At 29.5% G+C, this 263,664-nt stretch overlaps 7 protein-coding genes across 10 annotated transcripts in view; 4 read left to right on the top strand and 3 right to left on the bottom strand.

Annotated features, from left to right (window-relative positions):
- Positions 1-23,466: 23,466 nt before the first annotated feature.
- On the top strand, positions 23,467-54,520 carry LOC129991480 (cytochrome P450 3A21-like). Its single transcript, XM_056098234.1, has 14 exons — positions 23,467-23,645; positions 25,918-26,014; positions 28,055-28,107; positions 29,720-29,816; positions 32,252-32,368; positions 34,628-34,716; positions 36,447-36,592; positions 38,771-38,886; positions 43,657-43,813; positions 45,642-45,805; positions 48,320-48,408; positions 49,303-49,446; positions 51,416-51,578; positions 54,047-54,520. Exons 1-14 carry the CDS (start codon positions 23,569-23,571, stop codon positions 54,143-54,145), a joined length of 1,608 nt encoding a protein of 535 aa, XP_055954209.1. The 5' UTR covers positions 23,467-23,568; the 3' UTR covers positions 54,146-54,520.
- A 15,383-nt stretch (positions 54,521-69,903) lies between these two features.
- LOC129990245 (cytochrome P450 3A8-like) lies at positions 69,904-109,965 on the top strand. Of its 2 annotated transcripts, XM_056098139.1 has the most exons (16): positions 69,904-70,045; positions 73,794-73,878; positions 75,255-79,549; positions 81,631-81,727; positions 85,529-85,581; positions 85,674-85,770; positions 90,536-90,652; positions 92,749-92,837; positions 93,819-93,976; positions 98,979-99,094; positions 100,241-100,397; positions 102,303-102,466; positions 102,889-102,977; positions 104,363-104,506; positions 105,861-106,023; positions 109,665-109,965. In XM_056098139.1, the coding sequence occupies exons 3-16, from the start codon at positions 79,470-79,472 to the stop codon at positions 109,761-109,763; spliced, it is 1,623 nt and encodes a 540-aa protein (XP_055954114.1). In that variant the 5' UTR covers positions 69,904-70,045; positions 73,794-73,878; positions 75,255-79,469; the 3' UTR covers positions 109,764-109,965. The 2 variants fall into 2 exon arrangements, with proteins under 2 accessions (XP_055954114.1, XP_055954115.1); XM_056098140.1 differs by lacking the exons at positions 69,904-70,045; positions 73,794-73,878; positions 75,255-79,549 and adding an exon at positions 83,219-83,290 and having other exon boundaries at positions 81,690-81,727.
- A 6,425-nt stretch (positions 109,966-116,390) lies between these two features.
- Positions 116,391-145,012, bottom strand: LOC129962186 (ionotropic receptor 93a-like). The gene is made up of 9 exons (XM_056075925.1): positions 144,914-145,012; positions 142,195-142,377; positions 140,607-140,695; positions 139,491-139,578; positions 137,772-137,924; positions 135,244-135,382; positions 129,935-130,152; positions 119,809-120,095; positions 116,391-116,667 (listed from the first exon to the last, which is right to left on the bottom strand). Exons 1-9 carry the CDS (start codon positions 145,010-145,012, stop codon positions 116,391-116,393), a joined length of 1,533 nt encoding a protein of 510 aa, XP_055931900.1.
- A 33,877-nt stretch (positions 145,013-178,889) lies between these two features.
- Positions 178,890-209,789, bottom strand: LOC129961063 (nose resistant to fluoxetine protein 6-like). The gene is made up of 14 exons (XM_056074875.1): positions 209,676-209,789; positions 209,408-209,493; positions 206,733-206,817; positions 205,154-205,308; positions 201,167-201,343; positions 200,355-200,448; positions 199,389-199,481; positions 197,359-197,521; positions 196,421-196,500; positions 195,262-195,414; positions 192,596-192,710; positions 184,431-184,605; positions 181,937-182,079; positions 178,890-179,350 (listed from the first exon to the last, which is right to left on the bottom strand). Exons 2-14 carry the CDS (start codon positions 209,484-209,486, stop codon positions 179,231-179,233), a joined length of 1,632 nt encoding a protein of 543 aa, XP_055930850.1. The 5' UTR covers positions 209,487-209,493; positions 209,676-209,789; the 3' UTR covers positions 178,890-179,230.
- Positions 209,790-216,421: 6,632 nt separating this feature from the next.
- Positions 216,422-235,394, top strand: LOC129961999 (zinc finger protein 555-like). 2 transcript variants are annotated; one of them, XM_056075658.1, is made up of 4 exons: positions 216,422-216,550; positions 225,468-225,704; positions 229,708-229,851; positions 234,971-235,394. In XM_056075658.1, exons 2-4 carry the CDS (start codon positions 225,494-225,496, stop codon positions 235,204-235,206), a joined length of 591 nt encoding a protein of 196 aa, XP_055931633.1. In that variant the 5' UTR covers positions 216,422-216,550; positions 225,468-225,493; the 3' UTR covers positions 235,207-235,394. The 2 variants fall into 2 exon arrangements, with proteins under 2 accessions (XP_055931633.1, XP_055931632.1); XM_056075657.1 differs by lacking the exon at positions 216,422-216,550 and having other exon boundaries at positions 225,351-225,704.
- An 11,930-nt stretch (positions 235,395-247,324) lies between these two features.
- On the bottom strand, positions 247,325-256,045 carry LOC129961951 (zinc finger protein 433-like). 2 transcript variants are annotated; one of them, XR_008783857.1, is made up of 3 exons: positions 255,791-256,018; positions 252,099-252,245; positions 247,325-248,456 (listed from the first exon to the last, which is right to left on the bottom strand). XR_008783857.1 is itself a non-coding variant. In XM_056075598.1 (3 exons), exons 1-3 carry the CDS (start codon positions 255,981-255,983, stop codon positions 248,185-248,187), a joined length of 450 nt encoding a protein of 149 aa, XP_055931573.1. In that variant the 5' UTR covers positions 255,984-256,045; the 3' UTR covers positions 247,325-248,184. The 2 variants fall into 2 exon arrangements, 1 of the variants encoding a protein (XP_055931573.1); XM_056075598.1 differs by having other exon boundaries at positions 255,953-256,045.
- A 399-nt stretch (positions 256,046-256,444) lies between these two features.
- LOC129958275 (semaphorin-2A-like) overlaps positions 256,445-263,664 on the top strand; it is a 403,314-nt gene continuing 396,094 nt past the window's right edge. The window contains exon 1 of the mRNA XM_056070613.1: positions 256,445-256,647. The gene's annotated coding sequence lies outside the window, so the exon portion shown is untranslated. The remainder of the gene's footprint in view (positions 256,648-263,664) is intronic.

Below are 263,664 nucleotides of genomic sequence, written 5' to 3'. Positions count from 1 at the left end.
ATCTACTTACATGAATACCAAGATAAAATCCAATTCTTCAATGGCTGAAACAGACATTTGGATAGTATTTCCAAGATTATTTCGTCAATATAGGGGTTCTAAACAAGTGCAAGTTTTTTACGTCTATTTCAAGATGTGTTTGTGAACAAAGAATATGACAAGTTATCGAAATGATTGGACATCATTATTCACAGAGGCCGAAACTGGATTAGAAGTGTAAGTTTGAGAATCCTTAAGTCCATCTTCCAAGATTAATACCCAGTTTAACTTTCTCGTATAGGAAGAGAAAGCATTGTAATAATCAAAATTTTGACGAATTTGCATGTTTTAAACCTCCTTAAATCCAACCAAACGTTTTTGGAATTGCCAAACTCGATAACTGAAATATGCCTCGAGTTAGGTGCATTTTTGTTGCAACTTGTCACAAAAATTGCAATTGTCAAATTTTTTGTGGCAATCAGTTGATAAAAAAGTGTCGAGAAAGCGTGTCGATTCGACATTCTTCGTTGTAATGCGAAGCACAAAACCTACGTCTAATGTTTTAAGATAGAAATCTGAGCATTTGTGGAATCCATGGCTTTTCTCAAGGTCCTTAATTTTCATGTGAATAATTACTTTACTGCGAGGAAGTTTCGAGAGAATCATTATTTTTAGGAATAAAATGTATTGATCACATTATTCAAAATGCTGCCACATCTATCGTGGAAGAAAATGTTTCCAGTAGTAATGTCCGAAGCGCAAAATAATTTTATCTTGGAACACAGAAGAATTCCAAAATTTTAACTCGCTGTTTTACGTGTGCGATCAGAGACAACAAAAGCTACTCATTTTTGAATTTAATTTATCGAAAGTGGTGCAATTCGATTAATTTCTGTTTGAATTATGAGCATTTGTAATTGCTGCATTTTCCTCTCTCGGGCACATCTTGTCCAGGTGTGATGGGCTTCCCGACTCTTAGGGACACTAGTACTTCTTTCTAATTTTTCCTTTTATTATCTGAGTTTTACTTCCGGGAGTAGGCGAGGGAGCTATCTATGAAAGGCTGTTTCTGCTCTATTTGTTGCTAGCTTCTCATGGATAGCAATATACTCATACGTGGCGTCCTTTGGACGAAGGAGGGGTGCATTCAGGTCCCTGGTGTATCAATTGACTGGTATCCCAACCACTTGGCTGGTCTGATCAAGCGAAAATGGTCAACATTTCCGCAAATGACCTTGACTATTTAAGTCCTGACTAGCACCAAGATCGGTACCGAGGCTGGAAGGGCCCGGAGCCGGCAAATGCCCTCTCCTGTTGAGCGCTGTGGTGGACCGTGCCATTGGGACCCGAGTGTTTGTTGGATTTACATGGGTCTTTTTCTGAGTGTCAACATCTAGATTTTCGTGTTTTTATTGTCAAATCTCTTACACTTAAAACTATGTCTCCTATCTTGATTCACAAAACACATCGAGAAATCTGTTTTCTGGTGGCCTTCATCGTTGAAGTTTCATCTGTTGATCAGGCTAATAAAATTAAGAAAATCGGAAGTCATGAAATGTCGCACTCATTATAATTCTTCTGGCGTTTTTCGTGGCATTATCACATAGGGATATGCAAAACGATTCCGAATCTCCCATAATAGAATCTCTGAAATCCCAAAAATGTCAGTGTTGTGGAAAGAGTTAAACGGGATGGAAGGCTCTTGCTAACAAAGGACCTTAAACTAACATTTAGTCAACTGGTCCCTGCTAAATCGTTTAAAACTGCGTATTGTAGTTGTATAGTTCGATCTTACAGAGGCCAAGAATTTGTTCACTCGGTACAAGAATGCCGATGTAGACATACATGTGCTGAAAGCTCTGAAATCTGACATGACAGTAAAATATGATTAGCAATCTCACCAAAATGCATTAATTTTTAAGGGAATCGTCCAGCTTTCTCTAAAACATTTCCAAGTTGGACAGAAATCCGAAACATGAGAATAACGCAAAATATACCATTCGCTGAAGCCTGTAAAAGGGACAACAGTAGAACCCCGACAATTGGTAAATCTTATTCGTCTACCCTAAAAACTTCCACCTCATCCACTGATACGCAAACTGAAATAACTCTTGCCAAAATACCTGCTACATTGATAGGTGACGATATAATTTCTATCTTAGCTTGTTAGGCTTGTAGATGATTCGAATTTATTAAGTAAAATTCTTTGCCTAACAGCAGTAATATGACCCAGTCCACTAATATTTCTATCAAACCATCTCAGATTCCGTTATTTTCCATTAAATTTCTGAACAGCGGATTTCTTTTCCTGGCCTACTTAAACATTTGTCTTTGTCGAAGTTTAACCCTCTCGATTCCAGCGGGGCGGTTTGAGAATTTACCCTATAACATCCACGTGGGGCGGCTGTAAGCCGTTTTAGGGGTGATGGGTATTAAAAGAGGCTACTCTACAGAACACTCCAGGAGGTCCTCGTTATCTTTGACAATCGCGGCTTTTTCACAGTAGTTTCCCCTGTGCCTTAGGGCGGTAGGGGTTGAGGAGGAATTCACTAAATGGGTTGTTGGCGTACATTTTGTATTTTGAAAGGGTTTTAGTTTCTGTTTTCACGTGTTGTTAGCTCAAAATTGGAAAGATTTTATGGCCATTTATAAAAGAAATTTTCCACTGAAGTTCTCTGGTAACGATGAATGATATATAAGGATACCGACATGTTGTTTATTTTTCGGACAAGCATCAGAAGCCCTTTTCAGTAGTAAGACTATTGTAATGATATAAAGACAAACCATTGCATTGTCAATGCGGCCTATTCACATCGCAGTTTTCTTACAAAATGGGTAGCGACAGTTGTTACTATGGAAGGAAGTCGTTTTACACTCCAAGCATCTTATTCTTTCATCAAAGGACTGTCGGAAATTCTGAGGCCGTGTACAAACTACCGCTTTTAAAATAGAATTAAAAGACAAAAAAAAAAAAGATTGGATGTATCACCCTCTTCAAAGAATGAGATAAGTTATATAAATACTGAGTTCCTCTTTAGAATGCCATTCTAAAAAATTTTCTTCAGTTGTGAATTTCTGATTCTTTATTTTATGTACTGTGAATCGGGTGTTTGTATTATCAGAGTAATTTTTCTATTGAAACGCTTATTATTTCTTCATTATGAGTAAAAGAAATCGTGAACACACTGAAGAAGAAATTAAAGCAATTTTACTTGATTCTGATGAAAGTGACAGTGATCTATCAACGAAGATGATGGTTGGCCAAAAAATGATACTTTAGCTGATCTCTCGTTTATTCTAAGCAAAGAAGCAGGAGATGAAACTAACGAGGGTCAGATGAACGAGAGAGATAGAGATGAGGAGTCAAAAATGTTATATAATGTACATATTATCAAAAATTTGCAAATGATTCCCTCGTGTGGAAATTTAATATGAAGCCTTCGTTCAAAAATTTATCTTGTCTTAACAATACTATAGAAAACTTCACATAACATTTTAAAATCAGAAATTCAGCTTGAAAAATTCAACATGACAGTTCATACTAAAAATGTAATATTTATGATTAATGTAATTTTAAATGTGTTAAATCTTCATATTTAGTTTATGAAGAATGTAATGTTTTAGTAAAATGTTCAGGCTGAAAACTGAAGGAATGTATTTTCGAAATATATTTCGTTGAGTAATTTTTCCCCCGAAATTTATTTCATTATTAAATGAAGTTTTAAAAATATGTTATCTCATCTATCGAAACAATTCGATAGATGATATATATAACGTTTGATGTAATATATTCCCTTGGTTAGAAAAAAAATTTAATAGTTATATTTTAAAAGATTAGTAAAAATGAGTGGCAAAATAAAGATATTTTTGGAATTTATATTTACCCTACATTCTTTTTCGATTATTTAATGTAAAAGCAAGAATGCGTAAGGTTTTGGAGAAAAAAAAATGTGAAAACTTCTTTAAAAATTTAATTAAAGTTCTAAAACTTTTATCTTAGTATCACTATCGAAAATGCAAAGTAATATTTTATATTTAAAAATTCAATAAAGATAATCGTTTATACTAAAAAAAAAATGCTAAAGACAATAAAAAAAAATCTTAGCTGAGTGTTGAAAGAACATATTATTTTCGAAGCATCTTTCAAAAAGAGCAATAACATTTTTTTTTATCCAACGATTGTTTTTATTTCGGTATTAAATGAAGATTTAAGACATTATCTTGTTTATCACTGGAAAGCATTGACATCTATACTATGTAAAAAATGTACTAATTGCATTGATATATGTATAATGTATGTTTTACATTACTATGTAAAAATTTTTTACATGGTAATATATGACATATTACTTAATTTTGGAAATAAAAAAAGTGTAAAAGCCTATTGAGAATTAAATGGAACATAAAGATGTTTTTGAAATTCCTAGTAAAGCCAGTTTTTATTTAAATGGTTTGGAAGCCTAACATGAAACTTACAAAAAAAAATTAATTATAGAATAAATTTCAAATTTTTTGTAAAAAAATATACCCCACAAAGATGATGAGCGAAACACTTCACACTCAAAAATATAAATACGTTAGAATAAAACTCTTAAGCTGATGGAAAATGAATCTCGTTGTCGAAAACCGCAAGTCAATTATTCAAGGTAGAGCGTCGACAGTTTTATTACTTCAGAGTGCGGGGGGTAACTGCCCCTCAGCTAGGACGAGTCCATGTCTTTCAGAGACACGCTGAGAAAGTCTGGATGTTAAAGGGAGTGCCACTTGAAAAGTGCTTGGATGTTAAAGAGTTAAAAATTCTCTCCCGGATATCTCTTTCTAAAAGCTCGAGTAAGCAAAAAAAAAAAAAAAAAAAAAAAAGCGAAAGCGAAAAAAAAAATGAGAAAAAGAAGGCTGGGTTCGATGCCGGCAACAAAAGCAAAGACCCACCCAGATATTTAAAGAAACAAACGTCATCTTTGCAAATTTTTTTTAAATTGAATTTCTCTGCAAAAATAAGATATGGCGATGATTCAATATCCAAGAGTGCTCCTCTGCCACTCTCCAAACAGCAATTAACATTCTCGTTTCTTCGCACGTTTTCCTCCTTCCTCTGGTTCTGAATTATAGGTACAATTGTTTCTTGGACCTGCCATGGGGTAAATCAGAAAAATTCTGATTCTTGCCAACCTGCTTGCATTACCGTGTAAGAGTCGTTTTTAAAATCTAATGATATTTTTTTATTATACGAATATTCATTTTCTCCATAAAGCCAATATTGCCAAAAAAAAGCTCCAGGATGAGTTGCTCTTCTTTACATAAATTCTGTACCTTCATGGGCATTAATCCTAAGCACTTCATTACAGTCAGTTGCAACCAGAATCCATACGCACTCTTTCATTACTGTCTGAAGTCTTTACCTACCACCAAACACAAATATTCAGCAGTCTAGTCTAAATAATCTCCTTTCTCAATCCATGAGCTTTTCATTATTCTAGACAATTTCAATTATCTTTGGGGAAACAATGATTCTAACAGCATAGCTCTTCAGATAGGACAGGTTTTGGACGATCATAACCTTTGTCTATTTAACAATGATGAGCAAACTTATTATTATTCATCGACAAAAAGTTTTCAAGCAATTGATCTAATAATATATTCGCTTCCTCTACCCCTTTTTTACTTTGCAAATAATGATTTACAATAGTGACCCTTTCCTGTAGTATTATTTGAGAATAGACGTCATATCCCAATTCTTCCAGCTAAAAATTTGACGCAGCCAATTGCACTAAATTCGCTTCATTTGTCAATATTACTGTGAAAATAGTAAAAATTATTAAAATAGATACAGCAGTTGTCTTGATAGCGCAGGTTTTGATAACTGCAACTAATGTTTCAATCCCTAAAATTTAGAAAGCAATGCAAGGTGTGGTGGTATAATGATTGTCAGGTTTATAAGATATATGGAAAAGCCTGCGATCCGCAGGTTTTCTCGCTACTGAGAATTTCATTCGCTTTTTTAAAAAAAAGGCCATTTCTAGACGGATTTAAAAACATAGCAAACCTGACTCGTGGGAGAAATATGTGAACTCCATCAGCACTTCATTTTCTAACAAGCCATTTTGGAATAAGGTAAAAAAATTTGAAACATTTTCAAATCATGGGATTCCGATCTTACTTAAAGATAATACTTACAAAATATGGGGGGAAAAAACTAAAATTCCAAATTGTAATAATAGACGACTCATATAAAAAGACAATTAACATTCTATGAACTTAAAACTTGCCTTAATATTGTACACTCATATTCGCATTTATCTGATAATTAAAGTTATGATATACAGGGTGATTTTAATTAAAGTTACGAATTCAAAAATCGATAATTTCAAAACTATTGGTCAGAATAACTTGATATTTTAGCAGAACAATCGTGAGACAATGGAATTTTGTTTGACGAAGGAAAAAAATAGTTCCAAAATGTGCCACTAGATGGCGCTGTCAGGGGAAGACTAAAAAGGGTTTCCTTAAGTACAGGAATATTGTTAGAACAAAGGAAACAATAAAGTTCAGGGGTTTACTAAAAAACCGATAAGAGAAGATATATGTTTAGCGATAAGACAAGAATATATGTTTATAGCGACAACAGTGATAATGACAAAAAAAAAAAAACTTCATGGAACAAACACTTTAGTCATGGGTAATTAAGGCATAAGTTTTTCGATATGCCCTCCGCTTTGTTTCGCTACTAATTGGAAGATCAGAGGGTATCTGCACTGACACAATGGATGTGGTGTGTGATGCTTTCCTTCAAGTCTGCTAGATTCTCAATCCGTCCGCTGTAAACAACATTCTTCAGGTATCCCCAAAGCCAGAAATCACAAGGGTTAAAGTCGGTGGAACGTGGTGGCCACGTTGTTGGAAAATGACGGCTTATGATCCTATCATCTCCGAATTGAGGACATGGTTTCGCGAAAGTGCTTCATACCGCTTGCCAGTAACGGTGCAGGTAACGGGATCCGCAGATGTGACCTCGATGAAAAACGGGACCGAGATAAACGCTGCCATTATTCTGCACCAAACAGTGGTTCAGACTGAAGAGGTAATGGCTCTAGATGGAACGGAATCTTGGTAGCCCATATCCTGCAATTTTGCGTATTTACAGAACCGTGCAAATGGAAGTGGCTTTCGTCGGGTCACAGAATGTTCCATAGCCTTACCTTGTCCACTTCCATCCGGGCAAGAAATCGTAATGCAAAAGATTCACGTGCTCAGGCCAGCAGGTATCAACTGCTGCACATGAGTTATCTTGTACGGATAGCAGCGCAAGATGTTCCGTAGAACGTGCTGATCGGCATATCTAGCATTCGGTCAATTCCCCTTGCATTGCTGATTGAAGCATTACTGCTAGTCTGTTCTTGTAATGCTGTAGCCACATCTTCCACTGCCGCAGCCGAAACTGGTTTTCTTCCTCTACCCGGTTTCACGTCAAATGAACCGGTCTCTTCGAATTTAGCAATCATTTTTCACAGTAATTGGACCCAATTTTATGGATTTTAATGTCCGAAACTTCCTGATAGCTTTAAGTGCACAGTCGTCGGTCTTATAAAAAAAAGAAGCTTCAAGAGCAAAGTGCGATTCTTCATAGTCAGTCATGATGAAACATTCGTGCAAAGACCTGGTGTTCTGCAATTTTATGGCAGCTATGTCTGCGGTGCGCATGTCATATATAAGTAATTCGCATATCTCAATACTAGGTAAACCCTGACAGCAACATCTATCGGCACATTTTGGAACTATTTTTTCCTTCACCAAACAAAATTCCATTGCTTTAAAATTGCTCTGCTAAAATATCAAGTTATTCTGACCAGTAGTTTTAAAATTATCGATTTTTGAAATCGCAACTTTAATTATTATCACCCTACTTTAATATCGTTAAATATCTTTCTGAAGCTTCTCTTAAAAACTTACTTTTCTTGTATTATAAAATTTGGCAAGAACAATATTTTCCCACTTCCTGGCAAGAAGCAACCGTCATACCCTTTCTAATACCTGGTAAAAATCCCTGTGACCCTTGTAACTATCGACCGATTGCCCTACTAACTGCTTATGAAACCTGGTGGAAAAAATTGTTAATCACATACTTGTATACTGTTTGGAACATACCAAAATTTTAAGCATTCGTCAAAGTGGTTTCTGGTGAGGACAATCAACTACGGATAATCTTTCGACTCTAGAAACTAATGTACGAAATTCTTTTCTCCTGTAAAAAACATTCAGTCGTAATTTTCTTTGATAGTGCAAAAGCTTATGATACAATTTGGCGCTTTGGAATCTTGAAAGACCTCTACGACTGCAATTTAAAAGGAAACTTGCCAATCTTTATTCAAAACTTTTTGAAATTAAGATTTTCAATGTTAAGTTGGATTCAGAATTCACTGATATTTTTGAGCAAAAGGAAGAAGTCCCTCAGAGAAGAGTCATGAATGTGGTTCTGTTTGCTTTGAAAATTAATTCTGTTTTGGACTATTTACCTTCATTTGTGAAAAAGCCTTTTATATGTTGAGGATTTCTACATTTCGCCGTTGGGGATAACATGTCTTTTATTGAAAAACAAATTCAAATTGCTATAAATCAATTAACAGCTTGGTGTGACAAGAATGAATTTTAATTCTCCACTGAAAACACACATTGCATACATTTCTCTAGTAAACGCAGCCCCCATCTCGAATCAGAAATCATGGAAAAGATCCTGTTCAAGTACTTGTTGAAGTTAAATTTTTTAGTTTGATCTTTGTTTAGGAAAAAAAAAACATTTGCCTGTCATGTAACTTATTTAAGAAAGAATTATGAAAGGGCTTTTAATACCTTAAAGGTTCTCTGTAACACTTCATGGGGCGCTAATCCTTTATCTCTGCTTCTCATCAACAGAGCAATAATTTTATCAAAAGTTGACTAAGGATGCACTGTTTGTGATTCTGCAAGACGCAATATTCTTCCATAATTAGATGCTATCCATCATGATGCTCTTAGAAAGTATTCTGGGGCATTTCAAACTTCACCTGTACGTAGAATGTACACATTAGTCGGCAAATATTATCTCTCCATTATTATTTTAAATTCTTATCAAACCTGGGTCATCCCTTTTATAATTTTAATCAAAGACAGTTTATAATTTTAATCAAAGACCAACACTAATATCTTCATTCTTTGATAGGATGTCTGGTATGGTTTCAAAACTACATCTATAGAAGGTGCTTGCCGCCTCTCAACAATCACATTTCTTACCACTCTGGAAACCTCATGATATTTAATATTCAAATCCATTTCAACATTTTGACAGACAAAGCACTGCTAATATCATATATCAGGAAATATTAGCTGATCATCATCAAAAATACCATCAGTTTCAAGTCAATTTTTACAGATGGTTCTAGAATTTTGATCATAATTCCTACGTTTGCATCGTTTTAGATTCTCCAATAGCTTATAGAATTCATTCATTTTGTTCCATTTTTATAGCAAAAGTAACTGCTATTTTAAAAGCTTTATCATTTATTTCAGATTGTTCAGCAGATATACGTATTATATATACAGATTCACTGAGTGCTCTGGAATCCCTTTCATCTTTGCATGTTTATTGCCAATCTTTGTTCTTGAATATTTTAAATTTGTATGACAAACTTATCTGGAAGGGCTTTCAAAATGTTCTATGCTGGATCCCTGCACATGTGAGAATTTCGGGAAATGATTAGCTACTACCTTTACACACATATGTCTTTAGGATTACTAGAATTATATATGCCACATTTTACATTTTCAGTGGCAAACTGATTTGGACACACATATTCGCAATAAGCCTTTTACAATTAAACCTACCTCTGACCCATATTACCTAGCAGGAATCTGGACGCCATTTTAACTAGGTTGAGATGAACGGTATTATTTGAGAGAGGTACGCGGTCAAAAGCTTGTTTCGCTTTATCTCCTATCAATACTTCTACCATTATCTTGGCTGCAGGCTTGATTAAAATTTCGCCAATGATTTCCGCTACACTACATTTCGCAATTAAAAGCGACACGCGATATGAAGTTTCTAATATTTTTCGATCGTCATCTTCTGTCAAATCTCCCGCATTACTTTTAGAGACTGATTTAAATCCTTAAGTTTATTTTCAAAAAAGTCTATGGGTTTATCTTTGTACTGATTATGTTTAGTCTCAAAATGGCGCTTTAAGTTGGATGGTTTCATGCTTTCGTTTGTTAGGTTTTCAAAACAAATGACGCAAAGTGGACTAGGCTCATTTTCATCTCCAGTCCATGAGAATCCAAATTTAAGATATTTTTTATCGTACTTGCAAGTTTTCCTTGTTTTTTCCCTAGCAGGTTCATTCATAGTTCCAGGATTGCTACTATAGTCATTACTTTCTTTCGGTGTAATAGTTCCAGATTTCAACCAGCTATCCATACTCTATGTTAGGGATAAAAATTATATTTTATAAAAACAAGTTGTACCAAATTCGTGCAAAAAAATAATCTAATTGATAGAGCAAATTAATTCAGAAATGCATAAGTTCCTTATGAAAAGCTACACAATAATAATTTATATATAAACTATTTGCAAATCTAAATATATCACGTTATGTACGAACAGTCGGACATTGATTTCCACTGAATGGATTTCATTCCAGAATTTGATGGAAATTTACAAATTTGGTGTAAAGATCATATATCACATTTCATCTGTCTAACTCAAACTGGTTTTGAATTATCTTGTTCATAGTCACACAGACATCATGCTAGAAATGTATTTTCCAACTGAAGGAGATTTTAAAAGTAAAGACTCGTCAAAATCTCGAGTTCGATTTTTTTAATGGTCACATGCTTTGTCTATATTATACAAAGAAATAAAAATGTTATAATTCTTAGTAATAATTAAACGCATCAATCCAATGAAAAGATGATAACAATGTGCTGGTTCAAGATGTTTCTCCAATTCCATAAAATACTATGCTCATAAAATATTACAAAGAAAATTGTAATGATGCATTTAAATAAATTAAAAAAATAATTTATTTGTCTGTTAATAGTTTGTTGTACAAAGGTTTGTAGATGGTTCGCGTCAGCATAATAAACTACATTTTATTGCATTTCCTTATGTAATGCAATAGGCAATGAAATTTTTTAAACGATCGTTGGTTTTCAATTGCGTAGCTACTACTCTTAGTGTTTATCTTGAGATTTATTGATAAGACTGACAATTATATACAAGCAAACAATTATATATTATCTGAGATAATATTCTCTCAAATATTTTTTATGACTGATGTCGATAAAATAATCATTTTATGATATCACTACTCTGCACCAGAACAAATTTACCCACTGTTCGGATATGATAAGTTGACAGCTTCAACTGCATTCCTTTATCGAATCTGAATCTATACAAATAACTTTAGAACTAGGTCCGCAGAGTTTGAACAAGATGAATGGTTCTGAGCGAAATGTTATGTATTTTATCATGCAAAAAGGGACAAAAAAATTTTTTTTAAATATATTTTAAATGAATGCTTTCTGTTTCTCTTAATTTTTATCAAATGTCTCACAAAAAGATTAAGAGGCAAGCAATTATTTCACAAGTCTGACTCCATATGACAAATAGTCGGCTGCAGAGTTTTATCTAATTATTAAAATATTTGGACGACAAAAATTTCTACAACTAAGTTTTATTTAAATTTTCTATATTCTTCATTTTTCAAGGAAATTTATTATCTAACCCTCTTTTGAAACTTTCTAACAATCCATAAAATAACCAAATTGTTTTGAAGTTTTCTAAACTTTGTGAAATCCTATTCTCAATAAAAATCGATAACTTTTCTTTTAGCATTCCGAAAGGTCAACAAATATAGGAACTGTGTTTCTTTGTCTATAAGGACTGGTTATCCCACCAAGGGGCACTTTAGAGATGGGAATGAGTAGCTTCTGGTATGGTGGTTGGCTCTTGCTATCCTGGTGGGTACACAAATGGAATGCGGTCGGCTACCTTCTACTGATGACGGGGCGGTAGGGGTTGTACCGTGGCTGCTGATGGCCTTTAGGATTCAATTTTAGTTCCCGGCAATGATGTTGCGGAGATCCGGTCACTCAATTTTTTTCCGTATACCTTCAAGGCGAGTCAGAATAATCGTTTGTGATTATTTGTAAGGAATTTTAATACTTTTTCTGTGTTTATAAAAGTCAATCCTTCAAAATTTGATGAATTGAGACAAAATTTATCACATTAAAAAAATTATCGATCTACTTTAACTGATTATTTGCTGCCGAGATGGCCAGATGGCAAGGTCTTGGATTTGGATCGGATTTTCGAAACCTGATTCTACTAAAGAATCTCCTTGTAAATGAGTCTAGTGCCCACTAAATATATTTCTGTTGGTGTCACAAGAAAGATTTGTGTAGGGTCTGACAATTTAGGTATTGTCTTCATCTGCACAAAGTTTAAAACTGTGTAATAAGTTATAAAATAGTCATTATGTTGCTTCAGAATGGAATATAAATATACTTTGCTTCAGAATGGAATATAAATATACTTTTCTGCTCAATAATATTAAATCTTCTTGAAATTGAGACTCAAATAAACTGTAGCCTCATAAATTTAGTTGCATGTCATATAATAGTTTTATGAAAAATTTAATCATGTAATTAATATTATTTTTTCTTCCATTTTTATTATATCTACATATTTACCATCTACATTCATAAAGCTTCAGCGAGGGCAGTCAGCTAATAATTAGATCCTAACTGCTATTAATATTCTAACCAACAACTAAATTCATAGAAAGCAAATAAATATGTCATACATTTTATTTCAAGAATGTTTTATTCTACCCAACAGAGTAAAAACATACACACAATTAATTCACAATGTAAAAAATGATATTAACGCAAATAATATTTTGTTTTTAAGAACTAATAAATAATTGTTGCGAAATTCGAAAAAACGATATTTGTTGCAGCAATTATCACTTACAGTATCACTTGTCTCTAAAGTGCCACACAAATGTCGCTTACTAGTACAGTGTGATTATAAATTCATAGTGAGAGCTTTAAGGACAGATAAACGCAAGGATAAGAATGTCTCCCATGCTGTAACATCAGAGATAATTGAATGACAGTCATCAATTTAGCACTGAAACTATGTAACTATGTAATAGTCATCATTTGCTGCAGTACAATCCCTACCATAGAAGATACGTCCCTTCATAAGAATGGATGCAATTTGATCTCACACCTTACTTTATTCACTGGAAAAGCGAGAATCACACAGAAAGCTTCACACCCTCTTTTTTAGGTCAAATACCAGTGGGCGTTTAAGTATAGGAAGAACATAAGATTTAAAAGTGACTGCTGCAAAATGGTCTCTGTTTATGAATAATAAATAGTACCAATAGAGAATATAACGCAGTTTTAATTGCATACAAATCTGTAGCAGCATAAGAACCTAACTGCATGGTTAGTTTACATAGTGTAGTTATTGGATACTACGATTAATGTAACGTGTCCTTTACACAACAGGAAATACTGATTTAAAACATAAGAGGTACATACATAGAAGCTAAGCAGAAAGCATATATGTGTAAAAAATATTGTATTGTTACTGAACAGACGCTCAAAGGAAATGATAGTTGCTCTAATTAGAAGCTACAGTAGCATATAAAATGCAGCAACTTATATCAGGTGGAATTTGTATAACTGCAATCTATATTACCGAATTGCATTAGAAGAAGTCATCACAATAACTTCGGAAGTCGTCATTTGAACATTAATCTAAGGGTTTGTGGCTCATATTGTATCTGATTAGCCATTGGATCTTTTATATTACGTGCGACTTGTATTGGTGTTATTTGTGTTACTGTCATGTCATTTATGCTATTTTGCTTTATTACTTTATTATAAATTTCTATTTCTAGTTGCACATTTTATCAGTTGTTTCACTTTATTCACAGGTAAAAAGTCTTTTGTTACCTCAGCTTTTTGCGTTTGTAATCCTAGAGTCACTTGTGAAAATGACTTGTTTCTGCATACCTGACATAAGCCTGTATTATGATTTCAAAATTTTTCTGTGTATAAATACGACTATTAACATACAGGGTTATCCCAATTCACCAACTTCGAGGGTTGTGGGGAATATTTGGTTAGTTTAAATGATTCGGAATTTGAACATCAGATATTTCAGTGGAATAGATAAAATGTATATCTATCTGTATATTTAGTTATTTATATATTATATCTATTTGTCTGTTTATCTCTCTCTCTTTATATATATATATATATATATATATATATATATATATATATATATATATATATATATATATATATATATATATATATATATATATATGTAATGATATTTAAACTCTTAATTTAATTCAAATTAATTTCCAAAACTTTATCTTAATTTAGGCCATAGTAAAATATTCTCTTATTTCCTGATCTAATTCCCCTTTCGGTTTAATTAATTCCTTTGTAAAAATAATGCGCCATCAGTACTACGTATCAAGTGAAAGTGATACTTCCGTTGCCCTTCTCAAAAGTTAACACGTGTATTGAATTGGCGCGTGGCCGGAAATCCCATGTTATATAAAAATAGTGATCATTTGTTTCGTCCCTTTTTTCCTTCTGTTTTTGTGACGCGCTCGCCTTCTTGTAAAAAATTATGCCTGTCTCCCGAAAGAGAATAAAACGAAATTAAAAATACAAAGTCTCTTCACTGTTTGTCAAACCTGCATTCTGTTTCAACAAAAATAACATTATATATATATATATGTGTGTGTGTGTGTGTGTGTGTGTGTGTGTGTGTGTGTGTGTGTGTGTGTGTGTGTGTGTGTGTAATGATATTTTAAACTCTTAATTTAATCCAAATTAATTTCCAAGATTTTATCTTAATTTAGCCCATCGTAACTTCATTCTAAAATATTCTTTTATTTTGTGATCCAATTCCACTTTCGCTTTAATTAATTCCTCTGTAAAAATAATGCGCCATCAGTAACTACGTATCAAGAGAAAGTGATATCTTCGGTTTCCCTTGAAAAGGTGTCAAAGGTCACCACGTGTATTGAATTGGCGCCTGGCCAGAAATCCTATGTGATATAAGACTAGTGATTATTTATTTGTTCGTCCCTTTTTTGCCTTCTGTTTTTGTGCCGCTACGCCTTCTTGTAAATAATCATGTTTGCCTTCCGAGGGAGAATAAAACGGAATTAAAAATACCAAGTCTCTTCACTGCTTCGAACCTACATTCTACTTAAACCAAAAATATTTTATATATATATATGCTTAAATTGATACAAAATCAGGTTGAATTTATTAACTAAGCAACTCACACATCCGGAATGTTTATATGCTTGAGTCGGCGTAAAATCTGTGACAGCACTTTTTAAAATTAGATAATATGTAATAAAATGAGTTTAAGGCGTGGAATTTTAATTATAAATCAAAATCATGGAAAATGAGAAGTCAGGGCAGATGAAAATGATGAAAAATCATTAATGTGAATGTTCAATCGGAATGAACAAAATAAGAGTTGTTAAGATTTTTTTGTGCAGAGTGAAGTTTCCGAATTGCAGGAGCATAGTTGCAAACCTTTGAAAAAATTTGATGCTTCAAAATCCTGTCTTATTTATGAACAATTGTATTTGAACTTCCTAGGAATGAATTTTTTTGTCTTCAGTGTCGTTGCAAATAGAAAAATACCAAAAAGTTTTTGATAGCTTTGTTTAGATTAATGCAAATGATTTTGATTCTTAATCCTCTTAGAATTATACATTTTTATTTTCTAAAATTTCCATATAAATATGTTACGAAATATACACACATGATTTGGAAATAGATAACTGAATATTCAGTTTCGATCAATTGATGAAAATTAGGTAATAGCAGTTCATACAATTGTAAATAATTTACATTTACTTTTAACAATGAATATATTCATAGCCTTTTATTACTATCCGAGTTAAATTACTATTTAGTAATTGAGAGAAGTGAGTTGAGATCATGTAGTAATCCCAAAAGAATCACAACGATTCTTGGGAATTAGTGAGCGAAGCGAGCGCGGGATGTAACACTCTAGTTTATTTAAAAAATGCAAACATCCAAAAAATTGAAAAAATAAATATAAAAAAAATCAGCACAAACTTTTGTTTAAAGGATATAAATAACTCGAAAGATAAAAAATGATGGAGAAGTTTGCAAAAGCTTAAAAATGTCACAGAATCACATCTTTTTAAAAAGCGATTTTTACAAATATTCAAAGACAGCGGTAAAAAAACTACGCTGGAAAGTTTCGAATAATATTCACACATGAACCTGTTATCTTTTTAAGGTTATTATCAGCACGGGAGAGAAGATAGGGGAAAAAATATTTCTTTTCATCTTAGTGCCTATCAATTTTTTTTAACTGAACAATTGGAAGCATTTCGACGCAAACAGACATTCATTTTTCTTTTTGATTTGATCAAATAGTTTTTGTTCAATGCTAAAAGCTGATAATTATTTATCGTTCTTTTTAAATGACCTTTAAAGTTTTTATTGTTTATTATTCTTTGTTACGTTAGATTAAAAAAATCCATATTTAAAATTTTGTATTTCGTTTCTATTGATACAGAGTCATAATCTTCTGGTTTTGCTATGATCTTTGCCTAATGTATTATGAGTTTCAAAGTTTTTTTAAAAAAATATTTTAAATAATTTTTGCCATTTAAGCGAAATGTAAAAATATCTTGAAATATTTATTTGTCACAAATTTAATATTTACTAAAATTTGGCATTGATTGTAATTTTCATCTTTACCAAATTATTGAGCTCAAAACTCAGCTGTAATGTTTGTTTATTTACATCTTTAAGCAAGTTCTGAAATTATATGCATAAGTTGTAAACTCCAGGCGAAAAAAAAGTCAAAGCATTGATAAATCAACAGAAGAATCAAGACAATAGGTTTTCATTTATTTCGTGGTAAACATGAAAGAGACAAAAAATGCTAGATGAAAACTGGACACTTGTAAAAAATAGATTTAGTTAGTAAAACAAAAGAAAAGTATTTTATTCGAGAGCTTGGAAAGAATTAAGTAATATTATCATCTAAATTTTTATCAAGATGTGATGTTAATTAAACTATGGATCACCAAACCATTTGTAACAGCGAAAAGGAATATTGAAATCATAAAAACTTTTATGGTATCTTCCTTCATATCTTTAAAGTTTAAAGGAAATATAATACAGAAAATCATCTCGAATTAAAAGATTTTTTAAAATATGTTTTATAATTATTCTTTTAACTGGATTTTCTTTTTGTTATCGTTAATGAATGTTTCTATTTCTCAATTACTTTTCTGCATAAAAGTTAAAGTATGTTTTATGATAAAAATGAAATAGTTAATTTTTTTTTTTTTTTTTTTTTTTTTTTTTTTTTTTTTGCTCTTTAAAAGGTTGTTAGTTAGAAAGTAATCAAAGAATCGAAAAATTTGGAAAGTATTCAGAAAAATAAATTATACAAAAGTAAGAAAATAATGGATAAGCACTTTACTTTTTTATCAAGATATAAATTATTTTCACTAATAGCAATTACTTGATATATCTACGTTAATATGAATTAGATACTTACATGTCTAATGTAAAAACTACTTTCATGTGAAATATTATATCATGAAAAACCCTCTTATTGTCTGAAATGTTTTAATTAAAATGCGAATATTAATTGGACCAAGAGATTTTAAAAAGAATCTACGTTAGTTAATTTCCTTCAGACGATATTAATTAATATTGTTGTAAAAGTGCTTCAAATTTTGCTCACATATATTTTAAAAAAAAGATTTTAATGAATTTTTGAGATAATTAATTTGTTTAGTTTTATTTATAAAAACACATAAATAAATCAAATCAGTAGATGTCCCAGATATAAATCGCTTCTTCTTTTCGTCTGCTTTTTAATCTTTCCTTTTAGTATTCTTTCAGAATTCTGTAATATGTTCTGGTTGCAATTCTTTTTTTATATTCTTATTATTCAACTGCAAATGATATTTTTATGTATTTTGCATAAAATTAATTTCGAAAAGTGTACTAAACAGAAAGAAAGAAATGGTACAGGAATGAATGTAATTTATTTCATTGGAAAGCTAGTTTTTTTATGTTCAATATGGTGTAAAAATAATTTTTATGAGCTAGATAATGGTTTTTTGAAACTACAACAAAAAAATGACAAATTCCAATTTAATTTTTAATTAATTGAATTTAATTTTAATTAATTGATAGACAATTTTAAAGATAATAATTTTTTAATCTATCTATGAATTGAAAGTATGTGGTTCGGATGTATAGCACCAATGGCTGGTATCCCCATTAATCCAAGTAAATAAACCTAAGAATTCATTTAAAATCAATAAAAGGAACGTTGTCGAAAATAATTTTTTTGAAAAGAAGAAAAATATTAAAAAAATATCACTATTACTTAGCAATGAATTATCTTAAATTTTTCTATTTAATGAAACAATAAATTCATTTAGAACTTAGTTGTTATAAATTGTGTTGAAAATAAATTTTGAAGGGTTTGTTTAAATTATAGACCTCAATTATTCCAACTTTTATAATTAATAATTCGTTAGACAATTATTTAGAAGCGAGCATTTTTTTTTCTATAAACTATTCAATTTTCATTACACAAAAATATTATTTTATATTCTCTAAATTCTCTGCAATAAATTATCTTTTTAATGATATAAATTTCATTTTGTACAAATTTATAGACAAAAAAACAGCGAAAATCAATCTTCGTTTCTAATTAATTATTTAACGAATTATTAATTCTAAAAGTTGGAAAAAAGCATAGTTGACCTTGAAATGAATGTAACACAGAATATATAAAACACAGTTCATGGTGTTACTATTCATTGTTTAGGAGGATTTCTTTTTATCAACAGATACACGCATGTATTTTTTGCTTAATATTAGAAATAATAGATCCAATGAAGTCATTCTTTAAAATAAATTCCATTCTGTATCCATACTTTACGGAATTGAACTGACATCATTTGTTTACAACATTACGAATTCGAAGTCCATCACTGTGACTTTCAGAAAAATAATTCATCCATATGAGAAAAGAACATGCATTAACCCAAATATTCATAACCTATTGTTTATTATTGTTCGTTTGAGCAGGCTGAAAACCAATTTCAAACGAACTGATCTCTCACAAATTTCTGAAGTTAAAGATTGCATTAGAATCATACGAACAAATGTGAAAGTTGAAAGTAGAACATTCTGCTATTTAATGCTGCTTTTGTAAAAAAAAAAAAAAAAAAAAAAAAAAAAAAAACTAAGTAGTTTTCACTTAATTTGTAATTCAACTATAAGCATTCTTACATTCTGAAGAAAAATTTTTGAATTAGGTTCTGACATCAATTTTATCGATTTATATGAGCAAATATTTTTCTCTGCTGGAATTAACAAAAATATTTTTAGAAAGAACTCAAGCGCTGAAAATCTAGAATATATTTATTCAAATCACCATAAGTATTCTAATTATTCTTTTCTGTATTTGGATTATGCATTTATATATTACACATTTATTATCCATTTATATTTTATACCAATATATTCAGTTTATATAGATAATAAGTTTTTATGGGAGAATTATTATGCAAAATATTTTCAGAAATTGTGAAAAAATTTACCACTTGTTCTCTAACGCCATGTACTTAAATATTGATTTTACAGATTAAATAATGTGGTGTAAAATAAGTATAATTCATTGCTTGCATAAATTCTAGTGCAAGCGTAGAATGTAGGAATTACATGGAAGAAACGTCTGCCATAAGTACGTTAAAATTTTGATTTAAGTTTTAAACTGATTGGACAGAGTAGTGACAATAAGAAGATTAGAAGTTGTGATAGACAATAGTAATACAATTTAAGGAGAAAAAAATAAGCAATCAAATTTGAAAAAAACTGTATTTACAATAATTAAAGCCTGTTTCCGTTAGTCGCTTATAAAATTTATGCGATACTTCGAGTTAATAAACAGATTTAAACATTATTTCATCATGATCATTGAAAATATAAATGTATATACTATTTAAATAATGAATACAATTCAGAAAAAATATACATTTTTTTAAATTTTTTATATTGAATTAACTTAAATATGTGTAAATATCTTAGTATAATTTTAATAAGAAGTTCAAAGGACGGTGGAAAAAAATTGAATTATTGATGGGTTTAAGATAAAAATGTTCCAATTAGCTAAGTATCACTGTTCTTTGAATAATTTCTAGGAATTGCTAAAGAAATTTTTAAGATTCTGAAGAAGATAATAGCAATGACATTTTAGTTTTTTGACATTATAAAACTTAGATAAATATTTTCCATCATGATGTTTCCCCAAGACTGACTAACAAGACATAAGTAAACTTATTTATTGAGTAATTTTTTTTGTTAATTCTCAGATTAAAAATTTCGTTGTGTCCGTAACTTACGTTAAATATTTGTATCCTGTGTTATTTTCGAGCCTATTAACCGAAACAGAAAACTGAACTTCTTTTTCTTATTTTTAAATATTAAGAGATGCATAGATAATTCGGAAAGCTGTTATTGTCTGAAAATAGCAGAAACAACATTTGATTTATTAAAAAATTACGCATGATACACTGTTTGTCTGTAAGGAGAATTATTTCTGCCATATATTTTCGTTTATGGCGGTTGCTATAGAAACGGATTTTAGTAGAAAAGACCCATTTCGAAAGGACGGGATCAGACGGGAGTCGTCTAGATTTTATTTTATTCTTGGCATCAATTTGAGGCGGAAAGAAAACAAACAAACAAAAAAAAAACAGTGTTGATCATTTGTTTTCTCGGCTTAGCAGCAGTTGTACGAGTCCTTTATATTCGTGTTTAACTTACTTCTTTTAAATTTTATTAACATTTTTTCTCCTTAAAATTAATTTAATTTTATTCATTGCTACTTAGAATTCTGACATCTTTTCAAAATGCTCTTTCGATTTAAGAAAGGAGAAAATATAAAATAAAAAGCACGTAAAAAATCATAAGCCCGTTTACTTAACAGACAGAGAATATTTTCAAAACTTCTGGGTTGATTCTTTTCTATTGGCATCTATTACGAAAAACTAAAAATACAAAAACACAAAAAATATTTAAGAGAATACTGCAGCTATTAAAAATTTGATACGTTTTAAATATATGTCAGACTCATTGTTCTTATTAGATGATACCTGAAAATCTGCGTGAACTAGGGAATTATAGACATAATTGCCTATGTTGACTAATAACATTCAGTACGATTTAAAAGTATCTTTTCAATATTTCAATTGCCGTAAAATCAGGAAAATGTATTGAAAAACTGGCTACCGCGATCCTGGAAAATTTTCATATTTCAGAAGTTTAAATGTTATAGTATACGGATGAGAGAAAATCTATGTGGAAATCATCCATGTCCAGTTGTTAAATATTAAAACCACATAATACTCCAGAAATACGCAAGCATGTGTTTAAAGCTATTGAAACAACCCACTCACTACCTTTTAAAAACTTGCTAAAAGTTATTAGTTCTGCAATATATTGCAATTCATTTTTTGATTACATTGAAAACATTGTGTTGATCATGATACTGAATAACAGAAAACACATCAAGGTACTGAACTTTAGATATATTTTGAATACAAATAAATCTGTCTCAAAGGAAAGAAAATAACAAGAAATTTCAACTCATTAAACACTTGAAATATTCAGACTTAGAATAAATAATATTGAACCTCATTAATTTTAATCTTTTAAGAAAAGTTTTTTGTCTTTCGCCTTAAAATAAACTTTATACTGTTCGTTTCAGCATCCTGAGACTATAACTTTTTGACGATTCTATCTCACCAAGGGGTGAGACCCAGAAGGATGAGAGCATTTCCGGAATTCTTCGTCATTCTTTGACCTTGATTTTCGCCCTATTAGACACTTTTTCGTTCAATTTCTTTTCACGTGTATGTGAGTGTCATGTCGGTTCTGGCCATATTATCTTATTTTAATTCAAAATTTATTTATTTTATTTTCCAGAGTAATACGAGTTTACTTTATTGTTCAATGTAAACATCTCCTTTCATTTTCATCTCTCACCCCTATTTTGATGAATTAAACCCATCCTAACATATGCGCAAAAGAGCGGAGGGTTTTAGAATCCGTTGGCAAATAATATGCGTTTCTTTCAAATGGAGGGTTTATTTCTGTATTGATATTCGAATTTTCTTCTTCTGTATTGAGAGATAACACTGCACAAACAACATAAAAAAAACCTATTTTCTACACCATATTTGTATTCAGGTTCTCGAAATTCAAAGAGAAGCGATGGTCAGAAACATTTGGGCAGCTGAATTCAGCAACAATTTTGTTGGAGAATTCTCCCATGAATCAGTATTGTCAAATTCCCATGAATCAGTATTGAAAAATTTGGGCAGCTGAATTCAGCAACAATTTTGTTGGAGAATTCTCCCATGAATCAGTATTGTCTGTTAGAAAAGAAAGAGTAAAATAACATCCAAAAAATTTTAAATACATAAAGATGCTTTCTTAGATGTGAGATGTTTTATTAAAAATCTCTTAATTTTTGTTACTTCTTTTGTATTTTTGATTCTCATTTTTTTTTTCTAACACATGACATCCTTGCTTTGGGACTTAGTTTTGAAATGCATTATCGTAAATAAAAAGAATGAATGAAATTGTCATTTTTTTAGATTTAAATATAAACCTTATCTATACATATAGAGCGAAATTATATAATTAATCAGCAAGATAATATGTATGGGATATGGCAATGATCGGAGATTAAAACTTAGATATTAAAATAATTTCACTCATTTTTTTTTTGGTTGTTTATTTTGGTAAGAATGTGATAGGCCATTAGACTATTTAGAATGAAATAAATTTCATTACTCTTAAGAAATCGAATGCTTAACAGAAAATGTTATAATAAACAAACAGAGAGAAAATTTGAAATTTTAAAACTTGATGAAAAGTCGTCGAGTTTTGACCGCTTTTCTAAGATTTAAGCTTCCCATGAGAGCCGAAGATATCAATTAGTTTTATTTATTTATTTGCCGAAAAATATTCTCTGAATAAATATATGTTATAATTCAAAATCAGCGATTTATATCAAGTTTTTCAAAAAAAAGCCTGTAAACATTTTGAATGTTGATTGCATTATCAATTGTATAGAGACAATCAAATTGCTGACATCATCCCCATGTATTTTATTTTATAAATATACTCCGAAAGCGAATCAATTACCTAATTATCTAAAATAACATATTTCCTTTTATTTTGTAATCTTTTTGATCTCTTGATACTGCGTTTCGTATGGTACATTCAAATGTCATTTCGTAAAAGATATGATAACAAAATTTTTTTAACTGATAACTCGAGCCATAATGATAATCTCATTTTACAAAAACAAAGGATACCTCGTAGGAAAACTAGAAGGTCCAACGAGGAATCATCTCGCAGTCATTGTAAAAAGCCTTCTAAATTGAACAGAACTTAATAATTTAACAATACTAAATCATGCTGTTAACAGAGTTCTTCTACGGCCCTATTTTGGGCGCTTTTCTAGTTGTTATATCGACAATTTTATTTTATTGGTAAGTACAGATTTCTAAAATATTATTTAGTATAAAAATTAAATATTATCGAAATTAAATGACAATTCATATTTAAAATATTGTTTTGGATACTGATTCTAGAAGAAAACTTAAATGAATTCTTAATGATTCAGACAGTGAATTTTTTTACAATCAAATCATAAAACAGATTGTTTCAAAATATTTAGCTACTAGATAGTACCCGGCGCCACAGAAGAAATAATTTTGGAAATATCGTTTGAAATTTGAAATAGCTTTTTTCTTTAATTAGGAATGACAGAAAATATGATATTTGTTTTCTTGTCGACAATGAATACATTCATTGAAATTGAATGATATATAAAGGAGTAGTATTTCTTCTTCTTCTTCTTCTTCCTTTTTTTTTTTTTTTTTTTTTTGATTTATTATTCATGCATACTTTACGGTAGACAATAATTTTTTGTCTTTCCGTCTTCAGCAAAAAAAAAAAAAAAAAAAAAAACTTCTTGGCTTTCTGACTCGTGAGCATCCAACATACAACGGCCATATGGATTTTTTAAGTTAAAAGCAATAAGTTGGCAAAGTTTTATCGCAGTCGGATTAAAGGTATGGCAGCGCATAAAATACGAATAAACAAAAACTTATTTTTATATATTAGATATAATAAATGTACTATGCCTATAATCTTTGCGGAAGTGCAAGCAATAAGTTGGTAAAGTTTTATCACAATCGGATGGATGTTAAGGCAGCGCGTAAAATATGACAAAACAAAAATTAATTTTTATATATTAGATTTTACAGAATAATGAACGAAATCAATTACAAAAGAACACTTATGTTCTGTAGTTAAGTGGATGCATATTTGAACTGATTATATTCCGCAATTATGAACTAACTGAATTAAGAATAACAGATGGATTTTTAATAAAATGAAAATAATGTAAAAAGTGCCACAACTATGGCAGAAATTCATTTTTGCATCATTTAATAAGAATATGCAGCCAAAAAGCAGCAATATATATATATATATATATATATATATATATATAGATAGATAGATAGATAGATAGATACTGAATGATTGCCACCGTAGTAGCATTCGTGACCTCCTAATAGCTAACATTAGTCACGACCCACTCCCAAATGTAATTGACAAAAATACTCAACTTGGCAGTTGAAAAAGGAAAGGTGACTTTCAACTATTTAATCACGCTAGTTTCTACAGCATTTATGAAAGTATAATCGATAAACTAAAGAATTTAGAGAAATTTTTTCTACTATGTATATGCTAATAAAAATTGCGAAAACTTCTCCCGCTTTCATCTTAGCAACATTGATTGTCCAAATGGAATTGCATTAATGAATATTATCGTTGGATTATTTAAATTATTATTTAGCTAATGATTAGCTAAAGATAAAGCTTTATGGTTCTTTGAAAGAGAGTCATTAAATCTTACGAAAGCTATCCTTTAAATTGCAAATAAAAAAATTCTGAAAAAATGTTTCATAAAATTTGAATTGTGGCGATGAAAAACGGATTCGTTTTTGCTCTTCTTCAAATTACTTGGAGATAAAAATGTGTCATTCCACGGTGTTACCTATTCTCGCCATGCCACATAATCAATAAAGCTAGTTCTCATGTATGTGATAGTATATTAAAATTGGGAGACACAAATATGCAGGTTGATTAGATTGTCCCACAAACTGGCTCAACAGAAGGGGAGGAGATCTTAATGAGTTATTTTTATGATATCAGATGAATCGTTCATAAAGATAAACAATTTACTCCTGATAAATTTATTGGAAGAGTAAAAACAATTTTCTCCTCTAATTTACTCCGTTCATAAAGATTACTATTTACTTATATTGTTACAAAATCTATCTTATTTTGAGATGCATACTCTTTTGGTTCTATTTGTATAAAGTTTATTAATATAGGTAAAAGATTTATGATTCGTAAATGATAATTAAAATTTAGCGGATTCAGTTTAAGACTTTAAATTAACTTCACATGTTTATCGTCTAAATGCGTATTTTCTGTGGCGTCACGCTTTTTTACTCATTCGCGATGCGCAGTAGACCCAAAATTAATTGAACTTCAAAAGGTCGCAATGAGAATTGACTTCAGTGAGAATTAACTTTCTGTGAGTTAATAAATGTATGAAAGAACGTCCATTCTTATAAAACATAGCCTTTTGAAAAAAAAAAAATCGATTTTTAATGGAATATTAAAAAAAAAATGTAACGTATAATTTTTATTGAAAATTTAGATTTATATTATATATTATTGCAGGTATTCGATTCAAAATCATGATTACTGGGAAAAAAAGAAAATTCCTCATGAAAAACCTCTTCCATTCGTTGGAACACTCTTATCTTACGTGAAGAAGGTAAGTTTAAAGCGAAATGCAAAGCTATTATTTCACTTTTGCCTCCTATATGCCAGTATATTGCGTACATTCAAACCATAATGGTATTTCCTACATGTACTTGAAGAGATCGGATGGAATAATATTGGTCTCAAAACAAGATGCAACCAAAAATTAGCCTAGACTGTTGAGACTGTTCCGCAGGTATGATGTGGTAGTTCAGAAAAAGGCTTACCATCACAAGATTCGTTCTTTATAATCTAGCTATAGTCAAAAATTTTAAACTATAGCTCAGATTTGTTACAGGCGTCCCAAAATAGCTTTTTCTTAGCTTCATACTTATACGTTAACTAACTAAATTTAACTAAATTCAAGGAAACATGTACAGGACAATGTCTATCAATTAATAAAAATCAAAACTGTACATAAACTGTACATTCATTTAATGACCGTGAATGCGATGAGGAGAAGAATATTTTCCACTTTAAATGTGAAAATTATTTTTTCATATGTCACTAATTTGATTCAGAATAAAAGATGTGTCAAATAATATTTTAATTTTTTTTAATGTTTTCTGTTAGGCTAAGTCCAACCTATAACTGAAAAAAAAAAGAAAAGAAAAGGAAATGCTTTTTAATTTAAAAATAAAAATGATTTCATTTTAAATTTTTAGAGGAAAACAACATTTTCAAATTTAATTATTAAATATGCCTTCATTAGATAAATCTTGGAAATATGCTAGTGTTCATAAATTAAAACTCAACAAAGTTTCATTAAAAGTTCCATGGAAGGCATAAATATAAAATAAAATAATTATAAAGCAAAAATATTATACGAAAACGATAAATTAATAGAAAAGCATAAGAACTAAATTATAAAAAAAGAAAATATATCAACTAATGTTTTTAAAAGGATAGGCAAAATGATCAAAAGAATTTTTTTTCATGAAATCTTATTAAGCTGTCCATCTCTTACATACATAGAGATTGTCATGCTTATTCTTGCCCAGATTACCTTGAGGAATTTTAGGTAAATTATATCACTCCTGTTTGAGTGTCACAAGAAGGTAATTTCTAATCAGGCATGCTGGAATGTAATCTGCTAATTTTCTCTTAAATACATCCCATATATTAATTTTCATAAATATGTATTTCATGAGATTAAAGTCGGATAAGTAGACAAGCCACTATATTTTTGCACTTTCAAAAAAATTTTCAACCCCCCCCCCCCACTATGACAGAGGTTATAATCGTCCAAGACAATAAAATTAATTCAAATAGCAAAAAGATTCCTTCATGGGGTAATTTGCTATCTTGGCAATATTTTTGTGAATCCGCATTTCACTTTTAAGACATAAAATAACACGAATCCATTTAAGATTATATCTGCATAGGCTATATCAATTCCAAATTCACGATAATGTTTTTGCTTATCGTTTAATCGCTTTGAATCAGATGCATGTTACTTGTTTTATATATTCATATATTTATCAACAATCAGAGATTCTTTTTAAAAAAATAATGTGAACATTTTTAAAAACAAGTCTCATCTTATTTCTGTTTACTAAAATTAATACCCCTTACTCCTATTAGCATAAATTTAGCAATTTATTGAAATTTAATTTAAGTTATAATCTGTTATTATTAATGTTTTTAAATAATTAAAATTGAATCATTGCTTCAAAAATAAATGTTTTGAAATTTATTTTTAATTTACAAAGCGTAATGCAAATAAATATATGACATTTATGTGTAAAATAAACCCAAAAATTTCGAAAACGTAAACATTTTGAAGTTGTTAATTTTCCAAACAACTTAAATGAGAAACATTTGGAAGCAGTCAAAATCAATCTATGAAATATATTATACCAATTTGTATCAATTATAAGCAATTCTTTTAAAGTCAATTTCACCATATTATCTACAGAATATTAAAATAAAACAAATTTATTTTATTTTTAGTGTTTTTTTTGGTAGAAAATTTTTTGAAGGTTTACATTTTTAGGTTTTATATTAAAATGTGAGTTCATTTTTTATATTAACACAAATTTTTCCTTCATAGCCTATTCATGAGGTAGATCTGGACAGATATAAAAAGTTTGGACGTATCTTTGGGTGAGTGCAGATAACAATTTTTTTTATTCGTAATTCATATATTTTAATGACATTTTTAATGTTATCTTTTAACTGAGAAGATAATATTATCACCTTCGTTAAAGAAAATTTGCTGTCTATTAGTTGATAGTAAATACTATATTATTCTATTTTTCTCACTCTAATATAAAATATGTTCTTAATGTTATAAATAATGTTATATATAATGAGCAATCTTCAATGTTATTTCTTAAAACTAGCACACTAATAGTTTTAAACAGAATAAAAATAATATTTCAGATATTTTTATAAATAACTATCGTAACATGATATCGATGTCAGTATTTTTTCACAAAACTAAAATTGATTCATTGTAGGTCGTTCGTAAAAGAGAATTAAATTTACATATAGCATTTTGTAAGATTAGGCTTATTCTATATATTTTTTACTATCATATGCTACAAGCTTGTGAAGCTTGTATATAAAGAAAATCAAGTAGAGGTTACCATCATTTAGATTAAACAGGTCTCGTAATTTCAATTCTCTTTGAAAGATGCTGAGATTCGGCTAATAAATTATATAGCAACAATGTAAATATGGTTAATGGAATCATTTTTTTAAACAACAGGGGAGGAGTTTTTTGAGTGATTGCAATGAATGAATCAACCTTTAAGATGTTAAATAAGAAACAAAGTATATTTTAATATGCTCTGAAAGAAGATGTGCCCGGATACATTTACTATGATTACTTTATTAAAATAGTTTAAAAATAAAGTTAGAGCATTTTTTTTAATGTCCAAAAGCTGCTGTGATGGTCTACAAAGAGTTGCCTAAATTGTATTGTTTAATTCAACAGGAATCTTATTGTGAATTAAAGGAATAAAAGAATTCAGCGATTAAATTCTTAAAGAATAAAGGAATTCAGTAGGTATATTAGCTTGAACTAAAGGAATAATCATTCCCAGCCATCAGAAAGGAAAAACAAACAAACAAAAAATAATACAACTTTAAAGACAACAATTATCGATTCTAAAAAGAACAAGTTTTGTTATTTCCTGTGATAGAAAGGAGAAATGGTATAGATACGAGACATCTTACTTCAGTTAATAGTATGTTGTTCATGTGAATTTTGAAAATGAAAATATGATTTTGCTCAGTAAATGATGCTCCGATTTGAGAAAATAGTTTCCTTAATAGGGCTTGTGGTGAAATTTTTTTTTCTACCTTAAAATTTACTTTTTAAAAAGTTAATAATATTGCTTTAAGCATTAATTTTTTGCACTCTATTACAAAACATTATTCTACTTCCGTTTTATGAAAATTACTTCTATTTGTATCACATTAATTTTTAAAAAAATATGTAAGTCCCCTAAATTCGACAAACTTTTAAATATTACAGGAAAATTCCTCTTTTTGTTCAAAATTTTACGCAGACCCACACTTTGGTTTAAAAATCTTAAAAGCTGTAATTCGCTTTTGGCATAGATTTGAAATAAAATGGCAAAAATAACCTTTAGAAACTATGAACAAGTATATAATTTAGAAACTACATAGCAATGCAGAGAGAATAATTTATGACAGACATATTGAAATTCATTAATGCATTGAAAGTCTTAAAAGTGCTTCGTTTTAGGCATTATGAGGGCACAAGACCTGTACTGATGATGGCAGAACCTTCTCTTTTGCGAGACATTTTAGTCAAAGACTTTCACATTTTTCCAAACAGGAGAGTAAGTATGTTTAATATAACAGCAGAGAAGATATGAAAATGTTCGTAATTTGTAATTATTTTATGATGTAAAAATGTGATGTTGTTTCTGGAATTAGATTTGTGACGTCAAATGAAATAAGTCAGATATATAAGTATAAAAATCATGAATTATCGAAGATTATCGGCTATGAAAATTGGCTTCCAATCGAGACAGTAGAAAAAATTTCAGAAAACATTCCAAATTCAAAACGTTTTGAGTTTAGATTCTAAATTATCGTCATCATTTTTAATAATTTGCTTCTGTTGAAATACTTCTACTGAAAGTTTATAGCAAGAAGCTCAATCTATTTTTTTAAGAAAATATTTCGAATGGTTCAGTTTATCATTGCATTTCGTGTGACCAACTGTGATTTAAAAATCCAACTCTCAGTAAAATTTTTATTGCAAAATAAGAATGCGTTCACATAATAACGTAAAATTTGTGTCAGGAGTATTTTTTTTTTTTATGGTACCGTTGTAGCCTGTTAATAAAATCTTGGTTTCGAGATTGGAGGGCTCTAAGTTCAAATCTCGATTCCATCAACACGTTCCAATCTGGGAATCCTAAGTTGGCTGGGATGCGTCAACTTAGGTTTCGTCCTTGTGATCTGAACGTCGTTCAAAACCGCGAGGTTTATACCAAAAGTAATCGCAATGACGCTTGCATCGGGAAGTTAATATAACTAAAAAAAGTTATTTGAAGGCTAATAATTTGATATTTATTTAGATATCATTATGTATTTATTAATTCGTAAGAGACTAGATAAATTATTACTTTTGCCCCCCCCCCCGAAAAAAAAATCAGAATAATGAAGTTGAAAATCTGAGAAATTGGAATTTAAATGAAATTTTTAGGTTTTAATTTTCATTTATTTCCAAATTTGTCGAAAATATTTACTTTAATTGGTATTTTAATTGGTACAAATGGCAAGCCTAGCACATTCTTTTAAAAAATCCCTACAAATCCCTTGCCTGTGGTCGACGCGTGTACGAAATCCTTATTAGAATCTGACATTGTATAAACACTGGGAAAAGTATTTTCCTTCTCTGTTAGTAGCTCTTTCTCATTTCGTTTTGTGTCGTTCTGTGTTGTGCTCGTCGCTTCTGCTTGTTCATAAATCATGCCTCCAGGGATGGAAATAAAACAAAGTGTATATATATATATATATATATATATATATATATATATATATATATATATATATATATGTGTGTGTGTGTGTGTGTGTGTGTGTGTGTGTGTGTGTGTGTGTGTGTGTGTGTGTGTGTGTGTGTGTGTGTGTGTGTGTGTGTGTGTGTGTGTGTGTGTGTGTAATGATATTTTAAACTCTTAATTTAATCCAAATTAATTTCCAAAACTTTATCTTAATTTATAGCCCATTCTAAAATGTTCTCTTATTTCTTGATCCAATTCCACTTTCGGTCTAATTAATCCCTTTGTAAAAATAATGCGCCATCAGTACTACGTATTACATGAAAGTGTTACTTTTACCCTTCAAAAGGTGTCAAGGGTCACACGTGTATTGAATTGGCCCCTGGCCAGAAATCCAATGTTATATAAGGCTAGTGATCATCTGTTTGGCCCTTTTTCCCCTTTTCTTACTTCTGTGTGTGCCGCGCTGCGTTTTCTTGTATATAATCATGCCTGCCACTTGGAATAGAATAAAACGAAATTAAAAATACCAAGTCTCTTCACTGCTTCGAACCTGCATTCTACTTTAATCAAAATATATTGCACACACACACACACACACATATATATATATATAATTTTTTTATTTAAATAATAAGCGATATAATTATTTTTGCTGAAATTATGATGATTATTAGTAGGTTATTTCTGTTTGTTCTTATCATATTAAGAAAGGACTACTATCAATCGTAACAAACGAAATCGTTCGTTATTGTTATTTATGGAATTAACATTAATCATTGATTTGAATGGTTTGAGTTGGAACAGTTTTAATAACGGTATGATCTATTTGTGACTAGTTCCTCTTAAAAATGCATGAATAATTGAAATCACTGGACAAAAATTCGAAATTACCATTCTTTTATCAGAAATTATTCATAAATTTAAATTCAATGTAATCATATTATGATATGATCATATTATGATATGATTATCACAACACGCTTTAAGCTAACTCACAATGCGCTTCATAATCCAAGGACTTATTTCTCTTTAATTCGTCTGATATTTTGCAAAATTAAGAGATTAAATGAAAGTGAACGAAATAAAGAAGAGAATTCAAAGCTAAATTCTTTTGTTTCCATCACAATCTTACAAATTCTTGATTCAAGCCTTCTTCATTTTGTATGGTTTAAATACACACATATTTATAATTTTTCAAAATGTAGCCTCTTTTTGAAATTTATTCAAACTCGTAGAAATTTTCGTTGATTTCATTTCAGACGTTTAAAGTAGGCGATCCAGTTATGGATAACATGGTATCTGTTGTGCAAGGGGAAGATTGGAAGAGGATTCGAACCGTTATCACACCCACATTTTCTACGGGAAAAATTAAGAGAGTGAGTAAGGATATTAATCTCTGCTCCAAATGTTGTTCCGCATTATCCATAATTATTATTTAAGAATGTTTTAATATGAATAGAATTTTGTTTGTATATTGAGAAATATACAAACAAACTCTCTCTGTCCTTGAGTTATAGAATATGTAGACATGAACTTTATAAACTCATACATATATATTGTTTTACAACGAATTCTTAAACCCTCTGCGCTTTTGCGCATTCGTTAGGATGAGTTTGATTCGTCAAAATAGGGGTGAAAGGAAAGATGAAAGGAGGGGATGTTTACATTTAACAATAAAATAAACTCGGATTACTCGCAGACTGAATTAAAATAATACGGTCAAAAACGACACGATATTCACATAAACGTGAAAAAAAATTGAACAAAAAAGTGTCTAATAGGGCGAAAATCAAGTCAAGAATGACGAAGAATTCCTGAAATGTGCTCATCCTTCCGCTTCTCTCCCCTTAATGAGATAGAATCGATGAAAAGTGGTATATATATATATATATATATATATATATATATATATATATATATATATATATATATATATATATATATATATATAAAATCTGCGAAAAATCAAAAACTGTTCACTGTGTTTCCACGAAATTTGGCACAGAAGTACACTACAATGGAAGAAAGAACATAGACACATAACAACATGTCAAAGATTTTAATTGCTAATTAAGAAACAGAGTATATCAAAAAGTGTTACATTATGAATCAGAGATAAAGCATTTATCTCGGGCAAAGCCTGTCTAATATGGAGTGTGACCATCGTGCACTGTTATACAGGCTTCACAATGAGGTTTCATGCTGTTTATGAGGGTGTCAATAAATGCTTGAGGGTGTCAATAAACCCATTCTTCCAAAAAGCGCGGCTTTTAACTCTTGAAAGGTATTAGGACGGGGTTACGCTGTGCAATGGATGTTCTGAGACCATCCCAAACATGTTCAATAGGATTGAAATCCAGAGAATCTTCTATTATCCTCTTCCTCAAGAAAATCATCAACGATATGAGCTCTGTGTGGACGCGCGTTATCGTCCATAAACATGAAGTCTGGGCCAAAAGCACTCCGATACAATCTCACATAGGCTTCAAGGATCTCATCCCTATAGGGATGTGCATTGACAGTACCCGTATCGAAGACGTGCAATGATGTATGACTGCCCAACATTATGCCATCCCGGACAAGGATTCCTTTGCCACCAAACCTGTCGATTTCTTTTACGTTTGAGAGATTATAGCGAATTCCTCGTTCTCCCCAGATGAATATTTGACGAGTGTCACTCTGTGTGGTAAATCTCGACTCATCACTGAAAAGAACACGCTCCCATTCTTGCTGTGCCCAAGACTGATGTGTCCGGCACCAGAACAACCGGGCTTTTCTGTTGGATGCAGTCAAAGGGACGCACTCAACTGGTCTCCGGGCATAAAGGGCCCTCTCTGCTAGACGTATGTATAATGTTTGTCTGGAAATTCTTATTCCAGATCCAGCAGCAAGGTCACGAGCAAGTTGAGGAGCCGTTGTCAGCCTATGCCGTCGTGCGCTTAATGCCAAATAGCGATCCTGTGCATGTGTCGTTGCTCTGTGACGACCTTGGCCGGCCTTCCTGGTTACAGTACCACTTTTTTGGAATTGATTCCACAACTGGATACTACTTTCAGTGCCACTTGTAACCATGGAGCCACCTCCGCTTCAGACTGCCCAGCTTCAAGCCTGCCAACGGCTCTCCATCTCAAGGAATGGTTTAAACGATTATGGGAACTCATTCTCACTGGAAACAGTTTAAAATATTTGTTTTAATGCAATATTCACAAAATTGCAGGCAAAAATCCGAAATGCTTAAACGGTCTAATTTCAGTAGTTCCTCAAAAACTAATGCTAAACAACATTTTTTCCCACAACAAAGGTTAATATCATGTTACCGGTCCTTCACAATATTTAAAATATAATTTGTTTAAATTTTAATGGTAGCCATTTAAAATTACTTTGAAAAATATTTTTGTGACCTTAATTTTGGACATGAGTGTATATATATATATATATGCTTGAAGTTTTTTTCTATAATAACAGATTTTTTCATGTGAAAATAATTCTTAAAATTTATTATAGTAGACATAAACCGTAATAACTAAACGCGCAAAAATGATAATAATAATATATTTGATTAAATAAATTATTGTTGTTATTTAAGTTACTGTTCGAGTTTAATTTTCATTAAAGTTTATGATATTTTTTCACAGATGATGTCCATTTTTAAAGACAGCACCAAAACACTTATTCAGAATTTCAATAAAGCCATACAAAAAGGAGAAGCCATCGAAGCTAAAAGGTATTTCAGCATTTGTAGAATTATGACTATTTTTTTATATTACATGGGCTGCTCTGAAGCTGATGTGGTTAAGTTCATTTTTAATAAATTCCGATCTCTGAAAATTTTTGAGCAATTTATTTATATTATCTCAGGTTTATTAAAGAACATATTCGTTGCTTTGTCTTTAATTTTATATACTTTTATAGTCAAATTAGCAAACCAGAAATCTTTTTTCATCTTCCCCTGGATATAACCGCACTGACCTTTCAGTAATTCGTACCAGTAAAGGGGCAAAGGAATTACAAAGCCATAAAAATAGCGTTTACAATATTTTATGCCAATATTTCATTAATGATAGTCACAACTGATTTCAATCCAACTCGTGTCATTAAATGTGTGCAATGATATTTTAAACTCTTAATTTAATCCAAATTAATTTCCAAAACTTTAACTTGATTTTGCCTATTATAACTTCATTCTAAAATATTCTCTTATTTCTTAATCCAATTCCACTTTCAGTTTAATTAATTCCTTTGTAAAAATAATGCGCCATCAGTACTACGTATGAAATGAAAGTGACGCCTTTCGTTGCCCATGAAAAGGTGTCAAAGGTCACCACGTGTATTGAATTGGCGCTTGGCCAGAAATCCTATCTTATATAAGATTAGTGATCATTTGTTCGTCCTTTTTTGTCTTCTTCCTTTACTTCTGCTTTTGTGCCGAGCTGCGTCTTGTAAATTATCATGCCTGCCACTCGGAATAGATACAAAGTCTCTTTACTGCTTGTTAAACCTGCTGCATTCTGATTTAACCAAAATATATTATTTATTATTTATCTGATAGGATTCGAATAATCTTTACACACACACACACACACACACACACACACACACACACACACACACACACACATATATATATATATATATATATATATATATATATATATATATATATATATATATATATATATATATCGCCAATTTCACCTTTTTATTTGATTAATCCTACAGTGAGCTCTGTAAAAATGCTTAAATCAGCGATTCTCACTCTCCAAGTGAAGGGATGAAAATCCGTCAATCTAAGCAAATTATTTTTAAACTTACCTATATTCCCCTTACCTAAATACACGCGGGTAAAGAAATCCCTATTGGAATCTCATAGTATATAATGACCAGAGAAAAATACTTCGCTCTTCTGTCTTGTATCGCTTGCGAACGGACATCTGTTCCTCATCGCTTCTTGTACATAAATTATGCCTCCCAGGATGGAATAAAGCGGAAGTTTAAAAATTCAAAACTCTGCCATGAAACTGCTCATATATATATATATATATATATATATATATATATATATATATACAGAGAGAGAGAAAGAATTGCAATAAAATAATGAATTATGAATACCACGCCATTTAAACTGATACAAAATCAAAGTAATTTAAATGTAATTATGTAATCATTTCAATTAAATGTATTATCAATAGCAAAAATCTATGGTATATAGACTAAATGTGAATGGTGCTAATTATTTATTCACTTGACGTTACAATCACCTGAGAAATGTACTTGTGCATATCATAACATTTCATTTGATGTATATAACATGATCGCGAATTTTGTATAAATTTTGCCTATAATGTTCTTTTTTTATTATAAACTTTGCAGAGCCATGTTAATTTTTCCGTTGCTCTTTGAATTCAAGCAATTCTTTGTTTTATACTCTTATTGTCTCTTATTTTTTGTTAGAATCTACGGTGCTTTCACCATGGATATAATTGCGAGCTCTGCCTTTTCTACTAAATTGGACTCTTTCAACGACCCAGACAATGAGTTTGTGAACAAAGCTAAAAGTGTCTTCCGGCCAAAATACAGTTGGAGAACAATGTCATTCTGTATGTTACTGATATTATTGAGTCAGTTATTATACTCAAACAATTTTTAATTGCACTGAAAAACGATTTTAATATTTTCTATTGGAAGTTTGCGTTATAAGTAAAGGAATCAATTCAAGCTCACATGATATACTAAAAAAATCATTTAGCCAATTTAAACTGGGAATACATTACTTAGACTGTATTTCTTGCTTGAAGCATTAAGAAATATTGTTCTCCATTTGAAATAATTGTTTAATTCTTTTCTTAATGTTTTCTTTGCAAATCTAATTCAAGTTTTTGCTTTATAACTTTATTAGAGATTCTATTAGCTATTTATTAGTAATTTTGCTTAATTTATATATTTATATTTTATATAATAATTTATGTATATCTATAAGTTGTCCCTTTAGGTAATTCAAAGTTATAAATCAAATGAAAAAAATTGGTTTATTAAAATTATCTTTAACTGAACATAAATTTAATAGATTATGAGAATAAGTTAACGTCAAGTTTAAGTTAATGAAGTTACTTATATTTCATTTAACAATTTCAAATGTGCAAGTTAAGTAATTATTATGATGGTATATTTGTAAAAAAAACCAAAGATTTTGAAAATTTTAAGTTTAGTATCTCTGTAAAATTTCAGTGGGAATTAAAAAAAAAAAGATAGAAAAAATTTCAAACAATTCAGACCTATTAAATTTAAATATGCCTCCAAACGCTAGTGTTACTGACAAACATGCATTGTTTAAAGTTGATTACATATTTTTAGTCCCAAACTGAATAAGAGCTGTCTGAGCTCTAACGATGGAATGTGAAGTGACCTAGTAGTGAAAATCTTTTTACAAACGTTTGTGTATATGAATTTAGACAACTCAAAATTTTAACCAGCGTGTGTTAGAAAATTAACAATTAAATAATTAAAATAAGAAAAGGTTTTTGAACAAGACAAGATAAATATAAATTCAAGCTAAAATAATTTTAAACAAGCATTCTTTTTAATATGCTTATTTAAAATTATTTTAGCTTTATTATTATTATTTATTTTTATTATTCTGTATTTTTTACCCTTTCATTATAATTTATGCTTATTAATAGAAAAGAATCTTGTATTCAGTTTTCCTTCAAATCAGTATCAGATGGGGCCCACCAAATTTTAAAATCAAAATACAGGGTAGTTATAATTAAAGTTCCACTTTGAAATGGTTCTAAAAGAAAGACTACTGAATTAGATGTTACTCGATTGTGTCTCGATTAAGTAGCAATTAAATTTAGATAACTAGTAATTAGTAATTAAATAGTAATTTCTATTGTTAACAAAGACACACTATTGTTTAAAATTTCAAAATTCTAATTCATAAGGAAGATAATGAAAAATGCCTTTCCATATTCCATCTTCGTAAATATGAAACATGTCGATTTAAATAAAAGTAAAAAAATAATATTCTTATGAGTATGTATCAGTTATGCAATGCATCAAAATTACAGAAAATAATTTTTTATAATAAAGAAGGAAGACTTAAACAAAATCGTAAAAATATGAAATATTAATAAAAATGTTCCAATTAAAATCGATTCTTTATCACATTTATAATATATTTTTATTCATTGTTTAGAATTTTTCTTTTTTATAACAATCCTGAATGTATTGCTTATTACATTGTCACAAACTCTTACAGTTTTGCCTTGTTCTCTATAATTTTGATCTTTCGGTAATTAATATCAATTTCAGTAATTGATCGATAATTTTTCTACTTTTCGGTACACTTTAGAGGCAGTTTTTTAAAACATTTTATTTAAAATATTATCATATTTACTAGAAAACAATTTATTGACATTATTAAATATTTTATTTCTTTCAGAGTTCCTTTTTAGAGATATTATAAAATGTTTCCAATATATCTTTTTTCAAATACGCTTTCATATAGAAATAAAATTTAGTTAAAATGAATCGATTAACAGTCACTTATGTCCAGAAAACCATAAAATGCAATATCGCCAACGTTAATACAGATTTGTTCCCAATTTCAGGAGAAATACATGAGAAAATGTGTGAAAAATTGATTATGAAATTCTATCTTTACAAACACAAAAAAGTGTTAAGTAAAAGTGTGGAAGAAGATATTCGTACTTCACTAAAAGTTATTGTATTAATGAAATTTCTACTTTATACTCACATGAATTTGATATTTGCAGTTTTGTTTCCTAACCTCACGAAATGGTTAAGAATCTCCTTTTTTCCTCCATCGTCCACCAATTTCTTCCGTGATGTCACTCTCAGTATCATATCAGAAAGGAAGAGAACAGGACAGGTGTGTACATTATATTATTTATTTATTTATTTTTGTGTTTATCAGAGATTTGCCAAAAAACTTCCGAATTAATTAACAAATTATCTGAAGACTGCGATGATTTGAACTAAGATCATGGCTTTGGGCTCGAGGAATGATGGGAAGACTCAATTCCACCAAAGATCACCATGCACGTGGTTTCAGTGCACGTTTGATATATCGTCACTATTAAAATCCTACCCTCTCTGCGATTCTCAACCGAAACTTAATGAAACAAGTGCTGCAGTTAAAGTATATGTCAAGAGTTTCAGCTATGAATTTAAATTAAAATAACGTGCGTTAATTAATTTAATTATTAAACTGATAGGAATATCTGTATCATTTTGGTAAGCCGATTTTCATGAAATTCTAGAGGGAGAACGATGTTAAGCTTGCAAGAAAGGAAGAAAAAAAATCCTCACTGAACATAGACTTTTGAATAAAGACATTTTTCCCATATCGGAAATTGCCCAAAGAACGCACGGTGTATGAAGTCCAATCATATCAATACCCGGTAACGATGTTTTATACCACGATAAAGCACTAATCCCCAGAAACAAACAAATAAAAAAAAACGCAAAGAGCAGCACTTGTAGAAAACTACACTCATGAAAACAGCAAATTAAATAAGAGCAACAGTAAAATCAGCAGCGCCACTAGGCGTCACCAGCTCGCAATGCGATCAGCAATTCAAACAGAGAATTATTCCTCGTCTGAATGCCTAAACTTATATAGCCTCCAATTAGGCTATGACATCATATTGAATACTTTAGAAGAAATTTCCAGCTCCAACTACTACTGCGACTTCCCCAATTTTCATTTCATGTGAAAGCTCATGATTTTTGGATATGTCGTCATTAGTAGCCTGCTAACTGTCGATTTTCTTTTTCGAGAGGCTTTTCAAAAACGCCATGCACTATGCATTATAGGAAAAACGACAACTGACTCCCCTGTACCAGTCACTCTACCGATTTTGCGAATTTTTATGTCATATAAAAACTCATCAGCCTAAATATGTCCCCTGCCTTCTTCCATCCTCCTTTTTCATTAAATTGCAGACATAACAGACCAATCAGAGTGCTCCATATTTATTTATAAGTATAATTTAAGTTGGCACTTTCATTTGGTTTGATAAGATATAGTTCCTTAAAGACGGCCGTCATTACTAATTACATTTCATTAACATTGTGAGTGAGCCATTGATCACCGAAGTAGCTACTTATCCTGATTTTGTAAAATATATTTTATGCATAAATGCTTCAATATTTTAACAATAAACCTGAAGAATTTTACCTATTATTATAATAAAAGATGTTCAATTACCTTTCATAAATATAATTCATATAGCTGTTTGAAATGTTAAAGATATTGAAACTCTAATTATTGGATTTTTAATGGTGAAGGAATAAAAATGAAACCGTTCAATTATTATTTGCAAAAGTTCCTGATGAAATTTCAAAATTCTTCGAAGTTACTTGTGAAGAAAGCATTCAACCAAACTTCTTCTTCTCAAAATGAATAACTTGCTGATCCTACCAATCCAGATTAGTGTTTAGACTACCAAATGGGCCGAGAGGGAAGACTAAGACCAACCAACCAAGACTCGCTACTACTGGACAGGGAGGGGGGGGGGGGCATAGAGTTCCTCCAAGAAATGAACAATCGATCGAAGGCGTTCAGATACGGCATCATTTCACTCGTCCAGGTTTATTGATCCATTATAAAAATATATACGCCCATTGTCTGAACACTGGAAGTAGTTAAAACAATGATGATAGCTTTCGCAATTGCTTAATTCATATCGCCAGGAAGTAAAGGTTTGTAGTTATAAGGCTCCGCCCATAGGCATGGGCAGAAGGTTGTACAGTCAAACTTCACTTATTGAGCACCGGATTGTGTCTTTGACGATGATTAAGTAGATAGCAACAACATCGATGAGTTGATTAGAAAACATACCCATAACTATTTAAAAACTTATGGATCTGTATCATATGTCACAGTGAAAAGTTTCATGTGAGATTTGATCAATAGAGAAGGAAATAATAGTTTTAACAAAGCAACACCCTCCCAGAGAAATAAGAGATCTGCTGAAAAATGGAAAATCATTCCATCGTTCGCTGAGAAACACCACTAATAAAGCAGTAGCTATACGCATTATGTAAGGGTGTCCCAAAGTTTCTTTCCTATTTCTAATATGAAATGAATACACAATATTTATTGTTTAAGACATTATTTATTTTGTTATATAAGAACCCTTTTGCTCTATTACCTTCTTCCATCTCTCAGGAAGCCTCATTATGCCTTCTTTCCAAAATTGTTGTGTTTTGGTCAAGAAATAATCCTCGCGCCTTTATTTCGCAAATGGATTTAAAGCGCTTATCGCGAAGAGAAGTTTTTATGGAAAGAAAGGAGTAATAATCAGTTGGAGCGAGATCTTGGGAAAACAACGCCCTCTTCAGTTCATTAAGTCTGGCCGTGCTTTTTTTTACCCTTTGCTATGGCAGGCAGCTTTCAATTGATTTAGTTAATAACAGTATTTCGTAGAATTTATTATTTCATCTTGAGAAAGGAGCTCGTTGAAAATTACGCTTTTCCAATCCCGCCAAATGGGCAAAAGAACTTTTTTGGGGTGTAGTCTTCGTTTTGCGACAGTTGAAGGCCTATTGTCCTTACATCAAGTGCTTTTTCTATGTGCCTTTTCATACAAAATCCAAGTTTTGTCTGCAGTGACTAGCCTCTTTAGAGAAACGCTACGAGAAAGAAACTTTTGGGAAACCCTAATATATTCATTTAATGGCAATGCTGTGTATCATTTTCACCTAATTTTGAAGCAAGTCAAAAGTAAATGTCTTTAGACAATTTTCTTGTAAAGAAAAGCATGCATTATAAATAATAAACTATATTATTATAAATTGGTGTCATGCATGCTCTAATGTTAATGGTGTTTTTCTGAGAGATTGATTCTCTCCCTCCAGACAACAAAAGTAAATGGAAATAAAATGTTTTAAAAATATCATGAACGAAACAGCTCAGTTCCAAATTTAAGAAGAAGAAGAAGAAAAAAAGAAATATTATAGCATTAGTTAAAATGCAGAAGAAATCTCATCAAAATATCAACATTTTAGCAGGAATGAATAATTAAAGCTTAAAATAAAACATTTTTAAACAAATTAAATAAAAACCTTCTTAAAACTATAAAAAGATATTTAGTAATATAATATTTCATGTTGCTTAAATTTTACTAGAACATCTTCCAAAATAATATTCTAAATGCGGGATATTTTAGCTTGGATTCTAATTCCAGCTCTAGGACTCTTTTCTCTGGACTCTCTCTCATTAATTTCTGTGATTTAATTGATCATTAATAATTAATTTAACTACGGTATATCTTTACATTTTTTCCCATCTAATATCGCTTAATGTCTTATTACTATTTAAAGAAACAATGCAAGGTTAATACATGTGTTGCTCATGTATTCACATGACAGATAGCCGAGAAACGGAAAATGTTCCATTATTTGAAAAAAGTAAACAAACCGGATAGCTGTTTATTATTGTTACCAGAAATGGTGTGTCTAAAAGTAGAATTAATTAATTAATATTGTTTCAAACTCATTTGCTGTTAATTAAAGTTTTATTTTTCCTTTTTTTTTTGTCACCATTTCTTCATCACATGCAATAGAAATACTTATCACGACGTAATAATAATTTCCATTAAATATTTCGAACAATACTGGCAAAAGAAATCTCAAATATCATAGGTCAGGTGACTCGCAATCTATCAAACACAAAGCGAAGGAAAAACGTAATGTTTACGTAATTTTTTTAAATAATAAAAATATTATTTAGAGTATTTTTTGTGAACGCATTGTTTTATTCCTATGGAAAAAATGCTTTGATTAACAAATGCTTCGTATTTCGCATACTCTTTAAGCGATGTCCATTGTGCAATGTAGGTCATCATTCAGACGCGTGGCTTAGTAGCACTGAGACAATACAAATTCCTCTTCAACCACTGATGATGGGCAATGCTTGCCACTGATGCCATCCATACTTAAACCATACCTTAAGTTAAGTTTATTTATATCTTTTTTTTGTAGATTTATAAAATTTTTATTTATTAGATTAAATATTATTTGTTTCATGGTAGGATCCGCGGTGGCCAAGCGGTAAGGTTTCGGCTTCGGAACCGAAGGGTTTCATATTCGAGACCCGATATCCACCGAAGAACTGTCTTGTAAGCGGGTATGGTGTACGTTAAATCCATCGGGACCAAATGTCCTTCCGCTGGTGTAGTGCGGAAGTTTGGAGAGGGGGTGCCAACTCAGGCACCGTTCTCGTCATCCGATCATGGTTCGAAATTACAAGGTCCGTCCCAAAATAGCCCTAATGTTGTTTTACAATGGGACGTTAATATAACTAAACAAAACTGTTTTATGCTATTCCCTCATTATCCGTAACCCAACGACTGATTAACTAACTGAATCAACGATTGATTCACCGTTTTTCTTTTAAAATGGAAGATAAAACTTTAATAAGAAAAAAAAACATAGCAATTAAACGAAAATTGTGTATTGAAATATAAATATCTTATAAATAGGATCTTAGTTGATCAAGAAAATAAACTTCGACTGGGCAATGTTTAGCTTATTTTTAGCGTTTACTTATAGATAATTTAACTAGACAAAGAAATTTTAATATTTGAGTCATTTAACTGTTTCTACCGATTGTCAAATACTGTTATTTTTTCAGACGAGAAACGATTTTCTACAGCTGTTAATGGATACTGCAAAGGAACTGTCTGATGATCCCAATTCGGAACTGAATGAAAAAGAAAGTGAAGATATTGCTTCCTCTTATGGTGGAGTTTCAACGGATCATCAAATATTCAAAAATGTTTCTAAGAAAAGTAAGTGTCTATTGGAATTCAAAAGTAAGTTTTGCGTGAAAAATGTCATTAAAAATTGTACAAAGTAAATATTTTTCTGAAGGTTTTCGATTTTTCTTGCATATTATCAGAAATCTGCAATCTGCAGAAATTGCCTATTATCCGGAATCATTTAAAACAAATGGTAAGATGATATTTGCTTAGGTTATAACCTATAAAAATTACATGTAAAAGTTCAGGATTTCTTAACTTTTATCTTTCATAGTTATCCTATTTTACATAGCATACTTTTTTTTTTTCAATCCATATGTTCATATTCTGTAAAATGAAAAACGGAGCATTAATTAAGGGCAAATTAATGATTTTTGGGAAGTTTATTTGAATTTTAGATTATTTACTTCCATTTATTTTCTTGCAAATATTGAAAATTTAATTTGAATCTCTTATTTTCAGAAATTCAGTTCCGAAATTCTTACGTTGGATTGGGATTCTGAAATTTGTCTATGTTTTTGAATTCTTTTTAAGTTCATGTTTTGGCTACATGAAGTATAGAAATGGGAAATAAAGGCACGCATTTTCGAATAAAACATTAAAAAGAGCTTATCAAAAGTCCTTTGTCATAAGGGTTATTTTTCAGGAAACGCAGAACCTGCAATTACTGCGCTTGATTTTTAATCATTCATGTAGTATATAGAGACAGTATCTAGCTGCTTAGGCCTGATAATCCTTTTAAAGAACTCCTTAAGCTGTTGGTAAGGTTATTTACTTATTGTCCATATTGCTCATTATTCAATTGGCTGTTTCAGCTTAACCGAAAAAAGGTGACATTTTCTGACATTGCGGTAATGATTAAATCTACGAAACCAGGAAATTTCTGTACTACTAGGTATTGAAATCATTAACAATTTCTAAGTCAAATCCCTTAGGTAATGTAAATGTATTCTGCTTCTGTTGGTAAAACGGATTGGAGATTCTGAGGATATAATTTTGTTTCAGTTGCATCATTTTACCATACAAGATGTTTTATTTTGATGATGAGACTGCACGAACTCTTGTAACTGTGTACGAAGTGATTGTACTCTGTCAGTTATCAATGAAGAAAGTATAACGTTAACAGTGGAATATAATGTTACTTCAGAATACTTTCATAGTGGCGGATTTTCAACAATTTAGATTATGCAGCTGCCTAGGGGCTGCAAGCAGATCGATTAAAAGAAAGTTATTAGCTTAATTGTCAGAAAAATAAATTTGTAAGAAATACATTTTTAAAACATTTTTAAAGTATTGTTGTGAGTGCACATATTGAATGAATAAAATATATATATAATTACTTTTTATAATATATTGAAATATTAATTGTACATTAATTGTTTACGTCTTATTCCACTATATAGATCCTGTAAAATAATCATTTTTAATTTTATATTATTCCTTAATAATTAAGGGATTTTATTTCTAAATAAGAAATCATTAACCAATAAATATGATTATGTCTACTAAAATCTTATTACTTTAGTCATTCCTACTTTAATATTTAAAAAAAAAAACCCGAACATTTCCTTTGATATATTGACCAGATATTAAAACAGGGGCCTCATAATGTGTGCCACCAATGAATCATGCATAATCCTTCAATCCTCTACTGACTTCTAAATACTGCCATTTCTAAAATTTTGTGAATTTGGAAATAAATTTTTTTATCCCTTTTTAATATTTGGAATTTTCCATTTCAAAAATGAATTTTTTCTTACAAGTCACAAATTAATTTATTGATGAATTTATTAGACGGCATATTTAGATAAAGGAGATCTATAATTATAACTTTATGTGAGAGACTGACACCTTTCAGATCTCTCTATGGATGAACTCGTCGCTCAATGCGTCATCTTCTTCCTCGCCGGGTACGACACGACCGCTTCGACACTTGCTCTGAGTACCTATCAACTTGCCTTAAATCCTGATGTACAAGACAAAGTATATGAAGAACTCGTGAATACACTTAAAGAAACGAATGTAAGTGACATTTTTTTACAAGTGACTTTTCTTAATTATGTTATGTTTTTTAAAAATTGAATCTTCTAGTACACTAAACATAATCGTGATGGTACTTTAATTCCTTTCAAGAAAAATATATGTAGTGTCTACGCTAACTCTCTATATATAGTCGTAAAGGGTATGTAGTGTTAAACCTAGATGGTGTCTAGGGATAAAGTGATTTTTTTTTGAAAAAAGGGGTAATAATATACGAATTAACAAACAATTAAGTCTACATATAATTAAAACATTTCAATATTTACAGAAAGGGGATAAGATTTAATTAGGAAGCAGGGTTCACCTGAGATGGGGACGCCAAACATGGCCAAACCTAAAAAGAGTATGTAAAAAGAGCACGTAAGCAACGTCAGCCCTCACTCGTCCATCGCCACCGCCGGACGAATCGAGTGTTATTCCTTTAGGACAGGGGTGGCGAACCTTTATGGATCAACGTGCCATTTTTTCTAAAGAAATGTTTAATGAGGTATAGACGTGCCTCAAATAATTTTGACTTATGATTATTGGGTAAATAATAAAACTAAATACTAACAACTCAAAACTCTTTATTTACGACGAAAAAATACATTTTTCACTGTATAGTAAAGGTTTTAGTTATACGTGTAATTCAAATTAAAGTAACATTAGTGTGACTTCTTTTGTTGCAGATTAGATGAAAAATAACTTATATTAAGATTGCAAGATGTTACGTTTGGCAGAATGCATGCTGAATTGGAGTCATCTGCCAAACAGTTTCTAAGAGAGTCTTTAATATTATTCATCTCTGAAAATAATGACTCGCAGGCATAGGTAGATGAAAATATAGTTAAAATTGCACGAGCCAGTTTCTCCAAACAGTTAAATGTGTCTGGAATCGAATTGCATGTTTCCAAAATTTTGTTACTGGCATTTTTACGTATATTGCTTCTTAATCTTTCTGTTTCAATCAATTCCTTTTTCCATGTTTTAATAAATTTTTGAATCCATATTGAACTAGACTGGAAATTAATCAGTTGCATTTCAAATTCTTCAATTTGCAACTAATCGAATTGGGACGAGTTGTTTATCAAATGAAATCACACCAGGGTATATAATAAACTTGAGAGTTTCCGATAATTCTTTGAACTGAGAAAATCTGGTTGAAAATTCCTCGATTGACGAATCAATTACGAAAATAAATTCTTGAATAACTTTTTCTTCGTCTCGTTTCTCATGTACATCTAAATCTTTGATATATTTTTTTTTAATTTAGGAAGTGCTTGTAGTTTTTTTTAATAATATCGTTTCTAAAACACGCAGTCCAGAGTCAAAAAACGCGAATGAGATCCATCTTGATTATAATTGTTTTATTTGTACCTTGAAGCTTTATGTTCAATTCATTGAAATGTTGGCACATGTCTGAAAAAAACATCCATTTTGAGAGCCACATGACATCCAACAACTGTGAGTATTGTTCAATTTCCCTCCTCATTTTGCAGAAACAGTCTGGTTTCTTCCAAGCAGTCAACAAATCTTTGAAGTACGTTCCCGTGGCTCAACCAGCGAACATTATTATACATTAGTAAGCCATTTTATACCGAGTTGATTCATTCAACAAAGCCTGAAACTTGCGCTTATTTAAAGCCTGCGACGACATGAGGTTGACTATTTTTGTGACTAACGCCATTACATTATCAAGAGATGTTAAATCACTCTTAGAACACAAGGCTTGTAGTTGAATAAGGCGCTGGAGTTCAAGAATCGAATGTCCTACGTCTGTTTGAAATAAACTAATGAAACCATCCTTTTTTTTTTTTTTTTGTCCACCATATTTGGAGCACTATCAATTACTGGAATAATTCTTTTCAAATCAATTTCTTTCTCAGCAAGCGAATTTTTAACAGCCACACAAATATCTGTGCCCTTTTTTAAATGGAATGAGAACACTCGTGTTTGTTTGTAATACTTCATATTGAATTTTGTTATTTTGAACAAAAATGCAAACCGTTTTGATCGGCAGCGTGCCCAAAACATTGTGCTTCGTGCCGTCAATGGCAAGCGTGCCAGTGGTTCGTCATCCCTGCTTTAGGAGCTTCTTATGCACTCCGACGTCACATGTGCGCGAGTCACTCCTATTGGATGCCAAAACCCAGCCAGATCTGACTTGACATGATTGGCGTCGCAATCTCTAACAATCGAAACCAATTAAATACTTCAATTAATCTCTATTCCTGAAACAAGAGCCAATATCATTCCTTACAAGTTAATTCCAATATCATTCCTTGCCAAAATATTTCTTTATCATTCCTTATATGGATATTTAATGAAAATCGCAAATTTCTATTTTATTTTGCTTAAATTAACCATCAGAAGAAAATTCCTTAGTCTTAATTTTTTTTTGTTTGTTTGTTATTCTAGAACGTAATATAATAATTCACTGCATTAAAAAAAATCTTGTGTATTCGATGGCGAAAAAATACAGTACGAATTTTAAAAGATTCCATTTTTAATTGCTAGGGTGAACTGACCTACGATGCTTTGCAAAGCATGAAGTATCTGGATTGTATCATATCTGAAACATTGCGACTCTATCCACCAGCAATAAGGTAAAGTACATTTTCAAAACATTTATTCATAGTTTTAACTTTTGATGATACTTTAAATTAACAAAAAAGAAAGTTAATAGAAAGGGTAGGATCATTACAACTGTTACAAGTTGTAAAATATATGGGTATAATAGTTGCATAATAATTATAAAATAATAATTTACAATTGTCTACAAATATGTGACAATTTTAATGTATGCGCGGTGAGCTTTTTGAAGCTGAACCGCGCTGTGTGTATGTTGTCATGACTTTAGACAACGTACCTCTAGAAACGCCTAAAAGTTGGGATGTTTCGGTCACACTTGCTCCAGCTAGACGGGTTCCTAATATTTGGCCTCTTTCAAAATCTGAAAGGTCCGAAATTTTATGCTTTTGAAAAAAATCAAAGAATTACAGAATTTCAATAAAGCTGAAATATATTACCAGAATAGATACATTGCTATTTATAAAAAAAACTGGTGGCTAATATTATATTTTAATGCTTACGAAGCGCATTCAAAAATGTCACTTTTATTCACAGGTGTTTCTATTTTTTTATAACCACCTGTATCTCTCTATCATTGCGTGTATGAGAGAGAAAGAATGAATGTGTATATTTCTGAACAATAAATATTAAAACAAAGCGCTAGAAAGGGAGTCGTTTCAAAATTCATTAAATTTTTTTTTCAAAAATTATGCTACCAAAAATAATGGTATGTACTACTAAAATTAATATATCATTAGTAGTTAAAACCTTAGCCTAGTCCTATCCATTATTGTAATATTATCTATTGAATTTATTCCTGTATTCCAAAAGTTATCTTGAATGGATCAAAAATAACTGAAATAGGCAATGATGTTATGAAATTACATTCAATTTCAGTTTGAAGAACTTGGTTTTTGTTTCTGTTTCAGAACCGAGAGACAATCTGTTGCTGAATATACATTTGGAGATACAGGAATCACGATACCAAAGAACATGATTATTTCTATTCCAGTGTTTGCAATGCACTATGATCCCGAATTTTTCCCGAATCCGGAAAAGTTTGATCCAGACAGGTAAGGAAAAGCATGATTATGATAGCGAAAATCATTTAAAAATAGTTACCTCTCAACGAGTAACTATTATAAGACAGCAGATAAACTTTTATCAGAATAAAAATCTCCCTATTATGCAAGGGATTCATAAAGCATTTATAGATTAGAAATGGCTTTTTTTTTTTTTTTTTTTTTTTTGTAATCGACGATAGAACGGAAAATGCGATCATAATGCAGAAGTTTTATGAAAAGTCGTCCTCTGAATGTATAATGCTGGAAATCTAACAAACTTGGTAATAAATAACGATGCTTTATTCCACAAAAAACACGAAGCACAGGTAGCAAAAACGCTGCAAAAAAAAAAAAAAAAAACAGTTGTCGTAGAAATTCAAAAATAAGTACACAACAAATCGCTAAGAAGGAATCATTTCAGAGCAAACAACTAAAGAACTTCCTCTGTGGTCAAACTCGAGTTGTTTGTCCTCCACTTACAAAGTTACAACCTTTCACAACTAATAAATCACAGCCAGATACTAATCCATGTACTCCCGTTATTGCTCAAAACCTTCCTTCACGAACTGCAAAGAATCTTAAGAAAAAAGGAAAATCAAAATATGAAGTGAGAACTGAAAAAACGGAAAGTAAAATGTCTCCAGTTTGCAAAGAAACAAACCTTTCGAAACTTGCATTTGATCCAGCAGTTGTTGGAACTGATGTTCCTCAGCCAACTGGTGAAACTAGTAATGTCCCATCCGGTGAAATACCACAGGACTTGAATAAATTTAAAACTGTTACATATAAGAAAAAATATAAAAAAGATCACAATTCTGAAAATATATCGAATTCTAAATTCTGGAAGACTTCACCTCGACAAGTTTCCCAATCTATGCCAGCCTCTAATTTTAGCTCTTCGCAGACCATAAATTCCAAATCAGCTGATAAAATGGATGAAACCAACTCCGTGTTTGAAACCATGTGCACAGATAAGCCCAATCAAAATACTGACACTGAAATAGAATCGGATAATACTATTGAATACAACCCTCACGAAACAATCGATGAAACCCCACCTGCTCCGGAACCTTCTACCGATTTCACTGCAGTTAATAAAACTGTTTTTAGACAAAGTCCCCAAAAATGTACGGTTCAATTGGTTGATCTTAAAAAATTCTACAATGAATCTTCAAATACACCTATTCGTAACAAATACTTAAAGAAACATCGAATAAAGAGATTACAATGAATTTTTTAACTTGTTTTTGAAGTATATTGCATATGTTTTAATGTTATGAGATTTGCATTCTCACGTTTTAATTTTCATTGATATTTTAATGTTTTAACATTTTTGGAAAATTTTCCCTTTCTGGGATATATCTTGCGCTTGTATAATATTCACTTTCTGGGATATAATTTGCATTTGTAAGAATACTGATACTATTCCTTATTTGTTTTTCATTTTATCACGAGAATTTGTAATTTTAAATTGTATGTCTGAATTGTACTTGACATGTTTTTTGAATACCAAACGTCTAGAGCAGTATAGTGTTTATTTACCATAAGCTTGGCGCAGCATAGCCAAACATGGCTCTTGCGCCATAAAAATCCAATCAACCAACCAACCAACCAATCCTCTGTGGTCAACACTTCAAGGAGAGAATTAATTCCTCTTATGGGCGTTTCGCCTTTTATAATTTCCAACAGGATACGCAAGTTCTAAAAAGATCTACTTATCTCGACTCCTAATAGAGATATCGTCATAATTCTTATATTTTCTAGAACATTCACATTAAGGGACAAATTTATCAATTTGAGAATAAAATTTGAAATTTGTCGTTATTGTAAACCTTACTGTAGGTTCCACTGTCACTTCCCTGTTAAAAATTTTGAAAGATATTTTGCGTCATGAGAATTGCATCACCCAATTTACAAGTTTATAAACATTATCATACTAAATAAAATTCTAATATTATTTTTTAAAATTCTTACTTAGGTTTACTCCCGAGGAACGACAAAAACGAGATCCTTATTGTTACCAACCCTTTGGTGCGGGGCCCAGGAACTGCGTCGGTATGCGATTTGCACTCACAGAAGTCAAACTCTGCCTCGCATACGTCATCGCCAACTTCAAAATCAAAAGATCGCCGAAGACTCAGGTGCTCACGAATTACTTCATTTTCTAATATTATTTAACAAATATCATGAGTTTAACATGGAACCTAATTTAAATAAAAAAAATTAATATATAATGTTTTTCAAACGGACTAAAAAAGTATAAAATAATTTCTTCCGGCCTCATATAGATTTATAATCCCAAATAGATTGTACAGAAAATGATTGTGAATTTTAAAAGTTCACAGTCACGAATTTCGAGGAGAATCGATCTTATATGAGTTGTAAATCTGCATGGGTTAGAAGAAACTATTTTATATATTTTTTAGTTTCTTTTAAAGACATGATATATTGCTTCTTTTTTATTTAAGTATTTTTTTTCTTCTGTTTTTTAGTCATGTATATCAAAAAATTTTTAATCGATTCTAAACTAACTTTCCAATGAACTACTCCTGATGACAAAATTTGTTCCAATCAGACAAGAGAACGAGAGTTAATACCGCATTTTCATCCAGTTCTAAACTATATTTAATGTTCTAAACTTCTAATTAATTGAAAAATAAGTTTCAAATCGATCAGAACATTTGTACTGAACAAACAAAAAAAAACTTACATAGACAAGAGAACGAATTAATAAAAACACATTAATAAATTAATAAAAAAACACAAACACTACTACGATTTATCATGGCATCATTTATAGATAATTCAAGTTTTGATTATTCAAAATCGATTGCGAAATTTGTACCGAATCGACAAATAAATAGACAGACAAGAGAACGAATGAATGAAAACATGTTAAAATGGCCCAATATAGGGAGACATTTAAGTTTTCTCAGATAATTTTAAAAGGAGACAAGGAGAAAAATCGGAAATAGCATTACAAAATTTTAATCAGCACTTTATTTTGATTTAAAAAATTATTGTATAGCTTATCAATAATATGTCATGATTCAACTAATGAATCTGCTATTGATTGATAATGTGGTGAATAGCTTATAAGCCAGTTAACAGCTACGCTACCCGAGCAATTACTTTTGTATCGTGGTCATGTTACTGGCCTGCGAACCACAAGGTCCCAGGTTCTATCCTCGCTCATACAAATCCTCAACGAAACTATCCTTACTATATATCTGTACATCTTATCCTGGTGTGATAAAAAAAACCATACGACCATAATTTAACTTTCTCAACCTTTTATTAGCCGTTTTTGTTAGATAGAAGCCTTTATATTAAAGCTCTCCGTGAGGTGATACATTGCATGTGAGATGAATTTAACACAACAAAGGTCAGGGAATAACATTTTTTAGTTCTATTGTGGTGGCATGAAGATCATTACGATCCATGCAGTGGAAGCAAGAGGACCCATGTTTTCGGGAACATTTCTTTAATGATCACATTTCACGCAAAACAAATATAAAAAATACAAGACATTAACGCTGAACAGAACAGCATCTTATTTCATTATTTGCAATCGCAATGTCCTATGGGATGCGTACCTAATCAGGCATCGCCATCTATTATCCAAAAGAGAAGAAAGATAGTGTAATGCAACTGCGACACTATATGATTTTATCAATACAAAAAAAAAAAAAAAACATGCAAAACATAATAATAAAACCAGTGAATTGCTAATATGTTGTTGTAAATGGTCGGAAAAATAAGAAATGATGTTTTGGAGATATTAAATGTTTCCAAAGAAAATTGTCGCTTTTTAAAAAGGATTGTCCTCTAAGACCTTGACCCCTCTTCCTCGAGACATACTCAAGAATGAGAAGTAATCATATAAATTAATAGATTCTCAGTTGTCCAAATGGTTTTGACTGACTACTGAAAGCAGATGGTATTGACAGATTAGAAATCCTTACAGTCAATGAAGGAATGAACCTATTGGTGAGAGTTGCGCGTGTATAACGATTGCAATAGATATATTATGCATGTTTCATGTTATTCATAATAGTATTTGCAGTTGTCTTCTCATTCAGATTCATCGAATGCTCTCTTATCTGGGCAGAATTTTCTTTAAAAAAACAATCGAAAGCCCTGCGACTTAGTAGGAAGCATATTTGAATAATATATTGTCAATATATAATTATATATATGTCATTATATAATTCTTAAAAATATAGATAACAGTAGAACTCAAAAAATCCAGATTGATTTGGCACCAGACGCGATTCAAATAATTGAATATTTAGATAAATGATGATTTCTTTTATTTTTTACAAAAATATAAAAGAAATTTGTTTATAACGCAATTAATAATGTTTTCGAAAATAATATTATTTTCAATTTATATATTTCCATGCAATATTAAAATATCACGTATCAATCAAAGTCAGAAATTTTATTGTCTTTTCTCGATTTTAACTGGGAAAATCGGGTTTATAAATTACTTTTTTTTCAAAGCGTTCTAAATAGTATATTATCTAGCTAAACGGAACTCGTATTGATGGATTTCTATTGTAGTTATAATTTATAAAAAATCTGATGATCTACCTGTCTTTTTTAGGTGCCCTTGAAGTTTCTATCCGGTCAAGCAGGCCTCCTGCAACCGAAAGATATCTATATCTCTATGATACCGAGAGATGACAACCCTATAAAAAAATAAATTGAAGCAAAAGGATGACGATCACATTACCAAAATCCAAAATGGTTTGCGTGATAAAAAGAAACTGGACGAAATGAAAACGAAAATTAAGAAGAAAATCTATATTTTAAGTAAAATAAACAGAAAGAAAGGGCACATTTCTAAACAAACAAATACTTAACTATTCCCTATTAAAAATGCATATTCGATTTTATCACATCATGTATTTTGAACTGTCAATTTTGAACTTCAGATATGCCTGTATGTTTTAAAGTTTCATAAGAGTGTGTTAATATGTATCTTGTTACATTTTTATGTTTCATAATGCCCATTTCCATGAATTCAAAGTTTGAAACGCAAAGCTGAAGAAATAAAATATTTTCTTTATAAAACAATGTCAACAATTTATTATTATGCATTTTTAATATTTATTATTATTACATCTTGAGTCATCAACATATTTACTACGAAATTTCAAAATATAATTGCTTTAGAAATGTCGCAGTGAATATTAAATGAGTTGAGATAAATTATCTTTTTTGGATATCATCTATCTATATCTATACTTATAATAAAGCTCAATGTGTGTGTGTGTGTGTGTGTGTGTGTGTGTGTTGGCGCTCCACAGGCCAGACCGTTTGACATACAGCTACCAAATTTGGTACATGTATACCTTGGAGGTTGGGAATGTGCACCTAAGGTCCCTTTTTTGAAATTTTAATTAGAATTTTAATTATTAATTAAAAACTAACTTTCCCGCCAAAAAAATCTTCCATTTTCCCCACCGCCACCTTTTCCGCCAAAAAAATCTTCCATTATCCCCAGCGCCAAACGAGAAAGGCTTCAGTTTTTTTTTCTCCCAACAGTAATGAGGCTAGGGTTAAAATTTTTCGGCGGATTATTTCAATCGGTTCTGTTTATTTTCTTAATGTTTGATGCATTTAAAATTAAACATTGTTAATGAATCAATCTTTCAGATTCATTCTGAAGTACTTTTGAATTAAAATAAAACAGAATAAAGGAAATTAAAAATTTCTAATCCGCATAGCGTTACCCCAACTGGCGTAGAAAAAATCACGTATTTGCGTTACTTAACCGGCGAAGAAAATTCACGCATGCGCATTCTGTTCTGATTGTTGCCATGACAACGTTATCAATGGATGATTTAAATTATTTTTGGGTTAGTTGCATGCTTTTGTAAGTAAATTGTATTTATGTTAGTTATATATTTTTTGTATATGCTTATAGTTTTAAGTACATCGTTTTTTAAGTAGTTTTTTTAAAACCTGTTTTCAACCGTTTATTTTAAACGATTCGTTTTATTTTCTTAGTGTTTGATGCATTTAAATTTAAACATTGTTAATGAATCGATCTGCTCATAATGAATCTAAGAAAATTTTGTTGACCAACTCTTGAGATATTACATAAATTAAAAAAGATATTCTTTAGTGTCCATAAAGTTTAAACGCTGAGTGACTCTATTTTCAGTAATCAGATTATAAAAAAATGCTTTGTTTCAGTAAAAAATATTATTATATTAATTGAAGATAAATTCTTTCCACTTTAATTTAAAGCATAAATTCTACGGGTGCTAACAGAAAATGAGAGAGATACATATTACGTTATGACTGAAGGCCTTTATAATATTATGAATGAATTATATGATAATCAAAATTTGAAGTTTTAAAATATTTTGATGAAGAAGCTATTAAAGTAGAAATTGCATAAAATATTTAATTATTAAAATTTTAACGAACATTAAGATTTGCGAACCGGCTGGTCGCCAAAGGCGGCTAGTATATATATAAAGAAAGGCAGCTAACTGTTACTCTCTCTTTATTAAAATTTTTAAAGCAGTTTGTTTTTTTATATTTTTAGTTTGGTTGAATAAGAAAAAATAAAAATAGACGGATAAAGAAAATATCATATAAATAATAAATAATGTAAGAATATAGATGGTATTTATTCAGTATGTTTACAAAAAATGGCAAATAAAACCTTATCTTACCTGCTTTAATCTTTGAAAATCGATAGTTACAATATCTCAAATAATAAATTAGAGCAAATGTTTTATCAAAGAGCAAATGTGTTATCAAAGAGCAAATAAATACATTATCAAAAATCAAATGCGTTATTTATTGTGACAGCTTATAACTCTTTTAGTTGAGAAACTAAATCTAAAAGGCTATACGAGGTATAAGGAAATATCAATTGCAAATATGTAGAGCAAAATCAATTTAATAAGAAAAACATCTGAGTTCAAGAAAGGGCTCGATTTTCTTTTGTTTGTGAATGTTTACCAGTACTGTTATGTCACAAAATGAAGTTAAAATAGGCATATGATTGTCACAGACAAGTAAATGGTAACTTGGCCCTTTTCTGCCCAGTTAGCTATAATATATATTTGGACACTATATTTCAGAATCCAAACAATTTGCACTGAAGCAACAATATAACATCCAAAAGAACGGGTAATAGACTCTATAAGAACTCAAAGTATTGGGATTTCTTCAACTAATCCTTCTGAAACATAGGTCCGATCAAGTTATGCATTAAAATGCCACACAAACATTAGTGGCCCTGATGAAGTAACAGAAGACCACGAGCATTAGGGTAGTCATAACTGACCTGGGTGATATTCTTGGAGGAATGGAATGGAGTGAGTGATAAGGAGAATAAACAGGGAATCATTTCACTATAATATATATATATATATATATATATATATATATATATATATATATATATATATATATATATATATATATATATATATATATATATATATATATATATATATTGCATTTAAAATACACATTTATTTTATACTAGCCGTCTTTGACGACCAGTTGGTTTGCTCGGATTAATGGTTGCTGAAATTTTCATTTGTTTCTTCTGAAAGCTGTTCTTAAATTTCAATTTTGATATATATATATGATCATTATTTCAAAAATGTTTGCATAGTTCTGTTTATTGTGCTTTGCATTTTCCTAATTTTCTGTCTGCATCTTTATACATCCAATTATATTACAGGAAAAAGCAGAAATGTTTTTAACTGGAGGTACATTCAGATTTATCTACCATTCCCTGATTCTGAGCCTAAGCCTTAATTTTATGTGCAAGAAAATATCAAAAAAAAGTTAATAAAAGCATGCTTTATATTGAAACCTACGCAACATGGAAAAATAAACTGAATCTCTATATCTTAATCACAACAGTGGAAAGAAAAAGACAGGATGATCTATTAGTAGTAACAATGCGAACAATTTGAACGAACGAAAAATGCTCGTAAACTCTTTAAAAAATTAATTAAAAATAGGAACAAATTATGTGGTAAAAATTTGGTATAATTGAAAAAATTTCTTTTAATTCTGAAATGCTATAAAAAATAAATTAAAATTAAAAAAATAGCTCTATGGGGCAAATTCCTACTCTTTAAAAGATGCATATTCCACGTTTGATAGTTCTAGGTCAAGCTGTTTAATCTGAAGAGCGCCAACACACACATTCATCATTATTATAAGTAAAGACGGATATTAAAATCATGAAATAATGGAAAGTCAAAAATAAATAAAAACATATTTTACAATAATTGAAAACATAATTATAAAACATATTTACAATAATTATAAAACATATTTTACAATATTGACCAAATGTTAAGGAAATGTTTATAGCAAATTCAAAAGATGAATATAACAAAAATGTTAATGTATAATTTTTTAAAATTTATTTTTATTTTAAACTAGCCGCCTTTGGCGACCAGCCCGTTCGCCAGTATTACCGCTCGCTACAATTTTCAATTAAATATTTTAAGTAACTTGTCTCTTAATAGCTTCTCAAACAAAACATTTTTAATCTTCAAATTTTGATAGTCATACCAAACTTATACTGTTGTTTAGATCGTTTCGTTCAATTTACTATATATATTTTGCTAATTTGTTGTCATTTCCGGTAAAACTTCAACTTTAATTTAAAGTGGAAATGATGAAATTGCAATTAATATAAAGATATTTTTTAATAAAACCAAGCGCTTTATTTTATTTATCATCTTTATTGTTATTTATTTATTATTATTATTATTGAATATGAGTATTGCAAACAGAATCGCTCGATATTTAAGTCTTATGTGAACTACAAAATATTTTTCATAATTTATGTAATATCTCAAACAATAATTCAACAAAAATTTCTCAGATCCAGCATAAAATTCAGTTTTTAGTTTTGCTTTTAAAAGAATTGAAATGAAATCAATAAAAATATTTTGTTCCGGCCTATAAATATATATCAAAAATTATGAAGTCTGAATTTAATGCAGTAAGGTATCAGATTCTGAGAAATATTCTGGACACACCAAATTTTAAATAAATGAATGAATATTTCGATTTTCCACGATCAACTAAGACGTATTTATGAAGTTTTGAATGTTAAAAATTTAGAAAACTCAACATTTTCATAATCTTAGGCCAATTAATCTTCAGAAACCTGCGCGCTGATTGGCGTATTTTCTTTGAAACGATCGATGGAAAATCTAAAATTATCCTTTTTTTTATTGAATAGTGATATTCAAATTTTCATAAATCAGTCAGTTTAAGTGATTAATTTAGTTGATTGGAAATTAAGTCTTTTTATTTAAAATATTAGTGTTTCAAGAACATTTTGTTATTCGTGATTTCTACAGCAGAAGCTTTATGTAAAATCAAAAATTCGTTATTTATTAGAGCATTTATTGAATCAAGTTACATAAAATATAATCATTTTCCATTTAGACCATTTTAGCCGATCTGTGTCTTACTAAAGGTTTACAAATTAGCTGTGTGGCCCTGATTTGAATGGATATCCTGTTCATATTAAACAAAATTTGTCTTAAAATAAAACTGATTTATTGGATTAATAATATAGAGAGTGTAAAAGATCATAAAATAATTTTTCTTGAATTTATTTTTTAGAAAAAATAATATTTCATATTTGTTTCATTTCCTAGAGACACGTGCCGAAAATTATATTTTTGCAGATTTCATTTCCCAAAAGATTTAATTTATTTTTAATTGGAGCTTTAATCAATGTGATGGCAACACTTTGAAAAAGCTAATTTTTTCCCATGAATGCAAAACGTGCTCGTGCAGCTGAAATTTTATTTTTATTTTGTACGAAAAAAATTGTTGAAAAATACAGTTAAAATATTTATTTAAAAATTCATTAAAAATAGAAATTTAATTTTAAGGTTAAAACATTGGTATCATTTAAAAGATACATTTTTGATCTTTAACTTCATGTAAAAATCTTTTTTGTGCGGTAATATTTTCGGAAGTTATAGCAGAAACACGCCAAAATTTCGCTTAATTTTTAAATAAATAAATTTCGAATTAAAAATTCGAAAAAATAACCCCCAGGTGCACATGCCGGGCCTCCAAGGTACACACGTGCTAATTTAGTAGCTGTAGGTTGAATGGTCTGTCCTGTAGAGCGCCAACACACACACACACACACACACATTGAGCTTTATTATAAGTATAGATTATACTAAAATTAAATGATTCCAAGTCAAATCACACCTTAGGGAAGCACAGCATGGCTCTGGCAAATTGGTGGCTATCCAATTAAATTTAAATAGACTGATACACTAGTGCATATGATGAGAGGTAAGAAGAGCTGGTTGTGTAAAACAAAAAGGATATAAAAAAAGCATAATAAGCAAGTCTTGACTTTGGCCCATTTCTTACTTTTTTACCAAATGTTGTAGATGAGTCGCAAATTATGAAGCTGCAAATTACAATCAGATCGTGGGTTCTTGCAACTAACAATAAACTACATGCTATTAAACCTCATACGCAACTGTGGTCTACATTACCGAATTGAAAAGAAGACACAGTGTTAACTAGTTTACGCATTGGGCATACTAGATTCACCCATCTCCACTTGTTGCTAGGGGTCAACACCTCTAATGTTCTCAATGTGACTGTCAAATGTCTGTCCAACATATAACATCAGAATGCCCAAATTTCAATGCTCAGCCTTTGCTATTTTTCAAAATGCGAAAAATTCATTACTTGGCAAGACACCACATGCTAAAATTTTTGCATTTTTGAAGTTTATAAAATTTTAAGCACTCATATAAAAATGATTTCAAGTACTTTCGTACATTATCCGTTTTTAATTATTGTACATTGATATGATTTTAACCTCGGTTTGGCGCAGCATAGTCAAAGCCATGGCTCTTGCGGCAGAAAAATCAAAACAAACGCAATCATATCTGTCAAACTTTCATCCATGGCCGTCTCTTAACTTATAAAAATAAACTATCTGTTATCACAGATTTCTTACGTCATGTCTGCCATCACATCAGAGCCATACAATGATGTAGAAATTATCATGAGAGTTCAGAATCAAAACAAGAAACACGTTTAAATGTTTTTATCTTGAAAGTTTTTATCATTTCCCATCACCGCTTTCCAGAGGTTGTTTACTTTTCTTAATTTGAAATAACAGTTCTATTTTCAAAAGTAAGGATAAGACAAAACACATAACATTACTTTTAAAAGTTATCATACATTTTTGTTAATTAATGCTAATTTGTTATTTAATAAGTAAACAAAGATATGTATATCCACTAGTAGTGCCGGAATGGAATTACTAATGGATAGCAGCACCAGAATAAGGCGTTTTGCCACATTCTGTCTCTTTAACACCCCTAACCACAACAAGCATCTTCCAAAATTAATAACGACTGTCCTATGTTTTACAGACGCCATTATTATTAAAACAAGCTTCTTTAATTTTGTTGTTGTTGCTGCTTATCCCCCTCAGATTGAACACCAATTCAACCAAGTCCAAGACGTAGGAGAAAGAAGGGTGCTGTAGCTTCTCAGGGTAAAGACCCCTAAGCATCCGAGGGCAGAAGTCTAACTTTAGCTCATATGAAGATGACACTCACACATCCACTTGCACAACTCCTTATTACAGGAGGGCTCATCCACACACCTTAAAGATAGAACACAGGAGGAAAAACAACCATGCCCGAACCAGGACTCGAATCCGGGAGGTCCAAATCACGGGGAAGACACGCTACCCCCAGAACAGGTGCCGGCTCTCTAATTTCTAATATAAATAAGGAAGATTCGCGGAATCTTTGAATTTTTATATCTGTTATTTTTATTTCTGTTTCCAAGATATTATCTCCTTTTCTACGCATTTTGTGACATAATAATATTAGAGACTATGAACACAATCTAGACTGTTCTTTTTAAGTATTCAAGTTTAGTCATCCTATCGTACTAAATCAGGGATGTTCAGTTTTGCAATTGGTTTTAGGCCCGTATTTCACTTGATTTTCAAAATTTGTACGGTGATTTCTTTGAGCGCTATTTTATACAAGAAGTCTCATAGAATAATGCATGGTCATTTGACTATACTTGGACATCTTTTATATGAGATATGTGAAGATTGAACAAGAATATTATATAGAGATATGAACAAGAATATGAGATATGAACAAGAGTATTGTGTTCAGAAATAGAAGGGATAAGTAAGGACTTTATTGAAGGAAGCATAGCATCCTTCTTCTAAAAATAAATTTCAAAAAATATTTCTAAAAATAAAATGCCTTCAATAACTGTAAAGTTTTTACCTTTTAACTCGTAGTATAGTTAAAATGAATATTAAATGAGTTGATTTGCATGAGATTCAGAATACCCTTGCCGAACAACTTTCGTTGTTTTTAACAAAATGCAATATATTGAGTTTTTGATCATGTGATATAGCAAATACATGCCAATTTAATTCTGGGATCTTTTGTACAAATTAGACGGAGAGAAGGACATGGTATCCTGCGCAGAGTCCAATAACAATTCATATTTCCTCGTTAGATATAATGCACTGTTGTTTCAAACATGTGAATCACTTACAATGTAACAACAAGCGATTAAAATTGTTACCAAAAGAATGAATAATCGATATTAAACTACATAATTTCGTTTAACAGCTAGGAAAACATTACACTTCCACTTATTTGATTGAAAGTTTCTTAATAAATTATAAATTGATTCAAATATGTTACAAAATAATTATTATTTTAATTTATTGCAAGCACATTCTAGCTATATAAAAATCAGAATAAATTTTTATTCAAATCGATTCATTAGCTCATAATTTGTTTATCTTAATCAATTTCCCATCTTATTTTCACATCAAAAACCGTAATTATTTATTCACGGCTTGATTAATAGAAGTTCAATAATATTAGAAATATTATAATGAAAATGTAAACTTGAGGGGGAAAAAAGGCAAAATACTAGTCAAAATTCTGCAATTTTTTAAAATAACGAGACGGCAGAAATTTCTGAAAATCACACACACATAATGAAATATAATTTCACTTTCCTATTTAAAATGAATTTACTTTGTTTCATTATGATTAATTTATCTTTCATGTTTAAATATACGAGTATCAAAATCTTTACTAATAATAAAAAAAAATGTAGGTTTTAATTTGCGTGTGTGCGACTGTTAGCAATATACTATCCAGACCGTATGACTTTAAATACGTAATTTGGAACAATAAATTTTAAAAATGAGAACGTGTATAAAAAAATAGGAAAATCAAATTCGTATTTAGGTGCAATGTTAAACCGTTTTGAGAGATTTGGATCAAAATTTGAAGAGGAAGGCTGCAAAGATAGCATGTAAATTTTATCTATATAAAATAGTGCGTTTTACGATTCTCGTATCTATTCGTTTTCTTCTGTTCACAGCAAAATTAAATTTTTTTTAAAAAAATATTCTCTTCTAAAATTTTGGATTATTTCCAAGTAAGATTACCATTTTAAAGTTCATTTTTATTTTCTTATGTCTAATACAATATTAATGCTTCTTTAAGACACGCAACAACCTTTGGAGTTTTTTAAAAATTGTATAACATGTTAATGAAGCAACCATATTTTTAATTACAGTAAACGATGAGAATTCCAGTAAAATTTCAATTCACTTTTTTAAATTTTAAAAAAATTGCAATTAAATTTTAATGAAAATTTGCCTTTACGTCAAACACCCAATAACAAAATCTAATGTATTTCCTTAATTGAAAAACAAACATAATTTATATATTTACCTATGTAATCAATTAAAAAAATTCCAAAAACTTTAGAAATTTTGGAAAAAATCTAAATAAGAAAACTTGGAAAATTTTATATAAAAGAATTATCTGAATTTCGCTCTGAAAAATCCGTAAAATAAATAAATATGACCCGGAAAATAAAAATTTATTTCGTAACATAGCTAGAAATAAATAAATTGCTTTCGCAAAATTTCATTTAAATTTCTTCAAAAAATTTTCTAAAACAGCAAAAAAAAAAAAAAATGTTTTTTTAGAAATGATATAAAATGTTAATACATCACAAAAAATTTTCGTATTTAATTTATAATCTTAAAGATGGTTAGATTTTTTTTATTAAAGGCTTCTTTGTTTGCTTTTAAACTAATTTTATTATTTTTTTAGCCGTTTCCTTTATTTTTGAATAATGTGTAGTAGGCAATGGCTAACGTCATTATATCTGAAATTCGCATAAATTTGCATGCAGGTTTCAAGCATCATTTAATCAAAAATAATATTTATAAATATTTAGGAATGATTAAACGATCTAAATATTCTAAACTAAGTACTATGTATGCAATATATATATATCACTAAATTTGTTTCTCTTCTGTTTGACAAAATCTTCTTTCAGTGTATTAGATGTCAGTACTTTCGTTGTTATTCAATTAGATCAAGCATTACTGAGCAGAATTTTACTACGAAGGGCTTCATAAATTTGTTTTATTGCTTTTACAGCCGAATCTGCGAATTCAATTATTATTATCATTGAAAACTATTTTTCATTATATTATACTGTTTGCGCAGCTGTTTTGCCGTAATGTATGGGAATTTGATTGCAATAGCAACAAAAAAAAGTAATTACTGCTGCTGATTGCATGTTTTTTAGATTTCGAACACATTTATTACGGATAATAATTGCATAATAATTTTGTCTATAATTTTATCGTAGATTTTACCTTTTTCTCTAAATATTCTTATTTAATTTTATTAGAAATGAGTCCTACACTTTCCTTTTTGCATATGTCCTATTATAAATTCTCATTTTGCAGCTATGGATTTCCCTCAACTAACCTTCACTTGAAAGCCTTAGAAACGCCATCTTCACAATATGTATTACTTTAACAGAACAGAACGCCGTCTCATACCTGCAGTTATAAAAATCAGATGGAAAATAATTTGTTTAATGGGAACGAAGAGAAACTCTGTTTGATTGAAATTTATGAATGTAATACATTACAGTTCTCACTATGCCATTGATCTTTCAATGTCCCAACAATTTTCATGTTTCCCGATGGCTATTTGTAATTTGAAAACAAAGGGTTGCTTGTAATATTCAGTTCAAATAATTTGCAGCACTTCAACACAGATTTTAAATTTAAAATTCTGTAAGTGTCAGTGGAGAAAAACAGACACGCAGCTATTTATTGGCATATTACATCTCTGTTCTGAATTGAATAATGAACAAAAATAACTCCGGCGCAACGAATAAAAATATGCACAAATAAAATAATAAAAAATTTGTGAAGGAAACGTAAATCTGCATTTTTGAACTCCATATTGCTAGAATAATGAAGAAAAATTTGTTCAAATGAATTATTTGTAATTTTAAATCGCCACTTTCGGTTTATTATTTTATAACTTTGTTTCTAGCAATCGTAAAAACAATTACTTGTAATTTATAACTTTGCTTCTAGCAATCATAAAAGAAGAGCATTTTTGAAAACCTAATGTATGGCCCGCAAAAACAATAAAGAAAAAAATTTGAATCACTTCGATGATGCATCTATGAGTCATAAGGTTCTCATATGAAATAAAAATTGGTAACGCAACGAATAAAAATATGCACAAATAAAATAATAAAAAATTTGTGAAGGAAACGTAAATCTGTATTTTTGAACTCCATATTGCTAGAATAATGAAGAAAAATTTGTTCAAATGAATTATTTGTAATTTTAAATCTCCACTTTCGGTTTATTATTTATAACTTTGTTTCTAGCAATCGTAAAAACAACGACTTGTTATTTATAACTGCTTCCAGAAATCATAAAAGAAGAGCATTTTTGAAAACCTAAATGTATGGCCTGCAAAAACAATAAAGAAAATTTTTTGATATTTCAGCAAAACAAAAGTTTTAGGGTCGTCAGATACTCGCAAAATATTTTACAACTTTAAACTGTAATAACATTCTTAAAACACAAATGCCAATTAAATTGCATACAAACCAAAAATATTGTTTTAAACTCACACAAAAATCGAATTCTAATACTACAATGTGGCGAAATAAATGTTTAAATCAGTTAAGTAAGGACTCATTGAAAGTTATATTTTACGATCACTCAGAAAAGGAGTGTAGTAGATGATGAATCACTTCGATGATGCATCTATGAGTCATAAGTTTCTCATATGAAATAAATTTTGGTAAAATCGGTTCAATGGCTGGTGTAATGGAAATGCTTTTTGGTTTTGCAAATTATTTTAAATATATAAATGCTTCAAATAACATTTTCAAAATTGTCATTCCATCAGAATATTTGATAGGGAAAAAAAAAAAACGTACTGTTTCGATAAATATGTTTGAAAGCAAATGCGATAGCGAATATCTAGTATGTAGAGATAAAAACAATGTGACTGATAACATTCTGCTTTTTAAATTCTTTATTTCATTTGAATAATATCTATTTGACAATGCGTTTCTAATCTTCAACTAAAATATGCCGGTAAACTAAACGGTTTTATCTTATTTATAAAACTATTCACGTTTTAGTTTCAAGGGCATACAGTAACAAAAGAAAATGGAACTGAATCATAAATAAAAAAAGACTATCATTTTTTTTTAAATTTTAGATTATTAGAATATAATGGTGCTGCTTCATACATTATAGGGCTTTCAACAAATAATATTTCTGTTTTGCTTTGAAAATGTTTTAATTTTATAAAATATCATCAATAAATATTCTTTCATAATATATCCATCCTAGTTGCCTTTGGAGACCAACTGGTTTGTTGGGTGTATTCCTTATATATAATTTCAGTTAAATCATTTAAATATATTAACTTACTGTTCGTGATCATTTCGAATTGCCAGATGTTAAAGCCATCTTATTTTAATTGTCTTTCATATGCGTTGTTCATTCTGTAGATGAACCTTTCAAATGGGGATCAGTTTCATGATATCAAAGGGCAATTAAATTCCTAATTGTGCAGTTCATCTATTTTTCTAAATTTCATAGCGTTTTAACTCTATTTTTTTATTCTTATGAATCATATATATGTAGGGTCGTGTTCTCAATCGAAAGAAGACTACACGTTTTCCTTGTCCATATTTTAATAGACGAACACAGGACAACGCGAACATTAAGCAAAAGAACAAAAGTATAGGGTTGATTGCAGTTTAGGCGGATATAGAATGGCTGTGTTATCCTTCACCTTCGACGCTCACATTCTCCCTCTCCAAGCGTCTCCTTTTTGCCGTTTGCCTCGCTTCTCTGTCTAATCGGAACACTATTGCCATCTGCCGGCAAGGAAGGGGGAGTAGCATAGGGGCTCATACTACATATGTTTAAATTGATTCCTTCTTCTTTTGCTTTCAATAATGAAAAAAATTAAAAAATTAAATATTTGATGAAAGAATGAAAACAGTTTGAGTTTTTAGCTAGTAATGCAATTATTGCCTGGGAATTAAGCAAAAATTATTCTTTAAAAAATTGTTAAAATTCGGAAACACTTTGCACAGTTATTAAATTAGCATTATCAAAAAGACAAATTTTGAAATGGTGTAAAATTTATTTTTGTACAATAATATTTTTGGAAGTTATTGAGAAAAATTTTAAAACTTTGCCTAATTTTCAATTAATTAGAATTTTAGAAAAACCGCTTCGAGATGCACATTCCCACCTTACAATATATATATATATGCCATGTTTGGTAGTTTGTTAAGTGCTGACACACACACACACACATATACACACACAACACACACACATAATTCATCTTTATTATTAATAAAAATAGATAAAAATTGACGAAAATTAGAATTTTGAAATAATCCAAAATTCATAGACAGGTTGTTTATAATTATTCCCTCAACCATGCTATTTTCAAAGAAAAGTTTCTTTTCAATTTAGAAGCTGAAATTAAATCATTCAAAGACACTATATTTCGATATAGAAATTACTCATAATTCATAAAGACCTTAAATATTCTATGAATTTTTAACAGAATCAGTGAAACGTCAAATTCCCGAAATAAATGAAAGGCGCCAGCTAAAGAGATTATTAAAATATGAAAGGTTAAAGCAGAGATGACTATAGCTATAACCATGTATCTGAAAAACGTACAACTTTATGGCCTGCTTAATACAGATAGGAAAGAAATTTTGGAAATAGAACAAAAAATGTTCCCAGTATGACCAATAGAAATCTCACTGACGTCTAACTCCATTCAACTATACAAATTATTTTCATATCTGATGAAGTAGATGTTATAAAACTCACAAGCATTCACTTTGCTGTTGTCAGCTTAAGTTTCTGTCAACAAACAATATTCATTCTTTGTCAGAAAATATTTATCAGCATTTCGGTGTATTTCTTTCTGTTTCGCGTTTTTTAAATGTATCATACAATGATTGTCATTTTGTACTAATTATATTAATTAATTATTTTTAATTATGTTTTATATTTATAATTTTTTAAACTAATAGAATAAAGCAAAAAAAAAAAAATACTTGTCTCATTAATAAGATGACAAATTTAAACAATTAGCGTTTAAATTTTTTTCCCTTAAAAATATGATGAATGATTTTGGAGAATTTTAACTCAAATTACTTGTCAATAAGACATTTTCACAGGAAAGAAATTTTTTAATCTAAAAAGTTTTTGAAACTTTCATTAAATTTAAATTTTTGAATATGATTTTAAACTAGTTAAAATAGCAAAAGGGGTGCTTAAATTTTATCCCTTCATGTTTTGTAGCTAAGAACGGATCCTTGCATTACCGTAAAAAGGGAAATCTATTTCGAAAAATTTTAATTTATTTTTGTTTGAAACAATGGATTACGTTTTGAAAAAATAAATTGTGCAAACAATTTCTTTGCAAACGGAACAATTTGTCTGAAATAATGAATTATATACATATAAAAAAAGGCATGTAACAAGCAAATGGCTCACATAACATAAAAATACCATAAAATGCATTATTTGCCAACCTAATTTTCAAAAATTTTAAGAGGGGGGGGGGATTCTAGCCTTTTCCCATCGACTGGGAGTATTACTTACCCCACCCCCAAGGGATTTATCCTCCTTCAAGTCTGTGGTGGAGTCCGCAAACTTCTAAACATTAGGAATTTCTGATTTAAAAGTTAACATAATTTAATTTATACATTTAAGAAATTTTCACGAATGTTATCTTTTTATTTAGTAGCATTCATTTAAAAATCTTATTTTTTTAAAATTAAATGGCTTCGTGCTTCATAGTGAGTATACAAAGTTAAGCTCTTTTTTTGCTTTAAATAAAACGTTTAATCTAAATTTTTTCAATTTTGTGATTGCAAAATAAAATATTTATATTTATGAATTTTAAATGTAAAAAATATTCGAATTTGAGATTTTAACGAATTTGCACGTTTCAGTATATATATATATATATATATATATATATATATATATATATATATATATATATATATATATATATATATATATATATATATATATATATATATATATATATATATATATATATATATATATATATATATATATATATATATATATATGTATGTATATGTATATATATATATATATATATATATATTGTCTGTCTGTTTGGGAGCACGATAACTCAGAAACGCTTTGAGTTGGAAGAATGAAATTTGGATTTTTGTGATGTTTACCTATCGAATTTGAAACCAAATCCATTCATGGGGTTGACCATTAATTGGTCAGTACTTTCATAAGCATGAAACACAGACCATGCATACGCAATAACTCTAAAATAAGCTTGTAAATGCAACAACTTAAATATCTGTAATTTAGTATGAGAATTTGTGACTACAATTGCAGTTCAATGTCAGATGTTTGGTTTTAATCGAGTGGGAAAAGCGCGTTTAAGCAAAAATTCTATTTTCGGATACTATTAACTACTTGTAGGGGATAAATCGCCAAAGATCATATAAATAGATTCAATAAAATTAATTCATGCTGAAGACCAATATTTCATAGCCATTGATCACCGATGCCATTTAAGGCGCACTTTGCCTTACCCACGGTAACAATATTTTACGGGAGTGAGGAAGGGAATGGTTGTTTTATCGGAAGGTATACGAGAAAGTTCTGGGGAGACCATTTCCGCTGATTGTTTTTATTGATTTTACACTAAAGTCTCTTACCGCTTTCTAATTCTTGATTCTGAATATTTGTTTAATTTTTCTGCTAATTTCGCTACTATCTCCAATATTTTAAAAACTTTATTTGCAATATCAATAAAAATTCTTCTATTTCGTATTGTATAAATTACATATAAATAACAGAATGATTTCAAATTTCCAAGATAGCAAGTAGAATTCATTCCGCTTTAAGATAAATATTTATTTTCTAACGCGATTTCTGTTTTAAAAAATATAATCTGAAATTAAAAAAGAAAAGAAGGGAAAAAAAAAACACTTCAAGGTATCTGATTATTGGAAGTTTCAATGTGCGTAGGTAATTCTGGCTATCAGCAGCTTCGAACAATGTAAGTGTGTAAAATATGCAACAGTATCACACGTTCTTGGGTATCAGTAGGAATTGGCATATTTTAGGAATATTACTGAATTTTTCTTCTTTTTAAAAATGGTAAGTTATTTTCTATTGATGCTATTCTTCAATATATACTATGCATACTCACAACTTCTCATATCTCATATTGATTTCGTGTTCTTATAAAAGGAATAGGAAGCTTGAAATTCTCTTCCAATATTTTTGCTGTTGTTGCTTTCTCTTCGTTGTCAATCGAATTGATTCATGAATTTAAAAAGTTGCAATGGATATATATCATTTTATTTTATTTTTAAATATAAGGAGATTTTAAAATAAATATACTTTACAAAAACTGAATGTTTTGCAAAGTCATTTAATTGAATTTAAGTGAAATTATATATTCGTTTCGTTATCCTTGTAATATACTCGTTTAAAACAATTTTTGAAAGTTTCTTTATTTCTCTATGCCCGCCTTTTTTTAGGAAAATATTTTTTTTTCATTTTGCTTTTAAACATTCAATAAATAAGACTGAATTCATTTTCTTCTAAAGAAAAATCACATACGACTCACATACGATATTCATTTACTGATAAAGATATTTAGGCATTCTGTGTCAAATTTTGATAGTAAATTATCTATTTATGTAAAAACAGAATAATTTTATTTCTGTTTAGTTTAATTTTTTTTTTACAAAAGTTCCAATATTTTGTTATCAGATTATCAACTTCCAATTCAATTTTTTTTATAAAATATGATATGATGTAGGGGCAAAGATTTTTAAGCTAAATTTTCAATAAACTAATTCTAAAAAATATTTCTAAATTAATTTGTTTGCAATTTAACATCTCTTAAACCAATGAGTTTTTGTAGACGGTAGTTCCACAGGAAACAACAAAATTACTTACTATTGTTATAGAAAGAATCAGGAAGAAAAGTTTTCTTCTTATCTTAAAATTGTTTATTGCACTGAGAAATAAAACTTATAAGAAGAATATTCGTAATGACCACGAGGAATTTTTGAAATGCACTGTCACCATTTCTTTACTTTTGAAATGCACTGTCAGATGATTTCCAAACATCAGTTAAAATTCTTATATTATGTTCTCATGAGCAGAACTCGAAATTTACAGAATATTAAGCTCTATAGGCTTAATAAATTTGCACAAAATTTTTTTATTTGTATTTAGAGAATTTTATGTCATTTGATTTATTGAAGAAAACTGATGGAGTTATTGAAGAAAATAAAATTCAAAACATGCTTGCTAATAGTAATCGCATGAATATCACAATTGGCTTTATCCTTCAAATATAATACACCGTTTCTTTTATTTTTCCCCGGCCTTTTTTTAATAAAAAAAAGATATGCAAAGAAGTTCAAAACTGTTTCCCGAGAATATACAAAATTTGCATACTATATAAAGGATACTTTAAAAAAGGAGTACTGTCCAGAATTGAGACATTATTTTTTTTTAAATATTACCCTAGATATAAGAAGAATAATGCAAATTATTCCATGAAAGTAATGTTCAGAGTAATATAAAAGGTACTGACGTTTCGAATTCTGGTTGGAATATTAAATATTTGGAATAATAACTGATTTATTGTAAAGATATTTTGCAGACAGAATTAAAATACTTTGAGAAATCCAACAGTAACATAACAAATAAAATAGGTGTAAATATTTTAATATGTACCAAAGAAACAAAAAGACTAAAAAAATATGAAACCTAATACTTCCAAATCATCACGAAAAGCAGTTTTTGTAATTTTCACACCGGAATCTCATACTGAGCATAAGATACTGACGATATCTGAAGCAACAAGTTCCAGTATTCTAACAGCGAAGATTTTATAACATACGGAGAGACCGACATGGTGCTGTGACTCTTCCTTTAGGATCTCAAATATGTTGGCCATACCGTACAAATATATCCTTTTCTACAAAAAAAAAAAAAAGTTGAAGTCTTTGAGCTTTTATGGCCTATAAAAAAAAACCTGCTACAGCTCTCCAACATACTTCACATAATGTTCAAGAACTGATTTAGTACTGCAGTACGGTATAGCAATACGTTATAATGCATTAATTTATGACCTTGCAATATAATAGCACAAAATAGCACCATCTAGCACAAAAATATTAATTTTCCTTATATTGGTGGGATGGTAGAATTTCAAGCTTCTCTCCAGATAAGGACTCATCCAAAATCATTCAGTATAATTCTGTCTTTTCTCAGATGTCTAATTCTGTTTTTTCTCAGAGACTCTCCGCGTTTTTGCGCATGTGACATTTGGCATTGATTTTACCATAACATTGATAAAAATTGATTACCATAAAATTGATTAAAATTATATTGATGAGATGAAAGATGGAGGAAGAGATGATTATATTTTATTTAATAATACAACAAATTCCGATTATCAGCATATTTAAGAGGCATAATAAGAGTCGTTAATGAGCAAAATTGAATAAGATATATGAACCCTAAATTCTGAAGATTCGAATTAAAATAAAAAAACACCATTCAAAATAACAAGCAAAAAAATGATTTTTAAAAGACAAAATGCCTTTAAAAAGACAAAAATGTCCTAACTAAATGAGGAAATGCTCTCATTTTAGTCACTGTGTATCACTCCTTTGAGAGATAAAAATCGCTAAAAACAATAATAATCTTCATTCGTAAAACGGACATTACTAGAACGAGACCAATTTGTAAAGAAACCGTGACACCAATATTGTAGAAACTAGAAATACAAATTTTCATGGTGTTCTTTGCCATCCACATGTCAAGCATTCATTTTCTGTGGGATAATTTGATTCTTACCTGGATTACATAGCGATAATATCTATAGTTCCTCATCGAATGGGGGATCTGCAAATTATCAAACATATTCCTTTTACACAATAATTACCCGTTATGCTAAGAATAGCGCGAAAGAAATGGGATCACAGTGAAGCGGTATTTGAGACGCGTGAGGATAGAACCTGGGACCTTTAGGTTAGCAGTCCAGTAACTTAACAATTATACCAAAACGATCGTTCGAATAGAAGAGTTGTTACTGGCTTATATGCGATTCACCACAACAGAAAGAATTAAATACAACTTATATGGCTGTTAACGTGTTAACCGCTTAAAAACAACCATGTGCAATTGAATTTTAATTTACCATTTTCCAAATATATACAGAGTATTCATAATTACTGTTCACTATTCAGAGTTCTGTGCATTCTTCGTCCAAAAAATTTCAAATTTTGTAGTTAAAGGTTGAAAAAACATGAAACGGAACTACAAACGTTCACTTGTAATTAGATATCCGGGCAGGCAGACATCCTCTGAATGGATTTCATTCGAAGGTTGACTGAAATCTGTAAATGTGGTATATAAAGTCTATATGCTAAATTTCATTCGGTCTAGCTCAAATCTTTTTTGATTTATTGTGTTTATAGAGAGATATGATTTCAAAAGGGTGACCCGAAGAGAGCTTTATCAAGAACTCGAATTTGAAATTTTTGATAATTACAATACTTCCTATTTTTATATATTTCATATCTGAGAAAGTAAAAAAAAAAAATCTATCTTTATGTATACTACGGATTTTCAAGTTTTATGAGCTCTGGTGACATTATTGGCAACTATTTTTTTATACGTATTTCCTATTTATTTATAAAGTCATCCACAGTGTTTCATATCTTCCAGATGTATGGTTATTATTAAAGGCGGCTTTAAAAAGAGAAACTTTAATTTTAAATACCCTGTACCACATCAATTTTTAAAAATAAATATTGACAGTTGATTTTTTGATAGTCATAATACCAAAATGTATTAATATATGTTTAAATTTCAGAAATTCTTTGTGCTATTGGTTTTTATTCCAAGTCTTATTACGGCAACAAACCTATGTCCAGATAATAAAACACCCTGCCCAGAAAGTAAGTTTAACATCTTTAATGCTTTTATAAACCCTTTATCATTTGACGAAATGAGAAATTCAACTTAAATGCACTTTATAACCATTTTCCAACTTTGCTTTTTTATTTATTGTAAAATATACTAAAATTATCTAAAAACTTTATTTGAACCGAAATATTTTACATTGTGGCGGCGGGAAAATTTTCTTGTGATCATCGGGACGACTTCATTTTCATTTCATCGGAAATTCTTTCACGTTCGGCGGGAAACTTTTCTTGTGATGGTCGGGACGACGTCACTTTCGTTTCCTCACAAATTCTTTTCAGTTGGGTGCCAATGTGGCGGTATGTAGATTATTACGATCTATGCAGGAAGCAACAGGACGAATGTTTTTAGGAGCATTTCTTTTAATAATCACATTCACACACTAAACAAACACAAGACAAGACATTCACGAGCGCGGATTCACAGTTCAGCGTCACATCTCATTCTCATTACAATTGCAATGCACTATGTGATGGCCTAATCAGGCATCGTCATCTAGAATCCAAAAGAGAAGATAAGAGTAATGCAACTGCTACAATATTTAATTTTGAATCATAAAGAGCAGTTTCTAACTTTTATTTAAAAGCATCATAAATCCTTATATAATTATATAAAACTAATTCTAATAAATGCTGTTACTACTATATACTAGAAATTATTATTTTACTAATAATAAAACACCTTTAAAAAGAGTAAAAGAAAATGTCATCTTTTAAAGTAACAGAAAAACGAATCAGTGTTCGTTTATATATTAAGTATATTTGCATCGCCAAAGATGAGATCGATGTTCTATAGACTACACTCTTATTATTTATTTAATTCGTAGATCTATTAAAATGCTGATATAAATCATTGAATGCGGTGAAGTTTTATATACTTATCTTATTTATGTTATTTATTTTTGCAACAAATACATAGTTCGTATCTATTTGATCAAACCTTTTTGGTTATCAATTTCAAATGAGTGTAAAAATATTAACAAAACTTTATTGAAAGCAAGTTTGTTTTCGATGCATAGTAAAGATAAATCTTTTCGTGTCTACACTTTACTATTGTGCATTTTATCCGGACATATCAGCTTCTAGCCAACACCAAAGAAATAATAACAGAAATTCTTCAGAGTCTAGAAACAAAATGAAATAAAATCCTTATGGCATTGAATATCACCTGTTTATAAAATGTGTGGTCAAACAACCTTTGAGAATTCTCCAGGCGTGAAAAAAATCATTTCGGTTATGTTTCGATTGTCTTAAATTAAAGATTTTATTTCTAACCTTTTTTCATGCTTATTTCAGCTGTTGATTCCATTCATTTTTCACAGAAAACTAAGTTTCCATTTTTCTTTTCTTAGACAAGCAATGCTGTGAAATTGATGGCATATATTCATGCTGTGATCCTGACGATGACCATGATACACCAGCCACAAGACTTAAAGTATATCCTGGAGATGAAATCATGAGTTCAACCACTTTTGGAAATACATCGTCACTTACCAACGATTCTAAATTGCATTATGATCTGTATGAATGTAATTTTTTTACTTGCTCAGGTACATGCTGCTCTAGGGCCCCTGACGCTTGCTGTCCCGACAAACTTGCCGCATGCTGTGGTGGTAATAAATGCTGCCCTTCTTTAGGCAAGTGCTGTTCTGGTGGTTGCTGTGGAGCTTTAGAAAAGTGCTGTGGAACTGGCTGCTGTAGCTATAACGCTGCTTGCTGTGGTACATGGTGCTGTAAGGCAGGATACAGATGCGGCTCAAGACACTTGTCCTGCCGAAGTAAAGGATTCGCCATATATCCTGGAATAATTGTCTTGCTCTCGATGGCAGCTAGTGTTTTTCTGTTTCATCGTCTTTAAGAAAATTCATTATATTATAATGAACACCCGATCATAAAACATGTTGGATTCTCTGATCAATGGCAATTTTTATTGAAAAAATGAATTTAATACAAAGTAAATTTATATGCAAATAAAAAAAAACAGTGCATGAGTGTATCAGAGTGACAAAGAAATTTTATTTACTTTTATAGACACCAATTTTGTATTAACTGAGTTTTTCAAAGAAGAGCTGAGGTTTCAAACAAGAAATGTAGAGTTGGCAAAATAGATAAAGATGTTGCTTTGAAAAATTTAATTGCTGACTTTGAAATTAATAAATTTTTTGATGCCCCCGATTACTGACACGAAGTGGATGATAAATAAGAATTTTTTAAAAGAAAAACTAAGGCATGTAAAGATCTCTTAACTCGTTTCAAAACATCTGAAGATTTTTATTTTGAAATTAGTCATTGCTGTCTTTGGAATCAATTCTTAGCTTATATTTCAGATATTGTAAAGACGTAAAAGTTAAATCAGACATTTTTTTTTTAATTTTTTTGTACACGTAGTGTACAAATAGAAAATATTGAATTATCAAAAAATTTGACTCCAGAGTTTGACTTATCTCTACGCTTCAGAGCTCACTGATTTAAAAAAGACACATTTTTGCAATTTTGCCAGTCTGTCTGTAAACACAGTAATTCAAAAATACTTTCAGCTAGATGGATAATATTTGATATACGAATATCAAATATGATGATGTCGATCAAATTATCAATCGTGATCCATTCAGAAGAAATCTATCGGTCTAATAGAGTACAAGTGCACTCCATAATTACAAATGTAAAAAAAAACTCGTAAACTAGTATAACTACAAAATTCAAAACATGGTACACATGTTTAGTATTTAAAATATAGATTGTGTCGAATTTTAGACCCAATTTATCAACGAACTGACCATTTGTTGACCTGGGCCTTTCTAATTAAGCATAATAACTCAGCAAGTCAATCACTTAAATTTTTAACTTAAAACCTCTATTTTTATTCCTGAAATTTGAAAACAGATTCATATTGAGATTCCACACAGACATATTTATTTTGCACTCTACTCTAATAAATTAAAAACATCAAGAGAACACATGAATGCATACATTTAATACTAGAATCTTGTTTCTTATTCAATTAAAAATGAAGTGAAACAACGTGGATCTAAAGAAAGTTCATTCACTTCAGTTCGTTTTTAAGGAGATAGCAATTTTGAGTTACATTACAGGGAGCTCCTATTTCGGAAATTTTAATTTGTTTTCAGAGAAATCTTTTGTATATAATTTCATATTTGTAATTATGTCAAGTTATCCAACATTAAAGCCGTGTTAATTTAATTGTCATATTTAATTTCTATTTATTATGTACATGAACTTCTCTAAATAAGACAATCCATTAACATACCAGTAATAAAGACATAAATATATGGTTCATCTATCATCTACATTTCCCAATTTCTTAAATTAATACTTTTCTTGCAAATTACTCTTTTTCTTTAACTTTCCAGAATGTAAGAAAATCATGTAGTTAAATATTCAAACCATTTTCGTTGTGAAAACGAAAATGGTTTGAATTCCAGGGTAAAAATGCAATCTATTGTTGGAAATTGGACAAAAAAATACGTTTAAGAACTTACCAAAATTCAGCAAAAATTCTCTTGTTTATTAAATTGATATCATTAAAAAAAGACATATTTATGTATTTTAAAACAGTGTAAAAATTATTTCTTTGTAGTGATATTTTCGGACGATATCGCGGAAAATGACAAAATTCAGCTTAATTATTAATTAATTAAAATTCTAAATAAAATTTCAAAAAAATTCAGTTCGAGGTACGCATTTCCACCCTTCAAAATATATACATATGAAGTTTGATAACTTTTGTAGTTCAAGTTGTTTGGCTTGTAGAACCAGACTCAGCATTTTTCTTTATTAGTAGTAGATATATACTGCTTGAAATTTTTTTAAATTAATATTTTTTATCTTTTTTAAAAAAATAAATAAAATAAAATAAAAGCTTTTTAATAATGCGAATAGGAGACCTTATGTTCTTAAAAAATAAGGGATAAAAAAAGAAAACCTTAAATTCTGGGAAAAAGATTTTTTTAGTTTTATTTTATTGGGAATAAAATAAGTTAGCTATGGGGCTGCAATTATACAATAGGAAATTAAATAAAAAATAACGCACTATGAGATATAGCTGTTCTTTAATCATAAGAGAAAAATTCTAATTCCACACTCTTCCAAAACTAGCCGCTTTTGGTGTCGCTTTGTTAAATGCAAAATAATTGACAAAATGGAAATCTTTTATCTTCTATTAATATTAGAACAAGTCTAGTATACCGGAAATGTTGCAACTATTTTTAATTTTTCACTCACAAACTTGAAATGTTGTTTGTAAGATACTCAATGCTGTAGTATTCAGTATACTAAATAAAAAAGTTGTGTCAGTATTTCATAATTCCGGCAGATGGTCTTAATTACATACATATTAAAAATTCTGAAGTAAAAATTATTTGAAAAGATCCCTGATTTTAGGTGTTAACGATATCGAGACTAGTTTTTTTTAAGTTATATTTTTTCAATTATTTTACAGTATTTCTCAAACATAAATTTCACTTATTATATTTTCAGGACAACAGCAGTCAATCTTATCCAATATAATTGTGATATCTTATTGTTTTCTCTCGTTCTGTGGGAACACATTATCTGATTTTCAAAGAGAAAATTAAATGCATTCTAAATTTATAAAATTTCTTAAAAAAACCTATATAAACGATATGAAATAACTTCAAATCTGATAAGTTTTATATAATAATACACTTATATAAACGAAAATTCAAACTTGAAAATCAGATAAGTTTTGGGACAAATTTAGGGAAAAAAATTTAATTTAAGTTGATTGAAAAATCTTTATAGAAAACAATTTTCAAAATGTACTTCTTACACATCCTCAAAAAAATTTGAATATACTAGGTGTAAATGGGCACTTTATACAGCTAACTTAAGGGAATGAATGCAGGCATCTTGTACCGCCAAGTTAAAGGATTGGCTGCAGAAATCGATTAAAATGATGATATTAATAAATAAATTCGTAAAGATTATTAAATCTAGGTGATTCATGAAATATTAGGTGCCAAAATCGATGCAACGCTATTATGAATAAAAATCAATTATCAAAAACATTCATTTTCAAAAGTTAATAGATTTTTTATATTAAAGTGAAATAAAGCATTAATTTATTGATTAATTTACAAGAAAGTTGAAATGTGAATTAAACTGACTAGCTTATTAAAAAAATATGCAGCGTCAATATGTACACTGCCAAGGCCGTAAATGCTTGAATCCGTCACTTTACAGACTTTAATGACCAACCACCTCGAATCGCCATGGATAATTTCGTTAGTATTTGATTCCTTCCTTCCTTTCGTTACTTTGGGTCCCTTATTATTATTCTGAAATTGAAGGTTAAGAGTTATCTCCATTTAATGTTTTTTGCTCATTATTTTCACAACACATTCAAAAAGAAAAAAAGAAAAAATGGAATATAATGCTTTAAGCATTCTGTCCTTGAGCTTTCCCTTCGCCTCTATCTTTTTTCCCATCAGTCACGTGGGCGGACTGAAATTGTGTCTTCGATTGGCTAATACCGCTTACTGAACCCTTCATCATTTGCGTGTTGAACAGTTCCAGAGAAGACAAAAATGTTTGGAATAGAACTTGTGTTTGGTTCTTTGCCAGTCAATGTTCTCATTGGACTCGCTACAATTGTTTTATTGTATTGGTAAGATTTTTATCTTATCAGTACGATTCTTATAAATTCCGTTTATTCTATTTCATTTAATAGTAGATAATAATGAATTTCTCGACGGCTGAAATAGTCTCCGGTATTATCTTTAACGACTTCTGATATTTCTTATTAATCTGTTGTGCACTTTCGTTTAATATCTAAAACGGACAAAATATACTAGCAAAATATATTTTGCTTTTGAATGCAGAGTATGGAAATTATAATACAAATTTTTATAATAAAAAAAAAACAAATTTTATAGCATTTTTTGTGTTAAGTGAACATTTTTATAGCCTAAACCTTTCTACTGCTCCTTTGCATGTAATTAAATAAATATATATATATATTTAGAAAATGTATTTTTGAATATTCAAATGTTTATTTTTTTTACATACTTTAATTCAGCTGATTATTTGATGTACGTAAAGGAATTTTATGATTGATTCTCACTCACTTTCTGATATTCTAGTTTAAAAATTTATTGATATTTTCAGAATTTATCTATCAGTGAACCATTTAATTTATTAAACTGTAATTCAGTACAAATGGCGCAATTTTGAGTTAATTTAAAAAATGTAATTCAATAAATATATTAAATGAATTATAAAAGAATTTATTAAAAAAACAGAAAATAAAAAAAATTATTACATCAAACACTAATAATAATGACATTTTTCAAAATTTCTATTTTTTTAAAAATAGAAACAGCTTTTTCTTATTTATTATAAATGGTCTTAGATTCTGGAACTTTTTAATTTCCATTTTTCCCATCCTTGTCAATTAAAGGAAAAAGGCAGCAGAAATTCTGCAACTTTGTATTGACTCTTTAATTTTCTTACTTATTTTTCAAATTGACTTGCCCTATTTTGAATCCATTAAATATCTGCCTCTTTTGCTTACATATTCTTTTTTGTAAGTGAGAATGGAGAGAGTGGTTGAATCGGAAAAGCAACATAATAAGTACCTTTCTTATTTTTTTCATTTAGAAAATAAGTATTAATAAAAAAACTTAAATTAAGGAATCGCCTTCAATCAATGGAAATGAAAAGACTGTTAAAGTTTAATTACTTTATAAGTAAAATGAAAGTAATTTCTATAAATAATAAAGATGAATATATCGTGTGTGTGTTGGCGGTCTATACACCATTCCACTTGACCTATAGCTTCGAAATTTGGCACATTTGTATTTAGAGGGTTTGAAGATGTACCTCAGCGCATTTCTTTTTTAAAATTTTGATTAGAATTATGTTTTTTCCGCGATAACTTCAGAAAATATTATAGCAAAAATATAAATTTCAAATTGTTTCAAAATAAAAATAAAAATTTCAATGACACGAATTTAATAGTCGTGGAAATTTTTCCCCAAATTTTGGCTTTTTTTTTTTTTTTGTTTAACAGTAGATTACCTTGTTGCCTTGAAATTCAAAATTTTTTTCAATGTTTTATCAATATTTAATCTCGTGATTTTCTTCCATAGTTGATAGCTAAAGAATAACGCTTTTGTTTAAAAATCTTTTTAGTTTATAAGATTTATAAAAAAGTTAAATTCAGAAGACGGATGAACCGGACATTTCTATTTTTAATAGTACTATGATGTTAAATGACTGGTCTCCATTAGATAAATTCCACAATAAAGAGAATACAAGTAAGACAATTAAAATAACACGACTAAATCTGTCACAGTTTGGCAGAATTATTTACATGAAGTTATATCTAAACGATTTAAATAGCAATAAATATAAAAAATATCACTGTCGAATCAGTGGGTTGCCAAAGGCGCCTAGTTATAATAATAAAGAAATTTAATCATGAAATCTACTTCTGTCAATGAAAATGAAACAACTCATAACAATTAATTTTAAATATGAATTAAAATTATAAAACCGATTTAAGAAATAGAAGTCAATTTGTATGAAACGCATCTTTATAAACGATTCAAATTTGTTACCTAGCAGTAATAAAACAATACAATCACAAAGTAACAATCATGAAATATCTGTATGATCATTTTGGATTATACTGCATTGCATAAAATTCAGAATTTGCTCATAAATTAGCTTTTTTTTTAAACGTAGGTATTCAGTCCGAAATCATGACTATTGGGCAAAGAAGAATGTCCCACATGTGAAACCTTTACCGTTTCTGGGATCATTACTGGACAACATGCGAAAAGTAAGTATCAAATGCTAGAAAAGATTTTATTGCCAGTTTTTCTTCAAAATTTACAGAAAGATTTATATCTGGAAGATAATGGAATTAATTGCAGAAATTCTAAATTATGCTTGATTTTACATATCCGCAATAAATGTAATTAGAAATTTTCCTTTTCTCTTATATATTAGCTAAAATTATTTTCTAGCTCCAACCTCAGCTATACTAATGGAAAGCAAAAAATTAAAATCTTGATTTTAATCAGAATATATGTTTAGAACGTGTTAAATCTAATGTCGAAGTAAAAAGACCCTCCTTTGATTACAGGACGAATGTTTTTTTCGGGGTAGGGGGAGGATGTTTTTCAGCTCAAATATTACCCTCATAAAGTGACCACAGTTCAAAATCTCGACATCAGTGCCAAAATATCCTTCGTGTTGTTTCAGAATGTGATATTAACTAGATAAGATACCTAGTTTCCAATTAACAAAAAAATTAAAATGAAATCCTACAGTTCGCTTTTGTGAATTTTACATTTGAAGTGATCTGAATACAATCATTGTTGAAAGAAGTCCGTTATTTCTATTTTTCGAACTGTTGAATATGATCTCAAAGGTGATAGAAAGATTCTATGTTTATGGTAGCGATCGGCTTTCGCAATGGAAAGTCTTGCTCACGTGATATACGTCACCTAAGTTTATTTTTGGAATTGATGACGTATCACAAAGGTAAAAATAAAGAGATTTTTTTTTTTTTTTTTGCGTGATCATTTGAAAGAGAAAATATATAAAGAACGTTTTTGACACAAAATACAGAATGAAAATGTCATGAATTAGTATTAAAAGTACTAACTATTTTAGTTCAGAATTTGCCCTGGAAATCAACGGGTTGTTCAAAATAGACATACATGCTTTTTGGAAGCTCATTTCACCGCCAGTCATTATTGAAATAGGAAATGCATCGGGCGATTTTTGAATAAGCGTGGAAAGAGAGAAAGACATATGACATCAAATAGCAGCATCCACCCACGTTTCCTCTTTAAGTATCTTTTTAAAAAGCAGGACTCATTAACCTTCTGACTGCGTAATTCTTTAAAATCACTATTTAGATGCAATGTTTGCAAATAAGTTCAAATGTTTTTCAGACAAAATGAACTGATACTATATGTTACACAATAATAATGTGAAATAATAAAAATTTGTAATTGTAAAAATAAACACTCTAAACTGCGAAAAACGCGGGAGGCAACAGAAAATGTACTAAACGCCAACCCGCGGAAATCGCGGGATAAGCTGCTGGAGGGTTAAGAAAATCATAAATTTTGAAATAAGCAACAACAAAAAAGTTCTTTTAATTGTTTTACCACCAAAATATACTCTTATATTCGTCTAAAATAGCATTATAAAATGCATTGTTTAATAAAATGAATATCTGAAGGGCTTAGAGGAATAAATATTTTTTTCTCTCAAAACGATTTTATAATTATACTTAAATTTATTTCAAATGTTCCAGGTGTCTTCATTATTGAAGAAATTTCATAAAATTGATGAGGGATATTTCAGTTAAACATTAAAAGAAAACTGGGTATGTATTTTATGTTTCGAGTTTTTTTAGATATTCAAAAGATAATTTTAGTTAAGAAAAACACAAAATTTTTATAAGAATAGAGTTTGTACCCATAAATATATTTCAAAATATATAAATTGGAATTGGAATCATACCCAGTTTTGTTCCAAATCAGTTTATATAAGATAGTATGGAAAAAAATAGTAGAAAAAATAAAAACTAACTCATCTAGAATATTTTAAAAGTTTTAAAAATTAAATATTTTTCAAAAATAATATTCTTTGTTTTAAAGAGTTTTTTTAAAGATATTTTATACATAATATTTTAATACATAAAAACTGTCAATTATTTAAGTGAATAATTCGCAAAACTGCTTAATATTGTCCGCCGTTTTCTTAACCAGTTTTTTACATTTTACTAATACCTTTAATTTTTTATACGAAATAATTTTTAGCCACCTCCTCATAAGTAGAGGATACCCCGTACAAACAATATTTACCAAAAATGCTTATTTCTGTTTTTCTTTACTATTTCTTTCTATTTCTTCAGTAATTCAATATATTTTCTGTAGATATATTCCGAATCTGCCCAGGTGTTTCCCGATCAATTTTTAACGACAAATATTTAGCAACTGCGCGCTTTAATAGACAGAATTTTGCAAATGAATTCTAGAATACTTAGAATATGCCAATAAAAATATATACTATAATTATCCGCAACCTAGCATAGTATTATTTTGTTGATTTCTTTTATTTTAAATAGATATATGTATTTAATCACAAAAAAATTATCGAAAACAGTTAAAAACTTTTTAATGCTTTAATCTGTCTTTGCCGCTTTACCAGATTCCATAACGAATATTTCTTTTGAATGAGTTATTGCTTATGTATATCTTTGAAATAACCATGTCAAAAACCTTTCCCATTTGTTAATGATTCTTTCAAGTATAACTTTCATAGCGTATGCCTGTTCCCCCGCCTTCCATTAAGCTATTTTATTAGCATCATTAGCATTTGATTTGTTAGGTTGATGTTCTATATTGAAGCTACACAAAGGCTTTGGCCTCAAAATTCTTATTCGTGATCTGATGACGTGGGAGACATCTGAGCTGGTTGTCCATTAACCAAATTCCACACCACGCTGACTAGAGGATGATATTTTGGATCATGCTATATTCGTGGTGAAAAAAACAGTTTAAAACACTTGTGGTGAATTGCATATAAGCCAGTAACAGCGCTTCTACTCGAACAGCTGTTTTGGCATAATCGGATCGTTACTGGACTGCTGACCCAAAGGTCCCAGGTTCTATCCTCACGCGTCCCATAGCTCTTCACACTATATAAGGCAGAATGTTAGAACTTGAACTTCTTAATTTGTTGCGTAGTTATTTTTTGGGTAATCAATACTCATTTAGAAAGAATTTCACAAAATTTTCTTAAAAGTTAAAAATTAATTGAAATGTTAGATTACTCTCCTGAATAACTTTGAAGCAATTGATTACATAAAAACCATTTTTCCTAATACTTTAAAATTCAATAAATTATCTTTTCAATTGTAGTAATTTTATTTCTTTAAAATTTTTCTATTCTTAGTAAATTTTTTCAATCTTACTGATTTTAATGAATTTCTAAAATATTTTTATGTTTGATGATACTACTTTTCATTGTTTTAATATATGATTTTAAACTCAGTCGCTAGCGACAGTATTAAATGCATTTTTGCGTACTTGTTATCATTCCTCTAATTAACATTAAATTTTTAAATAATATTTTTGGCTAAAGATAAGAACTTCCATTTATTTTTTAATTAATACTTTTTAATTATAATATAATTAATAATTTATACTATTAATTATCTTATTATTATTATATAATATCAATTACAGTTATAATTATATATATATATATATATATATATATATATATATATATATATATATATATATATATATATATATATATATATATATAATTATAATAAATATAATATTTATAAAATTTTATTATTATTATTATATAATATTAATAATTCACTTTAATTTGCATTTATTTTAATGCAAACAACTATTGTTGATTAAACAATAAATATTTTACCATATTTGGGAGATTTCCATAGGGAGATTTTTAAATAATTACTGAATCCTTTACAGAATGAGTTTAAATGTTTGCGTTAAAAAAAATAAGCTACTACATTTGCAATGCAAAATTATGCTTTTTTTTTTGTCTTAATATCTAAAAGTTATTTTTTTTATTGTAGCCTTTTCAAGATGTCGAATATGAGAGATACATGAAACTGGGCCGTGTATATGGGTATGTAATTATTTTAAATACTTCTGTTTGCAACATTGAACTCGCATGTGATATCATGTTGCCTTTTTCTAAATAAATGCATTCTTATTCAGTCATTATGAAGGCAACAATCCATTGCTGTCCGTTGGAGACCCAGTCCTTCTGAGGGATATTCTAGTCAAGGATTTTGCCTATTTCATTAACAGAAGGGTATGAAAATTCAATTTATTAAATATATATTATTTTTTGTCATTTTTCAATTGTCTGAAATGAGCACTGTTGTATTAGAAATTGTTAAGATTCAGAGAACTTAAATTGGATACAAATTTTTGCAGAAATAATAATAAAGTGTTATTTTTTTATGGATGTTATTAAATTCTATGAAGTTTCATAATTTAGATGACCTGTAACAGAGATATATGGCTGATGTTATCGCCAAGCATTATTACAAATTTATAATTTTTATTAGGATCTTTAAACTAGATAAAAGGGTAAAACAACTTCAGTAAGTGGTAGTGTAAGCATTTCAGTTTGAAAAATTGGTTCTGCATTCCTCCCTTCAGGTAAGATAAAACTATAAAAATGCAGGACGAAATGGTCAGTTGCCCTGAGGGCCAGGATAGTCACTCATTTACTTCAATTAAACTTTCATTACTTTTATCTCTTTGACCTCGGACTTTTTATAAAGAGAAAAAAAAATACAAAAAAAAAGTGATAAAGCATGTGAAATAACGACGAAATTAATCATGCATTCCCAAACAAGAAAAATGAACATCGATATGTATGCATTCAAGAATTCATTTGTGCCTTTCCCACTTTAATATTTAATTAATTCTTAAGATATACATGTTTTAATGGTGAAAATTAAAATAATTTGTATCAATGATTTCGGGAATATTTATTGTATAAAACAATAAATTTATTTTAAATAGTGATTTATTTTTATACCATCTTAAAGAGCCTCCCATCTTATTTTTTAAATGATTCGAATTTCACTGTGGTACAATTAACTCTGCAAAATTAATTTCAAAAGCAATTAAAACAATTAAATAAAAATAAATTTACTGTTTCATAAATATTTAAAAAAATTACCTTTTCAGTGACCTTAATTCCATTTAAATAGAATTTGCTTCTCTCATTTTAATATATTTTTCAGATCTTATTTTATATACAACTAGCCGCCTTTGGCGACCAGCCGGTTCGCCAATCTTAATGTTCGTTAAAATTTTAATAATTAAATATTTTATGCAATTTCTACTTTAATAGCTTCTTCATCAAAATATTTTAAAACTTCAAATTTTGATAGTCATATAATTTACTCATAATATTATAAAGGCCTTCCGTCATAACGTAATATGTATCTCTCTAATTTTCTGTTAGCTCCCGTAGAATTTATGCTTTAAATTAAAGTGGAAATGATTAATCTGCAATTAATATAATAATATTTTTTACTGAAACAAAGCATTTTTTTTATAATCTGATTACTGAAAATAGAGTGAGAGTTTATAATACTCAGCGTTTAAACTTTATGGGCACTAAAGAATATTTTTTTAAATTTATGTAATATCTCAAGAGTGTGGTCAACAATATTTTCTGAGATTCATTATGAGCAGATCGATTCATTAACAATGTTTAAATTTAAATGCATCAAACACTAAGAAAATAAAACGAATCGTTTAAAATAAACGGTTGAAAACGGTAGAATTTATGCTTTAAATTAAAGTGGAAAGAATTTATCTTCAATTAATATAATAATATTTTTTACTGAAACAAAGCATTTTTTTTATAATCTGATTACTGAAAATAGAGTCACTCAGCGTTTAAACTTTATGGGCACTAAAGAATATCTTTTTTAATTTATGTAATATCTCAAGAGTTGGTCAACAAAATTTTCTTAGATTCATTATGAGCAGATCGATTCATCAACAATGTTTAAATTTAAATGCATCAAACACTAAGAAAATAAAACGAATCGTTTAAAATAAACGGTTGAAAACAGGTTTTAAAAAAACTACTTAAAAAACGTTGTACTTAAAACTATAAGCATATACATGTTGTCATGGCAACAATCAGAACAGAATGCGCATGCGTGAATTTTCTTCGCCGGTTACGTAACGCAAATACGTGATTTTTTCTACGCCAGTTGGGGTAACGCTATGCGGATTAGAAATTTTTAATTTCCTTTATTCTGTTTTATTTTAATTCAAAAGTACTTCAGAATGAATCTGAAAGATTGATTCATTAACAATGTTTAATTTTAAATGCATCAAACATTAAGAAAATAAACAGAACCGATTGAAATAATCCGCCGAAAAATTTTAACCCTAGCCTCATTACTGTTGGGAGAAAAAAAAAACTGAAGCCTTTCTCGTTTGGCGCTGGGGATAATGGAAGATTTTTTTGGCGGAAAAGTTGGCGGTGGGGAAAATGGAAGATTTTTTTGGCGGGAAAGTTAGTTTTTAATTAATAATTAAAATTCTAATTAAAAATTCGAAAAAAGAAACCTCAGGTGCACATTCCCAACCTCCAAAGTATACATGTACCAAATTTGGTAGCTGTATGTCAAACGGTCTGGCCTGTAGAGCGCCAACACACACACACACACATTGAGCTTTATTATAAGTATAGATATAGATATATGGTTATATTTTTTTTATTTTTGAAGAACAAGAATACGTAATAAAAACTGTTGCCAGAACACATTAGCAGAATTCTAGAAGAACACAAAAAGAAAGTTTAAAAGCAGACGATTCTCAATTTATATTAGAAATAATTATATTTATATGGCTTGCTTTCATATTTTTATTAATGGAAAATTAATTATTTATTTAGTTGCCTAAAAATATTCATTAAAACTTTTCTAATATTTCCATATTCGTGAGCAATATTTCAAGTATTTCTATAACAAATATGGAGGAAATTAGATAATGTCGAGTTTTAAAAATCGGTTGGTTCATTTGATATTCTCGTTTTAATTAAAAACTATTTTGGATGATAAAAGAATTTTTTGTTTGCTAATAGTTTATACAAACTATATTTTACTTTAAAAGTATAAGATATGTGAGAAATTTACTCCTTTATAACACAGGATGTATCAGTTAGTATATATATATTTTTAAAAAATGAATAAATTATTTTTTTAGACAAAAGTCAGAATACACTTTTTTATAGTAATAAATTAAGTTTTAATGAAATACCTATTTCGTATTCCAAACATTTAATCCCTCAGCAGGGATCATTCTTCTGAATTCTAATTATCTTTGGAAGTGAGAGTTACCGTTATAGAGAGATCTCATTTTCTTAGTTTTATAAGTGAAACATTTAATTTGAACAAAGTGAATAATAAACTATAACTTCAGACATTTTCTTTATGTACATATACATCATAAATCTTTAAATTGTTATGCATTTTTTGTAATATGCAATATAATAGAAATGCAGTGAAGTACTATAAACTTGGTTGCCATTTTATAATGCAATCAAGTGTTAATCTAGTGTTTTTTATGCTTATTAATTTATTATTATTTCATATTTGAGATTCCTTCGGGATTCATCAGAGACTTTTATAACAAACTAAAAATGTATTCAGATAACAAAATACCTCTGAAAAAATTGCAAACTACATGACTAAAATGTTAAATTGATTAGAAGGAAGACAATGAACAATTATTTTTAAAATACATTATTTTGATCAAAATTGGTGCTTTTATCAGATGACCTTTTGCTAAAATGAGTTGGAATAAATTTCTTTAAGCCACACATTTTCCTTGAAAAAAGAATTCAATTAGAAATTAAACTAATTTTCATGTTTTTAGAAGAGTTCAAATTATATTTATGACAGTTGATTTGAAATTTAATACTCGGTTAATAACAGGGAAGTGTATTATTCTGTAGGTCAAGCAAAAGGCTTAACGGCATTTATAAATCTGTAAATCAGCTCAAGTAGCAACGCCTGGAGAAACGAACTAACTGTTCGGACACTTTGGATAATTCAAGATGTACTACGCTTTCACAAATCAAATCGGGAAATCTTAAGTATTCTATTAATTATTTGTATTATAGGCGTTAAATTATTCAAAGCAATTTTTGAGAGCTCCTACATTTGACCTGCACAATGATTATAATGCGCTATTTTTTCACAATGATAACATTAATAATTCATAATTCGCTTAAAATATTAGTGCTGTTTGCAGTTATATGAACTTTCTGAAATACAAATGAACTACATAAAAATTATTACTGATTTTTCTTTTTATACTGTTTTATTTAATTGTTTCACTAAGCATTCATTATATTTAAGTTTCACTAAATTCCTGATGCACAAAAAAATTGAAATTTTGCTTATTTGTATGTTATCCAATAATAATACACTATTTCAATATTTTTAGAGCTTTATTCTCTTAATCGATTCATATAATTAAATTTTGATTCCATGCTAGGTTTATTCTCTACCAGATCTCTTGAATTATCGCGTTTACATGTCTCTGAAAGAATAGACCGATAGACAATCAACCAGAGATGGCATGCAATTTGATAGCTGTTTATACTATAGTAATATAACAGTAAATCTATGTACCGAATTTTATCTATCTAACTCTCTTCGTATTGCAGTTATCATGATAATTTATATTTAAACAGTCGGACAGATGGACTTCCTTTGAATAAATTTTACTCAAAATATGATATAAATCTGCAAATTTGATGTAAAGGCAGTATACCAAATATCAACCTTTTAACTCAAATCGCTTTTGAGTTATCTTTGTCAGACAGACGGACATTTTTCAAAAAATGTGTTGTTCGAACTCAGAGAAACGTGGAGATTCGTCAAAATCTCGAATTTGTTGACGATTATTATATTTTCTCTATACTACATATATGAGGAAGTAAAAATGAGTAGTAATATTTAAAATTGTGGAATTCCTTAGTTTAGAGTTATAGTTTAATATTTTATATTACCATTATTTTGTGCTTTTAGCAAGTTGAATTCGGAGACAAAGTAGTGGACAACATGCTTACCGCCATACGTGGAGAAGACTGGAAACGAATTCGAAGTATCGTCACTCCTACTTTTACCACTGGAAAGATAAAGAAAGTAAATTTTGAATCATATTTTTATAAAACAAAATTCTTTTTATAGCATTATTATTTTATCTAAAAACATTTTTTAGAAAATCTTTCACATTCGTTTTCATGAACTTCGAAACATTTTCAACATGAACTTGATTGATTGGTATTCCGTTTCAAACGCGAATGTTATTTTGGAACGAGCGTAATTATGAGCTGCGATTGTATGGTTAAAGGGACATCTGAGTGAAATAAAAGAACTTCAAGAAGACATTAAAATGCGTCCATCCCAATACAGGCACATCTTCAGTTTAAGCGAGTCTCGAACCGTGAATCTTTGAATTCAACTATCACAGGATATCTATCACAATAAATCTAAAAGCAAGTATAATTGAATGGTGAAAAAAGAAATGTATATAGTTCCTCCTTCGTTGATAGGCCTAATGGGAAAATAGTTTCGATTATCACCTCGAAGGAATAACTTACCCAAAGTTTTTAAAGAAAAAAAAAATATTTTGCCATGTAATCAGTGGCGGTTTGCTTTTTAGAACTCTAAAATTGCAGTACCTCTCAAATTACTTTTTCAAATCTTTTTAAAAACTTGTTTAATCAATTTTCCACGTTAAAAGCTCGAACAACGGAAATAGATAAAAAAATATTTAGAAAAAGAAAGAAGACAGAAAATAATGAAATGATAAAATTATCAAGAGATGCATTAGTTGATATTGCACGGAAGAAGCCAGCAAGAGTAGCCAGCTCAAGAAGGTATCAAAATTTGCACACCAACCATGGTTGCGCCTGAGCTGAAACTGAAAACGGAAGATCCTGTCCATTGAATTTAACCATGAGTAAACTGTTCTAGGAGCAAACCAGGCTTGGTGATACTTTTTTGTCTCCTTCCATTATCCTTCTTCTTGCTCTTTTGATTTATTCGCTTTCTCTCTTAGCTTGTAGTTGTTTCAATTTCGCTTCTCCGTTCTCTAACAGAAACTCACCTTCTTTTATATATATATATTAAAAGTCATTCATTTGAAAAAAGATATGGCGATAACTTTCTCAAATACAATAACATTTTTTGGTCTGTTTAAAAGTAAACCTTTCATTAGAAACTTCACTTATTTTGTCGGAATTAGTTACCCTTCGTAACCCCAGATGGCTGCGCATTCCCGCTGTCTTGAAAGTTATGCAGAAAAGATTTCTTGTTTGCTTGGCCATCAAAAAGAGTAGACGTTCACGTGGAGTGTGAGCGATCAGTAGCTCGCGAGAAAAAGCAGAGAAAATTTATTTTAACCATCATGTGGAAACCAGCGAGTTTCTTGTGAAATTAGTAGTTTATGAAGAAAATATTTTTTATTGTTTTTAAGAAATATTCGTAACCGTGATATGGAATAGATTATCGGAAATTATATAAAAATAAGATGTGGCTCGAGGTGCAGTAAATGGATGACTAGTCAAGAAAACTGTTTCCTGCTTGTCCTTGCGTCCTATTTTTTGGTATGTGCTCACGATCAGTACAGAAATACTTCGCTAGGGAAATTCCCCCTATATAATTATTTGGTCTTGTGATTTTTTTTTTCACCACTGCACACTTCACATTTCTTATCCAACGAGCCATTACAATTTATAATATTTAATTAATGCAAAAAGTCTTCTAATTTAGCGAAATTTTTCATTTTCTTTTCAGTTTAGCGATATTTTTTTAGCTCGCGAATAATTTACCTTGTAATTATTCTATTTTAGGCATTTGATTTTACTGTATAGCATTTTGCTTTTTACTGAAAATACTGACTGCGGTATGTTTATAAAATTAGAAGAAAAAGCACGGCCTTATTTTCTTCAGAATTTAACTTATACCAAAACAGCATGCCTTAAAAGTGTATCGATATTTAAATGAGTTTTCATCATTATACATTAATAAATTATACTTTAAGCCAGATTATTTTAAAATTCAAGTAACCTTGCAATTATGAAAGAAAAAATGCATAATTATTTTCTTTGATTTCTATTGAACTTGAAAACCATATTTCATTTTTTACACTTTTAGATCCTTGGTAAACAGAAAATGTATGTGAGAAAATATCTTAACTCTTCATCTTATTCATATTTAAAGTTGATTCTTTTCAGATGCTGCCCATTTTCAAGGATTGTACCGAAGCACTGATAAACAATTTCAAGACTTCTGCAAAAGAAGGAAAAGAAGTTGATGTGAAAAGGTTGTTCCCTATTATTATATAACTAAAACTTGATTTTTTTAGATATTTTAAAATGTGTGTTTTTGTTTGCTAATTATTGTTTCGTTTTAATACTATTCTTAAACTGATGATGCACTTGCACATTATTTGTTAGCATTGGGGAATGGTTCATGTTTTGCATCATAACGAAGAAATCCTTCTGGTAAAGAATATTTGCTGACATATTTTTTGTTAGTATTTTACTATTGCGTATTTAATTTTGTTGGAAGCCCTAGAGCGCATCTTTTTCAGATCTGATATAATCACTTGCACCAATGGGCTGTGAACCGATGAAAAATTCACCATAAACCAAACTGATAATGGAATTAAAATCAATCCAAACATTGCGTTTTAGATTATCTTTTTATTTTACGTGATTTCGGATACTTTACAATGTTTCTTTACTTGATAATTTCATCAGTGATCTTGCCGGTGCCTGGCGAAGGGGTAGCATGTCTTCTCCGTGATCTGAGTGTCCCAGGTTCGAGTCCTGGTTCAGGCATGGTTGTTTGGGGGGCGTGTAGATGAGCTGCTCTGTAAAAAGAGGTTGTGCAGACGAATGTGTGTGTCATCTTTATATGAACTAGATGCCAGATCTTTGCTCTCCAGTGCTCAGGGGCCTTGCCCTCAAAAGCAACTGAACACTCGGCTTAAATCACTGTGATAAATTTTGTGATTACAAGAGTGGCTCTGCAACAAATTTTGGTTTCAATCGTTCTGGAAAAATATGTTTCAGATATTATTAACCGTATGCCAGAGATTGATCGCCAAAAAAATTCACCGAAGATCACACGATAGATTCAGTAAAAATCCTAAATCCACGACAAAAGTCATTATTTCGTAACTATTATACGCCAATACCATGCAAGGCGTTCTCTGAGATAACAACTTTATTAGAAAATAAGCGAGAAAGTTTTGAGAAGTCCACTCCTGCTGGTTCTTATATCTTTTTCTTCCTTCTAGAATGTACAGTGCTTTCTCCATGGATGTTATTGCAAACTCTGCTTTCTCCACCAAGATCGACTCACTCAACGATCCGAACAATCAATTCGTCCAGGTTGCCAAGACCGTTTTCGGCGAAGAAGCTACTTTTTTTAAGAAGATAATATTTCTACTTTTCTGTAAGCCGCACTACATTGTTTCTTTTTCTTTTTTTTTTAATATTTTTTTTTCTCTTTGCACAAATTTATGTAAAAGTTGAATCATGTGATTAATTTTTGCATTAATGTATTTCTTTAATTACTATTTATTTTGAATTTTCTAGTTTATTTAGTAAAGTTTTTGATTATAAAGGAAGCACGTTCGATTGACTTTTTTAAAATTTTAATGAAAAAAAAATGGAAAATAAAACGGAAATTAAATTCAGAATATCTAAAAAAAAACATGTATGAATTTTACATGTTGGTTCATCTGGCTGTATATTCTACCTAGAAATGTAACCACATGTTGCTACATCAAAGGGCGAAAAGCACAGAAAAAAGGAAATAATTAAGATACAAGACCTAAATGTGATTTTATTAGCTCACAATAATTAAAGGAAGCACGTTCGATTGATTTTTTTAAAATTTTAATGAAAAAAATTGGAAAATAAAACTGAAATTAAATTTAGAATATTTAAAAAAACATGTATGAATTTCACATGTTGGTTCATCTGGTTGTATATTCTACCTAGAAATGTAACCACATGTTGCTACATCAAAGGGCGAAAAGCACAGAAAAAAGGAAATAATTAAGATACAAGACCTGAATGTGATTTTATAAGCGCACAATAATGCAACGATGAGTATTAATAAAAAATCACTGTTTTGTTATTACAGAATATATGGAAAACCCAAATGTATTTTTTTGAATGAAATCTTGTTTTTCTCGAGAAAAGTTTAGATACGTATTACATATGAATATTTTTCAATCCTACCTACATATGAACCGCTCATTAAATACAAAAAAAGATCGTGAATCTAGTTAGTTTAACATGTTATTCGAAACAATCTGCTATATTACAGTATTCATTTTATAGTTTATCTATCATTGCTTCTCTTTGTACAAGATTTTCAGTACCGTTGATACCCATTTCTTGAACTGCATAGATTGTAGTTTCTCGCCACAATTTTCTTCTGATTTGACGAATCAACTTATGAAGTTTATTTATGACGTTTTGAACTTTTCTTTTCTTAATATAGCCGAATCGTGTCTTCTCGATAACAATAAAGACGAATGCATGTGTGTGTATGTTGGTTCTCTACAGCCCTAGAGCTATTGAATTTGGCCCAGCTATACTTTGGAGTGTGGAGACGTGCACCTTAGAGCAATTTTTTAAAAATTTTAATTAAGTAAAAATAAAACTGAATTCTGACGTTTTTCTGCGATAATTTCCAAAAATATTATTGCACAAGAATAAGTTTTACAACACTTGAAAATTTAAAAAAATATTATTACTAATTTATAAATCGGGCTCATTTTTTCTGAATTTTGAGCGATTATCTGAAAAAAAAATTTTTTTGCTTGATTTCCAAAAATGGATCACATTATAACTTTGAAATTCAAATTGTTTTCATCGTTTCCTCAAGTATTTGATCGTGTGATGTTTTTTTTAATTGTTAATAGTTAAAGAGGAAGGATTCTGTTTAATATTTATTTTTAAAAAAATAATAATTTAAAATTTAAAAAAAAATTTAAAAAATTATTTAAAAATTTAAAAAATTAAAAAAAAATTATTACTAATTAATAAATCGGGCTCATTTGTTCTAAATTTTTAGCGATTATCTGAAAAAAAAATTTCTTTGCTTGATTTCCAACAATGGATCACATTATAACTTTGAAACTCAAATTGTTTTCATTGTTTCATCAAGTATTTGATCTTGTGATGTTTTTTTAATTGTTAATAGTTAAAGAGAAAGGACTCTGTTTAATATTTGATTAATTTATAAGAGACAAATGTAAAAGTTAAAATGCCATAGAATTTTGAAGATAGATGAACTAGACACGTTTCTAACACCTAATGATTTCGTGGGGCTAATTTCCATTAGAAAAATTCGTATTGACAATGAACAGAGCGAATGTAAGGGAATTTAATGAAAGTAACACGATTTTAATCTCTGACAATTCGACTGTATCACGACATGAATTTATATCTAAACGATTCTACTGAAATCAAATTCAACCAATATTCAATTCCGCGAAACAGTTTGGCTGCCAAAATTCCTGGTACATAACATAACGCCATCCTGTGCCCCCGGTACCTATAACACTAAGTTATCTAACCAGTTGGATGAGCACAAGATGGAAGGAAAAAAAAAAAAAAAAAGAAAGAAAGAAAATGTTGGTAGAAAGAAAGAGACGACAGACCATCCAGGGTTCTCCAGAGAGAATCCCAACGGTGTCAAATCCTACACGACTGTATTTAATTTTTTGGTGACGTAATAACCGAATAGAGGGGACAAGGATACTTAAACAAATGGTCACTATGGGCTCAACTTACAGGGAAACGAGATTACTAACTGAAAAAACTGATAAATTACATTGAGAACATCTATATCATATGTATAAGCATATAAATTATCACTGAAAGGTCAGAAATCTGTAACGTCCTTCTGAGTCCTGTGGTTTTGATTTCCCTCGTCAGAACTGCACTTTTGAGGGACTTTTGAAGTTATAATTTCGGCTGATTTTGATAAGTGGCATTTTGGTCTCAGCTATTGTGTTGTCTTGAAGAGGTCTTGGTATTTATGAATATGGTTTACTATGGAGTGGATCTTGCCGCGTGAAAGGGTATTCGATGCAACTCTCCTGTACCATTCTTCCTCGAGACTTGTTTCTGGCTTCCTCATGTGCCATGAGAGAGTTAGTAGGCATTCGGTGGCATAGTGAATTGGGGATCCTATCTCCCCACAGCTACAATAAGGAGAGTTGGCCAGGTGGAATCTGTGTAGGTATGTCGTGAATGGGCCGTGTCCAGTGAAGAAAAGGACATCCGCTCTGTTCCAGTTGGTCGTGTAGAGAGAAACTTTCGGTATTATGTTGAATGTGGAGCGGCCTGTTTCGCCTTCTTCCCATTCCTTTTGCCATCTTGTCATCATATCGGTTTGGAGGATGTTCTTCAGATGACATCTTGGAAGCTTCATTACATTCCGATCTTGATTAGCATTAGCCGCTGTTTTGGCTAGTTTGTCCGCCGCTTCATTCCCTTCATAGCCTACATGTGCCTTGATCCATGAAATTTTAATGTGAGGATTTGCAAGAAGAAGGGTGAATGTATCTCTTGCTAATTGGCTATTAGATTTTGGTGAACTTGAGGCTTGTATACTTGCTTTATTGTCGACGTAAATTGTGATGGGATCTGATGTAGGAAGAGAGGTTGCGTATTTGACTGCTCTATTGAGTGCTAGTAATTCAGCTTGGAAGACCGTATTTTCTTTCAATAGGCTGGTTGACCACTGGTGTATAACCACTGCATCCTGCACAACACAAAATGCAGCCCCAACTCCTGCTGAGGTCTTTGATCCATCGGTATAGATCCCGAGTATTAAATTCTGAGATCCACCATCCTCCAACGAAATTTGATGTGCTTGGAGATGTTTGGAAGGATGTGACGTCCATCCCGTAGCTCTGTGTTCATATTCGTATGAGCTGATGTGTGGCATATCATGTACGATTCCACGAAGTCTATACAGTTCAGTCATTCTTGCCATCATCTGAAGCTTCAGATGAAGTGGTGGCAAGCCAAGGATAACCTGAAGTGCTGCGGTAGGCGTGGTCTTGTATGCTCCCGTAATTGCTAGCAGAAAGCCTCTTTGGATGGAAGAGAGCTTTCTTGCTAATCTAACCGTTGGGTGGAGGCACCAAACTCCTGCTCCGTGTGCAAGCATCCTTTCAATGACTGTCTTGTACAAAATTTTTCTGTGTCGAAGTGTTATTCCCCAGGATTTGCCAGCTATTTTGAGAAAATTGAATTGTTGTTGTTGCGCTTTCAATGCTAAATGCTTGAGGTGGGTATTCCAATTCAATTTATCATCAATATGGACACCTAGGTATTTAATGGCGTGAGTCTGCTTTATTCTTTCTCCCTGCCAATAGATTCTGGGTCCTGCTACCCATTTACTAAACAGAATAAAGTTGGATTTCTCCGTGGACACTTCTAGATTGTTTATGTCAGCCCAGGATACGAATTGTGCTATTGATTCTTGAGTATTTTGTCTTAGATTTTCTTTTGTTTTGGCTTTAATGACCAGAACAAAATCATCGGCGAATGCTTGGATAGTTGTATGGGCAGGCCAGATTTTACTAAGCAGATCGTTCGCCACCAAGTTCCACAGAGCTGAACCACTGCACGATCCTTGGGGGCAGCCTTGCTTCTGTTCTCTTATGGCCCAGCCTTCTTGAGTGTTGAGGATTATTTTTCTGGCATGTAGCAAGTTTTCAAAGATGTTTCTTAAATTTTGGGGACATTGGAGTTTATCTAGATATTTAACTATTGAATGGTGTTGGATATTATCAAATGCCCCTTTGATGTCCACTGAAAGTACCAGAATATTGTCTTTTTCCCTTTTTCCATCATAAATTTTTTCTACAAGCTTTTTAAGAGCAGCATCTATAGATTTTCCTTCACGGAATCCAAACTGGTTATTGTTGATGAGTTTATTTGATTCTAGAAAATAAATAAGACGTTGTGTGAGTAATTTTTCTAGAACTTTTCCTATAGTAGGTAAGAGAGCTATTGGTCTGTATGACGTGGCTAGTTTAGGGTCTAAAAAATTCCTGGTACAGAGTAATAGAAAATAAAACAGATATAATTTAGATTTTATATAGCATTTAAGCCACTTATGCTATTCACATTTGTTTATAAAAATGCTAATCTGACGGTCAAATAGTCTAGCCTTTAATGTACCAACACACAAACACACGCATACATCTTTATTAGTAGTAAAAATTGACACCTTGTATGAGCGTCTTTCTATATAGATTTCAATTTTAAACACATCAGTTTCATTTATTTTGTTCATATTTATCAATTTAGTTTTATTTTTACGTGTTTAGTTTTTATTTTAGTTTGCAATTGAATTACGTTAACTCTTTGTTTAAATAATTGTATTTTCTTTTATTGCATTTTTTTTTCCGGTTGAAAAGTTTTATGTCCTGGAGTGTTGAAATTTTTCAAAATTCCAGTCTTCGCTTCGGAAGCTTCGAAATTTTTTAAGGATATTACCCTTAGGATTATAGAAGAGCGAAAAAAAACAGGACAGGTAACTAATTATGCGTATTCAGATATTTATTATTTTTTTCATATTTCGTTTTCATCAAATGAAATCCTGACATATATTATTACTTTTTCATGGAATATTAAAATTTTAGTACATTCAATATCCTGTCTTTTGGTGTAAAAGACATCACTTTATCAAACTAGTAAATGTAAGTGTGAAATGCACAAACTTTTAGTTGACTTATTATTAAATATTGCACTGATCACGATCTTCATTGTAAACTGCTCGACTGCACAAAGCTCATTCGGCCTATAATCAATGAAATTAATTCTATTTTGAACTGTTCTCTGCGATACTTCTCCAATTTATGCAGTGAATCCATTGATCTTAGATCTTCCTCTAGAACATTTTTCTATTCCTTTACCAAGGGATAGAAAAGAAAGATTTTCAAGGGGCGTGCTGAATTCGTGAATGATTAAGGAGACCTACCTATCTCAATAATACTATCCAATGATGTCATAGATAATATAGGCATGTTCTTGCATTCTGTTTCACAGGGGAGAAACAGAATTGAGCAATCGTAATGAACTTTTTGACTATTTAATCTTTAATAATTTTGCTAATAATTGGTGAGCAATATTTTATTTGATTTTCTTTAATTTATGATCCAATATGCACATATTATGAATGAAAATTCTAATATCGGTTGTTTCTAAAATTTCACAGGAATAATTTTTGTTAACCTTTTTCAATTAAAGTTTCAGTTCTTTCTTTTAAAGTCAGTTTCAATAAATAGTCAAAAAAATTTCCTCAAAAGTATCAAAATTAACTGATATTAAATCTTCCTGCCATTTAAAAGATTTTTTTATCCAACCTGTTAATGGTAACCGTGTATTCCACTGATACTTTTTTTGAATATTAGAAATATGAATTTTAGATTTCAACATTCGCTTTAGTGAAATGCAATCTCGATCAAATTTTTGTGTTAATCTTTAATAATACATTTTTAATTCCATTTCATGTGTAAAATTTGAATAAACAAGTTAAGTAAGAAGATATCTTTTCGGTAGAGAAATTGTAGAATTATTTATAAGATATTAAATTAGTTAGTGATATAATTCTTGTATTTCTCCTTCAGTTATATAATATGTATATATTGACAGTAGTGAATATTTTCTGAATTTTCAGGTGAGAAATGATTTTCTACAACTCCTAATGGATACGGCTAAAGAAGTTTCGGAAGATCAAAAACTAGAGACTTCTGAGAAAGATAAGGAAGATATAACATCAAATTATGAAGAAAGCAATGCAGGACATCAGATTTTCAAAGCAGTCACCACAAAAAGAAAGTATTTATATCAATAATTCTAGCCAACAAAATAGTAGTTGGAAGCTTATACATTAATCATTGGCAAAAATAATCAAGTTTTTGTTACAAAGAACCTATTATTGATTATTATCTTTATTTATTATTATTGATTGTTATGTTTATTTTATCGCTTCAGGCGATCAGCAGGTTCGCCAGGAATAATAATAATATTTGGTTTCAGCTAAATCGTTTCTTATAGCTTCATGTTTATGATTCCACCAAATTGTCTACCATTAAAACCATGTTATTTTAAGTATCTTAGTTAAGTTTTGTTTATCGGTATATGAACCTTTCTCACGGTGGAAGGCGCAAAACATCATAGCACAATTAAAACCGGTTAATCTATCTTCAAAATTTCGTGATATTGCAACTTCACATTTTTATTTGACTCCTAAACTACACAAATATTAAAGAGAATTCTCTTTTTTTTTTAGCTTTCATCTATGGAAGAAAATCACATGATTAAATATTTAATTAAAAATTGAATGCGTATTGAATTTCAGAGAAATAATGTTATCTATAGTTGGGAATCAGACAAAAGATACCTTTAAAAAGTTTCAATAACTCAGAAAAAATTACAACGGTTATTAAATTGATATAATCAAAAAGTGTAAAATTATTTTTTGTTCAGTAATATATTTGGATGTTTCAAGAAAACCCCCGCAAAATTCAGCTTAATTTTTAATTAATTAAAATTTTAAAAAATCAATCCGCGTTGCACATTCCTGACCTCTATGTGCGAAATTTACTAGATGCAAGTCAAACGGTCTGAAATGTAGAGCACCAACACATACACACACACATTCATCTGTATTATTAAGATAGATTATCGTAATTTTGCAGTTGACCCCTGATATGTGATTCAAACGTAAATGCCAGTTGTTGTTAATATCTAAAATATCAATATTCCTTTCTTACTGAAAAGGTTTTGGAATCTCATGCAATAAAGTGAACCCAGACTCTTGCGATGCACGTCTAGAGCGCTGTACCGATAATCGCCATTCTCTTAATATGTATTCCCTTTAATTTACTATAGGGAAAAAAAGTTATGTCATAATATAATGACTAGCAATATAAAATTAGATGCTAAATGCAATGCTCAATTTCTTTTAACGGTTTTTACATTAAAGTTAGGTTACTTTTCTTGGACATTTTTCTAACACTGCACGACATGAAAATATAATTAGAATATTTCTAAATAAGCTTAATGGGTTTATTTTTTCCTATCAATTGATATAGATTCTGTATATCTAAATTATTAGGATTTAATCACTCAGTGGAACTATTCAGTCCACCCATAACCACCCAATCAATACACACGTTCAGCTACTTCCTGTCTTATTGTATAACCACAGCTGATATCATTGGGCAAAGATTTTAACAAAAATGTAAATTTATTATTAATGCTGAGAAGATAGATCTTATCTCTCAAAGGTGGAAATATTTTTATTCTTCTTCTCAAAAACCTTGTACTATTTATGAAAGACTTTTATACTTGTTTATTCTAACATTATCAAAAAGTTAATAATAAAAAAAAACTTGATCAAGGAAAATCAAATAACTGGCTCGAATATCTTTTTGTTATTTGTTGGTATGTTTTCTTTCTTGGTGAATATATTTAATTCTCATAACCAGTGTTACTGTATTGATAGAAAAATATTCAAAGATATTATTGAAGGAAAATAAGAAAGATGACATTGTTTCAAATGAAGAAAACAAGCGAAACATTTAAACCTAAATAAAACTCTCTGATCCTGTCTCCTAGTAGTATTCATATCAAACGTTTAATACTTTGAGTTGCAACTTCTGTTTGCCGTGATATAAAATTTGAAATTTTAAATTCTGAAACAGTGACTTCATAACCATGAAATATTTTCACAGAGCTTTCGATAGACGAGTTAGTCGCCCAAAGTGTGATCTTTTTCATTGCGGGACATGATACGACGGCTTCCACTCTAGCTTTCGCTACTTATTTCCTCGCCCTCCATCAAGACATCCAAGACAGACTTCGAGCAGAAGTGGACTCTGCAATCGAAGACAATGACGTACGTCTCCATCTTTCTAATTATTAATGCATCTGTGTGAATTTGTGCAGTTATGAATGTGTAAATTATTTTTTGTTTATAAAGACAATAAATCGGATGATAAACATTTCATACAAATTTAATACATTATTTTGTTTGATAATTAAGTCCTGAAAACTCTTTGTTTCTTAACTTTTAGAGAAGAGAGCAGTTGAGTTCATGATTACAATCTAATAATGTGTAGGAAATAATCTAGTAATGTGTAGGAAAACATTATGAAAGCATCCTCTTTTTGGATATTTAAATAATAATGAATTTACGAGTGAAATGTCATTTAATATCAAGTTTCCATTTTTCACTTATTTGTAAAATATTAAAAAGCTTCTCCTGTTGACTCATTGTTCAGTAATAAATTTCCGATATTTTTGTTTTTATTTTTTTAGGGACAGCTGACTTACGAATCTATACAAAGCATGAAATATCTTGACAATATTATTTCTGAAACTCTGCGAATTTATCCTGTAGCTATAAGGTAAATTGGTTTGTTTTTGTAGTTCTTTAATCTCTTGTTTGATGTAACATTTGTCGTCTTTATCACTAGTCATCTCAGGAGACTAGCTGGTTTTTCGCAAATATCGGTTACATTTAAAACCAGATAAATCGTTTTTATAACTTCATATTCGCTATTCCGACAAATAGTCTGACATTAAATCCGCGTTGTTTTAATTATCATAGTTAAGTTATGTTTGTGTTATCGTGTTAAGTTATGTTAACTTAACATGGTGACGGCGTCCTGGCATAGGGGTAGCGCGTCTGTCCCGTGATCTGTGTGTCCTGGGTTCCAGTCCCGGTTTGGGCATGATTGTTTTTCCGTTGTTCTATCTAAGAGATGTGTGAATGTGACCTCCTGTAAAAAGGGATTGTGCAAGCGAATGAGTGATGCGTGTTTAGTAAAGTCGTACTCTTCGCCCTAGTTGGCGCTGCTATAAAAACAAGAGACACTCCATCCCCAGGCATAAAATCGCTGTCTTCGTATCAGCGGGCTTGTCCGTGGCAAGTGCCATAAGGAACAACAACTTGTATCGTGGTTCTAATTGGAGACAATCCCATTTTATTACAGCGCCATTAAAAATTTAATTTATGGTTCATCTATTTTCTAAATTTTGCGATATTGTAATTTCACTTTTTTATATGTATTGTAAACTAATCAGATATGGAAGAGAATCTTTCTTCTTTAGTGTTCAACAATAAAATAGAATCACGTGATTAAATATTTAACTAAACAATGAAAATGATTTGAAATTCCAAGGCAATAATGTAATCTTGTTACTGAAAAGCAGGCCAAAATTCAAGATTTAAAAATTGCCAAATTCAGGAAAACTTCACACGATTATTAAATCGGTATCATAAAAAAGTCATTTTTTAAAAAAAATTTAGAACGGTATAAAATTTATTTTTCTACCATAATATTTTCGAAAGTTATTGCAGAAAAACGCCAAAATTCAACTTAATTTTTAATACTTAAAATACTAGTAACAATCCCTCTCCCAAATACGCCTTCTTAAGTGTGTATGTTCCCTCCCTCCAAAATATAAGTGTCAAATTTAATAGTTATAGACCAAATGGTGTTGAGACTACACAGTCTCAACACACACAATCACACATTCATCTTTATTATTAGTATAGATATAGATAAGTAGAGAAGTATTGTAGTTTTGTCAAGTCAATGTCACGGCCTCGCAAGATACCTACCTATATGTACTAAATATTTCCTTCTTTTATTTTTACTTGTGATATACTTAATGGAATTGCAGGGATTAGTGGATGTGACATTGGTATCCTTAAACATTGAAAAATGAAATATCTTCACTTAGTATTAACGAATCAAATACCTGCATTTCCTAATTCATATTCCAGATTAGAGCGTCATGCTGAATCCGACTATAAATTACGAGACACAGGAATCACTATTCCAAAAGGCATGATTGTCTCTATTCCAGTATTTGCCATTCACAGAGATCCCAAGCTTTGGCCTGACCCAGAGCTATACAATCCGGACAGGTGAGTATTTTTTATGAATATTAATATTTGTTGCATTTGCAAAATTGTGATATTTAAATGAAAGAAACATTAGAAAACTGAAACGTTGAAGTAATTAAATACAATATTAACAACATATACAATAGAAAAAGGAATTGTTGGTGATTTGTTGTTATTTAATGATTCATTTCTTTGTAAAGGACTTGAATAACATGTTGTTTTACCACGTTGTGTGTGCAACGTATATAGCTTTTCTATAGGCGTACTTACAAATCTATCACTAAAATTCTCCAATATATCCCAGATTTAAAAAATTGTGCAGCTTCGTGTTAATAACATCCTGCATGATTTATCACAAAAAAAAAAAAAAAAAAAACAGATGATAGACATCTGTATTAAAGTAACTCAGATTTTATGTAGTTGATGCTCACATAAAACTTTTAATAAATCAAATGAAATACAGCTGGAATATACAGAAATTTTTAAACCTCTTTTTTTATGCTGTATAATACTCAAATAACTCTGGGATATAGTGAAAGACGTTTTGCTTTATAATGTCTAAAGTTTCTTAAATAAACTAAATAGTGAATATTGAAGTACTTTGTTGAGCGGTTTTTCTATTTTCTTGATGTAATTCCACAGTTCGAATTTCACAAAAATTAACAGTGCTGAGCAAACAGGAGCAAGTAAAAAAGCAATTTATTTGTGGGCGCATTGTCGTTTATTGTTTATTGAAAGTGGATAAACGATTCCGAATAGCCAGAACAGTTTATATTTCTGATTCTTTGCCTTAAGCCCTGTTCCAACGACCTGTGCCCACCTTGAGTTCGGCACATTTTGCCCTCTTTCCCCTCTCTTGTGCCTTTCTGGAGTACTTTGATGTCTGTTCATTTTACCGACAATTTGCGGGAAGCTTCCGATCGCCGTCCACAGGCAGGTTGGTTCAGCAATGGGTCAGTTGGCAGAATTAGGACCACAGGTCGTCGGAACGTTACTCTAGATTGATAAAGCATGCGTTTTCTCCTCGTAGCTCGTTTTAAGAAAAGTAAATTTAATTCAGGCAATTTATTTATGAAGACTGTTTCCTTTCAACTTTATATATAAATATAGAATACAACTATTCTGTTTTTGTAAATAATGGTAATACGGTATTGCAATTACTCGTATCTTGAACATAATTATTTTTCGTTATTAAGCGAACATTAGTGTCTACAGGTAGGTGAACATATATCTCAGATTAAGTGGATCAATCTTTATTTTTGCCTGTTTGTCTGTGCTTGACTCCACTTGCACTCCAAAATCTAAAATATTCCAAAATGAGTCTCAAAAAAAATAACATTGCATTTAACACTTTATTGTTTGTCTCTTCGGACAGATTTATGCCAGAAGAAAAGGCCAAGCGAGATCCTTATTCTTACATTCCTTTTGGAGCTGGCCCCCGGAACTGCGTGGGAATGAGATTCGCTCTCACGCAGATCAAAGTATGTCTCGCTCACATCATCGCCACTTTCAAGATCAGCAGGTGCCCGCAGACAAAGGTACTACATTCTTTATTTATTTTATTTTTTTTACAAATACATGTAATGATATTTTAAACTCTTAATTTAATCCAAATTAATTTCAAAGTTTTATCTTAATTTAGTACATATTAACTTCATTCTAAAATATTATCGCATTTCCTGATCCAATTCCACTTTTTCTATTTAATTAATTCAAGAGAAGCTTTGTAAAAATGCTTTCGTCAGTGCTTGACACGCTCCGCGTGAAGAGATAGAAAAATGTCTAGCAAGTACATTCTTTCAAAAGATCTCTATGTTCCCTTATCAGAATCGACATGTGTGAGAAATCCCTATTAGAATCTTAATAGTATATAAGCACAGTGAGATATATTTTCCCTATCAATATCTCATGTCATATAAGACAAGGGATCATTTATTTCTCTCTCTCTATGCTACGAACTTCAAAATCGAAAGTCTTTTCACAGTCTTCGAAACAGCCTCCTACTGTTTAAAAAATTCTTGTATATATATGAATTGTATTCGAGTACTGGTATATTCGAGTAAACCAGATATGTTCCTGCCAGGGCAATTTAGAAGTAAAGCCGAAACTACGACACGATAAGGGAGATTATGCGAAGGATGAAACACAAATCTAGACACCGAAATCGGCTTCTGACTATCTAGAACAGGAAATGCCAGTTGGTAAAGTCATGACCTTCGAGATTATGGCAGAGTGCCAAATCTGAGTATTGAACATCGCCGTTGAAATAAATCCACATTAAATGTAAAGAGAGATTTTTTTTTTTTTTTTTTGTCTGTCTTCTAACTTAGCTATTTATAGCGAGAAAAGTTACGTTTTTTTTTTTGTTTGTTAATATTCGATATATAGCCTTATCGTTTATTTTGTTGATATATTTCTAGTTTAGAATTTCTGTTGATATTATCGTCTTTCAGCGTTCTTATTTTATTTATGTATTTAGACTTCCGTTTTTCTTTGAATTCTCTACATCAAAAAAATAATCAAATAAGAACTGAAAACGAAATTACAAGTTTTAAAAATAATCTTTAAGTGCCTATAATGGTGTAACCTTAATGGAAAAGTACCACTAATCCATTACAAGGTTCTAAATTTCCCATTTAAAAGTTCTTCGATTTTTTGTAAATAATTCATAGAAAAGTAGCCAATTGTAACGAACTTTAAAATAATTAAAAATTGATTATTAAAAAATTATTATCTCTCTGTGTATGAAATACCATCTTCTATTTATTAAGAATTAAGAAATCAGTTAAGTTATTCTTTTCATAATTTTTCAAACGTTATTCATCTTCAGGAAAATAAGGATCGTTAATGCAATTTACATTTAATATTTACATGTTTTAATTTTCTTTGTATGTGAAATTATTAAGTACCTGGAATATGTGTCGATTTCAGATATGTATTTAAACTGTATTTATTTTTATTTAAATCTCGTTCTTTTTAATTCTCAAACATGTATTTAATTTTAATATCTGTGTTAAATAAATGTTTCATATTATTTGAATTCATCAAAAATTTGTAGGAAGACTTAGTTTCCATATTTAAATGCTTTTGCTGCAGATTTTATCATGAGTTTTGTGTATATTTATTTTTGTTTTTATTATTAATTCAAGATAATACTTTTTGCCCAAATTGCAACCGAAATTTCATGATGTTTTTCGAAATGATTATTATTATTTTGTAACTTACTTTTCCTTTTTTCAGTTCATTTTGAGAATTCGGATATTTTTATTTTCTTCATTTTTAACTAAATTCTCTAATTTTAGGCAATTTCAATATTTTTAATTAATTATTAAAATTTGAGTAATTTTTTTATATTGATATGAAAAAATCTCCTTAAAAGGTTAAGTTATATAAAAATAAAAATTTATCTTACAAGGTCCAGTAGCATAGTCAAGGAAGACACCTTTTAAAGGAGATGTATTCATTGAGGGAGTTTGGAAAATTAGCTTAATGTTGTCTTGATATATTAACAGAATCAGACTTAATGGGAAGGAATTTTAAATGACACTTAAAGTAAATCTAATTATGATCATTTTAGACTTTTATTTTCGTCTTTCTAAGATTTGACTTTTCGAAGAGCGTACTTACATATCTGCGATCGGTAGTGTTAAACCCCGTTCCGACGATCCGTTCTTTTACGGATATTGTCTAAGTCTGGCCATCTAACCCATTGTAGGACCACTCTCGCTTATGGATTTCGATCGGGAGCTTCTCGCAAACTGTCTGTAAAATGAACAGACATCAAAGAATCCCAGAAAACCAGAAGTGAGGGGAAAGTGGGCAAAATTCGCGGTCAAGTCACGCACGGGCGATCGGAATGGGGCTTGAGAAAGAGATGTGCCATTCCGACAAAACGTATAAACATATGCTATGTGATCAGTAGGTGATGGCAGCAATGGAGGTACAAAACATATCGCATGTACTATAATCCCTCCATTCGCTAATCTTTGAGGCATTTATCGACATTTAACGAGAAAAGCTGACTTCACCAAGCCATTGGATGCAATGACGGATCTTGGCGTGCCCGCGTTGGGAAATATGGTGGCCGCGGTGGCCTGGTGGTAAGGTCTCGGCTTCGGAACCGGAGGGTTTCAGGTTCGTGTCCCGATTCCACTGAAGAACCGTCGTGTAAGAGGGTCAGTTGCACGTTAAATTCGTCATGACCAAACGCCCTCCCGCTGGTGTGGCGTGGTGTGGAGAGGGGGGTGTCAGCTCAAGTGTCGTCCTCGTCATCTGACCGAGGTTCAAAATTACGAGGTCCGTCCCAAAATAGCCCTAGTGTTGCTTTAAACGGGACGTTAATATAACTAAAACTTGGGAAATACGGCGCATTCATTGCTAAATCTTCCTCACTGCGGGATATGGGAACAAGGCTTCAGAGAAATGCTACGCTGACACGGTCTATGAGAAGTCGGAATGGAAGTCGTAGAAGACGAGTATTGGCTACTCATTAATAATTTTTATCGACTGGAAACTTGAATTCTCTTCACTTTTGTTTAGGATAACAACTTTATGGCAATTGAAATAGCGGGTAAGGAAATTTTATAATTAGATATACAAATTACATTCATGACATGCCTAGAAAAAAAAATTAAAAGCTTAGCCATACAAGTTCGAACAGAAGTGAGTATATTTTTATACATTTAACAGTTCACAAACGATACAAGAGCAGAAGAGAGCGAAATTTTCCCTCCAGTGATTTTATGCTATGAGATTCTGATAGGTATTTCTTTGGCACATATCGATTTAGGAAAGGGAAATAAAGGTATCTTTTAAAAGAATTTGTTAAGCTTGATCCTTTTTTATCCTTTCACTTGGAGTGTGGAAACTGGCTGCTTAAAGCAGTTTCATAAAGCTCGTGTGAGATTAATTAAATAAAAATGGTGGAATTGGTTCAGGAAATAAGAGAACATTTTAGAATGAAGTTAATATGGGCTAAATTAAGATAAAAATTTGAAAATTTATTATGATTTAAATTTGTTTGTGAGATATCATTACATTTGTGTGTAATTTAGCAATTCTTAAGTATTATTATCTCATTTACAATATATCACATATATAATTACTATCTTATCAATCATTAAATGATTATGTTTTTCTGAATGGTGAATAAATTTTCAAAGACAATTTTATTTTCAAGGTCCCTTTGGAATTTAACATGGGTCAACAAGGATTGCTACAACCAAAAGAAATAGTTGTCCAATTTGACATTAGGATTGACAGTCATTTGCTGAAATGAAAGTGGAGTTATATGGAACTAATTAGTTCAAAAGAGATTCTTAATACTGACTGTATGTCAAGAACTACATTAGTGGGCTTGGAGAGATTTGGCCTTTCGCATTTTACATGTTTTGATTTGCATTAAAAATACATTTGTTGTTGATGATTGTAATTTCATATTTGTAATTGTGATTTTTATAAATTTATAAATAAAGTATATGTTCCAGTAGTTTTGATGATCAGTTTATTTGTTAAGAATTTCATTTTAATGTAACAACACTACTTATCTTTTTCTTAAATTTAAATAACGATTTTATTTAATATGGAAGTATTATAAAACCTTTGAATTATTGATGAATTAATGTTTAAATATAGAATTTATGCCATGAAAAGGATTTCAAAGTTTTAAATAAGTTGTATCTTTAAATCCGAAATTTAACCAATGAAATATTTTATTTATGTATCTCAACTTACTTTAATATCAATCATTTTTTTTCATAGAATATGTAGTTATTTTATGAAATAATCGATCATATTCTGTGAAATAACAGATTTCATATTTTCGATAACATATATATAAATAGCAGCAATATAAAAGCTGTTTTTTTTAAAAATATTTTTAATGACATAATATATATAAGAATAAAGCATATTCTTTGCACAATTGAAGTATTACAAATCCGATAAATAACAATATAAAAATTGGCTTCAAATTAAAATAAGCATAATCATTGATGCACAAATAAAATTATTACGTTACTTTTTATAAATAATGAAATTTTTCTTAAAAACAGAAGTCTCGAAATAATTTTACTGATAGCAAAGGTGGAAAATGCAGCTGCCACGTTTTGCATTGGCTACAACACGAATCAGCATGCTATTTTACTGCCAAGGGCATTAAGCCAGTTGGCTATAAATGAGTAATAGACTGGAAAACGTAGTTAAATCCTTGCGATATAAATGGTTCAAGGGCACGCTTGTTTTTCATACTAAAAAAAAATTGAGCAGAAATTTCGTGGCGCCATCTGCTGGTTCGAAATCTAACTGTTTACAAATAAAATATGAACATCCTATGACAATTTGTTGACACGTTGCAAAAACAAAATGAACTTTAAAATCAATAACTAAGTCTATTTCGCTAATCTTCATTGCAAATTTGAAACTTTCTTTTTTTATAGCTTACTCATCTGTGTTTGCAAAAAGTTGAAATTCATTGGCAAATAAAATTAAAAAAATAACAAAATCTTATTATTATTATTTTTTTTTTTTTTTGAGACTGGAGGTCAGGAATAAGTTTTTTTTTTTTATTTTTTTTTTATTCCTATAAAATGGAGATGGAAGCTACAGATTATCTTTAATGACTTATCTAAAGAGGGGAAATCGTATTATTAGATATTTTATATTGTAGTTGTGGTTAGGTTTTCCCCATGAAAGATTGTACAGTAACGTATTGTTCTAGACATTTCTTCTGAAAATGAGCATTGTTGAGAGCAGCAATTGTTGAAGACGCATCTAGTTTCCAGTAACTTTTTATAAGAAATAAGAATTTATGAACTCATAACAATATTTGAGGTAGAGGATTGGTTCTCCTTTATTGCCAATTATTTAAAAAAAAAAAAAAGTGTTTGATCAATTGGCTGCCAAATGCAGCTTTTATATGTTATTTGTTTATATTATTTATAATAAAAGTGTTTCAGACTCATTTTCTAACCTTTCGTTATATTGTTTATTAAGTATAAAGATTAATGGAATATTTTATGGTTAAATGAATATAATTTTCTTTAAACATTTTTATTTGATACATAATGGTGACCCAAGCAACAAAAGTATTATTAGTGAAATGAATTACAAAAAAAAAAAAAAAAACTGAACAAAATAAAAATTGAAACGTGAATAGAATTTTCAGAATATAATATATGTAATAAAAGAATAGTTATATTTTTAAATCCGAATATGAAAATATAATGAAATACTTAAAAATAAGATAAAATTTAAACTCTTGTTTACAATTTTTAAAGATTATTTTTTTAAATGCTTAAAAACAAATTGAAGCTAATATCAAAGCTGTTGGTAAGTATCAAAGATAGTATCGAATATACATTTTAAATTATACCTCATACAGCAAACTGATAACTACTGGGTTTTTAACAGAAATATGAGCATGAATTTTATATTAATAAATGTTGCTGATCTGCAAATCTGTTTACATCTGCATATTTCTCGAGTTCACAGAAATATAGAAATAAATGAAATTGGCCATTTTGAGAATAGTTCACCGCTGTTGATACGAATGAAGGAAACAAGTAATTTGTGTTATTGTATAAAAGAAAGTATTTAATGTTTTCTAATAACATCTAATGCATCTAATCACATTTAATACAATAATACACTCTTTCACCACTTATTTAATGAAACGTAGAAAAGAAATTTTTAATTCTTAGAATACAGCAGTGTTATGATATTTTCTGCCTAAAAATAATTAAAATTTCTGAAGGTAAACAAATGATCTGAAAAATTAAAATTTCTAAAGGTAAACAAATGGTAAAGTTTTTATTCTATAAAAAAAGTAGAAACACTGATTTCGATTGTAAGCTTTTATTTTTCACAAATCAGAATAAAAATAACTGCATATTGTTAATCACATCTAATGCAAATCACAGTCTTTAAACCTCGTGATTTTTGAGATAATGGTAAAAACATCGAACTGCCGAAATTTTGTTTTCTTACCATATTGTTAGGAGGAAAATAAATACACATATTTCTCTGAAAACTACAACCAGAATTATTTTTGCGTACAACCAGAATACGTCTGCCATATTTTTCAGTATTAATGTGCAAAATTAATGCAAGGAATTCTCTCGATGTATAACATTTCATTAATTGGAAGCGTATATCCGCACAATTTTAACTTTTGTACTTTTCTGCATATACCATTTGATGAATGATTTTTTTTTATTTTACTTCTCAATTCATGTATCCTTTTAGACTTATGAAAAGTCTTTCGTAAACGGTATCTGTTTTTATAGAGGATAAGAAGTTTAAAAAGTTAAGGAATTTCTAAACTTTATATATTTGTGATTGGGGATGCAAGCGGGATCACTAGCAGAAAAACTAACAACTCAAATTTCATATATTCTAATATTCGTATTTTTCTCTTTCATATATTGTTATATTCGTGTTTTGCCATTTCATATTTTGTAATATTCATATCTAGTTCTTTTATATCTTATGATGTAGCAGTTGAGTTACTCTTATCTTCTCTTTTGGATACTAGATGGCGATACCTGATTAGGCCATCCCATATGTCATCCCATAGTGCATTGCGATTGTAATTAGAATGAGATGTGACGCTGAACTGTGAAGCCTCGCGCGTGAATGTCTTGTCTTTGTGTTTGTTTAGTGTGTGAATGTGATTATTAAAAGAAATGTTCCTAAAAACATTCGTCCTGTTGCTTCCTGCATGGATCATAATAATCTACATACCACCACATTGGCGGCCAACGCGGGGCCCGACGGAAAAGAATTTGTGAGGAAACGAAAGTGACGTCGTCCCGACCATCACAAGAAAAGTTTCCCGCCACCACAATGTTCCTAAAAACGTTCGTCCTGTTGCTTCCTGCATGGATCATAATAATCTACATACCACCACATTGGCGGCCAACGCGGGGCCCGACGGAAAAGAATTTGTGAGGAAACGAAAGTGACGTCGTCCCGACCATCACAAAAAAAGTTTCCCGCCACCACAATGTTCCTAAAAACGTTCGTCCTGTTGCTTCCTGCATGGATCATAATAATCTACATACCACCACAATAATAGTTGAAAGCCAGTACAGTAAAGGAAATCACCTTAATTTAAAGCATTTCATTGAAATTTTCTGAATAATGAAATTTATCATTTATTAGTGCTTATTTTTATTTATTTTTCAATTTTAGGATTCCGACAAATCTTGGATGAAAGATGGATGTAATTTTTAAAGTCTTAAACTTATTAATTTATTCCTCGAAATTTATATAATACATCAACTGAAAACTACGAAATTTCAAAAATCGGAATAATTTATTTTATGTTCTCTTTTAAAATTAATTCTAACTGCCCTTTAATGCGAACAGAAATTTCATTTCTTTTAAAAATAAGTTATTCTATTCTTCGGCTATTATGCTTCTCTTGATGAATCCCCCGAAAAGATTAAAAAAATACAATCCCTCATGGCAACCCAAAAATTTCTGTACTCAAAAAGATTCCGTATTTAAAACAATACCATATTGACACCATTTTTTTAATGCGTGTATATAGAAGATTATACTTGATATTCACTCATGACTATTGTTTATTCAAAAAGTTTTAATAAAGATTATATATCCTTATACATTTTTACACTCATTCAAAATGATATATGAAAGCTTATATGTCCTTCTATGTATTCTATAACCGTGCCTTCTTTTTTATATTGTTACGAATCTGTAATGCTGCTTCCCAGCATAGTTGGTTCCACCTTCGGAAAGAATATTTTACAGTCATCTGTATTGGACGGAGTCCGATATCGTGTCGGAGGTTCCGGAGCTTGGCGACCATTTGGCGACTTGGCGATGAATTTGGGCCTTTGGCCGAAACAGATTATACCCGAAACATCGAGAATTTTCCCGATCCGTCCAGTAGGAACCGAGATACGCCTCGAACGTTCCTGATTGGTTGAGAGGCTTCTAGCCCCGCCTCCTGAGACCTACAAAAGGAGACGGCTGCAGCTGCTAGGGCAGAGTAGTCGGAAACGACAGTAAAGAACTGGCCCACCAGAGATAAGCGGAGCAGCGACGGAGTGAAGCTAGTGCTGAACTAAGCTGTGCGCTACTATCTGTCTGTCCTGTTATATGCTGCTGTGTATGCTGTTGTTGCTGCACGTCTCGGCTGCAGATAAGCGTCTTCTGTGCTGTATATAGTTGTCGTCTTTGTGCTGTCCTGTGTGTCTTCGTGTAAATAAACAACGTTGTTTTATTTTCTACTGCCGCCTGGTGATTGAGCGTTCTTCACACCATATAACATCCGCTATCCAAACGCACCCCGGAAATTTCGCAACAATATTTTAAAATTGAATGTCGTGAGATTATAGGAGGAAATATTGTACTCTAAACAACATTTTCTATTTTATGTATTTTTCAAATCAGGCCTTAAATCCACTGAAGCTGCTAGTAGAATTTATTTATTTAAAAGGCATAGTAAAATAAGGGACCAGACAGACCAAAACTGATTGACATGCTTCAAGAAAGACACATGACGAAATCAATTCCAGAAGTGGCTGGTAGGCAGCTGTGAATCATTATGAAAAGTTAAAATGCTTATTAACTCACTATCACCTGAAAACTTACAGGAAACCTTGAGCACAGGATCTTAGCATAGAGCATGCCGACTTTTATATAAGCTGTAAAAATACGAGTCCCTTATGAATATATCCCATAAGATACAAATTATCGAGTCAATGTTGACCATAATCTTCTGAGAGAATCCACAAGATGGCCTATAAGTAGAGACATGCTGCTTAAAAAAGAAAATACCCTCCTTATGCCAATCGAAAGAAATTCAATTGTCAATTGAAAGTATCGAATTCACTTCAACTACCTTGTTGCTTCAATCAGTTCAGTTTACAAGTATTATATATTTTTTCATGCTGGCTCCATGGCATAGGGATAGCTTGTCTTCCCCGTGATCTTGTCGTCCCGTTTCGGGCATGGTTTTTCTTCTTCTGTGTTCTATCTGTAAGGTGCGTGAATGTGCCCCCCCCCCCCGGCCCTGCAAAAAGAGGTTGTGCAAGCGAAAGCAGGTTGTGCAACTCATAAAATAGCTAAGTCTTACTCTTGGCCCTAGTTGACGCTATTGAAAAAGCAAGAGACGCTCACTCGGCTTAAATCGCTGACAGATAACTGTTAGTGGGCTTGTAACGTGCCATAAATCACAACACAACACATATTTTTTCATTAGCTATCAGCTTTTTAGTTATATATTTCACAAATATGACATTTCAAAAATCGGAATAATTTATTTTATATATTTTGTCACGGAACATTGAAGCCCATTTGAGATCCTCAGGCAATGAAAATCTAGAACCCTTTTTTCAATTCTCTAATGTCTAATTCCATATATATATATATATATATATATATATATATATATATGCTTGCTTTTAATTTTCTGAATAGGCAGTCTTATGTAATAAAATCTGGTAAACTGATGTGCATTTAATTATGGGTCTCATTATGGGTTCTTCTATTACACCTAGGAAAAAATTACAGATTGAAATTTAAGCAGTCTTAAACGGAAAAAAGCACTTTTGAACACACAATTTAGATATCTCTAATATACGAATCGGACATTTTTTTAAAAAATAGTAAAGAAGCATATTTTTTAGAGATTATAAATAATATAATACATGTAAAAGACAATTAATTAGGAATTTTATAATGGTATTCTAAAATTTAAAAGTTACTTGCTTTTAATTTATATCAGTTCGAGTGCACGGGACTTCTAAATTAACTCAAAAAATCTAACAATTCAAAAAATACCACAAAAAATGTATTGAAATTTTCGCTGCCTTTGATAGTGTAAGGCACTTAGGAGATTGCCTACATTGCCTGTTTGATAACCCGGTAGATTTGTTTACGAATAAATGCTCCATTCATGACTTTTCGTAACCAAGTTTTTGATTTTATATCCAGCTTTTTGAGTTAATTTGCTATAAATTGTTTCAGTTCCAAGAAGAATTATCCCCGAAACTGCTCCAAGCAACAATAAGTAGAAAGGTCCTTGTAGGTCGTCAGTTGTCAGTGGTCGCTTATCAGAGTTAATGCGATCTATTTCATTAGAACAGTCAAATTTAAAGTCGTGTCGGTGCTTCCAATGATCTAGGAGTCCATTTTCCATCATTTTCTGGAATCTACCAAAAGAAGTTATTTTTGATATTTATAAAATAAGAGCAAGGAATTTAAATAATAATAATTTTAATAAAAACAGTTTTTTAAAAGGCATTTTCATTAGTATACTGAAAAGAAAATTGATTTTTTACTTTAATTTATTATTCATTTTTGTAAATATGTTGGGGTCCAGAAACCATTATTTCCTTAATTCATTTCTAGGCGATAACCACATTTAGGGAATCGAAACCAAATTTAATTAATTTATTTATTTTTCAGTCCTGAAAGTATTAAAATAATATATTGTCATCGAGAATGCACAAGTGACTGGACTATTGCGCGTACTGAAATGAGAGAAAAATTATAATACAAAATTCTATATTCTAAACCTGAAACAAATCAAGAGCAATAAAAAGCAATCTTTCTAACCTTTATGTTAAAAAGATACAGTTAAAATACATGACAGAAGTAACTACAAATTTTTCATCTTCTCAAGGATTATTTTGAAATAATTGTGAAACAGAAAAGAATATATTAAAAAATAAATTAGAAAAATATATGAGAAAACAGGGCTATTTTTGTCACCATAATGATTCGCCATAATTAAAAATTAAACATATATTGCCGCGATAAGGCATGTTAATAAGACGACGTCATAGTGACATTGTAATGTCAATTTCGGAAGCTGTTTTAGTATTATTTCTGTGATCACATACCTGCCTTAGAATGCAGTTACATAGTTAGTCTCTTTATCTGTCTTGTTTTTTTTCATTAATTTTATTTTTTATTTATTTACTTAGATGTAGAATATGCTCTTTCCGTTTTTTAATTCTATCCTCATGGCTCATATTTTAACAAATTCACTTCTTTTTACCGAGGTAAATCCAGATGAATTTAAGCTCAGCTGGTGAGGGTAAAACCATATTTCAGTTGAGTAGTCAATCTTTCGATTAATTGTGGTTCTATTGTTTGGCTATTTGGTGTGAATGAACAGACTACCAGCCTCAGTTTTGCTCTTTGATGGCTCACTATTTTTTAAAATACTTTTGTCAATGAAGAGATTACCGATAATTGCTTCATTGAAGTCAGCGAATCACGTTAATAAATCTGATTTAATGTAATATACTAAGAAATGTTTAAATATTAAGAAAGTATTAAGCTTATTTTGCTTTATCGTATGTCTTAAATAATCCAATTATTTAATGAGAAAAAAAATATTTTACACATAGGGATTTGTCATTAGACTCATTCAACATTCTTAATAAAATGTGCAATTTTATGTTTTACATTTCTTTTTCTAGTAGCCATTTGCGAAGTACTAATGACATTTTTAAGCTCAATAGTCAATTTTATGATACTTAAGATAGATACTGATAGATGGAAGAAAGAAGAGGTTTCAAGTAATTTCTGAACACAAAAAGAAGCTGGATCTGATTTCATTTTTGTCAAGTTCTATAGAATTCTGCGACCAGTATTTTATAATTGCACAAACTTTTTTGACAAGCCCTTTTTACAAGCAGTTAGGCTTTTCTTAAATTCCATTTATAAATTTATTAGTCAGAAATATACCGATTTGAAAGTTGCCACGCTCAAATTTTTTTCCATTCAAACCCTTTGCTACACTCTTTATAAATATACCGATATTTTCTTGAATGTAAAAAATGTTACTTCGGAATGTACCGATTAAAAAATTGTTACTTTTTTCATAAATGATTTTCGCTATCACATAATATCATTAGATTTAAATTTCCTGAAATTTGAATAAACTGCCATTTTTTTACGGAGTAGGCAATTCGCAGATTGCCTTATCAAAGTTGCTTATAATTAGTGCAGTACAACCTTGTGCAAACTATTGTAATTCTGCAGAAATATGGCTGTATAAGAAAACAACAAGTTAAATATTAAAGAAAACCATAGGCCTTTTCAGAGCAAAAAGCGAGGAAGGAACTATTTTATAGAGTAGTTTTCGGCTGATTGCCTTAATGAGGTCGCTTATAACCAGTGCTGTACAACCGTTTGCAGCTGTTTGTTGAAATTCTAAATAGATAAAGCTGTTTATAGAAGATCCAAATTCTGCCAAAAGAGGAGCAAAGCGGGAAAAAATGGCCTGCAGGAAAGCATCCCATCCAGTGGGAAGGCATTAAAGAATATGACAAGCCTTCTAAGAGCAAAACGGCTGATTGCCTTAATGATATCGCTTATAACTAGTGCTGTATAACCGTTTGCAGCTGTTTGTTGAAATTCTAAATAGATAAAGCTGTTTATAGAAGATCCAAATTCTGCCAAAAGAGGAGCAAAGCGGGAAAAAATGGCCTGCAGGAAAGCATCCCATCCAGTGGGAAGGCATTAAAGAATATGACAAGCCTTCTAAGAGCAAAACGGCTGATTGCCTTAATGATATCGCTTATAACTAGTGCTGTATAACCGTTTGCAGCTGTTTGTTGAAATTCTAAATAGATAAAGCTGTTTATAGAAGATCCAAATTCTTCCTAAAGTGGAGCAAAGCGGGGAAAAATGGCCTGCTGGAAAGCATCTCATCCAGTGGGAAGGCATTAAAGAATATGACAAGCCTTCTAAGAGGAAAGCGCGAGAAAGGATATATTTTACAGAGTAGTTGATCGGCTGATTGCCTTAACGTCGCTTATAAGCAATGCTTTATAACCTTTTGCAGATGCTTGTTGCAATTCTAAAGAAATATTTACATATAAAAGATCCAAATACCGCCCAAATTGAACGAAGGAAAAAAAACTGCCTGCCAAAAAGGGTTTTTTTTTAAAAATTAATTTGAAAGAAGCTAAAAGAGAGAAATTTTAGTTACTTTGTAAGACGTTATGAAATAATTCAAAGGTAGCTCTTTTTAAAGATGTTAATTTTAGAATATTTCTCAAAATGTACAAAGAAAATTAAAATATTATTTAACTCATATATTTTAATTCTATTCTATTTGCATATATGAAAAATATTCAATTTACTATTGAAAATTCTATACTATATCATATTTTTAGAAAAGAGGGAACATACAATTAGGTGTATTTTCAAAAAGTTGGATGGTCTAGTCCTGTCTTTGTAAAAGTGCATGCAAAAGTTCAGAACTTCAAGCATATGATTTCCACATGTAACATCATTCTATCCAGTAGAGATATATCACTGTTTATGAAACTTACTCGTTATTAATAGACTGCAGGAGGGAGGACCCTTTCCTCAGTCCAAAAGCCAAAGGCATGCTTGCAAACTGTTCCGGTACAAAAGCAAAATCGCAGAGAGTATCATTCTTATTATGTTTCGTTCTCTCTTCATTGAGGGTATTAATGTCATCGATCAAAACAGTGTTGCCTTCAGCTACACCAATCAAAATATTTTTATTCCATGTCTCGGAGGTGTAGCTCAGAAACCGATTTGAATTTTTCCAATATATCTTATGAATCCTTTTAAATAATTCATTTTGCGGAACCTAAAAAGGTAGAAATCGAAATTATAATAGATTGTTTACAAAATATAATTGAAAACAAATATCAAACAATTAAAAATCACTGTCAATGATTTAAAATGAAGCTATAATTTTTTTCAACGAATGTTTGTTTCCCTATATGAAAGGTGTTAAGGTCAGAGGGACATGTGGCATTCCTTAGGCTTTATAATTAATGTTATTGAAGAATTTAAGTTAATAAGGCTGTTATTTACTTTTCATTAACTAGTAGATTTAATTGATGAATGGAGCTTGAAGATTCCAGTAATGACAAAATAGCAGATCTTTCATCGCTACAATTTAAATGTACAAAACATCAACGAAAGAGATTCATGAATGGATGATGGCTGGCCATTAATAGTCTGGCTGTAGAAAACTGGCGTTGGAAATAGTCTGGCTTGTAGAAAATCGTAAGTATGAATTAGAAGTTATTTAAGAGGAAAAACTAATATATAAATGCCTTATTGGGATGGATTATTGTAATGGAAGAAGAGTGAAAAGCAAGGGAAACTAAGTATCATGCTTGTCTCAATGGATTTAAAAGAACGTGATATAACATCTGAACTTTTGAAAAGAGAAATCCTTACTGCTTCTGTCATTAATAATTCATTTAATGTTATTTTAATTTTTACTATACACGGTGTTTATAAATGTAGTGACGAGCGCCTGTTGGCGAGCGCCATCTGCTGGTTGTTAGACGGAGTTGACGCTGGTTAGACGGAGAGCAGATCAGACGGATCTGGGCGAGAGTGAAGACGTAGCAGATCAGACGGATCTGGACGAGAGAAAAGACGTGGCAGATCAGACGGATCTGGACGAAAGACGAGACGCGACGTATTCGACGAAATCTACTGAATGTTCAATTCTTTTATGTTAATGTATATATATCCTAAATGTCCTAATCGTCCTAAATGTAATTAAATGTGCGTTCTAAAATAGTAGTGATTTCTGAGTCCTACAAAATATGGGGGTTCGGCCGAGATATTAATGAAGACCGGCACATAGACGAAAGAAGAGCCAAACAGGAGTGAAATTTGACGTGCTACAATAAACCTTTTGGATATCAACTACTTGTGGACTGACGCAGTGTGGATCGACGTTGAAGAAATTGTGAGTACAATTTTGATTTATTCTCAAGTATGGCATTTCTTACACGAGCACGAAAGAGCGACTTACTAACTTTAGTAGACGAATTAGAACTAACGGCACCACAGGATGCCAAAGTGCGACAGTTAGTTACAATGATAACAGAGTCGAAAGACTATGACGAAGAGTTCGTAAAAAACTTACTTTTAACTATCACTCAGGAGCGCGAAAGGTTAGATGCTGAAAAAGCCGAAGCCGAAAAGATAGAGCGTGAATATACTTTGAAAAAGTTAGAACTTGAGTTAAAAAGTAGAGAAAATACGTTAACTGTATAAGATATGCCTAAGTATGATATATTAAAATTGCTAAAGAATTATGATAATAGCGGAGACATAAGTGTTTACCTTTCGTTATTTGAGAAACAAATAAGTAGGGCTAACATTGCAAAAGAAAACTGGATTTCTTATTTACTCGGGTTATTACCATTGGATATAGTCAATTTAATTGCTCGCGAACCTGATCCATCAGCTAATGACTATGATTACATAAAAAAACTGTTGCTTAAAAGATTTAAATTAACTTCCGAACAACTCAGGCAGAAGTTCTTTACTCACAAACGAGATTCTTCTTCATCATGGCGGGATTTCGGTTTTGAACTGAATAACTTTTTTGAGGAATGGATAAATTGTTTAGAAATAACCGATTTTGAAGATTTAAAGCAGCTAATGGTCGTTGACCAGTTAAAGAGTAAAATACCAAATGACGTACGCGATCATTTTCTCGACGATTTGCCCAAAATAAAGAAAGTAGAAGATTTGGTTAATAAACTGGACGAATATGAAGCTGCACGAAGTCACCTTAAAAAGGAAACAAACAGAAATTGGCGTGTTTCCGAAAACAGAAGTAAATTTGATATCGCGAAAGAAGCTAAAAATTCACCATTGCCGTTCGTTCGTGCTCAAAAGAATTATGCTGATGATAATTACTATAACAAGAGTAATAATAAATGTTTTAATTGTAATGAGACTGGCCATAAATCAACTAATTGCAAGTTTAAAAACAAAGGATTGAAATGTTTCCAATGTGGTAACTTTGGCCACAAAGCCAGTAACTGCCCGCAAAGAGATTTTAAAGTGTCTCTCTCTAATAAAGTATATACTCGTAACTCTCCAAAAACTGTAAATAAGCTTAGTAAAAATGTTGAAATAAATGGTATAAATTGTGATGCATTAATTGATACTGGAAGTGATATTACTATGATTAATTATGATTTTTATTTGAAAATTGGTAAACCTAATTTAACGACTGATAATGTGAAATTAGCTGGTATAAGTGGCGATAGCATTACTCCTCTAGGATTTTTTATTGTGATATATTAATTGATGAATATGTAATATCAACTAATGTGTATGTGTTAGAAATAATGCCGAACGAAATAATCATTGGCATGGACGTATTAAATAATCTAAGCTTTTCATTTCAAGAAAATCAAATTATCATTCATGAAAAAAGAGCCCAAATAAATTACACCCGGCTGGTGAGAAACGAGGTCAAGGTCGTATCACTACGTTCCTCGGAGCTGAAAAGAGACAGTCAGGCACCTATTTTTGCTGAGACTGGCAATAAAATAAATACACATCCTCTCCCATACTTCATTCATTTAACGGATTCGATAAACTATGATGAAATCGACATGAGTCATGTAAAAAAACCGTTGAGACAGGAAATAAATCGTCTATTAAATAAGTATTCGCCAAACAAAACAAAAAGTACGGATTTGCAAATGAAAATAATATTGAGCGATGATATTCCGATTAGTCATAACCCTCGAAGGCTGCCTTTTAAAGAACAAAAATTCGTTGAAACTCAGATTGATAAATGGTTACAGGAAGGGATAATAAAACCTAGTTGTTCAAATTACTCTTTCAACGTAGTTTTAAGCAAGAAGAAGGATGACAGTTATAGGTTATGCATTGATTATCGTAAGCTAAATAAAAAGATGATTAAAGATCGGTACCCTTTACCCTTCATAGAAGATTTGCTAGACAAACTTGAGCAATCAAAAATATTCACTACTTTGGACTTGAAAAACGGATTTTTTCATGTAGACGTAGAGAAAGATAGCACAAAATTTACGTCTTTTGTAACACATCATGGGCAGTGGGAATTTCTTAAAGTACCATTTGGACTTTCCAATAGTCCGAGTGTATTTCAGCGTTACATTAATGTGATATTCAGGAATTTGATGCTAGATGGAACTGTACTGATTTATATGGACGACATTATTATACCATCCAAAACCGAGGAAGAAGGGCTAGAAAAATTACAACGTGTTCTACAGGTTGCATCAGAGTACGGTTTGGAGTTTAATTTTAAGAAGTGTCAGTTTTTAAAACCACAAATAGAATTTTTAGGCTATAGAATCCAAAACGGAACTATACAGCCCTCTGTATCTAAAACGGTAGCTGTACAAAAATTTCCACAACCACAAACTGTTAAACAAGTACAAAGCTTTTTAGGCCTTACTAGTTATTTTCGGAAATTTATACCCCACTATTCAAAAATCGCAAAACCTCTTAGTGATCTACTAAGAAAAGACATTGCATTTAAGTTTGAATCTGAACAAAAGGAAGCTTTTCAAAAACTCAAAGATATTTTAACTCAGGAGCCAGTTTTGCATCTCTATCAACAGGGATCAGTTTTAGAACTTCATACAGATGCTAGCAGTCAGGGGTTCGGAGCAGTGCTGCTGCAACAGGGAACCGACAATAAGTTTTATCCTATTCATTATTTTAGTCGAAAAACATCTCCACAACAAGAAAAATATAGTAGCTATGAATTAGAAGTTTTGGCTGTAATCGAAGCGTTAAAAAAATTTAGACATTATTTACTGGGTTCTAAATTTAAAATTGTGACTGATTGTTCCGCTTTTCAACAAACTATGAGTAAAAGAGATCTTACACCAAAAGTTGCAAGATGGGCTTTACAATTAGAGGAATTTGATTACCAAATTGTTCACAGATCAGGAAAACAAATGGCACACGTAGATTCTCTTAGTCGAAACGCAGTACTTGTTGTTACTCGTTCATATAGTGAAGTGACCACTAAAATAGCCAATGCTCAAAATCAGGACGAATTCCTTAAGAAATTAAAAACTTTGATAGATAAACAAGAAGACGGTGAACACATTGTGAGAAATGGAGTTTTATACAAATACGATAATGGTAGAGAATTGCTCATAGTCCCAGAAGCATTACAAAGAGAAATTATTCGAGAAATTCACAATAATGGACATTACGCTGTGGCTAAGACAGAAGAAATTTTAAAGCAAGAATTTTACATACCAAAGTTGAGGTCAAAAATAGAAAGTGTGATTGCCAATTGCGTGGAGTGTATTCTTTGTAATAAGAAACGTGGGAAAGGTGAAGGTTTCCTTAACCCCATCCCAAAAGAAAATTTGCCTTTAAGTACATATCACATAGATTTCATTGGCCCTATGCCTTCTACAAATAAGAACTATCAGCATATTTTTTCAATAGTCGACGCTTTTACAAAATTTGTCTGGTTGTATCCGGTTAAATCAACATCTACTCAGGATGCAATAACTAAACTTAAGCTTCAACAATCTACTTTTGGAAATCCGACAAGAATAATAACAGACAGGGGTTCAGCTTTTACCTCAAAAGAATTTGAAACATACTGTCAGGATGAAAATATTGAACATTTCAAAATTAGCACTGGAATTCCTCGCGGAAATGGGCAAATTGAAATAATGCATAAAATTTTAATACCCATTCTATCAAAACTCTCAATAACAGATCCTACCAAATGGTATAAACATGTTGCATCAGTGCAAAAAATAATCAATAGTACTGTTTCGAGGAGTACAAAGTTTACCCCGTTTGAGCTTTTAACTGGTGTAAAATTAAAAGATACAACTGATTTACATTTAAAGGAAATGTTGGAAGAAGAATACACAAAAGCAATGATGGAAGATCGAAATAATATGAGAGAAGAAGCAAGGGAAAACATTTTGAAGATGCAAGAAGAGAATCGGAAAAGTTTCAACAAACGAAGAAAAGTGGCGCGCATCTACAAACTTGGTGAATTAGTGGCCATACAACGGACGCAGTTTGGAACTGGACTCAAACTAAGACCAAAGTTTCATGGACCATATCGGATTGTTAAGGTTAAACCTAAGGATCGCTATGACGTGGAAAAAGTTGGATGTCATGACGGACCAAATACAACTTCCACAGCAGCCGATTTCATAAAAGCATGGTCTTCAGACTAAAAAAAAAAAAAAAATGTTTATTGTTTTATCCAGATACTGTTTTCTTTTTTTTATTCTTTCAGATTTTTCTACTTTAACTTTCGAGGTCGAAAGAGACGTCAGGATCGCCGAATGTAGTGACGAGCGCCTGTTGGCGAGCGCCATCTGCTGGTTGTTAGACGGAGTTGACGCTGGTTAGACGGAGAGCAGATCAGACGGATCTGGGCGAGAGTGAAGACGTAGCAGATCAGACGGATCTGGACGAGAGAAAAGACGCGACGTATTCGACGAAATCTACTGAATGTTCAATTCTTTTATGTTAATGTATATATATCCTAAATGTCCTAATCGTCCTAAATGTAATTAAATGTGCGTTCTAAAATAGTAGTGATTTCTGAGTCCTACATAAATGAATGTCTCAATTTTAGAGAACTACTAAAATGAAAACAAAACGAAGTGCAACTTTATTGTTCATTAAAAATAACAGTTGAAAATTTAAATTCAATGTTGTTTCCAAGTATTTAATATAAGCTTTTTAGAAATATAAACGATATAAAGGCAGTACGACAATTCATCCTACATTTTCTTTCAGCCCGTCTGGTGTGACACTTTGAAAGGCTGCAGATATGCGAGGCATTGAACTCGTCAAAGGCAGATGATAATGATGGAACAAATACATATTTTGTGATATATCCCCAGGTAGAAAAATAGACTATCGCCTTGCATGATTGTCCACAGCTTTTTAAAGCTTCATATCAGACATGGTGAAAAAATATGGAATGAATAATCTTACCGGCTCGATATCGTTTCTGGAGAGGCTCATATGGAATATTTATAAATGTGTTGATTTTAAACTTTCAACTGTTACTTTTGATTTCCAATGAACAACGAGATTGTACTTTTAAGGGGGTCCGGGACACATTTTGAAAATTTTTTTATTAATTAATTTAAAATTTTGAAATTTTTTGTGCTGATCAACCATCTCATTAATAAGCAAAATCACAACACAAAAGTTTTCAAAAAAAATTTTTAAACTTAAAATTTAATTTTTTTTTTTAAAAAGTGACGTTGTTTTAAATTGATATAACTCAAAATATTTTTGATCAATTTTCAAAATTTTTTCATTAAATCAAACACAAATATATATTCTTTCATTTTGATTTGGCAATTTAAAAAATATTAATTTAAAAATTTTTTTAAAAATTTGAATGAAAATTTTGAAAAAATCTTGTGTATTTTATTTTTAAAATTCATATCTTGAAAAGTAAAAAAAATTTTTTAATTTGCTGAATCAAAATTAAGGCAAACAGTTTGAAAAGTATGTGTTTCAAATTTCAGACCTCTATCTTTATATGATCTGGACTTATATCAATTTGATCACAACAAATAATGAAAAAACGCAACATGGTTAAAAATGCGTTTAAAGTATAAAAATAAAATTTATAAGAATTAAAACTATTTAAATACATTTAAAAGATTCCAGATGCATAAGAGACGCCTCCCTTCCTCACAAGTGTTTATTTTAATTTAATTTTACATTTACAATTAAGAAAACAAACTTTAGAGCAGAAAATTAAAAAGCACGTTGTCTCATGAAATGTAAACACAGAGGTTCTAATAAACACTGAATCTCTTCGTTTCACTTCATTATTGAAGGAATTGAGTTGTATACAAACTAAATCTAGGATTTAAAATAAATTCTTTAAAAATTTATTTCAAAAAAAATCAAAAATTAAGCTAAAACAGTGCCGGGAAATATCTGTTTACATTTAAAGAGATGAAGTTGCCATGGCAACGCCTTTTTGACAGTTGGAATTTCAAAGCAATGGTCAACAAAAATGATGATATGTCACGTTCTAATTAAGACAGAAACATGATTTAAATGTTATTTTAAGCAGAAAAGCATGCAGAATTTTTTCAGCTAAAAAAAAATTCGAAAATTGACGATTTTTGTGTCCCAAACCCCCTTAATAGTTTTACAAAGTTATGATGATTATTTATGAACATTCTATATATGATGCTGAACAATTTGACTATATAAGTGGCTTAGAGATTTAAGATAATTTTATATATTAAATTGGTGAATCTTAAAAAAATATTAAATTTTATGTATGTTACATGTTATTTTATAGAAAAAAAAAATAATGTTTCGTCTGTTTTCTTTCTCTGTAATCCGATATTCTCTTTTAATGAATCACAGCAATTTTGATTACGTTGAGTAACGGAGTCTACTATATTAATAGTCTGAAAAGGGTCTTGTGTTATGTTGAGTTTTTTTATCCAATATATTATTGTCCTTTAAAAATATCTTGAAAAATCCCTTTTTAGAAATAACAAAACAAACAAAAAAACATGCAACAATACAAAAAGATATAGTTTTAATGATTTGTTAGGCTCATGCAATGCGTTCATATAACGATTCAGTTAAGGTGGTGACGCAATACTTTAAAAATGACTTTAAAATAAAAATAAAAAATCTTTTTAATTATTATGCCATAAAATGCATTTTACACTTTCACATAAGCACTCGCTGAAAGAGTTTCATTCGACCGCATCATATTAATTTTCATATAGCTAAATAATTTTTTAATATTAATATTACTATATTTGGGGAATATATCCAAATATTCATCCATGGGTCGTACGATGAAAAAGTCCAACATGTTCAATAAAAGGTAACGAAATTTTCTTCGACATGAAAACACGATGCACAACAAAGCACAAATGAAACACTCTCAAGCAGCGCATCAATAAACAGCAGTATGTAAGCAGCAAATTGATAATAAATAAACGCAACAACACAATGCGCTCAGAGAGAACTCGCAGGAGATCAACATCCAAGATTGTTTGATTATTCACGTCATTCGGCTCGTTTACTACCACGTCGATTCTGTCTTTCTACTTTTTATACCTCTGTGATAAGATATGAAAAGTTCTAGGAGAAGCGGCGAAAATCGAGTCCTAATGGAGTTAACGCCATGATTCTCGAATATACGGGAACTTTCATTTTTGTTGCCAAATTCATTGACATGTCGCTAAAGGTTGCTAAGGTTGGAAATCATTGACTCGACATGTATTCAGCAGATATTATAATATCTGTAAAATTATCTTAATTCTCAGGAGATTATTACACAGGGAAACAACAGTGTAATTTTGCCATTCATCTTAATTACTTTTATTTTTAATACATTTATATTAATTGATTATGCCTGGTTATTCATCAGCTATTGAGTAATTTATTAGAAAAGGAAGCTTTATGAAAAATAGACTTGTAATTTTTTTTCAGTTCTCTTTAATCATTAAAAATTGCTGATTCAAAACAATTGTTTATTGAAAGGGATTCATAGGAATTTTGATCAAATTGTGACATGTCGTATTTCTTTGAATAAACATTGATAATTGATAAACTTAATTTGATGGATTCAATTTTTTTATACTTCAGTTCTATTTGTGTATTTATTCATTTACACTGTGTTTTCATATATTTCTAGTGTAATATAGATTTTTGTATCTATTTTTGAATAATTTGATTTTAAAGTAATGGTATTTTAAATAATTTTTCTGTTTGGTGCGTGTTCGTTCCCAGCCCAGTTGGCTTTAAACAAAGCAAAACTAAAATAAAAGTGAGGAATATTTTATTTATTTGTTTAATGTACCGTTAAGCGTCATAAAATAAGAGAAAAGGTAAGTTATGATCAATTCTTTCAGAATAGAAATCCAGGGTCATAATTTAATTATAATCTTTGAAAAATAGAGATCATTGACCCGGCATTCATTCAGCAACAATTAATATTGTTACGAATCTGTGATGCGGTTTCCCAGCATAGTGGGTTCCATAGGAAATCCCTAAGCTTGGCGACAAACTTGTCGCCCATGTGGCGACTTGGCGATGAATTTTGTGACTTTGGCGCCAAAATAGATTATACCCAAAACATCGAGAATTTTCCCGATCCGTCAAGTAGGAACCGAGTTAGGCCTCGAACGTTCCTGATTGGTTGAGAGGCTTCTAGCCCCGCCTCCTGAGACCTATAAAAGGAGCAGCCTGCAGCTGCCGAGAGTCGTGGACGGTAAAGAACTGGCCTTCCAGAGATTAGCAGAGCAGCGACGGAGTCAAGCTAGTGCTGAACTAAGCTGTGCGCTACTGTCTGCAGTAGAGAGTCTTGTTGTATGCTGCTGTGTATGCTGTTGTATGCTGCTCGTCTCGGGTGAAGATAATCATCTTCTGTGCTGTATATAGTTGTCGTCTTTGTGCTGTCCTTGAGTCTTCGTGTAAATAAACGTCGTTGTTTTATTTTCTACTGCCGCCTGCTGATTGAGCGTTCTCCATACCATCCAAACTTCCACTATCCAAACGAACCCCGGAAATTTCGTAACAATATGTATGGGAAACTATCTTCCTTACCAGGAGAAAAACTGTGCAGGGAAGCAATATTACAAATTCGTAACAATATAAGCAATGCATCACCTTGATGTTTTCCCAGATGGCAGATTCTTCATTGATGGCAAGCTTAACTGTTTTGTGATTCGGCAATTCCTCCAGGGAATTCACGATGTATTCTTTCTGGTTTGAGATTAGAAAAGCGACTAGATTTCCACTGTAAGTCGTTGTGATAACTATCACCGAGAGCCACCAGGTCGCCAAGATGATGCGACAGGAAGATGTACGAGGCAGCTGTGGGCTTCCTAAATATAATCAAAATATCTCTGGTAAATATTACATATATAAATAAATAAGGTAAGAAAGAATGAGAATATGTTTTCGTTGATACTTTTCTTTGCAGTATTATCGTTAAATATTTTTTTTTTCTTTTTCGGTCACAAATTTAATAAAATATTTCTTTTGGTTTTGAAATTATCTTAAAACATAAAATATGGTTTCTAGCTTCTCAAACCAACTAATGACCAGTCAACTGTTTCAATATCGTAAAAGAATTGCGTAAAACAATAAAAAGACACAACAAAAAAAAAGCTTAACTAATTTTCATTTTTCGGTATTGAGAAACTATTGTAATCGTTGAAACTGATGCCTTTTAAGACCTTTCTGAGTCCGAAAAACACATTTTTGGAATTACTTTTGTCTACTTGTCCGTCCATTTGTCTGAACTCGAGAATTCAAACATGCTTTGAGTAAGACGAATGAAATATCTACTTCTAATTTATAGATTTCTATTACATTTCGAACGAAATCTATTTAGAGAAAGTCCATTTCACCGGCTACTCGAATATAAATGAACATGATAACTAAGAAATTCGATAATTGAATAGATGAAATTTTGGTGCCTAGATTTAACTTCGATAATGTAGATTCTTATCAAATATTAAATCAAGCCTGAAAAGGTTGACCGTCTGTCGGTCTGTACTTTCGCATGTATGGGAAAGCAGTTGCTTAAGGCAAAGAAAATCGGTATGTGATTTTTATGATTATAACTACTGGCGTCCTGGCACAGGGGTAGCGCGTCTTCCCCGTGATCCGGGTTCGAGTTCCGGTTCGGGCATGATTGTTCTTCATCTGTGCTCTGTCTGCGAGATGTGTGAATGAGCCCCTCTGTAAAAAGAGGTTGTGCAAGCGAATGTGACACATGAGTAGTTAAGACGTATCTTGACCCTAGATGACCCTACCGAAACAAGAGACGCTCCCTCGGCTTAAAATCGCTGACATCGTCAGCGGGCTTGTCTATGACAAGTGCCATAAGAAACAACGACATCACTATAACTGCGATTCCGTGTCAAAATTTAAGTCTCAATTAATCAGAAAAAGGCACCTAAAATAATATTCGCTTGATAGTTTCAGTAAAAATGTTGGATTCACGTTAACGATCTATATTTCGTAATGATTGTTTACCAGTGCCATGCAAGGTATTCGCAGCCTGAAACCTCTGATCCACAATTTTATGCAGAGCGAGGGAGGCAAGACCTTTATTGGAGAATGTCTGAGAATGTTTCGTAGAGACCACACCCATTGGTTTCATGCTATTATAAACACCATCATGCATGCGTGCTGTTTTTCCATCAGGACAATTCTATTCACTGTTTTGAACTATATATTTTTTTCCTCTGTACTGTGGAACTCGCTTAATCAGTTTAATTCGTTTTTGAATCTTATTCGTAATGCGAAGCACTCGTTAAGAGAGACCTTTTCGGAGGATTCTATGTAAAACTGGGTAATGCATTTTTCATTTTTTTAAAAATACTGAAGCCAATTTATAGTAATCTAATTTATTATTTATAATACATGCTTTTTTTCAAAAAAAAAGTGTCTAAAGATATTTATCTTGGACTATGCTTCAAAATTTGGCGAAAATGAGACACAGCATTATTGTTAAATGAATTTCTAGCTCACATAACTGCTGCTTTAATAAGGTGCTGTTTCTCAATATTTGGAGCAATAATTCCCTATGTTTTCAGTTTGGGAAATTATTGTATCCTTTATTTCATAAGAAAATTGTTGCTCTCTTGTGTACCATTTCTTTCTCCCCAGACCAAATCTCTTCCACAACTTTTTGCTGTGACATAGAATACAACTCCATAAGTTCTTAGATATTTGGCTATGTTCTTCCATCAATTGAAATATGTGTTTGCATTGCACCCCCAGTCCCATAATCAGTGGACAGTGACACAATTTCGTCAATTAAGACTCCACGGGCACTTGCTCAAATTCTTCGGAGTCGCGTTTGACAACGCTATCCAGCTCAAAACGTCTTTCATGTAGATATAAAGGTTCTCTTCAAACAAGCGCTTATCACAGATTATAGGCCAATCCTTCATGCGACGTCACGGTGCCTCGTCACCACTCGTTCTGCGATACATCGATCGTTAAGCAAGTCACTGTTTTACATTTTATGCGAATCACTTGTTATGAAAGGTGTTCATTAAGTGATGTTGATGTTTGTCTGTACTTTTCAAAAGAGAAAAGCCAACTGTTAAATCATTCATGTAAAAATAATATCATCAAACGTTATACCTAAGAGGGGAAAATTATGAAACACATTATTTTTTGCAGATTCATGAGCCATCACAAATCAATCTTCTCTGAATATATCAAAATTCTTTTTTCTGTTCCAAGCAACTAAGTTCACCTTTGGTAACTCTTTCAGAATGACTTGATGCTTATCGAAATTATTGATTGCAAAATTATTACATTTACACTCCATAGTACAGTTGGCCTTGGAGACCATCAATGAGATTGCCGATAATGCCATAAAAATCTTTACGGACGGCAGTAGACTGGAGAACCTGGTAATGGTATCCACATCGAGAAGCCAAGGGATAAATTGTCCATTCTGCCTCTGAAAGCCTGATTTCTCATCTGTTTTCAAGAGCGAATTAATCGCCTTTGAACACGGCCTTGAAGCTATTCTCAATAAAAATGACTTCGGGGGCCTTTGGATCCTTTCGGATAGTTGCAGCTTCCTCAATATCTCCACAATTGGATTACAGCCGGAGATAAAACAAGTATTTCTCTCCTTCTGAAGCTCAGGCTTATTTCAGAGTCCCATGACGTTCATTTTCAGTGGATCCCTTCGCAAGTTTACATTTACGGCAATGGGCGTGCAGATAGCTTGGTCAAAGAGGGCTACAGCTACTCTAGTTCTTCCTCTTCACCCTCACATTTTTAGAACATCAATCCATAGTTAATGCTGAACTTTCAAGGGAGTGGAAGATCCCTCCTGAACATCACTGGTATGCGAGCAAAGAGCCGGGCTGTTCGTTTGCTCTCAATTGTGACAGAGCCTCTCGAACAAAAATATCCAGAGTGGCAAGCGGACACACTAAAAATCCCTTGTTTTTAGAGTGCATAAAGACTTTTGCGGTCTGCTCTAAATGCCAAGCTCAACAAGCCTCTGCAGAGCACATCCTGGACTGTTTGGGACTTTCCAGAGAGGACATAAACTCCTCTCCACTTCTGGTCTTCGACTTTTTCTGGGTCAACGGTCTAATGGACTTTGTCTGATTTCGTCAGACAGCTGGAGGATAAGCCACAACACACACTCCATAGTGCATTTGGGTCATCGCAATGTTAATACAATTTTTTTAATAAGGAAAAGGGGATCGCTTCAAAAAATGAATTAATTGACTAATAATTCATTACAAATGTTTCTTGTGAAATTCTTTCTGGGTGATTTATTGCATCATTCATCAGTCCTAAGTATTTATACGCAGCAAAATTATCTCCGTTCCCAAAGCCAATCTCTGTTTTGTATATACAATCAATTGCAAAAATAATATATATGACAATCAAAAAAAGTTATTTAATCTTTGAATTAAAAATCAGAATCATACTAGTAAACCAACAGGAGCTGTCACTCTGAAACTTAATCGTGTACTTTCCAATTAAGATCTTATCTTTTGCTTTGTCATATAAACATTGGGTAAAGCCGCAAATGCCTTGTATGATATTAGCGAAAAATAAATACGAAATATAGATATTTTGCTTGTCTATAATTTTTTATTGCATCTATATGTGAATATGTATTTTGAACTCCTTTTTTAAGGTCGGTTGAAACAAAAATTAGACACGGAACTCATCAGATCACATGCCAAATTTTGTAAATTTAAGTCATTGCATTTGTAAGTCGTTGCGTTTATGTAAATGCGAAAGAATAGATCTAAAGATAGTCAACTCTTTAAAGATCTGACTCAAAATATACTAAACATATATACCAAATTTTATTTATCTACTTTTTTTATGTTTTGAAATTATCGAATTAACTTGTACTCGAACAGTTGGATAGACAGACATCCTCGGAATGGATTTCGTTTAAAATTTGATATTAATCTACAAATGTGGTCGTAAATCCACATTTACGAGAAAGTTAAGAAAAAAATATCCTAAGTTAAATTATTATTTTTGTCAATTAAAAATTTTCTTACCATTCTGAGAAAATAGTTTTTTGATGTGCAATATATCCAAAATTTGAATTAGTATTGATCATTTTAACATCATGTGAGCAAAAAGTATCTCAAATGCATTTTAACATATCAACAGTAACAATTCCCAGAAAATGGTGTCGCACACGTGTGAACACGTGTGTGTGCATATTCATAGCCACGTGACCTTGTATTGAGTGACACTTTGATGTATTTTCTATGGATCTCGGATATTGTAACCTGTATTGTAACTTCTTATGTACTTAAGCCTGATTTTCGCAGAGGTAAAGCAATGAAATAAGTCTGCAACATCAAAATATAGTTAAAAAACGATAAAATTAATTTAATCAACTAATACTTCATGAAACTTATTTGGTGTTAAATAAATGAGAATTACAAATTTCTTGTAATGCTTTTATATATAATCGATATAAGATCCATTTCCACAATAATAAGATTTTATTAAGCAATAATTGGCCAATTTAAAAAATGCGCAATCGCTTTTTATAAATCTAGATTATTTCATCTGCAGGCATAAAAATTTGAGTTAAGCATTTTGTCTAGAGAAATCTAAAATTTAAAAAGTTTAACAAATTGAAAATTAATCATCTTTCTTTAGATTCTTCTGCAATCCAGGACATCTGATTATCTAAAACAAAATAAAAATTAAAATGCTTTTTAGCTTTTTTGAGACACTTTGGCACTGAAATTTTCAATGTGTTTAAACGATTTTTATAAAGATTTTTATAAAAACTAAAACATGAAAAAAAATACTTGCTCTTAAAGTAAATAATGTAGGTTTGAATACTTGGTTTATTAAATCAGTAAAATAGACAACATTTCTAAGGGAAACTGCAAACTTTGATGAGAATTAAGTGTGTAAAAATTTAATCGTATACATGTTACCTTGTTGAAGCAAAGAGCCAAATATCAACCAGAAGCATCTAAAATAAGACATAGGCTTTTCAATAGATGCAGGGCATCTGATCATTTTTTTCATGATGAAGGTGACAGTAAAAGTCGTCATGAGTAGTGAAATCCAAACCTGAAAAAATGAAAGAATATTTCCTAATTTTTCTCGTAGTCCTAATTTAAAATAATGCTTGAAGAATCCGAGATATTTAGTCGATCAAATAAATTGCAATATTTTAGTCAACATGCTGTTACATAAATACACAAAGTCTACAATCCTTGTTTGAATTATGATAATTTGGCATTTTATTTATACCATCATTTTATTTTAATTTTATATATAATTAATTATAAGTGCTTCAATTATCAGTTTTCAAATTTGTCAAACCTGATTAAAATATTTTTAATGTTTTTATTTTGCTAAGTTAGGACTTCAAATTAACATCACCATTCCTCCATTTACATATGATTAGCCACCGAAAAGGGTACTTTTCAGTTAGCCGGGTGTAAGCGAAAAGTCGCCAAAGAATTTAAACTTGCTTCAAAAAATTGTAACGATAGGTTTGTAGGCAGGTTGGCATAGATCTTGACGACGTTTCGTTGGCCCAGGTCTAAATTCTTTGGCGGCATTTCTGCTCGTGCTCGGCTAACTGAAAAGTAGCAGTGATTTTAATTATCGGTTATTATATATGTATTAGCATTATTCTAAAAAATCAGTTATGATTTTGATTACTAATTGAGTAAAATTATTTGTTATAAGATTTATTTATTTATAAGAACTGTAAAAGATACATAAATATATTAGAGAAATCGAAAAGAACACTAGATCATTAAGTAATTAGCAATTACTAGTCATTAGTTGCTAGTTTTAGGAAACTTTCAGCACAAATTCATAAACAGTTCCTGATTCATAAGTTTATTAGGAAATCTTAAACTGGGCAAATCATTAATTACACATTACTTGTTCTTGTTTAATACCATAATAAATGCATGCTATCGTTTACAGCATTTCTATTTTACCTTCGCCTGCTTTCGACGAGTAAAAATGCTACAATTCTCCTCAGATCAAAGAATGTTCTCTAAGCCCTCATATCACTTCTATCCGTTAATTTTTTATATGTTTAACCTTTTCCAGTAAGAATTAATTTAATTGACACATTGCATTCCACATCGCTCATATAAGGGCAGTGGTAGCATTTCCCAGGTAATGAGCATCTCACACATGTGTGCAACGAGCGTTCTCGTCTTTACAACTACGTCGCATTGTATGGAGTGACATTACAATTTATTGAAATAGGTGTCTGATATTATAGCCTCTAGAAGAAACAACTTTCAAAAGTGGTTTTGGAAGATGAAAAATAATAAAACATGTTTGTGATTTATTACGTTATTCAAATGTCAGCGATATCAAAATAAGCTAAAAACTTAAGAAACTAAAACAATTTATCCGTCATACACAACACAACATATTTCGCATCAAATGAATACAAATTATAAAAAAAAGCTATGGTCGCCTCTTAGAAATTTTATACATTTCAGAATTTTAAGCAATATGTTAATTTACCTAAACCGGTGAAAATATAGATTTTCCAATTTCTAGAGAAAGCAAATTCTTTCAATTTTCTCAAAATAAGAATGAAGAGTCATAATTTAGAAAGCAAGAATTATACAAGGTAGTAAATCTCTTAACGGAGAAAAAAATGAATTAAATAAATACTAGCAGCCTTTGGTGACTAACTTTTTTACCCTGATTATTGACTATTTATTCATTTAAATGATTAATATGGATTGCATTTTTTTGCAAAAGTTCACCTTGATATTTTATATGATGTAAAAACTTAAAATCATTTGAATCAATTTATTGTAAATTAAAATGTGTATATATTAAAAAATAAAAGTGAAAATGGAAATATAGCTGCGGAATTAATAATTGGGGAAAACATCCAATTAAATGTTTTGAAGGATGTTTTTCAGTTCCAGCATAACATTTAAAAACATTGCGTAGATAATTAAAATTAAGGAGGGCGATTGCGGAAATAAAATTGGTATCATTAAAGGGGTAATTTTTTTCTTATTCCTAAGATGATACAAAGACCACTTTTGTTAACATGATTCTTTTGGAAGTTATGGTCATAGATTTCCGTAATTAAGTAATAACTATTACCCATCTGCTGACGGTTAAGCATATTTTGTTATGTTACATAAGTTTGTTTGAAGCTTATTTCTCGATTTCTTTTATATCTACTTTCCTTTGACTGAATGGACTTTTTGATAACACGGCGAAACATTTCCAGAACGTTTAATATTTTGAATCTTCATTTATTAATCGAGCGAAGCGTAGAATTGCAGCTATAAAAATGTACAACGAAGCAATCTGAAATTCGGAAAATGTTTACATTTTGATTGATACTATTTAATATTTAATAATAAGAGCAATTTCTGCCCCATGTACGTTAGTCTTTTATAAATGCAGATATCCAGTACATGAATTTCACTTTTATGATATATTTCGAAAGTAATACCTCCTTCTGATAGAATCTAAAGTACATGAAAGCTCTGGAGGGTTCTTTTGGAGAAGAAACGAGCATCCCTTGTGAGGTGTAAGCAATTGGTCTAGTAAATTCTATAGCATCGTGTTGTAAATTCATAGGCATAAATGGTATCATATCTGCTTCCTTCAGGAAAAAAGAGAGAAAAGGAGATCAATATAAGCATCAATTTTTGAAATCTTAATGTTTTATTCTATATCAAACATCACTTTTTACAGAAATTTTTATACAAAAATAAAAAAACCATGCTACCAAACTTGTTGTGAGTATATATATATATAAATTCTTTCCCCTACATAGCTTTTTGTGCGTATTTAGTTAAATTCACTAAATTTGTATGTATTTATTTTATATAAAATGCATGTGCTATACTTAGGGTTTTTTTTTTTTTTGTCAAATTTACTAATATAATTTTATTAAATTTTTTTTTGTATTGGATTCTCACATGCAAGAAGTTTTGTTGTTGCTATTATCACCTTATTAAGCTTTCATCTCCTTTCTAAATTAATGATATCTCTGTATTTGTCGTTTTCATTTTTCTTTCAAGAAATTAATGTAGTTTGAGATTTTCCATTTCCCTTAGCCTATATCAATCCTTCGCTCTTTGGGTGACTGAATCATCATGTGATAAAAATAATGTAGAAGTTCTTGGAGTTGACCAGATTCTTTACATATCTTACACCTTGTATTAGTTTTCAGTCCTATTATATCACAGTATACCACACGTTCTAGCGTTGTGTTATGGAATAATCATTTCTGCGAGAAAAGGAAAACAGGAACTGATAAAGTTGAGTCCTAATGACCATCAACCCCCAAGGTAAAACTTCTTCTATAGGAGATACGATTCGTCTTGAAAGTGGAGGTCACTCGACCCTACAGTCTTAGTGTACCCACCGAGAGGTGAGAACCAACCACCAAACTGGAAGTTTACCATCCCCATGAATAAGGTCACACGATGAGATATATCTCGCGCGGAATACTTTCTATCCATAACAGCATACGAGATACCTCAAAAGAATGTTTACAATCTTCAAGTGAATGCCAGATATGCAGAAGTAAGTCATTTCTTCTATTAATAAATTATTACAATATTACAAATGCAAATAGTAACCGCTGTCCGGGACTTTCTCACAATGAATTTAGTAAAAAAGAGAAAGAAAGGATAAATTTACTACACACGCATAACGGAATATAAATTTAAAGGAACTCAATAACATAATTCATGACAGCCTCAAACAACAGATGCATCCGACGCTTATAATAGGTATTCCAAAGATTTATTGTTGCTATTGCATCCGCTTATCTTAAATTGCGTAACAGTAATATTGCTTTTTTTTTTTTTTTTTTTGAAAATGTGGACTGGAGGACTTTGTGACCACGACAGATTTATACGTGTTCCAGCCACCACACACACGGAGAATCTTCGGCCGCTGGGGGTTCGAACTCACAATCCGAGAGATGCGAATCCAATGCCCTATCAACCAGGCTATCCCGGCCAAAATTTATTTGGGAAGCAGAACTGATTTTGAAATTATACGTTAATTATTTGAAACATTGTAGGAGTAAAAAGATTTTAAATAAAGACTACGGTTATAATTTCTTTCTTAAATTAAGTATGTCATGACATTTTATTTCGAGTGAAATCTTGAAATACTTTCTATACTTGTTTAAAAAAAGATGCATCACACTTACGCCCCTCATCAGCAATTCGATGGCCTCTGTCCAGTTATAGCCAGGCTTCCTGTCCTTTGAAGTTTTCGGAGGTATCAAAAATCTATAACTGCAATAGAAAACTAGAACATTAGATAAAATTTAATTCAAGAAAATTTCTTTGAAAAACAAGTTTTAATAGCTCTTAATAGTACTCCTAATTATATCTAAGAAAACGTATACCCACCCTGTTTCATACATCCAAATTTTCGTGTGCATAAACGCAGTAATTAACTATAGAAAAATACAGTTAAAAATTAATTCAAGTTAGAAATAAAATTGTCATGACTGAAAATTATTTTTTCATTTTGTGCAAAAAAGATTCTTAAGTATTAAGATGCTGATACATTGTTGAAGAAAGCCACTAACATTTTGTTTCATTTTTACTCTCTCGTATACGAAGTATTGAAAAAGTACTGTAATGATCGAAAATTCTAATATTTTGATGAATATTGAATATGGATATTAGAACAAATTTGAAGATTTCTATCAGATTTTGAACGAATTGCATTCAAATTAAGTCGGTCTTGCTATACGAGTGCAAATGAACTCGATAAACTGAAAAATGTAAAGATATACACAGATAAAATAAAGAAAGCAGTATTAATTAATTTTTTAATCAGATCTGTCACAATATATTCTATCGGTCAAATCAATGAAATTTTGTGTGCTTTTTAATGACTACAACTGAACTTTTGTGCCAATTTTGGTGCCAATCAGCCAGGAAAAAGGAATTCAAAATACATATTCTTGAGATGGATTCAGTAAAAGTGCTACATCCACGTCAATGATCGATATTTCGAAACTGTTGTTTACCAATACCATGCAAGGAATTCGCGGCTTTACCTAAGTTCCATAATTTTATGCAAGGGAAGAAAGATAAGACTTTTATTGAAAGTATGCGAGAAAGTTTAAGGGAGACGAGTTTCACCGAATATTGGATGATTGAAGTGGCAGTATAATTTATTATTTTTTGTAGGAAAGTTTTGGCAATGATTCAGAATCAATAGATTTATTGGTATAAAAATTCTCTTTTTTTATATATAACAAAAACAAATGGTAACATATTGAAATGAAATAGTAAACTAAAATATTCACCTAAAATGAAGTTTTTGTTTGAATGCTTCCATGATTTCCTCCAAAAATCTGTTTCCGCGAATTGCATTCCCATTCGCGAAAGGTGAAGGCTGAAAATGGATAAGAACTTCTGATGTAGGTATTTATTACAACTTTCGCACTAAACAATCTAATTTAATGTAATATGTTAACGTAACCTAATTTAATGTAAAGATACATTGTGTTTTCATGCGATGGCCAAGTCAATCTATTTATTTAAACCATAAAAGATTTTTAATATTGATATGGTCACTATAAGATGTTGTTAGGTTAGCTAATTACGTAATGACTTAAGACAGAAGGACCCTTAAGTAGGAATTGAATAAATTGACCGACTATGTTTTTGATGGCATCTCATTTCTTTTTGTAGATAGTCCTTTTCTTATTTTTGTATGTAGTCTTCTTCTTTTTCTTTTCCGGTACTACTTCTTGAGCTTCAGCTACAGTTTTTCTCAAAGCCTATTTCCTGTCTCTATGGGTTTTTCTCGTAAGCTTTGATGTTACAATTTTTGACAAGTTTGGACGGTAAAGCGAGCGCGGCTATTTACAACCCTACTTACGCACATAAGTAACTGGCATGGTAACACTCATTATACATTCATATGTATGTATTATATATATATATGTATGTATTCATAATAATAAATGCACATATATATATATATATATATATATATATATATATATATATACACTTATTATTTCATTATTATTATTTATAAATATACTGGTGCACTGAGTCATTCACGGCAAATGTATAACTTTGTAATCTGGGGGCACGGCATCCTATATATTTATATGGGATTACAAAGTTATTTATGCAATTAATGTATCTAGAAAACTAGATCGAAATTGTAAAATATTTTAGTTTTCCCTTGATTTATACACTAAACACTAACTGTATTCTAAATTTGAAGCTTCTATGTCTGCTAGAAGTGCCTTAGGGTTTTGATGATCGGTCAGTCAGTGACAAAATCCACAAACTTTGACTAGTTATAATTCTTAAACTACTGGTTCAAATTTAATGAAATTTGAAATATACCGTGTTTATATAATTCCTGCTTAGTTACTGAAAATTCATGCTTCTAGTTTTATCCACAGCGAAGTTACAAGGGGTCGAAAATGGCCTGAATTGCTTCAAGAAATGGATGGTATGGCCGTGCCGCTTGTTTTTGCTCGACTTGGCGTTGGCACTGCCATGCCCCCAGATTAAAGACAAGTAAGAAAAAATACATCGAATTAAAAATATTCATATTTATTACAACCTTATTATTTCTCAGTGATTCAGAAAAAGCTTCATTCTTCTTTGCCTTGTAGCAAATGCAAAATATATTGACATCAAAATAACCATATTTAGTAATTTTAATGTTTCTTAGTGGCTCTTTCTAAGTTTCATTCTTCTTTGTCTTTCTGTAAATGCTCTCATTTTCTTCTGATAGCAGGTTAGTTGCCGAATAGATTTGAGTCTAACAGACGAAACTAATATGGCAAATATCATATAATAAATAAAATAATTCAAACGCAATTTAATCGAAATATCAGATGTAACTTGTCATACATATGACCTCACCTTTATCAAAGGGACTCTGAGTGTAGGATTCGTTAAGAGAATGGGTCGCATTGGAAGCAATCCAGTATCATTTCCCCATATGGCAACAGGGAGCAAACTCTGAAATCCATCACCAATTGTAAAACTCCTCCACACTATGTACTCATCCTGAGGACTGCAACTACAGCTGTGATTTAAGTCCGCCTAGAAAAATGAATTTCAACTTTCAAAGATTGAAGTAATGAATATTGAAGATTCGTGTAATATTATATAGATTAGAGATTCATAAAAAGAAAAGGATAATGACATAAAAGTATAGTTCGTGCGGAAAAGAAAGGGAAACAAAAACAATCTTAGCTGCTGGATATAATAGTGGGAAATCGAAATTTGCATTTGTAGTTTTTAAGGTTTCAATTCTACTTTAAACTTAAGCCTATTTTGCAACTTGATATAATACTGGGAAACCGAATTTTGCACCTGTAGTTTTTAAGGTTTTAATTCTACTTTAAACTTAAACCTCTTTTGCAGCTTGATATAATGCTATGAAACCGAATTTTGCACCTGTAGTTTTTAAGGTTTTAATTCTACTTTAAACTTACGCCTATTTTGCAGCTTCATATAATAAATTTGTATTTTTATTAAATTTCTATCATTTTGGATGGACAATAAGCTTCATTAACTTTTCTTGTTTTTAATAATTTTTTATGTATTCAATACAGTTTATTTATATCCCATGCAGTGTTCTCTCCTACTATATTCGTTTTTTTTTTTTTTTGAATTTATGGTTTTTCAATTCCATTATCCCTTGTTTTCCTTAGCACACTTCCATTGTTCATGAAATCTCATCTCAGGGACGTTAAATGTTTCAAGTTTAGAACATTGCAAAGTAATGCTCATTTGACATTTTAACTCGAGAAAAAGATGCTTGAGTTTTTTTTTCCAGTTAATATTGTTAATGACTTTCAGTCTTCGATTCAGTAACGCAAATTTGTTTCATTTATTGTTTCAAAAGAAACTTTTTTTTCGCAATAAAGACACTTTGATTCTCATTTAGAAAATAATCGAACATGATTAGAATGAATTATCCGCTCAAGAACAAGAATGTTGAAACATTTGCCACTTAGGTGCTGGTTAAAAAAACTAGCAATTGATGGATGAAATGAAATATGTCACAATGCACAATGCAAATAATATACGCCGCAACAGTTTAAAGGTGGAATCAGTTTCGAATTTTATTTAAATGATAAGAAGTTTTGTATTAGATAACTTGTAATTAGATTAAGCTAATAGTTACACTTATCATGCAAATAAGAAATAATGTGATTTGGCTGCATTAGTTAGGCTAACACAGAAAACAATCACAGTAAGGTTACTAAAGGTAATTCTAACACAATTTGATGTTTAAAAACATTAATTTATGAATTAGATACTTTATTAAAAATAACTACTACCAAAATTTCTGTAGGATCAGATGGACGCCAATGCCGACTAGTTGGTATATAAAATAAGAAGGAATAGGAAGAATGTCGTCCTGATTACTATTTAACAAGTGATTATTACATTGACTAAAAAAGATACATCAATGAAAAAATAATCTGTTCAAGTTTAGAATGCCATAATCACAGATGTTTCGTATGTTTTCTTTTGTTACTTGCTTGATGTCACCCTAGAGTAACACATCTAAACAAATTTTCTATTCCCTTCTTCTGATGTAAGATTCTCGATAAAAATGAAGGCGTCTAGGATGGTGCACAGCTGACATGAGTTCGGAGTGAATAATCAGTAGATTCTGGGGGGGGGGATGAAAAGAGAGCTGAAAAAGGATTTGTGTTTTAAGAACTTTCTGATTTTAAATAACTAAACCCAAATATCAAACATTTTAATCAATAGAATTTAAATTAAATAAGAGATAAGGAAAATCCGTTTAGATTAGACTTGGTCTAGGTCTACCCCACGACGACCCGCCTACCCGAAAGGGTGTAGAACCTTGAAGGTCGCCGGGGAGAGAAGCATTATTTATTTATTGAGAGGTTTACAGCCATCGCCAAAATATGGGCTGTAAATAAGGGTTATACATTATAGTTCATTTCACTAAAATAAAATATTTAAATTGAATAGTTAGCAAACCAATTCTGGGTTCAGGAGACTAAGTTGAAAAGTACATATAGAAAGGAGTAATACACATAAGCATAAAAAAATATCACAATGTACAAAGGATGAAAGACATTATATATATAGTAGTGTAGTAAACATAGACATATAGCAATATCAAACAATGTACCTATATCTAAAATTATATATCTATCCCATTATATAAATTGAAAAATGGGCGAATGGCACAAATACAAAGCAGATCTCGAATTACAAACACTTAAATAAAAAAGCATTACTAGAAAGTAAATCAATAACGTACAATTTTAATAGCTATAATCCTACATAAAAAACAAACAGCTACAAGCTGTGCCAGAATAATTACATAAATAAAGAATCAATTAAAAACAAGGCTGCAAACAACCCAAGAAGCAGATACGTCATCTTAGCCTCCTCTGAATTTCCCCACAAATATCTTTCGAGATTTCACAAATCTTCCCCATCATCCTTAGCTAAGGTTTATAAAAAATTCATTTAGATAAGATCTACCAAAAACTCGTTTAGGATAAATTACGCAATTTTAAATACCGACATAACTAAAGTGTCCCACATGGCTTATATTAAGCATGTATAGCAGTTTTTGCCAAACCTTTGATAGTATGTCTGTATCGATTCTGGAAATTGTTTCAGTGAAACAAGTTTTCAAATCACTGCTACTTGTTAGACTTGGAGACTTATGGTATTCCATGATTTGTTTGCCTAAAAAAAATTAACTTACTTCCCAAGCAGCAAAAGATCGTTGGCCAACCATTGGCCAAGCATCGCCCCACGGAACGAGCGAGATTGGGGCGAGATCGGAGGCGATCTCGCCCCGACATTGGTCATGTCCCCCGGCGGTTCGCCGCGCGATGATCGCCCCGACTTGTTTTCGACGAATTTGCCGATCCTTTGGCGACTTGTTATTATCACGGGCGACGTTATACCAAGCATTTCGCGACCTGTTTTATCAATGGGCGACCCAATACCAATCATTTCCCGATGTGTTTTAACAATCGGCGACCCAATACCAATCATTTCCCGATGTGTTTTAACAATCGGCGACCCAATACCAATCATTTCCCCATGTGTTTTAACAATCGGCGACCCAATACCAATCATTTCCCCATGTGTTTTAGCAATGGGCGACCCAATACCAATCATTTCCCCATGTATTTTAGCAATGGGCAACCAAATGTCAATCAATAGGCAATTTATTTCTCAACACTTGCTGGTGTCAAATTGAAATATTAGTTTAATGGTTATTCAATTTTCTCAAACTCTAGAAACTAGTGTCATAATATTTAAAACTATCATACTTTCAAAATTTTGTCAAAAGCCTGAAAATACGAGATATTTTGAATAGTTTACTTTTCTTTTTTACCTATTAATAATAGTGTTTGTTATTTATTTTGATAAATTTAAAATTCCATAAAATACTTGTTTTCGATAAAAATTCATGGAAAATGTCATTTTAACAATTCTTCCAACTTTTTTTTAACTATTATTATAGCAAAGATTTTACCACAATTTTACCCTATGAAATGTTTAAATGACATTTTTTTACTGTTCTTTAAAAAAAATAAACAAATGTTAAAATTATCTGAAATAATTTTAAATTTGATCCCCTGAACATCTATCTACATATAAGATTTATTTCCTTCATTGATATTTCCTATTTATTTTCATTGTTTAATGCATGGGAAGAAATGTTAACATAATCATAGTTTCAATTATATAATTAATCAGTATGATTTTAACTGATATTAGAAATTTAAAAGTAGATGTATTATATATATTGCCTATATCATTTGTTTTTAAAAGCTATTTTATAAAAATTCGAAACAGAAAAATATATAATTCTTATTAAATATATATATATATATATATATATATATATATATATATATATATATATATATATATATATATTACTATACACACTTTTATATTGCTTAATGTGAGCAATAAACAAATAATTCCTAAAGAATAATGAATAAAACACAAACTCCTATTTTAACACCCTAAAATTTAATGCATTGGTTAAAAATAGTTTCAAACACTAAATTATATAATTCCTATTATATGTTTCTTCAATAGAAAATATTTTACAAGCACAAATTAATAAGTTATTTCAAATTTCTAATATTTTCATAATTTATGTTTAGTGAGGTTTAGATTCGTAGCAAAATAACAAAATTTGATCAATGTTAAACCCCGAATATTTCACAAATATGTTTCATAAAAATTCCATATACAAAAATGTAACGCTTCTTTCAATTTTACCGATTCTATTTACTATTGATTTTACAAAATTACTTCATGAAGAAATTTTATACCTCATTATAAATTTTAGTGTTAGCTAATGTCCAATAGATAACATTTTACAAGCACAAAATAATAATTTACTTCAAATTTCTAATATTTTTTTTATTATCTATGATTAGTTTGGTTTTATGGCACAAGAATTAAATTTGATCTTTGATTAACACTGAATATTTCTCAAAAATTCCATACACAAAAATGCAGCACTTCTTTCAATTCTACAAAATTCCTTATATTTACTATTAACATGTAAAGTTTCTTCAAGTTGTAGAAATTTTACACATTATAAATGTTAGTGTCGGTTGATGTCCAACATACAACATTTTACAAGCACAAATTAATAATTTACTTCAAATTTCTAATATTTTCTTGATCTATATTTAGTTGTTTGGTTTTGTAGCACAAGAACCAAATTTAATTAATGATTAACACTGAATATTTCACAAAAATTCCATACCCAAACATGGAACACTTCTTCCCATTATAGGAAATTTTATTTACTATTAATTTACAGAGTTACTTCATATTGCATAAATTTTAAACCTCATTATAAATGTTAGTGTTAGCTAATATTCAATAAACAACAATTTACAAGCACAAACTTACTTCTTATTTAATAACTTACTTCAAATTTCTAATATTTTCATAATTTATGTTTAGTGAGGTTTAGATTTGTGGCAAAATAACCAAATTTATCTATGATTAACTCTGAATATTTGAAAAATATGTTTCACAAAAATTCCATGCACAAAAATACAACACTTCTTTTACTTATACGAAATCTTATTAACTTACAATTTACTTTATTATTATTAACTTACAAAGTTACTTTATGGTGTAGAAATTTTATACCTTATTACAAATGTTAGTGTTAGCTAATGTCCAATTGATAACATTTTACAAGCACAAATTAACAATTTACTTCAAATTTCTAAATTTTTTTAAAATCTATGATTAGTTTGGTTTTGTTTCATGGCACAAGAACCAAATTTGATCTATGATTAACTCTGAATATTTTACAAAAACTCCATACCTAAAAATGTAAACACTACTTTCAATTATACAAAATTTCTTTAGACAAGTATTTTTTTAATTATTATTTTCCCCTCTTTATTTTTAGGAGAAAAGAAAAACAACTATGCAAAACAATTTATTTACAAAGACCTTCATTAAATAATATTTTAGAAATACAAAGTAAAATAATTTACTTGAAATTTTTTACTGAATTTTCTGTAATGACTTATACACCCAAGCAAAATCCTGAAACTATGACTTATAATTTAGAAGAATAAATAATATTGACACAAAGTAATTTATAAAAAATTTATTTAAACTTTATTTATTATGTAATACTTGAAGAGTTTGAAATTTCTAAAAATCCACACACATTTATATAAATATTCTATATATGTATAACTGAATCTTCAGCTACATATAAAAAATTATACATTTATTTATACATTTCATTTTTCCTTTTTGCTGAACCTAGGAAACAATTATAATAGTAATTGAGATTTCGCTTCATTTAAAAGTACAAATAAAACATTCGTTGACAAGTGGACATGAGTAATTAACAAGCAAAAGTCTTATAGAACTTCATAAGCATAATATTTTTGTTCTGATACTGGACTGTGTAAGCAAACTTTATAATAATGTTTAGGATAATAAAGAAAAAAAAAAAAAAAAAAAAAAAACCTCAAACTAATGGGAGTAAAATTTATGTTACTGTTATATGAAATGCGAAATATTTTGAAACTATTCATATAAGAGAACTCAAAAGTGCCTGCATAATCTCAAGTTTTAAAGTTTTTTTTTTTTTTGAAGTTTAAAATAAATACATTCTGCTAAACTTTTTTTTCGCCTCATGTCAAAATAAAAATAATTACACAAATGTTATTTCAATACCAAAATATAAAAATGTTATTTAATACTTTATTAAACTTCTTTCATAGAAAAATTGTAAATAAAAAGGAAAATTAACTAAGCAAAATAGAATTAAAATCACTTGAATTGTCAGTCTGAAAAAATAATGAGGTTGCCATTAAAAAAATTTATTCAAATTATATAGAAAAATAAAATTTGTACAAAACAAAATTTATGCCTTTCTAATTAAGGCAAATAAGTTTTCAGATAAAAAAATCAGAAATTAAAATTTACCTACTTGTCATTCAAGCCTATCACATTGCAACATTTTGAAGTTTTACTACATTTTTCACGAAAAGACATTACATATTTTGGCACTTAAACACATACATCTGATAAATCCTTGATTGCTTCCACTGCTCTGAGTAATTGCAACTGACCAGAGAGAAATTTTCTGATTTGGAATATCTTCAATTCTAAACAAGTTCTTAGGATATAAAGTGAATTGGGACATATAATTGTTTTAAATTTCCTTCTGATGTTCCAAGTAGGTAGAAACCATACTCCGTCACATTAATTATAACTTCCAATATTTTGCTCTTTCTTGAAGTCAGGAATAGAAACTTGCACAGTAGTTTCCAAAAAAATATTGAGAAATTTTTTTTTTGTTTATATTTATAGATCAATTTTAAAATTTATTTTATCTTTAATTTCATTTTCAGTTTTGAAACAAAGGTTGCACAAAATTTTTATTTCATTGAATGAGAGATGTATTTCATACTTTGCCAGGTTGTCATTTGGCATTCTATAGAATGCTTAGAAAATGTATGAAATACAAATTGTTTCATACATTACTGGCTTGTTTTAGGCATTATATACAATGCTTGGGCATTCTATAGAATACTGGATTTCATATTTTGCTGGTAATACATATAAAGAATTATACATATACTTTTCTTCAAGTTCTCTCTTCTTTTTGCAGATTTGATGAACCTAAAAAACATATTCCTTAATTAGAATAATGATTGAGCTTTCACTTCTTTTAAAAGTACAAATAAAATATTTGTTGACAATTGGAGATATGTAATTAAGGAGTAAAATAGATATATAGAACTTCATAAGCTTGATAATGTTTTCAATCTGATAAAACTATATAGGCAAATATTATAATAATGTTTAGGACAATAGAGAAAAATAATATAAACTAATGGGTGTAAAATTTATGTTACTATTTTATGAAAGGTGAAATAATTATAAACTATTCACATAAGAGTATTCAAATATAACTACATAATTGCAAGTTTTAAAGATTTTTTTTTTTTGGAAATTTACAATAAATATATTCTGCTAATCTATTTTTTTAGCTTTATGTCGAAATAAAAATAATAACACAAATGTTATTGCAAAACCAAAACATAAGAACGTAATTTAATATTTTTTTAAAACTTTTTTCATTAGAAATTGTTGTTAACAAAAGGAAAGGCATTGTAAATGAAATGGAAAAATATCTGCAATAATTTAAGAACACACACACACACACAAAAAAAAAAAAGATAGGAAATAAAATCACTTGAAAAGAATACAAACAAGAAAAGAAATGATAATCGTAGCTTACGCCTAACGCTAATAATATCACGTGCAACTCCATGTTAAGCAACGAGTTCGAACGGCTTCAACAAAAATAATCTTTTTTATTCACTATTTAGAATAAATAATATATTATTTACAAATATATAATAATAAAAACTTTACACTTACCAAGTTTCTTGAAATGACAGTATGCGTTGCTGGTTGAATTTCAAAATCCAATACACGCCAGGTGATTCATGGGAAATTTCTAAAATATGTTCGCATAGCGCCACCTAGGAAAAGCAACTTTCCCGACATCGAGGCGACTATGGGCCGATTGCTTTGAGCCGGTCTTTTTCACTAAGTCGCCGTAGGAGTTCGCCCCGATGAAAAAGCGATCTTCAGAGGCGACAGAAAAAAATATGGTCAAAATCCGATGTCGCGCCAATGCAAAGGTGACATTGGCAAAATACGGGCGGCGTATATCAGATGGCTGCGATGCTTGGCCAATCGTTTAGCGACTTCTCTTGCTGCTTGGGTTGGATATTATGTAAGATAGCTTTTCCTATCTCTTCTTGCCTCTTTGGCAGTCTTTTGTATTCTACATCCATTTGTGTTTGGAGCTCAGTGGATGGTATCTAATATAGAAGAGAATAGCAAGACGCAATAGAACAGAAAAACATTCAATGTTCCAAGAAATTTATATACAGTTTGTCACAACTAAAATTTCACGAACACTAAGCAAACAGGTCAGGAATTAATTCAACACATACGATAAACACTTTTATTGCATTGTGCTGGGGTTCCTCTGTTATTTTGAAATTCAAATGAAAACTTTGAATTATTATAAAAACATATTTGAGCGACAAAGCAAAAGCATTTCAAAAAATATTTATTAATTAATCTTGATTTTTAAGTTAAAGTTAATTTTTTAAATTAAGTTATGCCTTTGAATAAAAGGATTTCGTTTTATTTTATTAACGTCCTTAAACTTCCATACCATATCATCGGGAAAATATTTAATTTTGTCGATTTATTTTATACTCAGAACCTAGAAAAAATAGAGTTTTAGGGAAATTTATTCTTTAATCCACAGTTCTCCGATTTATTAAAAAGGCGAAAATGAAAAGTAAGTGCAGAAATTTTCAATACAAAATTCATGAAGGTTTTATAAGCAAAAAATTAATTCTTTTGATGATTTCTGTCTTTTTTGTCCTGCGAAAAAGTAAGATTTTATATCAATATGAAAGTTCGTTCTATATGTAATAACATGCCGCTCATAAAAAATGTCCAAATTCAGAGTTTTTCTAGTTCAATAAAAAAATCTATCGAATAAAGCATTATTCAAACTGTGTTATAAAATATCGAATTGTTTTTATTACTTTTTTTTTATCTTAGTTTCAAAGTGTGTAAAGCTAAAAAAATTTAAGAAATTTTTGTAATGAATCATGAAGTATTTTATTCTATTTCAACGTGTAGTGCGAAGTAAGTGATTTTCTTAACAATTTGAAACAATGCTTCTATAAAATGGCCACCAGTTTAATTTTCTTCATGAAACCTGAACTTTCGAAATTATTTTAACATATTCATACACTTTTGCAGTTTCATATACACCAAAAAAAAATTTTGTGATAAAATCGCACTATTACATGCATACTAATAATTTCTTTCATAATATTAGCCGTTCAGTTATTTTCAGTCAGTATGATATGGGCGTTTCAAAACTTCATTTGGGGAAAATAATGAATTTACAACTCAAAACTCTTAAAATTTTGTATTTCAGAAAATGAACAAAATTCTGTCTATTATTAATCTCCGTTATTCAATACAAGTGAAATGTTATAAATATTTTTAAAGGATCTGGTTAAAATTCTAAAATGATGTGGCCAACATTGATAAGAAAGTTCGTGCCACTTTTGAACATGCATACACATAAAATATCTGGAGCACATGTTAAAGCTTTCAGTCTCTCAATTTTCTACAAATAAAAACAGTTTTAAATGCCTTATAATGTTTTTACTAATGTTGTTAATAATGAAACACCAGGCTTCTTTATATTAAAAGCAATGTAGAAAATAACCGTTAAAACATATTTAGTATGTTAAAAAATATCTCAATAGTATTCTAGTTGTTTGGGAAACTTAAATATATATACTGAATACATGTTTATATATATATATATATATATATATATATATATATATATATATATATATATATATATATATATATATATATATATATATATATATATATATATATATATATATATATATATATATATATATATATATATATATATATATATATATATATATATATATATATATATATATATATATATATATATATATATATATATATATATATATATATATATATATGTGTGAAATTATATTAACCGCCACTTTCAAAATATAGAGTCTTCTGGGGAATTAATTTTCCTTTTAAATTTCTGAAAACCTTATTCTTCAGATCAACGTATACACAAGAATTCGACAACAGTGTTAAAAATGAAGTATGCAAAAATATTGCTTACTTCCAAGGCAAATGGATAGCCAATTTCAAGAGTTGAATCTCTACTGAAAACGATTAAATCCATCATTTCATATGCTTTCACTTGCAGCAATATTTTCTGCCACTTCTGAAGGCCACCAACTACAAGCATCTTGGTCTGAATGTTGTACTTAATGTTGGACATTATCTGTGAAAATTAAAGAAAGAAACTTTTTAAGATATGTTCCATAACAAATATATATATATATATATATATATATATATATATATATATATATATATATCTGACATTCTTATTAAAAAGTAAAATTAGTGGGAGTATTTTCCCATTAACTTTCGAGTATACTAATACAACATGGCGCATTTTATATTTGCTATCACAGTGTGGAGAATAAAGTAAAAATTTTGCAAAGAGTATAAATTTTGAATATCTTCCTTTCTTCCTAATTGGTTCAAATATGCAATAGATTTACATGTAATATGTAATTTCCTTTCCAAAGTCCTGCTCTTCTATCTCTTGCTCCGCTACCTCAGCTTAGCGGAAGAATTAGCAGAGCAAACTGGCTATCTCTTCCTACCTATTTCTGGGACGGAGTTATGTCAAGATACTCATGCTAAAATCACCAAAACGTGAAAGTCATTCCAGTCTGCCCAAATAAAGTAATTAGGCATTTAGGACTAAGTCAATCTTCAGCTTTGACGCCCCAGATCTGCAGGACAATTTCATTTATCTAGGTTAAAACGCTTTGAAATTATCTTATTCGCATAGGCAGAGATAAGGCCACAAACGTGCTTTTTGAATTTAGGGATGTTTGAAACGTAGACATTCTAAAACCTTAAAATTTCGAATTCAGATTTTTGACGGTTACGATACTTTCTCGATACTTCGTATATGAGAAAGTCAGCAGTGCAAATTGTGCCAAGTAAGGTTAATGTAGAATAATTTAAACGATTTTTATTGGCGACAATATTAAAGCCTCATCTACATAAATAATGAACTTAAACAATGAAAATTCCTTTTTAACTACGCTTTGAAAGGTATATGGAAATATTCGAGTGCCGGCGTCCTGGCATAGGGGTAGCGCGTCTTCCCCGTGATCTGGGCGTCCTGGGTTGGAGTCCCGGTTTGGGCATGGTTGTTCTTCCGTTGTTCTATCAGTGAGATGTGTGAATGTGCCCTCCTGTAAAAAAGGAGTTTTGCAAGCGAATGGGTGATGCGTGAGTGGCAAAGTCGTACTCTTGGACCTAGTTGGCGCTACTAAAAAAACAAGAGACGCTCCCCCACCGGCTTAAATCGCTGTCTTCGTAAGAGCGAGCTTGTCCATGGCAAGTGCCATAAGAAACAACAACCACAGTATTCGAGTATGTAAGAAGGCCATAAAGAAGCATTTAATTAGAAAGCCGTAATGTCCATACCTGCCTTCCATACTTTCGCGTCTATTAATATAAGATGAAATATTTTGTGGATTTCAATATCTTCTTTCCCACCAGTTAGTCCAAAATTTGATAAATATCCGCGATTTCAGTGACAATACATATCAATGTTCTAAATATATTGAATTTCGTTTAACTACATTTTTGTTATTTCAGAGCAATCACACACTACTTATTAAATGTATATTCATAAAAGATCAAATTTTTCATGGATTGAATCCAAAACTCAAAACAGGATTCAAATTCCAATGACGAATTTGAATGTTGAATATCATCCATGGAACTGTTTAGATCCTTGAGTTATAATGCATTCGTAAATATGCAATAGATGAACAACTAGACTTAGTGTCAATTAGATGCAAAAGCTACATACTAATAATTTGCATATCTCCAACTCGCTGTATTTTAAGGTATTGTGGTTACAGACAGATGGGCAGACATAATTCTAGATCTATTTTTGGGAATAGAGAGGTGGAGAAATTATAAATAACTAGAGGTCGATCATTTGTATACTTCGAAATTTCTCATTGTATATTTCGAAATAAAAATATCATTTATCATTCAAAAAAATATCTTACCAATTCCAACAGTTGATTCGACTTAACTCCATTGCTGAGTGATATCAAAGCTTTTCTCACGTTCTTCAGACCAATCGTGCTTGAGGACGAGAATAAACGCTCTAAGATTTTCAAAGATTCTGAGCTTTCTGCGACGTTGATAAGAGATATTCGAACTCCTTTAGAAATCAGAAGTTCAAACAGAAACAGATCATCTGAAAACGGAAATCAAACAAAAAAATTCTTTTGTTGATGATATTTTGCACAAATATCCTAAATCATCTTTGTTATGTTTGGATAATTTTTTTTGTATGCAAGCTTCATTAGAAATACAACTACGAATATTGAATAGAATGTTAAACCACATTCTATGATGTCGACAGTTTCCAATGAAGTTTATTTTGACTTGGTTAATGGAGCTTTCTAAAGTTGCTTAATGGATATTTTGTGACGAGACACGTCTTTGTAAACCCATCTAATATGACAAGGACGGTAACTGAGCAATTTTTCATACATTTCACACCATATCAACAAAATATTATCAACCCCGATTGATTTACTTTGATATGATCTTGATCAAATCAAAATGTCATTGATGAAATCAATTCTTGGACCTGCTCTTACCATCTCCTGCGAGACCTGTAACATTATATTAGATACTGCATGAAAAAATTAGAATAAAAAGTAAACGTAATTAATAAAGGAAATTTTCTTTTTCATAGGCAAATTTTAGTGGTATAAACAATCATAGAAAATGTAACCCATTAAAGTTGAAATAGAATTTCAAAGTGTAATCAAAAGTTATCTGAAAAATGACAGGGTTGAAGTGGGGTTTTTTTTATGTAATGTGTAGATTTAAAAATATTTCACAACTAAAAACAGGGTTAACTTTATTTCTATTTAAAAAAAAAAATCAAAATCATGATTGTTTTTTTTATACCAGAAATCAAATTGGGAAAACATAAGCAAATGTAAGCACCTGCCGTCAGATGGCAAAGAAGTATCAGTAAGAATCGTCCAAAAAATGCATGAATAAAATGGAACAAGGTGAAACATTGTTCTATTGAAATAAGTGAAATTTCCTTGATCATTTCGACCTTATAATTGCAATGGCAGATTAATTTGAAGAAGATGGCGAGTATTCGCCCATGGTGGTTACACTGTTTCCTTATTTATTTCAAATAAGCGGGGCTGGCACATGTTAAATCCGTCGGGACCACACTTGTGGTGTGGAAGTTTGAAGAAAGGGTGCCAGCTCAGGTGTCGTCCTCGTCATCTGACAGCGGTTCATAATTACAAGGCCAGTCCCAAAATAGCCTTAGTGTTGCTTTAAAAACGGGATATTAATATAACTAAACTAATCTAAACTTATTTATTTCAAAATTTATTTTAGTCATTATTAAGTAATATTTGCCGTAACGATAAACAACACATGCAAATTTCTTTTCATTTCAAGAAACATTATCACAACAATTTAAGATTAAAAAGCACGGGTTGCTTAGGCGACAAGCAGCAAAGAATGGCTTTGATCAGTGATGAAAGTCATTTAGATCCTTAATAAAACGTCGTTTATATAAAAAGGGAAATGGCGTTTTTAATAAAAGTCCCATACTAATAATCAGAAAAAATCTTAAATTGTTGTTTTTTCTTTCTTTTTGCCATTTGTCGCTTTTGAGTTTATTATTATTATTTCATTCATTTTGTTTTGATATTTATATGAAAGAAATGGCTAAATCTTCGCGTGCATTATTAAAATGTTTTTTTTCTTCAGGCATGATTTCGGATTAATTCAAGATTAATAATAATGAAAAAAAAAACCCAGTTTTCAAAACAATCTTTGAAAAGTTCTTTGGCTTTTGTTGGAAATGGATTAAGCAATTCATATGGGATTGAAAAAAAAATTATGCGATTCTCTTAAAAATTAGAATTTAATGTTTGTTAAACCTAATAATACTAAAAATAATTATTAGTTTCCTTCAGTGCCCAGCTTATTTTACTGGAATATTGGCTTTCTTATTTGTTCAACTATTAATTCAGAATGCACAACTATTTGAAACATATACAATTAACTGCAGAATTCTGATTGCAAAATAGTGAAATCGGGTGGTTGTAGATTTTGAAACGCTCTTTGAAAGATTTATTTTGCTTTATATTTGGAAATAAGACAGCCATTGATGACATATCTGGGAAAAGGGGGCAGTTTAGAGGATAGAAGATGGTGTAAAGGGATTTTCTCACAGAGAATATACAATGGAACAGTGCTTGTGAGATTTCGTAGGAAAATTGTGAGATGGAATAAAAGTCAGAGAGCACTAGTGATATATCTAGATGTTATGGTAATTCATCACAAATTATATCTCAACTGGAATTGGATGACTGTTTTTGCTAATTATTTTAAATTTAGAGATATTTAAACAAAATTTTTAAAAATTCGATATATAGAATTAAATTTTAGAAATTTTGTTTAATGAAAGCTTTTTTTTTATGAATAATGCTTTTCCAAACATTGAGAAATACTTATGAACCATGAGAATTATCTGAGATTCTAGATTCTGAATTAATGTTTGGTGACATTTGCAACTAAGTAGAAATATTCATTTACAGAACTTTAAATTTTATTTTAAAAAATTGTAAATTATAGAAAAATTACTCATGGAAAGCACGTATTTCCACAAAAAAAAATAATAATAATAACATAATCTCTTCAATAAACACAACCGGGATATACACCGAAAAGTCGTGAATTCATTATATTCTTATTAATTATTAAGTGAAATAAAGTAAAACTAGTTAATTTTTAAACAAAAAAAAATCCTTCTTTTTTTCAGAACAGCAGCAAAAAAAAAAAAAAAAAACGCAAAATATTATAGAATAGTATTAAAATTTTCATGATTTAAAAATAACGAAGTGCTGCTTTTTAAAATAAAAGAATTCAAAAGAGTAAAAATTAACTATATCTTTCATCATTTTCACTTTATTAAAAAAAACATTCTTTAAGTATTCAAAAATTACAAGCTTCATTGGTTGGAATGTGGAAATCAAATAAAAAACACAACGCCACTTTTTAAAATCAGGAATTTCAAAGAGAAAAAATTTACCATATCCTTCTTCGTAGAGCATAATCACATCATTAATAAATTCTTCCTTTAAGTATTCAAAAATTACAAGCTCCATTTGTTGAGACGTGGATATATGTCGAAAAGCACAGGAAGTACCACATGCGTTTATAGTCGTCAAGAAAGGCAGTGCAAATGGCTCAGTTTCTGTATTAAGTTTTTCACATACAGAATGGTTGTTTGATACAGCCAAAAGTGCTACCATGCCTTCTGCAACTAAATCACGAACTGAAATAATAAAACATGATCAATTTGTATTTTGTGTCAGTTATGTTATTTTGTTATTATATGTTATTTTTTCGTATTGTATGTAATATAGTATGTTTAAGATAAGCTATTGTACTTACAAACAAAGTATAATAGCTTATTGAAAAACAACTCCAAAACAAAATATAATATCTTATTAATAAAAAAGTATATTCTAAATTCCATTCTTCGTCTCAATTTTGATGCGATATTTTGTTTTGGTGGTGTTGTTTGTGTAATTAATCTACAAGGGGTCTTCAAATGAAAAGGTAGAAACGACATTGTCGGTATAAATGAAGACTTTATTCAAAGTATACACCATAGGCCTGAGTACAACGATCCCATTGATTAACGAGCTGAAGGATTCCTTGTTCCCAGAATTCCTGTTGCCGTGACGAGACCCAGTCCGTCACAGCGTGCTTGAGTTCGCCGTCCGAGTTGAACAGCTTCCTTCCCTTTCAGATGTTTTACAGGGGACTAAACACATGAAAATTGCAGGGCGATATATCCGGGCTTCTTCTTCTTGTGTACATCCGACATCCCGTCACCACTGAATGTAGCAGCATCGGCAGGATTTGTATATATCCGGGCTGTAGGGCAGATGGTCGAAGTATTCCCACTGGAACTTAGTCAGTTCCGCGTGTGTGACTCTGGAGACGTGTGGACGTGCATTTTCATGGAACAAAACCACACCCTCCATGAGTAGCCCCGATCTTTTGTTCTTGATGGACCTGCGTAGACTTCGGAGTGTCTTATAGTACACATCCGATTTAATGGTTTTTCTGTGCTCGAGGAATTAAACAAGTAGCGAATGCGCTTCAACTCGGATGGCGAACTCAAGGACGATATAAAGGATTGAGTCCCGTCACGGCCACAGGAATTCTGGGAACAAGAATCTTTCAGCTCGTTAATCAATGGATCGCTGTGCTCAGACTTTGAATAAAGTTTTCATGTATACGCACAGTGTCGTTTCGTACCTTTTCATTTGTACACCCCTTGTACAAGCCTTTGAATCTGAGTTATTATTTCATTTCCATTGATAGACTTGTCATGCTCTTTTTAAAAACTAAACCACGAAAAATTTAAAATTTTGCATAAAAATTATTAAATTGAATGTTTACATCGTGAATAAGCAATGCTTTGGTATGCAATAATTATTCTGGATTAATTATTATGATATTCTTAAAGAGAAAAGTTAAAACAGATTCGAAATTTTAGACCAAAACATCGTAGCATATTAATATTTTAAAAAGAGAATGAGCTTTTTGAGATTTCGTGAGCCAAAAAAAAGCTACACTAGCAGATATCATTGAAGTAGATGATAAGAAATAATAAAATAAATGTTAATAAAATTATCTACATTTAGCTTAAATGTGTATTTTGAAGTTTTAAATAATTTCTACTCGATTATCTTCATATTAAGTCGTTTCTATCTTCAAAAGATCTTTTTTCCATTAAAAGCCGCTATTTAAAGATAATATATTATTCCCAACTGAAAATATTAAATACAGGATGAGCAAAAATCCGTAAAAACTTTAAAAATTTCATAAAATCCGAAAAAAATAACCGCAATAAAAAATGGATTGCAGGTTTAGCATTGGCGAATTTTTTTAATTGAAAAAAAAACTGACAGATGGCGCTGGTGCGAACGACTTATTTGGATGTATGCAAATAATACAGGCGATTATAAATACGCTCTTGATCCAGAACCAGTTCTCCGCTACATGCCATCATGTATGTGAACAAGGATGCCCAGTGGAAGCTTTGTTCGTGAAGCTGTTTTACATGAACCAGGAATCACCGACTGATGCATTACTTAAATTTCGACTTAAGAAAAGTGTGAAAACTGGAAAAGGGCCTTTAATAGTGGCCGACCTCATAAAGCTTACTCAGCGTTTTGAAGAAAATGGATCGCTGGAGGATCGTGTAAAGTCCGGACAACCAAATCTAAGGCAGACACGTTCAGCGCTTGTTGCAGACGAAATGGAAACAATAGCGTCAGAATCTAATGTGGAAATGTCGTCTAAATGTGGAACACACATTGCTATAATAAATGATTTGTAACATTATTTTTGTTATTTGACTGTCTTTTCTTTCACTTACGTACAAAACGCCATCTATCGGCTGTTTTTTGATTTTTTTTCTTACTTAAAATAAAATCACTTGACATATCAATACGAAACCCGCTAATTCTTTTTTATTTTGCTTACTTTTCTGGGTTTAATAAATTTTTAAATTTTTTATGGAATTTTTGCCTATTCTGTTATTATGATAGTTTAAATGCGATATGTTCCAAAGTTAGAAATTATTTTTGCTGAAAAGCGCAAGAACACACACAAAAACAACAGAAAATTGAAAATAGGTAGCAGAAATACACAGTGAGGCAGTATACAATATTTCGTAGGATTTCAAACAAATTCATTGTTGCAATCAAACAATGAAACACCTGTTTCACAATTAATACTTATACACGGGGGTGGTTGAGAACGCTCTTTAAAGTGAGGTTAATCAATTAATAAATTATTTTGAAAAAAAATCATTATTTACTGAACCGTGCAGAATATGATTATGTAGTCACTAAAAAAACTATACTTCTTCTTACTGTATATAATCATTTTAATTTGAAAAAAAAATGACAACAACTGCAGAATTCTTTCCCAATTAGCCTAAATGACACTAAAAACGATAATTAAAAGAATGAAAATCATTCCTGAGAGCCTTTTAAAAATATATTGAAACTAGAAATAAGACTGGTATCGCTAAAAAATATTTTTTAATTGTCATGTAAAAACAAAAGGATTTTTTTAATAATATGAACCGAGGTAAATGAGGAAAAATTTTAATTTAATAATTCCATTACTTTTTAATTAAAAATTTAATGAAGTAATTGGATTAATTCTTTTTATTAAAAATTCAATAAAGTTTTGAAAGTTTCTTCTTAATAGTCTACTATCAACAAGTAACTGAAATGTCAAATCTTATAATTCGAAGTTCAATAATCTGTCCTGAGTGTCATTTTGAACGTTTAATAATACATTACACATTATTCAGTACAGAAAAACAAATAGTGACAAACTTGTAAATATAAACGTGTTATAGTACTTACCCTTGAAAGTATGACTCAAAAACCTACCCCCTTTTTCAACTCGACTTTTCTGAAAATATACATCTCTGGAATAATTGTTAAGAGCGATATGCTTCCCAATAGATTTTCTCACCACGTATAAGATATCAAATGAAGACTCTTCATACGAATCAAATAATACAACTGGAAACAACGCATAAAAATAGTTTGGTATAAAAAGAAAAATATTGAATAAGGTAGGTATTGTATATTCGAAATTTTTTTTTATAAATCAAATGGAAATATTTGTTTTAATGCAACATTTTTTGAGTATAATTATTCCCTTCAACAAATCATTAAAATTATTTATTCGCTTGGACCATTTTTAGTTGTATTTACACTAACATTATCAATTGCAATACTAAATGTGTTTAGATATTCTTTTGACTCATACTTGATATATTTGATTCCAAGACGTACTTCCACTAGACGCATGGCTTTAAAGAATTCGAATGAACAAGTAAAGAACTGAATCCACATTTTCGGATAGTTAGGTCGTTAATTTAAGTAAAGGAGAAAAATTAAGAAATGAAATAAGAAAATGTTTTGAGAGACAGTTCTGACGAACATTGTCATTCTTTAAATTCTATTATTTTTTAAAATTTCGCTTCCTGATGCTAATCCTGGAGTAAGCAACTATCACTCCTGTCTGAAATTTCATGTATGATTAGTAAACAAATGAAATATTTAACATCCTAACTATTAAGGTACTATAAGATAAGGTATCAACAATTTAAGGTACATCTATATTATACTAGCCGCCTCTGGCGACCAGCCGGTTCGCCAATCTTAATGTTCGTTAAAATTTTAATAATTAAATATTTTATGCAATTCCTACTTTAATAGCTTCTTCATCAAAATATTTTAAAACTTCAAATTTTGATAGTCATATAATTCTCTCATAATATTATAAACGCCTTCAGTCATAATGTAATATGTATCTCTCTCCTTTTCTGTTAGTTCCCGTAGAATTTATACTATAAATTAAAGTGGAAAGGATTAATCTGAAATTAATATAATAATATGTTTTACTGAAACAAAGCATTTGTTTTAATATGATTACTGAAAACAGTCACTGAGCGTTTAAAGTTTATGGGCACTAAAGAATATCTTTCCTAATTTATGTACTATTTCAAGAATTTGTCAACAAAATATTCTCAGATTCATTATGACCAGAACGATTAATTAATAATGTTTAATTTTAAATGCATCAAACACTAAGAAAATAAAATGAATCGTTTAAAATAATTGGTGGAAAACAGGTTAAAAAAAACTAAAAAAAGGTGTACTTAAAACTTTAAGCGTATACAAAAAATATATAACTAACATAAATACAATTTAATTACAAAAACATGCAACTAACCTAAAAATAATTTAAATCATCCGTTTATAATGGTTGTCATGTTAACATTCAGAACACAACGCGCATGCGTGAATTTTCAACGGTAGTTACGGTAACACAAATGCGTGAGTTTTTCTACGCCAGTTGGGGTAACGCTATGCAGATTAGAAATTTTTAATTTCCTTTATTCTGTTTTATTTTAATTCAAAAGTACTTCAGAATGAATCTGAAAGATCGATTCATTAACAATGTTTAATTTTAAATGCATCAAACATTAAGAAAATAAACAGAATCGTTTGAAATAATCAGCCGAAAAATCTTAAGCCTAGCCTCATTACTTTTGGGAATAAACTGAACCCTTACTCATTTGGCGGTGGGGAAAATGAAAAGATTTTTTTGGTGGGAAAGATAGTTTTTAATTAATAATTAAAATTCTAATTAAAAATTCAAAAAAGGGGCTATCCTATCTTTTAAGTTATATCAAACTGCACACGGTGTGCAAATTTGATTAAAATCGGTTAAGTAGTTTAGGAGTCCATCGCGGACAAACAACGTGACACGTAATTTATATATATTAAGATTAAGTATTTTTTAATTTATTTAAGTGGATAAATATCCAGAAATGAACGCCTACCAACTTTAGTAGCTCTTGAAAGTAGTAATTTGGCAATCATCAGAATACAAATCATACAAAAATTACCAGCAGAATGCATTTTCCAATCTCTATCTTCAGCGTCAATTCCTACATAAAAAAATTAATGTGAACATTTAAATCCAGTGAATGATATGTATTTTAAAAGCATGTTTTTTTTGTTAATGAATTTTGATCTTTAAAGGAAATATGTCATTAATATATTATTTTAATTACAAAACATATTATTTTTATTAATTCTAATTTTAAGGAATTTGCCTCATTGATTGTGAGATTATAAAAGGTTTAAAAGATAAAAAGAAGTAATAATCCTTCCATGTTATTTAAATTCTTTCAAAATAACTTATAACGCATTCATGTTAAAAAAATTTTTAAAGAACACTAAAAAAATTAGCTTGTGTGCAAAATAATATTAGTAAAATTAATCGTCATATCTTTTAACTTTGCATTTCTTACTTATATTGTTAATTTCTCTGGAATAATCACTCGTAACAAGAATTTAAAATAACCTTCTGAGTTTCATTCTAAATTGTATTAAAATCAAAATTTATTTGTTAACATTTTGATTATTTAAAGAAATATTTGAAATAGTTAGACTTCTCAACAATTTTGCAATAAAATTTTTGCATCTCTAGAATGTATCAGTATTGAGAACTGCAGATCTTCAACTTTCTGAGGTTGTATCAAACATATTTTACATTATCTTGCAATAACAGCATCGGCATATTCCTCTGCATACTCAGTACAACAAAACATTTCGACTCGAAAATGTAATGCTTTTAAAGTAGAAAAAGTAAACAGAATTGTTAGCATTATGTTTAAGTTACCTTATTCTTGAATACAAATCAGAGAGAGAGTTCCCCCTTCCACTTTTTCGTACACCTACTCAATAAGGCACGCTTCATGTTTAATTCTATCTTACTGAGGAAAGAATTGAGCATGCAATGAGACTTCTACACTTAGATCTGTAGAACCTAAAAGTACATACAGGTCTATAATTTTAATTCATTTATAAATGATAAGTTACATCAGAATGCTGATAACACAACAGCTATTGCGGTCACTTACAAAATGATTATCAAGGTCCTGATATCAATCCTTACCATTAGAGAATCCTTACCATCAGAAATATAACAACATAATTGCAATAACATTGCTCTATTATAAGTAAACGAGGACTTGCATACTTTCATGGCAACTTCTCACCCAAGAACTCGAGGTGCTGAGGATAAAAGTTTTGTCCAAAGACCGTATTCTAAAAGTCATCTGTCTAGCCAATAGCGAGTGTGAGCTATCGCTTTCACAAAAGTTTGAGCAGAAAGAATTAAAAACAATTAATCCTTCGGCGAATTCAATTCAAAATGTCATGCAGATCTACTACTGTAATAATAAAACTCTATGCTAAATTTCATGAATTTAGATTGTTTCGTTTTTGAATTATGGAGTTTATATGCATATGGAAGAAAACTGTTTAAATTTATCATAACCGAGCAAAGAAAAAAAGTTTTATTAGATTCTGTCTGAAAGATTATAGCTCCGATCTTTTTGTAGTCTTGCTTGGCCTGAAATGCTTACATCATCCATTGAATTCTATGCGTGAAGAATTTTACACCACATATTTACAGAAAGAGAGCCAGCTTAAAAGAAATATTATGTTCAAAACGCATGCATTGCTTTGCATTAAAGCATTAATTAGAAATAGCTTGAAAAATCTAATACGTACTTTATTTAGCCTCTAGAAAGCTATTGAAATAAACACATTGATTATTCACTTTCTTGCTATTTTTTTGTCCATGATTATATAAAAAAGAAAAGTTTTCCTTAAAACTAATTTTGAGAAATTTATTTAAATAAAAGATGAAACACTCTTACATAAAATGAATAATACTGATTAGCTAATATTTTGAGTTTTGAAACAATCCAAAAATGTTTTGATCATAAATATTCTCCTAAGTTATTTACGATAAATGTTAAAATTTCGAATAATATTTAATAAATAAAAAAATATATAATCCGAAATTTAAATGCGATAAATACTCTCTGAAGTTATTTACAATAAACGTTAAAAGTTCGATTAATAAAAAAATATATAATCTGATAGTAAAAAAAAAATAATCCGATAAAAAATATAATCCAAAAAATAATTGCGATAAATATTCTTCGAATTTATTTACAATAAAAGTTAAAATTTCGATTAATATTCAATTAATTAAAAACTCTATCTTGTCGAGCATTCAATACCCAATACACTTGAATGTGTCATAATTCTAGGTTCAACGGTTTGTTTGGTAGAGAGTTCTGATAATTATTACTTCATTTACAGATAATAACCAATCTATAAAATAAATTTCTTAATTGATTGTTATATATATATAATAAAATTCTTAACATTACTTAATTGATAATTGTGCGTAAATGTTCAATTAAGTTAGATTTTCGATGATGTTCGTAAATGCTAAATTGCCCATTTACCTTATTCTCAATCATGGAGTCTTGCTTTAACGAGGAAAGATATTAAATTGGAGCTCATTCCATCCAATATCGACTCCAGTATATTCGTCTTGAGCTTATTACGGAATAAATATTTTTTTTCTGGATTGCATGATGGCTAAATTTAAAGGGTGTATATATTCTCATTGTACCTCAGATTTGTATGAATCATTTTCTGCTACTTAAAGTTTTTTTAATCAAATTTCCTGCGAATGTTTCTGAAAGAAGTTCATATTAAATTGATTGATACAAGATATTCTATACTGTGATAATCGATTATCAATTTAGGTCATTGGAAAATGCACGGAATTCTAAAACATCTAACACTTGAGAATAATAATTGATTCCATTATCAAAAAATAACACTAGCATTTGTTGATGCTGGTCTTCCTTATCCATTGACTTTCAGTTGTCACAAAGTAAACAACTAAAAGTAACACTAAGTAAACAACTAAAAGTAACACTAAGTAAATAACAAAAATAACACTAGCATTTGTTGATGCTGGTCTTCCTTATCCATTGGCTTTTAGTTGTCACTAAGTAAACAGGAATACTATTTGTTAATGGAGAGATTCATAAGATTTATCATATCAGATATTTTCGAATAATGAAATGTTTTTATTAACTATTCATAAACATGCAATCAAAGATGAATCTTTCTGTTTATAAAATACGGGTAGACATATGAATGAAAATTCAATAATACGAAAAGCTGAAATGCATAAATTTGCAAATGTTTTTATTAAAAGCTTGAATGTTCTTTTATGGGTGTTATTTGATTTGGCACTGTATTTTCTACGGGACAGGAAACTTCGACAGCATTGAGTCGAAACTTGACGATGAATATTGCGAGAGAATATTAAAAAAAAGATAGTTCCTTTTTGTAAAATATTATTAACTGAAATAAGCAAAATTATAATTTTTATGATTTACATTTCTGAAGGAAAAGTATTGAGGAATTTATTTACTTTTTAAAAATGAAAGGGAGATATGGGTACATAATACATCGTTTTCAAAAATTTGCAAAACTATTTTTTCGCTCCATTTCTAATAGTCTAAAAAAAGAAAAAAATGCCTGAACTATTCCGCTTGTAAATTAGGAAAATTATATAACAAAAATCTTGATTTTAAAAATATGTCTTTTATTATCTTACCCAAGATAGTCATTATAATACGTATTTTCAACAAATGTTTTAAGAAATAACATCCATGAATAATGTAATTTACTATATTATGTGTAATTAAATATGCCACGGAATTCATCAAATACCAATTATATTTCTCTTTAAATTACCCCCCCCCAAAAAAAAAAATAGAATCACACTTTATAGGCTAACAAATGCTAACAAAAAAGCAAAAAAATATTTTTCTAGTGCAGATAATTTAAATCGATTAATAGGTGATTAATTTAATAGGCTGAGAATTAAAAATTGAAAAATCTAACAAAAAATCGTTTATTAAATTCTTAATATCTTACGTCAGAATTCGTCAATTATTCAATTCAATATAATTCATCAAACTCAATTTATATGAAGGATTTTATTTGCTTTATATCCTTAACGCATAGCTCTTTTAATCATCATATTTTATTGATTTTAAGTATTATAATTCTATTGAATATAAATTTTGAAGTTAGCGAAAATACTTTATTATGGAAATCGAATTATATTGATTGAAAGTTCCTACTTTAATATAGCTGTTATTGAGATTATAACGTAGATGAAGTAATGTAGTCAATAAAGAAATCAATATTTTACAAAGTAAATATAAGTACAACAAAGAGTTATCTTTCTGAACAATAAAAATGATAAATTTATTTTTCACTTTCGAATGAAGGGTAGTGCTTTATAATCATATATATCTGATCTGAACAATAAAAAGAAAGTTATATATTCATTTCCGAACATGCAATAAGCAAACACACTCAGATGTCAGAAAACAGGTAATTTGAACTGTAGCATTTTGTATTGAATGCAACCACTTAAAAAAGATTTCAAAAAAAAAATAATCGAGAATTGGCATTATTTGTTAACTTTTCAGTTACTATATGCAAGAAATGTAAACAAAATGTGTTATTTTGATATAAATTTTCCTTGAATTCTATTTCTGCTTTATTAGCATTCATTAGTGCATCAATCTTTCCTCAAAGCTACCATAACGATGGTATAAAAGTGCATAGTATGTGATATTTAAAATTTCATAAATCGAATAGTTTCAATCCCAGCTTTTTTATTTAGAATGTTTTACACAATATTTTTATCAGTGTGATTAATGGAAATGGATTTCTTTTCAAAGAGACCAATGGAAAATATTTCATTCAATGGCACTAACAGAACTAGGGAGCTGCATAAAAAAATTAAACCGTGATTTCTTCAGAAGATCATTTAGTGACTGAAGCAACATAAAATGCATTATTTCATGTCATTTATGGCATTTGTCCGATTGGAAGAACTAATGGTTTAGAAATAAGGTACTAGAGTGGATACCATAAATATTATTGTCTACAACTTCTCCTATGTACATAGGAGGTACATAGGAGTACATTCTCCTATGTACATTATTACATTTCTATGTACAAGGGCTTTTCAAAGATATGAAAATGATGCAAGCTATTTTACTGTGTTATTAAATAGTTCATCATTACTGGGAGAGCTTTTCAGTTGTCATGATTTGCAGATTTCATTGCATGTTTATATTTCATATCAAATCACTTCCTTGCAGAATATTTGAGGTCAGTTTTTCGCCAACACATCTTGCTAAATGATAAAACTCGTTTAGATTTAGACTTAGTGTAATTATATTAGAATTAATGCATCCAGAAACAGATAATTTAATATTTCCGTTTTTTTTTTTTTTTTTTTTTTTACTAAAACTGGACCAATATATGGTGTAGCAGTCAGATTAATAATACAATATAATAAAAACCAGCATATAATAAAAAGAAAATAAAATTTTAAAGCAAATAAATATATTTATAAAAGGAGAATAAATAAGCAAATAAATAAGCAAACAATAAAGCAAATAAATAAGCAAACAATAAAGCAAATAAATGTATTTAGTTGGATGAAAAATGGTGTTAAGGAAATCGAGGAAATATCCTGTAATGAAATTACTTTACTCATGGCATCAAAGATAGAAAATTCTCCGAATTATAAAATACTTTTTTTAGAAAAGAGGAAGAAATAAATGTTATTTTTCCACCATTTTTACATAATAAAAGAAAATAGAATGACATCCGGAATATCTATAGAAAAATTTGAATTGTAGACGAAGAAAAGGATACAACATTCAAATAATAGTACTTTTATTATTCCAAACATTTTTCTAATCTGTATGACTTGATCATATTAAAGTTATTAAAATATGATGCAAAAGTTCACAAACTTTGATTTTGATCCACTTTTTAGAGACCGAATTTAGAGCGAGTTATTTCATTATTCATTCATATTGAATTTTTTCACACATGAACACCCATTCTTTTCAAATAGGTCAAAAATAAACTTTTGAGGAAAAAAAAAGATATTTATTATCAAATTTAATTTGACTTTAAAGAATATTTCAAACTAGTGGCTTGATATAGATTTTACGCCCACATCGCATTTTGGTACATTGTGGAATGAATGATACATACACATTCAAATTCTTATTGAGACTCACCAAAAATTGAATCTTGATCCACAATTTGGTAACCCACTGTTCTCAGGTAATGTCGTATATAATAAGTAATAATTAACACAAAGTTTAATATATATTATACAATAATAATCCATAGGTAAGAAGTGTTCCGTAAGTTGATAATAGAAGACCCAAACTGATGTCCACCATGCCTCCCACAGATAAATAAATTATATCTTTGTTCTCTATTCTGTTGAGAATGCGAACTTCTCTTTCGTTACCAGAAGTGCATAATTCATATTTATCCTGCAGCATCTTGATAGTTGTTTTGATTTCCAGCATATGTTCTGGAATCTTGGAGCAATAGACTGTCAACAAAGATGAGAGTAAGAGGCTTGCAAAACTCTGCATAGAAATATCCAAAATCAGGAACGGCGGAATGTTTGGCTCCAAAATGTTCGACAATACCGTGTAAGAACAAAAAGCGGCATACAAGACAAGAATAAATATGGGTACTGACATTATCTTTTTTAAAAAACGTATGTTTATTTCGATGGTATTATAATCATGCAGCAATTCAGTCCATTCTGCTTTCATATTAAAATATATTCTTTTTAAGTTGTTATTGAATTGTAACAGCAGTATTCCCCAACGGTGTACAAGAACACAAAGGGATACAGATATTAATGTTGGAAATTCAAATAGTACAGTGTAGTAAGCATATTCTCCAAGGAAGTTTATTATTCTCCTGTAATTTGTATTGTTCACTTTGTATTGCCATGTCCAAAAATCTACTGCTTCTGCTATTTCGTCGGTTAAATAAACAATCCCTGAAGCATAAATAAAAGGCAAAATAGATGAAATTAACAGAAAGAAATTCAGGGAACATGAGGAATTTCTTTTCAAGTGATATCTTCTCAGTCTGTAGGAAGAATTAATCACATTAATTAGAAGCTTAATGTTTCGTTTTTGGTAGAATAGAGAATACCATAACAGAAAGGACAAAATTCCCGAAAACAAGTAAGCCAAAACTAATTTTTTATCTTCTGAATAACACAAAAAGGTTATGGAAATTGAAGTTAAATAAATTACGAACAAAATAAACTTAATGACCAAAAAATAGGAAAAATATTTTAAAATTCTTGAAACATGTCTTTCGTTCTTTCCGCCTTTCACAGCAACAATAATCGAAAGAGGAACAGTCATTGATGTTATTGTCACTTATGGCACTTTTACAAGCCCACTGGCGAACTGTCAGCGATTTAAGCCGAATGTGCAGTAGCTTCTGAGGGCAAAGACCTGAGTACCCGAAGGCAGATATCTGACTTCAAGCTCATGAAGATGACACACACACACATTCGCTTGCACAACCCCTTTCTTACAGGATGGCTTTTTCACACATATCACATGTAGAACTCAGGGTAGAGAACAACCATGCCAGAACCAGGACTCGAACCTGGGAAAGACGCGCTACCCCTAGGCCAAGTCGTCGGCACAGTCATTGAAATAGTAGTTGGTGACTCATAGAAATAGCAGTTGGTCGATCCTTAGCAATTATCCATTAAGAATATAATATGCAAAATTTTATGATGTTGTTTCTTATTGTTTGCATTTTTTTTTCAATTTCAAATCTACTGTGGATAAATATTTATAAAAGAAATTACTGTTTTTTTCTTGCAAGAGATTTCTTTCTATAATTTTTTAGAAACGTATATCCTCCTCAGAAAGAATTTTTGCAAAGCGGTCATATAATAATATCGTCCCATTTCTCTCGATTTGAAATGGTATTTGCGCCTACCGCAAATGTTGAAACAATATAGCAAGCAAACGCAATAAAGAATTATCGTCAAAGTTCAAAATAATACAGTAAAATTCTAATGCTACATTTTTCCAAAATTCATTATAGTTCCACATGCAGTCAATTTTGCAACGAATTGAAGTTGCTTCAGCTTTTGCGCGGTGAACTACACTTGTTTAATTATGTAATTTACAATGATGAATTTGAAATCCATAAAATGGTGGCTGTTCCCAATTTTGTAACTACGTCTAATTAATCCAATGTAATGTTTATATTTCGTTGCTGGGCAATAGTGATTATTAAAACAGTATTCCTTGTCGAAAGAAAATTAGTTTCGAAATAATGATGTTTAAAATGGATATTTTAATTGCACATTATTTTCTGTCAGTCTGAGACGTTTAAAGCTAACAAATATTAGTTTGCACGTTAAAGCATTTTACTTAGCAGAGCAATTTACTTAGGTAATAATATCACACAAATTGTGTTTAAAAGAATCATTATACTTTAAAATATCAAATAGAAAATAGGCTTCTTTTAGCAGAAATATGTAAATTGCATCCTAAATTTAATATATGCAGTTTCGAAGACATATTGACATTTGCACAACTAAAAAAAGTATGTAATAATACTGCAATTTGTTAGACAGAAAAATCGAAGCGCAGATGCTTGCGATATTTTGAAATTAATTGTTGTTTGACCCTGAAAGAGTAAGAATAAATATTAGAAAAACTTTCTAAAATTTGCTAGTCAGTTGAAAATGTATATTTTAAAAAGGAGATAAGTACTGATATGTATGCTATTTATGCTGAATATTAAGAATAAAATATGTGGTACTGAAAAAATGAAGAAATATGAAGAAGTTTATTCTAAAAAAATTCTTAAGATTCTATGTAAATAAAGCAGATGTAAATTGTGTATAATAATTATGTACCTATGTTTCTAAAGGAAAGTTTAAACCCCGGCATTTATAAAAACATAGATAGTCAAATAAATAAGCGATTAAAGTTTGAATATTGACTAAGTTTGACTAGTGATTATGTACCTATGTTTCTAAAGAAAAGTTTAAACCATGGCATTTATAAAAATATAGATAGTCAAATAAATAAGCGATTAATGTTTGAATATTGACTAAGTTTGACTAGTGATTATGTACCTATGTTTCTAAAGGAAAGTTTAAACCACGCATTTATAAAAATATAGATAGTCAAATAAATAAGCGATTAATGTTTGAATATTGACTAAGTTTGACTAGTGATTATGTACCTATGTTTCTAAAGGAAAGTTTAAACCACGCATTTATAAAAATATAGATAGTCAAATAAATAAGCGATTAATGTTTGAATATTGACTAAGTTTGACTAGTGATTATGTACCTATGTTTCTAAAGGAAAGTTTAAACCACGCATTTATAAAAATATAGATAGTCAAATAAATAAGCGATTAATGTTTGAATATTGACTAAGTTTGACTAGTGATTGTGTACCTATGTTTCTAAAGGAAAGTTTAAACCACGCATTTATAAAAATATAGATAGTCAAATAAATAAGCGATTAATGTTTGAATATTGACTAAGTTTAACACTCAACAATATAATATAATGTAGTAATACTATATCACTTCAGGAAAAAAAAGGAATGCTCTTGTAAATGAACAAAGTTTAAACAATCTTAGCAAAGCTGCAACAAAGAATTCAAACTTAATTAACATTTAAAATAAGATTTCAGTATTTCCTCAGAATGAAATCAATATCAGGTGGCGCCACATGCCTATTTTAAATATTTTATGTCCTCTAACTGCACTTAGTCTTACGTAACGCTGAGGTATTTTTCCTCCTGCGAAATAGGCAATAATTTTCAAAATTAAATTTGTTTATTTCATGTGCATGGCGGCAGTAGGAATACTGATTTCATAATGCTTTTCTAAAATTTTAACAAAATTTTCTTCACAACCTTTGCTCATTTAAAAAAAAAAACCCGAGATGTATTTTTTTTTTTTACTAATTGGGAAGTTAATTAGTTTCAGATATTGATAAATAACATTTTCTTGAAAATTTACTCGAAGATTTGAGAAAATACACATTTTAAACACCATTATACCCGAGATAAAATGTGCAAAACTAATACAGTTAAAACTATGTGTTATTATTCACTGAATTATAAAAAATTCATCATATATTTGATCTTTAACTGAACTAAAATAGATAAAATACAAAGGTTCTGTTTCATCAGTTCAAAATTATTTTTATTGATTAACCAGTAACTTATGTAATAAGATAAGCCCCAAAAATAAAATAAAAATACTGCAAAAAACCTTTCATTAAATTCTTAATATCTGATGTCAGATTTTTCACTTGATCTCTTACACAAAAAATTGCTGACAATTTTTATTCTTGTGAAAATAAATATAAATATAGATTATCCGTCAATTTCAGCTTTTTCTAAAACGTTTTCTTCATTAGTCGATGATCTTAATTTTATTTTCATATTACATTGAACAATCTGACCTTTTTAATGAAGTTTTATTGATTTTTAACGTCTCAGCTATTATATTTTATTGGTTTTAAGCAGAATAATTCTATCAAATAAGGTTAGTGAATAAATAAATTGATTGTTATTGAAGATAATGGATATTGATTGAAGTACAGTTACTTTTGTAGTTATTATAAAAATTCTTTCGACAAAATTTCAGAATCAAGTTCATTATTTCATAAAGAAAATATAACTAAAAGAAAAAATATTTTTTCCTTTCAATATATTATAAATGCATCTTTTTTTCCCATTATTGTGCAAATTTTGGTGTTTGCTGTCATTAAATCCGAGCTGAACTGCAAAAAGAAGACAGAAGATTCCTTTCATTTTTGTGACATTTAACAAACAAGTAAACTCAGTGGTAAGAAATTAGGTATTTAGAATTGCAGCATTTTTCTTCAAATGAATTGTAATCTATAGTCTTAAGACAGAATGAAGTTCATAACAAATTTCGGGAATTGATGCTAGATAACACTCTTTATAAAAGAATGTGAGTACACTCTTTATAATGTGAGTATATCATTATTTGAAAATAAAGAGAATGGAAAAAAGAAATGAGTCAATATATGAGCTTCTATCAGACGAAGTCGCAAGCAGAGCGCATACTCGGAATTTATTAGGTAAATGTATCGCATAGGCGCAACTGATTTTAAGCTAACAAATCTCTTGCTGCTTCTACTTTCTTGACCATAGAAATACTGGCAGATGCTTAAAGTTTACTAAGATTTAGTTTTTATCAGAATTAAATATAAAGGATTCTGAATTTTTTGCATTTTGTGAATGAATATCTCGTCTTACGTCAAGTATCATCGCAAATACTCAGAATTATTAAAGTGGACCATTCAAAACTGCACAATAAATTAATAATCATTGAATTCATTTTGTTGATGACCAGATTGACTGGTAAATGTGTCTTTAATTCTGAAGTACCGGCAGAGGTGACATAGTAACAAAAAAATCACACTTCTCTTTTTAAATAAAACTATACATCTGCTTTCAGAAGATAGTTCATAAATGGTGGTCATATTACTTTTTCATTTGCGAACTTGAAATTTATCCCTTTGATACATTTTAGTGATATTTATTTATTTATTTTAGAAATTCTGCATTCTATCGAAAAAAATATATAAGCAAGGGTAGATACAACAGTTTCAAATTTCCAAGAGTCGAGTTTCAAAACATGAAAGATCATGGATGAAATTCTTTATTAAACGAAACTCTAATGATAAAACAACAAATATGGTTTACCGATCTCGCAAGAAAGTCATATTCAACATTCCTCTTTGGATTATTCTTGAATTAGAACATAAAACAAGAAATCGACGTTTTCAAAGTTTCCTGAAGTACTTTTCATATTACTTTGTCACTAAAATTCACTTATGTTCTGTTTATTTAATATCAGTTTCTTCACTATTTCAAACATACGACCCGTTTTATAATGCAGACATGAAACTAGGATTTACATATCTCATTATAATTATTTCATCCATAATGTTATGGTATTCGCTAATTTCTAGACGGAAAAACTTAATAATCCTGTTGGAAGGAATTAAATCATGCCCAACAGTAAAAATGGAAAGAAAGTGCTCCCAGATGACAAATATTTTTTTGTTTTTCATCTCCGTTTTCCCTGTCTTTCTGGCAGCCATTTTTGCTTATTTATCGTATGGGAAAAATGAGATAATTTGGACATATGGGTATATAATTCATGACAGAAACGTTGGAGCATGCATGATTTTCATATGTTCATATGCATATTTTGTGATTTTCATGGAATTGCCCTGCATTGTTACTTTGTCAATGTGTCTTCTTATTTATCAGTATGTGAATTTTTTAACTGATAACAAAAAAGTACTAAAATTGATGTGTTCCACTTCAAAGGCTAAAAGATATAATATATTAGTAAAGAACTACAATAAAATTGAACAGAAGATAATTTTTTTAAAAGATACGTTTTCGGTACCATTGTTTCTAAACTTGTCAGTATGTATATTTCATTTGTATTCAGCATTTTCAACTGGCTTGTTGTTAGAAGTTAAACCACATAATATGGTGACATTATACAATAGCGCTTGTATTGGGTCAGTGCTTTTATATTCCCTGGCTTACTTAAGTTGCAAAATTCCAGAAAATTTGTCAGATATTAAAGCAATAATCGGGTCGCTAATTGATAAAGAAAAATTTGATCATCCAAATGGGATAAAGGAAATGTTCATGCTTTGCAGGATCGAGAAAAAAGAAGTTATATATATGACAGCTTTTGGATCGTTTTATTTTAAACGGGGTTTTGTTATATCTGCCTTAGGTGCTCTGCTAACCTATGGGTTGCTTTTTTCAAACTTAAAATTTAAAAGTGTAAACGAATCTGCAACTACGAAAAATAATCTGGAATAAAAAAAAAAGAATTATTCCTATCTAATATTGTGTAATACATATTTTACATTCAAACTCTATTGCTTTTCAAAACCATGGCATAAGACTTTTTGTTGAACTTTTGCTTTAACTTTTAAAACATAAAAAAAAGAAATGTTATTCCTTTTTTTCCATTTAGTTTTCTGTCTGTTGCAAATATTCTGCTTGTCAAACTGTGCTTCAATTTTTGATATGTGTGTTGAAGGTTATTTCGCGAGTAAGGATATAAAAAATTTGTGGAATTTTTTGGAATATTAAGCGAAGTCTCAGTTGAATGGTATTATTTAGCTTTCAATATGCCATCCATAAAAAAAATGTGTTCAGATATACAGAAAAAACAAATAGTTCCCTGAAAAACTTCAAATATAATATGATTTCATAGAAAATTTACCTAACTTCAATGCACTGCTCACATTGTATCATATTCTTGTCGACTTTATAAAAATTAAGGTGAGCAACCGTTTTTCTAGATAAAAAGAAATTTAATTCTCTCCTAAAAAACCTAACAAATATTCCCAGAAAGGAGTAAAGGTGATTCCTTTTATAGAACATAGAATTAATACCGTTGCCCATCTCTCAGTTTCAATTCCTATTCCTCCCATAAAGAAATAAATTTGAAAAACTCACAAAATATGAGTAAAAAGAATGACTTATGACTGCGAATTACCTTATACATTAGTTTTAGAGCTGAAATCTTACGGAGAAATGCGTCTTTACATTGATTATAGAAAATAGAATGTCATTACAGCTGCGAATCCCTACCGATTTCTTCCCCGATTGGATGACTTTCCATATGAGGCAAGAACTACTTCTTTCATATCTGCCATTGATGTTCCAGTAGAATATCACCAAGTGAAGTTTCATCATTTTGCTTATCAAGACAAAACAGCCTTTTTGAGTCTTTCCAGAATTTATTGGTTCTTACAAATGCCGTTTTATTTTTAAATGTTTCTGCAAAATTCCATTGTTAAATTGGTCGTTTCCTCAACGAATGACTAATAGCATCCTCTCTCACATGCATCTCGGTAGCATAACAGTTATGTCGGAATCATTTAAAAAAAATCTCACATTTTGGAGCTGTTTTTAAAAGACCATTTACTTTTCAAACTTTTATCAAAAAATTTAAATGTTATTTCATTTCCTTTCGAGGGGAGGAGCCAGACCCCCACTTTTTCGTGTACCCACTAGGGTGGAGAGAACCAATCACCATCGCGGAAGCTTCTCAACCTCAATTACTAGGGGTGGGAGAGATATTCATGATTAAGAAGATACGTGTATAACTGTACAAAAATAACACAAAATGTCTGCACAAGCTCAAGTAATTATATACTTACTGTTTTACTTCAACATGGAAGATCGGAGCTTCCTCTTCTCGAATATACAAGCCAGTTTCTTTCTAAGGCAGAAAGAACTATTGGACGATAGGAAGAAAAGACCTCGGCGTTATTAAGACCACAAGAAATTTTGGTGGCTACTTAGAGGGATCAGATGTAACGATGACATTCAACGATCAATTTCAGATAAGGCTTTCCAATTTCAAATCCCCAATCGATGGAATATATAATCTGAAAGTTTGATGTATACCCGGAAAGGCAAATATAATTAGGATCGTCCAGTCTTTGAAGATGTTTATGTTGTGAGGTAGTGGTAACCGATATGCCTGTAGAAACTTATTGAAAATACCAAAATCACAGCTTTTAATAATCATTGCAGGAAATTTATTGAAAGCTTCGAATCCTCTTTCCAAAATTTCTGAAAATTGAAAATGAAATGAAAATTCCAAAGTAACTCTTTTACATTGCTTTTCGTTTGAATAACGAAAAAAAACTGCATTCGACTGCTGATGAATTTATATATTTTATGCAAAGCCAAATGAGTGAATAAGTATACTGAAAAAGTTAGGAAGATCACAATTTCGAAATCCCGGTATAAAGTCTATTATGGCGACAATTTCAGAAAGAATTTTTATTCTTTTCTAGTTGATGCCGAGCAAGATCTTCATTATTATATGAATTTTTAAAAAATACCAAACAATTAACATGTTAAATTTAAAAAGAATATTATATAAAAGTCTCAACTTATTTTATGGATAATTCTATGTGACTTCAATAATGATTGACCTTTTGTCAAATTATAACTTAGAAATATGAATGTCTTAAGTCTTTACTGTGTGGTTTTCTATGCTTAATTAGATCACATTTTTGGTTTTCAAAAATTGCATTTGTTCAGCTAAAATCCTTGGAATAGCTGCGAAATGGATTACGGATTATTAGTTTTAGTTTAGTTATATTACAGTCCCATTTTAAAGCAACGCTAGGGCTATTTTGGGACGGCCCTCGTAATTTTGAATCGCAGTCAGATGACGAAGACGACATCTGAGTTACCCCTTCCTCCTCTCCACACCACACCACACCAGAGGGAGGACGTTTGGCCCGGACGGATTAAATTTCCTCTAAATGGATTCCATTAAAAATTCGATAAAAATTTGCAAGCCTAAAGACAAAAGGCCAATTTCATTAATCTAATTTAAAGCTTTTTTCAGTTATTGTCTCCACAGAGAAATTTCAAAGATTCATCAAAATCAAGAGTTCAAATTTTTTGGCGACTGATATATTCTTTGCATACGAGGAAATAAAACCTGCAGAGTTGCATGCACTCACATATATTTTTTCAGAAAAAAAAAAGAGCAACTTGTAAAATTATGTGCAAAAATTTTCCTTTCTTAATAATAAAACAATCCCTTATATTGAATGAGCAGTTAATGCATCCAATTATTTTTTCGAGAAAAGAATAAAAATGTATATTATGCTGTATATTTTTCGTGCTTGACAGTGCCTATAATAAAAACATTTATAAATTTGATTTCATGTCTAAAACTTTTCAACGTGAATAAGATCTATCAATTTAAATATATTTAACTATAATTCCAGGTATACAAAAAAACAGACGAAATTTCATAACTGTTTATTTAAAATATCTAATTTATTAACAAAAAATTCCAATAAAACACTTTATAAACATTTAAAACAGTTTTTTTCTGTATTTGATGAAATTCTTAATTTCGATACAAGCTAGTGAAGCTAAGCTAAGCTTAGAAACAATATAATTTCATAGTTATGCTAAAAAAATCGCTATTTTACATAAATTAATTTTGATTGCATACCTAAAAAAATATATAATTCTATATCAAATTGTAATTGTATCGAACCGTCCTTTTCCTTTCAAGCGTTCTAAGTCAGAAACAAGTTCACTGAAAGTTCAAAGAGCTCCATCTATACTATAATTGCCTGGGAGTTTCATTTTATTTGAAAAATTCAGTAAATTAGAATCATCATTTATAGTTCAACACTTGCTTTTGCTCGAGATCTTCAAATAAAGTCTTGATATTGGGATTTCAACTAGCAATGCCACTGCAAAAGAGAAAACGAAAGTCCAAAGGAACACTTGAGCAGACAGAATTACCTGAAAAGAATTGAAACTAAGAAAATCGGAACTCGATTAAGCATATATAACAGTACAATAATAATGTGCTTGAACATTGTTTTACAAGTGACAATTCTAACGTGAAATATGTACATGGTTGGTTCGCTTGTTAAGTTCAAGTTCCGTTTCGAAAAAAAAAGAGACTCATTTTGGAATTGATCTCCTGGCATTAAAATTTTGCTCAGAAAATAAAGGCGACGAAGGCAGTTTTATTACATTCTGCAAATATTCATTTGATACTAATTAGTGCCTGATTTTCGAACTGTCTCGCTAATTAGATTTTTTGTTTTCTCTTCTTGTAATCTAATTAAGTGGATGATTCGGGTACAATCACAGAATAGGCAAGAACTACAAGCGAAGCATGCGGTAGTCAACTTCTTAAAGATGTTTGGACTACAACCGTATATTTCATGCACTCCAGGTCCAAATATATGACTGATATTTTGATGGTAACCTGTAACCAACAATAGCTCATAAAAGCTTTTAATATCGAAACTACCATAGTCATTTGGGTTCGAATGGCAATTTTAGGTAGGCTTTTAGAACGACTATCTGTAGTTAAAAAACTTATTTTCTCATCTTTTTTTTTTTTTTTCCTTATAATAAGTCTAGATCACAGTCATAACAACCCCCAATTAAATGTACAACACTGTGCTGTACCATTTGATCACTGTGTAAGTTTTTAAATTATTTAACATATTAAGATTAAAAATTTGGGTCTTAAAATATGTAATAAATACAAAATTAAACAAAGGTAAGGTCAGTATTCGCAACAAAATTATAAATTTATAAATGAAGTCCATAAAAAAAATACTGAAAATCGATCAAAAGTACATTCTTATCCAACATCATATACTACTAGATGATCTAGCTCAACGCATCTGCGCTGCAGTGACTACTCTTCGGAATTGAGAAATGTTTATATTTGAAGATGATATAAAAGTTTCACTATAGTAATACGGATATTATCATCATACGTATTTAAAACTATTATTAGATGTTTATATGAAGTTCCAAAAATATATATGAAAGCATTTGGTAATATTTCAAAAATATCTTTTAAATATATAGATTATCAGTTATGAAAATACAGTTATTTTAATCAAAAGTATCTAAAACTGTCCTCCCTAATCGCATATTTCAGTAATCAAAAATAATGGAAAAGAATCAAAGGATCCTACTCACGGATAACCATCTAATTTCTATGGAGACTGATTCTGACAAATCTATACGAATATTTTTGAAAGTTTCACCTATGGTTTTAATTTTAGTCATTGAAAATGCTAATAAATTTAAAAGACATTAGTGTCAGATGTAATAAGTATTAACTTAAAACAATTACTTAAATATAAGGAATGTTTTTTTTATTTCATATGTGATACTGTACAGGATACAAAATATTAAATGATTCAAAGCTTGACCATGATTCAGAATTTTAATTTAGAGCTTTACCATCATTACAGCATTTTGTATATTTTTTGAGTTCATTTCATTTTTCTAATATTTCACATCACAAAATATTAATATCTTAATCATTTGTACAGTCATGCTTCATAATGTTCACTTCAATATTCAAATTAATGCAATTTTGACTATCCCTGACTTATTGAACCAATTTTTTGGCAGTCATACTGACGAAAGTTTTATGATCAATCTGACTGCCTCATTTCTTATTGTTATCCATTGAATCATTTATCCAAAGTCTCATTCGCGCGCTCTTTTTTTTTTTCATATATTGTAGAAAATATTTATAAACTCAACATTCTTAGCTTTCATTTGTCTTTAAAACGTTTTTTTCACTGCAGAATGAATGTAGAAATGGGTTATGCTAACAGGATAAAGTAACGGGCTTTGTTTTGAAAACAAACATATCGTCACCATTTGCAAAAGATTATATCTATTTACAAAAACATAATTTAGAATTTTACATATAAATATGTTTGAGGACTAAGTAATGATAAGGGTGAAGGTCACAGACGAGTTCGTAGATACGTCATTTCAAGTGCAAAGGGAGGAAATTGTTGAAATTTTAATTTCTATCAACTTTTTATTATAAAATTAATCAAAACATCATAATGAATAAATTTTTCGTTAAAAATCCTTGATAGCCACCATTCTTTAGAATTTAAGAATCAATAATCCTACTGGTAGATAAAAATATAGAATTATAGATAATAAAGAACAAAACTTAATTACATAAGTACAATGGCATCATGGTTGTTTTTCTGTTCCGAAAACCGATTCCATGGAATATTTATGTATACGAATAATATAGCAATACAAAAAGAAATCTACCCTCACCATCCGATTTTCTGGCAGAGATCTTTATATAAATAAAGGAAAATTTAAAATTGGGGAATATTTTTTCTTAAGTTATCGAATGAAAGGAATTAATAAACATTGGTTCATTACTTAGCTGCATTCACTGTTGTTTTCTCTGTTTTTACAGACTAGTTGGTTGAAGAGCAAGGGAAATCAATAATTCGAACGCGTTCAAACTCTTCAAATCAATCAGATTTTATCACGGCAAATTAGATTAAATAAAGTCAAGCAAATCATACAAACCAGTGACACAATTGAATAGTCTTCTGCCTCTTTGTATATCAGCAGGTATCGCTCCAGCACGATGAAGTGGATTAAGTATCCGCAGTACGCTATGTGGACAAGAGAGTTGAAGATATTCGAGGAAAGAAATCTGCTGAAGAAACCTGAAAATGACAAGAATAAGAGGCTCAGAAAACTAATGTAAGTTCTGAGAGGTATTTTAATAAATTTTGCTTGTTTTTAAGGCGCTGATCAAGAGTCACCTGTAACCAGTGGTGGATCGATAACTCAAAACCTAGCACTGCTTCAAACCATTTTTTGAAAGGTGGTTGGTTAGTTGAATTGTGTTTTCTGACGCAAGAGTTGTATTTGACTATGCTGTCCCAAACACAAAATAACATTTGCATTTTTCATTCTTTCAAGTTATAGGAACAATGAATTGTATGGAACATGTTTTAAACAATCTTCATAAGATATGCTAATGAATAAAAGACTCAAGTGAGTTTGTCAATACCTTATATCTTTAAGAAAAAAGAAAAAGGTTTCGATTGGGATTTTCTCCCATCAAGTCTCTTAAGGGGGCATTCTTATCAAAATGGTTAAGTTTGCCAATATCAAAATTTTGGCATTCTGGTAAGACATTTTACAGAAAGAATACATTTGCAAAGCAGACAAAGGAGGATGTTCAGAACGAAGCAAATGTTTATGATTAATTCTGGTGTGAACAATTCTTAGACGAAGGCATATAACATCTTTTTCCCTATATAAATTAAATCTGTTCGAGTATTTGACAAAAGTATGGAACTCATGCAATTTGTTGGATTAGTGTTCATCCCATATTCTCTGCCATTTCTTCATCATTAAATTCCTGATAATCTTCAGAGTATCATTTAAAGGAACAAAATTTTCAAGTGTCAGCGAATTGGAAGCCCGAACAGCTTTTACTTTGCCTAAACTCCTTGCATGCCCCGGAATCCAACAAATTTTTAAGAGATGAAACAGAGTCTCAATCCAAACCTGTGAGAGAGTTCTTTTAATTTTTTTGTACACTTGCATAGTATAGTGAAGAGAATAGAGGTTGCATTATAGCATCTTTTGTCTTCCATCGATTTGTTTCAGAATTTATGATTATGGTAACAAGATCACATATTAAAAGTTGTTTATTTCCCTATTAAGTTTTGGAGCCACTATATTCGTTTATAAACTGATAAAATCTAAAATTAAAGATTAAAAATTTTCGAATAAAAATCATGTGCAAAACTGCATCCAATTAGATGCAATTTTGGCTTATTGCATTCACATACAAATGAATAAGTAGCTTGATACACAATCAACTTTTTGACTAACTTGATCCCAAATATGACACAGGTATAAAATTCTAATGATAAAGTCAGGTACCCAGTATCTATCCAATTCGGAATATTGAGTTCAAATGCAAGCTTTTGGAAAATTTATCATTTTTTTTTAAATTTATTTAGTTTAAAAATTGCATTCTAAATATCATACACCTATCTTGAAAAGTTTATGAATTATGTTTCGGACAGACACACAAGGTTTAAAAAAAAAGATTCAAAAATTTAAAGGAATTTTGTGATTTTTTTTTTTGACTGTTGCAATACTTTTTTTAAACAAGGAAGTAAAGTTTGCTTATATAACTTATCGCAACGTTTATTAAACATTTTTTTTCCTCTATTCAAGGCATAAAGATAATTTTTTTTACATTTTAACCAAATTTAAAAAGCAATATTTCATTTTTTATCTAGTTAAAGAAAAAAAATATTTTTAAGCCAGTGAAACTACATGACAATATGACAAGAGCATGAAAGTCATTATTGTCATCCTTAATTAACAAATTTGTTTATTTCATCAGCTGAAAACTTGTGAAGAAATGGAAAAAAAAAACAAATTGAGCATTGTTCGTCTTAATAGTCAAGCTAAATAAAACCAAGGGAAATAATAAAAGAGAGTGAAAGAGAAAAAAAAATTAAGAAACAACAATATCATTTTGTGATTTTCTTTCTCATAAAGGAAGGGATGGCCCAAAAGCAGCTCTAAAAACATCATCCCTTTCTTTAATTTTCCCTTCCTCGAAATGAAGATTCACCTAACGTACTTAGAGTTTATTAATTACTTATTAGCCCGGAATAAGTTAATTTACTTCTTACTTTAACAAAAATAATTTTCTTAATTACTTTTGTTAAGTAGCAAGCAATAGTTCTTATCTAATAAAAGTTATTCTGTGCTGTAGATCTGTCCATGTTCTTATCTTTTGTTCCCACGCTCACCGGAGAAAAGCTATAAGTTTTCTTATCCTAATCGCGTTTGCAGAATTCAACTAATGAGCAATTAGTGCATTCTGCAAGATCATTAATTATATAAAAGACAAATTGATTAAAGCTTTGTAACAAATTAATAAATGAGATTTTCAAATGATGTTGAGAAACTCCAATATACAGTCCTAATGAATAAACCGCAACAGCTTATAGCTATAAAATTATATTTTAATTTTACTTACCTGCTTGCTTTGTTACGCACGCAAAAACAAACCATGCTGTTCCAGAAGAAAACAAGATGAATTTAATAGCATTATAGAAAGCAGTTTCTGTGCCCGAATCTTCTGCGATTCCAAAACGAAAGAAATAAAGCCACATGCAGATGCCCGCAGTCATCCATCCACAGTACAGAGTTATCTGAAAATGAAACGGACAGCAGCAATTGTAAGTTAATCAGTCAATAACAGTAAAAATGAAGGACAAATCTAAACGATAGTAAGATCTGTTATATCACTTCCCCATCAATTCCACTGTTTCAGTCGCTACCTTCAACAAAAAATACGAAATACACTCGTTTTCCTCATTAAATATTCAATGAAACTCTCTTTGGATTGTTTCTTTAACATTTTCATAGACACGAGTCACATCTGATATCCAAATTATCTGTCTAATTAGATTATCCTTTCTTTGGTATTTCGCAACTATGTTAAAGGAGTCATCTATTTAGATGTAGTTTGGTACAATTAACCAATATGTATGAACCATAAGCTAATCATATGACAGACAACGTATAAAAGATCTGTATTTTTTTAAGTTCCTAGTATTAATTTTAGACTTTCTGTAATATCTTTTCTTTTCCGCCTGCATATTCCGTAATAGAACCAACTTTGATTTGCTATATTGATTGCCCTTTCAAATATTTTGCATTTTATTGTCTTGTTTCTTTTTTGGTTTCTTTGTTATTTATTCAATATTTGATACACTTTGTTCGTTATTCTTTGTTTGCATCTTTAGACATTTGCTTTTTTTTCTTTAACCGTGGTTCGTCGTTATGTTCTGTATCCAATGTCATCTATTTTTTCGCTTTGAAGATTTTTTCATGCGTTTCATAAAACGGACTCTTGTTTTATCACCCCTATATCCCCCTCACCTCTACTAATTGAAAATATCACAATTTAAATAGGCTCTTGTAGTGGTGTTAAATTCATTCAATGTCATGCTACAGTGTTGTTACCAGTTCATCCTTATCAGTATCAAAAGACATTTACCATACATACAAGACAATAAGACCAAATAAAATTAGTTATACCAAAGGACTTGTGAATAATTAAGTCGTGGTACCAGATAAAGTATTGCGGAAAAATATTAAAACCCGAAGACTAACACGGTTCCTTTTATCTCATTCAGACTTTCAAAACAATTATTCTAAAAAAAAAAATTGAGAAACATCAATATTTAATTAATTTTAAAATATTCCATTGAAATTATTAAACACTATTCATAATTGAATTTTCTCTGGTTTACCTTTCATTAACCTTAAATTTTACCTTAGCAGAAAAAAACTTTAAAAGTCTCGTATAAATCCCAAAACTTAACCCCAATTAAGCATATCAGATGTATTGGTGGATCTGGTAGATTCTTTTCGGCCGCGACAGAAGAATTTAATAAAATATTTACATAAAATTAAATCTAATATTATCGTTAAAAATAAGCTCTAAAGTATTTTTAAAAGCGCAAGTGCCAAACTAGATACAACCTTCTCCTACGTGTCTGAATGCTTTTGTATTGGGGAAACTGTTATCCTTGTTCAATGCTATGTTCAACACTCAAATTATATAACTCATTTAAGTTAATAATGCGATATAATAACGTTATTCCATGAAGAAAAGATTCTTAAACTGCTTGATACAAGAGGGTTAAGTGCTTATAAGCGGCCAGCGGCCAGCGGCTCTAAAAGACCAGTTTGATTATTTGTTTCATTCTGAAGTTCCACAAAGGTGTTTTTGAAAATCTCAATTGGATGTGAAAAGAGCACCTCGGTAGGCATCCACTTCTCCAGTTTCAATATTACACCAACATGTCAGCAAGCGATTTCCGACAGCAGATTAACTTAGTATTAGACCGACCTACATGACGGATTTTTGTTGAAATCTATTCTCAAATCAGTGAACCTCTGATCCCAAACTTTTCACCGAGTCACCGCGGCCCTATTCATGATCATAATACTAAGTTATAAGAAATTCTAGAATAATGCATGATTAAATTTAAACTTATAAATTTTTGTAATTAAATTTACTTTTTTATGCGTATAAAGTAAATGTGAATGAAAAGTAAATTGTACTTGTAAATAAACTCCTATATTATATATATATATATATATATATATATATATATATATATATATATATATTGTTACAAATCTGTAACTTTGCTACTCGGCCATGAATAGTGTCATCGTGAGAAAGACCGTTGTAAGATCTGTGCTGAGCAGCTGCCGCGTAAATGACCTGAGAGCTTGGCGATCATTTGGCGACGAATTTGGCGACTAAACGGATAATACCGGAAAGTTCTAGAAGTTTCACGATCGATCTAGTAAGACCCGAGGTACAGCCAGGTACGCCCTGATTGGTCTGGAAGACTCTAGCCCCGCCTCCCGGAACTATAAAAGACGGGCACTCAGAAGCTACGAAGAAGTGAGTATTCACTTGTGTGCATAAAAGCAGGCTGTGATTTTCACTTGATTTTGTTTGAAGTCATTCTCGTGTTAGCTTCCGTCATGAACGGTAGCGTTTGCGAAGAAGGTGGAAAGCGCAGATGCGCGGAGACGAATGAAGAAATGATCATTGATGGCAATCATAGTGATCTGCCTCAAACTAAAGAGAAATACACTTGCATCCATTGCAAGGAAAGATTGATGATCCGCGATGCGGTAAAAGTCCTAAGTCTTGAAATTGAAGGTATCAACCAAGCCACAAGGCATGCCAAGAGGGAGCAGATTGATTATGCTCACCCGCATCTTGCAGCCATGGAGTCTAGAAGAAAACAAGCGATTCAGGAGATGGAGACCCTTCTGGGTAAGATGAACCTCGTTAGTTCTTGTCAGGACTCGAAATGTGAACACTCTAAGGAACCCTCCCTGAACCTGAGTAATGATAATTTCGTCTCTCCAACAAAGAGGAAACTTGCCAGAAATAAACCGGAACCCCCTAAAAATGTAATTAACATAAGCAATAAATTTCAAGTCCTCAATAATATTCCAGTTGAAAATGAAACTCCCAACACTGCAGAACATAAAATAGCACCAATAATGTTGAAATATGCAGATAACTTTAATGAAATTTTATCCCAAATTGCCAAAACCTGCGGCAAAACTGTTAACAAACTGAATAAAGGGTTCATAAAAATATTCCCAGAATCGGCTGATCAACACAAAGCCATTCAAAATTTCTGCAGGCAGCAGGGTTATGATTATTATATCATAACCCCCCAAAACAAAAGACCATTAAAAGCAGTCATCAAAGGGCTCCCCCATGAATACGACACAAAAATAATAGCTCAAAACCTAGTTGATAGTGGTTTCCCAGTGACTAGGGTTGTTCAACTTACCCAGCTAAGAACTAAAAGACCTCTTCCATTTTATATGGTTGAACTTAATAAAACTGAAAAAGCCGAGGAAATCTTTAAAATAGAACATCTGGATTACCTTAGTATCACAGTAGAGCCCTACAGAGGTCGCAACCTAGTCTCGCAATGTTATCGTTGCAACTTTTTTCACCATGCAGCGAATAACTGCAACATAAAGCCCAGATGTCTGAAGTGTGGCGAAAGCCACGAAACTAATGCTTGCGTAATAAAAGAAAAAATTGAAACGCCAACTTGCATCAATTGCGGCAAACAAGGGCACATAGCATCTTACCGCGGCTGCGAGGCCTTCCCAAAAATTCAGTCTGCGAGAAAAAATAGGGACAACTATTTTCACAAAAATCAAGCTCTGATCAGGCCAAATGTCAGTTTTGCAGGTCTTTTTAAAAACACAAACCATCATGAGATAGCGCCTCCATTACACTCTTACCACACAAGCCCACCAGAGCTGGCGCCACAAACCTATGGTCACAAACAAGCCAACAACACCGTTTTAGAAGGCAATGATTTCGCTGACATTATAGAAGCAATGAAAGAACTGAAAAAGCTAACGACCGAGTACCCTTTACTCTTTTCACAGCTTAAAAAACTAAAAACCGCAAACACTGTTATGGAAAAACTGGATATACTCATGAAGGCATTCGATAACCCAAGTCTACCTGTCACTAACTAGTTTTCTCCTGCAATAGCCTTCGCATAGCCTATTGGAACGCAAATGGCATTAACAATAAAATAATTGACCTTCGTAATTTTGTAAATAAGTATAGCCCCGATGTAATCCTACTGCAAGAAACCCACCTTAGACCACAAAGAAAAATTTTCCTGGCAAACTATTTCTCATATTACAGTTACAGAGCTAACCAGGCTGGCGGCGGTACTGCAATTTTAATTAAAAATGGTTTACCTCACAGTGAGGTCCCCCCACCTTTACTACAACATGTAGAAGCTAGCGTGGTAAAATTAAATTTTAAAAATCAAGATCCAATAACCTTAATCTCTATTTATATCCCCCCCTAGTGCAGATAATTCCAATTTTATTTTCGACATCGAAAACCTGATGCAAACAGGACCTAATCAAATAATTTGCGGAGACTTTAACGCTCACCACGTTAGCTGGGATTGTAAGCGTAACTGCCCAAAAGGTAATTCCCTAAAATCATTCGCCCTTCAGGCCGGATTAGACATTATAGCACCGTCCACCCCCACTAGATTTGGGCCTCAGTCAGCCAATACAATAGACCTCACCTTAATTAAAGACTTCCTGTACCCATATGAAATTCACTCCTTACCTGAACTTAGCTCTGACCATAATCCCATCTTATTAAATTTTTTCTTTAAATATTCCCTGCCCAATAATCTTAATAAATTTAAAACAAACTGGAATAATTTTAAATTAACCCTCAGTCAATCAGAAACCCCAAACATTGATGAATTTACAAACCCAGATAAACTTGACCATTTTGTAAACATCTTCGAATCGCAAATTATTAATGCAAAAAATCTAGCCTCCACCCCCATTATAAATAGTCAAAATTTTATTGACCCTAAAATTAGAGACCTAATCAGGGACAGGAACTTTGCCAGGAAAAATTTTCAAAAAACCAGAGACCCAGTCTTCAAGAGACTAATGAACCAAATTAATAAGGAAATTGAAAAACTTAACAATAAAATCCAAAGCAATGAATTTATACACAAATTAATTAGTGTTAACACAGAAGACGGATCAATCTGGAAACTTGTCAAAACTTTTAAAAGTAAAAAACAAAAAATTCCGGCCCTTAAAGGCCCTGCTAGTATTGCAATAACTGATAAAGAAAAAGCAAACTGCCTGGCGGCTAGCCTTGAGAAACAATTTCAACTTAATGAATTGAGCAATTTCACCACAGAACATAATGTAAATAATACAGTCAAAGGCTTTCTCGACTCATTGCCACAAAAGTTTATTGATATTCCCCCTCCCTCAACTGATGAATTAAAGGATCATATTAAAAAACTTAATATCAAAAAAGCCCCTGGCCTTGACAGTATTAACAACAAAATGTTAAAAACACTTCCGGACAATTACCTAAAATTTTTAATTAATATAATTCATAGCATTCTCAAATTAGGATATTTTCCCATGTCATGGAAAACAGCTGCAGTTATCCCCATATTAAAACCAGGAAAAGACCCAACTGATCCCTGCAGTTATAGGCCCATATCCCTACTCTCTTCTGTCAGCAAAATTGCTGAACAGATAATTCTCAATAGATTAAATAATTACCTAGAAGAACATAATATACTAACACCTGAACAATTTGGATTTCGCCGTAACCTATCTACAACCCACCAATTAATTAGAGCAGTAGAATTCATTGAGGAAGGTTTTGAAAATAAACAAAAAACTGCAGCGGTTTTCCTTGATATTCAGAAAGCTTTTGACAGAGTTTGGCAAGATGGTCTTATATACAAGCTAATTAATTACAAGATACCCCCACACCTTATCAAAATTATAATTTCTTACCTCAGTTACAGATCCTTTAAAATCAAGATAAACAATGAATTTTCGGAAGTAAAACCTATTCTTGCAGGTGTACCTCAAGGATCTAAACTAGGGCCAATTTTATTTTCCTTGTTTATTAATGATATCCCCAAGCAATTTAACACTATGTTGTGCATGTACGCTGATGACACTGCAATACTAGCTAGAAACAAAAATCAAAATTTCATTACCATAGCTTTAAACCGACATATTAAATCTCTTGAGGACTGGTTCGTCGAATGGAAAATTGAAATAAATGCTAGTAAAACTGAAGCTATAGTTTTTAATAAAAATAACTGTAAAAAGAATTTCTCCCCAGTTAAAATTAAAAATCAAACTGTCCCGTGGTCTAAGGAATGCAAATATTTAGGTGTTATTCTAGATAGTAAATTAACTTGGAAACCCCACTTTATTTACACAGCTAAAAAGTTTCGAGACCTAACTCGTAAATTTTATCCCTTAATTTCTCGAAACTCCAAAATGAGTAGACAAAATAAAATGCTTATTTACTCTGCCTACTTGCGTCCAGTATTAACTTATGCCTGCCCTGTGTGGGGATATGCTGCCAAGACTAATCTTAGACTTATTGAACGCCAGCAAAATAACTTAATTAGAAATTTCTGCAATATGAAATACTACATGCCCAATACAAATATGTACTTATGCCTAGACTATCCCCCTCTTAAAAAATTCATTAAAAATCTAGCCACTAACTTCTTTAAAAACATGGATAAGAATGAAAATGAAGCAATAGCTAAAATTCCTAAATATAAACCATCTACAAACTCTAGAAGACCCCGTAATATACTACTTTAATTTATCTCAGCCCCTTAGTTTTTCTTCCTAACTTTTATTTTTTCAAACTCAAATTATACTGTATCTCAATAGCCAATTCTAGCTCACAAGCAGTAAAAACTTACTAAGCCCAACGGCAGCGTACCCCCCCCCCACCCTCACCCTAATATCAGACAATCACAATGAGTCCTGACACTCGTCATCTCCAAATTTCGTCGAAGAAGGCCACGGCAAAGTATAGACAGCAAAGCACTGTGAAGTCTCTCCTTACCGGGGATAAGCCCCTGCCGGGGCTAGGCGCCCCGTCAACCCAACCATCAAGCTACGAAGAAGTCGTGTCGTGTATATCATCAGGAGAAGTGTGTGTATCGGCGGAAGTTGTGTGTGAGAGAGTCGGAATCGCCGACACGTAGAGGTCTTGGAGGATTAGACAGCAAGAAAGCTGCTGAACTAATGAACTATTAGAGATTAAATGCGCTGCGCTATTACGATTAATTGACGGTATTTGTAGTAGAAAAATAATTTTGTAACTAATATATATATATATATATATATATATATATATATATATATATATATATATATAATATATATATATATATATATATATATATATATATATATATATATATATATTAGAGCACATCTTTATGGCACTATTATTAATTTAAAAATATTGCAAGAATTGTATCTACTCAAGCATCTTAGTATTTCATCTTAGTTGGTTGTTAGCTGAAGGATGTTTAAATACATTTTTAAAGCAAAAATCGATTGATTCTTGTAGATTTAGTAGAATTAGCAAAAATGTGTCATTATTTCTTAAGGGTATTGAACTTCATTAAGAAACCTTAATTTAAAAGCTTTTTAAAATATTCTTAATTGTTGATATTTGATGTATGATCGATTTAAATTCTATAAGTTATGACAGGTCAAACTTTTTACATATTATTATAATAAAAGTAAATGCACATATTATCTTAAACTATACTTAAAGTTTTGTTCGGACACCACATTTTTTTGAGTTCCAAAATAATTCCAAATACGTATTTGATGCATATCAAGTGAATGAGAAACGACTCAACTTACTTTTCCCTTCATCTTTATCTAAAATGAAACAAATATAACAGATAAAAATATATAAGAAAAATTGCAGTTTAAGCAACGTGATTCATCGGTTGTTCCTTCAAGCACAATAGAAAGTTAAAGGGAATACATACAAAAGCAAATCAATACGCATTAATTCACAGCTAAAACATTATAAAATTGCAATTTCCATTTACATTTCAGAAATGCATTTTTTCACTTGTGTTTTATTTTGGTTTAATGTATAAAATAGTTCTCAAAAAGCATGAACGTTAGGTTAGTAAATTAAGAAGAGGTTTAAAGGAAACATTTTGCTTATAAGTACATCTCAATAATTCACAATTTATTAGAATAAGAATCTATTACCTTGTTAGATTTATCTCTTCTCTTGCACAATTCGTGGCCCAGCAGGAGTCCGATCAAATAAGCACTTATCCTTGTATAAGGTTTCTGATATACTTTATCGAAGAACTCCCACATTCTAAGAAATGAAATAACCTTAGCATCATACATTCAAAAGTAGTTTCAAAAAAATGTTTCTGAATAACGCTTTTTGAATTATATCTCCCGTTGGATTCAACTATTCTAGTGAACCTGATGTATGACTCATTAGATTGGCCCAATCTAATGTGCGTGAGAAAATAAACAGCCAATCTCAGCAATTAACTTTGTTTTCTAAAAGTTTGGAAAATGCATCTTTAAAAAAACTGATGTGTCCATTTTTGAGAGCTATTTTTCACGCATCAAAAAAGAAATTGCACAGAAATGAAACTACTATGAATGGAAATGCAATCTTTAGTTTTAAGGTAATGCAAAAATCATTTTTGTGAGATAGTTTTGGAATATATGAAGCGTCAACTTCCCTCGACAAGTCAAAGTGATTACTTACCTAACAAAGGTAAACACGTTCATTGGCACGATTGGCAACTGATATTCGGATAATATAATGAGATTCCCCTTTGCTATCTTAACTAAAAATTGAGAAATTGGTCAACTAATTAGATAGAGAGTGAGAACCACATGCGAAGCCACTTACTCAACATGTGAAGCCGATTTTCGATTATTCAATAAAAACTTTTGATAGACACCATTTTCTATAATCTTGATTTCTTTTACATTTTCTTTCTTTTGATTTAATGGAGTCTTTGGCGAGCTTTTACCGACCATTTTCTTACAATATTTTGGAAGTCAATTAGTTAAGTGAAACGTTGAATTAAGTGCAACTGTAAAACGGAAAACGTTCGTACGATGGTTTTTTTTACATTTTACAATAATAAGAGTGATGCGTTCTGTGCCATGAACGTTAGCTTATTGATGTTACTGCTAAAGTGCAGAAATCAATTAATCTGCAGATTAGTCAGATAATCTGTACATTAACCAAGGTGATTCGTTAAAGTGCGAAGAATTTCATTTCTCAAATTATCTTGGTAATCTGCAAATTACCCAGATAATCTGCATATTACCTACTAGGTATTCGTTAAAGTGAAAATATGATCCTTGCCGAAAACACGCAATGTTTCTATGCGGTTAAATTAACTGTTGTCTGTTTATTTTTTGATATCTAAAGAATCAAATTAATACAATGAAACAAACAGCAGTTTAACATATTATTACAATTAAGGAAATGAATTTGAGAAATTATGCTTATATATAAGTGCACTCTAAAGGTTAATGAGACATTGAATTGCATAACAGTTGGTTTTTGCATCATGCATACCTATTCGTGGTACATTTAGATAGCATCCACATTTTTTGAAACCCTACACGGAATCAAGGGATTGCTTTATTGTTGTTTGACGTACTACAGAAGGGACATTTTTCTTTAAAAATCTCTTTACAAACACTGCATTCAGATCTCGCATACAACAAATTCAATCGCATACAATTCAGAGATCGCATACAAAAAGAGCGAATCAAACTTTTTAACTTTAACGATACGGAAACCACTAATGTGCACATTACCTTGTTAAAATAAGGAAAACTCGATTCCGAACTTTAACGGAGCAAATCAGTTAATCTGCATGTTAGTTAGGTAATCACATTAGCAACTTTCGAGTTTTAACGGTAACATTTATATAAATTGCGCACCAGAATTTACTCCAATATTAGAAATTCTTTTGGAATATGTGGATTAAAACTTACGACACTTTTTAGATTTTGACCGGCTATGTATTCTGCAACGGAAGAAAATTTACGAAAATATAAATTATATTTCTCTAGACATATTAAATTGTCTTTGATACATTGTGTCAATGAATTGTGCAACTAAAGCTAGTCTAGTAGAAATGTTATATTTTGAGCCATCATTTAAATGCATGTCGTATTTCTTTAGTCATTTAATTGCCTGTTATTTAAAGACGTTTAAAAGGCAATCATAAATAAGAACATAAAGATTATCCTGAGAGATTAAATAGTCTCATAGTTGACAAACATGACCCAAAATAGGCTAGTGCTACATTCTGGAGAGACAATGGTCATTTAAGAACGGACATCATAGCTTTAAACTGTTATTGGATGATCATGAACAGAATTTTGTGTGAACACTTATTTCTTTAAATGTTGCTATTTTTTTCCAAAATGAATAGAGAGAATGCTCATCCCTAGTAGCACATATATATTGTACAATATTATATGATATTAAACAATATTCGCAATATTGTATAATATTCTTAAGTATTAAATGATATAATATTGCACAATATTGTGAAACAATATTCGCAATATTGTATAATATTCTGAAGTATTAAATGATATAATATTGCACAATATTGCATAATATTGTGAAAAAATATTCGCAATATTGTATAATATTCTGAAGCATTAAATGATATAATATTGCACAATATTGCATAATATTGTGAAAAAATATTCGCAATATTGTATAATATTCTGAAGCATTAAATGATATAATATTGCACAATATTGCATAATATTGTGATTCTGAGCATTTCCTCCACTCCTTTCAATAGTAAAATAGTCAAATTGCAAAAAAATAAAACAATTTTTATTGTTTTTGAAGATATATTACTCACCTTATGGTATATAGCGCAAAGGCTGGTTCGGAGAGATGGAAGCCTACTCTTGATAAACAACTAATTAAATCAAATTGTTTCGATATAATAAAAGTTATCAAGCTTGATACACCGATGCTAACGCCTATCAAGATGTATCCCAATCTTGGCCATCTGAAACATAATTTTAATAAAAGAGATAATAATGGAGATTCATCAAAATCTGGAGTTCGAATTATTTTACAATTAAAATACTTTCCCCTTTGTATAACATTTGAATACGAGAAAGTAAAAAGTCACCGATATGAGATATTATGGCTCTCAAAATCGGAGTCAACAACAACGGACGAAAGAGAAACGGAATATGCAAAATTTCATTGTTTAAATGAAAAAATACGCGTGCACAGATAAATGGCTTACAGCATAAAATTCACGAGAAATATTCTTTCATGAATGAGCATTAGTGTATCTTGGTTCATTTGCTATACATACAGTGCGTTGAGTTTCCCTATAAGCAAGATACTACATCTATAATTTTTAGCCCATTTTTGTTTGTTTTTTTTGTCTTTGCTGTTGTTATTCAGACATTCATTACTCCATTCCTTTCACGATCAGTATATGAAATTTGGTTGTATTCCGTGAATTGCTTTTAGTTCCAGGAAAGTTACTTCATGGCCAACTTGTATGAAACTTATCTATTAATTGGTTAATAGATTACTTGCATAAATGAATATTAATTTTATAATTACTCATCACAGATGGAGATATACACTAAGAGATAAAGTTTTAAAACTATCTCGATAGATATACTTAACTTAGTAATTAATATTATATCCAAGTTGAATAACAATGAAGTTGATGTTTGCATATAATAACCATGGAATTTGTTTTACTTATTTTCTAATACTTAATTTCATTTTGTATTCGTTAGTGATCTATATTAGGAATTGAAAAATTATCTTGAATACAAACCGAGTCTTTACAGTTTTTTTCCAGAAAGATGAGCTCTGAAATTTAAAGAACTTAAGAAGTCTATTCTTAATGAAAATGCGATCTTTATTCTTTGAGAATTTAGAATACTTCATCTCATAATTCGCATAACTGTTTAAAAAAAATAGTTATTAATGGAAAAAATTACGTATTGCTTTAAATCTTAAGCAAGGCAAGAAGTGCTACTTACTTGATAATAGAAATCAAGAATAAAGGGCTCAAAACGTAGAACTGAAAATCAGCAGCTAAATACCAAGTCCAAAACATGCACTAGAATTAATAAAATTAATATACAAACATCCTAACACCACTTGATACAAATCTTCAGATATCAATGAAATATAGTATAAATATTTTTTCATTTAAAAATGCATACTAAAAGGTTGAAACAGCTTTCTTAAGACCTATATTTGCAAATATTTTTCTTCCAATGTCAAATAAGATTTTAGAATTATTTTTACCTCCGCCTTTCTTTGAAAATCTTATCTACTTTTTAAAAATAAAAGCAAGAAACGTTATCTTTTGAAATTGTTGTTAAATATTTTTCGACTCTGGCAAAATATTTATGAAGGGTAACATTAAAAGATGAAAAAAAATCTAAAAAGTTAATACTGACAAAATTTCTAACACATCTACTAAGAATATCTGTTTTTCACAAATTCTATTCTAAAGTAATACGAGAACGAAACAATCACGCGTTAAGTAAAATCAAGCAAGAAAAGTTTGCATTAAAATTCTTTAGCAAGAAGAGAGGGAAATCAAAAGTTAATATAAAAAAAACACATGCTGATCTATAATATCCGTTTAAATCTTAAATTTTCCAAACATGTAATTTCTTAATTAAAGGTAATTGGTATCTTCTCACTGTCCGTCATTATACATTTTAAAAAGTATATGGAAATTTGGAACAAATTTTAAGTAACATCTTGAATATGATACTGTAATATAAGTTGATTTCATAAAAAAGGAGAAGATATTAATTTGAATGTTAATAAAATTAGAAGTGTTTTTCTCTGAACGATATGTGTAAATTAGCCATTAATAAGAGTTGGAATCTGTCGAATGTTTTAAGCTTTTAAATAAGTCACGAAATTCAACCGTATCCTAATTCATAACAAATATTTTTACCTGATTTGAAGGTGAAAGAAAGTTATTGATGAAAAGCAAGTTCCACCACCAGTTATCTTTACATACTGGATTCGTCGTATAAACTGGCCACAAAGGTCCTGAACCCATGTAAGAGAACAAAGTAATGTAAAATCCCAGAACAATAACATAAGCAGGTGTAATCCTGGAAAAAGAAACACTATTAACACATCAAATTCTTTAGCAACTTAAATACATCTTTAAATTTTATGTAACCTTTTGTCTCATATTTCAAGAATGTTAGATGTAAAAGAATGATCATTGCGAAATACTTTTTTCATTAAAAGACAAAGAAAGAAAATGTTGGTTTGAATAATGTAACTTTTATATGAAGAGAATTCGAAATCTCAATATCTTCATAACCAAAATTTTGACAGGAAAAAAATTCTTTTACAGATTTTGCAATGCGAGATCTATATTCCGATCCATCACTGCAGAACTGCAACCTATTCTAATATTTCTTCTTTGGAAATCAATATAGATATTATGATTAAATAATAAAACACGAAACTGCCTATAAAGTGATTGGAGATATGCATGCGAATTTATAGGTCTTTAATAGACTAGTTACACCAATCTATATGCAAAACTCTGCTGGTATAGCTTCTATTGCGTGACGATCAAACCCCGTGAGACAGAAGTTTCTCTGTTCGGGAGTGACAACAGAAGTAAGAGATTTTGAAAATATAGCGAAAGAGAAAATCGTTTAAAGTGTGTGCTGTGCTGTGCTGTGCTATTTTGTTTTAAATATATGTTATTCATGTTTCCTTCAGCGTTGTCATCAATTAACAGAACTGACTACATTTATTTTCCAAGTCAATCCTAGTAGGAACGACAACTTCTGTACCGCTTCTACGATGGAAAGTTTTCAATGTAACAATTATGTTTTTTAAATCTCTAAATTCCATAGTTACCAGTAAAGGATATGATTGCAAAACGATACCATAGAAAACAAAGCGGTACACAAGACTCTTAATGGAAAATTTATAAATTTACACGTATTCATTTCTATGTATAGCACTGTTCGTTAAAAAGTTCAGTCACTGCTTTCCTACTAATCATATGTGAAGTTATTGTCACAATTACATTTATAATTAGGTGTCTTAAGTGCCGGAGGTCACTTTTGCATCGCAGACTATTTTTTATAATTTACTTATTCAAAATTTAAATATCTAACAAGATGCATAATTTAATGATGCCATCTTACAGGTTCAACCCATTCAATTCAAAAGTTAGGACATCTCTCATATGAACTTAATCATACGAGAAAAATATTCGGTCGATCGTTTAGTTAAATTTGATCTACACACTTCGTTGTCTATTTTCCTTATAGTAAAATGAAGGATTGTATTTATTTACTTTCCCTCTAAAGTTCGTCCTACCAATTTTTTTTATTGATAGTTAAGTTTTATTTTATCAAATCTTGTCAATTATATAAATATATATTAGTCTTACAGTTGAAACATCAAACTTTATAATGCTAACATAACTTATTTGAGTATGATTTAAAACATCATAGTTTTAATGAATTTCTATTAAAATGCTATGAATGTGCCGATTCTTAATTTAGTTAATCATTAAAATTTCCATGAAAGGTATTAACCGCTTAACTGTTTTGCCAGAGTGCCATACATGCATAGATTTATCGAATTTTGATAGATGTGAGCAAAAAATAAAGCATTCATAACGATTATAATTTAATATTAAAATTACTTCGAATACATATATAAGTATTCAATGGATTTCCATTTGAATCAAAATAAGAAAATATTCCCAAAATAGAAAGTATCATCTTATTAGATAGTAAAGAAAATAAAATAGTTAAGGGGTTAATGGAAAGGATTTCGAAATCGTTTTTCACTCGTATTTCAATAGATGTTCGAGCTTTAAAATGAAGTAAAGTCAGGGTACGTAGAAACATTTTTAATCAAATTTCTGTAACTTTGCCATTGTTTTTATAAAGAGCTGAAGAGGCGAAATAGGCTAAATTGAAAGATATTAACTTTACATACCTTATGATCCTCTTGACATAGAAATGAAACCAAGATATATTTCCCTTGTTTTTCTCATAACTTTGTACGAAACCATATCCATTTAATAATCCACTAAAATATACAGAAAAGAGTATTAAAGACCAGTAAGACATTATATTAGACAAAACTGAAACCTGGTACATGTACAGATAATATTTTTAAATAGATGTACAAAATTGTGTGTAGCTTATAGGTGTTTAAAAGTGGAAAATGTTGAGAATTCTTAATTTTTTGATAATAATGATTATGGAATATGTGCAGTTAACAAAATATTTTACAAGTGGACCGATTCCTCTTGTAAAATTTTTTGGGAGGATAAAATGATGAAGTTACTTAATAGTGTATTGTTCAGTACACTTCTTAGTTACATAAAATTTCGCAAAAATATTCCGATCAATGAATTGCAATTTGTTTCTTTATCCGTGTGAGAATTATAATATTAATAAAATTGATAATTAATACCATATTGCCCTATTATTCCTTATACATATTTAATGACAATAATAAGCAGTTAATCTTATGAACACTTTTAAGATTACAAGTACATGCCAATACAAAATTTAAAACAAAAAAAAAAACAATTTCGATGATTTTCCTGAAAAAAACTTTATGCTTCCTTTAAAATAGTTTTATTTACAAACTCGCGGATACTGATATGTCATTTTAATTTACATTTATGAAAGCGTATTTTAATTTTTAAAATAAACGTGTATGAAACCTTTTTAAACTGATTGAAAATTTCTAATGACTAATTGCCAATTTCAAACATTTTAGAATTTATCAAATTAACAGTTTTTAATAGCCAAATTTGTTGCTTACAAAATGATCTAATCATCTAAATACCATATTTTAAATCATTTTCTTAATTGACTGATCTGATTTGTTCACAAAATATTCAATGTTTTAATAAAATTGGAAAAATTTGTGAATTAATGACGTATTTACCTTATTACCAAAAAAATGTCGATTATAAAATCCCCTTTCACAAGAATTTGAGCTATCTTATATTGCAGATAAGGTGCCATTTCTTCTAGATTTTCTGGAAAAGAAATAGTTTGCTTGAAATATTATTACATGAAAGAATGCTTTACGAATTCCAGATTGCTACTTTAATACTAGAATTTTCTTCTTAAATAACTAGCGTAAATAAATTCATTAATTCTAACCTTTCCTCCGAAATTCATACCTCACGAAATTCCTGCCATACGAAAATACTAAAAATATTTTGCATTTAACTCTTGTTCTTTCGAATAAGGAGAATATGTACATTTATGGATGATTTAAAAAAAATTCGTTCAAATATTAAGGTAAACAACAGATTTAACATTTTTAAAGTTTTTATCAGTGTAATAAAAATGAAAGAAAAAGATTTCCCGAGCGTGAACCTCTTATAGAAGCACTCAAAGTAAAAATTATGGAATTCGAAAATTAACATTACTCTAATTATCCACTAGATGGCGCTCTCTACATGAAACCGTATTTAGTTAATATTACTGTAACATAAAATAATAATTTAAACGAAACTGGATCTATGGTATTTTTTAGTATCTTCTCAAGGCACGAAGACAGAAAAGAAATTTGACATTTATCTGAATCTTTATAGATATCCGATCATCGTTTGTTGAGTAAGATATTATTAGATTCATCAGGCATCCACAAACAAGACTCCTGTTAGGAAATGTGTTAGGAGTTTTCGGCTTTAAGCTGATGATATACTTGTCAAGAGTATGACGAAGAATTAATAGGTGTTAGCTTACTAGTGGATGGAAAGTAGAGGGCGAAACAGTGAGCGACCACCGTCCAGCAGAAACTGAAGAATCGAATTCCGTCGATGCATTCGAGATGATTCTTGGCAGGAGCGTTCTTCAGCAACAGTCTTCCGTTCGTCACCAGACAAAAGCATTTTATATAATCTCTCCATTCCCGTAAAACTCCTGTGGAGAAAAAATTGTTTTTACAGCAGATTTTCTTAATTTCTAAATAATGAGTTATGTTTCACTTCCAAAAGGTTCTTTTTAGGCATAAATATTTTGTGGTAGTTCTAAGTAACCTTTTCTGAACGTCGTGAATGAGCCACTTTTCATATTTGTAAATTAGGTTTACTTTTAATGTTAAATGTGTTTACGATAGAATCAAAGAAGTAGCCTGAAATTTGATTGCTTTTCAATTATGCATTCAATAATCAATTATAGATTTGAAACAGCTTGTTGGATTCGAAGCTTGCGGTGAATCAGCACGTGGTCCATTTCACTTTCGAAAAGTCATATCAAAACAACGACTAACCCACCCACCCTTTTTTTTTTTTTTTTTTGTAAAATATTAACGTTAGGAAATTCGACTGGTAGCAGATTTTACGAACGCTAATTCCAGACAGATAATACACTCAAAATCCGTGTCTACATCTCCGACACCAAGCTCGTCAATATTATAAACACTACTATGAAGATCAGAAAAATGTAACAGATCTTTTAATCTTCCAATTCGAAGTAAAATTGACTCTGAAAATCAACAGAAGGCTCCAGAAAGCTATAACTCCTGAAAGCGTTAAGAAATGTGTTAAGAAATTATAAATATGATGGCAGAGTACCTCTGAGAAAGTCTTATCTCAGCAAAGAAAATTGAAATGTTAAACAGTATTTGCTGAAATGGGCATAAAACAGCCAATAGAATTTTAAGAAACGCTATTTTTGTGGATGGAACCAACTACATTTTTGGATAAGATGGTAAACAAATGGTTTGGCTCATACCACATACTACACTGCACATCAAAATTTTACGGCCTATTGCAAAATATGGAGATGACAACCAATTAGTATGGGTGTCATGGCAAACTCTTGGGTGGGGAACATACGTTATAGACATTAAAGTGAATAAATGTCTACCTTAGTATTCTCAAGCAAAATTTAAACCAAAATATGAGGAACTTGGAAATCTCAAGACATTTTAAAATGTGACAGAATAACGTCCCAAAACATACTGTTGATATGTGCAAGTTACGGGTTCTCTACCCTTATACTGGTGTAATTAAGATCCCTTCCCAGAATCCGGATCTTAATTCTATTGATCGCTTAATTGTGGGTATGTTTGCAGCAAAAAAAAAAAATCAATGAGCACAATATTTCTACCAAGTAGGGACTAAGAAAATATCTGATCGAAGAGTGCGCCAAAATCAACGGATCATTTTGAGCAAAATGATCACATCTATGCCAAATTGCATGCGAGACATCATGAAATGCAAGATTGGACTAATAAGACATTAATTATCAAATATATATATTAATTCATTGAACAGTACCCCAATACATTTTAGCAGATTTTCTGACGATTTCTTTGTAATCTTAATTTCATTAATATTTGAATTTTGTTTGAATTGCAATGATTTGCGTTTATAAAAATGTGATATACTCCATTTTTAATTTATTTCATTGTTGTATTGTAAGTTACATATTATGACAAAATCCTGTGAACATGTAAGATATTCCAATACTTTAAGTAATTGTAAATTTATAAATAACTTTTTATATTATACTACATAATTTTAATTTCCGATTGATACCTATTTTTTATTTAGTCTGAAAAACTGAAGTTGTCCAGTTTCCAAAACTGATTTGGATTACTGGGTACTAGGATTTAAAGAATTGGTTACAGGAGTACTCAATTATCCTTGAATTTCTCATTTAACCCTTTCTAGGGCCGTGGGAAGTATGCTTCCCACCAAATTTATCAATTTTTGTATGAAATTTTGTAGGTTGGCATAAGTTCTGACAAACTTTTATAGAAAGACAGAAATTTAGATGCTTCAGTTCTTTATCTCAATCAAAATGATGCGTCTTGATTTGTTACTTAATTATAAATTAACCAAATTAATTAATGAATCAAATTAAATTTATCTAATAAGCTAAATGAATCCCTTTTCTTATTCTAATTTCAAGACTAAAAATATTTTAACATAATATGACTAGAAAAAAATGGCCCTTTAAAGGGTTAACATATTTTGCATTCCTCAATCTTCAAACATCCATTGAAACAGTTAAACCATTAACATCAACGGAAATGGTTTAGTTATAGGATGGCAGGACTGACAAATTGAGGCTCACACTGTTACAGGTTACCTAATCACGGTATTTTAAGTATTTAAAATGCATATTGGGGTACACACAACTAATAAATCAATTTTTATTTAGACAACATATTGCTTTCAAGAAACTCCATATGTCAATTAAAGGGACCTTTGTTGCATATTTTGGTTTATTACAATAGAGTATAATAGAAAAATTATAGTTTGTATAAATATTTAAACTCAGAATTATGTTGTGAAGCTGTGAAATCGGCCCTCAATTTTCCTACCTTACTATACGACATTGAGTAACTAGTATTCTTTAAAATAGGGTGTCCATATTCTATAGTTAGTAAAAATAAAAAAATCCTCAAATAACTTTTTTTTACAGATTTTTACTGTAATTTTTTACTCAAGTAAAAATTTGTATACTTTTTTGTGTAACTGGGATATTTTATACGAAATATGGGCAAGATTACGATATTTTTAGAATTGAAAATACTTCAGTTAATCGGAGCTGTGGTCATCTTAAAAGCCAAATTATGTTTAACTAATTCTCCTTATGTCCCATTTTTTTTTTTGTCCTTTTTTCTATCTATTCTTGTCCTTTTTTGAGACTGCGATACAATTTCTAGAAATGGTTTCAATTTTGAGAAATATTTTGGCAGTACCAGCGAGACAATAATTTAAATGAAGTTAGACGTTAATCAAATATACAGTTGCTGATGCTTTTAACAGAAATTGAACCATCAGTGATTTACAGTTCTATGGAATAGCGACGGATCAGCAAAATGGTATCAACGATTGAGTGAAAAACAACTACGACAATATATGGATATATTTAATGCTTTTGGTTTAGTTTAACGTCCCATTTAAAGCAACAATAGGGCTACTTTGAGACGGACCTCGTAATTTTGAACCTCGGTCAGATGACGAGGACGGCACCTGAACTGGCACCCCCCTCTCCATACCACACCACGCCAGCGGGAGGACGTTTGGTTATGACGGATTTAACGTGCAACAGACCCCCTTACACGACTATTCTTCGGTGGAATCAGGTCACGAACCTGAAACCCTCCGGTTCCGAAGCTGAGAACTTACCACCAGTCCTCTAATGCTTTTGGAAATCAATTGTAATCGAAAACAGAAACAAAAAAAAATTAAAGTTTCAAACCTCTAGTCTGAAAATTGTAGCATGATAATACTTTAGGCGTGATTCGTCTGTCTTTACATTATTCTTGAAAATGCACTCTTAAATACAGCAACATAACATGCGCACAAAAAATTTAATATTGCCGCACATTAAAAAATCATTGGATTATATTATAATAAGATGTATTTAAAAATTCTTTAAAATATTTATTAAAATTTGGCATTTTCCACATAAAAATTAGGTACAAAAGAACGAAAATAAAATCTTTATCAATAAAAAGCTAATTGTCGGATTTTAATCAAAATCTTAAACTTTCACGTATTCTTTCTTAGTGGATTCCTACTTCCCAAGAAATAACTAGATTCAATTATCTGACTTTTGTAATGCATGTTGCATCACACGATTTACAAATAGTATTCAGCATGTTGACATTATTGTGTTAAAAATACCATGTCCGGAGTTATGTTATTCTTGCAATTCAGTGCTTTCAGCTATTTGGAAATGAACTATTACCTAAATTGCAGGCCAGCTTACCTTTGTTATTAAAGCTATCCAAAAATTTTGTTATTTCCTTACAGCTCAAAAAGTACTTCAAATATGTATCTTTCTTTGCATTTGCAGTAGCATATTCCAGAGCTGTGAGTGAACTACCCATTGCAGAAAGTGCAACAAAACATAGGATTACACATCTGAAACGAAAGAAATTGTCATTCTTTCGGAAAACAATTAATGCTTTACAAATTTGCTTCAGAAAACAGTCAAGATTTCCTTCTGATATTTCTTTAAAATATTAAAACGATCTAAAAATTAATACAGTTTAAAGCAAAGAATATGCTAAAAATAAATACTATCACGTCAGTTTCTTTTGTTCTTTTGTAATATTCTGAAATGTTCTTATGTATTAATGATTATTTTGAAAGGTTGTTTAAAATAATCTTCACTCATTGCTACATTCTAATTACTACATTATATACTTTAAATTTTTGTAAAATGAGTTTCACAAACGGTTGAGTATTCAGTTTCACAAGTTTTCCATATAGATATAATTTCTTCGAACAAAGAATAATTTATTCTAAACAACAAATTTCATTAATTATGCATCTAAATTACAGAAGATGAGTAAAAATATTTTTTTTAAAATTAAAATCATTCTAGCTGCCGAAAATGAAAACTTAACTTGCAAGACTGAATTAAAACTAGCCTCGTAACAAACGATGAAATTACTTGCTCCAACATAATTTCTAATGACATTAATCTTTGATCACTTAAACCGAAGTTGAAATCTATTCAATGGAATCTATGTTATTCAAATGGGTCCTAACCTACATTCTTTAAAACAAAAAAGTAAAGTCACTATTTCTACGAATTTTGTTTTAAGGCAATTGAATTGAGTTATTGGAGTAACACTGATTCTAAAACAACTTTTTGACACCACATCTCATAATAAATTTATATAATTATCAAGAAAGCAAATGAGTGAAAGGGACACTTTCTTTTAATAAGAACTTCGCGGTAATTAAAAATGGATAGGATGCTTGACATAGATATAAAACTATGCAAATAAATTAATGAAGGGAAAGCAGAAAAAAACTTCGCACAAAGTAAAAAGATAAGTGGACCAATTCGTGCTAATCCAGAATGCTGCATGGTTACATTGCATTTACACTTTATTAAAACAGGGAAAAATCAAGAAAATTGAAATGTAAATTAAATCTGCAAAACCAGCAAATCTCAACACTTCCTCTCATAACTAACGGATAGTTAATAAATGATAAAACTAAGGTGGTGCGAGTCTTTTTTTGGAACATGAATCATCATGATCCTAAGTTGCGAGATCTTGAAAACATTTCTTGTAAATATGAGGTTTATTTGAATAAATTCTCATATTTTTTTAAATGACGGGAAAATTGTATATAGCGACTTTCATTTTCAAATTGTTATATAATAACTTTTCGTCTGACTTATCCTATATTTCGTCTGAACTGTAATATTATATTAGATTATATTTCTATTAACTGGAAGAAATATTAATAAACAAAATGAGGAATGATTCTTGGCGTTCTTCAAAATGACTAATTCAAAATACAACAAATATAATAAATGTCATATTTACATCATATAAAGAGCTTCTACTGTTAAATTCTTTGGAGCTGGTTCTTTCACAACAGATGTGTTATTGGAAATGAAAAGTAATTGACCTAAAATCGAAACGGATAATTAGACAATAAAAGAACCATTTAATGCACATTTTAAACAGAAGTGAGTGAAGGAATAGATCGATGCTCATTGGGAACTTTTGATTAATTAGAGATGCAATGAAAAGATTAATGACAAGTTGCCAAGATCTTGAATGTCTCTCACCTTTGTTAATTGTTTCACTCATTCCATTTCGAAGCTATACTGCGGCTATTTTAGGATGAGCTTCGTAATTTTCTATCGTTCTCGGGTGACAAGAAAAATAAACGAGCCGACATTTCAGATATTAAATTTCCATATGCCTGGTAGCACAGTCTGTTTCACAATATTATATAATATTGTGCCCTATTATATGATATTAATAACAATATTATACAATATTGTGCCCTATTATATGATATTAATAACAATATTATACAATATTGTGCCCTATTATATGATATTAATAACAATATTATACAATATTGTGCCCTATTATATGATATTAATAACAATATTATACAATATTGTGTCCTATTATATGATAATAATATTATACAATATTGCGAATATTGAACAATGTCATAGAATATTGCACAGTATTTGTATTCTATTAGAGATCGCATTAATTTGAACACTTAGTTCTAAAGGTGAATGAAACCATCAACTTTAGGAACCATCTCTATCATCTAAAGGTGAGTGAAACCACAAATATTAGAGATTTTTGATTGAGTCAAATTTTAAATTGGGATTTCTCAATCTCGATCTCAAGATACTATGATCTGTCCTCAGTTATAGAAATTATATACAACTAAGTAATGTTATAGATATTGGGAAGGCTACAGAATGAATTTTCGTTATTTATATAAAAATACTTAAAACATTAAAGCGACAATATATTATGTAAATTTACGGTTTATTATTGATCTGATTTACCTTGTCACTTGCTTCTCCGATCTTTAACTATTTGATTAGATTGACGATATTAATGATTTTATTAAATTATGAAGCCTGCGCTGCATTTTAGTGAAGAGACTCCGTAGTTTTGAAGCATGAACAATGACAAAACGATACTTGGATTTTTCTAATACCTTCTACATTTCAGACCATTGAAAGGGCGATCCCATGAATTCACAATGGATCAAACATGTGTGAATGGCATATCTTTAATGGAAATATCTTCAGATTTCGTAATTCTCCGATTTGATAGCTGAAACTGCCACCACGCCACTAATTCCTCCATGCAAACTATTTTTACTTTCACACGAAGTCAAGTATTGACTATAATTTTGGGTTAAAATCGACATTTTGCACACGAGATCTTGATTATAATATCTAGATTCTCATGAATTTTCGCTCACAAGTGCACCTTGTTTATAAAATTGTAGTGAAACACAACAGATAATCGTAGAAAAATATATTGCTTCCGGTAGAAGAATGTAAAAATGAAAATATTTGTTATAATTATGGAATAAAGATGTATACTAACAACGAAACTCAAAATGTAATAAATAAACACTCATAAATGACAAAAGAATGCGTTTTTAAATCAATAGTGACTAACCCTGAAGTGATATTTGAATTTTAAAAAAAACATTACATTTATTTTCGATGTTACTCGCACCACAATTTGTCGAGGTTCTTTTTGCGATTTCTATTGCTTTAGACTTACTTTCCATGAATTTAACTCAAAATGTACTTTGGAATGAGAAAATTTTCATCTAGGAGCACGATATATTTTCTTGGATTTAAAATATAGAAGCGATAATCGCGATTTTTGAGACTAAAGCTCAAAACTTACAAATGACGCCTTTTCTTTTAATCCAATTCCTTCTTTATACCACAAGTGTAAGCAAACACTGCTACAATCATTCATTTATATTAGAAAACTTATAAAAATTATATTCTCTCTGTATTCCAAAATTATTTTTTACTATTTGATTAAAATAGGCATTTTTTTAAAAAAATTTGTCTCCTAATCTTCAGACCAAAAGTTCAGAAAATCACATCAAATTAGATGGCTACAAGCTAAGTACACTCTTTATTTATTAGATGGTCAAGCATAACTCAGGATGAATTTTCTAAATTCGAATTTCTATCGTTCTTCAGATTTTTTAAAGAAATTGTTGCTTCTTTTTATCGTAAATAATAGCCTGAACCTATAACCAGAATATCTTTAGAATACTCTTTTACTCTAAATGTAAAACGTTCACAAAATCAAATTATTCCGTCTAAAGCTAGCCCCTTGAACTGCAATGTATAATATAACTTGAAATTTGTTTAAATTCCTAATTAGATTATGCAATTTATTTTGAATTTTTATTGTTATTTCTATTCATATAAGTATGAAAAGCATATTTGAAATATTTAAGAATGCGCAAGCGATTTTTGTCTTTTAAATTAATTTATTAAAAATCATGAAATTCGGTATGCATATCATTTCAGTGCCAGGGGCTCATGCATCATTTCTACATCAAGATCCTGATTGGTAGCAAAATAAAATTTAATGGTCAGGTTGACAAGCAAATGTTTTAATTTACTGTAAGCGCATTATCTATCATATATTCATTAATTTTTTTTTAAATGTGAATGAAAATAAGGGAAAGTTCCTACTTCTCATGTATTTCACAAAAGTTGGACACGTTGCTTGCCAAGCAAAACTATCGCAAGAGTCCGCTGTACAAGTATCCATGTTGGAGCTGTAAGTAACAAAATCATTTACAGAATGAATTATTTTAAAATGACTGAATGTCAGATTTCACATATACGGCAGAAAACTCGGCATTTAATATTTTTTCCAATTATAACTTTAGACCTAGAATATTTGTATATATATCTAAAAAATATAAAGGAAAACATTGTTAACATATATTTACGTTACCTGTAAAATGGACTGTATCTTGAAAAGTTCTTAACTATCAACAACTATTCGATTCTTCAGTAGCCAGATTAGATTCTCTCACAGTTAGCAGAGAAAAATGATTTTGGATTGAATTTCTTCCTTAAAATGTTCGATATTTTCCTTTCGCATTTTCACTCTCGAAATAATATTTTAGCTCCATAGTTTTTACTTAAAAGTGCTGTTCATGTTTCAGAATTACAATAAAGTATACATTGCTTTGTAATAATAGAGAGTACTTTTAAAAATGAAAGGGTCGCCTTTATGGCTTGGTGGGCAGGTTTTTGATCCGATTCTATCAATTACCCTTGATGCATATGGTCATCATTTAAACTTATAATCTTAACTTATAACTTATTTATTTTAATATAACTTATTTATTATAAGTATAATAAAGATCTGCATGTGTGTGTTGGAACTCTACAGGCCAGACCGTTTGACCTACAACTACCAAATTTGATACATGTATACCTTGGAGGTCGGAAATGTGCCCCTCGGAGTGATTTTTTAAACTTTTTAATTAGAATTTCAATTAAAAATTAAGCAAAATTTTGGCGTTTTACCGCTATAACTTCCGAAACTATTACAGCACAAAATGGATTTTTACATCATGTTGAAGATCAAAAAAATAATCTTTTCAATGATATTTAAGTTTTAACCAACTAATTCAATTTCTTTTTTTAAAGAATTTTTAAAAATCTATGCTATTATTATAAATGTGAAAGTTTGGATGGATGGATGTTTGTTACTCAATCACACCAGAACGGCTGAACAGAATTGGATGAAATTTGCAACAGAGATAGATTATAGCCTGGAATAGGACACAGGCTACTATTTATCCCGGTTAATTGAGTGGTTAATTTTTTTAATTAAAAACTAACTTTCCCACCAAAAAATCTTTTCATTTCCTCACCGCCAAATAAGTAAGGCTTCAGTTTTTTTTTTTTTTTTTTTTTTTTTTTGTCCTACGATAACGAGATTAGACTTAGCATGTTTTCGACCGATTATTTCAAATGATTTTGTTTATCTTCTTAATGTTTGATGCATTTAAAATTAAACATTGTTAATTCATCGATCTTTCGGATTCATTCTGAAGTACTATTGAATTAAAATAAAACAGAATACGTTACCATAACTGACGTTGAAAATTCACGCATGCGCAGTGTGTTCTGATTGATGAAAACTGTATTTTCAACGGATACGAACTTTATTTTGATCAATTGGCTTGTTGCTTTGTTTTATTTCAAGTACACGCTGTAAATAAATTGTTTTTAGGTTACTTGTGTGCTTTTGTAATTAAACAGTATTTATGTTAGTTATATATTTTTTGTATATGCTTATAGTTTTAAGTACATCGTTTTTTAAGTAGTTTTTTCCCCAAGCTAACGAGGTTAGGTTTAACATGTTTTCGGCCGATTATTTCACTCGATTCTGTTTATTTTCTTTGTATTTAATTCATTTAAAAACAAACATTGTTAATTAATCGATCTGTTCATGAGGAATCTGAGAAAATTTTGTTGAAAAATTCTTGAGGCATTCTTTAGTGCCCATAAGGTTTAAATGCTCAGAGACTCTGTATTCAGTACTCATATTTTTAAAAAATGCTTTGTTTCAGTAAAAAATATATTAATTGCAGTTTAATTATTTCCATTTTAATTTAAAGCATAAATTCCACGGGAGCTAACAGAAAACTAGAGAGATGCATATTACGTTATGGGTGAAGGTCTTTATAATATTATGAATGAACTATATGACTATCAAAATTTGAAGCTTTAAAATATTTTGATGAAGAAGCTATTAAAATAGGAGTTACATAAAATTTTTAATTATTAAAATTTTAACGAGCATTAAGATTCTCGGACCGGCTGGTCGTCAAAAGCGGATAGAATGGAATAAGAGCTTATATGGTGTATGGTACCGATTTAGATGTTGCGCTCTCCACCTAAATGCTGTCGAAAAATGCGAGGTCAATTTTCAGTCACCTTTATGAAACTTGGATGTTAGCCGAACAAATCAAATTAATAATCAAACAGTTTAGCAAAATATTTAATGACACATCTTTATTACAATAAGAAACTTCTGAAATTAATGGAAATCATAAAACTCATAAAAAAAATATCTATGCATGCAAAACATTGAATTTTCTGCAGAAGAATTTTCTTAATAATTGCTTAACATCAATATTGACCAGTAAACCCGTGCGAAACTATCACAAGTTTATCCTTCTCATGCACACCTCTCTAAAAGTGATTTAATTTTTTTTGAATTATTGAAATTATATAATCATCAAAATTCTGTACAAAATAGTTAGGACAATTTATTAACACAATCCTATTTACAGTTTGCAGTACTGTTTTATATATAATGTGAAATATCAAAATATTATCATTTTGAATATTTCGGTAGGAATTTTCGGTAATTGATGCAAAAATATTAAGATGCAGTGACTCATAAAAAGAGGTACATGCAGTTATTTCAAAACAAAACATTACACTCTGTGAAAAAGAAAAATTGACAGTCTCTCAGCCATAAATTCTCTACTTGTTTTGCCAATTTTTATTTCATACTAGCTAGTACCGGCACGTTGCTGCCCCAGAAGAAATAATTTTGGAAATACCGTTAGAAATCTGAAATCTTGTTTAATTAGGAATGATATAAATAATGATATTTATTTTCTTGTCTATAATGAATACATTCATTGAAGTTAAATGATTTTTTTTACTGTCTTGTGAACATTTGGCAACTGGCCAGTGAGAAACATGGATTTTCTAAGCTCAAAGCAATAAGTTAGCAATGTATTATCGCAATCGGATGAACGGTCCGGCAGTGCATAAAATACAAACAAACAGAAATTCATTTTTATATATTAGATATAGTAATTATACTATGTCTATAACCTTCGCGCAAAAGCAAGCCTTAAGTTGGTAGTTTTATTGCTATCGGATGAATGGTACGACAGTGAATAAACATAAATTCATTTTTATACATTAGATGAAAGCTTGCGATTTGTAGATGCGTCATTAATAATTGCCCGCCAATTATCACCTTTTAGTTTCGATATATACCTTAAAGTTCCAGAATGAACTACTACAGTGATTTCGACATTTTTTTCGCTGATTAATTTAAGTGATAAGATGCTATTCATCAAAGTTGGTTGAAACTGCCAAATAAATACTATTAATTTGATATCAAAGGGTGAACAATTGACCTCCGAAAACAACTAATTAATTATAAAACTTGATATATGGTTTATAATTTAGTGGATGTATTCATTCACTAAATAATTATCTGATTCCAAATTTTATAAATGTAAGTGGATTCAAATCATATGAAGATTATTTTGCATTGCTTTAGATGGATTTCTCTTGATTAAACGCAAAATTAATTTTAATAATTTAAATATATGTAAAATAATTGGAATAAATTTAGTGATCGACTTTTGTACTCTTTTGAGATATAAAAGTTTTACGAGACGTTATGAGAATAGCGGAAAATTAATATTTAGTATACATTATGTAAGAGGAGGAGACCAGACTAGTCATAACACAAGATTAAGTTGCTATATTCGAATTTTAAATTAATCATCAGTTGAAATTCACCTTACTTTTGCTGATAGAAGGTTCTTATTCGTGCGGCTTCCTCGGTTCCTCAAATCAGTTTTTATCAGCGCGTTCCCTTCAGATTGATAAAAAATTATAATGAAATATAAAGTTAACTCTTACTCAAACTAAAACTAGAATTAGTGTAACGTTTAGCACATGTTTCTATGAAATGAAATAAATATGAAATGTGATATTTCCTTTACAAAATGCGAGGAAAACGTTTTCTTTGAAGCTTTAAAATAGCTAAATTACTAATTCAGTAATTCAGTTTTATTTAAGACATTTATAGTTTATTATATACAGGAAACCCACTGTAATCAAAGACCAACAGTTCTTGAACTGCAGCCATTGGTATTGCTATAAATAAATGACTATGGCAAACTGTTATACAAATATAAAAATTTGTTACTATGATTTATTTATAGAAACAGCAATGGCTACAATTTATTGGAACAAGCCAATGCAAACAATCCGTCCAACCAGTCCTGCACATCGTCATGCATGCCACAAAATATTAGAACATAAATCAGCCGGCGTCCTGGCATAGGGGTAGCGCATCTTCCCCGTGATCTGGGCGGCCCGGGTTCGAGTCCCGGTTTGGGCATGGTTGTTCTTCTGTTGTTCTATCTGTGAGATGTGTGAATGTGCCCTCCTGTAAAAAGGGGTTGTGCAAGCGAATGAGTGATGCGTGAGTAGCAAAGTCGTACTCTTGGCCCTAGTTGGCGCTGCTATAAAAAATAAGAGACGTTTCCCCTCAGGCTTAAATCGCTGTATTCGTAACAGCGGGCTTGTCAGTGGCAAGTGCCATAAGAAACAAACAAAACAACAAGAACATAAATCATGTTATTACCAAATTACAGCTATGTCTATAGCACTTAAATATGTATCTTTTTTAATTGTATATTGTGCTTTAATCGTACACTTTATTTTTTTCCACAGATGTACAAACGATTGGGAAAATATTTATCCTGAAATGTATTCATTAATATTACTCCCACTTCCAAATTTTCACTCATCTTCTAATATGCATCTAATTTCTTTTCTTTAGCTACTGTATATTTTCTATAATTTTTAGTAATAATATTTAACTCCATTGTCACAAATGACTACTCCAAACCACCTTACATGTATACAGAAAAACTGAATGACCAGAATTGGCGGAAACTAAGATTGAGTCCTAAGGGTCATCACCAGCTACGGTACAATCCCTCCCGTAGGAAGAACGTCCCGTCATCGGTAAAGGATAGCCAACCCTACACCATTTGAGTACTCACTGAGATGGCGAGAAAGAACCACCCTACCAGAGGCTTCTTATACCCAACGTTGAGGTATTCGCTCTTTTTTATAATGAAATATTATTTTTCTTTTCAGTGGGAACAACTAATAATATAATTTAAAAATTTGTTTAAAAAATATATAAATGAATTCTTCTTTCATACATTGATTATAAAGTGTACAGATGATTTCGAATCGCTGTCATATATTGAGAAAATTTCCCAAATTAAAGAAAAAAAAAAAACTTTGTGTACTTATCAGTAAATAGTCATTTTAAAAAAATGGCTTATTCAACTTAATACTTCAAAGAGTTGGCGTTTGCACAATGCCCTATATTTACAGTGATCTTGTGATAAGATCCAATGTTTGGACCGCAGTGGCCTGATGGTAAGATCTCGGCTTCGGTACTGGAGAGTTTCATATTCGAGATCCGATTCCAGAGAAGAACCGTCGTGTAAGCGGGTCTGGTGCACGCTAAATCCGTTGGGCCCAAACGTCCTCCCACTGATGTAGTATGGAAGTTTGGAGGGCGGGGGCTAGCTCAGGCGTCGTTCTCGTCATCTGACTATGGTCCATCTCAGAACTGGCTTGATATTGTTTTAAAATGGGGTGTTTATATAACTAAACTTATCTGTGCTAAATTTTCATTCAATCGGTTAAAAAAAAAGCATTCATAATGCAAATTTGGTCTTCTTCACTATACTACGAGGCGGAAAACTCTCATATGCGAGTTTTTAAAAATTTCTGAACTCTTATGGCGCTCACGGCTTTGTTCAAGGTCCACGATTTTGTGAGTGGAGGGTTCGTGATACCTTTATTAGAGAATATACTAAAAAGTTTCGGGAAAACCGCTCTCGCTGTTTAAATTAAATAAGTTTTCTTTTTAAAACTAAATAAAAAAATTATATATTTATTAAGAACATTTTTAAATATTTTGATCCTGTTTAATTTAAAATTTGAATGCTTGAACAGCGTTATAACCATCTTATTTAAAAGGACGCAATGATCAAAAGAATTCTTTTATATTAAAAAAAAAGATTTGCTTAAAAAATAAAAATGAAAGGCAGCAAAATATAGTGAATTTAAAAAAAAAATCTTTTTAATTATATACATACGCATCTACAACAAAGAAACCTGATCAATCCATAACGAATATGAGCACATTAGATTATAAAAGTGCGTGTGTAATAATTTCTAATTTAACTATGCTCAAAAAGTAATTTTCTAATCGGTCGTACTCTGACTTTACAGTATCTTTAACTTCAGAGTTCCGTTTTCCTTTATGTTGCATCGTCAAATTCTTATCTAAAACTAATTAAGTTCAGAATACTTTGTCATGGTCTTTTTCCTACTTTCTATTTTTCTATTTGAACGCTATAACTAGAGATTGGATAAAGTATCATATTAATATAAAAAAAATGAACTATTACTTTGAATTTATGAAGAATAAAAATTGCTAAGGAATTTTTTGATTGTTACTTATGCATTTGTAGCAAAATTCATTCGTAAGAGCTGTTTTAAAAAAAATGGCGTAGTATATAATTATGTCAATAAAAAAATATATTCTCTATCCACATGAGAAGAAATAAAAACTATCAATGTAGTTAATATCATATAGGAATTGCCTTTAAATTATACAACATTATTAGGTATGAAGACAAAGTGAAAAGTCAAATTTAGTGCATGTTACTTTCTTTTCTTTAGTGGAGTTTATCAAGGATTAGCCTGAAAATATTCTAGCGCCTCTGGTCTCATATCGACAAAATCCGCCACTATCCATGCCATAAAAATGACTGGCTTGATTTCTGAAAACGGATCTTGAATGAGGAAAAAAATCGCTCACATATTGTATGAAAATTTTAATTAAGTTTGAATATTGTACATGAAGATTTGACACTATAATTAAAGTAAAAGGTATTAAAACGCAATTTGGATGGAACTTCACTCTTGGAATTCAAACTTGTAAAGTATATTCAAAATGTAGGAACAATTTATTTTTATTGCTTGTTTTTTTTTTTTTTTTTAAATTCTCTTGAGTTTTTAAGTAAGAAAGCATGGAAGTTAACTTTTCGTATAGTTTTGAAACTAATCAAATTAACTCTAAAATAGATTTGTACCATATATGGTTTGATATTTTTTTTAAAAAAAAATGGTTCTAGTGTGATAGTAATTCAAATAATTATGCATTTCATCTCTAGAAGTAAAGCCGATTACTCCTCGTGGTAAACAGAATTAATTTTTCCCACTCTCGTTGCGAATGTACTATTGACTTGTATTATATTCAGAGATAACAAATTTTCGATGCTGTATATCTCATTTTTCAGTCGTGCAAGTTATTTCTGTGTTAAATTGTGAATAAAGTTTATTTTTTGATGTTCTTAATTTAAAAGTAGATTGCTAGATATTTTATAAACTTCTTTTTAGAGAAGTGAAGATATTAATTGTCCTTTATTCTTATTTCTTTGTATATTTTTATTTTAATCTTGTATATGTTGTTTTCTATACCAATTCTGAATATATTTTTAAAGAGTATTTGAATAGTAAACAATTAAATATTATATTTTGTTTATAAAACTGTCCTTTAGATTGCAAAGTTTACTTTTTAAATTTTATCTTGTAAAAAATCATATGCTTTTACTTTATTTTTTCTGTATATATTTATAGTTACAGTAAATAATACAAGATATCATTGGTTAACAGTAGAGAAAAATGAATTTAAAAATATTAGCATAAAACTATGAAATATAACCACTGTCATGACTGCTTATGTCTAAATTAAAATACAGATATTTGGATTATGATATTCATATTCATTTTTTATGAAGTACTTTAATACTTATACATTGAAACTTTACTTAATGATCATGCCTGAATCTTAATTATAATATAAAATTCTTATTAAGGAAAAAAAATCCCATTGGATCTATGTGAAATAGGACTATTTTTTCTATTTCTCACAAAAATAAATAAATAAAACACTCAAATTTCTACTGCATCCTTTTTTACAAGAAAGTTGTTTGAGGACATTTGTTTTTGTGTGAGTTTCAAAATTTAGTGAAAACACACAGAGGCCACAGCATTATCGTTTAATAAATTTGTTGAATGCGTAGCTATTGTCTTCTTAGGGTAGTAGCATATGTTGCCAGAATTTTACATCTTTTCAGTGTCTTCCTGATTTCACTGGAAAGTTGATGCAATACTGAAACAGTTTTACTCTCCTTCTGTTGATGAAATCTCTACAAATTCTTGCTGTGACATAGATTGCAGCTCTTAGCTATGCTTATATTTGTGCTTGCATGTTATTGAAATTTTTTCCCCTCATATCACAATATAAAACTGTGATCCTTATTAAAGTGGCTTTTTTTTTTTTTTTTTTTTTTTTGTAGCTCCCAATTATTTATTTTACAGTTCTGACTTTTATTTGAAAAAAAAAAAAAAAAAACACCAACAGACAATTGTTAAATATAGATTGATAGCTGAGACTTAATCAGTATTCTAAATGTGATATGATGATGCCTTTTTCTCACTCCTTTTCCAAAGCACTCCTCATTAAGAGAATGGATTTTTTTTTTTTTTTTTAATATTTTGTTCTGCTTATTCTGTGAATAATTCATTATGAGAAGTGTTTGTTAAATGGTTTGACTGTAGTTGAAATTATTTACTAAATAAATTCTTTGTTGGTAAAATATATAGGTGAAAAAAAAAAAAAACTATACAGCAGTCAGAAAATTTTATATTTTTTAATAATCTAAAATGCATTATTATTTTAGTTTGCATATCTTTAAAAATTATTTAATATTGAATATAATTTTATAAAATATATGAATTGTATTAAGTTCAAAAAATTGATGTACAGTTTAATAAAAGAGAAAGGAAAATTAAGTATTTTTTTTATGTACACGTGAAAAATGTGTTTATAGAAATTGAATAATTTGCAAGAGAAGTAAATAAAAAAATATATATATTATAAGCTTTATAAATTATAAAAAGGTTAATGTTTGAAAAATCAAAATTTATTAATCACTCTTTAAACATAAAGAATAATTGATTCCCTCCTCAATAAATTAAAAGGTATTAAATTATTTATCCAGAATTTATAAATATATAATAAATGTTCAGTTGTATTAATAATTTTGATAGACCATGCATTGAGTATATTAAAGATTAATTTGAATTATTCTTATTCTCAAAGTTTCATACATAATATTTTTGCATTTTATTATTATTATTATGTGAATATAAAATATATTTATCGAAATTAGCCATATTATTTTGCTCTATAAAATATAAAATCCTATTTTAATAATGTCTAAGATAAATTTCTTGAAAGTTGTAATAATTACAAAATAAAGTATAACAAAGTTTAAATTAAAGATTTCTTTTTAATATTGATTGAAACCTATTGCATATCTTTGCTGATGTATTATTTTTTCTTGTGATACTTAAATTTTGTTGCAGTCTGACTGTGATAATATACAAATTTATGTTCCTACATTTTCCTAAAATTTTTAACTATATTTTTTTAGTTGCATTTGTATTATGTATAAATTAATTAAGAAGCATTACCTGGTTTTAACAATATTGTAAAATAACTTTAAATAATGATTTTTTTTTTATATTCTTAACTAGGATCTTCTTTTGATTTTTTTATATTGATTTTAAATTGATTGAATTAAATTGATTTTATATTAATTTACTTATAAAATGTTTGAATTTTTTTTAAAAAAAACCATTTCATCATCATTTTTCTATGAAAAGTAGTCTTTTTTCTCTGTATACATATTTGATTTTCACTGCTAAGTGTCATTAAAGTTTTGTGCTGTAATCACATTTGATTTTAAACAGAAAAACTTTTTAAATTCAAATTATTAATTATCATTAAAGATGTTCAAATTACTTTGGGGCATTATTTTATTTAATGTATTTCCTTATTACATTGTTACTGCTACTGATGAATGAATTATTTTTTATTATAAATATGAAAATATAAGTGAAATCTGTAAATTATTATTTATTCTGAATAATTTATTAGTTTGAAGCAAATTTTATTATATTAATATTATTGTATCTTAGTACTGTTAAATTGATTAAAGATAATTGGTATGGCATTTATAATAATACTAGCATTTATTAGGATTAATTTGAATTTTAGAACTTTTGCAAATTACAGCACTAAAGCTTTATTTTAGAATAATACCTTTTTATTGTATTTCAAATATGAGCTAAAAAGAATCATGCGCAAATTATCTGATAACCATTTATGATAATATATTGATTTCTAACTATGTAAAAGTTTCATCAAAGGAAGTCACAGATCAACTCCATGGAGGCCAAGGAATCAAATTCAACTAGGGCCTCTCTCAATTTGTAACATTTCTGTTATGAAATTAAGGAAATAATCAATTGGTAAGAAAAAGAAATTTTCATTTTTTTACTTCTAATTATGTGTTTTAAATCACGATTATTTTACTGTATAATTTTAAAACTTACAATAGACATTCTTCAGTGAATAATGCTAAAAGGATTTTGTTATATTGTCTTTCTTGATTACATTCAGTGCCAGTCACTTTAATGGCAGCTCATTGGCTCAGAAATGAGTAATACTGAAAATAAAATTCTCTTCTGCATGTAATCAAAGAATGTTCTTCAAAAGAATTTTTTTTTAATAATATTTTTATTTCTAGATAGTCAAAAAGTTTTAATTTTAATTATTCAGATGACATTTTAGAAAGTTATCCCCATAATTTCCTTTTGAGTGACTTCTAACAAAAGAAAATAAGTTTGAGCTACAAATTAATTACTAAAGCAAATGAATTACCTTCAAAGTAACATGACTTCCTAATCAAATAATTAAAAATGGGAAAGAATTGAAAAATATTTAAATAGTAAAGTAATTCTTTAGAAATGAGAGATAATTAAAAATGGAGTAATGAAACATTTTATAACTGGCCATGCACCAAACTTGAGCAGTAGTCAGAACTGCTGAGTCACTTAATGGGAGGAAACTTTGATTTTCATATTCTGTTATAGTGTTGTGGAATCATTTTGGTCTTTTTTTCAAATTGTTTTCAGACCCCTTCCAACTATCTCTTAGTTTGTTTCATTATCTTGCTGTTTTCACTTTTATACCCCTCCCCACTTGCATTGCTTATAGAATTCTGAATTTAAGAAAACAGCCAAACAAAAGTAAAACAAGATTTTAAAATGATTTCAGGAGGTTATACGATTTTGAGCCTTAATGGAGGAGCTATCACTGAACTACTCAATTTGTTCATTTGTGAGAAATATATGATTATATTGAGAGTCTGCTAAAAAAATCAAAATTATAATTGCTATTAGTGGAATGCTTTTAAGACAAAAGAAAAAATTATTAGAATAGAATAATCAAAATTAGAAGAATTGCTGGAGAAAAAAAAAAATCATCCTCAAAGAAACACTTGTTTTAAGAATATTTTTACATATTATTCATTTAGAGATAAAAATTATATTGATCAAAAAAAGGAAAAATAATTGTTTCTTTTAATATTTATAAAAGTTATAGTATCATAAGTTATAGTTGGTTTTAAGATAATGAGTTTATAATGTTAATGATCCATTATTTATTTAATACAAATAAGAAAATAATATTTATTTGATGCTTTTCTTATTTTTGTGCATTGTTAAGATTATAAATTAAAATATATCCAATCATTTGTTACATAGTTAGCCCTTAATATTTCAATATCCTGAATTGATTTTAAAGGAAAAATCATATTTGAAATCAGAGTATGTAAAATTGACTATTAAACTTGAAGAAGCTCTTATTTATTTAGAAATTGTACTTTTGAAAAAAATATTAAAAAAGAAATTGAGAATTATTTTTTTTTCTTTTTTAATAAATAAGCATTATTAGAAAATTTTCAATTAAAAAGTATTATTTGAAGAAAAGCAAATTAAAAATTTATATACAGTCTCTTCTGTTGAGTTTTTTTCTTTTACTAAATAATTTTGGTTATTTCTGTTTCTCTTGTTAACCAAGAATGCCTGAAACAATTGACTTTAAGCTCTTTACAGTGAATTTAGTCAACTCATTTAGAAAATAAAAGTTTCTTTTTTTATTTATTTTTGAACTATGCAGGTCTTCACCTTCAGTGATATATCTAAATAATATTTATGATTTAATTTTTTTTTTTTTTATGAAACAGCTGTAAAAAAGAATTAAATATGATTTTTTTAAAAAGTTGATCAGGTTTAAAATATCTAAGCAAAATTATTTATTATTTTTTATTCTGATTTTACAAATAAAAAAATTGCTTCCCTTTGGTTTTATTAGTCAATTTGGGAGAAAAATAATATTATTTGAAACTGTTAATTGTTCAAGGAATGAAAGGAAGAAGTCTGAAATATAGGTGAGAGAGATATTAAGAATTGTTTCGATTGCTGCAAACAATCATTGTTTATTGAATGGGATGAATATAGACAAAGTAATATTTCAACTAAATTGTTAGAAAATTTATTTCTGCTTACAAGATATTGATTTATTACTAATTAATTTTAAAGAAAGGATTTAAAGTATGTTGATATGAAAAATAGATTAATTAAGAGTGGAATAGTCAATAAAATATTTTTAAGTAAATGTATAAATATTTACATGAATCTATATACTACTATAACTAGGCAGAAATGTAGCATTTTCAGATGATCCTAGTTAGATCATATTTATGTTTTATGAATTAAAGCATTGATAGCTTTATAGTTGATTCATAAAATGAGTAGAAAAGCTATTTTATATTTTGCAATTTCATAAAATTTTATATTTCATAGCTTTATCTTTTTTTCTTCAGGTATTAACTTATTTCATTCCAAAACACAAATACTTAAGTTCCATCCCCAAAAAAATATTAATGTTTTTAAAATAACATGAAATTAAATAATTTCATTTAAAATTTCCAAATCTTTTCAGAATTAAATCATTAACATTAAGGTGATCATATTTCAGACAATATAATAAATACTAAACTGCATGATACTGATTATATATATATATATATATATATATATATATATATATATATATATATATATATATATATATATATATATATATATAATGTGAAAAAAGTTATTATGGATATTTGTTTTAATTTCTTTACATTGATAAGTTCTTGATTCTGAAATTTATCTCTCACAGCATTAGTTTAATTATTATTTATTTTTTATTTTTACAAAAGCATTTTTTTGTTCTTTCTAGAAACGTAATCTATTAATGTAAACATAATTACATTATAAGCTATTTTTAGATTCAATCAGTTTTTCACATTTTAAGTTTAAATGGACATATTCTGATATTCAAATTAACAATATTTGAAGTGTAGTTTAAAAAGAAATTGTTCCATTTCCCTAAATATTTTAGTGTGTATATTAATGAAATTTATGATTTAGTTATTAGTTAATAGTAGAGTTCATATTTTAAATTTGTTTGGTGTGGGGGGGGGATATAATTCAAGTTTGAAATTTCTCAGAAATTATATGATTTAAAAACTTCAAGGGGAAAATTCATTTTTGCATTTTATTTTCACAGATAAGGCAACAGACAAATTTTGATTCTGACGTACCAACCATCTATGATATTGGAAAAAGAAATTGGCCCATATTTTTGAAATGTGTTATTTTGCTAGAAACAAGATAAAAGATACTCTTGGAACAACACTTCACCCTAGCTGTTATTTGTACTGAGTAATTACTGCATAAGATTGTGACTGAAGGAAGGGAAAAATTTATTTCGCTTAAGCTTTTTTTTAAATCCTGCTTACTAACATAAATGTTATTTTTCCTTGAAAAATTTGGATTTTTCATGATTGACACTTTTTGTCAAAAATTTTGTATTTATCAAATTATAATTTAACTTAGATTTGTTGTTCAATTTTAATTCGTCAAAAGTGAATTACTTATCTTGATTCTACTTATATGCTTTTAGTGTCTTATTTATTTTACAATGCTGTCTGGGAAAAACGTCACATTAATTTAAATGTTATCTAAAAAAGTAGAAAATAAAGTATATATTTCAAGCTGAGAACAAAGACAAAGAAATTATCAGTAAAAAAAACTATATTCATTCAAAATTGATTATTATATGTTTATTTATTCTTTTTATATACCTAAAAAAATTTTGTGGTTTTTCTTCTTTTAATGAAAACCAAATCATGAAGTAAATATTGTTGATAACTGTGAAAAAAGGAATAAAATACTTCCTATATTTTTATGGACAATTTCTTACTCACTTTCTTCTTCTTACTCACTCAAAAATGATAAATTCTGTTTTAAAAAAATGGTGAAATTTGTTTAAATGTTATGAATTTACTTATGAAATTTTGTTTGCAAAATATACAATTTGAAGTTTATTTTAATGATATCATAGAAGACTTATAATTTAAATTTCATTTCTGATAACTTTTTTGTGGTATTTGATTACAAAATTACTTCATAAGAACTATGTATTCAGAAAAATGATAGGATTTTTTAAACATTCTTCGATAATGCAGAATTATTTTCATTGGAGGTATTATATCACTAATTGGTTAATAATTATAAATTTAAGAAATTTTTTACTGTGATTTTCATTGACAATCATGAAATTTAAATAAATGAATAACAGCATTATGCATTTAATTTAATATTTTAAGAATGAGTTATAATTTAAATATTCATTTATAATAGAAATTTTAGAAAGGAAATAGCAAAAGTTTAATGTCATTTATTAATATGTAAATTCCAAAATAAATAATTATATTTAGTAAGAACATTTACATACCATGCTGTGAAAATCAACTTTGAATTTTAGAGTTTAATAAATTTGTATGTGTGTGTTTGGTTTGTTATTGGAAGACTGCTTATAAAGAATGTTTTTCTGTACTTTGTCAAAATTTTTAAACATTTTCATTGATTTAGAATGTAACTGAATTGTGCGTTTACATTAAATATGCAATTAATACATGATAGAAAAAGATGTTGCTGAAGTATCAAAAATTGATGAATGAAATAAAGAGAACTCATGTTTTCTTTTTATTCCTTTTAAAGTAATAAGCAAAAAGGGGAAATATTTTTTGCTTTTTGATAATCAATTCATCCATTTTTTAGCAGTAAATTCTTTAAGTTTCTTTTTGTATCAGATTCAGTATATATTAAATATTGTACCTTTTGAAGTCTTCATTTATAATTTCTTTATATAAAATTTTGTGTACATTTGAGTACCCATGTAAATGTATCTAAAATTAATATTTTTTGAAATAATTCCAATTTAAATATTTCATTCATAAAATAAATTCATAGGTCTTATTAAAATTTGACAAAATTTTGAATATTTGTAATAGTTAATGAAATTAAAACATATATTTCCATTATTAATTTTAACTTAACCTGATTAAATTATTATTTTTTCAGATGATTTGAAATATACATTGTATTATTTGAAATTTCAGCTTGGAAATTATTCATGACTGATAATGGAAATCTTATGTTTTGATTATTATTTAATAATTTAAGTTAAATATGAATTGTGATTATATTTTAAAGTGTACCACAGGATCTTGTTAAACAGAATTGTCTTACAAGTTATTATTAAATTGAATAATATATATATATTCTTTTAATTAATGCTTGTTTATTTATATATTTGTGCACATTTTGTTGATTTTATGTAATTCTTGATTACGTTATACCTAATGTTTTGATTTGTATATAGTAATAAATATTTTAAAGAAAGTAACTTTATCGGTTATCACTTTCATTTGATCTAAAAATAATAAAATTCAAATTGTTCTTCTAGTAGTTCTTAGTTCTCTTTTTGCAGTGTAAAATTGAACACAATTTTTATTCAATTGTATGTGATTTGAATTTTTATAATTTTTATATATTCTAGGTATCTTTGATGAGCATCATCAAAAAATGGTATCCAACTGGATTCCTGCTAACAATGCTTCTGAATTAGATGACAGTTCCAGTTACTTGAATTGTTCCCCAAGTGATCATTTGCTTTCAATTAATGAGTCTGACTTTTCAAAGCGATATAAATGCCCTGTGTGTGATAGAAAATTTACAGCTAAAGGATCAATGAAAACTCATCTGACTGTTCATACTGGTGAATTGTTGTACAAATGTAAATTGTGTCATCAACGATTTCGTTACTCTAGTCAGCTAAGTAGACACAAATTCACTTGTTCACTCAAACTGTAGCTTAAAATTGAGTTAACTCTTTATTATTATTATTATTATTATTTATTATTTCATAACAATAATTTAAATTTTCGGGCTTCTTTTGAATAATTGCTTTCTAGATTTCAACAGCAGGTTTACAAAATTAATCAAACTGGAAGTTTCTTTAAAAATTCATAACTTGTTTCAGTGAAAAGTCAAAAATTTAATACTAGTTTATAATTATCTACAAAAGAAATATTATTTCATAAATTAGTGTTAATCAACTTAAATGTTGATACTTCAGTTAATTCTTACGCAAAATTTGTTTCTTGTTATGGCTGATTTGTAATTTAAATATCTTTTAAGTATGGATTGTAGTAATTTTACTTAATATTATTGCATGTTTCTTATTTTTATGTGTCCTTCATAAATAAACTGATTGGTTTCTTGTTAGAAAATATTTATGGGGATTGATTTGCTGTTGTTGTTTCTCCTAGTTTTAGAAAATATGCTAATGAAAGCACAAAATGCTTCATGAATCAAATAATCGACCATCTGTATTAAATCTTTGATAATTAATATTCAAATACATTGAAATTTACACCTTAATTGCATTTCTTTGTTAAAAATGATTTTTTTCTTTTGTAAGAGTTTATGAAATTCTAATAAACTTCTATTATTTTACCTAATTTAGACTAATTAATTACATAATTAAACTAATTTAATTTTATCACTTCTGTGTATTGGTTTTATAATGTGATGCACGAAACATTTCTGTTATAGTAGAAAATAATCTACTTAAATTATGGTTCCAACCCTGATGTTTCATAGAAGAACTTCAAAGACATAAATAGAAAATACTTTTGTCACATTCATTAATACCGTAAAGGAAAGTAGTTTCTGGTTTAAATATTTCATGAAAATTCTATCACCATAAAAGTTTTTTTTTAATATTAAATTTTCCATTCTGTATTATTAATTAATTCTCCATTAAATACAAGGATCCTGCTCTAAATACAAGGATCACATAATTTGCCATCCTTCTTAACAGAATATCTTGTATTTCAATCAAAGTCATGAGTTGAGATAATTTAAGAAGCTCTGCATTAAAGGATTATTTCTATATTGCTTATTTGGGAGCTGGTTGATATTTTCATAACTTATAAAGTATTACAATAGTAAAGCAAAGGATGCAGTTAATTTAATCTTTTTTAATGTTAATTTAATCTTCATATTTAAATACTTCTTAAAATTCTGGCTGCAAAATCATTTCTTCTCTAATTATTATAAAAACAATAAAATATATATTATAAATGCTATAATTCTATTTAAACCAGATACTACACCATTATAATGCACGAAAATTTTATGAGTATAATTTCATTTAGATATTTTAAATATGATGTAGCAGCAAATAATTATTTGATAAACTAATTTATAATTAAACTTAACAATTTGCATATTCTTTTATGCATATTTTATATAACATGAATATGCATGTTTTGTATGTATAACATAACTAAACAATAGAATTCTAAGGAAAATTTGTTTGAATTTACTTTTTTTACATTGTTCAGTCCTTGTATGAAATAGGTTCATATGTGCATTATATATCACTAATTTCAAAACTTCTGCATTATGCTATACAAAGTATACTTCATTTTTATTTGTACATCTCTACATTCTTAACTTTTTAATTCTTCCTTTTTAATAATTACTTGTGTTTTTCTATGTGGTTATAATTTTCAGCTATTTTTTTTTTTTTTTCCATTTCCCAGCCATAACTAATATAAAATCCAAGTCATAAATCTCACATATTTTATAAATTTCTACCTTATTTTCTAAAAAAGATAATTCAACAATCTGAATTAAATTATTTTAATCACAATTTATGGATCCAAATAGAATTTTATATGAATAACAACTCAGGGGTAAGCTACAAAATATGTCTTCTCATAAAAAGTGCTGCATTGTTACCAAAAAATTTAAAACAGAATGAATCTATATTGCAGTTTAATTTAAAAAGCTTCTTTTACAAAAAGTAATTACAATATTGTATTTTGTGACTAATATTTGAATTGCTATATACTTGAATTTGTGCATCTTGTTTCATCACATTCAATGTGTTTATACTTTGTAATTCAAACTATCAATTTATTGATTTATCTCTATATTATTTCAATAAAAGTATTTTTAAAACATGAATTTTAAAATAGAATTTATATTTTCTATATGTTAATTTATTTTATAAATTTTATTTTTCTCCATTTTTATATTACTGGTTGTATTGGAACTTTATTGAAATAAGTAATAAGAAATAATTATTTTGTTTTATTCTTTCAGTTTGCACTATATTTGATAAAATTTTTCCATTTATTTCAGCCATGCAACATTATTATTATATCAATATAAAATATTGCACTTTTATAACTTTAGGGATAACTTTTACCTTTATTAATTGAATACTATTTAATTCAAAACTGAAATTTTACATCATCATCCATGGGAAATGTTAATCCCATCCTCCAATTCTTATGAAAGAATATATAATTTTTGAATAATTGAATGTTAAATGGATTTTCTTTTACTGTTTTAATTTTTTAATGTGTATACTCTCATTCTTATATGTAATAATTTTTGGGGTCTAATAGGATTAAGGAAAACATAGTTAAAAATATTTATAAGTAAAGTTTTATTAAATTTTGCTTAATTTATTGTATTTTATTTTCTATATATAAAATTGAATAATTTTTGTAATTTAATCTTTAGCATATAATGTAATATATTGTATTTAAATCTATTTTTATTTATGTGTTATATAAAAGTGAAAACATTGTTTGTATATTTATTATTGTAATCAGTTTCAGTAGTTTAGACTACATATAGCATATATAATCACCGAGTTCTTGTAAATATTTATCTTTATTAAGTGTAACAACTATGCTAAATTTAGAATCTGTATCCAATATTTTTTTATTCTAGATTTCTTTTGTCAAATATTCCTGTTTATTTTGAATTAATGCTGACTTGTTATTTATTGCATTTGAAAAATATTAATCATGCATTTTTATTCAAATTTAATTAATTTGAATCTATTTTTCAAATGCATTATGTGCAGGTACAAAAAAAATTACGTGGCATGCCAATTCACAATCGATTAGCGTTAATTTTATTTGTCAATAATTTTATCTGCATTGAATTTTAAATCAGGAGATAAAAAATATCTGCACACTTCTTTAAACCTATAGTAATATTCTTTCAGTTAGTTTACTGTTTTTATGCTTTTATTACTCAATTTTAGGTTTATATGTTAACAGATATTAATTCATGAATAAGTAATTATAATTTTTTAAATATTCAAAAATAATTTGTGCATTTTTCTTTTTATCTTTAATTACAGAATAAAATCTGCAGTATTTTCCCTGCTTAATTCTTATGAAACAATTTTTTGTTAATGTTAAATGCTCTGAAATACATTTAAATTAATTCACACAAATCAGAGAAATGTTTTTTTTTTATAGTACTGGAAAAAGTATATATGTATATATAATTATAATATTATCGGTTCACATTTGTGAAAACTCTTTCAACTGTATGCTTATTAATTTAAATTGGAAAGAGAGAAAAAATAAAAAGTTCCAAAAAGAACAATGAATTAATCTTTAAATGTCAGTTTAATTTGTGATGATTTTATATTGATTTAGAAACTGGTTTGTTGAAATTTTGGATTTATTTTAAGAATGATATTGAACATTTATTTAATTCTTTAACTCAAAAGGAAATGCTTAAAAGCATTGATTTAACTTTTTAAATTAATATTTTCTGAATATGTCTTTTTTGTTTGATAAAGTTTAATATTTAATTTGTTACAATCAGAAAGAAGAGCTATTCTATAAATTTATGTGATGATACTAAAATGGAGAAAAATATCTTCTTTAGAATAAAAAAGTTATTAATATTTTCAGGTTGGGAATATTCATCGAATGACCCTGACTACCAGTCTTCTCATTCCGGTTCCCAGCATAGCAGCAATGTGTATAGATGTAATTACTGTAGTTATACTACCAAGTTCCCTACAACTTTAAAACGGCACATATTAACTCATACAGGTGAGAGACCTTACCCCTGCTCATTTTGTGGCAAGAGATTTATTCAAAGAAGTACATTACACAGACATTTCATAGCTTGCAAGAACTCACCTACTTTTGCTGTTTTCAAAAATATGTGAAAAACTGTCATGTTTTACAAGATATACCTGTATAAAATATTTCAATTTTAGTAACTCTATTTTGTAATCATATATTTGTTAAAATTTCTTACAATTTATTCAACAATTATTAAGTTTTAAAAAGTTTAACTTTTTTCTCTTTACATGTAAGAAATTAAATTCCATAGAATAAAATTTTGAATAAACTGTGATGTCTGTTTTTCAAACAATTTTATCAACAAAATTAAAGTGTTTACTTTTGTATGAAAAAAGGTGAAAATAGCATTAAAAATCATTGAAACTATTTGAAAGAATACTTGTAAGTGCTTAAGTCTAAATATTATGCTCAGAGTTTGATTCTGTTTCTTTTAAACCTATTTTAAAGTTGAATCTTTATAATAAATTGAAAATGTATTGCATGGTTTTTAACTATACCCAAAGACTTTTTTGTAACTGAATATATATAGAAATTACAGATAAATAAATGACAAATGAGTATAGTGAGTTTTTACATGAGAAAAAGCTCCATGGAATTAAACTATTTTCAATATAGATTTTATTGCACAGAATATCTTTAATCTGCATTTAAAAATAAATTTTTTAATATATGAATTACTTTTAAATGCATTTGGATCTTATTAAGGATTGTCTGTGTAGAAAGATGTTCTTACTAATTTTTGTTCTGTCAATTTGAGTCGTCATTGTTTGTAGGGTAACTGCTAACAATGTTTATGAAATTTTTGAAGTATCACTTTGCAGATTAAATAGAACATAAAAATAAATTCTAATAATGATAACTTCATAATTATCAGATATATAATAACTGCCTGCATAAAAAATATTACTGAAGAATATTATTGTGTTGTATTAAAAAAAATTAAAATTGAATAAAAAAAATAGGATGAATATATATGATACCCAATTATTAACGTGTATTCCATAAAAACATAAATTTTATACCATATTTAATTCACATTAATTTTCTTGTGAAGATAGTATTGGATTAATAAATATACTAAAAGTGTATAATTTATGGTGTCATATTAAATAATTGCATTGTAAATTCTCTTGAAACTTTTATTGCATATTTTTAGTTTACAATAAAAATTGTATCACCAATAGTTTATAGCTTCCAGTCTGTTAAACATCAAAAATATTAGAGGGTAAAATGTTCCGAAATTTTTTTTTAATATAATAAAGCCAAGATTTGCACTTTAATTCATATTATATTGTCAAAACGAAGTATTAATGAGAAAAATCTATAATCAGATATATTGCAATATAGTTTACTTCACCAAATGATGATAAATTACTCTTAATCTTTCTGTTAGTTAGTCAATGTAATGGCAAGTTTACAAACGTCATTCTATACAACAAATGCAAAGCTCTTTTTTTATTTTTTATTAATGGTGTGAATACCATATTATACTTAAATTTTTAGATATGTTTTAATTTATCTACTAAATGAATATTTAGACCTGATTTATTTATTATAATTTTCCAGTTCATCATATTTGGAATTTCTAAAAGCTATTTTATAAATATATATAATCTTTTATTTGTTGTGAAAATTGCTCAGTTTTATTTGTAGGCAGTTTGAAAACATACATGGATTTAATTTTTTCGTATGAAAAAAATCAGCCCGATTTTTGTGTCAGTGAAACAAGAGTTATTTTTCATACTTCATTCATACCACAAAAAAAAAAAAAAAAATCAAGGTATTTATAATAAATTGTTTATGTTGAATTATTGGAGTGAAACAATTCTTTGAATGAATATGCAAGAAAGCTTTGCAAAAAAAATATAATAAATACTTAATTAATTATGAAAAGTATAACATTTTCTTCTGAAAAATTTCAAAATTTTTATCTGATTTTTCATTTGGAAGAAAGCATTTGTAATAAAGTTTAAAACATCACAAAATTCCTGGGACTTTTTAGGCTAAAATAAAGTAATAAAAACAACATATTTAAAATTTATGCTTTGAAACCCTTTACCTTAGAAAAATTTATTCAGAAAAGACTGATTAAAAAAAAAGAAGGAATTAAATTTTTTTGCATTTGGAATTGGTTGTGGTGATATATTGCAGTAATTTTTAAATGCAGTTTAATAAAATTCATGTTTTATCAACTTTAGTACTGCAAATCTGATTCTGTGTAATTTTTTAAATCAATCTAATTATCTGGAAAAATTAAAAAAATGTAAAAATTAATTCTAATTGTTTTGACACTGAAACTTTGCAAAATAATTATTTTAAATGAGACTGTAAGCTCATGGATATGTTTAAGTTGTCAAAACTTACTACATATTTTGAATTGAAGATGGTGGCTGAAGAAAATGATATTAGTAATTACCTTATATGTATACTATACTAAAAAAAGTTATGACATAATTTATTAATGTAAAACATCAGTATTGATAAAGAATGGCTCCCTCTCATTAAATATAAATTACAAAAGATAGTTAATGCCTTTCATAATGCTAGTTGCAAAATTAAAATTTGTTACATTACACAATCTATCTGTAGTTTTTTATCTGAAGTTCTTTTGGTGAATAAGCTTTTTTAAATAGATTAAAACAAAAATTTTCCTTCATTTCAATATTTTTTTAACATCCAAAATATAATGCAATTTATTTTTAATTTAAAAGTAAGGTTGGTCAAAATTTTATAATTCAATTTGGTAAGTTATAAAAGATAAGATTTCAATGAAAGATAATTTGTAAAAATAACAGAGAACTGTATTCATATATCTTTTCTAAAAACTTTGTAGTAGTAATTAAATTTTGATTTTTCTGTGCTGCTGTTGCTAAATTTTAATTTTTCAGAGAAAGTAAAGTTTGTTGGTGCATTTATATTCTGATCATTTCTCTTTTATATCTTTACAACTCGTAAAATTTTAGTTTATTATTCAATTTTTTCTACACATTTTTTAGACGTTTAAATCTACAATAGAATATTTATACATGAATATAATTTAAGAGAGATAATTCAACATTATCTAGAAAATGCAGTGCTGTATATATTCCTTTTCAATTTTTTTGTTGTTTAATTTTTTTTTTCCATTCATATAAATAAATTAATCAATAGAATATTTAAATGTTATATTAGTATTAAAAATATTGACCGTTCTTATCACACAAACAAGGGCCAATTTGTTCTTTAAAAAATCTTTTTACAGTCATTTAGAGGAAGGGCTGTCCCTCACTAACTGTACTAAAAATAAAGATGAACATCTGTGTTGGCGTTCTACAGGCAATTTATCTACAAATTTAATACACAAATTTTTTTGTTGAGGATGAGAATGTGCTTATTGAAGCGAATTTTAAAATTTAAATTATTTAAAAGTTAAGAAAAATTTTGACATTCCTTTACCATAACTTGCAAAATATCTTTAAAAAAATTGAAATAGATAAATAATTATGCACCATTTCAAAATTTAAAAAAATAATCGTGCACATTTTTACTAAATTTTAGCAATTTTTTTAAATACTTTTTTTTTATAATTTTTAATAATTGAATACATTGTTACCCTGAAGTACAAACCATTTTCATTATTTCATCAACTATTTGATCGCTTGATTTTTTTTCACTTACCTTAAAAACTAAAGACATGTAATATTTATGTAGTTTATAAAAATATTTTTTTTAATCAAGCTACAATAAAGTGAAATTTAAATGACAGATGAACCTATGTTTACATTTCTAATGGCACTATGATCCTATGGTTGTCTCTATTAAAAAAGTCCATGTACATAATAAAGAGAAGTACAATAATTGAAATAACATAAATTTATGTTATACAGTTTGATGGAATTATAGACATTTATATCTAAACAGTTTAACTGGAATTAAATATAATCATTATTTTTAGCAAACCTATTGGTCGCCAAAGGCAAATAGTATCAAATAGAACTAACGGAGATTTAAATACTGTAACTCTATTATCTTTTCATGATTGATGAATAATAAATATTCATGTAAAAAAAAGTGGAATAATTCTTTATTCTAACAGGTTATTATTATTATTATTATTTGAAGGAATTAGCTGTAAATATAGGAAATTTTGACTCATTAAAGGAATATATTGTATAAAACTGTATGTATGTGGAGGTTAGAAATTCTAAGAGAAAAAGTTTTTACAAAGATAAAAAATCTGTTTGCATAATTATATCAGTCCGTTTTGAAAAAAAAAAATTTAAGAATAATATAAATATTATTGGAAAAATGAAACCAAGTTCAAAGTAATTTCAATTTTAAATAAGTGGTATTTTTTAATTATCGGTGATTCATAATTCTGTGATTTTTCTTCCAAACTTCCATCTTTCTTCTTTTAATCAAATGTATTTTTTTTCATTAAAAAAGTAGATTAAATTCCTTGTTTAAAAAAAAATCAGTTGCATAATACCATTATATTATTTCAAAGTTTTTGTATTCTTAAAAAATTAATATATGCATATTAATATGAAATTCAATTATTTCCAACATATTCTGTTATTTTATTTATGAATAATTTTGTGTTTTATTATATAATTTCATATTATAATTAAAAAGCTTTTTGCAACTAATTATAATTGAAATTATTCATTTTGTCTGCGTTTTAGAACTTACTGGACTTCCAACTCGAAGTGATCGATTTTGATTAATTGGATTAAATTGCTGTTAATTTAAGATAAAAACGCATTTAGGTAAAAAGTGTAATGCCATGTTGGGATGACATATTTCCAATACAATAAAATAGCAGTTCTGTTTTTTCAAATAAATGGCAATTATTTTAAACAGTTTTAAGTCATAACATTATAAAGTTATTCATGTATAATTAATTAAAACAGGGAAATTAGTATTCAAATGTGAATTATTGGAAAGAATAAAATACAGATAAAAATTTTTATCTTCTGTGTGTGCTTTATATTAATATTTATGTTATTTATATATCCTCTATTCGAAACCTCACAATTAATTAAAAGATGCACACATATAATGCTTATTTCATATTAACAAACTTTTATTCTTTTCATTACAGATGATGGCAACAGTGTCAAAAAAGTTGTCTATAAACAGAAATTCCGAATGGAATGGTTAAAAGATCCTATGTTGAAAGAATGGCTCACCTATGTTTTGGACCCAGTGGAAGGTACAAAAATGCCTAAGTGTAAATGTTGCAATGAAGTTTTATCAACTAAACTTTATGACTTAAAAAGCCATGCAGGAACAATGAAACATAACCGTTCTGCAGCTCGTTTTTTCCAGCGTCAATGATTTTTATTAAGAATTCAAAAATATATTATCTTTTCTTGTTTTCTGTGCATTTCTTCATCTAATTTGTGAAAAGTATTGAAGATTTTTATACTCTCTTGATTTTTATTGAAACTTATATATTTAATTTGTTCTACTATGTAACAAAATTATGAATGTGTTGTATTTTTTTATAAATATATGCTCTATGATCTAAGCCTCAATATTTTTATAAACACTCATTACTCCTTAATAAATAAATGTGTTTATTTTCTCAGAAAATGAATAATCTGAAATTTTCAAAAACGATAGCGGTTTTAAAACTTTATTTTAGAACATTAAGGGTATTCACAACCATACAACCATAGTCAGCATTCATTGTAAGATTTCCCTCTCTAATATATTTGCAAATTATATCCTAAAAATATTAAAAATTTTATAACTGTTTAAAAGAAAGTATTAGAATGTCACCATGTAACTGAAATGAAATACTTATATTATATTAGAACCCCTTCCCCCGGGGGCACCTCGAAAAGAGGATGAGATGCTTCCGGTATGGTGGTTGGATCTCGCCACCCTGATGGGTGCACAAATAGGTGAGGGATCTGTTTCCACCCAGCGATGACGAGGCGTACTTTCTTCGGGAAGGCTTGTACCTTGGCCGGTGATGGCCCTTAGGATACAACCATAGTTCCCGTCAATGTTGCTGTTGCGGTTGTCCGGTCATTCAGTTTTCTTTATCCGTGTGCTTTCGGGCGGGTCGGAGAGTCAGTGATAGGACTTATATTATATTAGAACGCCAGTGCTTTTTGTTTTCTTGTGGATTTTTTTGAAATCCTTGATGCTAGTATAAAATGCTCATTTTTTGCTTACGAACTTTTTATCTGTTATGCTCATGCATCTTTAGATTCAAAGAAGCTACAGAATACAATAGAAAGTGTTCATAAATGGTGTAATTATTGGAAATTCAATATTGGTCCCGAAAAATGCCGTATAGCTGACCTATCAAAATCTAAGAATTACAATCGATTCCTCGAGTTACATATATGACTTCCTTCGCTTTTGGGAACAATCTATTAAATGTTAGGTATCAATTTTTTCAAAACAATCAAAAATGGAGTTATATTAAAAAATGTGATGTCAAGTTTTCAGGAAAGAGTTTGCTTTAAATTCTGTTGCATACAGAATATACGGCCCATAACAAAGATCTTGTAAACATAACGAACAAGATTTGTCGACTTTTTTACTACAGCTGTTCAATTACTGACAAATTTTCTGAAACACAATACAAAGCGTGCAATTCTATACAAACTACAGCTCTCAGAGAAGGCCTTGGACTGCCTAAGTGGACTACCAATATTGTATTAGTAAAATTCGCTGGACAGGAAGTATTATTGGAAAAAATTAAGAGGTTAGTTGCTCAGTTCTTTTTCAGACAACTTGCCAATGGTGTTCATTCAATTATTTAGCCTCAAATTAGTTTAAAATGATGAAATTTTGACTGAAAAATTTGTTTGAGAATCTGACGCTTCTGCAGACCATATTATTAATTTGCTTGATCCCATCATCTCTTGAAAAAAAACTTTTGTGAAATTCATCTTTCGGATTTTACTTTCCAAAACAAAGCTCATCCTGTTTCCATGATCAAGGAATTCTCTGAATAAAATGTATGTAACGAATATTATATTATAGAATAATATAATATCATATTTAGAATATATAATATCTAGTATACATCGAATTATATGGATATATCCAAATTATAATTTTTCACTTCTATTGCGAGTATTTCGAGCCAGGAATTTTTTGTTTGTAGAATTCACTCCATCAATTCCATTTTTAGGTGGAAGTATTGGCAATTTCTTTAGCCCTGATGAACTTAAAATCACTGGAAAAAAAATATTTTTGCTGACTGAGAGTTATTCGATCCTTCAAACTGTAAAAGGCTCAACAATCAAATCTCCAAATCATTCATAGATGAGCTGTCAAAATTCTATTTCAGAAAAAATTAATTAAAAAAAAATATGTTTGGTGTGCATTCCAGGAGATTCACTGTCATAATGGAATGAAAAGAATGACTTACTCGCAAAAGTAGTGGCATTAATTTCTGGATTGAATTGCTTCTGAAGTTATAAAATCTCATAAGCAGAAAGCGTCTCTTCAAAAATTGAGTAACAAGAATTTATTGGCGATATTCCCGTATTATCTCTTACTTTTTGGCTCAAAAATAGAATATATATGTGTGTATATATATATATAACTCGGGTGATTGTTACTCCGGCTCTGTTGAATAAAGTTGGCCTGCACAATAATCTTCATTATCAATTTTGTAATATTGAATATAGTATTGCGCACATTATCTTGCTTTGTTGGTAGGTCAAACTTTTGTGCAATCCTTAATTTCGATCTCTAGTCTTTTTCATCATTCAAAGCTTTTATTCAAAAAGCTGTTTCAAATAACTTGATCCTTCTACAATCTCGGAAATCTTTTGACATTTATTGAGTGCACTTTTTGGTCATTAAGGGATAACAGCCTTTGTTGTTAAAAATTCCATCATTATCTCATCAATCAATCAGTGTCATTAGCTCGTATAATTTTTTGCATAAAGAAGATGATTTTTTTCCCGCTTTTTAAACAAACTTTAGACCTTTTGTGCAGAAAAAAAAAAAAAAAAAAAAGGTATTTTTTTTTTTTTTAATATTACTAATCACGCAACTTTTGAGCCTTATTAGAATTCGATTTTCTTCTCCCGCTTCACTTACTATGCGATCAATAACTATTTTATCAATTTATCATTTGCTCTTGAAAATTATATCCAAGTTTGCCTTGCAGAATTATAACAATTCTAATAATTTGCACAATAGACTATTGATAATGCAATAATAAATTTTGGAAAAATGATTTGGAATTTTAGATTTTTTTTTTTTTTTTTTTTTTCATAATTTGTTTATGGAAATAGCTATTTTTCTAAATTTTTAATTTAAAGTCAGTTTTTTGTCACTTGACTGTCTCCATTTATACTAAAAATTATAAAACAGATAATCATAAAAATTGCTTTGCAAGATCTGAGAAATGAATGAAATATTATTATCCAGTTTAAAGAAATTAATAACTATTACTAATTCAATTACTAAAATACAGAATGCTCAATCTTTTTGTATAATTCTACTCAATATCACACAGATTTCATTAGATTTTTTTTGTCTGCTTTTCTTTAAAATAAGGAGAATACATAAAAATTTAAAACTAGATCCATCTAAGAAAGTGAGATATCAATAGTTACGGTCATCAATAACTTTTTAGATGAATTGTTAAAAAAATAAGTTGATATATTTGTAGAAATTTAAATTTTAAAAAATTCACAAATGATACAACGAAGTGCTTGTTTCACCTTTTAAAGAGAGGGAAAAAACCCTTTAAAATACTAATGGCCTCGCATTTATAGCTTTAATGAGTTTATTTTTCTAAATGAATCCTTAGGGAATTTGGATTTAATCTCATTTTAATTAAAATAAACTCATATCATAAACTTGTCTAATTGAAATAAACTCATATCATAAACTTATCTTATTAAAATAAACTCATTTTAATCTGATAAATAAAATCTAACTTTCAGTAATTTTTATATCTTTAAAAATTGTTTCCATGAGGGATGGAATTATACTTCTTTCTACTACTTGGTGTCATAAAACAGTGATAAAGGTACTTGTCAGATGCAACAGCGACCAAAAAAAAAAAAAAAAATGCCAAGAAAAAATTTCGTTAATTTGTTGATTTCAATCGTCAAACTATATAGTGTTCTTGAGTATATTTTTATAGTTTGGCGAAATTTTTTTCTTGGCGTTTTTTGGTAGGCGCTAAAACGTAATTGTACCGTGAAAAATACTCATCATTATACTTAAGAAATGCCATTCTTTGAAGGAAGCATATTTCTTATTTTATACAGTATATGGCATAATACATCCATAAAATATTTAGTACTTGTTAATATTTACGGTCCCAGCGATAAATCGCTAAAAAAAAAAAAAAAAAAAAAAAATTGAAAACAGTGCCAACGAATGCAACCATTTTGGCATTTTACGTAAAATGTCGCCGTAATCTGTATTTTCAAATAAATCAGTGGCCAAAAATATCAACAAATGCTGAATATTTTTGTAAATATTTCCGAGTATAAGCCGATTTGTGAATGAGTCCAGATGCGTTTTTTCTTGAAAAATTTACCAAAATGTCAAAACCCTTATATAAGTCGAAATAAAAAGTTTAAAAAATAGCCAACGCAAAAATACTGCCAAACAGATAAAATAGGCGGAATATTTTCCAATTCAGGTGGCTAGCAATTTAAGCAACAGGCACTAACTACGATAATTTTAACTCTAGTAACTATCAAAAGCTCCGACTTGTTTTCAAGAAAGTTAATCAATTCCTTAAGTTTCGAAATAATTCATTTCAAATCCGATTGAAAAGAACATCACGTCAAAGTATTTTTCAGTCAACTGAATTGTTGAGAGGGATTACGGCTCATTGGGGCCGCAGGCCCCACCATCCGTAAATCTAAAAATGGTTAACTTTGGAGTGATATGAAACTGACCTTAGTAATTACAGTGCATCATACATGGTTTATTTTAGTTTGGAAGTATTGTTTTCTTGTGTGTGGAAAAAAAAAAAAAGGTTATGTATTATTTGTCTGCAATTTAAATTGCAAGGGCACAGCGAGGTCTGCGTTTGTTGCAGGTGTCGTTTATATCATATGTCGGTAGGTTACTTAGGGTGGGGTTGTCTATATTTATGATGTTTCCATAGAAGTTTTGGGCTTGTTTGAGGATGAATTGTTTGATTGGGGGATGTTCAGAGCTTTAATGATTTCCTCATTTCTGATGAACCATCTGGCCCTGACTATCATCCTTAATGTTTTGTTTTCCAGTGCGACTATTTTTTAGGTAGTTTTCGCCGTAGCAGCCCAGATCGGACATGCATAAGTAAGTATTGGTCTTAGATATGCTAGTTAAATGAGGACTTTATTGTTTATTGAGAGACCTGAATTTCTGCAAATTAGCGGGTATTGGATTCTGAAAGCCAAATTAAATTTTTCTCTTGTTTTATTTATGTGCGTTTTGTAATTTAAGTTTTTATCTAGTGTTATTCCCAGGTATTTGACCTCGTTTTGCCAGCTGATTTTAGTGTTGTATATTTGAATTTTGGGCCAGTTATTATTTTTCTTGAAGAATAAGATTGCCTCTGTTTTGTCCACGTTGAGTTTTATTTTCCAGCGGGTTAGCCAATTTTCGAGATTATTAATGTAATTTTGTAGGGGGATGATTGCTTGCTGAGGGTTTTTGCCTTGGGAGAGAATTGAATTATCGTCTGCATAGAGACTTATCATGATGTCTTTTTGTTGGGGTATGTCATTCAGATACAGTAGGAATATGACAAGTGCCAGAATTCCGCCTTGGGGTACCCCGGCTCTGAGTTTTCTTTTTGTTGAGTCCGTCTGGTTAACTTGCACTGTGAAATATCGGTCCGTGAGGTAAGATTTAATTATGTCAACTATTGTTTTGGGGAAATTGTAAGCAATTAATGTATGTATTAGGCCTGGGATCCAAACTTTATCGAATGCTTTTGCTATGTCCAAGAATATGGTTGCTGTTGGTTTTTTGTTTTTCCTGCCTTCATGAAGGAATTCTATCATGCGGAGTAATTGATAAGTGGTGGAGAGTTTCTCCGTGAAGCCAAATTGATGTGGGATTGAGATGCCAAGTTCTTTACTGTGTGTTAGGTATCTTGTGAGGATTATTTTTTCAGTTAGTTTGCTGAGGGTTGGGAGTAGGGAAATTGGTCTGTAGTTGACTGGCAGGGAGGGGTCTTTTCCAGGTTTAAGTATAGGGATAACTCTCGCTATTTTCCAGCATTTGGGGAAGTATCTGAGCTTTAGGATTTCGTTTACTAAGAGGGTTAGTTTGATAATGATATTGTCAGGTAGTTTTTTGAGCATCTTGTTGGTTATTGCATCGGGACCTGGGGCTTTGTTAATTTTTATTTTCTTGATGAATTGAACTATTTCCGATGGCATTACTTTGAGGTAGTTTGTGTCAAGGTTTTTGAGCTCGTATGCTGCTATTGATCTCTCAACAATGCTTCCTGTGCTTGGATCACTAAGATTATTTGGGTTGAATTGCTCTTCCAGTCAACTGAGGCTTATTCTACAAACTAATTTATTTATGAAGCCAATGCCACAAAAATTAAGATAAATAAATGAAAAAAAATTGTAAAGGTTGCTCTGCGTACGCTTGCTTACTTAATTTATCATATACTCCCACCTTTGGTTATACTCTATAATCAAACAATTCCTAAGATAAACTCCAAAATTAAGAATACTTTAAATTATGCCGGGTTTACACTCGGCCAGTAGAGAACGCATGCGTAGAAAGGCTGAAAAATGCCGTTCGGTCAATGGCAAGTAATTGCTCCGATGGAACAACAACATGCCGCTGTATTTTATTTTTTACTTATTGCGCATGCGTTTGTAGAATTTGGCGGGGTTTTTTACGTGAAAAAATTGATGACTTATCAAGATTAATTCCGACATTTTTTGCTCTTTGTTCTTTCTGATGATGCGAAATTGTGTTTGTTCATTTTATTTGGCATTTTTTTTTCTATAGTTTTCCAAACTTAGGTATGTTGACCTTTTTTATTTTTATTTTACCACAGTTCTTTGTGTAAATATCCATCATTTTAATACGATACGCAGTGAAAAAGAAAATTTCAGGGTCAATTTCATTTATAGTCAAGATTGGAATGCATGAATCTATTATGAAATTGTGGCAAACATAAATCAGTCACTCTCTACGCATGCGTTGCCTACTGACCTAGTGTAAACCCGGCATTAAATTATTTACAATAAAAGGATAAATTAGTTCGATGCCATCAAGTATTCATAAATCTCGAAGATATTTTAGCAGCTCTACCGCTTCTTGTAATCAGTTTCATGAAGATTTCATAAAGATAATAATGTCATCTTTATTGTTGAGAATAGTACTTTTCTTGGTTTCACTATCTCTATCTACTGAAGATCTTATCCCCAGAGGACAAATCCGTTTAAGGAGACGTTTTGTTTGCCAACGTATTTTAAAACCTACTGCGCTTTTACGCATACGTTAGGATGGACTTAATTCAACAAAATAGGGATGAAAGGAGGAGACATTTACGTTTAACAATAAAGTAAATTAAGGAAATGTGCACAACCTCCCATGTCACACCCTTAGTTAGATAGAATCATCGAAAAGCGGTCGTCTCAAGATACTGAAACGAAAAGTATAACTTAATCGTTGGATATTTTGAACTGCATTATTCGAATGATTGTATCTTTATCCGGATAAACTTCAAGAAATTTACCTTTGGCCGAAGTAATTTCTTAATCTTAACCTTACTCTCCGAACCTTACTTCGTAATAATTTCCCTTTTTACGTGGTTGCAATAGAACTCCCAAGTATTCAAGACGAAGTTTGTTTATTAAATGTGTTCTGATGTTTTGTTGATGTTTCCAAGCCTTGTAACATTAATGCTGCCTTTATCCAAATCCGAAACTCCCACCGTGGTATCTTGTATAAATAACGATGGAGTGAAAGAAACGAGGTCACTAGAATCTTCAGATAAATATGTGAGAGGTGTTGATGACTGTTTCAGAATCACATAATTTACTGACCATTTCTTCATAATATAAATAGCCATTTCCTTAAATTCTTCTATGAAGTTTCTTGATCATTTGTACCATTCGCTCCCAAAAACCACCCCACTAGGGAGGGGGCATGAATTTTTACATTATTCTTTGGATAGAAGTTTCTTTTTTCAATAGCATCTCAATCCAGATTCCGTAGGATATTTTCGGCACCAACGAAGTTTGCACCACTGTCTCTATAAATGCCTTTAAGTCTTCCTCATTTGGCTGTGAACCATCTTAGGCAGAAGAGAAAGGCTCTAGAAAATAGAGGCAGCATCAGTTCCACATGAACTGCAAGGTATATAGCACATGTGAAAAGAACTACCTAACATTTTTCTCCTCCTTTCAGTATAAGTGCCCCGGCAAAGTCACTTCCAATTCCAGTGACCTCAAAAGCAGCGTTTACCTCGACTCTATCAGGAGGCATGACAACTGATTGCATTTCTAAGTTACTACCATGGTATTTCTTTCATCTTAAACAACTGTTTACTACTTTTCGAACAAATCTCTTTCATTTAGAATTTAGATTTTCGCTCTCAATTTCCTGCAGAATCTGTATTCCATTATGAGAATTTTTCAAATGAGCATTTCTGATCAGAATCTCTATCAGTTGGTGTTTACCAGGCAAAAGCATAGGTTACCTAAAATTTCCTTGATTCATCTTTCGACGTGAGCAATTTTTTCGAAATTTTAATGTACATTTATTGTTTGTACTTTAAAAAAAATATTTTAAACATAGTTTCTATCAAGAGTCATAAGAATTCTGATCCAATATTATACGTATCACGAACGAAAATAATAATAAAAAAAATCTACAAGCAATAAAATTCTGAAAGAAAGTTATTGATAGAAGTCATTATCTCATCAAGATAAAGAGCTTTATAAAGGCAACCAGATATTTTTCGTTTTTGTTTTAAATCCGGATTTACAATCGATATTAATTCAAAAATATTGAAATATATAAAATTAGTGAAACTAAACTTTTGACAACACAAATCATCATTGGAAAAGCAAATTTCAGAAAAGCAAGCGATGTATTAATTTAATTCTGAGAAGAATCTACGGAAGATTTATACTTAAAATATACTATTAACAAAGAAAAATACCAACTTTACAATGTTTCAGATTAGAAATGAGATAACATTGTTAAAAGGCTAGAAATAGCAAAGTGCATTCATTTTAGAGGAATTTAGGGTCGAGTGGAAAAGTTGAAAGACAATAGGAAGTGGCGGTGTTAGTAGAGGGGCAATTGACCCTTGTTTGCAACCGCTTATTTCTCCCCCCTCATCAGCGAGGGATTGCGAGTTTCGTCGGTAAAAGTTTTCCCCACTTCAGAACGATTGTGTAGAGCTATAGTATGTGTATTTTCTGTAGGCGGTTCAAGGTCACATTTTCTACGGCGTTATTGGTACCAGACAACCAATAACGAAGTCGAAAACGGGACCTTGAGCCGCCTACAGAAAATACACAGACTATAGGCATTAACGAATATGATAGTTTAAAAGCCATCTTAAAATTCGATCTTACAGTAAACAATCGAAATATCCAAATAAAATTTAAGTGGTTTGTTTGACTACACTTAGTAATATAATCGACGGTGATAAGTGAATAAGATGTCGCATTTTGTCGATAATTTTTGGTCGGCGCATATGAATTTAATGCGATGGATGGCAACGACGTTAAGTCCGTAGATTTTTAGAATTTGATTCAAATATCGTTCATTCAGTTTATAATTTGCACTAATTTTGGTATTATAACCGACAAGATGATAGATGAAAAAGATATCGCATTTTGCCAATTCGGCCGATTAAATGGACGCATGCCGATGACTTTAAATCCACAAAAAAGGTCAGTATCTGAATTAAAAAAAAATCTAATTAAAACATAATTTATTTTTATTAAATGTAAAATAAGTAATTATGAGTTATTTTGAAGCTAAATTTGAGGAAATGTGCTTGCCTCCTTGTCGGATTTGTCTTGCCCACTTCGGCAAACTTCTACCGCCGCCGCTGAAATAAGGGAAATGCTTAGTAAAATGAACAGATTGGCCGAGTTCATTTAATAAATATGTAATAAACATAAATTACATATCTATTAAAATTTGAATCTTAAATATATTTTCTTGAAGAAGCTATTAAAACCAAATTATATAAAGTATTTAATAAAAAAATTTAATGACCATTAATCGCGATATAAAATGGCTAGCTTATAGTAAAGAAGAATGTGTATTTGGTATTAGGCATATATATCCAATATGAAATAGGTTTAAGTGAAGTAAAGATTATTATTTTAAGCATTTTAAATCAATAAATGTTCTGATGAATTAGGCATTTTATATCTTTATACAGGCCCTCGGTCTTATGACTATGAATCATATTTATTTTATGACTATGAATCACAAAATATTTTTGAGACACTAACATTTTAAATAAAAAAAAAAAAAAAAAAAGGTTCATTGTACTGAGATTAAAAATAAGTGAATTACTTATAAAAAAGTGCAATTTCAGACTACCCCATTGGCCATTTCAAAAATATGCTAGTCAGCGTCTGGAGTTTCCTTGTTCATTGTTCTAAAATAATGAGATTCAAAACTTCATGACTCGGTTGATTTGGTTGCAGAAAATAGAAAATGTTTTTATTTATTTATTTAAAGGTTGAAATGTCAAGAATATTTCAATGAATCTGATTCTTTAGGGCCAAAAAACTGTATAAAATCCAGGCTTTATAATATTTTTTTTTCCAAAAATATATTTATTGACTACAATGAAATAAAATCTTATGTTATTTAAATCTTTTTGGAGGTAAAACTAAAACTGAGTAGTAGTGGGTGTATGGCGACACATTCAACAGGCCTCAATAGCAAATAACGGCGTTTATCAACCGAAGACATGAATACACAGACGGAAAATACAGCCTGGACGTACACATGCAATACACAGACCATACTTAGAATAAACAGCAGCCCACAAATAGTAATTGGTAGTAAACAACAACCACAGCAGACAAAGCGGCCAGACAGTATTCAGCAGGAGGAGGGAATCTATATAGCTGTTCACAAATATCTATCCAAACGGCAACTATCCTCCACTGTCTCCTCGCTTTAGCAGTATCCAACTGCCGACTCCACTGACGACGCGATATTGCTTCAATACTTGCCTCCAAATTCACAATCCGCTAATCGCTTGAGATCCACTCAACGCCTGCGTTTCAATGGGCTGATCCAACTAATTTGTCGTTGACTCACTACACGATTTACTTCGGCTTCGATAACCGGCCTTTTATAGCTACCGGAGCAGGACATAGAAGGTTCTCGAACAATCAAGAATAGCTCACTTCCTATTGGTCTTATAAAAAAAAATTACTTTTGTTGCCAAGCATGGAGTCCGGCATTCCAATGAACATCCTATAGAGCTGCCTGTAAAACTATCTTTCTGAGTTGGAACTAACTGGGCAGGGAAGCAACATTACAAATTCGTTACAATATTCCATAGGGCACATAAGATATCTATGCTGAAAGACTCTTTTATGCACTCATATTAAAAAACACACATTTGACTTCAACAAATTTTTTTTTTGTATTTATTGAAAAATTTAATCATTTTTGCTTCAATTTAAAGTTCAGATTTTATGGAAGCAGACAAAATTTAAGAAAGATATAATGAAATGAACAGAACAACATAAGGTTTCTATAACAGTATGAGATATATGACTATCGATAACTGAAATTTAAAAATATTTTGCTGAAGAAGCTGTTAAGAGACCAATTTACATAAAATGATGAATTGAAAATTTTAGCAAGCATTAATCTCAGCAAAGTGATGGCCAGTAGTTATAATAAAGATGGATGTGTGTTTGGTATTAGGCATACACATCTGATATGAAATAGGTCTATGTGCAGTAAAAAAATACTACTTTAGGTAGTTTAAATCAATAAATGTTCTGATGATTTATAAATTTTATATAAATCTATAGGTCATATTTACTAAAACATTCTTGAGACATTAACACTAAGTGAAACTTTAGTATTTTCATACTAGCTGTTATTTTTATGTTTAAATATATTTTTTTTAAAAATAAATTGTTTTTTAGAAAAACAAATTATGGACATTTAATCTCATTCATTATTTGTTTGTAGGTAATAAATTAATTCATTGCAATCATTAGAATATCTTTAAAATTTTATAATTTACCTTCATTATAATTCAGAATTTTTAAAATAAATTAATATTGACAAATGGAAATTGGCACAAATGTTTGAATTACAAGAAATGATTAGCTTTAAAGAAAGAGATAAAGAAGCTAAAAATATTAAGATACTTTTCATTTATTCCCCTTTGAGGTATTGATAATGTCAATCCATTTGACTGAATAATAGTTTTATTTAGCAGGATTTTTTGATTAAAATTTACAACACTCAAAGTCCATACAAAATTTTTTTATTTTACATAAAATACATGATTTTATTATTACACAGAAATATTACCAAAAATAATAAATAAATGTTTTTATTAAAAAATTTTTGGTAGAACAAATATTCTACGTTACAAGTGTTTCTTTTTTTCTTTCCTTAATGTGTACAAATTTCATTACAATACATGTTACATAGTTATCAATATTTTGCATTTCAGCTGAGATGATTATCTACGTGCTACTTTGTTTCATTAATAATGAATTAAATAAAATGCAATTTTCTGTTACATTAATAGACATTTGTCAACAAGGATTACTTTTGAAGAAAATGTCATTTATCTAATACAGAAGCAGCTGCCAAATATAGCAATTTCATGCCACGTAATTTATTAAAAATTCTAAGTTTTACAACATAAACTTGGAATAACAATTTTATTTGTCATTGATATACTTGAAGAAGCACCTATTTATTATCAGAAAAATGTAGATGTGCTTTCATACCTAGATTTTATATTGTTTATTATAGAATATGATAATAATAAAAGCAGTTATTTGTAAGTATTTTCAGAGAAGAATTTTAAGCCCATATACTCAGTTTCTTCAGAGTTAAAATTAGAATAAGTTGCACAGACAATAACAGTGTCTATTTAGCTCTATAATCTGAAGATGCAGTTACTGCAATAGCAAGAAATGGAACAAAAAGATAAGGGCAACGAAATTGTTATTTTTTTTAGATACAAAATCATTGGATAAAAAATTTGTTCAGATCTTTGAAAAGCATGTTATGGCTCTCAACAGTGACAAAAAATCATTGTTTATTAATTTTAATTTCAATAAGAAACAATAATTCAGAGACAGATATTTAAAAAACCTCACCCTAATACAAGTTTATTTGCCTTGCATGCACATGAAGGTGTACCTGAAGGTTTCCTTTTAAACTGAAACGTTTACCACAGAATGTACATTCATGAGGTTTCTCACCTGTGTGAGTCAATTGATGTCTTTTAAAGTCACCTTTCAAATTGGTAGAATAAGTGCAGTGAGGACAAGAGAATCGGCCACCAGGTCCCTGCCCTCGTTCTCGTCTTGCCATAGTACTGAATCCAAAGAATGGTGAAAAACTAACATGATTAGCTGGAGCAGAAGAACCTATGAAAAATAGATATTCTAATTACAAATAATAAATGGGAGATAGATATGAAAAAAAAAAATCATAGCTTAGCTATGACACAATAGAATATATAAAAATCTCTCAAATACAATTCAGTCATGTTGTATTTTATTTGTATTTCATTCATCATTTCACAACAAAAGATAGATAAAAAATGTAAAGTAAATTCAAGCATTTTGAAATTGTATTTTTTTAATGTATTTTATGAAGTACCATGATATTTTATGAGTATAAACAAATTATGAATACAAAACAATAATTTAATATAATTAAAATATATATTCAGCCTTTTCAATAATATTTTTCGCATAATATTATAACTCAAGCAAAAAATTAATAAAAATCTTAAATTGCAATATAATATTTTATAATTAAGAGTAATATTTGATAATGTATCCTATTGTGTAGAAAAAAATGAATGGGTGAGTAAAATTGTATCCAGACCTATGAATTTTCAATTTTTATTAGCAAATATATTCTTAAAATTTACGGATGGCATGGTAATTCCAATTAAAAAAAAATATTGGTCACTCCCAAGTGGTAATAATTTTTTTTATAATTGAAAGTTTTTCTTCTTTTTAATTTTCTTCTTTCAATTTAATCTATATATTTTTTCAAGTTAGATAATGGAAAGAAAAAAAAAAGGGGGTGGGGTAATTTAATCAATGCATTCTATAATGGTTTTATTTTTAATTATGAGTTCCAAAAATACAACATATATGAATTAAATCCCACATTTTATTTGTATTTTTACACTATTTGCATTTCTACTAGTACTCATATGAATGGTATATGCACATAGTAGATAAAAATAATTAATAAAAAAATTTAGAATATTTAGGATCTTAATTTATTTTTAAAAAAATAAGTTAAATTGCAATCAACAAATGTGTAAGAATGTAAAGAACAATGCTAAAATACTACTGATTTCATTTTTGTTGAATTTTTAGAAAACTACATTTGTTATTTGTAACTACATTTTTTTATTATTTTTTTCTCATCACATAAGCTACATGTATAGAGTTGTATACTGGAGAAGAAATATTTTCAATAAAGAAGTTGTATACACAATGTACCAAATAAACAGAATGCATCAAACAGTAGGGTGGAAGGTTTCTCAAGGAAGGGAGACTAATATATATTTACTTTTTTAAATAAGAGAAATGGCCTTTCAAAGTATCTTAGATATTATGGCACTAATTAGATAGTAAGAAGTTGTATTTAAATTAGATATTACAATTTACATTAAATATATTCCATCTTGTTACAAATGACCTAATATTAAGATGAGACAAGAGCCATACGAATATGGTTAAACACATTTTGAAAATGAATGCAAGTTATTTTAAGATCAAAATATTCTAGATATGTTTTTCATAGTTTTGAAATTTGATTTTTTTTACACTTTATTTTTTAATATTCTTGTAAGAATCATTCAGAACGTATAACTTTTAATTTCATGAATCCTAAATCCTTATGCAGTGATGGGCGAAATGTTAATTTGATGCCTACACTTTAGTTAATTTTATTTTTAATCTATTTGTTGTAGAAAACTATTAATTTTTATTATTTATTAATCAAATTAAATTTGGCTAGATAAATAACAGTTTAATGATAACAAAACTTTTTGAGATACACATTATTAGGAATAATGTTTTCATTAAAGATATCATTTTTACAAAACATAATCTTTAAATATACATAAATTTTCAAAAAATAATTACCATAATCTTTAATAAAATAAAACTTTTAAAAAGCAGAAAAAAAAATCTTAAAATTCAGAGAATCACTTTAAAGTAGGAACATTTATACAAAATAAATGTAGCAATGAAGTGCTAAACATAACAGCAGTTGGAAGTAAACAATATATATGAATTTGAACCTGACACAATTTCACAACTCTAGATAGAATCAAAATTTATCATACATGTTCCTTAACATTTAGAAGAATTAACTGCACTATTAAAAAATTGCAATGTCTAATCCTAAAAGGAATGAAATATGAGTAGAATGATTTTCCATTATTCCGCTATAACTTTGGAATATTTCATAGCACAAAAATTAGTTTTACAACATTTTAAAATTTAAAGCTTTAAATGAAATAAGTATCATTTTTGCACAATTATTTTTCTAATTTTAATCAGTTTTTCAAAATTAAAAGAAAAACACCAATTATAACAATATTTTTTTCCTGTTGAAATATTAAGCCTACTTTACTATTTAATTACATCAACCACATCACATAGATTTAACTTTTTTCTTTGTATGTTTTCATTTTTAATTGTTAATACCTTTTACAATAGGAATATATTAATTTACCATTAAATGCAATCATTTAAAATTGCTGTAATTTTTTTTTTTATAGCTTGCCAAAACTTTCTCTCAAATTTTAGCACTTCCAAATTTTTCATGTCTCATTTGGCATACTATATGTCTTTTGTTATACCTATTTTCTAGCTTCAGCTGAATGAGAAAAAAAAAATCTTCACAATAAATTTGACAGCTTTTAATGAATTATTATGTACTTCATTATACTGGTTTCAAAATACTAAACATTAAACACGCCTAAGGAAACTTTCTACTAGCTTTGACAAAATACAGATTGTTTTTGACTCTTTTTAGCATTGTATTACATAAAATTCAGGTTTTCCTCTTAAACATTACTGTCAAATTAACAGGGCTCAAAATTCAAATACTACAATGTGAATATTTGATATAATATTAAAGAAGATTGGGATGTCATAGCTTTAAAAGCAGAATGGGTATAAATATGAGTGAAACCAAAAATATCTCCATAAAAATAAATAAAATAAAAACATTTTTAAATACAATCATTTTTATGAGTATATTTTGTAATTCTGTTTTAAGTAGCAGTGAATATTAATGAACTATTACATTATCTATATTTGTATACAAAGCATTAAATCAAAGAAATATCAAGACCAAAGAAATCTTTAAGCTATTTTCTTTTAAAATTAGTATTCTCTTAAGATAAATTTTTGAATCTCTTAAAGTTGCCTGTATCAACATAGAAACTTCATATTTCTTATACAATCAAATATGTGTTGTCAAGTTGTAAGATGGGGATTCCAAGTAAACCTGACATATATGTGACAAATGATGAGACAAAGAGATGCACCTTTAACCAAAATCTTTAAAATTAATTATTATTCAAATTAGTCTTTAAAACATTTTAATAAATTTAATATAAAAATTTAAAAAACTGTATCTACTTGAATATTTTTATATATAAATTGAACAAATAAATGCTGGCAGAACTGCATAGCAGCTAACTATTATAAAATGAAAAAAAAAAAGGATTTTTATTGAAAAAAATAAAACCCTTTATTAATTACCATGATGCTAATTTAGCACAGAATCTACACAGGCCATTAAACTATTATATTTGAGTAAAACAATTTTACAAAGCACCCAATTTCTAATGGCACTCAAAATATTCTTAAATTCAATTATATAAAAATAAATAATAAATTTCAAAATCATTTCCTTAATAAAAAATTATAATTGACTCAATATACTCATTTAGAAAATTTCAGAATGATTATGAAATTCAGTTTTTTTAACAATGGTGTCTCTCTGTGTGTGTAATCTAGCCTTACAATTCAATTTTCGAAAATATACACAGCGCCAATAAGTTTTATTATAACGTTCATAATCTCGATAGTAAATATAACCATCTGCTCTCAGACATCTTCTTCCTTTAGAACTCAGGCTAAATTCTAAAGAGGAACCAACAGATAATTTTCCTAAAAGAAAAATAGTTACATTAATTTTATTTCTAATGTGTTTACTTCAATAAAATATGAACATATACAAAAATTAGAAGGCATGAGAATTAATTTATAACTTGAATCTAATAAAGTTTGTCAGGTTTAAAGAAAAAGTTATATTTTAAAAATATTGCTTGCAGAGTATTTATTTTAATAAGATTACAATTATACATAATAATAAAAACAACGTATATTTAGGTGAAATAGAAAAAATATTACTGAAAACGAAAATTCAAAATTGTTACATTAAATTCAGGATGGTAGTAAAAAAGAAGACTTGCAAATTCAAGAATTTTACAGGAAAAATCATAATATATCAATTGAAAATAACAGGTGCAGTACTTAAAACCATTCTTAAAAACTGACAAAGACTTTTAATGTAAGAAATTAAATATAAGAATTGAGATGTTCCTCAATATTTCATTTACAATAAAGTTTTATCAGAAAATTATTTTATTGAAAAATCAGCTAGCTCTTTCCATTACAGTTAATAATGTAAATATAATAAATATGATTATAATACCATTTTTACAAAATAAATTGGAAATATTTTTTTATTTTTAATTAAAAAGTGTAGATTTAGTTTAAATTAAAATTTTTATTCTTCTAAGTTTAAGCATTTATCAAAAGGATTAAAAATTTATAACAGAAATTTATTTAGTTTACATTTAAAGCATATAATATATTATAGAATTAGAACCAGCAAATATTGTTATTGTTATCAAAATAAACAGTTATTATATTTAAAATTAAAAGCATTATAGCCTGATTAACTGCAATTCCAAATCAAATGGTTTATATTTATAACAAACATTATATAATGAATTAATGCTACATTATATAATAAATTAATGTTACATAAAAAAATGATATTTTTACTTGCAAGTAAATGTTATATCAGGAATGGAATTTTTTAAAAAAGGTATCTGTATAAAATATATTACTATTGCACAGATACACAGGAAAAATGCCTAAATTTGTCTAATAAGTATTAAAATATTTACAAAGCTTTCCTTTTTTTACAATTTTTTTTGTAATATTTAAATAATACATATGTATCAATTTAAATAATAGATATGTACATTAGAAATGAATTAATAAATTCAGCTCTCATCAAATAGAGAATTTTTTTAATAAATGAAAAAAATAATTATTTATTTATTCTTTCATGAGAATATTTGCAAAATAATATGAATATTTATATATATATATCAATAATTTCTGAAATAATTATTGTAAGAAAATGTTTTGTATATCATGTTAAGAAGAAAACATTTATACTTTTATGGATAACTATTTAATTAATGTGCATTTTTTTCTTTAATTTCAGTACAATTTATAATTATGCTTTTCAGTATTGTGATTAATTTAAAACCAATTCCATTGTTACATCAAATCTTTCACTATCATATTTTTGCCATTATTAAGACAAAAATATTGTTTTATATAGATATTTCATCAAAAGCAAAATGTTTACATTTATTTCATAGCATATACAACAATCGAGTAACATTAATTTAATTACAATGTGATGTATCATTAATTATCATAAACGTTTAAACTATATATTCAAAATACAAAGTAAATAGGTTCTATTCTTAATCAGAAGGGAAAAAGCCCAAGGAAGAATATTACACAATAATTTTTCAGTTAGATGCACATACACCAACTATTGTTGCTATAGCAATGATGGGAAGAGAGTAATGGAGTTTTGAGGATTTCTAAACTTGTGGTAATTCTCATATACACAGAAATTAAAATAAATAAATAAATAAACAAAATGAAAAGGATTTATCTGCTGGCTGTGAGGATAGATAATACAGAAGAGGAATAACAAAATGAATGAAAGGTGCTGCAGCTAAAAAACTCTTTTATTAAGTTAAAATTTTATAAATACACAGACTTGACAATATTGTTGTCCTAAACAATGTCTGCAATATCAGCTAGTAAGATATAAAATACAAAAGAAAGATTAATTGCGTTATAAATATAAAAAATAGATGCACTAAAAAAAATCAGTATTTTCCAATTTTAATTTATAGCATCACATATAAAGTATATTACAAATTCTAATTTAATTCATTAACAAAATAATACTAACAAACAATTTTTTAAAAAAATTCAAGAGTAGAAATTTTGACTCCACACATTTATTGGTTTGTAAACAAACAGGTAAATATGTAATAACAATTCACAATTTAAAACATCCTATATAAAATTAAAAGAAACAAAAACATTTTATGGTCTGTAAACATGTAATAAAGATTCACAATTTAAAACATCATAAATAAAATTAAAAGAAGCCAAAAAAAAAAAAAAATTCATGGCATTTATTAACATTTGAAAGAATTTTAAATTACTGCAAAGAAAGAAAATATTTGATATATAAGTTCTTAATAATGACCTTCCCTGTTGTGTCATCTGTAGATTCCTAGCTCTAAAAATTTGGAATTAGATAAAAAAATATTGTTTTTGTAGTTTCTGGGATATTTGTATCTGCTTTTCCCATTTCTTGCTATGTAACTAAACACAAATGCATAAAATAAGCAAAAATCATCCATAAAAAAAGTAATAAAATACTTAAAGAATTTCACGATCTCTTTCCATAATTCCTTAGAGCTAACAAATATTCAGAAAAAAAAAAAAAAAAAAAAGGATTATTCTTGCAAAAATGAGATGCTGAATATTTAATACATTTTTATAGCTGATTTTATAGTCATCAGAAAACTTCTTTGATTATAACTAAAGTAGACAGCAATAATTAATGCAATGCCTAGTATAGAATGCATTATTTAAGATCAATTTTAATTAGTATTTTGTAATTCTTTTTGAAAGTACAAATAAAAGTACTCAATGAGCTAAAATGTTCATGCACAATCCACATATATATCTTTATCTGCCATTTTTCAAATAGCAGATACGGATAAGGCTTAGTGGCTATATTTGATTTAAAAGAATTTCGAAAATGTCAAGGAAATTGAAATTGTAGCTGCATATTATAATTGAAAATGATAAGAAATAGTAATGCATTTTAACTCATAAAATACTCAGACATAGTAGGGAAAAAAAAAGAAAGAAAAAAAAAAGGAATACTTCTGCATAACTAATCACCATTTCATCTATTCATAATTATCATGTTTCTTAAATATATATATATAAAACCCAGTTCCAATAATACTGAAATGCAATAAATTTATTACCATGAAAACAGTATATATACCAATCTTCATAAAAAAATTTGGAACGAATTTGAAAAGACACTTAAGAGCTCAGTTTTCATCCAAATTCTACCTTAAAAGCCCATCTGCTTTCTTTTTAAAATAATCATAGTTTTAAATTAGAAACTAATGTGTAAAAGAGAACTTGCAATTTTTCTAAGAGATTCGTATAAATATTCAAGTTAAAATTCAAACAGAAATTTTAGCTCATTTGCAAAAGTATTTTGCAACGTTTTATGCATGAACAACCATCAAGTACATCCTTTCAAATTCTATTTAAATAAATTACAGATATTAAACTACCTTTCGTATTTAAATGCTTTTTAATCGTGTATATTTGTTATTTAAAGTGACAATGTGGTTGCAAAATGGATAATTTTCGGAAACAGATTGCAAGAGTGTTCATTATAATAAGCCATAAATTTAAAAAAAAAAAAAAAAATGCAGACTAAAAATTGGAATGACCGCTTTTGAAGAAACCTAATTTTAGCAACATGCTCTAAAATTAAACAGACCGAAAACGAAAGTAAATAATAAACGGCATAAAAAGTTTTTGAAGAATAAGCCATTACGGTTGCAGTGCAGATGCTGGTTATTACTGAAAATTATTGATGATTAAAATCTTTCATTCTATATATACATATTAAAATATTCATTTTTATTATTTCATGCTTTTTACTTTAATTAATTAAACAGATTATTCATAAGGACTGCTTAACTTAATACTGAATAACAAAAGTGGTGTATCAGTGCTGATCAAAATTAGATTTCTTCAAAAGAAATTCTCATCTTATTAAATTATTGGTTTTTAAAATAGTGAATACTTTATTTTGCAAGTATGTTGCATTAACAAGTAATTTTTGCTGCAGTAATTTCAAAACTAAATCTGTAACTGCAATTCATTCATAAAGTTCAACATTGTCTTAACAGATGGCACTGCTTAACCGGTAAGAAGTCAACAGAAGAAAATAAAGCAAATAAACCGTCAAGATTTCATATGTATGGACTGTCAATGGTGTTTGGATCGTAATTAGAAGTTTGGCATTTGTTCAAAATCAGTGATATCGTTCGATTGTTAGAAAAAACCCTTCATGATTTTTTTGTATTGACAATCCTTCTTCACTTCAGTGAATTCGGAGCCTGAATATCTTTCTAATCCAGTAAGTAGGCTTAGAAATAGTTAAAGGCTTAGATTTGGTATATTGAAGGTCCGGCAATGCAGTTCAATAACATTCGTTATAAACATATAAAAATTTTATTCTTTAAATTGCTTATACTTTTAAGAACTGTCTTCAATACCTTATTTAATATTTGTTTGTATGTTTGAAAATTCTAACATTTTATTATTTGTTCTTAAATTTTATAATGAAAAAGTTTCTTGGGATATTTATTATTATTTTTTCCATTTACTTTTGTCTGTTATTTTTAGTACCTTTTCGAGTTTGCCGCAATGCTTTTTTTTATTACTTTTCAATTTCTGCAGTTATCACTTCATTATTTATTTTCATTTAGATTTGGGATACAAGAGTCATAAATTAAGAAGTTTTATTAACATATATTACATAGTTATTATTGAAACTTATTTTTAAAATTTACTGCGTTTAATGAATTTTGAAGCAAATATACATTGTTTCTTTTATTTAAAGTTTGTTTATTAATTAATCTAATGTCTTGGTTTTAATAATTGCAGTAAAAATATATCATATTTATTATCAGAAAGATGGAATTATTGTTTGATTTTTCATTTTATGTCTAAAAATTTTTTTTTTTTTCAGTTTTTAAAACTAGTGTTGTGAAGATTTAAAAAATTATTTTTGCAGATTTTAGTAAAATTAATGCTTTTTGGAAAAAAAAAATAATTAAAAGTTGGTTTGCCATTAATTTGTTACAGTTAAAAGTGCAATAAGTTTGTAAATTTATGTATTGCAAAGAATTATTTAAATTCAGTTCATCAAATAATGATAAAATTTTATTCAAGATTTTTGTATAGTGTTGACTAAGAATAAAAATAATATCCTTCCATATGATCAAAATAAGAAAAAAATCATTTTATAAAATATATTGTTGAATTTTTAATATGGCTGGTTGTTTCAATTTTATGTAAAATGACTTAACAAATTAAACTGTTGCCTGAATAGCTAATTTTAGAATAAGTTAACTTGTAGAATTGAATTTTCAAATGTTTTCTTTTATTAACTATTTCAAATAATTCTTAGTTATAAATTTTTGAGAAAATTAATGATTGTGATTTAAAATAAAATTTATATTACGAAACTGCCAATTTTTGTCTTTTTCCCAGTTATAAAATATGTATATTTTTTCTTTATCAAAGATGTATAAAAATGTGTTGAAATAAATAAGGTTTTTAAATATTATGTTCTGTAAATAGTCTTTAAAAAAATTATAACTGCAGAATAAAAGTTTTACAGGGAAAAGTAAAAGTTTACAGGGAATATTGATTTTAAAATATTAAGATTAATATATTTATTTTAAAAGTAATTAATTTATTTAGATAGAAAATATGACTATTATAAAATCTAAACTGGGTCAATCATACTATTACAAATATTATTTATATGCATAAATCTTTATTTTAGAAACTAAGCTATGAAAAAATGAGTTTTAAATGAGTAAAATGATAATGCGGAGAGGAGAAATAATATTATTAAGAGATTAAATAATGAGTTTATGAAATGAGTATACTGTGCCATTATTTATTTATTATTAGGATAAATAATCCAGTGCTTCTGTTTCAGTGAACGGGGGAGGGGGAGAGAATTGTTAAGTAATTACTTTACTAAAAAAAGTTGATGATGGAGTAATTATTTTATAAAATCCATTAAAATGTTTTACAAATTTTTAAAAAAATTGATATTTTAATCAAAATTTTTGTATTATTATTACAGTATTAAAACTCAGTTCTATAGATATGCTTAGGGAAAGATAAAAGTTGAATTTAAAAAAAAATGCTAAGGATATCTTAGACATGGAAAATATCTCTCCTTTTAAAATTAAATATGATTATATTTGTCTTAAAAATGTTAACTACATTAATGGATATAACTTAGTAATCCACTAATTAAGAAAGCATAGCTATTTAATTTCAGATTTTATATTATTCTATTATTTAATTTTTTTAGTAAATAACATTATTATGAAAAATAAAACTTAATGTTGGTGAAAATTTGTTTTGAAAATTTATTCATCATTTTTATTTTTGCTATATGAGTGCTAATGGGTATTTGTTTTAATAATGTTCATTAAAAAATGTATGTTTTTTTGTTATAGCCCAGCATTTAGTAAATAAAACCAATTTTTCATTTCTTTCTTGATATAATGTGATATTAGTAGGCTAAAGAAATGAGGAAAATCTGAAATGAAGTATTTTATAAAATTTATGAACAATTGCCAAATACAATTTTAAAAAAATGATGTAGATTGTTTTAGAATTTTTTTTCCCTTAAAAAGTATGTGATATAGCATACCATAAAATATAAGATTGATAAGGTTACAAGTAACTTAAAATCATTTTTATGCAACTGATCTTAAGTATAACCCTCCTGTCCTTTTTTTTTTTTTTTTTTCCCCTTCTTTCTTTTTTTTTCTCCTTTTTTTTTTTTTTTTTTTGCCAATGCTACATTTAGAATGCGACATCCTATGAATATAATTATGGAACTCTGTATCATCCATAAGGGAATCCCTTTCTTTAAAGGAAGAGGGAAAAATTCTTAGTAAAAAAAGATTTGTTTTCTTTCTTTCCCCCATGTATGAACGGCGGGGGAAAAAAACACGCATTTTTTTTTTCAGTGATTAAAAAAAAGTGAAAAGATGTTTAATGATTTTGAAAGAAAAAACGTTTTGGGAAAACTTACCTATTGTGCGATGAAAGGTTGAAAAATTGCCTTGATTATCTGTCAGGGGAGGAAGGCCATGTTGGCAGCGAATTCCAAAAGGAAAAGAAGAGAAAAAGAAAGAAAAAAAAAAGTTAAGTGGAGCGTTCTTTATAACTCTTCTAAATTGTGTAAATCTTACTGCCTAAAAAATGCTTTCAAAGCCAAAAGTAATTTGACCTACAAACGTATCTTGCCAAAAGCTATCATCGCTGTTGCCTTATATTTTAGAAAAAATCGTATAACAAAATATTTTTTTAACCGAAGTTCCAGACACTCGTCAAAACTGAATATTAAAAACGGGAGGGGGGGATGAAATAAATGTATAAATATGGTTATCCTTTTAAAAAAAAGGTCTTCGTTTTTTAATGATTTTTCTAGCTATGAGAAATGGTAAAATGGTAAACTATGAGAAATAGTAAAAATTAAATGACTATATTTAGCTATAATTAATTGGCTGCAATTATTAAATGCGTTAATCTCTATCATGCGGAATGAAAAGCTATTTAGTTGAATCTTACAATTAGCAAAGTTCTCGAATAAATTGATTAAGAGTGAAGTAACGTAATGAAATAATTATTATTAATCCGAATTCAATTTTAATGCCCTTTTTGCGATAAAGTTCCTGAAGATCATCATTTTGATTCCAGAATAAATTAGAAGCAATATTTTTAGCTCTAAAAATATTTTATACCCTCGGATGTGCAATTCAAGTTTAATTAAAAAGAATTTTCTCTGTAGACTATATTTAGCGATTCGATAAACGCTTATTTATCTATTTTCTACGGTAAAACATTCTGCGGTAGAATGTCAGAGGTACTTGTAATTCAATGGAATAGTAAATTAATCGTTGTTAAACTCGAACGTTTACACTATTCCGGTATTACCAGCATCCTTGAAGATTTGGTAATTAAAGTTATTAAAATTTCGAAGGGTTTTGTATGGAGCCACGCAAATCGGAAAAGTGTCAAAACATTTCTATGAGATCTCAAACAAGAGAATTGTATTTAAGTGAATAGTATCTCAAGCTGACTATGCATAAATTAAAGACGACTTATCACCATTGAATTAAGTATTTTTTCTTTCTCGTAAGTATACAAAGAAAAGTATTGTAATCGTCAAAAAAAAAAAGAAAAAAAAAAAGAACTAGATATATTGGCGAATTTTCTGTTTTTCAGACCACCTTGAGTCCGAATAGCATATTGAATTGTCTATCCATCTATGAATATGATAATTCAAAAACGCTTTGAGCTATATGGAGGGTTTAGAATCTAAATTCTTTGCCCGTACCAAATTTGGTGTCAAACCTATCAAAGGAGTGATTGTATTTCGATCTACACTTTTGCTTGCATGAAAACGCGATAATTCAAACATGTAATAACTGAGGTAAATTAAATTTGGTTCACAATTTTAGAATCTGAGTGTATAGTTTATTTAATTTTATTTTTATTTGACTGAGGGTTGACCATTTGTTGGTCTGTATTTTCGCACTCGTGCAAGTGCGATAATTCAAAACCTCAATGATTAAGATGAATGAAATTTGGTGTATAGTCATGATTTGTTTGTGGTTATAGTTCTATATTAAATTTTGGTTTCATTTCATAATGTATATTATATATATATATATATATATATATATATATGTAAGCAATTTTTTATGTGAAGCAGAATGCAGTTTGAAGACAGTGAAGAGACTTTTTACATTTTTAAATTCTTTTTAATCCATCGGGAAAGCATAATTATTTACTAGCAAAGACGCGGACATTGCGCGTCCGCCACAACGCGTTGCAAAAGCAGAAGTGGGGAAAAAGGGCCGAAATAAATTATCCCTCGCCTTATATAACCTTAGATTTTGATAGGGAAAATATTTCTTTACAGTGCTAATATATTATTAAGATTCTGCTAGGGATTTCGGACGCATGTCAATCACAGGGATCTTTTAAGAAAGAATGTGCTTACTGGACATTTTTTACTCCTTCACGCCGAGCGTGTGAAAGTATCGGCGTTTAGTCGATTCAGCAATTTTACAAAGCTTCTCTTGAATTAATTAAGTAGAGAAAGTGGAATTGGATCAAGAAATAAGAGAATGAACTTACTGTGGGTTAAATTAAGATAAAATCTTGGAAATGAATTGAGTTAAAATTAAAGTTTAAAATATCATATATATATATATATATATATATATATATATATATATATATATATAATATGATAGTAAATTTTGTTACACAGATCAAGTATTATTAATGCTTAAAACTGTTCAGACGTATCGATTGATTTTATAATAATTCATATCATATTCAGAAGTATTTCTTTGGGCGTAATGTTACACCTTCGACTTTCTAGAAGCTACTTTCAATGATCACAGAGTATATCTTCTACTCGACCCATGATTGAAAAGCTGTTTATGGTTCAGCAGCTGATAAAAATCAAACGCTTACTTTTGTAAAGAATTTTATTTTTTAAATTTACTGTACATATAACTATGGCAATAATATGATATATCAATTCCCACGGTCAGTGCTACGACTCTAACAAGACTTCATTAGTCTTGTCTGCAAACGAGATCCCGGTCGGAAATGGGTGTTTCTGATGTTTCAGCGATTGCTTTCAAAACTCAGCGCCTCTCGACTTCATTTGCTATACCCGTTCTAAGGTGAAAGCTTTTAAATACTTTCAAATGTGCATCTGGTTTTTCGCGCTAATTGGATTAGTCTGCCCGGATGACTTTGACTAATGAAGGCAGGAATCACCAAAAGCATTTGTTTCTCTCGCTAATGACAGACAAGCGTGGAAAAGTTAGCTTCTCTCTCCCTGGACACGATCGCGAGAGGCTCTCTCTCTCTCATTCGTTGTAACTAATTAACTTGCCAATAGTTTCTCCGACTTTTCCTAGTATAAAAAGAAAGCAACTGCTGACGCTCGACCAGGGATGGAGATACCTGCACGAGCAGTTTTCCGTTTGTGAAACGGTTCTCTCTCTTTTCCTTTCTCTTGGGAGATGCAAAGTTCGTACTAGTGAGAAGAATGAGCGTTTTCTGTGCAATAAAAATTGTCAGTTCGGTGAAAAGTTTTGTCTAGCAATGGGATTTTTAGATTTAAAAAGTATAGTAGTAGTCTTTCCTATTTTTTTAAACATAATGTTTATAGGTTGAATATTGTCTGTAACCGTTGATGTGCATTTTATGAAAAATTTTCTGTAGAACAGGCCTCGGACTATCTGTTGTGGCTCGTGATTACTTCTTGGATATTAGATGGTCACAAAGAAGGATCTTTTCAAAATTGCTATTAGATTATTATGTAAAAATTATTCGAATTATTAACGTTTTCCATCAAAGACTCCAAAGAAAACCATTCTTAAACAACAACAAATAAAAGTTCTTACATTACTACAAAATTTAAAAAATTGAACTTTTTGATATCACCAATTTTATGTATGAAAATTTTTTAAAGATTTTCTATAAGTAAAAATTTTCAAAATGTTGAATATTCTTTTCATTGTTTTCGCATTTATTCACTCGTACGTTGTGACGATGTTAAATATATTGTGTGTGTGCGGGCATTTTACCGCATATATAAAATTAAGAGAACAAAATTTAAAAAAATAATATAAAAGCATCGAAAGATTTAAATTTGAAATTAAAACAGTTTTAATTTCAAATTTGGAGGGTATAGCAGTCTTATATTGATTTGATTTCGCACATTATTGGTTTGATGAGTTTAAAGATTCGGGTTGATTTCTCTGCATCGATCAAGCTAAAGCAGATTTCTGTTAATGTAACAATTAATCACCATTGACATTCGGTTTATGCTGTTCCAATTGCAGTAAAATTTCTATTCGTTTTCTACTTTTTCATATATGAAATATTCGCAGAGAAAATATTGCAGTCTTCGGAAAATTTTAATCTAGAGACTTTTATGTATCTCAATGATGTAAGTTTTCTAGAAAATTAGAAGATTTAAATCATCGAAAAATTGAAAATTTAAATCACTTCCATATTGTAGTCCCCACCCCCTAATTGTTTATAAATATGCTAAAGAGTTTAAATTTAGTAAACGAGTGTAACATAATAATTGATCTGCATGAAATTTGGACCAAATCAGCGGGAAGCGGTGCATTTTCAAAACCCATGCGCGATATTCTTCGCTGTACAATCAAATTAAACATAAAGAGCATCATATTTATGTATATTTGGGAACATATCAAGAACAATTTTAGGTGCATTAATCATTATATTTATTTATACATTCTCGTGGCTATGATTTAAAATAAAACAACCTTGCGAA

The sequence above is a fragment of the Argiope bruennichi genome, chromosome 2 (assembly GCF_947563725.1).
Source record: "Argiope bruennichi chromosome 2, qqArgBrue1.1, whole genome shotgun sequence".
In the NCBI taxonomy this organism is placed as follows: Eukaryota; Metazoa; Arthropoda; class Arachnida; order Araneae; family Araneidae; genus Argiope; species Argiope bruennichi.
Note: the sequence above shows the minus strand (reverse complement) of the source record. Positions and strands in the feature narration are given on the sequence as shown.

Coding starts and splice junctions, on each gene's coding strand:
- LOC129962186 (XM_056075925.1), bottom strand. CDS start 145,012: ATGGAATACCATAAGTCTCCAAGTCTAACAAGTAGCAGTGATTTGAAA. Junction 137,925..139,490: donor TCGAATTGCTGATGAGGGGC/GTAAGTGTGATG, acceptor TTTTTCCTGAAG/GAAGCAGATATGATACCATT. Junction 116,668..119,808: donor CTGCAGTCTATTAATAACGA/GTAAGTTTCATA, acceptor TTCTTTTGGTAG/ATTCCAGAAAATGATGGAAA.
- LOC129990245 (XM_056098139.1), top strand. CDS start 79,470: ATGTTTGGAATAGAACTTGTGTTTGGTTCTTTGCCAGTCAATGTTCTC. Junction 99,095..100,240: donor AGCGAAAAAAAACAGGACAG/GTAACTAATTAT, acceptor CTGAATTTTCAG/GTGAGAAATGATTTTCTACA. Junction 102,978..104,362: donor ATTTATCCTGTAGCTATAAG/GTAAATTGGTTT, acceptor TTCATATTCCAG/ATTAGAGCGTCATGCTGAAT.
- LOC129961063 (XM_056074875.1), bottom strand. CDS start 209,486: ATGGATACTTGTACAGCGGACTCTTGCGATAGTTTTGCTTGGCAAGCA. Junction 206,818..209,407: donor TTTTGTGAAATACATGAGAA/GTAGGAACTTTC, acceptor TTTCGATTTTAG/GTCAATTACTTTTCATTTCC. Junction 205,309..206,732: donor GTAGAAGCTCTTTATATGAT/GTAAATATGACA, acceptor CTTTCGTTTCAG/ATGTGTAATCCTATGTTTTG.
- LOC129991480 (XM_056098234.1), top strand. CDS start 23,569: ATGCTGTTAACAGAGTTCTTCTACGGCCCTATTTTGGGCGCTTTTCTA. Junction 23,646..25,917: donor TCGACAATTTTATTTTATTG/GTAAGTACAGAT, acceptor ATATTATTGCAG/GTATTCGATTCAAAATCATG. Junction 49,447..51,415: donor GAAAAGTTTGATCCAGACAG/GTAAGGAAAAGC, acceptor ATTCTTACTTAG/GTTTACTCCCGAGGAACGAC.
- LOC129961951 (XM_056075598.1), bottom strand. CDS start 255,983: ATGTTGCTAAAATTAGGTTTCTTCAAAAGCG. Junction 252,246..255,952: donor ATTAGGTTTCTTCAAAAGCG/GTCATTCCAATT, acceptor TTTTTCTTTTAG/GAAAATTATCTGTTGGTTCC. Junction 248,457..252,098: donor ATATTTTCGAAAATTGAATT/GTAAGGCTAGAT, acceptor TATTTTTCATAG/GTTCTTCTGCTCCAGCTAAT.
- LOC129961999 (XM_056075658.1), top strand. CDS start 225,494: ATGGTATCCAACTGGATTCCTGCTAACAATGCTTCTGAATTAGATGAC. Junction 225,705..229,707: donor TGGTGAATTGTTGTACAAAT/GTAAATTGTGTC, acceptor TAATATTTTCAG/GTTGGGAATATTCATCGAAT. Junction 229,852..234,970: donor GCACATATTAACTCATACAG/GTGAGAGACCTT, acceptor TTTTCATTACAG/ATGATGGCAACAGTGTCAAA.